A 288,358-nucleotide genomic window follows, 5' to 3' on the forward strand; every position below is an offset into this window, starting at 1 on the left:
ATGCAGCTATATGACTCAGCTGTGAAGAGAGAGGGCTCAGCGTTCAGTCCCTCCCGGCCACCCTGGCCCCTTCCTGCATACCCTGCAGTCTCTGCGTTTACACACCAGCGCAGAGGACGTTCTCTTCCCCCTTTCTAAGCATAAATGGCAGCATTTGATACCCACACTTCCGTCCTGTCCCCTTTGTCACGTGACCTAAAGCCTGGGCTGTAGTTCCACGTTGGTACCCGCCCAGCGCCACCCTGAAATATGGGAGAGGACAATGTCTGTCACAGCCCCCCGCGGATGGGTATGCAGCTTGTCACACTGGCAGGACAGACAGACCTGCGCTCCAGTGCGAGTCATGAGCTGTGTGAGGGGTTCCGGGGACGCATGCGGATGCAGGCCAAGTGGCTGCACGGGAGGGCCAATGAGGGGCCAGATTAGAGGGCAAGGACTTGGACGATCCAGACAGGGCTGCGAGGCCCCCTTCCTCTGACTTCAGTCTGGGTCGAGCGTTTTCAGAGGCCCGATGTCTCTGAATCTAGGAATGAGGAAAAGAGGGAGGGCACCAGGGCGCCTGCCGTGGTCCTTGCTCCTTCCTCTTAGCGACAGCCAGGCCGGAGGATCTAGCGGTGACCTTGAATACAATCAGGCGCTCGCGCCACCTGGTGGCCGCTCTGCGGAACTGTAGCTCCAGAGACGGAGCTAGACCAGGAGAAGGTGGGCTAAAGTCGTTCGTTCATTCAGGGGACTGACTCGGTAGCAGTCTGTGAGCCAAGCACTGAACAAAACAGGTGCGGCCTCCGCCCTCACCCATCAGACACTCTCACTGGGAAGCCGCCAGATGTGCATATAATGTCATCTAGGTGGGACAGCCGTGTTGAAGGTAACTAAGCAGGGTAAGCAGGGAGGTAGATGGCGTGATTACCGAGGACCCATTCGAGAAGCTGCGCTGCGAGCAAAAACCTGAAGAGAGCCGGGACACAGTGGTGATGTTCCGGGCAGTGGTTCTAAACTCCGGGGGTACATTAGAAACCCCTGGAGAGATAGGAAACAAACCCATAATGCCCAGGTGCCACCCCAGCCCTGAAGAATGGCATTGGTTTCTCTGGGGCTTGGGCATCTGTCCTTTAGAGAAGCTCCTCATGGGCAGCTAGAACTGAGAGCTACTGACCTGGTTGGAAGAACATCCCAGGTTGAAGGAAGAGCAAGTGTAAAAGGCCCGAGGCGGGGACCTGGCATCTTTCCAGAAGAGACAGCAGGTCAGTGAGGCCAGAATGGAGGGCTGGGCGGAGGGCGGGGGGGCCGGTGCTGAGAGCTCGGAGGGAGAGAGGCTTGGGTTGAGGTGGGAGGTGAGATGGGTATATCTGGATTGGCTAAGCCTAGGCTCCACGTGGTGTATCTGACTGAGTCTTAAGTACCCAGATGTATTTGGTTGGCTGATTGACTAAATCTAAGTACCTGGGTATATTTGATTGGCTGAACCTGGGTACCATCTGGGTCTGATTGGTTGAGCGTAGGTCACTCGCTTACATTCTCACTGCAAGGAAGGCTAGAAATGTGAGATTCTGCCTGTTTCTCGTGCAGACTCCCAAGGTGGGAAATTGCCCAAACCAAAGGCCTTGGGTTGACAAAGACCTTGACAGCACCCACTGCAGAACTGTCCAAAGTTTCTGTCAGTCAGGTCAGGTGTAGAGAGCAGTGTTCACCCAGCCAGGTAGAGTGGAAGGGTTTGGTAAGCCCACTGGTGTGTAATCTGTACTGGGTCAATTTGGCGAGGCTGGAACTACATTTCCCAGAATCCCTTTCCTTGAGTGGTTCTGAGTTAAAATTGACCAAAAGAGCAACCTGTGTGAGATTTTTGAAGGTGGGAAGGAAACAGCAGCCTCTTCTCTAGCAAGGTCACTGTGGCTAGATGTGACAGCAGGCTCCACCAGGTCCTCGCTGTCCTTTGTGCTGCATCCAGTTTGCCTTGACCCCTGGACATCAGCACCTGGCTCACTCCTGGGCACCTCGCTGCAGAGGCAATGGTTCCGCATTGATTTCTCACCGGTGCCCCTGTTTAGACTCACCCGGGTGGCTGGACGTGCCTCACCACTTCTCAGGTTGCCTGGTTGTTGACTCCCGATGCCCAATTTCTGACCTTGACCTCCCCAGCTCCTTCCACCACTGTATAAGGTCCAGGTCCCATCATAAATTACTTATCCCAAACTCCTGGGCCAGATCTGGCCACTTCCCTGATTGGATCTGATTGACATGTTATGAGTATTTACAGAATCACAAGGAAGACCAAGGAAGCCACACTGCAGGACTGAGTCAGCAGTGCGGGGTGGGGCTGGAGGTGGGGGAGGTGCTGCTCCCACAGGAGTCCCAGCTGCATCAGCTTCTGGGGCTGCCGCGCACCAGCTCAGCTCTGGTCACACCTGCAGGCTGGATGCCTCGTGCGCAGCCAGCCACCTTTCTCCCCACTTAGCTCAGTACCTAATACAGCCTCTGGGCACGCAGCTGATGGGCGGGCCCTTAATTGCTCCCGACCCTGGCCGTAAGGGAGTCTGGGGAAGAGTGTGTCTCCCTGCACAGGCACTGCTCATTACTGGGATTTCTGAGTGGCCTCAGCAAACCAATTTACCACTGAGACCTGGGCAGGGCCTGAAAGAGGTGCTGTGGGAATCCTCTCGGGGTGGCTGGGGCAACTGCGGGGGTCGCACTGCCCTCTGGTGGTCAATGGAGAGCACAGCCCCGGCCTGCGCTGAGCTAGCTTCTCAGCTGATTCTCCTTTACCCGGAATGAATGGCAGCGGATCCAGGCAACCACCTGGAGGTGTCTCAAAAGCATCGCGAGAGAACGGATCCAGGGACAGCGGGGAGCATTCTGTCTGGACCCGCTTATGTGAACTAGATCATGCCAGACTGGTGACAGAAATCAGGACTGGGGTAGACTGTGGGCAGAGGCTGGGAAGGGTCAAGGGGGAGCTTTTGGGGGGCCTGGAAATGTCTTCTGTCCTCCTGGGTGGAATCACAGGTGCAAGTACATCAAGATGCATACTGGCGCTTTGTGCAGTAACTGTGTAGATTACAAAATAAAGCTAGCAAATCTCAAGTTCACGGGGAATCTTTTGATGGGACATCCTGCCCCCACCCCTCCCACTCCAAGCCATTCTCCCCACAGTGGCCAGGCAGATTTTTTAAATGTCAGTCACGTCAGGCCACTCTTCTGCTTAAAACTCTCTGGTGTCTCTTTGTTGGATTTAGAATAAAATCCCTACTCCAATAAAATCCAAAATCCATGACCAGAAGGGTCCAACCAGACCTGGCCCGGCCCCCTTTCTTTTCCTCTTGCTCACCTGGAAACTCTGTACCTCCCGCGCCTCTCCCTGGAGTGCTTTCTCTGGCTTTTCTCATCATCCGGGTCTGAACTCGGCTGTCACCTCCTCAGAGGCCCTGCCATGTCCCAGCCACCCTACAGCACACCCTCCCCCGACTTCCGAGCCTCCTTCCAGTGTCTGGGGAGGAAGGCAGCTTCCATCGCTGACAGAACAGCAGCTGTGTGTTCTGAAAGTCACAGTGTCAGCCAACAGGACCCCTGGGACACGCACGGGACCACCTGATGGGCCTGAGTGTCTCCCTGGGTAGATAACTGTGGTCTCTTCCAAAGGGACGCGCTCAGGACCCCTTTCAACTGGTTTTTTTTATGTTGGCTGACCTCAGCCTCCACGATCCACCTTTGCCTCCCCGCTGAGGGTCACACAGCTATCTCTCCTCCTGACCTCAGGGCAGTTGCCAGAAGGGGACCTGGGGGGACTCGGGCTGGAGAGCAAGCCTGTGTTGGGCATGTAGGGGGATGGGCTGCACATGCTGGTTTCCCGCTCAGGCCAGCCACCCTCTCCACCTTTCTTCTCCCGGGAGGAGGCTGGTGGGTGAGAGAGTCTGGTTCTTACAGCCAATCTGCCTCTTTCCGGCAGGTTCCCTGCACAGGACTGTCTGCTCCAGGAGGCAGGTGGGACTCTGTCCGTCTGCATTCGGAGGTTGAGAAGAGTGCCGTGACCCTGGCTGACCCGTGGGGTGGATGAGTGGCTGCAGCACAACCACTGTGAACCTGTGAGGACTTTCCCCACTGTCCCCTGCCCACCACTGCTGTCACCACTGGGCTCTGCTTGGGCAACGGTGGCTGGGCAGGGGCGAGGCTTCCTGGAGGGGGCAAGAAGGAGGTCGCCTGCTTTGCAGGACTGGTTTCCTCAGCACCAGCACTGCGAGGCCGCTGAGTAAAGGGCTAGTGTTGTCATTGGGGGAAACTGGCGAGAAACAAGCTCCGTCTACCATCCAAACATCTGTCCACTCGATCATCCGCTCACTGGGCCGTCTCTCCAAAACCACGCAATCAGCCAGTCACCCACCCATCTCACTGCACGAGCACTGGGTCATCCGTCCACCCACAATCCCTCTTTATAAAACCATGTACTTAGCCATGCCGACATAGTTATCCACCATGTATCCATCCACCCTCCCACCACCGAGCTAGCCATTCCCCTTCCGGTGCTCCACCATCCAGTCACCTAACCACCTACCCAGCCATGTAACCACACATTCATCCATCTGTCCCAGTGTCCATCTGACTATGATTCCAATGATACTTCCACCCTTCCTCCCGTCTCGTCTGTAGCGGGATTTCACCTTGTGTTGGCGTCTACTCTGCGGACTGATTCCCACCATGTCACTCTGTGCTTGATTCCAGGGGTACAGAGATGAAACCAAGAGAACCCGCCCCCACGGAGCTCAGAGTCCAGCGTCTCTCTTGCCCTTGGTGGTGGTTCTGTAGCCATCAGAGATTCCAGCTCTGAGACTCCAGATACAGACTCATTTCCCATCTCCACCGACGTGGCTACTCCAGCCAACTGGGAACCCTGGATTTCACCAACGCGGAGAGAGGGAGGAGCCTATATTTGTATTTAGCATCTAATCAGATGGATCCCGGCTCTGCTTGGAACTCTATGAGCAGCAGAAGTACTCGAGATGTCCTCAGAAGTCCTCCCCATGTCCCTCCCTGCCCCATTGTTTGGGCCCTTGGCTCACCCACTGGAAAATAAAAAGTCTTGTCATTGGGATGGAAGTTGTTTGTATTTTTCAGCCCAACCCTCATTTTCCCCAATTCTTTTTGTAACAGTCCACTGATTATTCCTTTGGGGACTGGATCTCCCCAGCTTTATGTTCCAGAGGGATCGAACCCCAAATCCGGCTCCATGGAGCCCGTGACTCAGGTGTGGCTAGGGAGACACAATCCTGGTGGTTTTGTCAGATGCCCTGGGCAGGAAGTGCTCTCTTTCCGCCAGTGTGGTTTTGCTAAAAGGTTCTCACAGCAGCCTTTGCCACACAGGGAAGAACCTGCGGGGGAAGTAAGACCACACAGGAGAAAATCATTTGATCACCTGGATCCAGCCATGCCTGAAGATAGATATCATCTCTCAAGTTTCTGAAGATTCTTTTCTTTTCTTTTTTGTTTTTAGCTTAAGCAAGTTTGAGTTGGATTTTATTCCTTTGCAACTGAAAAGGTTCTGGGAAGACCAACAGATTCAGAAGCTGCAAGTGCGGCAATGAAGTAGCGACACCCAACCCACTTCCAAATGTAAACGTGGTTTTATTTAATGCCTTTTCTCCGTCACAAAGTACCACCTCCTCCCCAGGATCCCCTCGTCCTACAGAACAAGATGGCAGCATAAGGCACGTGCACTTGTCCACATGATGGTCGGGTCGGGTCCTTAAACACAAAAATAAGCAACAGTCTTCCCACCGCCCCCAGTCGCCTCCTTTGCCAATTGCTCAGAGATGATCGTCCCCCCAAAGCACAGCCTGGAGCGGAGAGCTGCAGCCAGAACTGCGCACTGCCCCGCATGCCATTTAGAAACAAAACCAGACCAACGACCGAGAACACCAGCAACACAGGTGTGAGAGTGTAATACCGGAGTAATGGGATTAGTCCATAAATTAAGGAGAAGAGAAAAAACCCGAGCCTGTCCCCTCCTCACCACCAGCCCTCCCGCAGATCAGCACTTCTTGCTTTTGTTCCAAGAGACTCGTAGAAAAGTCTGGACTCCGTGTCAGCCCTTGTCCCCAAAGTTAAATATTCCGCAGCCATGGCTGGGCACTCTGCTCCCCGGGACCCGCGTCTGGACTGAAAGAACATCTATTGAGATGGTCACCGCACTCGTCCTCCTGGCTGTAGGGACCCCGCCCAGTGTCCAGCATCTGGTGGGAGGCGAGGGGCCTGGGTGGGGGACGCACCTTGGAGGGCAGGCGGTGACTCCATGGGCTCTGCTATAAATACTCCAGCTCCAGGGCGTGCCTCAGCGCCTCCAGGTCTGCGTGGCAGGATACCCGCCAGAAGGGCATGTTGTGCTGCAACACAGAACGCCAGGCACACAGTCACCCCCGCTCCGCACCCCCGGTGCCGCCCCCACAGTTAGAGCCGCACAGGACGCCCGCTCGCGTCGCAGGGCAGGGTGAGCGGGCCTTTCCCAAACCGGGAGGCACATCGCGTCGTGCGCTGTCACTGGATCTGCAGATAATCAATCTGTAGACGAGATGCAAACGTGGTAATTTCACCCATGGTAAGTGCTATGGAGGAAATAGTAGGGCGTAGAAAGGCGCTGGCCCGAGGGTGTCTGCTTTTTGCTAGCTGGGTCAGGGAAGGCCTCTCTGGGGAGTTGGGGGGACATTTAAGCAGGCCCCAGAGGATGAGGAGGAACCGTGCCAACAGGTACGGGGTGGTTGAGGCAGAAGATTGCGAGTGCAAAGCCCTGGGGAGGGTTTGAGCTCGGACTGTCGTGGTCGCTGCTGCATCACATCACTCCTGGCACATAGTAGGTGCTCAAGAAATACTCATGGAAGGAGAGGAAAGAGGGCGGAGGGAGGAAGGGAGGGAAGGTGAGTTTGTCAAGCGAAGTCCTCAACAAACACATCTTTCTCTCTCTCTCTTTATTTTTATTTTTTACAGCGTGGGCCTGCTAGGTTCCGTCAGAACCAGGCGTTGACATTTAGAATGTTCTCTTTTGCTCAAGGAGAGCAGACGACTGTCCATCATGGGCAACACGGGCCATCTCTTTAATGGCTTCCAGGGGTCCCAGCTGCCTCCGCCCTCTCCTCACCCCAGCCAAGCCTTCCTTTCTCCACAAGGGTGTTCTGGTTGCCCCCCAGCCAATCCCGTGCCCCTTCAAAGAGTGTGACTCATTTTCCCGGGAGGAAATGAGCGAAGGAGGGAGGGAAGGCCTTGGCTGCCCTGGCCTGGGCCTGAGGGCTATGGGCCGCAGGTGGCTTTATCACGTGTGGGACGTGGAGACAACGACATGTTAAAACGGAGATATTAACACCACCATCAGCCAAAGCAGTCACAGCCCCTTGTCTTCTCGCCATATTTCACGCTGCGCAGGTGCCTGGGGCCTGGGCTAATGACTCCCATCCATCAGGCCAGGAGGGCTGCCGGTGCTCGGCTGGGCCACTGCTTCGGACAGTGGAGAGGACTCGAGGGGAGTCGGTGTATGGGGGTGTGTGCCCTAGTCTCCTGTGGTGGACTCCGTTGTCACCTGACAAGCTCAGGGGTGCAGACTGATAGCGTGACCCTAAGTCTGTCTCCTTCCTTCCAGGTGTTTGGAGCAAAACAGTCAGTTTGCATGTACCAGCTGTGTGACCTTAAGTAAATTAATTAACCTCTCTGAGCCTCCAATCCGTCTTCTATAAAATGACGTGGAATGATACCCACTTTGCAGGGCGTTTTGGAGGACTGACTAAAACGACGATGGCAGGCAGAGTAGTGGTTCAGGGCACGAGTGGAAGTGGTTTTCCCTCGATTTCTCTAATGCCATTAATACTGACCTTCTGGACAGTTATTTGTTGCACTATCCCTTAGTGTTTCATTCCAGGATAACAAAGGGGTCATTTTAGAACATTTGCTCCCTCTCCAATGGGGGAGAAGGCAGGCACGTGGCAGTGACGGCTCCATGGGTGTCCCTGCCCTTCTTCCAGGGACAACCTGAGGCAGGTGCCAGCTGCTCGGGGCCACAGGTCTGAGCTTTGTCTAATCCAACTTCAGTGGAAGCAAAGCTCAGTTTAATGGCTTTCACCTGCTGAAGGCAGAGCTCTCTTCTGTGTCTGAACTTGGAAGAGGGGGGAGGGGCTGTAGACGTGCCCTTGATCCTGGAAGTGGGCTTCAGGCAGGCTCACCATACAGAACTGTGCTCTCAACCTGCCGTGGTGTCTCTGCAGCTCCAGCAATTCGTGGGATCATTCACGTGGTTCATGCTACTATTTCGGCCACGTCTTGTGTATTTATTTAAAACGTTTCCCTCTAAACCAATTCGTTTTTAAAAGTGAAAGCAGTCTGCTTTAAGAGGAGGTGCTTAGAGTAAAAGCTGAGGTCCTCTCCAAGGGCCCTGGGTGCCTCCCTGACCTCACCTCTTGTTGCTGCCCACTGGCCTGGCCCATGTCTGTGGCCGCGCTGGCTCCCTGCAGGAAGCTCCAGCCTTCAGACCTTTGAACTTCTCGGTTCCTCTGTTTTAATGCCCTCGCTCTGATATCCACTTGGCTCACTTCCCTTCCCCCTCCCGTCTTCACTCAGATGCCACCTGGCAGGGAGGCCTACCTTGACCATCACCTGTACTTGCAACTTATCTCCCCCCACCCCAGAGTTCCCTCTGTTCCCATTCTCTGCTTTACTTTCTCCCAAAGCTCGGCTCACCACCTGACAGGCATGTTACACTTAGGTGTTTACTGCCTGTCCCAGCCTGTGAGATGAGTGAGGGTTGAGAGCCCTGTTGGCTAGCACTCAGTAGGTGCTCAGCTACTGGAGCCTACACCCTAGCTGGAGGATTTGTGATTAAGCCACCAATTATTCAGGTACTCCTTTCATGACAAGAGGGGACAATGTCCTGAAGAAAGCATGAAGACAGCTGGGGGAAGGAGTCACAGGCAGGCCAGATCCAGCTGGAAGGGTGGAGTGGGAGCCAGAAGCCAGTCTGGGAACTGTGGGAGGGAAGTGCTGCTGAAGCTGATCCCGGAGGGATGGGCCCAGTGGGTGGGGCATGGGTGGAGGGGAGGAGCCTTCCAGGTGGATGGAACAGGATATGCAAAGCCTTCTAAACTCCCCTCTCCCCTCGCCCCAGGGGCTTTCCCTCTTTCTGTGGGCTTCATCCACTTCACCCTAAACATCTCTGCATTTCCTTGGAATGTGCTGCTGGGGAGGGAAGGAGGAAATCAGGTACCCAAATTAAGCTCTGTGACATTAACAATCCACTTCCCAGGCCTCTGGGTGGGGGGTGGCAGGCTCCCTGGGATGCTGCTGACAGGCCCAGACCTGGGGTTTTGGCAGCTGTTCCTTCTCCAAGAACAGAGTTGCGGCTACCAGAACCCCTGCCCTTCTCCTCCTGGGCCTGAGATCACAAATGCAGGACTTTCTTTCTCATTAGCTTAATGCCGTCTTTATTAACCGGGACGGGTTCCTGGAACATATGATCAGTAGGTATTAAGTAAGACACACACACGTGCACCTATCCCCCCGACCGGCCTGCCCCTCTGGGGTCTCTGGGCTCCCGGGCAGTTTTCCCAGAAACAATCCAGGGCTCCCAGGGGCTGCAGCCAAAGGCACAGAGCGGGATTTGCAGGAGGAAATTACTCCGGGTGCTTCTGCAATGTGCAAAGGGGCCTGGGCCGGCCAGCAAAGAGCCTGGGGGGCGGGGGCGGGGGAGTCTGTGCACAGAGCCCTGGAAACCACAACACAGCTCAGGGGAGGAGGAAGAGCAGCTGAGAGATGGGAGAGGTACCTTTTTCGCCCCCTGCTCCTCTTCGACCCCGTCGCCAATCACGATGTAGACGGCCTTCCTGCCGAACCTCTGCATTATCCTCTCGAAGCAGCTCTCCTTCCCTGCACGCCCGGAAGAAGGAGAGGAAGGAGAGAGGCTCGGTGAGGACCAGTGTGGTGAACAAGGACCGCTAGCTGAGTGTTTGCTGTGGGCGTCCGTCCTCCTAAAGGCTGGGCGTTAATCATTTCAGCCTCCAGCAAACTCTCGAGGTGTGAACCGCTGTCATCCCCACGTGCCGGGCGCCGATGCAGAGGCGCAGAGCTGGGAAGTGGCCTGCCTAGGGGGTCACAGCAGAGGAGGCAGGCTCCCGAGTCTGCGCTGCCGTCTGGGTCAGAGTGATGGGCCCGTTTTCCAGAGGGGGTCACAGGGCTCTGAGTGGGGACACGAATTGCCCAGGATCCCAGAGTGAGGAAGCAGAGGCGCAGGCACTCTCTCGTCCACCCATTTGAGACCGCCTTTCCTTGTCACCTTCTCGCCAGTGTCTGGGCAGCAGCACAAGTCCAGACACATGGGATTCAGACCTCAGTTCATCCTGATCGGGTCAGCAAGTTTGGTAACCATAACAACAGCGCTAATAATAGCATCAATCACCGCCACTGACTTCACTACATTCTAGGCTCTCTGCTAAGTGCCTCCCCTCCAGCAGGGTTTCCCAGCCTCAGCGTTTCGGCCTGTTGGGCTGGACCCTTCTTTGCTGTGGGCTGGCCTTTGTGTTGGCAGGGTAGCGGCATCCCTGGTCTTTCCCCACTGGATGCCAGCAGCAGCTCTTCCACTTGTGAAGGTGAAAAATGTTCCCAGGTGTTCCCAGGTGTCCTCTAGGAGGCAAACCACCCCTGCCCTGCCACCTGCTGGGAGCCACTGACTCACATTAATCCACTGACCTGCCACAGCAATCCTTAGGAAATCGGAACCAACAGAATCCCATTTCAGAGATAAACAGACTGAGGCTCAGGGTGGGTGAAGTGACTTGAAGATGAGGAGAGCAGGAGGAGGAATGATAACGATCACAAAATAGCTCCCACGGGGGCGCTTGCGCTGTGCTGTGAACTGCTCGGTGTTTTATACGCACTACTGAATGTAAGTGCTTTGAGGTGTGTGAGCATCCATTTTACAGACTGGGAAGCTGAGGCAGAGAGGGGTGAAGTCAGTTGCCTTAGGCCAAGTGCAGGGCTAGGATTCGAACCCAGGCTGCCTGCCTCAAATGCTGGAGCTCTGAACTCCTCTGTTACACTGCTCTCGTGGGAATCAGCGCCGTGGCCGGCCACTCCTCCCTCTGGGCCTCTTTCCTCCTCTGCGGGAGCAGAGGCTGGGTCAAAGCAGCGGATTGCAACTGTGTTCTGAGTTAACAGAATCACATGCCCTTGTCCTTTGCCACACCACTCTGCAGTGCAGCCCACTGGTGTTGGGTTGGTCATGTGACTTGCTTTGACCAATGGCATGGTAAGGACCCGCCAGGAGAAATGGGCGTAGGTGAGTTTGGCTTGGCCTCCTTCACGTCTGTCATCTGGCACGAGAAAAATGTGGCCCTGGAAGGCCGTCGGTCCCACAGCGAGGAGGCAAGTGGAGCAGACAGGAACCTGGGGTCAAGCCCAGCAGAGCCACAGTTGACTCACTGACCCCAGAGTGAGACGTAAAACCGTCAGGAAGCTTGTTACGCAGCACTATCATAGCAGAACCTGACTTGAAAAAATTATGGTTTTTCAGTTAAAACAGGGAGCAGGTGACCAAATTCCGTCCTGTCTCTACCTTGAGTGCTTCTAGTTTTCTGATCTTCAGGCTCCCCACGTGGGAAAGAAGGGCCATACCACCACTTCCCCGGGGGCACTTGGTTCCTGTGATGGAGGGGTCCCGTTGCAGGATCTCTGATGGCATCTGGGGCCTGACTTTCCAGGGTTTTAACATCTACGTAATGCTCAGACCTGGAATTTTATTAAAGGCAAAAACTGCTCTAAGAAGATGCTTCTACGGTACCATAAGTTGGTTTTTGCTCCAGAAAAAACAAGGGTAAAAAAATTCTAATTACAAACATCTTAGCCAGATTTTTGTGTTATTTGTATTGTATTTATTTTTTTGTGATATAAGAGTTAAAAAGCCCAGTTCCCTCACACATTAAAAAAACCCAAACCAACCAGTATTACTCGCCCTGATGTTACTAGTTCCCAGTCACTAAACTCTCCTATCTCATCAAAGCTCTGAGCCTGAGGCTCGTCCTCTTTGTTAACAAGGGAGGTGACAAGTGTTAGGCAGGCGTTAAAGCAGGCTAGCACTAAATGGAGACTCTCTCCTGGAAAGAGAACTAAAAAACAATACTTTTCTCTCTTTGTGGTTCAGGATTAAAGTCAAGGTTATTTGATGACTGTACCACCTACATTAAAACCCCTTTATGTACCAACCTGCGGTGGAAACTGTTTTCCTTTTCTTCCTTAGTAATTGAATTCCAAGAGTTTTACCTGTGCTCACAGTCGCTTAGCTATGAACTACATTTCCCAGCATCCCTTGCAACTAGCTGTAGCCACAGGACCTAGGTGAGCAGAAGTAACTTGCACCCCTTCTGAGTCTTGGCTTTAAAATATTGGATGGGCTTTACACCTTCCTCTTTTCCACCTTTCCGTAAGCTGACGTGGCAGCACCCCGATTTGACCACACACGAGGATAAGCTGGTAGGAGACGGTGGAAAATAAAATGGGAGGAACCTGGATTCCTGGGTGAGCCCAAGGAGGGGTCCCTCCAGCAGCCCGGATCGCTCCCCTCTGGTCTGTTGACACGGGAGAGAGAAATATATAAGCTTCAACTCTGACGTAAGCCCTTGCATTTGGGCTGTTTGTTAGAGCAGCTTTGCAGTTATGGTGACTACTGGAAAACTGCTCCTAACCAGTTTCCCTAGAAGCAGAGCCTGAAGGAAGTGGGTTGTCGGGGATACTCTGGGGATGGCCGGAGTCATGCCCATGGGCGTGAACATCCCTAGTGCTGTCATCCTCCGACTTGCCTGCCATGCCCCGGATGGAGCGCTCCCTCCATGCCCCTCCCAGCATCACCTGAGCTCTGGGCCCCCCTTACCCGTCTTGGTTGCGCTGTAGATGTTCTCGATGGGAAACACAGAGCCCAGTCCGTACAGCAGGACTTTGGCCAGCGCAGGAATCAGTTGAGTCGTGGTGACCAGCACGTTGACACAGTTGGGCCTGAGGACAAAGGAGGCTGTAGAGCAGGGCTCCACGGGCCCCAAGGCGAGGCCTCCTCACCCTGTGGCATGTGCCTGGGTCTGGTGAGCATTCTGGTGGGGTTGGGGGGCTCTGGCTAAGGCGTCCTCAGGGAAGGGCGGGGCCCGAGGGCTCTCAGCTATCCTTTTAAGCCTGAAAGCTGCCTGACACGTTGAAATGCAAGATGGGTGTAATTCTTTCTTATTTAAAAAGCAAACGTTTATTGCAAGGGCCACACACTGAAATGGCTGCTGGGGCCTCTCAGTAACACAGCTGAGTGATAGGGACCAAGCAGGACAACCGGGAGGGAGGGGACTGGGGTGCACTGGAGGCACAAGCCGGCTCTGACATTTTGAGAGGACCCAGAAAGCTGGAGCGATGGATTAACGTTCCTAGTCTTTGGGACAAAGCCCGTATCCAACAAAACATGCCAGGATCAGACAGCAGCTCATGGGCCGTCATTCTGTAACTACTCATGGGCTGGGTCACCGGATTCCCGATGCTAGTGCAGGGGGGTAATTTGTTGTCCGGCCCAGATAATCTTACTTAAGAGCAAGAGGCAACTTACTGGGAGGCCTGGAATGAAGCTGGACCCTCCTCACCTCACCTCACTAGGGACACCTAGGGCAGGGGTGTCAAACTCATCTTCACCGGGGGCCACATCAGCCTCGCAGTCGCCTTCAAAGGGCCGAAATAATTTTAGGGCTGTATAATTGTAACTATTCCTTAACTGTTAAGGAGTTGAAATTACATTCGGCCCTTAGAAGGCAACCTTGAGGCTGATGTGACCCCAGGTGAAGATGAGTTTGACACGCCTGCACTAGAGGGGGTCTTCGGACAGCAACGCTGTGACTGCTGGGTAGACGGGATAAGACGGACTGATGTATGAAGGTCTTTAGCTCTGTGGGGCCCTGATAAGTCACGGCAGCTATTTGCTCAGCTGTGGCCCAAGGTGTCCGGGTGCCTCGCACACCTCAGCCTGGTCCAGTGTCTGGAAAGTGTGCCGAGTGAGAATCTGGAGAGTCCCACTCCCCCGAGTATGGAAATGGAGGAGCCAGCACCCTCAAGTGGGAGAAAGTTCGGTGGCGCAAAGGCAACGAGGGCTCCCACTTACCGGGAATTGATGAGGTTTAGTGCCTTCAGGGAGTGGGTCAGCCAGAGGTCGGTCAGGGCTTCCAGCTCAGCTCTGAGCTGCAGCCAGGTCTCTCTTTTGGGAGCTCCTATCAAGTCTACGGACAAGGGAAATCAAGATGTGGCAGCTCTCATTTTAGAAAGGTCTGGGAGCGGGTAGGGCCAGGGAAGGGGAGCCTAGTTATCTTGAGGTTTCAAAGCAGATGACATTCAAGGTCAACTTCGATCCAATAATCTTACTCTTATTTTGGGATGGATTGATTGATCAATGAATCAAGCCATCTATTGATTGGTGCATCCATCCACCCATCATCCATCCATCCTCCCTCCCTCCATCCTCCATCCTCCATCCAACAGAACATTCAGAAGTGCCTTCTGCGTGGTCAGAGTTGTGACGGGCACTGAACGTACAGACATAAACAAACCGTCCCGATTACAAAGCTTACTCTGTTACCATGGAGACAAAAATTAATAAAGTAAAAAATAACAATGACTAACATTTATTGAGTGCTTACTGTGTGCAGGACCCTGTGCTTTTAACATGACATTTCTCTGTATTCTCACAGGCACCCTGGAGTGGACACTCTTTTTATTTCTTTTTTAACAGTGAGATATAAACAACATGTCACATCAGGTTGGTCAGGTGAGGAAACGGGCTCTGTGACTTGCTCACAGCAGACAGGAAATGATGGCGACAGAGCCAGCACCCAGGCCACTGACCTCCAGAACCCACCTCAGGTGTCTCTCAACCTGACTGTCCCCTCTCAGCCATCAGTGCCCTTACGGTAAAGTTCAGACTCGAGGGCCCATGCTCCTGCCCCTGCTGACTGCCAGTCTCATCTCCTGGCACTACCCTGGTGTCCATTCCAGCCCCAGTGGCCTCCTCTTTGTCCCTCGAAACACCAGATATGTTCCTGCCTCAGGACCTTTGCACCTCTCCTTCCCTAACCTGAAGCACTCCCTGCCTTACCTCCCCCTTCTGGCCTTGCTAAACCCTTCGAGCTCATCATAAATGCCGTTTATTCCGGAAGGCCTGTCCTGGCCAGTGCCTTCTGTTTTACAGTGTCCTGACATACTGCACCCCTTCTTCCTAGCGTGTCTCACCACTGTCCTTCAAAGTGTACCTGTGTGACTGCGTGTCTGGTGTCTGCCTCGGCCATTAGACTGCTGGCTCTGTGCGGGCGGGAGCCAGGCCGGCCTTGCTCACCACCATGGTAGCAGCCCCTGGAGCAGGGGCTGCACAGGGCTGCTGACGAGCCAGTGTTTGTGGGAGAAAGAATGAATGCGCTGGGGCCGGGTGCTGCCTTGTGCCTGTGCTACTCCCACACCGTGGTGTCCGCACAGAAGACCCCCGCTGTCCAAACGCCTCCCCGCGGCCCGCAGGCCCTGTGCCGCCTGACGGTGCCGCCTCTCTTGTCCCGTCCCGTCCAACAGGCCCCTCGCTCCAGCCACACTGGCCTTCTTTATCTTCCTGAAAAGCCTCGAGCTCCTCTGTTCTCAGGGTTTTTCATGTGCCATTGGTGGTGGACACTGCTAGTTGCCTTCCACTGCCCATGTTTCTCTTTAATAATTAATACAATAGAACTAGAAGAAAATCTCGTCAGTAATAAGAACTGTGATGTTTAGCTAAGTACGTGGCTCCCAGGCTAAAAGGCTACGTTCCTCAGTCTCCATCTCGGCCCTCACCAGGCTAGTTCTGGGAGCCAGACAGCTGAGGCGGGGGGTGCGGAGGGGAGGGTGGGGCGGGGGGGGGCAGCAGAGACTGCAAGGAGGGCGGGGGGGACTGCCTGCTGGCATCCCTCCAGCTCTGAGCTCCCTGCCTGTTGACACATCGGGTAATTTCCCCTCGGTTTATGGGAAAGCAAAGCAGCCTGACTGAAGCCCTGGGTATTTCCTGGGGCTTAACCTGGATGGGGAGCAGATGGCCTCGGCTGGCTGACTCCAGCCGCGTCTCCTCCGCCCCCCGCACACCTGTTCCCCCGCCCTTTCTCTGTGCAGGGTGGGTGAGCAAGCAGGCTGACCCTGAAACTCTCTGCTTCACTCTTGTAGTCAACAGACTTGGGTGCACGAGGCCACGGAGTGTGACTGAGACATGGCGAGGAGTGTCGTCCTGGGCAAGACGCTTCCTTATTCCTCAGCCTCCTGCCCCTCAAAGTGACAGCGCTGAAACACTCATGCCCTCTTCCCGGGGACACCGTGAGGGTCCCTCCGAGTGAGCAGATGTCTGCAACCCTGTCAGAACAGTGCCCGGCACAGAGCCGGCGCGACCTGAGTGACAGTGGCCCTCCTAGATGGATTTCCCGCGGCCCGGGGTGCGGCCCGAGCAGCGGCAGACCCGGGACCAGGGCGGCCAGCCTCTCCCCGGCCCACTCACCGCCAACGTTGTTCTTGTAGGTGTTGTACATCTCCTTGACACGCCGGTAGCGGAAGGCCAGCTTCCTCATCCAGTCCACGCCGCCGTGGACGCCGGGGCCCAGGCACAGGTTGGCTCCCGGGGCCGAACTGTGGAAGCCATCAGTGGAGAAGTTGTAGGTGCTGGGGAGGGGAGAGGGCAGAAGAGGGAGAAGAGACAGTGTTAATGTTGAGGGGTGGGGGGCTCTTCACCAGGAGACCACAGGCCCCATGGAACCATGGGTAGGGCTCAGGGTGTCCACCAACCCCTGGAATGTGCGAGATAGCCGTGTGCATGTGCGTTCCCGGAGGGGCAGGACACAGCTTCTGTCAGCTTCCCAAAGCACGGCGGCATCTTTGGCTCTTGCCTAGTCAGCGCCCGCTCTCCTTTCTCTTGGTGTGAAATAGCGTGTCTGTTTTCTTTCCTGGTGGGGAGGGGCTATCCCTATCCGCTGTGTGCAGTGGCCACACACGGGAAAGCCTTTCTTTCTTCCCTCAGAATTTGTGGATGGACTAGAATTCCAACAATAAAGGTTGGATTTGGTTCATCTTCACAGCAGAGTCCAGAAGGAAACCTCGGTCGCTGCTACTTTGATCCCCCAACCTGCCCCGCTTCACCGCCCTCCTCAGGCCCGCCTGCTGACCCTTGCTTCCCATTCTGTGAGCACCTCCGTGTCTCGCTATAGAAATTCCCTGTTTTAATTTTTTTATTTGTTACGTTAGGCAGAGTTGATTGCTGGTGCTTTGCAGCTACAGCCCTTGGCCGCAGTGCGGCGCGCTGGGCTGAGAAGTCCCACGCGTGCGTGCAGAGACTGGGGGTGCACCGAGCGAGGCAGGGCATCACACTGGGGGGACAAGCAGAGTGGCAGCGGGGAACCAGAGGGGAAGTGGGGGCGAGTCCCCACCTACAGCGGGCCGAGTGTGCGCACGGAAGCCCCAGCTCTGCGGAGAACACCACTTTTCCCCGCCCACCAGAAGCCTCGGTAGGTCTGCCAAATCACACGCGTATCGCTTATGCTTTAACGTCACGAGAAGCACCAGAGCGTAACAAGGGCTGTCTGTGCAGTACGAGCAGACGCTTCTGAGAAAAAGGGGGAAGTCTCTCCAGAGAGGAGAAGCCCGGAAGGAAACACGTCCATACGGTACCCTGGGCATCTCTGGGAGTGGGTTTGGCTGCCTTTTTTCTCTTTGCACTATTTTGCTCTTTCTGGATCTTCTGAGTTTAAGAGTGAAAAAAGAAAGGCATTTACTTTTTTTTTTTTTTAAAGAAGATGCAACGCAATCTAAATGAAACCACACTTGGAAATGGTATCTTGAGTACCTGCCGGTTAACTGCAATGGCAGAGACAAAAAGGAATTTGAGAAGTGTGAAGCGAGCACGGAGCACAGCGCTTTGTGACATGCTGCCGCCCCCACGGAGCCTGGGCTCCCCGCAGAGGCCAGGCCTCCAGGCCCGGATGTCAGACTCTTCCCAGGGGGAGGACGCGGTGGGGGCAACAGAAACCCTGGTGGGCGAGGTCTCAAACTTAACAGCAAATTTCACCTTGGGGGCTCCCTGGGACAGCCAGGCCGGGAGGACACTGGCCCTGGCGACTTAACCCCGAAGGCCTCAAATGTAGACTCTGGCTTTCCCTCCAGAGCAGAGAGACACCAACGGGCTGATGGAAGAGATTCTTTCATTGTCTTTAAATTCTCGCCCAAGAACGGACCAGGACACTCATATGTATGTCCACATAAACATATATACGCCCGTTCCCTCACACACACCCACCGCCTGGGTTGTTCTGCACAGACATCCGCGTGAGTGTGCGTGAAATCGGAAGCAGGGAGTCATAGTGTCAGAACGTGGTGAGTCTGAGACGGCAGGGAGACGGGCGATTTTAGTTTTTCTCTGCTCTGCACTGAATGACTCAGATTCGAAAGCCCGGTGGAGAACACGACATGACTGTTCTAGCTGCCTGTCTGCAGAGAAACTTCCTCTTTCCCATGAAACATGCTACGCAGACATGTTGCTTCTCCGTCCTTCTCAGCTCCCATCTTGGGCACTGGTGGCCGGGGGCTAACAGTAAATGAAACACTCAACTAGGAACAGGGAGCAGGCAGCATCAAATCACGAAGGCAGAAAGCCCTTTTTCAAGGACTCTCTGTCCTTAATGCGACGAGGAAGGGGCTACATGACTTTGTCCCCTCACAGCCCCTTGGTTCTGGAGCCCACACTTTTAATCACCATGTGGTCCCTTCTCCTCTGGTCTAGGGGTTCCCATTTTTCTAGATAATTTCTTTTTTATTTTCTGTCAACCTTATTTCCATTTTCTGTTTAAGAATTTGGGGAAGAACAGCTTAAGACCACTCAGTAATAGCCCTGGCCAGTTAGAGCATCATCTCGATTCACCAGGGTTGTAGGTTTGATTCCCAGTCAGGGCACAAGCAAGAAGCAATCAATGAATGCATGAATGAGTGGAGCAACAAATCGATGTCTCTCTCTCTCTCTTTAAAATCAATAAAGTGAAAATATAAAAGACCACTGGTTGTTCCTGTCCATCCGGTGGCCTGAGCAGTGGGGGCGGCAGGCCAGTCAGTGGGAAGCTGCTGGGTAGGCCCAGTGGGAACCTGCGCCTGCAGACCAGACTGCCACCTTGAGCAGCAGTGACCTTGGGGGCCGGAGCAGCCCGTACACCCTGAGATTCCTCCTCGGTCACAGCGTTTGGAGCAGCAGCCTGCTCCTCCTTTTCCGTCTCTTCAGCATCTCTGCAGAGTAGAGATCCTGTAGGGCCTCCCACGGGTGCTTACAGAGATGGTGCTGCGCGTGCGCAGAACCTCCCGGGCCAGCATCCAGCACATCGGTCCCACCGTGCGAGCTCCCTCGGTGCTGCGCAGGGGCGGCGATGTCCACACAACACTGAGGAGAGACGGTATTGGAGCAACGGCAGGCAGGGCGTGGGATCAGTGCCCACGGGACGTCTTGGTTCCTGGAAGGCCATCTGGGGCTGGTTAGCGAAGGTCCAGGAGTGAAGCTGCCAGCAGCTGCCAGCAATGGGCGTGGCCCTGGTGGCAGCAGGAAACTTCAGCACAGTCCACCCGCCAGTATCCCTGGAGGCTGTGACCCTCATCCAGGTTTTCTGGGGCAGCCGGGGCCGAGCTGCCCATGGAAGCTTCTCCCAGTTCCCTTCAGATTTGTAACATGGGCGTCGTCCTTCTTCCTTTGGTAGATGAACTGTTCCGTTTGGAAGTCAAGGTTGGTGCCACCACACTGGGTTCCTGCTGCCGGGAATTTGAGGACCTCCTCTTTCATCTGCAGCACATCCAAGGCTCCGGACACTGCGGAAGGTTCCGGCGGGAACCTGGAACGCCGCCTATGGTCCTCTGCAGTGGTGCAAAAGGGCTGGATGATCTCCCCGTGGAGAAGAACACCGTGAACTCTGAGGATACCCGGGGGAGCTGCCTGGATGTTTTGCCAAGAGGCGGAGGGCAGAGAAGGGTGTCCACGGATGCTGCTGCCCCTATTTACCCGCGGTGTGAGGTTGGGCAGGCTACCTAATCTCTCTGTGCCGCCCACTCCCCAGCTGAAAAATGGGGCGGATGATGAACATCCGCCTGTCGGATGCATCTTACTGCAAAGATGCAATCGGTTAATCCCTGTAAAGCATGTGGAATAGGGCGTGGCGCAAAGTAAGGGCGTTACCAAGGTTGGTTTTTATTGTGAATTGAAGGAAAAAAACAAAGGGCATCGGATGCTTGGTGCCTAGTGCGTGGTAGGTACTTGAGAAACACTTCTTGAAGGAACAGGTGGGGAATTTGGTTTCCAGGGAGAAAACACCCTTGCATTGTGAATTCCTGAAGGGAGGAGCCAAACAGCTCAGCACGAGACAGGGTTTGGAGGGGCAATGCCCTATATTCCAAGCCAGCCAGCTACAGGGGAAACTAAAAAATGGACCTCCCTAACCACCAAGATCGCTGATGCACGCATGGGAAAAAGAGAAAAAAATAAATGCCAAAACCAGAACCGAGGCTGCTCATTGCCTTGAAAGGGAGAGGGGTTCCCAATGATCACTTCATTGGAAAGGACAGTTAACCTTGACCTCGGGGTTTATTTGCTCCATAAATTGAGATGTGCCCACTGGCACTGCAGCCTTGCTCCTTGCCAGTCTTGGTGGCAGAGGGATTTTCTGAAGGGCTAATTGAAACGAAGCAGCCGTCTTCCCACCTATGACTTCTAATCACAGAAGTGCTGGGCTTTCAAAAGGCGGGCCGGGCTCAGGAACAGAGAGTTTGGTGTCTTTTCCCGGAGGGGCTGGAAGACACACACCTAGGAAGCAAACGCTGAGCAAAGTTACGACTGGCCCAGAGGCAAAACGTTATTTGGTCTAATAATATTATCAATGGGCCTAGAGGCATTGAATTGTGATAATTTTGGATCAGCACAAATTAACTATGGTTCTGTTTTTATAAAGTTTCCAAGAGGTAGAAAGGGGCAGGTTTGGAACATTCGAGCTACATTCTTCTGAAAGCTGTCTCATTTTGAGTGCTTGGTGCCTGATTTCTAGAATTCATGTTCTAGGAGTGTTTTTCCCCAGAAACCAGGCAGACATACCACTTAATCATTCAAGAAATACTTTCTGAATATCAACCATATTAACTTTTATATTACATAATATATGTATGTGAATGAACGCAATCGAATCTTTGAAGAACGTACACCAAACTCTTATTGGTGGTATTCCGAGAGGCAAGGTCAGGCGTGGCTGAAGTTTTATATCCTGCATGTATTACTTTAGTAAGGAGGGGAAAAAGTACCTAGAGAGATAAATATAAGTAGGGTCACAGAGAATTTGCAGAGATCTCAGCCGCAATAACTCGAGGGGCTGAGGACAGGGGCCCCGCTCTGGCTGCAGGCAGAAGAGCTGACTCTCTGCGGCAGGCGGGTCTCGTCCTGAGATAACCGACCCAAAGGGGCGTACTTGACCCCACCCCCCACCCTATCCTACCTTAGATCTTGGCCATTGTCATCGGATGAGACATCGTCGACGTGGATCTGGTCACAATCCTATGGAGATTTTGGCAAGAAGAGAAAAAGAGGGAGAAGAGTGGCCAGTTAGTCTGATGCTGCCTTTAAGAGGTGGTTTCACGAGTGAGGGGTAGAACGAGCACTGGACTGCGAGTCGGAGCCTTGAATTCTGGTCTGAGACCTTGGGTGACCTTGGGTGAAGCACTATCCCCTTTTAGGTGCACCATGGGGCCATCCCCTCCGCCCCCAGTCATACCAGGATATACGGCGGAAACCTTTTTGTCATCCTGGGTGCTCCCTCTGCCAGGAATGCTCTTCCACCTTCACCTGCTTAGTGACCCTCGCAGTCTTTGGGCACTGGCTCTGGACATACCCCCTTCCTAAGACCCTCTGTGTCCCACGGTGTGTGACCACCACTTATGGAGCACTTGCTCTGCGCCAGGTTCTCCCCCAAGGGTGTGCCCTTTGGCGGGCTCTGATGACATGCTGCTTACCACCACCGGTGAGTCTCTCAGTTCCCTTTGGGGAAACACCTTATCAAATGGGAGTTAGGACCACAGGAAGGTGGACGACAAAGGTGGGCACATGATCCAGACTCAACCAATCAGAGGGACTCAGCATCCCTCTGGTCAAGGCGATTGCTTCAGGGAGAGCATGTGGTCTAAGCTGGACCCAGTGGGAAGCGGGTCTGGGACTCTGCCTGGGACTTCTGGGAAAGGGGCGCTCTCTGGGAGCTGGGGAGAGGGGTCGCATTGTTTAGTCCCCTGGTTTGGCTGTAACTGAAACCAGGGCACCCTGACCCTGGTCGGCTGAATAAAGACGTCCACGTCCTAATCCCTGGAAACTCATATGGAAAAAGGGACTTGGCAGGTGTGCTTCAGTTAAGGATCCTGAGATGGGGAGATTTTCCTGGATTCTCCAGGTGGCCCCCAATGTAATGACAAGGGTCCTGGAAATAACAGGCAGAGGGCTATTTGACGACAGAGAGGATAAGGACACCGGAGTGATGCGTGTTGAAGGCGGAGGAAGAGGCCACAAGCCAGGAAATACAAGAAGCCGAACAGGCAAAGGACAGACCAGAGCCCCTGAGAGCCTCCAGAAGGAACACGTCCGCCGACACCTGAAGGCAGGGAAACTGATTCGGCTTCCAGACAGTAAGAGAATACACTTGTGTTGGTTTAAGCTGCTAAGTGTGCGGTGATCTGCTGGAGCGGCCGCAGGAAGCTGACACCTGGACTGTTCGGCTTCAGCTGGAGGGGTTGGATTTCTGTCACTTTGCAGCCGGGAGCTAAGGGTGATGCTACACACCCCACAGAAGCTGCACGCAGCACACACCAATCGTGTCGCCTCCGCTCCATCAGGCAGGACGTTTGGATGTGCGGGTACGGCAAACACTGTGAGCGTGCCGTGCCGGCCCCAGTGGGAGCTCGGGCCGGGGGTCTGACGGCCTGGGTTTGGATCCAGCTGTGTGACGCGGGGCAAACAGCATCATCACTCAGAGGTCGGGCTGGTACATGCAGATAATGAGGGAACCTTTTTCATAGAGCGGAGGTGAGGAAAGGGAGATGCTGCATTGCAAGCGTCTAGTACAGTGCTGGCACACAGTAGGTGCTACATAAATGTGAGTTTTTATTATTGCAAGGAACACAGGGGACACTAAATGGCGGCCCCGGTTGAGAAACTCTTTGGAGAATGCTGGAAAAAATGGGGGGAGGGCACTGAGTGACCACCCTTGATCCCCCAGGTAACTGCCTCATGCCTAAACCTCTTCTGCTCATTGTTTCGTACTGTCTTTCTTTCCATATTTCCAGCCATTCTAACTGATGCGTGGTGGTCTCAGGTATAATTTGTCGCCCCCTCCCCAAAGCAGCTGAGCTCTATTATAAGCCCAGACTTAAAAAAATCTTACAGTCACGTTAATATCGTAGCAATTAGCCACATGTGGTTATCTACAGTTAGAGTTTAATCAATTAAAATGAATACACTTCAAAATTCAGTTCCTTAATCTGATTTTAAGTGCTCACTAGCCACCTGTAGCCAGCGGTTCCCGTCCTGGACAGTGTATTTCCACCATCACAGAATCTTCTCTGGGGATATCAAGCGACAGAGGTATAGGCTGACAGCTTCTCTTCTGTGCTAAGTAAGGTCAGTCACGCAGGAGCTTGCAAGCTGGCCTGGAGATGCGGCTTATTAGCCCAACGTTTTTTTGTGAAACAATACCCAGTGTGTAAACCCAGGAGTCTCTCCCTCTCCCCAGATTCTCAGCTACTTCGAGAATTTACACGCCCTGGCAATGCAGGGCTTGCATTCCTGGATCCCGACCGTCGATGGCCGGGACTGCCGTTTCCAGTTCGCCCCAGTGTCTACTGGGCTGTTGTCATCTTACGTCGCCTGGTCACCTGGCCGCTGTGGCCACCCGAGTTTGAGACCTGTGCTCCACAGCCACCTTAGAGAGATGGGGGGTCTTAGGGACAGCGCTGCCGGCGTGTTAATGAGAAGTGTATTTAAAAGCCCACGTGGACCTCACAGACCCAGCATGGAGAAAACAACAGGGACTGCAGAACCCCTCAGCCCCCTGCTTTGCCTGAAATCAGAAAAACAGCCCCCTCTGCCCTCCAGCCCTTCGCTTGAGCTCCGAAGCTGCTCTGGGGGTCACGCAGGCTCAGGACCCCCCGGCAGGGTTCCTTGTCCTTTCCCTGATGTCACGGGAACGGTATGTGGGAGGCTCTGGTTTTCTCATTTGCAAGGGGATCGTTGGGGGCGCTAAAGTGTGAGAACAGTAGCGATCACATTTCGGACTCAGTAAAACACCGTGGCGTGCAGCGAGACACTACCTCATACCCCACCAGCTGACCTGGATTGAGTTACCTGCTGGGCCGGCCCTGAGGGGAGGGGGACGATACCGGGGACACGAGGACAGTACTGAGCTCTTGGGGAGGCGGATCCCATGCCTCTCAACTCTGCGGCATGGGGGGCAGGCCTCTAAGGCACAGGACACCGGCTTTTCACAGCCCAGGGTGCTGAGGGCCTCCCTGGGTCAAAGTGTGATTATCCAGGGTGGGGAGTCTGAGCGGGACCAGCTGGAAAAGACAGAGGAAGGGCCCCCACAGGCTCAACCTGGGGTCATGGGTGGGGTGTGGTGTAATCCTGGTCTCCAGAAATTGATGCTTTCCGAGTCAGAGACGCCCACCAAGAACTGGGAAAGCCCGGAAGGTCCCTCGAGTAGATCATAGCTAAGTGAAGTAACGGGATAACCACTCGGTGCAACCCTACCCAGCAGCTCAGAAGAATAAGGTGGATTTTCATGTTAGCACATGGAATTAGTTCCAAGACACCCTACAGTGTGGAAAAAGCAGGCTGGGGAATGTGACTGAGCTCTGGAGCGGGACCTACCGCAGAGGGTGTTGGAAGGATTCAAGAACCACACAGGGAAAGCCCTTTGCAAAGGGCCTCTCCCACAGAAAATGTCACATACACGTTTGGGAAAATCAAGGCCCTTACTACTGTTTTGCATTCTATAGGCCCAACCTCTGCGCCTGGTACAGTCATGGTCAAATTAACTCGAGGTCACCGCTGAGAGGGGCTCACGGGTGGCCAACGTGCCGCTGAGGCCATTTGGGAGCCAAGCAGGCAACTCCATGCCCGCATCTGGACGCTCTGCACCCACACGTCTCAGGGAGCCAGGCCCACGCAGACTGGGCTAGACACATGCAGGGTAGACACACGACCTAGACCGTGCACTTGGCAATCAAATGCCCCACCCTGGGCTCCAGGCCCTGCCTTGCCGATTTCTAGGTGTGTGATCTTGGGCAACTTGTCTAATACCTTTGAATCTTTGATTGTATTTTTGTTTTTTAAAAATAAACTCAATTTTAGACTAGTTTTAGACGGACAGAAAGGTTGCAAAGGATAGAGAGTTCCCATATATCCGAGTCCAGTTGTCCTCACTGCTACCATCTTACATACGTATGGTCAATTTGTCACAGCTAATACGTAAGTATCACTGCGTTACTGTTAACCAATGTCAGTTCTTCATTCAGATTTCCTTGGTTTTCCATGAAGGTCCTGTTCTTCTCCTCTAGCATCCCACTCAGGGCACCCATTCCACCGTGTCATCTTGTCCCTTTAGGTTCCTCTGAGCCGTGATAGTTTCTTGACTTCCCTTGGTTCTGATGCCAGTTTCAAGGAGGATTGGTGAGGCATCTCTCAGTTGGGATTTGTCTGACGTTTTCTCACTGCTGGACTGGGGTTACAGGCTTTGCGGGGAAGGTCACAGCCATTCTCATCACAGCATATCCAGGGTATGTGTTATCAACCCGACTTATCGCTGCTGATGGTGACCTTGATCCCCTGACTCAGGCAGTGTTCGTCAGGTGTCTCCACTGTCCAGTTCCGCTCCCCCCCCTTTCCATATTATACTCTTTGGAAGGAAGTCTCTATGCAAAGTTCACAATTAAGGGTGGAGCATCTAAATAAATTATTTGGAATTTTTCTCTTTTTAAACATTATTTTATTTTTTGAGAGAAAGGAGGGGAAGGAGAAAGAGAGAGAAACATCTGTGTGGTTGTCTCTCGCATGCCCCCTACTGGTAACCTGGCCCACAACCCAGGCATGTGCCCTGACTGGGAATCGAACCGGTGACCCTTGGGTTCGCAGGCTGGTGCTCAGTCCACTGAGCCACGCCAGCCAGGGCTGGAATTTTTCTATATGGAAGGTATGTCTATTTTTCCACACCATGTTTATTGTGTGTCTTCCCTGCCCCAGCCCTAGAACCAGCCATTTCTTTAAGGAGCCCTGGTTCCTTTTACTGGAAAATGGTATTAGAAACTGCGACCTGGGGGCTGGGTGTGCTTGGTACTACAAGAATGTTCATTGCTTCTGAGTCCTCTCTGGCCTCAGAGCAAGGTCTCCAATCTTACTTTTTAAAAAGAAGTTATGAGCCCTAGCCGGTGTGTCTCGGTTGGAGCATCATCCCATGCACTGAAAGGCTGTGGGTTCGACTCCCTCCTGGTCAGGCACATACCTAGGTTGTGGCTTCAGTCCCTGGTCCGGGAGTGTACAAGAGGCAACCAAGTGATGTCTCCCTCTCTCTCTCTCTAAAAACCAGTGAATGTATCCTCGGGTGAGGACTGAAAGAGAAGTTATGAGGCAGGGTGAATGCATCCGCTTGCAGGTGTGCTACGATGCACGCCGCAGGTGTGCCAAATGGTGCCACTGATGGTCCCCACCTGTCTGTTACCAGGGGTCTGCGTCTGAGGCTCAGACAGCGTCCACGCGGAACTGAGGGAAAGAGTCACAGCGCCCCAGGAACACTAACTCAGGGACTGCAGGGACGCCCCACCTTTTACCAGTGATGACAGCGATTTATCCACTTGTCACGTGCTCAGAGTCCAGATTTAGTTTTGGGTGACACTGGTCTCATAGAATACACGGGAGAGCATCCCCTTCACTCTGTAATTTGTGCAGCGTGGGGCTTGGCCTTTCCTTCCATACTTGGTGTGGCTCATGTTTGGAACTGGCTGGACCTGGTGCCTCTTGGGGGGATCGCATCCTTGATGACCGTTTCCATTTCTCGTGGTCACTGGTTCATTTTATTTTTAAATTCCCCCTTGGGATAATTTTGGTAATTTCAATCTTCCTGAAAACTGTCCACTTCATCTAGGTTTTCAAATCCATTGGTGTAACATTATACATGGTATTCTCATAACTGAAAAATAGAAAGGACCTCCCCTGAATCTATAGTGATGCCCACCCTTTCATTCTGGACGTTGTTTATCGATCTCCTCTTTTTCTTCTCTTTCTTTCCTTGTTCATGCTTGCCAAAGGCTTAACGACCTTCACAGTCCTTTCAACGACCAGTTCTTATTAGTTTTCCTGTGTTTCTAATACATGTAATTGAAGGCTGGACATTCTGTCTGGATCACCCCTTACCTGCATCCCACAGGGTCGGATACTCGCTGTGCTCAATGCTGCTCATTTCTGAACAGTAAGTTCAGTGACCAACATCTCTGAGAACCCATTCTAATTAAGCTGGTGACAGCTGGGGTTTCCCCAACCTGCCCTCCAGTGGTCTGATCCCATTACTTTTTTGTCCTTGGCTGCTTGGAGACGCGATTGCAGAAAGGAAATTGTTGACAAATTTGCTTTAGAAAAATGACTCTTGTCAGAGCCCAGATGGACTCCCTGGCCACTCCTTCTCCTTGGAGGCAAGTATATTTTTAAGTGAGATTGCTTAATGCTGCTTCTAGACTAGCCAGAGAGGGGCCTGCTCCCTGGAGGGAAGGAAACCTGGGCTATCTTTCTTGTGTTGTCTAAATGTTTAACTTATCTAAAGAGCATTAAAGAGGCCGTGGGCCGCACTGCATTAATGGCCAGTTGGGCAGGGCGCCTTGGAGAGCAGCTCAGCGCTGACACGGTGAAATATTACTCTCCCTCATAGCTCCTGCGAACCGTAAATCAGGCCCGCCCGGATTCCAGCCACTTTTGAGTCCCTCCAGAAAGATCCTTCCCGAAGCTCTGGTAGCAAGCTAAAGCGCTCCCCCTCCAGACTACTCTCCTGCCTGGCCGCTCCTGAATCGGACCAGAGGTACCTTCATTGTTTCCCATGAAAGACTCTTCTTCCACACACTCTGCCGACCCGTGTTCCTTCTCGGCCCCACAGGGCATCTGAAGACGTGAAGAATAAATGTCTCGGCCTGGAAGTCAGTGTGGCCTGGGCTCAAATCTCCACACTAGCTTAGTGACCCTGGGCAAGGGACCTCTGTGGGCCTCGGTTTCCTTATCTGTAAAACGGAGATTTAAACAATCCCCCTTGCCAGGTTGTTGGGAGGTCTCTGAGAAAATTCACGTGTGGTACCTGGCACGGGGCCAGAGCTCCATGTATGCCAGTGCCGGGCAGGCTAGCCTCTCGGTGCCTCTGCTCCCCAGCTCTAGAATGGGGGCACAAACTGTCTTCACGTTCCGTGGCTGCTGTAAGGGCTAAATGACCGCGTGCAGGCAAGCCCGTGTGTAAGCACTCAGCACGCAGCACCTGTCAGCTGCGGCCGGGGCTGCGTTTGTTACGCACTCCTCTCTGGGCCCTCCCCTCATCTCCAACCTCAATGCAGCCTTCCGAGCCTTTGTATATGACTTTGTCTGCCTTGAGGGTGGGGAGTGAGGGTGCTGTCCTGGTTCCCTGTGGTTTCCGTTGTTCTTTGTGCGACTTTTGTGTTGCATATACAATGCAAGATGACAGCTAACTCATGGAGTTTTCCACCTTTCATCTACCTTCCAGTTTCACCTGGGAATTGCCACGCCCCTCGCTGCCAGAACTTGCTCGGCCTCCTCCAGGCTTCCCGGCTACTCCAGCCCCCCTCCTGCTCTCTCTCCTCCTTTGCGCCCGAGGTCTGCGGTTCTGTATGGGTCTACCTTTCCTGTTGGGAGTCTTCTTTCTCGGGCCGGATGGCAATTGTTTTCCCTGGGAGAGGCAGCATGGTAAGTGGACAAGCACGAGGGCTGTGGAGCCAGGCCCTGCCGCCAGGGTCTGCATGTTGCCACTGCAGACTGTGTGACTTCGGGCTGCTCACTTAGCCCATCTGTGCCTCAGTTTCCTCGCTTGTAGCATAAATGTTATGGACTGAATGTGTTCCCCCCCAATTCATATGTTGAAGCTCTAACCCCCAGGGTGGCTGTATTTGGAGATGGGGCCTCTAAGGAAGTCATTATGGGTAAATCAGGCAATAGGACACCAATCCTATTAGGGCCTTGACCTAATAGGATTGGTGTCCCTGTAAGAAGAGACTAGAGCTCTCCCTCTTCCTCCCTCCCTCTCTCTGCAGGGTACTGAGGAAGGTCCAGGCGGAGACACGGCGAGAAGGTGGCCTTCTATAAGCCAGGGAGAGGGTCCTCACCAGGAACCAAGTTTGTAGGCACCTCAATCCGGGCCTTTCTGCTTCCAGAACTGTAATAAAATGAACTCCTGTCGTTTACACCAGCCAGTCAATGGTAGTTTTGTTCTGACAGCCCCAGCAGATTTGTACAATGGGGATAATCATAGCCGTGAGGAGCAGGGACGTGAATAGGTGTAAGCTGCTCAGAAGAGTGCCTGGCACCTAGTAAGTGCTCCGTAAACGTCAGCCATGATCGCTGGTGTTACCACCCGCGGAGCTGAAAATACAGTTCTTCCCTTACAAACTCCAGGCCTGCACTGTGTGACGGAACTTCCTCAATGACGTCAATGTTCTCTTCTGCCCAGGGTGGTAGCCACCAGCCAGACGTGGCTATCGACATTAAACTTCGTTATAATTAAACCCAGTTCGACACTCAGCACCCCAGCTGCACTAGCCGTATATCAAGTGCTCAGTAAGCACGTGTGCCCGGCGGCTCCTGCAGTGGGCAGTGCAGACTAGAACATTTACGTTGTCGTAGGAAAGTCTGGGACAGCATGCTCTACAGCATGGCTGCCAAATGGTTTTGACCGTGACCTTCAGGAAGAAACACATCTTCGGTCGCACAGAGATCTGCATTACTGGAACATAATTTATACTGCAGAAGTAGTTTATAAAATAACATTCACTGCTGCTATTTGTGGTATACCCTATTCTATTCTATTTCATTCCTTACTCTTTAATTATTTAAGATATCATGCTGGTCTTGACCCTTTAAGTGGGTCACGGTTTGCTGTAGTGCCGGGTTAATATTGAATTATGGTAAATCAGGAGTTGGGCAAGCTAGTTATACGTGTTTAACTTGTAGTAAAATAAATATCTAACAACTTAAACAATTTGCCCCTCTACCAGGTAATCCCCCTCCCCCACCCCTGCCTCCACCTAGTTCCATGGCACCCGTCGCCCCCTGCTGGAGAGTGTAAGGTGCGCCAGGCTCTGGGCTGCCTGCTTTCCTCCATCTACCGTCATCGTCTCAGCCCTGGAGGGTGGGGGCTTTTCCTCTAACCATTTAACAGAGGAGAAAATGAAGGCTCAGAGAGAGGGAGCGACTTGCCCAGGTCACACAGCCTGGAGACGGTGGAGCCAGGACTCAAAGGCAGATTGATTAGAAGGGACTTGCCTTAAACTCAGAACACACATCCTGAATGGCCTGAGATGCAGCTGAACATGGCCCCGACCTTGCCTCTGACCTGTCCTTACGCCTCACAGACTCTTCTGGGAGTCTGGGAACCACCACTCTAACCTTGAAACCTGCTTCCCTCCATAGCCCCTCCGGTCTATTCTCCACCCGGCGGCCAGAGGGAGCCTCTAAACCGTAAATCAGATCACATTACCTCCCTGCTCAAAACCCTCCAATGGCTTCCCGTCACCCTTAGAATATTATCCAAGGCCTGGTGATGGCACAAAGGCCCCACGGGATCTGCCCTCTAACCCCCATTGTCCACTACAATCCTTTCTGCTCCTTCTCCAGCTGCCATGTTCACGAAACCTACCCCAGGGCCTTTGCAACGCTGCTCTCTCTGCCTGACCCGCTCTTCACCCAGGTTCTCGCCGCCTTCACATCTCTGCTCAAGCGTCAAAGAAGTCTTAAATGATTCAGCCAGATCAAGCATCAGCCCCTGTAACGCTCTCCTCCCTGACTCTGCCTGACTCTGCCGGTCCCCCTCCGGAGCACTTCATCTGACATTGTACATTCTGCTGTTTACGGTCTGCTCTCCCAGCTGGAAGGTCAATGCCTTGAGGGCGGGGACTTGCTGTGTTTTGTTTGCCACTGAATCCACAGCACTGAGAGTAGGGCCTGGCAGGGGGTGAGTTCTCCGCAAATGGCTGCTGCTGACCTCGGATTTACAGAGAAAGGGTCTGACTTTGTTCCCGAACTCGACCATCCTACAGGAGCCGGGCCTCCACTGGACTCCCAAAGGCTTTGAGCCTCTCCCCCATCCCAACGGGCCCCCTGTCTGGGAGCCACAGGAGGTGGCCTTAGATTTCAACAGGCTTTTTAAAGATTTTACTTATTTATTTTTAGAGAGAAGGAAAGGGAGGAAGAGAGGGAGAGAAACATCGATGTGTGGTTGCCTCTAGCATGCCCCCTACTGGGGACCCGGCCCACAACCAGGCATGTGCCCTGACTGGGAATGGAACCAAGGACCCTTTAGTTCACAGGCTGGCACTCAATCCACTGAGCCACACCAGCCAGGGTGCAAACAGTATGTTTTCACATGTGTGAGTCTTAATTTCCTCACAGGGTAACATGGCTACAATCCTACTGAGGTGCCCTGGGGGCTTTTTGCACTGGGTGGGGGAAAATTTTGAAAAAATTTAGAGAATAAAAAACTGCCTGCCTGAGTAGCTCCAGCTGGTAATTAAGATCCCTCTGAGAGAGGTGCAGCCTTTGGCTTCCGGGCCAGCGAGGAAGAGCAGAGCGGGCAAGGAGCTGGAAACATTGCTTGAAACACACCCATCCCGCAAAATACCTGGCTCTGAGCCTCAGGTTCAGCCAAGACTCGCCAAGCGCCTACTGGCATTTGCACTGCAAACGAGCCTCAGACTCACGTATCTGCCTGTGATCTGGCATCTTCACCGGGGCATCCCAGACATCTCACACCCACGTGCCCTGGACAGAGGGGTGGGTCTCCCCCACTGCACTCCCACCCTTCCCTGTTTTGTCCACATCAGAGAACGGCACTGTCGCCCTGGCTGGCCAAAGCCCAGGAAGCCCTCCTGACTCCGCTCTCTCCTCCTCCCCACACCCAGCCCATCAGCAAGTCCTCGGAGCTTTACCACCCCAGCGCCCACATCTCCTTCCCACCTCCATTCAACCCACTTTTCTTCTTTTGAGCGGACGACTGCAATAACTGTCCTGCTGGTCTCCCTGCCTCTGCCTTTCCCCTCGGATTGCTCAGGCTCCATGTAGCACCCAGAGTGGTCTTTTTAAAACCTCGACCAGGCCATGGGTGCTCCCCGGCCCCATGGGTGTCCCTGGTACCTGTAAATGAACTCTGATGTCCGTGACCGTGTCAAGCCCAGGCCTCCCTCTCCAGGCTTACCTGGCCCAGCTGACCCAGGCTGCCCTCATTCATTACTGCCGTGGGGCCTTCTCCCTGCTCCTAGATCACGTCACACTGGTTCTCACCTCGGGCCTTTGCACTTGCTGATCCCGCCTCCCTCGATCTCCACCCTGCTGGCTCCTGTGATCATTCAGGCTCAAGTGTCACCTCCTTAGGAGCCATTCCCTGACCTCCAGAATGCTGGCCCCCATCCTACCCCTCTCACCCATCCCTCATGGTCACATCTCATTGTTCTGTTTGTTCACACCCTCTTCACTGTTCACAAACTTCCTTGTTTGTGGATTGGTTTGGCTGGTCATTGCCCGGCCCTGGGGAATTCAGGGTGACTCAGATGGACGTGGCTCCTGTGCTCCTGAAACTGACATTTGAAGGAAGAGACTGGAAAAAGCTGGATCTACCCCGAACTTTTCCACTGCAGGGGCCAGTAACTTCCTTTTTTTTTTTTTTTTTTTCATAAAGCGAGTTGGGCTTTGCTCTTTGCAATCAGCTGAGTCTTTACCATGTTAGGCCCCATAAATACTTGCTGAATCCAACTGCCATGTTTATTTTGTTTTGCTCTGTTTTACTCTTAATTTCTCTCTTTCTCTCTCCCTCTCCTTATCGCCCCCGCCCCCTCTTTCCTCCAAGACATGCTAGGTCCTCCTAAAAGGAGGCGGCTGTTGGCTAGAGAGATGGTCTCAGGCCCCCTGCTACTGGGGTTCCCCATCCCTCCAAAGCTCTCTTTCTTTATCAACAAGTCTCTACCTGGATCCTCTTTTTGACACAGATGGTGGGCAGAGAACAATCCTTTTCGTAGACAGGACTGAGGCCCACATGGCTTCCCAGACTGAACAGAATGCAAGGCCGATGCTTGCAACAGGGCTGTGCCCCGCACACGTGGGCTGCAGGCTGGAAAGGGACACCTGTCTCTTTTCCTGATGAGCAACGTCAGTAAGGTACTGGGCTGGCTGGGACAGATTTGGAATTCATGGCCTTCATGTTTCTACTTCACAGTGTGGTCTCCAGGGATTTCATAGGTGCTGGGAGAAAAATTCCTACTAGGATAAGTAGAATTGTTCTTTCATAAAACAGTTTTATTTTAGGTTGCCTTTATTTTTTAATCTGGTAAACCAATAATGAGAACATGATTTACAAAGCTACAAGACCCTCACATTATTCCTCTCATCGGCCAGAACACCCCTCTTCACCTTGGAGAAAGCTGCTTGCGCTTTCATTAGAGGTAAGCAATGCATGACATTTCCCTCTTTGCTTTGGCTACCAGGAAGCTCAGGGATTAACTCTGAATTTAATTCCAGTAGTTAGCTTAAACCAAACTTTTTGGTATAATGCCTTACTCTAGCTTTCTATTCCTCTGCTTTAGTAGTTTCATTTAAAATAAATCTTCCATTTGAAATGATTTCCAAATCTTTTTGACACAGGCTGGGCATACACAAATGAATTAAATTTATTTCTGAAGCTCCTCTCCCCATTTCCTATCTCCCTTGGTGTTTGCTTAGAGGCACAGGAGCAGATACTTTATTTATTTATTTTTGAAAAAGATTTTATTTATTTATTTTTAGAGAGAGGGGAAGACAGGCAGAGAAATATTGATGTGGTTGTGTCCCCAACCAGGGACCTGCCCCGCAACCCAGGCATGTGCCCTGATCAGGGATCGAACTGGCGACCTTTCTGCTCGCAGGCTGGTGCTCAACCCACTGAGCCACACAAGTCAGGGCGGGAGCAGATACTTTAAATAAGCACAGTCCCTCTGCTTGCTCTCTTTGTAAAACACGTTTTTAGGGCTTCCATCCTGGCCCACTGCTAATTACTACTGACCCAGGGGGATCTATACTAATTTGCCTTAATCAACTTATTAAATAGCAAATTTCAGGAGGAAGAAATGACGCAGCCTTTATTGGATTAGTAAAACTGCCAGTGGACATCACCACTGGAGTGGAGAGAAAGGCCCATTAACTGCCCAGGGAAGCCGGGGAGATAATCCAGTCTAGTGTGTTTTTAATCAACTGTCACTGGTCCTAGTTTTATGCCTTCTTAGGGGTTGCTTGCACAAGTTTCTGGCCTCCAAAGGAAAAAGAGGGGGAAAAGAAAGGCAGCGACTCTTCCCCAAACCAGATGCAGGTGGTTAAACACGGCAAATATGAAATGAAAGAAGCCGTTCCAAACCTCCAGGTCATTGAAGAACAGATGTGTGTCTGCCAGGTTGAAGATCATTTCTTCCATCATCAGGCCGATACGCACAGACGTCGTGGTGTCCTGTGCCAAGGAAGAGGGGAGGGTCACGTGTGAGCGAGCCTTGTCACCTCAGTCTCCCTCTCCCTCCCGTCCCACCTCTGAAAGGCCTTTCTTCATCTGCACGGCTCACGCACGGCTTGCTCACGGCCTAAAACGTGTTTCTGTGTGGGGTCAGGGTGCTAATGTGCAGCTTCTGAGATTTCCCTTCTAGTGTTTCATCACTTATTTTACCCTCTTTAGTATTTCCGTCTCCTCCTAAAAGCCCCTGGAATTGCAACTGTGTTCAGTGTTGCAAGGAGCAGAATGGCTTCTTGGAAGTGGGTGTCTTCAGGGAGGCCTGAGAGATTTCAGGGGAAGCGGTATAAACTATGTATAAACTACCGGGGAGCTGGGATGCGGGCTGTCTCTTTACAGCAATCTCTCTGTGTGCTGCCATGCTCCTCCTGGTGTTTTAAATGCCTCCAACAACAGAGATTAATTATAAAAACAAACACACAAACAAAACCCACTAAGGTGCATCCTAAACCAGGGAAAATGAGGCAGCCATTAAAAAAATGAAGTGATGCTAGTGCTACTGACATGAAACTGTCATGAAGAAATACAATATAAGTAACAAAAGCAAGCTGTATCACAGTATCACGTGGGGCACACATCTGGCAATAAAACGGTCCACTCTTGCTCTCTCTTTCTTTTCTATACACGTGGTGTGGTGGATTGCATTACTCTTCACCCGTATTTGGGGTCCCTTCCTGAAGAGCTTCTTCCTGTAGGAGGGTGATGTCTACCAGGGGCTGTCCGAGTAAATCCCACCTGTTGTCTGTTTTTCTATAGCTCATGAGCTAAGAATAATTTTTTTACATCTTTTTTGGGACAGTGTATCATCTATGACTGCTTTCGTTCGTTGAAGGCAGAGGAGAATGATTGCAACAGAGACCCTATGTCCTGCAGAGCCTAAGATGTCTACTATCTGGCCATTGCCAGTCTGCTGGCCCCTGATACAGACCCTCCTTGTTAAACTCAGGTGTGACCATGTGACTTGCTCTGGCCAATGATCTGTGAACAGAAGTAATGCTTCATTTCTGGTGGGAAGCTTTAAGAGTCAGTCATGGTTTGCCATGCTCTCTCTCTTCCTACGCCCCAAGACTAAGTGCTCCAGATAAAAGCTACCCTGACAGCCTGGACTCCAGAGTAAAGATGATGAGGGTTGGGACTGCAACAGGCCATAATGAACACGGACCATCAATGAGAGGCCGATTAGGGGGAATGTTTGTTATTGTAGCATAACCTTGCCGATCCCAACCGACACACATGGAAAAAACGTAGCATAAGGGTTCTCAACCCTGGCTGTACGTGAAACGATGTGAGCATCATTTTAAAATCCCGAGGCTCAGCCCTGGCCGGGTAGGTCAGTGGGTTAGCGTGTTTTCCCGATATACTAAGATTGCAGGTTCGATCTTCAATTAGGGAATATACAAGAAGCAACCGATGCATAAAGAAGTGGAACAACAAATTGATGTTTCTTTTCTCTCTCAAATCAATAAATGAAAAAAATTAAAAGAAAAAAGTCCTGAGGCTCAGGTTGCACCCCACACCTGTAAAATCAGAATTGCTAAGGATGGGGTTGGGGAATCAGGAATGTTTAAAGCTCTGCCACGTGGTTTTGATGCACAGCCAAGGTTAAGAACCACTGGTCTAAAAGGATATACAACACTTAGTAATATTCCTGGTTAATATCTACTGCATGTTTTCTCTGTGCCACTTTATAAGTATTAACATTTAATTCAGGCAAAGCTGTTGGAAGTGAGTACTATGATTTTCTCATGTTATAGATGAGAAAACGGAGGCTCACAAAGGTTAGGTACCCTGCTCAAGGTCACCTGGCTAGGAAGTGCTGGGATTTGAACCCAGAAGATCTGATTCTAGGGTGGCACTGCTTTCCAGGAGGTCTAGAAGGGGTGGGGGGCGGGGGAGAGGCAGTGAGACCCCTGTACTGGCACTCTGTATACCTCGCTTCCTGATTTTTACCGGAAGGCTGTATTCCTTCTATTATAAAAATAAATAATCAACGACATCAACCCTTCTTGACCCCTACAAAAAAAAATGTAGCCGGCGATCTCAGCCACACACCCACACCCACACCCCCCCCCCCACACACACACACACACGCACGCAGAGTAGAGAATGAAGCCCAGAAACGCAGCCAGTAGGCGAAACACCTCATCAGGCCCCGCAGCCAATGCTCCGCCCTCGGAGCCCTGGCCGGATGTTGCAGGGTAGCGCACTCAGTGAAAAGTGAAGACAAAATGAGGAAAACAAACTTTTCAGGGCCAAGGAGGGAATCGTTGTGTGACCTGGGAAAAGGTTTTGGGGGTGTTTTCACGCATTTCTCACACCCCAACCATTTCACCTCCGCATAATGGCACATTCCTTTTAGGCCAGGTGGTCTGCGCACCAACCACTGGTGACCGAAATGCTGGACAAGAAGCAAGAAAAAGCTGCTATTCAGACTCATCTGAGGAAAGGATTTGCTTAGAAAAATGTCAACTCCCAGGCCAGCGCACAAACAGGGAAAGTAATTATTGTACCCAAAATGGCTTATCCTGAAAACATATCTTACAGGGTGTTAAGAAGGCAAATACCCGATGCTGATAGGGCAGAAACGATCATTTATTGATATGGGGAGGGCGTGACGAGAAAGCTTGCAAGCGTGTGATGGGGCAAGGATTGAAAAAAGAGCTGAATTCTTGGCTTCTGGTCTGGGAAGCCAGAGAACACACCTAAATAGGGAAAAAAAAAAAAAAGATCAAGAAGTGGTAACATAGGTAGGTTACTTAGAAATTTGGAGGTAAATGCCAAAAGAATCAGCAAGACTTCAAAGTTGTCACCTCTGGGCAGAAAGACTGCTGTTTTTCATTATACTTCCTTTTGGAGGACTAGCTGAGTTTTAACTATAAGCATAATTGTCTTGCATTAAAAACTAAATTAAAAATAAAACATTCTCAGTAATTCCACTTCTCATTACCTATCCTAGGAAAAAACCACCCATGTGAGCAAGGGACAAGTAAAAAGATGTTCATCTCAGAACTGTTTGTAAATAGGAAAAGACTGGCAAACGATTTAGCTATCTAGCCAGAGGTGATTAGAGAAATAAAATAGAGTAGTCTATTCAACAATGGAAAACCAAATTCCGTTGAAAGAAATGAAGCCGGCTTTCATGTATTATTAACATGGACACACCAGAAAACGTAGAGTGAAAGCAGCAATCTTCTGAAAGTTATAGACTGCGTGTCATTACCATACACTAGACCTCGAGAGCTCGTGCCACATATTAGAGACACATAAAATGTTCCTGCCGATTTTCCATGGACGCTTATGTATTTCTAAGTATCTGAAAGGATATACCTGGAGTCAGAACGATAATTACGTCCAGCCGGCAGGGAGGGGGTGGGGACAGGAATTAGCAGTTAGGATGATCAAGTAAATCAGCATGATCTAGAACACACTAAAATTTTATAAAAGGAAGGGATCAACTATTTATTGTATGTTGAAGAATTAAAACAAAAATTCAAAGGCACCCAAATGTTTCTGAGGAGAACCCTTAGAATACCTATGTATTCCTCGAGCATTCTTGTTATTTCTGGTTTTCCTAAAATCTGCTTGCATGTTACTCAGCAGACTGTTTTGACCCGTGGAGGTGGGACTCCATCGAAGGCACTCGATAAAAGCTAACTGTCCAGAGGCAGAAAAGTCTGGAAGAGCCCAAGAAAAGCACAAGTGTCCCGGGAGTTAAGTAACGCAGAGTGTTATGCTGGGACAGGTCACATTATCCAAGTAGAAAATACTTTTCCAGGCTTGCAAAGACTGAGAAACTAAGAAAAAAAAAATTGGTGGAGACTCAGCATTAATTAATATGAAATACAGCTGGAGTAAGGGCAAGACAAAAGCCATCGGTTTCATTGTGAGCTGCCTGCTGACTACATCCCTAATATACCCCCACCAACATACCACCCTGGTCAGCGGGCTTCAGACACCCTGTGCAGCTTTGAGGGCAAAGACCCTCTTCCTGACCCAGCATGCCACCCAGTGAAATAAAGCCTAAAATACGGGAACCTTCACACCATGTTCCTTAGCTAATAAAAGGTCACCGACCCACTCAAGCCCACTCTGATCCCTCTACCACGTTACAATGCCGTGAGGATGACGTGAGAGAGTGTGCGTGTACACCGGCCTGTCTTGCAGCCAGCGCCGCCAGCGCTGGTCATTGGCAAAATCCCCCCAATCCACTCTCTCACACCCTTAAGCGGAGAACCTGTTTCTGTAAACCCAGCCGGAACACCCACACGAGGAGGGTTCCATCTCACATGAAAACCATTTTCTTCATCATTACATGCTCTTTGGAGCAAAGAACAAAAAAAATCAGTGGTTAATTTCCTAAACAAGCAACAGCAGAAACAGATTTGCTTTTAAGAAATGATCAATTTAAACCAGAATGGAGAACCGAGAAAAGGGAGTTTTTCCAAAACAGGCTTCAATTTGTAATTTGTCCGCCGAAGGGCTGTGCTGGGGGCTGGTGGGGTTGGGGTGGATGGAATGTCATCTTGGAGAGTTCGTGGGTGGTTCTCTCCCAGGGAAGGGGCCAATCAGACTAGGGCACTGCAGGGTTTTTTCAGCGTGCCCTAATGTTCTACAGATTTCTCAGGGTTCATTTGGTTTTGAGGACAGGGAGGTGGGCTAAGCACACATTCACTTATGAGGCTCGAAGCATTGGACACCCCCTCCCCTGATCCCAGGCAGATGCTGGGGACCTGACTGCAGCTTGGTAACCTAATTATTATGCATTCTTGGTGAAGTTCTCCTAATTAGAGGAGATGGCAGGGACTTTCACCATATGGACCATTCTCACGTCTGCCTTGTGGATTAGTAAGTTATCTTGTGATGTGTGGTTGTATTTTCTGGATGGAGGGGAGAGGGTAGGAGCGAAAACAAGAAAATCTTTCTAAAAACAAAATTAACCTGATGTCACAAATGAAGGAAGAAAATGGCACGTGGGTTCTTGGAGGTTTGAAACCCTGGATGCAAAAGTCGGTCAGGTTAATTAAGATGAGAGCAGTCGTTTTCTCTCAAGGGTCTCTACCACCCCCAGCTTTACAAGCTCCCCAGCAGAAGCTGTATCCCTAGAGGTCTACTCCCCAATCCCGACAGGTTAAGGGGCAACTGTTTTCATTACAAAAATGTCCAAGTTGTTTTTTATTTTTAACCAAAAGTTGTTTTAATGACCCACAACTCTATTTGTCCATTAAAGAATTCCCTTTTCTGAGTTTTCCAAGTTTTTGATAATAGATGGCTCTGAAGGGTGTTTAATTCCAAGAAGTGAGATCCAAATACTATTCAGCATCACAACCCTTTGAACAAAGACAGGCATACCCCAAATTCATCCTGAAATTGGCTTCTATGACGGTGGTCTTTTGGGTTCTTCTGCAGCTGAATGAGTAACAATAACAATAATAATATAACAATAGCCAACCTTTACTGAGTGCTTTGGCGTATAGGTTGAAAAGGTGGGCTCTGAGCCAGACTGATTATATGGCAGCTTCCACCTCTTACCGGCTAGATGACCCTGTCCAAGTTAGTTAGCCTCTGTGTAATGAGGTTACTTACCTCACAGGGCTATTATAAAGATTAAATGAGTTTTTCAAAGTGCGGGTAATAATCCCTTTAGTGAAAGTTTATGTTAATAACCAGCATTAAAAAGAAAAAACGAATGGAGGAAATACAAGAGAATCCAGGGGTCAGTAAACTATGGTCCACAGCCTGTATTTTCAAATAAAGTTTTATTGAAACACAGCCATACCCATTTATTCACATATGTTTATAACTGCTTCTGAGTCACAATGGCAGAGTTAAGGGTCACTACAGAGCCTAGCCTAAAATATTTATCATCCCTTTATAAAAAAGTTTTCTGATTCCTAGAATAGATGACAAAATGTCAGAATACAACATACGTGGTAATGATGAACTTCTATTTCAGTTGGAGTGTGTGTGTGTGTTTTATATTGCTATTTACATTGCTATGACTGTTACTGTTACTACTATGTGACTTGCACTCGGTCACTTGTAAGAGGTGGTACTGGGACTAGAACTCAGGTCTGGTCTGACTCCAGAATCCATAATCCTCTGGTTAAGCCATGATGCCTATTCTGGCTTCTCCACTTGGAGGGTGTGTCTGCCTTCCATGGCTCAGCCGCATGACTACAGGGCAAGGGTCCCCTATGGAACACCCAAATGCACCAGACCTCTATGGCACCTGGTGGTCCCCACTTGAGCTGAGCCATTTAGTTGATGTCACTGGGGGTCCCTGTCTGTGCAGGAAAGGGTTAACTCAGCAGGCCTGGGTTGCTCAAACCCTGCTCATTCCTAAGAAAGGTCTGTCTTCAAGACTGTCCCTTGGCTGGCTCCTGGTGGATGAGCTCTGAGCCCCGAGGCCACGCAATCCCACCAGTTGCTCAGACAGTTCATGTCAACCATGTGATTTATGGGGAGCGCCTGTTTTGTCCTGGGGGGCTGGCACCTGAATAGCTCCGGTCAGTCCCAAAGGCACACACGCCTGTACCACCGACCCCAGTAAGACCCTGGGCATCAAAGCTCGGGCGAACGCCCCTGGGTGGCAACACTTCCCAGGGACTGTCACACCCCCAGTGCAGGACGAATCACCTGGAGTGTGGGAGCCCCACTGGGAGAGGACGCCTGGAAGGTTGGAGAAACACCTGGTTTCTCCAGGACTTCGTCCCATGCGCCTTTTCCCTTTGCTGGCCCTAATCTGTGTGCTTTCCTTGTGATCAACTGTGACTGTGAGTATAGCAGGTTTTCCGAGTCTTGCAGGTCCCATGGGTGTCCAACCCATGGCCCAGATGGCTGTGAATGCAGCCCAACACAGTCAATTTATGACTTTTAAAGTCGTAAATTTACTTAAAACCTTTTTTTCCTCATCCGTTTTCGTTCGTGTTTGGGTAGTTAACATGTGGCCCAAGACAACTCTTCTTCTTCCAGTGTGGCCCCGAGATGCCAAAAGGTTGGACCCCTGATGGTGGCCTTGGGACAGGGTCAGCACCTTAGCAAAAATCAGAGCTGTCCCTCCTCCTTTAAATCCCATTCGCTTGCCATGGCCTCTGGGCAGAGCCAGCATGCTTGCACTATTTACTTCTCTGCTCCTGCCCACCTCTCTGCTCCTTGAACATGCCCAACTCGCTCCTGCCTCAGGGCCTTGGCCCTCGCTGGTTCCTCTGCCCAGAATTCCCTGTCCCCAGGCACATTCGAGCTGGCTCCTTTGTGACATGCAGTCCCCACTTTCAGTGCCAGAAAGGGCTTCTCTGACCATCCATTCTAGAGCAGCCCCGATGTCAACCCTCTACTCACTCCACATCCTGTTGTCCTGTTGAAGTTTTTAACAGCATTCATCATGATCTGAAGTAACCTTGTCTGCTTAGGACTTCTGTGCCTCTACCGCAACCGGAAGGCAAGCTCCACGGGAGCTACCGCCGTGCCCCTAGCACCTGGGGCACAGCCTAGTACTCAGTTAAATATTCTTTAAACATGGATATATAAATGTGTGAGCCTTACGTACGTTACTACAAGTCCTCTTCAAAATATATTTTCCCTATTTCACAGATCAATCAAGACTCAAAGCAATGAGGGGACTTGTCCAAGGTCACACTGCTAATAAGTGGCAGAGCTGGGGTTCAAACCCAGGATTATCTGCCAAAGGACCCCCCAAATCTTCACCATTGTTCTTGCTGAATGTGTTTATAGGAACGAATAACATCAAATCAAGTACTTTATTAGGGAAAAGACGCTTAAGACAGATTATTGTCAGGTTTAAAAAAAAATACACGCCCGATCTAGAACTGTCCATGTCTACTGTTAATGAAATAAACGGGCCTGTTAATGGAGTTACACTTCCAGCGTGGGAAGAAATGACAAGCAGCTGCCATGTGACAATCAGCCCCCGTTCTCTCCCAGGGTCTCAGCCTGGCTTTCCTTTCTAATCACTGCAGGGCTTCCGGGAGGATAAAAGGAGGCCCCTATTGCCTCTGAGCTTTTGTGCCTTTCATTTCCTGGACTTGAGATGGAAAAGCCAAGTTCCCTTGTTAAATCCCCACTTCTCGCTGTTCCCCTCCCCTCCCCCAACACCAGAAATGGCTCCACGGGAACCAGACACCTTGGCTGAGACTGGAAACCGGATCCCTGTAGCTGGCCCTGGAGGGCTCCAAATCCCTTCTTTGCTCCCCGGCCTCTCCCCCCACTTATGGGACCCTGAGACTTTTTAGGGTGCTGTCACATGGGAGTCAAAAAGAGGTAGGATGTGGGGAGACCCATTTTAGTAACCAACTTCAGGGCCTCTCTAGGTCCATTAATGGTATTAAATGCAATGTTTCCAAAGCAAACGTTCAGACAAAATCTAACCAACCAACCAACCAATCAACCAAGAAACCAACCAAAAAGCAAGAAACACTCAGTAAATGCTGTTGCGTTCTCACAGTGGCCTAATGTGAGCCACCTCCAGGTCTGCTTCACCCCTATCAGGGCTGTTTCCGGTGCAATGCCACAGTCAGGGCTCCGAGGTGAGGACAGGAAAGCCCAGTCTTTACCCTGAGATGTTTCGATTCTGACATCCTGTGAGTTAGGCTCACTTCCGGTCCCAGGCCTCTGAGGAGACCCTGTCCCGGGCGTGAGCCCTCCCGGACCAGACTGTTTGCTCATCTTTCCTGCTCCGACACGTCTCGGCATGCTCCCAGGCCTGGTGGCTCCAAAGAGACATCTGGAGATTCCTGAACAGTTCCCTCAGACAGAGCTTCTTGGAGGATGAACTCAGTTAACCCTGCTTTGTGCGTCTCACGGGGCTTTTCTGAAGGAGGCTTATGTAACCAGCAGAGGTGGCTGTTTGGGAACGGGAAGTGGTTGTTAGGCAGTCACGTGCCGGCAGGTTCACCCAGAGCCGATGTCTGGGTGAGGATGGTCAGCTCCTTGGATGTGTTCCTGCAACACGTCCAGGGCCTGGTGAACAGTGAAATCACTAAGATAATTAGTGATGTTGAAAGAAGTGGTTCAGCCCAGTTCTTTACTGGGTCTGATTGGTGGGTTCATTAGCATTGCTTCCGTGTGTTTGCAAAATGTCTCTAGAGTGAAAAATGTGAACATTCCACGAATCAGGGCTTTTCAGCCTCAGCACAGATGACGTTCAGAGACAGGTCTGTCCTTGGCGTGGGGCTGTCCTGTGCACGGTGGGATGTTTAGCTGCAGCCCTGGCCTCCGCCCACTAGATGCCAGCAGCACCCGTCACCCAGCTGTGACAACTGAGAAAGTCCCTGGACATTGCCACGTGTGTCTGGGAGGTGAAATTACCTCCCCCCCCCACCCCCCCGGGAAAACCTCTGCTCTGAATGACTTTAAAATCATGAAGTGGCTTGGTCCTTAGTGTCAATCAACTTGGTACTTGTGGAGTGGGCAACCTTGTTAATGAAATTGGCTTTGTAAGTGATGAGCTAAATTAAAAAAAAAATTAACCTTATAACCAGCTTGTGGAAGATGCTGTTCTCTTGTCTCATGTCTTGTCTCAAAGGGCAGTGAGTGAGACTCAGTAAGTAGTCCAGCACCACTGCGGCAGCCGGACGCCCGTCTGCAAACTGGGCTCTGCCCTTCCTGTTAGGAGCTATGCGACTCGGGGCCAGTCGCGGTGCCCGGTTCCTCGTCCGTGCAGTGTGGGTAACTGTAGCATTCGCCCCCTGATGTGATGGGGAGAAGACAGGAGCTGGTATGTCATGGAAAGCTCCTGAGATGAGTGGTGGGTTCAGAGCACGCAGTCCTGCAGGGTGAGTCCTTATCCGCAGAATGACCCTGGGGGCTCACTGGCCACACACAGCACTTGCACTTGGCTGTCTTCCTCAGGTACCCCCGGAAGGCGAGGTAGGGGATTACTGCCGGGTCGGAGCTCGGCCTGGCATTTTCCTATCTAGCCCTTCCGTATCAGCTCAGCACCCAGACTGCCGTGAGCCAGGCTTGTGTCCCGGAGGGGACCCTGTCTGGGCTTGTAGGCGTTTGCTGCCAAGGGCAGGCTTGCCCACGCTGGAGACAGCTCACAAACGCAGGCAGCCTGCCACCTGCCTTTGCCTGGCTTGTCTTCTGTGATCACGCTGACATCCCAAACTTCAGGACAATGGGCTTCTGCGCCTAGTCTGGAACCTCTCCCTGTCCCCTCTCTTTTAAAGAACAAACACAAACACACAAAACCAACCAAAGCCATCACACCCTGCGAGCCAACTGGGTCTTTAAAAAAAAAATCACTGCCAAGTAGCTGTTTACAAGCTGAACAAATAATTACTCTGCCACAAGGAAGAAAAGTATTAATTAAAGCTATTCATTAAACCAGCCCCACTATTCTGCCGGGTTTATCTCTTGGAAGTGTCAGCCAGAGGTTAGGGGTGGATTAACATACAATGCAGGGCTTTGCCAGTGAAATCTCCTCCTTGTGGTTAGCTTTTAATAATAAAGTTGTCATTAAAAGAGAGAATTTAATGGTTTTAATTGGGTTTAATTACTTGGAAACTCCTGGAAAACAGGTCAGCTTGTTTAAAAGAGGAAGACAAGAAAATGATGGTTGTAAGGAAAAAATAGGCTGTTTCGCATGTTTGAACAGTAAAGTTAAAAAAAAAAAGCGACCTGGTTTCTTTGGCGGTTTCACAGGAGAACACAGGAATCAGAAAAGACCTTCTTAGCTCAGCAAATGGGCCTATTGGTACTAATAAGAATTTTCTCGAAAGAGCTGTAAGACAAACCTGTCGTACGGAATCACAAAAGAGTCGAGAGGACCACAAATGATCAAATCACGCTCAGACTGAAGAGGACAAAGGAAGACGTCTACACCGGTTCCTCTTCGGGCACTTTACCCAACAACGCAATCTCTTAGATTTTTTTATCCTTTGAAAATGTTCTTTCAGCCGGAGGTATCTAGCAGCTTTTAAAGCATTTTCCTAGGATATAGGTTTAAAGACAAAAAGCCCCCCCAAAATAAATAGCTAAGTGGAGCTGTGAACGTGGAGTAGGGGCCCACTGTCCTGGTGAGCCCCACCTGAGGGGGCCCTTGAGACTCTGAGCGCTTAAAAAATGAAAGTTCCAGACAGACCCTGATGAGCTGAGCACCCCACACCATGTCCAGGACCGACGGGCATCTCAGCGTGGGGAGTTCACAGAAGTTCATACCAAGTGCCTAGAACAGAGCCTGCCTCTCAGCAAGTGCCCGCTGCGGCTGGGCAGCACCAACACCCCTCGTCAACGCCGTGAGTCTTCCACTTGCTGTTATTATTATTATTATTAGCAGTGGTGACGCTTCAGCGTACCTTCCATAGAGGGGACATTCTTCACAATGAGCAACATGCTTGTAAAGATGCAGTTCTTTAAAAGACAACTGTCTGTTTATTAATTCATTATTATTTGGTATTACATTTTATTAGTTTCGTCTGCAGAAGCTGTGTACCGCGCATCACACGCAGTTCTAGCACTTCCCACATACTAGCTGAGTTAGCCCTCCCCCGCCCACCCTGCGAGGTGAGTAACTGCCGTTACTCGCATGCTACGGAGGTAGGAGGTAGACACCGAGGCACAGGGAGGCGAAATGACTTGCCCGAGGTCACATGGGTAGGGAGTGGAGCTGGCTTTGAACCTGAGCAGTCTGGCTCCAGAGCCCCTACTCTAGACCAGAGGGGGTGAACTTCTCCATAAGGGGTCAGGTAGCAAATATCCCAGGCTCTGTGGCCCATACGATCTCTGTCACAACTACCCAATTCTGCTGTCGTCGTGTAAAAGTAGCCAGAGACAATGTGTAAATGAATGGGCATGGCCGTGTGCCAATAAAACTATTTAAAAAAAACAGCTGGTGGGCCAGATCTGGCCGACTCCTGGTGTAGATCATTATGCCCACTGGCTCCTTGCTCTCGGACACCGCAAGTCCCTTCCCGTGTGGAGCTCACAGTCTGCTGGAGGGGGCGGGCCACAAAGCACTAGGACGCAGTTCATTTCAGACGGTGACAAGTGTTCTGAAGAAAGTGAAACGTGAGGATGTGCTGGAGCGGCGAGAGCGAGCGAGGCAGATGGAGTGTGTCTGTGTCTATGTGTTTTGTAGAGGGCTCTTGGAGAGGGTGGTTGGGGACGTCCTCTCTGCGGAGGTGACATTAAAGACCCAAATGGAACAAAGGAGCCAGCCACGGGACCACAAGACAGAGAGGACAGCCAGTGCAAAGGCCCCGAGGCAGGAAAATACTTGGTGTGTTTGAGAAGAATGCTGAAGTGTGATGTCTGGCACGGGGAGAGACTGGGGTCGGACCGAAAGTTGGAGGTTGGCCGGGAAACCTGGGGGCCTGGTGATTGGCTGTGGTCAGCCCGGGGGGCCGAGGGACTTAGAATCGCCTCAGCAGTGCTGGGTCTGTTCCCCTCTCTGCCACTCACTAGCTGGGTCATCTTGGGCAGGGCCTCAATGTCCTTGTGGGTTGAGTGATGGTCACCGCGTGTGCCTCGTAGTTTTGTCTTGAGGACCAAGGAGATGACTCACGACCCAGTGCCATACATGTGGGGAGAGATGTACAGTTTTTATCCGTATAATCAAAGGTTTCTGGGTGTGGGTTACCGTATATTGTCATGTACAATGAGCACTTTTTGCTCAAATTTTTGAGGGAAAAATAAGGATGCACATTATACATGGGTAGTACTAATTCTGTATCTATATAAATGTTTTTCATTCTTTTATTTATGCTTATATGTTAAAAGTGTAACTGTAGACAAGCAGTGATGATATCTGTATGCAAAATAATACCCTGGAATATGATAATCAGTTTTGTTTCTAAATATAATGAAATAAAAACTGAATTAAAAAATTAAAATAAAAGATTTTTTTCCTGAAAGTTTGGGCCAGAAACGTGGGTACACGGGAGTGCATTTTACATAGCAAAATACAGTATAAGCTACTAACTGAAAGTCACTGTAAAAGTAAATACCTTTTTTTTTAAGATCTAGACACACAAATATGGCAATGGATGAAATGGACCTATTCCTCAAAAAACCACAAACTACTAAAAACTCACCCAGGATGAAATAGCTGCAAGTATTAAAGAAATGGAACTCATAGTTAAAAACCTCCCAAAACCTGATCTCCAGGCTCAGATGGTTTCACTGGAGAATTCTACCAAACGTTTCAAGGCGAATTAGCACCAATTCTCCACCATCTCTGCCAGAAAATAAAAGAGGAGGCAACACTTCACAACTCATTTTATAAGGCCAGTATTTTCCTGCCACCAAAACCAGGTGAAGAGAGTATTAAAAAAAAAAAAAAACCCAAAAATTTTTCAAGTAAAAAATGTTCACCTTTTACCAGCTCCAGGAAGTCTGTGTTCCTTCTGCAGCGCCCACAAGGCCCTTTGGGAAACCAGGCTGGTCTTTTGAGGTCAGTGGGGCAGAAGCGGTTCTTCCAATTTTACAGATGAGCAAACCTCTATCTAGTTCCAAAATACTGTCACCAGCTCACAAAGAAACTCCACACCCACGAGGCAGTTGGTCCCCAATCTATCTCTACGGATTGACCTATTCTGGACGGTACGTATAAATAGAATCGCACTATGTATGGCCTTTCCTGTCTGTTTTTTTTCTCTTGGCATAATGTTTTTAGGGTCTGTCCATGTTGTAGCATGGACTAGAACTTCATGCCTTTTTGTGGCTGAAAAAATTCCATTGTATGAATATCCTATGATGTATTTATCCATTCATCCATGGACGGACTTTCCCCAAAAGACTCTTCTACTGAATATTTCTACTTTGAGTTCAGTCCCATCAGAGGAGCTTGCATGGGAGCTTATCCCCCTCTGCCATAAGAAAGGTCCACAAGTTCACTAATTCACAGAAGAAGTGTGGGAAGCAGGCATGGTGGGGGGAGACCTCCTATTTCCCTGTCAAAGGCAACCTCCAATACAACTGCCTTGACACCTTGCTGCCATTCATGGAGCGACACCCTCATCACCGATGGGATTTCCAGTGATCTCGGAGCCCCATTGTTGGGGAATAGGCACGGTAAAAAAGTACAGGTTCTCAACCTGCTAGTTAAGCGTAAAGTAAAACGGTCCCTATTATTTCGGTCTGCAGGGTGTCTGGGATTTTTTTTCACCACTTATCATTGTGAGCAGCAACCCCTATATTTACAGAAGACAAAAGAGCTCACTCTACCCCAAAGACAATTTGTTGTAGGGTTTTGCATTGGAGATTTAAATCCCTCGTATTATTATTATTTTTTCAGACGCCCTTCGGCATTCATTGAAAGGTGGGGCTAGCAAAGGGGGACAAAAAAGTTGGCAAAAGGAGTCCGGGGAAGCAGCTGGCATCTGTTAGATTTGTGGGTGGAAAACGAGGAGTCTGAACTAGCCCCAAACTCTCGGCCGAAGTTGAGTGATCCTGCGAGGTCTCCCCAAGCAGCGGAGAGCACGGGGCTTCAAAGGAATACTCTGCTAATGAGCACTTTTCTGACAACCCCATGCCATCTCTAAAATATATTTTATGTTGGAAATAATCCTTTAATGCTCTAAAATGTGTAAGCAGAGGCTCTTGGCAAGGAGGCCCCCTGGCTCAGGGAAGGGCTATTACAGGGGATTAAACCTACAAAGGGTCCCACTCCCCACAGCCAGCGGCCCTGGGAACTGTCATTCACTGCTAGGACATTTCTCCAAGCTTCCAGCCTCCTGCTCAGCCATCCCCACAAGAATGACAACTGCAGATGTCTGCCTCTCGCCCTCGCTGGGTGGATGGAGGGACGAGTGAAGTCACCGGCCCTAGTCCGACAAAGCAAATAATCAGTGCTGGAGAAGGCGGATCGAAGCCATCATTTCTTTATTAGCCACAAAGACTAAATACCTTTTGCTTAACTGAAAAGAGAGCTGGGGGTGGTGGGGGCAGCGAGGATTTAAATACAAGGTTTAACCCCCAGTGGGGGAAAGAAATCTCCGACTTCCTCAGAAAATCCTTTCCAAATTGTATTCATCTTGACTTAATCCACATCTACTGAGTGAATTAGGCAGTATTTATTTTGAAAATCTATTTTATAGAGTTCCAAGGACTCTGTTTTCCTTGGGCAGAGCCGACTCCGTTTCAGATCTGGAGGCCGCTGCGAGGGAGGGCCCGGGCGGGCCTCCGACTTCCACGGGGCCAGCCTCACACGGCTAACACAATGTAAATAAACACAGCTGAGCCCGGAGGAACGGAGGAATGGGGAGGTTTTCTCATTAAAGAAATAAAATAAACAGATGTCCTTAAGCACTTTGGCTTGTGTTTTGTCAAAGGATGGAAAGCTCTAGATGTCTGAACGGCAGAGAGCTGCATCTCAAGGTGGACAGCCCGGGGGGGCGGGGGGCAGGGGGCGGGGTAGGGGTGGAAAAGAAAGAAAAGGAAAGAATCAGTGGTTCTCTAAATTAACTAATAGTCCTCCAGAGAGGGCACTTTTGATTTGAACCTTAGCAACTTCTACAAATAGTTTTTAACTGTGGGGTCATAAAACTGGGGTTTTTTATTTCTTCTCAGTTTGTAGAGCAGTAACGGACTGGCCATGCCGTGTGTCGCCGACGGGATCTGATTGAATCCTGATGGCACCGCGCTGGGGACTGGATTCCGGAATCCGAGCCGGAATCAATCCGAGCCGGAATCGAGTAATAACGCCGCCGAGGAGCGGTTTCCACGGGGGCACGGGAGCCGAGATCTGGCCGGGCTCTCCCTACCCAACCCCTTCTAGGTTCACAGAGAGGCTTGGTGGATCCACGAGAAAAGCTGTCACTAGGTGAATTCGTGGCTTACATCTTGCTTCACAGATTAGTGTGTGAAGGAGTCATCTGGAGGTCAAGTTTAAGTGTCCATTCCAGTTCAGTACCTGTGTGATGGGACCTGAGACGAGGACCATACGGCAGGTAGCCAGGAGGGCTTGTGTTACAACGGGGGTCTGGCAGTGAGGAGTTTCTGTTCTGATAAGAACTGACCATGAACTCTGAGCATTCAGACCCCTTTGATGCCTTAGTCTGGGTCTCCCCGAAGCAGACCCCCAGCCTAGGATTCAGGGATAAGCAGTTTACCTGCGAGGTGACTCTGGGAAGCATTAGCGGCAGAGCATGGAAGTAAGGGCAGAGAGTCAACAAGGATGGGCCCATGAGTAGGTCACTGCTGTGGGCAACTGGGGCTCTGTCCTCCTGGGTGGCACGTGGGAGACTGTGAAAACATCCCAGGGTGTCACAGGTTCCCAGCCATCACGCCTATGGAAACAGGGAGGCTTCAGGGATAAAGGTGCGGCCTGAATGACGCTAAGTGAAAATTCAACCCCAGCCTTTTAATCACGAGGAGGACGCTGCTAGTCTACAGTCAAATAATCACACCGGGAAGTGAACACTTGCAGCTGTGCGAGCTGAGCCCCTGGAGCTGCGAGCCTCCATCGGGCGTGCGGACCTGGTCGGGAAGGTTGGAGGGGCTTCTCTGAGCAGGTGACACGGGATGAGTGTTGCTGCCTCCCCTCTATTTGTCGGAAGCGGCGGCGGTGGCAGCAGGGATTGAGACCACACTGAGTGAGCAGGACCCTCAGCTGTGAATACAGATTCCCAAGACAGACGGTCTTTGGGAAGTAACGAGCCCGCCTCTGGGGAGGACCCCAAGGGCACGGTTTGGAAACATCTGGCGGAGCCTGGAGTCTGGTTGGAGGGGGCCAGGAGCCCTCATGTCCCAGAGCCCACACAGAGGGCCCGGGGCGCGGGGACCAGTAATCTCCGCTTCGCGTCCCCCCGCTCTGGGCACAAGCCGGCCTCCGCAGGGGGTGGGTCGCAGACGTAAATGTCTCCGGGGGCGAGGGCTGCACCACACGCGAGCGAAATGGCGCCGCGATCCCCCTGCCTGGGTGGTATGTGGAAAACTCCACCCAGGAAGGGAGGGGGTTAAGGTGACCCGGAGGGACACGTCCTATCGAAGGGTCCTCACTCTTTGAAAATTCAGGCCTGGTGTTGCTAGACCTCCTCATTTCCCAAGAGAAGTTGAGATATCTAGATTCTGATGTAAAATATTCAGATTTAAAAATATTAGCCATCAATGTAGAACTTAAGGAAGTGCCAGGGGAACCAGCTACACCTGCCTTCCAGCCAAACCTGGCCCCGGACTGCCGGTTTGAGACCGCTCATCTTTCAGACCGCACAGAGCACCACCCTTTAAAAGTGTGGCTGATGTGGAAGGGGGCCCTGGAGAGGGTTCTGCTCAGGCAGGTGATGAGGGCCACCTGGCTCCATCCCAGGTCCCCACCTGCTAAAGTGTCCCTGGCCCCAAGCCTCAAGGAGCCACTTGCCCAACACTCCATAGCCTCTGCTGAGGCCCCGAGGTGGGCCCAGCTCCGTGTGAGGCTGGGTCAGGCTGCCTCCCAGCATCCCAGCTCTGGAGAGATGCGGGCAGGCCCCTGTCTTGTCATAAATGTGGATATTTGTTCCCTCAAATCTCATTTCTGCAGTGCTTGCAACCACACGTGCTGACAAGTCCCTACCCACAAGCTATTTATTTACTTGTTTGTTCAACAAATATTTGTCAAGTGGATGTGCCAGGTACTGCCAGCTGCCAGGGCACGAAGCTAGGAACACATCAGACTCAGTCCCTGTGCTCTTGGGGACCACAGCCAAGCAGGGGAGCCATTCCAGTGGCGCTTAATTTCTACCCTGAGGACATTCATGTGAATCCTGGGGGCGCCGCTTAGGGACAGAGTTAAGGGCAGTGGGCCACATCCCAGCTTTCATTCCCTGTGAGCTGGGTGGCCCTGGCTCAATCGCTCCACCTCTCTGAGCCTCAGTTTCTCCAGAAATGGGTAGGATAGGAGCAGCCATGCCTTACAGGTTTGTAGCGGGAATTCAATGAGAGAGAAGGAGCAGTCCATTAAGGATGCTCGTCACACAGCTGTTTGTGCTGGGGGGCAGTTGGAGGAGGCTGATGTCCTCCCCGTGGGGGCCGGGGATAAGGAAGACATGGACCTCTGGGATCCGGGCAGTGGTTAGATGCAGGGTTTCTCAACAGCAGCACTGTGGACACGCGGGGCCGGGCCACTCTCTGTGGGGCCCACCTCTGTGCTGCAGGACATTTAGCAGCACACCCAGCCTCCACCCACTAGGTGCTCCTGGCATTCCCTCAGAGGGGACAGCCAAAAATGTTTAGGACACTGCCAAATGTCCCTGTGGGGCAAAGTCGCCTCCCACTGACAGCCACTGGGCTAGGGCCGTGGAGTTGGACATGCGCAGTGTGGAAGGATCTACCTAGAACCACAGTGCAGACGGAGAAAAGCAAGCAGCATGGGGTGTTTCAACAACGCCATCGGCACACGTAAGACATGAAGGCCCACCAAAGCAACACATGTTTTATAGGAAAACGAACAAAAAGCTACACATTAAACCACGGGAAGGGGGAAGTGGGTTCACAAGGAGACACACATCTGTACCTACGTGAAACGAGAAAGGGGCCTTGTGTGGACGAAGAGTAAGAATAACTCGGCGTCTGCATTTGAGGTCCACCTTATAAGAACGTTCATAGCAGAGTACTTGGCATGCAGTGAACATGCAAAAAGTGGGAGTATTTGTCCAACAACAGGAATTTGCTAGTTGGCAATAGAGGGAGGAGAGATAGGCCCATTCAGAGGCAGACCTCGGACAGAAGACAGGACATCTCTGTAGCCCCGGGGTGAGGACAAGGACTCACGTTACATCTGTGGCTGGTTCTGCCTTCAGAATGTATGCACACTGCTACACTTCTCTACCACTCGTTCCGAATGTCCATCATCCACCAGCTGGACTGGTGCAGCAGTCTCCTCGCTGGCCTCTCTGCTTCCAGCCTTGCCCTTCTCTAGTCTGCTCTTCCCAGGGGGACAGCCAGAAGGATTCTTTAAAAATATAACTCAGACCCTGTTCTTCCTCTGCTCCAAACCTCCAAGGCTCCCACTTGAGAGCAAAGGCCAGTTGAAATACTACTCTCCCTTTTGCTTGCTCTGTTCCAGCCGCACTAGCTTCCTTTTGTCCTTCAAATCCACCTGGCAAACTTCTGCCTCAGGGCCTTTGCACTTGCTGTTCCTTTGCTCCTCCACCACATATCTGTTCCTCCACTTCCTTCAAGTCTTTACTAAAAATTCACCATCTCTGTGAGGCCTCCTTTCCTGGTCACCTTCCCTTAAATTTAATTTCAACCCCTTCCCCCTGCAATACTTCATATATTTCAAAGGACACTGTAAATAGAGTGAAAAGACATGCTTTAGAATGAGAGAAAATATTTGCAAATCACTTATTTGATCATAAACTCGTATCCAGAATATACAAAGAACTCTTATGACTCAACAATAAAAAGACAAATAAAATTAAAAAATGGGCAAAGGATTGTATATTGTAGCTATTTCTCTAAAGAAGATACTATGAATGGCCAATAAGCACACGGAAACCTCATTAGTCAGTCAGCAGAATCAGTCATTAATGAGGGAAATACACATCAGAATCACAATGAGATCCCACTTTCCATCCGTTAAGAGGCCCGCGACCACAGAGACAGACAGTAACAAGCGATGGCGAGGACGTGGAGAAACCGGAGCCCTCACACACCGGGAATGTAAAACGGCGTGACTACTCTGGAAGGTCCTCAAACCGCTAAACGGCGGGCTGCCACGTAACCGAGCCGTGCCGCTCCTAGGTTCGAGTGTATACCCCAGAGCGCTGAAAACGTGTGTCCACGCGAACACCCGACCACAGGCGTTCGCAGCGGCACTATCCCCACGAGCCAACGGTGGTGGCAGCCCAACTGTCCAACAACGGGTGAACGGCGAGACAACACGCAGTGCGACGGAAAAGCAGCTGGCCCTCAATGGAAAAAAGTACTGGGACACGGATGACCACTGAAAACATCATGCTAAGTAAAAGAAGCCGGACACAAAGACCGTGTATTGTGTGACTCAATGATAAGAAACGTTCAGAAGAGGTAAATGTACAGAGAGCGAAAGTGGATTAGTGGTTGTCAGGGGCTGTAGGGGGGGAAGTGGGAGTGTTTGTGCATTGGTCTGGGGTTTCTTTCTGAGTGATGAAAACGTTCTAAAATTAGTGGTGACGGTTGCACAACTCTGAGTATCCTACAAACCACCGAATTACATACATTAACACGGTAAATTTATAGTGTGCGATTATATCTCACTAAAGCTGTTATTAAATACACACACACACACACACAACTGGACCTAGAGTTGAGCTTCCAATGGGTCCTGAGCTGCCTGGGAGGCGAATTACAAAGAAGGAGCCTGGGCTGACCCACTGTGAACCCCCGGAAGACCGCAGATTAATCCCTTTTAGAACCCCTTCCTGGCCACAGGCAGAGACTCCTGACCACTTCGCATTTGCCTGACCTCAGCTGGAAAACAGAGTTCAAGGACAGGGCGGCAGGAGGAGAGGTTGGGAAGGAGGTGGCAATTGCTGGCTGCTCCAGCTCTCCAAGGAGTTTCTAATGGACCCACAGCCCTCGGGAAGGTACCTACACCAAAGGGAAGCCCTGGCTCTGAGGGAGGGTGGGGGGAGCAGGGAGAAATGGAAAGGAAGTGGAGAGGTGACAGCCTGGAGTGGCACATGCTCTGACTGGGAACAGGAAGGGAGCCCAGTTTCTGTTTTAAAACTCAAACACTCTGTTTTAAATCATCCCTTAATTGTTTTAGGTCTGTTGGTCTTATTTCCCTAAACAGTGAGTTGCCCCTTTGGCTGGGACCACCGTTGGGATGATTTCTGCTTCTGGTACAGTGCTCAGCGCAACGGCCACAAGCAAGCGGCTGCTGTTCCCTGGCGTGGAGGTGCGGGGGGGTGGGGTGGGTCTTGGCCTTTGGAGCCAATTCTGGGCCTCCACAGTCCTCCCCTCTTCTGGAAAGTGCACTTCAGCTTCCTGTGGGGACCATTCCCTCCCTACCCCGTCTACTTGGTTGGGATTGAGCTGGCCTGATTTTCTACTCCATGCACACCTGGCGTGGGCCCTGATCTCGGCTGGCCAACCAGAGCCACAGAGGTTGGTGTACGGAGGGTATCTGACTCAGTTTGGGCCAGTGAGATTCAGACCTGGGGTTGTGCTGGAATTTTGGGAAGTGGAAGGTCTCCTTTTCTTAGTTGGGATTGCCGAGAGGGAGTCACTATAGGAAGAAAGTTGGCTGAGGGGTGCAGAGACACCAAGCTCTGAGAATACTGCTTGAGCTCTGGGGTCCAGCCCAACCTGCATTCCACATACCCCTGGGGCTTTAATTTCTTGGGAGCCAGTAAGTTTCCATTGTAGCTTAAAGACTCCATGCTTCAAACTGAGAGTCCTGCCTGATATTAGGCATTAATTATAAGCTCCACATGGCTGCAGCTACTGGAAAAGCAGGAGGAGAAAGAGCTATGGGCCAAAAGTCAAGGCCATATATTTTAGCTCTGTTATGAATAATCTGACTACACAACCTCCTTGTGACTCAGCTATTCCGTCAGCAAAATGGGTTCTCGTTACTCTACTGCAAAACTACCCGCACTCTCCTGCTCCGTTACATCTTCTACATTTCTCTGACTGTCAAGTTCAGAGCTGTAACCCAGACTTGTCTTTGGAGCTTCAGACCCACAAATCCAATTGAACAGAACTTCTACACAGAACTAGTTTTATTTTTCCACAGTATTTTTCTTTCAATGTTCTCCCTCTTATTACATGGTAGTTTGTGCTAGAAACTGCTAGCTGTCCTCCAATATCCATTCTTCCTTTCTCTCTCCGAGAATAATAGTCTCTGAATTTTATTAGGGCATGTGACTAGACCACATTTCCCAGACTCCTTTGCAGCTAGATGTGGCCATATGATCCAGTTCCAGCTAATGGGATGTGAGTGGAAATGATATGTGCAATGTCTGGGTCTGGCACTTAGAGAAAGGGACAGAAAATAAGAATAGAATGAAGGGAGAGGTGTGAACTCCCCTTTTCCCGCTCCCTCTTCTAACTGGCTGGAAAGCAGACATAGGAGTGAGCCATGGTTTATCGTGGCGATGAGGGCAATGCTCCAGGGATGGCAGAGAGTAAGGCAGAGGTTCTCTGGGGCCGAGTAGCACCCTTACCAGCGTGACTGCTACACCTGGACTGCTAGGCGAGGGAAATACAGGGGTACCTGTACCTTGGTACTTGTCATTAATTCGTTCTGGAACTCGTGACGAGTGCTGAAATCGACCATGCCAGACAATGAAGCATTTTCTCTTGCGGGGCAGGACCGTGACTCACACAAGTCCTAGCAAGTGTGACGAGTCCCGAGCAAGTGCCATGTGCTGAAACATATTTTTCTCATCAAAATGTGGCGAGTACAGGGTTTGATGAGATGTGAAGCTGACAAGTACCGAGGTACGACTGTATTCCATCTTGTTGAAGCTGCAGTTATTCTGAATCTCTCCAAGGGTTGTTGGATTTAGTAAATTAAAAATACTCATTCCTCACCTAAGAGAGAGATGGAGGAAGGAGTGGAAAATTCTAGAAGAGTAATGATGTTGGCCTAGGACACCTGGGGGCTCCAAGAGCTTCTCACCTCTGCTTTCCTTGTCCATCCTGGGAGAACACAGAAAGCAAGTGAGCCTGAGGTCTGACTCTCCTTCTGTCCTGGGTGGTCTTACTCTCTCTGATCCTCAGTTTCCCCTTATGTACTATGGAGCCTCATTGGGCAGAATGGTCTCCTAGGGCCTTCTAGCTCTGACACTCTGTGGTTCTGTAATCCTAGGAAGAATGTTGAAATTCGGATCCCAATGGGGCCAGCAGGGCCCCATAAACAAGTTAAATGGGCCAGGCGGGGGCTGCGGATGGGATGAAGAGTGGACGGCCTGCTAACAGGGCAGCTGCTACTCAGTCCTGCTGACTGCTGCCTCTTGGGAACGCGGTCTTGTCGGACTTCCTAATTTCTCAAGAAGAGCTAGAGATCTAGATTGTTTTTGTCTGTGCGACCTCCTGATTTTTAAATGCTGGCGACAAATGCACATTTTTTTTGAAGCACTCTAGAGGCAAACAAAAAATGCCTGCCGGCTGAATTTGGCCAGTGGCCATTAGTTAGAAATTTTTTGTTTTGACACTATTTTCCTTCCTTCCTTCCTTCATTTAACAAATATTTATTTGATGGCTGCTATGTGGGGGGCACTGTTCTGTGCACTGGGGATAGAGCAATAAACAAACAGGAAAAAGAGCGCCTGTCGTGATGCAGCCTTCATTCTGGAGAACCGTCCCGCATCATTCATACAACAGTATTTATTGAGCAATTCTGGCCCATGCACTGTACTTGGAGGGTTGAGAAAAATGTTCGTGGTCCCTGCCCTCATAGTACCTACGTCCTAGGAGGGAGAAAGACAATAATTACAAATGCAAAATACAGGTACGGGGAGAGATGCAATTTAGATGGAGGGGAGTGGTTAGGAAAGTCCTCTTGGAGGAACTGAAAAGATACATAAGATTTGACCTTGTGAAAGAACTTTCTAGAACATTCTAGATATGCAGAGGCTTCCAATGTGCGTCTCCCCCATGTCCCCTCAACTGCCAACAATTCCTATACGTACAGAGGCTTTCTACTGTTGGCACCTGTGATTCCCTTTGCTAGAGCTTTCCTGGGAAAGGCCAGAAGCGCAGGGAGGTGAAACCCTGGGAGAAGCCCTCAACCCACGACGGAAGGGAATCTGAAAATAAATATCCCAGCACCTTCACTCCGTGGGTGGGTCAATTCTGAGGTGTTTACGGTCTCTGGGGGTCCCCGGTGGGACTGAGCCCCAGTTACCCACAGCAGTACCTGCACTGGCTGCCTCCCCTTTCCTGTCTCATTTTCCCACTCCGCATCAGGGGCTTCTTGGAATCTCCACCCAAGTGAACTAGCTGCACTCACTCATGTGAGGCTCTGCTTCTGGAAGAAGCCCAGCAGACATGGGAGAGAACATGGCAGGTTCAAGGACGGAAAGCAACTCAGAACGAGTAGGAGAAAACAGGGCTGGAGAGTGGGGCAAGAGCCAGTTCACCATGGGCACTGGAGGCTGGGGTCAGGGTTTGTCACTGGGGGGGGACCACAGATGGTTTCAGGAGGGGAGTGACAGGACCAGGCTTGTGTTTCAGGATGAGCTCTCTGAAGGGGGCCGTAAAGGGCAAGAGTAGAAGCTGGGAGACGAGACCAAGTGGAGGGGGTGGGCTAAGGTATTAGGGTTGGAGAGAGGTGGCTGGCAATGAGGAATCGTGTGGACCAGGTGGCAAGGGGTTCAGAAAGCAGCTCTGGGCTTTTTCGCTGTCTTGAGAGAGCCCACAATTTGGGTTAAGGGCTGGCAGTGAGACCTACACAAGAATCACCAGTATCCTGAAGGTGGCAAAGCCCTACACAGTCACGAGAACTGACTGCAGAGAACTTCAGAGTGGGCCATCTCTAAGGGCAAGAAGAGTGAGGGAATGTTTTTCAGGGAAGGGGACTGATCAGAGTAGCCAGGAACACCGGAGAACACCCAGACCTAGAGAGCAATTCAATGCAGTAGCCCCTTTGTCACGGCCCAACTTCTCCCGATGGTGGCCAACTTCACTCTTGGGTGTTTTCTGCAGCTCTTGACTCTGCCATCCCTGACCTCACCTGTGCATAGTCCAAAAACACTGGGTTTCCCGCAGGCACTGCTAGACATATTAACAGCATTCCTACACCGTAAGAGATTTCTGCACCACAAACACCATTTTTATATTCTTTACAACATAATGGCAGACGATAAATCTATCTTGCTAATTGCACATCCAGCTTGTTATAACTCCCATAAAAAAACACAAGCAGCTGGAAAAGCCATGAGGTGATGTCAAATCATATTCCTGGTCTCTAAACAGAAACAGAAATATTTTCCAGGCGCTGGTGAGTCTCAAGGTTCCTACCCAGGCGTGGAAGCAGCTGCCAACAGGTCACTCACCTCACATGAGATGGTAAACTCACCAGTCCTCTGAAGCACCCTCCACCCCCACCTGTCTCCCCGAAGAGATGGCAGACATCTGGAGCATCCACATGTGGTTTGTTGGGAAGCCCGCAGGATGAATGCAAAGAATGGGCAAGATTCAAGTTTTAGCAGTTGGGTCCATTTTTGCATTATTCAGGTGGTTTCAATGTTTCTTCCATTCACCACCAATCAGCCAATGACATTTGCCCAGAATGCTAACTGGATGGTTCCCCAACATAATTTGTTGATGACACATTTGCAAAGCTGTTGCTAAGTTCCACGCTGGAGCTGACAAAATGCCTCCCCCTCGTCTCGGAAAACGGAAGGAAAATTAAATTCATCTGCTAGAGACACTAAGATAAACAACAGGGAAGAAGAAAAAGACTTCACCTCCTCTTTTTTTTTTTTTTTTAAAGCTAGGATTAGTGGTTTGGGTTGCAGTGTACCCTGGTCCTCTTCGAAGGGAGACAGCCAACGACTATGAGCTTATATCCTATTGAGTGGTCATTGAGGGCTTCACGTGTTGGAAGAAAAGGCATGGCAGACAACAGAAAAGGAAGCTAATGAAATTTTCACATGTCAAGGGAAAATTCCATAGGCTTTCTCCAACCACCCCAGAGGGGCAGCTTTTGTTAGAGAGGCTGCCTCATAAACTGCCCCCACAATTCCCAGGACAAATCAGCTGGACAGACAATCTTGCTGGGGGAAAAAAAAGAGAGACAAATGGACTCTTACCTTCCCGTATCTGGATGCAAAAGTCCCCGTGAGTAAGGAGTGAAAAATAATTATCGTCTCATCCAAGTCCCACACGAACACACGCTGTGAGGAAAAGAGGGGAAGAGAAGGGAGACAAATGGACTCGCTTGCATCTGACTTAATGTCTGCAGAAATTAATCCCCTGGAGGGAAAGGAAGTCTCGAAAAACATTATCTTTGAGTTATAAAACATGCGACTCACTGATGAGCCCTTGCGTCCCCATCCAGCCTCAGCTGTGCAAAGAACATGCTGATGGCCAATTTGGGGCTCTTCTCAACCCAACTGATGCCAGAACCAAGAAGCTTGTTCTTGCCTTCCACATAAAAGCTCAAAAAGGAGGAGTTCAGTCCAAAAACAGCAATAAAAATCATATAACTCATTTGACAAAATGAAATATTGCCATTTTACATTCACAGCTCACCATTAAGTCCAACTCCTTCTACCGTGTCTGTTTTTAGTGACTCTGGTGGTTGACTCTCAATAACATACTTACACGTTTGTTTATGGATGGGCCAGGTCTGGACAGTACATTTTGACTTGGCAGTCTGAAAGAGCTGGGTTTAGCTCATAGTAATCTCCACCATTTCTCCAGACCATTGTATTTTTCGCATATATGAATCCCTCTCTTCCTAATTCCATCAGCTTTGGACAGTCTTCCCTGGCTAGAACAGTAAACCCAACGTGGAATATATGGATACTGGAGCCCTTACGCTTTCCCCTACCTCCTCCCCTCTCTAATCTTCATCAGCTTTAGCCTTACCTTTGCACTGTCAATAAGGATAAAATGGTTTGTGCTTTTGACTTTATAACTATTCTTAAGGCTTCTGTGCTCTGTCTTTATGTTGCTTTTAAAAGCCGGTAACTGGTAAAGATGACTGTTCACTGCAGAGCCAGGTAATGTGCTAGAATTTCACCTTCTTCTCTGTGTGTCCAATGTGCTAACCCCAGAGCCACTTTAAGGAGACTGTTTCCACCACCGACGTCAAATGCATTCCCCTTTCTTGTACTCCAGCCGATTAAAATCATGCCATACTTCAGCTTGTTCACAGAGGAACCATGCCTGTTAAGTATCACTTTTTGTTTTTGCTGGAGTTTACAACTTGCTTTAATTCTTTTCTTGTTTTAGTCACATGCCTTCATTAGAATCTCAAATTCAGCCACACCCTCTGTACCAAAGACGTCCATCCTCCGGGACAGACGGCCCAACATGGTCTGGATCGCGTTCAGCCCTGCTGCATAGCTAGCCTTCTGAGACGTCTCTTCACTGTTACTTCTGAGTCAGACCTGCTGTTTCCTGGATCCTGAATCTCTCTCTTTCTTGGTTTTCTTCCTTGTTTTGCTTGAGTACATCCTTAAGTTTCTTCTTCTGAAAGGGTGCGTAGAAAATAATCTTCCAGAATTCTTGTGCATCTGCTGATACTTTTATTTTTCTCTACAGTTCCTGTGGGCATAGGATTCCAATAGGAAAAATGTCCTCTAGTTCTTTGAAAGAATTCCTCCCCTATCTGGTAGTGCGGTTCCTGAGTAGTCTGATGTTTCACAGGTCTTCAGTCCTTTATAGGTTTTACTTACTTTTTCTAGAGTTTTTTAAGGATCTTTTCTTTATATTTGGTATCTACAGGATTCCATGAGGATATATCTAGGTGTAATCTTTTTTTTAATTCACACTGTTCACATTTTCAATCTTATTTCCTTAAATAATTTCCTCCCATCGTTTCCACTGTTCTCTCTGGAATTTCCAATATTCAAATCAGACATCCTGAATTGATATTGCTTATCTTTAAAAAAACATATTTTCTACAATTTTATCTTTTTTCTGATAAATTTCTTAAACTTTCTCTTCCAAACCTTCTATTAAACTTTCGATTCTTGCTGTCATTGAAAATTTTCCACTTACTTGTTCTTAGTCTACAGGCTCCACTTCTTCGTTTAAGAATGCAGGATCTTGAATCTTTATAGGAAAACTAGTCAGAATTTTAAAAAGTTCTTTAATGTTTCTTAAATTACCTTTCTTGACATTTATCTTATTTATTTATCTTGGACTTTATTTTTCATACTGTTAGTTTTCCCTATTTTTCTGGTGATCATTATTTTTAAGAACAAAAGGCCTTATACAGCTGGTCTTGGGTGGATGGAGTGGCACTTGGGGACAAATGCGTCCACTCAGTGTGCCATGGTCAACCAAGCCACCTTTAAAACCTCTCTGGAGCTCAGTGGCTGTACTCACCCATTAGCACTGGCCACGCCTTTAAAGCTAAAGAGAAGGGTGTCATCTAGCAGGAAAAGGGTCAGTCAGTGCAGGGGGTTTCAAACAAGTAGCAGACCCGAGTGTTATTTTGTGAATACTTTGGTCTAGTTATATATTTATGTGCATGTACATGCTGGGCCATGATGCTAAGTATAGTTCTTACTTTGGATCACAGTAAAAAAATGCTTAGAAACCACCATTTTTGAAGAGAGCTTCTGGGATTTAAAGATGCTAAGTCCTAATTTATCTGAACTAACTAGTTTCACTTAGAGAATTTGGTTACAGAATTTTTCAAAATCAGCAAATATTTTGAAATGTAATGCAGGCTCCATGGATCCACCTCCTACAGCCCCTCTGAGGAAGAGCTGTCCGTCTCCTCACCGCTCTATCCCCTGCCCTGGGCCCTCAGGGGTAAGTTCCTGGTGGCCACTCTGCAGGTGACCCTCTTCCCTAGCCCACTGGGGTTTGGGCTAGGGTGGGTCCCTAAGCCCAGTTGGGTCGGAGGCCTTTCCTTGGGAATGTGGGGCCTAGAAAGAAATTAATCGTCTTTGGGTGGTTTTTAGTGGCTCCACGTGAAGGGCAGGGAAGGCCAGTCTGCAGAGCGGCAGGAAGGAAGGGGTGAACGATGGAAAGACACCACTTTTGGGGGACCCGGCTTCAGTCAGAAGCAGAATGAGCTGTGCCCAGCAACCTGTGCATGGGGGGCACTGAAAAGACACAACTGCTCAGCGATTCGAGCACCTTCACTGTGGCCTGTGGGGAGACAGGCATGAATGCACTTCCTTGCTCTGTCTACCTGTGGTTCCAGTATCTTGCTGATACTCCACTGTACCCTGCCCCTGGGTTCCCCGAGAATCCCTGTATCCTTCAAATAAATTCTGCTTTTTCATTTAAGCTAGCTCAGGTTGGTTTCTGGCACCTGCAGCCGAGGGATTTAAACTAATACACACTCAGAATTTTCCTCCTTTCCACTTCTGTACATAATTTCTCCCTCATGGGCTTCCGTCATTAGCAAGACTGCTGAAGACTTAAGAGGTGCGACCCATGCAAACCCCGCCTGCTGACATTAAGCACAGAAGTGAAACACGGCTCACACCTTTTCAACTGTTCTTGCGCAGTGGTTCTGACTCTCGAATCAAGAAGCAGATGTTTCCAGAATAACATCACCCCATAGTCCCCAGCTTCCATGCCACCTCCACCTCCTTCTCAGCCTAATGGAAAAAAATGTTTCCCTACCCCCACTGCTCCTGACCAAGGGCAGAAAGCACATTAGGTAATCAAATAATTTTTTAAAATATTAAAGTATGTGTTGCTCTCTGTGGTTTCTATAGCTGTGCGACTTCAAGTTGGCAGAAAATCCTCAGGAATATGGGAGGCAGGAAGGACAATCTGAAGTCAATACATTTTTACATTTTCCTCTTGCCTTTCGCTAAAGGGATTGTGTGAAGTCTCCTCAATTTTGGAAGGTGGGGGCCTTTAAGAATGAGAGGAAAAGCAAGAACAAAGTTCCCTGGATTGAGAATAGTCCCGTGAACAGTGGGAACACTTGCTCTGTGGCAGGTCCCTAGGGTGGTCAACTCTCAGAGGGGATGGCTGCTGGAAGGTGACCAGAATGTAGGGGATAAGCGTGATGCTCGCACTATTCTACACCTAGGGTGACTGGAACAGATGCCAGTTGTAAACAAACAGCACAGCCCTACTAGTGAACACTGGCTAACTAGTGAATACCAGCTAACCAGCAGAGCCCTACTAGTGAATACTGGCTAACTAGTACAGCTCTACCAGTGAACACTGGCTAAATACCCAATACCCCAGCAATGAGCACTTGTTATTTGGGCCCCCAGAAAACGCCCCCTCCTGATCAGAGCCCCTGGTTTTCTTTTCCTGTGTGTGCGTCTTGGTGGGAATGCCAGTTGGGAGCAAGCACAGGAGCCGAGCCAAGCCAGTAGGCAGCTGTCTCCCTGGAAGCGATCACTGAGTGAGGTGGCCCTAGAATCAAATGGTTCGCTCTGCTGCCGGCACCCTGGAGGTTCCCTGGATTCCTCAGCACAGCCTTTGGGACTGTTCTTCCTTACCCTGGTTTCATGACTTCCTCCCAGTAAATTCCTTTCGGTTTAAGTAACCGGAACTGGTTTTCTGATACTGACAACCAAAGACTGTAGCGAACACTCCACGGTTCCTGCCCTCAACAAGGGTTTCTGTGCCCGGTGCACGGCGTGGAAACCCCAGTGGATGCTGGACTCTCCCTGACCACTGCAGGCACCGACCACGGGGAGGGTGGCAGCGACCCAGCCACACTAGACATTAGAGACTCTTACTCTGTTTTCTGAGGCCACTTGAATGCCGGGATTCTCATACGATTCTGGGAGGAGAGAGGCCCCAATAATAAGACACTGTTTTCTACCACCCAGAGGGGATGGGGCCTCAGAGTCAAAGTTACCTTGATTTTAAGGAAACGATGAAAACGGTATTTCTTAGCATATCTGAATTTGTGGGCTGAGCTTTGCCTCACTTGGACAGGATTATGAATCGGGATGTGATGATGATGCATTTGGATTTGCTGGCGCTGGCGCTGGCTTTGAAATACCGTACACATGCCCACGGCACACTCAGGGCAACGAATGCCTTTCGCGAAGAAGTACAAAGTTGGGTGCATGGCCGTTTTTCTCGATAGCTAACAGTTGCCTCTGTCTGTTGTTTGGGGCATCCATCTGGCCTCTGTACTCTATCCCCCACCCCTTTTACTTTTTTTAAATGCTAGCGCCTGATGGATAATCCTACACTTGCTTTACGGCAGTAAAGACTGGCGCGTCCCTTAGACCAGCGCTCTCAGCCTGGCACGCACACCGGAACCCCCTGGAGGGCTGAAAAATACCGATGGTCGGGCCCCATCCTCAGGGCATCTGATCTAATGGATCTGGGGTACAGCTTGAGAACAAAGCTCCCCTGGAGCTTCTAAGGTGCAGCCCGGGTTGAGAACTACTGTCTGAGAAACTCAGAGTCTCATGCACACTCATTCGAGCCAGCCTCCTGTGTCCAGGTAGACAAACATCTAAGCCATATTGGAATCACTAGGGGAGCTTTAAGAACTCCCTGCAACGTCTGTCTAATTACGCCAGGGTCAGGCCTGGGCATCTGTATTTTAAAAAGCATCCCAGCTGATTGTAATGCGTAGCGAAGGGTAAGAACCACTGTAACCCAGCCGGGAGGGTCCACTGCCCATTGTCATTGCCGTCAGGGGCTCTCAGAGTGTGGTCCGCAACTCAGCAGCACCAGCAGCAAATTCTCAGGCTCCGCCCCAGATCTGCTGAATTGGAAACTCTGGGGTGGGGCCCAGCACACTGGGTTTTCATAAGCCTCCAGATGATTCTGCTGCTGCTTAGGCTTCAGAACCATAGTGTTCTTTGCTACCCCCAGGGTCACCTTTCCTAGCCCATCAATCAATGGTGTTTCCGTCTGGACAACCTCCTCTTCCCTACTTTTCCTCCCAGTGCTCTTTCTCTGTACCTGTGCTTTGTGAACACAAAGGGCCCTGGGCCCCCAGGTACTTGGACATAACTCAGTCCCCTGCCCTCCTGTTTTCTGGCCACAGGTGGAGATGACATTCGCCACATCAGAGGCAGCTGGAGTTACCTCGATCTCATTGTCCCCTGCCGGGGAGGGGTCACTGCTCCGCTTAGACCGGCCTCGGAGCTTCCCGTCGGAGGCCCGGTGCGGCCTGTCTGTCTCTCCCTCTTTGGCTGGCGTGGTAGGTCCGTTGTGTGTGTTATATTCACCTGGTGAAGAAAAGGGAAGCTTCGCTGAGTGTCTCCTCCTTAGAAATTTCCTATCCAAACCACCTACCGCCAAAGTGGTAGGTCCCAAAGGCAGCACCCAAGGCAAAAATCACATAGAATCAAAATCACTCTTGACCATCCCTTAAATTGCCCATTCACACTAATTCATTCATCCAACAAAAATTTACTGAGTAGGCATAGTTCCAGGCCCCTAAATTCTCATAGCACCTAAATGCTAGAGAAAGGAGAGACATTAGACAAGCAAGTAAATATATAATGTGCCAGGTGGGGATATGGAGACTTGATAAATTGAATGGGGGAACAAAGAGTGCAGGGAGGTGACTAATTTTTGTGGGGCCAGCAGGGAAGGCCTCATGGCTAAGGGGACATCTGAGCAGGGATCTCAGTAAAGAGCAAGCAGGGCCGCTGGGACAGCTAACAGACTAATAGAGGAAGAAAATAAATATTTATATGTAGCTGGGCCTCAAATTCTTCTACCACTAAGAGACCCTCTCCCTTGGGGTTTAGGGGGTGTTGGAGAATTCTCTATGTTCCCTTCCCTACGCCGCTTGTTCCGTTCTCTATTAAAAAGTAGTCCTTTAATCTTTTCTTGTGAGGTTTGTCCTTTGGAGGATTAAATGAGATTATATACTCGAAAGCGTCCAGCACTGGACTGGCAGTTAGGAGGAGATGCCGATAAATGGTCTCAGCTGAGTCTGGCTCCACGACCCACACACCCTCAAGGGTCAGTGAGCAGGTGCAGGGCAGAGGGCGCCACTGGCTGCTTCCCATCGGGATGGTGTTTCTGGACACGGGGCGTAGACAGGCTGCTGAGCCCGTGCCCTCAGGCAGTTGTCTAAGGACCCCGAGCAGCTGAGCTGTACCTTCCTGGGACTCAGGTCCCAAAGCCAGCACCCACGTTGTACTGTTTTTTTTTAAAGCATATACGTTTTCAACACATGGTTTTAAAAGTGAGACTTTATTATATTTATTTAAGTAATGAGGGAGCTGAGGGAAGTCTGGGGTTACCCTGCAAATGAGTGCTAGACCCAGAACTACAGCGTGGGCCTGCCCTGGTCACTGGGGGGCAGAACTGCAGAGCAGCGTGGAGCCTCTGAGGACATCCCATCCCACTTTCTCATTGTACAGCTGCCTGTTCGGCTCCCAAATGCACCCTGTGGGCTCCACCTCTCCTTCCCTAACTGCCAGTGCTTGGCTCATCGTGGGGAAATGCTTTTGTCTAAAAATACTTGGCAATGGACTGAATATTTTCCCTACCCTGGAAGGACTATTCCATCCCAAACCCAAAGGACTGAACTTCTTTTATTTAATATTATTTATAAAGCTTCTTAGCAGACTAAGGACATAGTATTAAGGAAAGACGTGATTTTGAGTTGTCAGGACTGCTGGGCCCTTTCCAACTCACCATCATTTTTAGGACACGGCATTCGAGATTCAAGGACTTTCTTTTGGAGGATGAGGAACAGGCAGTGAATATATTCAGAGATGCTTAAGAGTCACGTAAATGAGGTTTATTCTCATTTACTTGGTAGTTCTGAGGATGGGAGCTTAGAAAAAGCATTTGTGGAGACATGTCTAAATAAGGTGTATGTAAAGCCAATTTATTAGAGATGCCAAAAAAAAAAAAAAGCCAGCCCTTTCCCCCACATTATCATTCTGAAGAATGAAGGGTCAAAGTTAGAGGTCACAGTCAGGTACAAAGGCTAGAGTAATGTATGCAAACCTTTCTTGGAGTCATTTTACTCTTATTATTTCTCCCTTTTTTATGTGTCTACTGATCCAACAGCTTTACTGAGGTATAAATGACACACAACCAACCTTGTACGTTAGGATCACACAATCTGGTAACTTTTGACACATGTGTAAACCTAGGCCACCGTCGTCGGAGTCAAGATAATGAACAGACCCAGCGCCTCCGAGAGTTTCCTCACAATCCCTTTGTAATCTCTTTTTCCCCCGCCTCCCGGGCAACCGTGGGTCTGTTTTCTTTCAGTATAAATTAGCTTTGCATCTTCTAGAGTTTTAAACAAATGGAATCATATGGCACATATACTTGTCTGGCTTCTTTCAGCCAGCATAATTGTTTTGAGATTCAGTCCATGTTATGTGTATCGATAGTTCATTCCTTTGTGTTGCTGAGTACTATTCTATTCTATGGATGTACCACAAATTCACAAATACTTTCTCCTGTTTTCTCATAGAAGTTTTATATTTGTGTCTATGATCTATTTTGTGTTATTGTTTTCTATGCCATATGAGGTACGGATGGAAGTATAGTTTTTCTGACTCTAGATATCCAGAACCTTTTGTTGAGAAGATTATACTTTCTTCATTGAATTGCCTTTAAACTTTTGTCAAAAAACAGTTGTCCATATACATGTGGATTTATTTCGGAACTCTCTGTCTTGGTCTATACTGTCCTGATTATTGTGGCTTTGTAATAAGTCTTAAAGTCAGAGAGTGCATGCCTTCCAACTTTGTTTTTCTGTACCAGAGTTGTTGAGGCTGTTCTAGGTCCTTTGTATTTCCATGTGAAGTTCAGAATCAGCATGTCAATTTCTACAAATAGCCTGGAATGTTGACAGAGATTGTGTTAAATCTACAGATCAATTTGTGGAGAACTGGCATCTTAACAATATTAAGTCTTTTCACCTATGAACAGGGTATATTTCTTCATTTAGTAAAGTCTTCATTAACTTCCCTTAGTAGTATTTTGTAAATTTAACTGTACAAGTTTTGCATCTTTTGTCATATTATCCCCAAGTATTTCATATCCTTGATGCAACTGTAAATGACATTTAAAAATATTCTATTTTATAGTGTTTGTTAGTATATGGAAACACAACTGATTTTTATATACTCACCTGGTACTCTATAACGTTGCTAAACTCACATTTTAGTTCTAGTGGCTTTTTTGTAGATTATATTTGATTTTCTATATAGGTAATCATGTCATTTTACTTAATGAAGTTTTACTGCTTCTTTTCCAATGTGGATGCTTTTAATTTATTTTTCTTACCTTATTGCACTGGCTATAACCTCTAGCATAATGTTGAGTAGAATTGGTAAGAGTGGATACCCTTGTCTTGTTTCTAATCTTTAAGGGGAGGCTTATTGTATCTGTCATGTTCTAATCAGTTTGGGCTGCTGTAACAAAAATGCCATAGACTGAGTGAGTTAAACAAGAGATTTATTTCTCACAGTTCTGGAGGCTGAGAAGTTCAAGATCAAGGTACTGGCCAATTTTGTTCTTGGTGTGAGTTCTGTTCCTGGTTTGCACATGGACGCCTTCTTGCTGTATGGTGGGGAGAGAGATACCGTCTCTCTCATGCTTCTTCTTGTAAAGGCACCAATACCATTCATGAGGGCTCTACCCAAATACCATCACATTGGGGACTAGGGTGTCAACATATGAATTTGGGGCGGAGATACAAACATTCACTCTATAACATGTCTTTTTCTGATAAAGTTCCCTTCCACTTCTACTTTGGAATTTTTGTCAGGACTAAATGATAGATTTTGTCAGATGCTTTTCCTGCATATATATTGTGAGGCTCTCTTTGTTCTTCTTTCTAGTTCATTAACATGGCAAATTATATTGATTTGCAAATTCTAAACCAGCTTTGCATCATTGGGATAAATCCCACTTGGTCATGGTGAATTACCCTTCTTCAATATATTGTTGAACTTGATTCACTAACATTTTGTTTAGAATTTTTTTATCTATATGTGTGAGGGATATTGGTCTTTTGTATTCTTTTCTTATAATGACAGTGTCTGGTTATGCTGGCCTCACAGAATGAATTGGGAAGTATCTTTCATCTTCAGTTTTCTTGAAGAATTCATGTAGAACTGGTAATTCGTACTTAAATCTTTGGTAGAATTAATCAGTGAAGCTATCAGGGCCTGGTAATTTCTCTGTGGGATGATTTTTAACAAAAAATTCAATTTATTTCACAAGCGTAGGCCTATTTTGGCTATTTCTTCTTGAGTGAGCTCTGGAAGTTTTTGTTCTATAAGAAATTTGTCCATTTTATCTTAGTTGTTGAATTTATTGGCATGGTATTGTTAAAAATGCATTATTTTCCTTTTAATATTTTTAAGATCTGTAGTGATGTCAACTTTCTCTTCTTATTGGTAATTTATGTCTCCTCTTTTTTTTTTTTCCTGTATCAGCCTGTCTAGAGTTTTATCATTTTTATTGATCTTCCCAAAGAACCAGCTTTTGGTTTCACTGACCTTTTTAAAAATTGTTTTTCTGGATTTCACTGCTTTCCACTCTGATCTTTATTATTTCCCTTATTCTACTTACTTGGGGTTTAATTTGCTTTTCTTTTTCTACTTTCTTAAGATGGAAGATGAAGTTTTTGGTTTAAAACCTTTCTTTTCTAATATATTCATTTAGCGCCAAAAATTTCCCTTTAATACTGCTTTAGCAACATCCCATAAATCTTGATAAGTTGTGCTTTTATTTTCATTGAGTTCAAAATACTTTTTCATTTCCCTTTGAGGTCTTCTTTTGACACATGGTGTATTATTCAGGGTTCTCCAAAGACACAGAGCCAATGTAATACGTATTATATCGGAGAGAAAGAGAGATTATACAAATGTGCTCACTCGGTCGTAGAGGCTGAGAAGTCTCACCACCTGCCATCTGCGAGCTGGGGAACGAGGAAAGGTGGTAGTATGATTCAGGCTGAGTTCAAAGGCCCAAGAACCGGTGGAGCTGACGGTGGAACTCCCAGTGAGGGGCTGAAGACCTGAGACTTAGGTGGTCACTGATGTCAGTTCTGGAGCCCTAATGTCTGAGGTCAGGAAAAGATGGACTTCCTACCTTAAGAAGCAAGCGAGACCGCCCTTCCTCCGCTTTTCTGTTCTCTGTGGGCCCTTGCTGGATTAGGTGTTGCCCACCCAGAGCGGCGACAGTGACCTTTTCCACTCAGTCAACTGATTCAAACGCTAACCTCTTCTGGAGACTCCCTCACAGGCACACGCAGAACCAAGGTTTCACCAGCCGTCTGGGCCTCCCTGAGCCCAGTAGAGTGGACTCACAAAATTACCCGTCAGGCATGGGTTATTAAAAGGGTGTTATTGAGCTCCCAAAGATTTGGGAATATTCCAAGAACGTTTCTGTTCTTTATTTCTAATTTCATTCTACTGTCTTTCAGAGGACATTATTTTTAGGAGTTGAATCCTTTTAAATGTAATGAAACTTGATTTGAGGCCCAGAATATGTCTATGTTGGTAAATGTCTCCTGCATACTTGAAAAAAATATGTCTTTTGTTGTTGTTGAGTGAAGTGGACTACGGACCGTCTATTACAGCTAATCTTTTCTTTCCACTCTAGTTCCCTCCCCAGAGAAAATGTGAACCATCGCTTTTAATCCTTTCAGAAATTTCCTGTGCAAACATGGGTTTTCAACTACACTTACGCTTAAAAAACCCCCCAAGATTACATTATACCCACAGCTCTACACTTTGTTTTTCTCCACCTCTCATATCACTCAGCGAGAGAGATAAACGGTTCACTCTTTTTAACAGATGTATAGTATGTCACTGGTGGATACGCCACGACTTATTTAACCCGACTCCTGTTAATGGATCTTCAGGTTTCCGGTCTTTTGCTACGATGCTGCTGCAATATATATGCTTTTTACTGAAGTCATTGGACCTATGGGGGGATTTATTTTTAGAATAAATTCCTACAAGTAGAAAAATTGGGGTAAAGAGCACAAGCATTTTAAATTTTGTTAGAGGTTGCCAAACTGCGCAGAGAGCCTTCCAAGTTTCTTCTTCAGAAATTTAAAGAGTTTCTCCTTCTATTGCCTAAAGGAAATGATCTAAGAAGTTAAAAAAACCTCCTCCAACTTCTTTTTAGATAATTTGTATCATACTTAAACATTTAAGAAGAAAAAAGTTCTTAAGCCCCCACTCCTGATTTGTCTTTTCTCCTGAGTAACGTCAGATGTTCAGGTTTTGCCCTCTACATCAGCAAATTGCCCGGCAATCTTCTGCAAATTGTCGGGCCTTCGCAGAACTGTGAACGCACGTCCCTGTGTGCTGCCCTGCGGCGGGGCTGGGGGCTGGGGGCTGGGGGCTGGGGGCTGGGGCTGGGGCTGGGGCCAGGGAGGCGCATCAGGCAACACTGAGTGAATATGATCTATCTGTAAGATAGAAACCTCTTGAGCCGCTGGGGTTTTGAACCAACCACTCAAGAAGATCCTGGATAATGTCAAAAGTGGAGTTTTTATGGGAAAGTTTAAGAGCATGTGTGAGTGTGGGCGCCTGTGTGCATGCGCTCTTCCTTTACAACAAACACCGGGGAGGAGAGACGAGGTCTCGGTCACAGCTGACGATTATTTATGTCATTAGATTTTATATGAGCTTGTTAGACACACAGTAAAAACCATCTCAACCACTTATCATGGAACCTCAGACCAAGGAAGGAATGAAGAACAGGGGGAAACAATAAAGGAAAAATTCGAAGAGACACAAGGAGCCTTTCTGTTTGCTCCTGATAGAGAACAAAATTGACCTTCCCACATGACCCAAATTCCTAAGAAGTCGGTCTTTGGGATCCAGCGCATCATCAGGTCACAGAGGGATGGGGGCCTTTGTGCGATTTCCTGATTGTATGTCCTTTCTGAACCCAGTGTGGGGAGGCCACTTTTTGAAAAGCAGGATGGTCCAAGATACTTCAGGATTATGCCGAAAACAAAGTTTGTGAAATTTCATACCCTTCAAAGAAAGCAATCTGGGAATGGTTAAATAGATATGACACCTTCATTAAATACTCTGTAATGAGATCACAATGACCAAAATCCATGCTCAAGCCTTAAATCCTCAAGAGTCGACTTAAACGTGCTTGACTGCGTTGTCTCCATATATCATCAACCCAAGGACAGCGAACTCACCCCCAGGGAGGAGAAACACGAGGCCAGAAAGCAACAACGGCACCAAAGCCCCCAGGAACCAAAGAGGTGGGTCTTCTCCACTGTTCCTTCTCTAACCACCGAGCCACTGACATGCACTGAATGCATGTCCGCACCCATCGTGCTCGCCGAGCTTCTGCAGAGCTCCACGACATCAGTAGGTTTCAGACAAGACAAAAACGTCAATGACGTTTCTTCCCATTTGGACGTCCTAATGTATTGCTGCTGTGTCATTCAGTGTTGACCAGCCCAGACCATCTCACAGAGGAGAAGACATGGGCACGGGACACTTGTGGAGCGAACGGGTGAGTCCGCAGGCTGATGAGTTAGCTGCACAGGGATCTACGTCACCAAGGGCCAAGACGTGGACTCTCCCGAGTGATGCTCAGAATCTAGGTGGGGTCCATAGGCTGAAATTAGACTTTTTAGGTAAAAATTTCTGACTTTTATATATGGTGCAATTAAAAACACACACAGACAAAGAAAAGCCAACAAAATACACCTGAAGGCTGGATTTAGCCTTTGGGTGACCAGTTCATTACAACTGGGACTGACGTCCAGTCCCTCCTTCCTGTAAGAGCAAAGGCCACAGCCATGAATGACCTTGTGACAGTGACTGTACATACCCGCAAGCGACTCAGAACTCTGGTTGGGGACATTGTGCGACGTGTCCTGGAGGACGTAGGTGGACGTGGAGATGGGGGACGGGCAGATGCTGCTGGCCGGGACGTACGGAGGACTGTAGGAGGAGCTGTAGTACTGGGAGTACTGGCTCTGGGGGAAGCCAGGGTAGGAAGGGTAGTCCTGCAAAGGGAGACACAGAGGCAGTGACTAAGGATGGTGGTCTGGTCTTGGGTCTTCGGCTGGCAGGTCACAGGCTGACGAAGGCAAGGAGCCTCATGGGATGGGTCTACTCTCTCTGTCACCCATAGAGCAAATGCTCTCTGAGGGCAGGGACTTGCCCCAGAAGCAGACCCTAAGAGAAGGATGGGGGATGGAGGAGATACCACTTGAAGAGTGGAGAAGCGAAGTAGGGAAAGAAGAGGGGAAAGCAGGTAATCCAGGGGCTCTGAGGTGGGGACTGGAGGGAATTCTCCCCCAGAAACGCTGGGATGGTATACCATTATCTCAAAAGGATCTCCGCAAGGAGCAAGGGAGCTGGGTTGTTGGTGCGCCAACTCCAGCCAGTCTTTGAGAGCAGCTTCCGGGGGTTTCAATTCTCCGGCTCTTCCTGCCTGCCCTCGCCATTGGTTCTAGAAAACACCAGTGGGCCCAGGGATGCAGAGATTGGCAGCCGGAGGTCAGCAGGTGCACCCTGAGGGACACGGGTGTGGCCCTGACAGCATCCCTCTTGCTCATTGCTGCATCCCCTGGCCTGGGACAGCGGAGGGCACATACAGGCACTCAATTAATACTTGGATACTAATTAACAAATGAATGGCTAATAAAGATTCCATGCCAAGGAGACTAGGTGACATTTTAGGTTCATAAGCGGTGCAAATACAGCAGTACCTACATGGCATTAGGGATCTAGAATCTTCCATGAGGGAGTTTTGGAGATCAAAGAATGCCAATCCTCTTTCATCAAGCTTTGCCTAAACCAACGAGACATTCCGACTCTCCCACAGTAGTCATGGTTTTAAATATTCTGCTTCATCATCACCATAAACCACAGCTTCTCAGCTCTGTGAGGGACGCGTGGGAAGTTCAGCTTCTTGGGCCCACCACCGAGCTGCTGCCTCAGAGTTTCTGGGGCGGCACTTGGGCAGTCTGCGTTTCGGGCAAGCTCCACGGTGGAACTGACCGACACCCAGAGCACAGAACCGTGCCTTAAAAAGCACTCTCGTGTTCACAAGTATCGTATCTGTATAGTATACCGAAAATAACACGAACACGAACGAAACAACTTTCACATGTTGCAGGGTTAAGGTTATTTAGGTTCTTCAGCTCACTGAAGAAATAGCGTGTTCCGTGTATTTCAATCTGTTTAGTATTCCTAAAGCCCATCTACCCTGGGTGGTTTCTTGTTTTTATTTTTTAAGCCTCATTGAGGTTATGTTTATTGATTTTAGAGAGAGAGAAAGGGCGGGGGGTGGTGGGGGGAAGAGAAAGAAACATTGATTGGCTGCCTCCTGTATGCATTTCGACCAGGGATTGAACTCACAACCTAGGTATGTGCCTTGTCTACAAACTGAACCCGCAACCTTTTGGCACATGGGGTGATGCTCCAGCCAGCCAAACCGCCTAGCCAGGGCTGCCTCGGGTAGTTTTAACACTAGCTCGAAGGCATGTTGATCTTTTGTTTTGAATTAATTTTAGACTGAGAGCAAAGGTGCCCGGATAGCGGAGTTCCTAGATGTCTTCTGCAGGTTAATGCTGAGTTCACTAAGCGAAACCAAGAGAACCAAACTATGAGCCAGCACTCATCTTTACAGCGTTGATGCAGTTCGATTCAACCAGCATTAATAAAGCCCCCGCTGTGTGCTGGGCACTCCACACTGGGATACAGAGGCCAAGAAGATAAGACTTGTACCCTTGAGAAGCTCCCAGGCTGCGAAAGGGCACACACACTTGCACTCATATATTCTACACTCAACAGTCAATGCGGGTCTTGGTCGCAGGTCAACATCGCCTCTGGCATCTTGGAAACCTTCTAGGAATTCCACTTTCTCTGCCTCTGCACTGTATCTTTCCAAGGGCCACTTACACAATCTCCCCTGTGGTAGCCAAACGCAGGGGATAACGGACCAGATTTCTGGTGGGGGCTGTGGGCAGGAGGAGGCATGGCGGGTGCCCTGGTTGAAGAGGACTCTGCAAGGAAAGAAACGACTCGGCAACTGGTGGGTGTACCTGGTGCACACTTCCGAATCCGGCCGCGCCGGTCAGCCCGTTTGCTCCTTGATAGATCCCCGCCGTGCCTGCGGGAGAAAGGGACAGGGGGACAGGTGAGGTTCCTCACAGTCAGAGGGGGTGGGGGGGAGCGGGATGCCGCAGAAAGGTGGGGTCTTTGAGGTCCCACAGGTTGGGATGGAACCTGTGATCTTGGCAAGTTGCCAGACCTGTCTGCACCTCCGTTCTCTCAATTCATGAATACAAGTAATAATACTTCCTCAAAGAATTGTGGTGAGAAGCAAATGAGATCATGCCTGCAACACAGTTTGTGGTCATAGACAATTGTGCTTTTAAAAAACTGTGGAAACTGCACCTAGAATTTACTGTTCTAACTATCTGATTCAAGTGTGCTGTTCAGTGGCACTCGGTACCTTCACGTCACCGTGCAGCCATCGCCACTGCCCACCTCCAGAACACTTTCCATCCTGCAAAACCAGAACCTTTACCCGTAAGACAAAACCCCCACGTCTCCCACCCTCGGCCCCTGGCACCCACACGTCCGCTCCGTCTCTGTGAATGTGACCACTTTAGGTACCTCACAAAAGCGGGCTCATACAGTATTTGTCCTTCTGTGATGCTTATTTCGTTTAGCACAATGCCTTCCAGCTTCATCCCTGCTGTGGCACTTGTCTGAATTTCCTTCTTCTTCTGGCTAAATAATATTCCTTACGTATACACCATATTTTGTTTATCCCTTCAACCATTGGGGGGCCCTTGGGTCGATTCCACCCTTTGGCCATTGCAAAGAATGCCGCTTTTGGGGGGTATATTCTATAGGCTGTAAAACGTCCCCTTCTAAGTGTCAGTTGAATAACTTTTAAAGTAAAAAACCTCTGTCACTATGAGGCAGTTTTAAGACATTCCCCCCCACCCCGCAGTACCCTGGTGCCCCTTTCACCAACCCCTGCTCCTGTCTCCAGCCTCAGGCAGCCAGTCATCTGTTGCTGATTCTAGAGTTTGCCTTTTCTAGAAATTTCACAGAAATCGGGCCATACATGTGCACTTCTATCTGGCCTCTTTCTCTTAGCAGAGCGCTTTAGAAGCTCATCCATCTCTTAATGTGCATCGGTAGTTCACTCCTGAATAGTGTTCCACGGTGTGCACGCACCACGTCTCACTTTCGGTTGTCAGGGATGCTGCTGCTGTGAGTATTTGCAGGCTCGCCCTTGTGTGGACACAGGTTTGCATTTCTCCCGGGCAGATGCCCAGGAGTAGCCCTGTGGAGTCGTGTGATGAGAGGATGTTTCTCTTTAGGAATGGGGCACACTGTCTTCCAACGTGGCGGTGCCAGTTCCCCACGTGACCGTCCCACCAGCAACGGAGGAGGGTTCCAGTTTCCCAGCACTCCTTTGCTCAGCCTCATGTCAGTCGGTCCGTAGCGGCACCTCGCTGCGGTCTTCAACAGCGTTTCTCTGAAGACTAAGTACGCTGGGCACCTTCTTGTGTTTATGGGCCATTCAAATGTCTTCTTGGATAAAGATCTATTCAAATCTTTTGCCCATTAAAAAAATAGTTAGGTTTATCCTCATTACTGAGCTGTAAGAGTTCCTTACGTATTTGGATAAAGGTTCTTTGTCACATATATAATTCGAAAATATTATCTCCCAGTCTGTAGCTTGTCTTTTCATTTTCTTAATGGTGTCCTTTGGAGAACAAACATTTTTAAGTTACAATTTTTTCTTTTATAGATCTTGTTTTTGCCACCTAATACAAGGTCATTAAAATTCTTTCCTATGTTTCCTTCTAAAACTTTTATAGTTTCAGCTCCTACATTTAGGCATGATTTAATGTAAATTAATTTCTGTGTACGGTATGAGGCGAGGGTCTAAATTAACCTTTTCGCACGTGGACAGGCAGGAGTTCCAGCACCACTATAAAAGTTTATTCTTCTTCCCACTGAATCACGTGGCACCTCTGCCAAAAATTAATTGCCAGGAAGTGTGAGAGTTTAGTTTTGGACTCTCTTCTGTCCCACGATGTCTCTGTCTTCCACCAATGCCACCCAGCCTGGTGGCCCAGCCGCACAGCAAGTTTTGCGATCAAGTTGTGTCCACATTTTTATCTTTCAAGGTTGTTTTGGCTGCTATGTATACATTTAGTGCTTACATGTCAAGTTTAGAATAAGCTCATCAATTTCTATGGCCCGGAAGGAAGTGGTGCAACATTTTTCAGCCGTGTCAACCCAGAATTTTATACCCAGAGAAAGCAGCCTTCGGGAGTGAATGGGAAGTCCAGACATTCTCAGATGAAGGGAAACCGGAAACCTGGCACAGCAAGTCTACCCTGAAGGAGTGGGCACAGAACGTTCTCGAAGCAGGAGATCTGTAAACAGAAGGAATATTGCAACATCCAGAAGAAAGAAAAAGAAAAGGGAAAGCACGGGGGTGGGGTAAACGAAGCCTCCTCTCTGCGTGGTTACGTCACCGACTCAGTACACAGTCAGGTATACAACACTCTGCCGTCCAACCTTTGGAATGACTTTTTCCAAAGTGTTTTGTAAGTACATTAAATATTGAAATGGTTCCAAAGGCTGATCTACAAAATAAATGATACCCACGTGTGGGGGTAAGGGGGTACGCGCTGGGCACTGGGACGGCTGGGGAGATGTAAGCTGCCAGTAAGTGCTCTCACAGGGAGCTTGGGGGGCCCAGGGAAGGGGTCTGCAATGCCAGCTGGGGAGGGGGTGGGAAGGGGCAGGGCTGGGGCCAGGGAAGGCTTCCTGGAGGAAATGACAACTCAGCTATTTCTGAAGGATGAGGAGGAGTTAGCTGGATACAGAGAGTGAGAACCAGGAACATGGCCCCACCTGTGCATTCCCTCCTGAGCCCCGCGACGTGGGGGCCTGTCGAGGGCCCAGAAACCACAGAATCTGTCCGCAGCCGTGTGGCCTTCTGGGGTCCCACTCTGTCCTCAGAGGCCTGCCCGGACACATCTGGCAGGTTTAGGCCAGCCTATTTCATTCAGGGTTATTTTTGGGGTCCTGGTTGCCATGGCAATCCTACTTGCCAAAACCTAGGAACACACCTGTCTTAGGAAGTCTCCTGGAAGCAGTGTTTTTTCACCTGATTTCTCTTTTCTTTTGTGTCAACCTTCTACCTGATGCCTCAGGGCAGGTTTGCAAACAAAGTCCCTTGGGACTCTTTGTCCCAAACACCTCTTGTTTGTTTTCATCTTGGGACCCGGGAGAATCTGAAGAATGGACAGCTGAACAAGCTGCAGTTTGCTGAGGGCCGTCACAGAGCCCCCATGGTGAGAGAGCCATCCCCTGCTGGGGGGGCGGCCAGGAGGAAGAGGCCGTGTGGCTCCAGAAAGGTGGTGCCAGTAGGTGGTCCCTGGAGGGCTTTGTAAAAGCACGGCCCCAAGCTGAGATGGGGAACACCGACTTCTGGCCTCCGTCTGGCTGGGGGAATGCCCATTGAGGGCTGGGGAAGGCAAGGACAGGAGGAGGGAAAGATCCTTTTTTAAGGTGATGAGGGCCAGGGGCCCCCCAGTATTCACTCACCCCTTTTCTCTCATATTAACAGAATCTCTGCTTTTAAGCTGGATACACGGATGATTAGAATAAATGTTACATCTCCCAGCTTCCCTTTTGGCTGGTGCGGCCATGTAATGAGTTCTAAAAGAGGACAGGGGAATTTCCCTGACTGGTGTGGCTCAGTGGGTTGCGCGCTGTCTTGCAAGCCAAAAGGTCGCTGGTTCGATTCCTGGTCAGGGCACATGCCTGGGTTTCAGGCCAGGTCTCAGGTTGGGGGTGTGCAACAGGCAGCTGACGGATGTTTCTTTCACACACTAATGTTTCTTTTCCTCTCTTTTTTCCTCTCCTCCCCTCTCTCTAAAAATAAATAAATAAAATCTTAAAGAAAAAGGAGTGAGGGATTAATGTGTGGGACTTCCTGGTTGTGCCCTTAACAGGCAGGGATGGGTCCTCCCTCTCCCCCGGAATGGGGCCAGTCCTCTCCCTCTGTCGTTTTTGACGTTTTTCTCCTCATCTCCCCTCCCCCTGTGGAATTTTACTAGTACAGATATACTGTGTATGTGTTCAGTTATTTGCATACATTTGTGCTTAACACAGACGAAGAGTAAGATATTGTTGCCCCCCTCCCTGAGTCATTTTTTCCTCTCTGGGTGACATGTCTCCTGCTGAATGCACGTCCCAGGGATTCATGTGCACTCTGTTTCACACTAGTTAAGGAAACCCCACTCTTCCGCCACAGTAAGCATGGGAGTACTGGATCACACGGCGCCTGGAGGGGCCGCTGGTGTCAGGAAAGGCCTCCTCGTCACCGGGGGCTGTGATGTGCGTGACTTGTTCCACGTTGCTGTCCACCCTCCAAGGCAGATATTGTCACTCAGTTTGCAGGAACTCGGTGTCGGAAAAGTTCCACAGCCTGCCCAACAGCATCGGCGACTTTAAGCGAAACAACGCACAATGAAACCAGTTTTCCCATGGCTGATTGGTAGAAACAAGAGTTAGGTTCCCACGGCACACTGCTGGTCCCAAACACAACACCAAATTTCTAAATAAAAGACCCCAAACACTTCTAATATTAAACATTACAGTAAATATGAGCAATAAAGACCCTAAATACTCCTCATATTAAACACTGAAATAAATGTGAACTACATACACACATTTAAGAAAGATGAACAGAAACAAGTAAGAGAATTCTTTTCCAACCCACTTATTCCAGTTCAGGGTTGAGGACGGCTGGAGGCGGTCCTGGCAGCTCAGGGTGCAAGGCAGGGCCCACCCTGGACAGGACGCCCTTCCATCACAGGGCGCACTCACACACTCACGCAGACTGGGACAATGTAGACACATCAGTTCACCTCACGTGCACGTCTGTGGGGTGTGGGAGGGAACTGGAGTCCCTGGAGAAAACCTGCACAGACCTGGGGAGACCGTGCAGACCCCACAGACAGCGGCCCCGGCTGGGATCCGATTTATTTTCTCATCAATGTTGTAATAACGTTATTCGAGGACCGGCTATAAGTGCATAAGAGTGGCCGCCCACCCGTGGGTGAGCTCCTGTGAACCTGGCACCAGGTGCGAAATCAGGAGGGCACTTGGGCGCCTGCTAATTCCAGGTAGACTTTACGGGGCGGGTCAGACAACGGGAAGCCATATGCACACGGGTATGATTAGCGGGGAGATACTACAGGAAATGCTGAGGAGGTGAGCGCTTTCTGGATGTTTCTCCTCCCTTCCCTGCTGAGACAGCACTCCCGTAGTGGCCGGCCGCAGGTGGGCGATTTGATTTCACTCTTCCTTCCTCCACCAGTGACTCCTGACCACGTAATCACAGGCAGGAGGTGGCAAGCGGGTGCGGGACTAGGGGAGGAAGGCGAGCAAGTCAGGACAACGTTCTGGCAGACTCTGGGACTGCTCCTCACACAGTCACATCAGGGTCACGAGCCCCGAGCCGGGGTGCCCAGGTGGGCAGAAGAAACAGCAGAAATGAGTCACCCAGAGGTTAGGCTCAAAGTTCAGGCCCCAGAGTCTGGGAGGCCTTAAGGAACAGGCTGGCATTTCTGAAACTCTCCGTGAAAGACTAGTTTTTAAGTGCTTGCCTCTTTGGGCATGAAGATGCGGGTCCACAGCACCTGCCACAGGCAGTTCGCCGTGTGATCAGACTGCTCCCGGACCGGTGGACACCCTGTGCTGAGCCGAGTCCTTGATCACGTGCTTGGACGTTGGGGCAATGGCTAACTGCCATGCAAGTTTCTCACTCTAACTCTTCGTTCTGTGTTTACGTATCGCAGGCCAGTCACAGTTTGTGGACGGACCCCTGTTGTTGGGTCAACTAAGAATCGGACTGATGTAGGCAACTGGCCTAATGAGACATGTAAGGGGGAGCAATTCTCCTGGCTACAGAAAAGGGATAGGGCAGGAGGGAAGGGAAAGGAGTAGGCAGAGAATGGGGGTGGGCATGGTGTCCTGGGCAGAGGGATTCTATTCTCTGTGCCCATACACAGCTGCTGAGAAAGCAGCAAGATCCCCAAATTGGAGTGGCTGTGTGTGCTGAGTCTGAGATAGGCAGAGCCCAAAACCTGGTAGGCCCAGCAGGTGAGGGACACAGCACAGTCACAATGATCAATGGTGACTGACACAGGGCTTCAGTGTTGGGGCACAATAGGAGATGGTGGAGACTGTGGCAAACTGGAATACACAGTTTCTATCTAACAGGGTGGCAGTCTGTAGCAGATGTTATTTGGCATTCCCAACTCTTTTCTGTCTTGCTAGCTCCTTTTGTTGCTTTCCCAGTTTCTCTTGAAGCTCCAGGATGCCCATGAATTCTAGTTCTGGCTAAGGAGGCTTCTGGGAAAGACTTCTCTTTTATTTCTCTGTTGGCTCCTCCCCTAGGTTATGTGAGGTTGTAATGCCTGGAATTACAGCAGCTGTTTAGGGACATGAGGTCACAAGTATAAAACAAAAAGGCCTATATACTGAGGCTGAAGGAGTGAAAGGATGAAAAGAACCTGGTCCTTGAAGATATCACTGAGCTGCCAAACCAACCTTGGGATCCAGATTTCTTGCTAAATACACAATAAATGTCATTATAGTTGAGCCAATGTTAGTTGGGCTTTTTGTTACTTGCAGCCAACAGCATTCCTAACTGATACAATGCTCCTCAGCTCCAGCCAACCTCTGTCACCTAGAAATGTGAGTCAGATGTAGCCAGGGCTTCTGATTTTTCAAGAGAAATAAAAAATTGGGGTTTGTACATAAAATTACCCAATTTTTAATCTGGGCAACAAATGCAAAATAGTTGGACAAATCAAAACCAAAAATATGTTAACAAGTAGATGTGGCCTGTGGATTTCTAGTCTGTGACCTCTGGTCTAGCAGGCAGAACAACTAAAGATTCTTGTGCCCACCATGGGGCAGACACAGCAGTGAAGAGCCCAGACTGGAAGGGGCCTTCTGGATGAAAAGAGCGGAGGATTCAGCAGTGACCTGGGTCCCACTGACAGACAGAGGCCTGGAGGAGCCCCCGGCACTGCCACACACTGGCACAGAGTAAGATCCCAGATCCACGGCCAAAACTCTGAAGAGTTTGGGGAAAGCCCCCAAAGACTAAGATGGAACTTTCCCACCAGCCCAGGGACACGGTGGCTCAACATAGAAATTATGTTGAAATGCTGAAAACAAAGTCAGTTCTATTTTTTACGGCCTTGAGCTTGCAGATTGAGATTTACAAATTTTACACAAGACACAGAAGAATTCTTTATGTCCCTGGAACTGTGCCTCCGGCAATGTCCGTCACCTGCCACGGCAGCCCGCCACCCCCTTTTGTTATTCTGCAAGACGTTAGGTGCTCACGGGGAGTTAATCCAAGTTCATGGGCACATCTCCTCTTTAGTTCACCCAACACCCATCTTTTTCCATTTCTGTCCTCTCACTCTCCACAGGTGAGAATTCCAATGTCTACGCATATCCTTTTGTTTTGTATGTGTTCTTGGCAAAGAGGGCGCTAGTGTTCTGTGGGCAGACGCAGCATTTCGGACGCTAGTGTTCTGTGGGCAGACGCAGCATTTCTGTAAATTCTGTGTGTTACATTCCACGTGGCTTCTTAGTTCTTTTCACCCACCACGAAGTTCTCAGGCTCCATGCGCGCTGCCACGAGAACGCGCCGCCTGCTGCCCCCGCCGCCCAGGCCCCCCTCGCTGGCGTTCTGCATCTCACTCCTTCTCTCTGTTCCGAGAGATCACGTGGGACCCCTCCTACTCCTCCCACCACCACAAGGCTGCCCTGTGGGCCTCTAAGTTTCTTCAGGATGTGTTCCCAGTGGGGCTGCTGGCCCCGAGGTTGTACAGACCCAGTGTCCCTAAGGCCTGGGAGAGCTCTCTGGTCGGCTGCCAGGTGCCCCCGCTGCCCCCAGTAGTGCTCATAATCGCTCTCGCTGATTTCTGCTACCCTAACAGGACTTCCACGATAGCTCACCTGTTGTCTATAATTTACATTTCTCTGTTTCCTTGGGACTCTGCACGTCCGTCCTCCCAGACTTCTCTTCCTTGCGAGGAGGCGGTGACAGCCACCATGCACGCCTCTCTTTCTTTTCCCAGGCCACGCTCAGCCTTCACTTCATCCAAGCCCCTGGAAGCCTCTGTTACTGGCGTTAGCAGTGGGACAAATAACAGCAGCCCCCATTTACTGAGCACTTATTACCTTCCCCAGGGCCAGTCATTTTGCATGCTTTATCTCATTTAATTTCCACTGCAGCCCTAGGAAGTGGGTCCCATTAGGAAGTAGCAGAGCCAGAGTTCAGGCCCAGGTCACCCTGACTCCGAAGCCCAGGCTCCGGGCCAGCGAGCGGCCCTGCCCTCTGAGCAGCTGTGGGAAGTGGCACAGGTCCCTGCCTGCCTCCGTGTTTTCAGGTCAACTTGATTTCACTGTCCCCCAGAGGTTTGACATGCCACCCCAGGCAGTACAAAGAGAGCCTCACAGATACTCTCGATGAGCAAGCATGCCCTCCTCCATGTGACCTGCTTGGAATCCATCTTACGATTTCTTTCCCCACAGCAAAGGGACGTACTGTACCGGGTCCGCAGTGACACTCAAACACGGGTATTCATTCATCTTAATTAAGTCTTACTGGTGCCAGTATTAGAATACAATAGTTTGAAACACGCCGGAACTGCAAGTGAAAATGGTCTGGGTGTGTACCTGGGGGGTGACATAAAAAGAGCTGATATGAAAAGAAGTCAGCAGTTAATGCATGAAATGAAAAAGCCACAGCAGGCAGAGAGGTGCGCCTGTTAAGACACCACCCACCCACAGGCCCCAGCCATGGCCCAGGTTCCAGGACGGGACAAGTCACAGATCTTCATGGGTCACTTTTTCTGTTTCTCTTTATCCAGTATACAAAGTGGGGAAGGCCAAGCCCTGGCCCCGCCCTTTACCTACTATTCATCCATTCAGACATTCACTCATTTATTCACTAAATCTCTGCTGAGCCCCTGGCATGTGCCAAGACCTCTATCTTGAGAAAGAGGCCGTCTTCTTGGATTTTCCAGCCTGGAAGCGGGTGGGAGACAATGGAGAATCCATACATGGCTAACTATTTGCCCTGGCGACTTGAGACAAGAGGCTGAAAGTTCTAGGCCTCAGCGATCCCGCCTGTGAAACGGACCCGAGCAGTTTCTTTATTTGGTTCACCGTGAGGCTTCCGTGAGATAAACACAGAAGGGGCGGTCCCTGCACAGAGCAAGGACTCGATGAATGGTGGCCGGGATTCTCATTCTCCATGTTAGTAATCGCCGCTGGCGATGTCAACAATGGTAGTATCTCATTGATTCATTTTTTTTTTCTTTTTTATAGTCATGGGAATAAAAACATCCAGGGAAGGTTAAAAACCAAACCAAAACAAAACAACCTGGATAGGGCCGAACAGCTGATCCTGAATGAAAACAGAGGGTTTTGGGGATCCAGGTTGTTTCAGGGATCCAGGTGGATCTCTCGGCTTTGAGACCAGCGGTGCCAAATGGCCCGTATGCCAGGAAGAGAGGCATCCACATCCGTCTGCCTGACACTGGGCCGTCCAGTCCATTTGCCATCTTAACAGTCCACACACGCACCCAGGGCCCGTCCTGCATCTTTGCTCCACGTGGAGTCCAGCCCACATCTGTGTTCAATCAAATCAGTTGCTAAATGTCACAATGGCCTCATTCACAGGTAGCATAAAGCATATTTAACTGGTAATAAAACAATCCGCAGTCCTGAGAATGCCCTTTCAGAGAGGCGGCCCTGTCACTGGGCCTCTGCCACACGAGTCAGAATGTTGCCGAGGCAGCGATGGGGGGGTGGGGAGGGGGCCGAAGGGGGCAAGGATGCTGCAGAGGAGACAGCTATCGCATGCGGGCCCATGTGTGAGGGTGCAGAAGGACGTCCAACATGCAGAGCTAGGTGGAAAAAGGCCCGTGCAGAACTGTGAGGCTGCTGAGCACGCGAGACTAAACCTTGCTATGTGCTCATTTCAGTTGTGTGGAGGACTGATGCAGTTGGAGGGCCTCTCGGAGGAGGGGGCAGTTGGGCAGAAGTTAAATGGGTGGGAAGGAGCCGGCCACATGAAGGTCTGGGGAAAGAGCACTCCAGGCCGGGGGAAAGAGCGAAAGGCAAAGGGCCTGAGGTGGGAAGAAGAGCCAGAAAGCGAGTGTGAGTGAAAGGGAGAGAAGGTGAGCAAGGGCAGCGCCCACGGTGAGGTCAGAGGAGTCTTCAGGGGCTGAATTACGCAGGGCGTGGCAGTGGGGAGTCACGGCAGGGCCCTGGCACTTGTTTCTGATTGCAGTGGGAAGCCCCAGCTAGAGACTCTTAAGCAGGGGAGTGACAAGACCTGAAACAACAAGGGAAGGACTGACTGTGTGACTTCCTGACTCGGGGCCGTGGAAACAGATCAGGGGGTCACAGTGGGTCCCAAGAACAAATATTCTTACTGCCAAGGGTCTCCTCTGGAGGGTTCTTGGGAATGGTCACCCATAAAGGTCAGAGTTTCTGAGACAAATTGTAGATATTGGCAAAAGAGTTCACTGATAGAGTGCCCAGGGAAAGCAGAGAGGTTACACATGCCCTACACTGTCCTGGTGGAAATCTGGCAGGGACAGAGTATGTGACCTGGACCCATCACTGCATCACACTCCCGTGCCCACCATGGGCTTTAGGGGTGTGCATCTGCACTAAGCAGATGCAGATAAAAGAGAATCTGCAGATGTTGCTTGGTAAAGAGGCTGGAGCTGCTGCAGCCACTTGGCCACCATGAGGGCCCTTGGGTATTTACATAACTGCCCACCTCAGAAAAGTGCTAACAAACCAATTTTTCACTGATCGGATATGCTAAAAATGTCTGTTGAAAGAACAGGTGGATGATGGAATCGTTCTCCTTGAAGCTCCTCCCCCTCTCATAGGTCTAAATATCATCACCAGTTTTTGTGAGTAGGGCTTCTTCAATGCCCTGCAAGTCTATCCACTTTTCTCCGTCTCCTCCTCCACCAGCTCCACCTCCTTGCCCCCATCATCTCTTTGGTTGGGGACTGCGTGGTCTCCTCATTGATTTTCCTGCCTCTGTCCTGACCTTGGTTCAATTCATTATCCTCTTAGCCACCCCCAGCCCTTTCTCAGACCAGTAAGAGCCGCCCTGGCTTCCTGTTGCATTTCGAACTCCTGCCCGTGTCCACGGGACTGGGGTGTCCCGCCTCTCTTCTAACCTCACTGAACCCTACCTTTCCACCCTGCTGTGGGTTAAACTGCATCCCCTTACAAAGATATATTCAAGTCCTAGCCCTCGATGAACGTGACTTTATTTGGAAAAAGGGTCTTTGCAGATATAATCAGGTTAAAATGAAGTCACAGTGGATTACGGTGGGCCCTAATCCAAAGATCTGTGTTCTCATAAGATGAGAGAAATTTGAACCCAGACGCTCGGAGGGAAGAATGCCAGGTGAAGGTGGAGGCAGAGACTGGAGAGATGAATCTACAAGCAAAGAGACAACAAGGATTGCTGACGACCACCAAAGGCCAGGAGAGAGACAAGGAAGGACTCTCCCCCAGAGCCTCCAGGAAGAACCGACCCTAGAAACACGTGACTTTGGACTTCTGGCCTCCGGAACTGCAAGTGAATACATTTTGTTGTGTGAAACCACCCAGTTTGTGGTTCTCCGTTACAGCAGCCATAGGAAACCCACCCCCACCCCCACCCCCACCCCCACCGCCGCCCTCATTCAGGATGTCTGCGTTTGCTCCTCTCTCCGCCCAGACGGCCTTCCTGTAGCCTAGCGCCCCTCAAATGTCAGTGTGCACAGCAATCACTAGAGAGCTTCTTAAAGGCCAGAGTCTGCAGGTTCGGGCTGCGACCTGAGATTTCTAACATTCTCCCAGGTGATACCGATGTTGCCAGACTGGGGACCACAGGTGGAGGCCCCGGCCCCTCCCACACTGGCTCCCCCTGCCCACCACCACCAGCCAGGTCTCCGCTCAGATGGGACAGGGCCTGGCCACCCCTCCCCCAACTCCAGCCACACCTTACACGCTACCCCAGTTTTGTTTTCTCATTTGGTGGCACTTACCGCCCTCTGAAATCATTGTCCGTATTTAGGGGCCCATTTATTGTTTATCTCACTCCCTCTAGAACATCGACACGAGAGTCTGGCTCAGTGCTTTATGTCCAGTTTCTAGAAGAGCAGGCAGCTCTCTGGAAATCATTTCTGAAAAAAGAAACGTCTGTCTTGTTCTTGGCTCTCTTTTCCGCTTCTAGCACGGACCTGGCACATAACAAACATTCAATAGCTATTTACTGAGTGAATGAGTTTAAAAAGTGAATGAACCGACCATGGTAGTTTCTGATTACGGAGCATGTACCATGTGCCAGGAACTATGCTAGTTCTCGATGTTGGTGCTCCTAGTTCATCCGCCGCCCGACAAGAACTGAAGAAGGCAGGCTCTCCTGTGACCCCTTTTCGACCATGTCACCACTATTTACTGAGCACCTACTATGTGCCAGTCTGTCCTCAGCCCTAAGGACAACACAGCAATGGGCCAGTAGACAGAAATCAGTGGAGCGAGTGTGCTAGTGGGAAGTGGGTGGAAAGGAACAGTACGTAAAATAATGTGTTGTGGATGGCGACAGGAGCTGGAGACCACCTAGGATGGGGGCTAGGTGCGCAGAGTACAGGTGGAGGGGCCGGGGAAGGCCCGACATTTCAGTAAAGGTTGAAGCCCCGAGAGGTGAAGCCGCTTGTAACGTGTAACTCGGAGATTATAAGTGGCAGAGCTGGAATTCGAACCCGGGACTGCCGGACTCTGGGGCCTGTGGTTTTTCATCTCCGTGTTCTCCTACTTCCAACCTGCTGGAATTTCCACCCCACTGGAAGGTTCGTTAACAGTTTCCGCAGGGGTTTGATTTCATCTAGCTAAAAATTCCTTTCTCCCTCTTCCTCCCAGCGTACCCCTAGCGGCTGTACCGGCTGCCAGGGTTCTGGTTCCTTTGCAACCGATGGCCGCCTGCCGGGCTGTTTCAATCACGTTTTTGCGGTGCCAGCCGCGTGCACGGTGGCTATGCTGCGTCGGCAAAGCCCTGCGGAGAGCACGTTTATAACTCCCTGGCAGCCAGGCCTCAGCAGTGAGGGGGAAGTCTGCTGGAGGCCAGGGGCTCGCCAGGGGGCAAAGAGGCCAACATCTGGCTTGTGACAGAGTGGCCATCCAAAAAGCCACAGTCCAGCCTCCGGTCTAAAGTTTCCTGGCAGTAAAGACAACCTCCTCCAAATTGATACTTTTTCAAATAGGGAGGTCAAGTGCTCACCAGAATGACCTCCCATGGCAATCCTCGAACGCCTCGTAAGATCGCAAATCCTACATCTGTCCGACTTCATGGGCAAAAAGCCTCGTAAAACGGTGCATAGTTCTCAGGTGCCCCCGCAGGAACACTGGGCGCGCTCCCTCCCGATGTCGACTCCGCCTGCCTGCTTACAAAGCTGCCCGTTTCCAGTGTTTACCATTAGGAGTGAGGTTCCTTCCGCAGACCCGTAAATTCCAGGTGGGTCCATCTAATGCACCCCAGGAGGATGTCGGAATAACTTACGCAAAGACCACAGCTTCCCTTAAGATGTCTCCCACTTTTAGATCAAAGCCGTCTTGTCCTTGGTCCTAACAGTCATAATTCACTCCTTGCCCTAAAGCCTCATGTTGCTCTTAAAGATCTGATGGTTCAAGCAGCTGCGGACCTGGGCTTTCATCTCGGCTGGATGTATTTCCCCTTCTCTGGTCAGCTCTTCCAATCTTTGTAGCGTAACTTATTTCCAGAGTTCCAGAATTTGGGCGTCACTCTTCCCTACTCCCACCATCACTAGTGGGTGATTTTAAGGCTGTCTTAGAACTCGGCGGGGTGTTCACATTTACAAAGCACATTCTATACATGAGGTCAGCCCAAGGGGTAGACGTGGCCTGGCCATGAGTCCTGCTGAATAGCCTGTGTTTATATTTCCCCCCTCTCTTTGCACAAGGAAAGCATTTACAGCAAGGGGTCATAGGGCATGGGCTCTGTGGGTCAAGGTTAACAGCACCGGTAATAAGAAAGACTGATATCGTGTAGCCCCTGATAAGATGCACTGAGGATATGACATCACTTGTGTGGTCTCTTGGCCCCAAAAGCACAAGCTCAGCCTAATCGCAAGAAAAGACATCAGACAAACCCAAACTGAGGGCCATTCGACAAAATGCCTGACCAGTATCTGTCAAAGTGTCAAGGTCACCGAAGACTGAGGGTGTGTCGCAGATTGAAGACCAGAGCGTCGCCACAACTACATGCCACGTGGGATCCTGGATTGGATCCTGGAACGGAACGTGGACATCTGTGGAAAAACCGTGCATTCCAAACACGGCCTGTGGTTCATGTGAAAGCACCGCAGCGCCGCTGACTCCTGTTTCGGAGGAACGCGTTCCGGTTCTGCAAGATGTTCACGCGGGGAGGGGGAGGGCTGCATGGGAGCCTTCTATATGTCCTTGCAACTTTTCTGTAAATCTAAACTTCTTTTACCGTGAAAAGTAGAAAGAAAGAAAGAGAGAGAGAAAGAAAGAGAGAAAGAAAAGCGAATACAGATTCTGACTGACAGTTTGAATCTGCTACTTACTGGCTACGTGACCCTGTGCAAGTTACTTAACCCCGGTGTGCCTTGATCTTTGCATCTGTAAAATGGGTATGAAAACAGCACCCCCCTGATAGGGTGACTGTGGGAATCAAGTGAATTAATACATGTAATGAGGGGAGAGCTGCACCGATACTCAGAAATGTCGGCGCAAATGTCATCCGCTCTTGGCATCATTTTGCTTGTTGCTCCCGCGCCGCTACTTCCCTTTTGCTGGGAGAGAATGAGGTGAACTAGGGACAGTGATTCCGTATCCTCTGTCAGCATATCAACCCGGTCTGTTTCGTGATATCTGCCAGGGAATTGCTGCCCAATATTTTAAAAACACAATAATTTTATATAAAAGTCCAGATTTTACACTATATTTGAACAACAAAGTGGGGGAAGCTCTGGAAAATTGGGCCTATTTTCTCACAAGCAATCATACACTGCAGTGAGTAGTGTATACTCATTTAGATGGAGCATGTGCTCTCCATGTGACCACACTCCCCTCCCCTCCCTATTGCCCCCCCAGCACTAAGGAAAAATTCTACCTTACAGTTAAAAAAATGTTTCTGTGCATCTGCAGTTGGCTGAATAATGCTCCTCAAAGATGCCTATGTCCTACATGACAAAAAGGACTTTTCAGATGAGATTAAATTAAGAATCTCAAGAAGGCGAGGTTACCCTGGATTATCCAGGTGAGCCCAATGCAGTCACAATGGTTTCCGTAAGAGGGAGGTAGGAGGGCCTGCATGAGAGAGGGGATGTGACGTGGAAGCAGAGGTTGCAGCGATGTGCTTTGAACACGGAGGATGGGTCCAGCAGCCGAGCACTAAGGGCAGCGACCAGATGAAGTGGAGTCTCCACTGGACCCCCCCCACCAAAGGAGCCCGGCCCTGCTGAAACTTCGATGTCAGATTCTGACCTCTAGAACTGGAAGATAATGAATTTGTGTTGTTTTAAGCCACTAAGCCTGTGGCTTTGTTACAGCAACAGGACGTGAACACAGTGCTCACATCGCTAGCGAAGACAAGGAGAGAAAAATACAGCAGGGGCCGTCCAATTTTCCTAGGCTGCTCAGCCCTCTCTGCTCACCGGTGTGACCGGTCCTGTTCCCGTGGGCATTTGTGTTTGCTGCCCCCAGGCCAGGAGCCTCTGGTCGTTCACTCACTCGCTCGCTCGCTCGTCCATCAGGCGTGCAGGCTTCGTAACTACTGACTGAGGATACAATTCAGAACCACACAGTCCCTGCCCTGGAGGGTCTCACTGTCTAAGTGGGTGTTCGAGGGGATTAAACACAACATGTAAGCTTCTAACAGAGAAAAACCATGGTCTTTGAAAATACACAAAATACATTTTAGAAAACGGGCAAGGCGCCCCCATGTTATTTAAGTTCTGTCTTCACGGCAACCTGGAGGAAATAGATTTCATACCCCAACACGACTATCTTGAAAGTGAAGCTCGGAAAAGTAACGTATTTAAGGTCGCGCCGCTGGTCAGTGGCAGGCCAGCTCCAGCGGGAGCCCAGGCTCGCTCCCTTTCCCCATCAGCAGCACACCAGGCTGCTGAACTCTTCAACCCACCTAAACAGGCTGCACTTAAGCAGTGGCACATGTTATAGTGACCGACCTGGCCCGGAGCTGGCCCTGGGCTGGGCTGTTTGTGGTCGCAGCCACTCTGTGACACGTTATGAGCAGATGGAAGGACTCGTCCAGAAAAACCAGACCAGCAGTGACTCCACACTTGGCTGGGAGGACTTGGACCCAATCCACACCCAACAGGAGCCTCCTATCAAAGCTCACACACTGGACACTGATACCAAGAGGGCTGGGAATTCCAGGGGACAGCTGTAGCCGATGCTCTGTGCAGAGATGACAACAGACGTGGCGGCTGTCATCCTTGGGCACTTCCACATCAGCCATGGGTGGCGGGGCCTGGTCACTGCCCCCACTGTTCGTTCCTTCCTTCTCCTGCCTGGTACCAAAGCGTGTTTGAGCTGGCCCATGGCTATCTTGAATAAATACTACATCTCCCAACTTCCCTTGCAGCCAGCACGGCCAAGAGTCTGAGACTCAGCCAATGTCATGTGACTAGAAGTGCGGTTTGCACACCTTAAAAGGCAGGGATGGCTCTTTCCTTCCCCCTCTTCCCCTTCCCTCGGGATGGTCCAGGCCTGGTGTGAGCCACCCTGGGTCGCGTGGGTGAGGGCAGCAACTAGGGATTGTGGAACAACAAGATGCCAGGGGTTTTGGTCCCTAACTCTTGCAGCTGCTCACAACAGTCTGTTACAGAAGAGAAAAATAAACTGCTACCCTGTTGCACCCCTGTTAATTCTGGTCTTTGTTACAGCAGCTGAGCATGCCCCCCACGCTATTCCCAAACCCTCACACGCCGCGGAACCCCAACAAGACTCTCAAAGACGAGGTTCTGCCAATTTTCTGAAAAAAGTCTCTTTCTTTGACGGCAATTCCATTACTTATGTAGGAAAAGTCGGTGGGGAAGAAGGCAGGGGCAGCCCCAGACAGAAGTCTGTTCCCGTGACAAGTCCACGCGAACACGGCATTCCAGCCACTCTGAAAACTTATGAGAAGTTTTTGAGATAGAATGTGGTAGGTTACCTTTCAATAGGGCAGGGAAGAAAGTAATTTACAGTTGTTCGTATGGAAAACAATACACTAGTTAATACATAACAACACAAGCATAAACGCTGTTTCGTGTACTCACACCCGTAAACCTGCCGTTGCCCCGCCCTGTACGGCTGCCGGCAGCCCCTCTGAAGCCTGTCTTCAAAGCCAGCCCTCCCATCTGGGACTGGGGCCCCTTTCCCCCTCCCTTCTTGAGCCTGGGCTGGCCTTAGGACTTGCTTTGACCGACAACATGTGGCAGAAGTCCTCTTCTGGAACTTCCAAGCTCAGGCCGTCAGAGAGCTGCTAGTTCCCACCTTCTTGGTCCTGGCACCCAGCTGCCATGCTGTAGGGAAACTGACTAGACACGTGGAGGAAGAGAGGCCACGTGGAGGAGAATCAAGGTGCCCTGCCTACGGCAGGATCAAAGAGGTTAAGAAACTGGTCAAAGACCACCCACCTGGAAATCGATGGGGAAAGTGCTAGGTCAGGCCGAGTCCCAGATGGAGGAGGAACACTGCTTTCCGGGAGCGGTGTGGTGTCGTAGGAAGGGTGCTGGCGGGACGTGTGAATGGTGGGGTCCACACCCGTGGCCACGGGCAGCTGGAAAGAAGTGAGACCGGCTCCGAGGCCACCTCCTGTTCTCGGCTCTCGCTGCAAGGCACCTGACACATTCTTCCTGAGACTTCATGCGACCTTCCCAGGTGGAACGTTTGCTTCCCCTTTTCAAACATTCCCTTTCCATGGCTTCCCTGCCTGTGCCTCCCGTCGGGCTTAAACAGACATCTGCACCAGGGTGAACTTTCATTCCCCTGGAATAGGTTTGCCAGTAAAAACAAAAGCGGCCTCAACATGCAGAAGTTCAGAGAAAAGCCCTTTTATGGGAAAATATAACATTCATGCTCTTGAGCACTGAGCTCTGTAAGAGAGGACGGACGTTCTTTTATCACAGCTCCATCGAGCTGGAGGAGGTCTGAGGGATTAACCCTCTCTTCCTTCCCTCCCTCCTTTCCTCCTTGAAGCATTTATAGTCGTCTAATGGTTGCCTACCCAATATCCCTTTCCTCGACCAAGGGATTATGTGACCAAGGGCAACCATACGACACAAATCCAGCCACTCCAGCAAAACCTGAAAACTTCTGCTTTCCTGATCATGGCTTTGCTCCTCTGGATTCACCCTTCTTCAGCCCGCCTGGAATATGGAGGTGAGGGCTGGAGGTGAAGCAGCCCTCGTATGGCTATAAGGTGGCATGAATTACGATGAAAGCTAGAGGCTGAGGACAGTGGGGAAGACAGGGGGAAGCTGGGAGACTGGGTTTTCTGTTGCTTGTGGCTGAATAAACCCTAACTAATACCGTGTGCCAGATGCTATGGGTCCTGTGGCGTAAGGGATAGTTTCTGCCATCTGAAGCTCAAATATAGCCCAATTCCTGTACTTTATAGATGGGCAAGCTGAGGATCAGGGACAGAGACAGGATTAGAACGCAGATTTATACCTCATCGTCTCTCTGCTGGTCCAGGGGTCCCACTGTGTGACAGCGATGCACAGTGGTGCTGTAAGAGGTAATTTTGGATGACTCCCCTTTCAATTCTCTTTAAATGTCTCTCAGAGGCAGCCTGGCTCAGAGGTTAAGTAAGAGCTTGGACTCGGGAGCTGGGCTGCTCGGGTCCAAATCCTGGCTTCACCGCTCATGAGCTGAGTGGCCGAGACGTGTTACTGGCCCTCTCAGCGGCTCAGTCTCCTCCTCTGTAAAATGGACACAACAATAATTTCTATGTTATACAGTAGTTGCAATCCTTTAATGCCGTAGCATCTGGAACATAGTAAGCATTAAATAAACAGTAATTATTCCTACGTCAAAAACCAAGATCTCTGATACTTGCTAATCTCCCTTTGTAGCTCGGAGAGAACAGCCTTCAGGTTCAGAGCCTCAGTTAGAATGTAATCACACCGTTTCATTTTCAGTGAATTTAGTTTTACTGGTTCCTTCCATTTATGGCAAACAATGTTGCCTTTCCACTGAAGGCAGGACTATAAATTTGCCTTTTCAAATGAATTTATTTTAAGCCAAAGAAGTCTTTAAATTAAAAAAAAAAGTACAGCTGGTATGTAAATGTGACAAAATTGTGAATGTGATATTTGAGTGCCTGAGGTCTGGGACACACTTTCTGGACCAAAGGAGAAAAGCCCGCAGCACCCACCCTGCAACTCCCCTCCCTCGGCCGCAGCAGACATCACTCATCGATCCCCGCACGCCTTCCCCGGAGGCCAGCAAGGTCACAGGTGTTTATGGAGCAAAATTCAGCAATGGCTCCCTCCATGGGCCCAGTTTCCCCTGACAGCATCTAGAAGCTGATGCTGTGACTTGGTGATGATAAGACCGGAGTGGGCTGAGAGGCTCTGAGGCCTGGAAGACGTAGGACCGGGTTTTTACCAACTATTTAAAAAGCGTTAAGTGTGATTTGCACAGACCACCCCCGGAAGGGCACCCAAGAACCCAGTGACAGACGCTGTTCCCGGGGAAGAGTCGTGAGTGGCTATGGGGCAGGGGCATGTGTTAAATATTCAAAAGCCTTAATATACCATGAAAGGAGGGGCATGGGGGAGGGGGGTTCTGGGAAGCTAGGGTTGCCAAAGTTTCTGAATTTCCTGGGGACCAGAGGGTCCTGTAAACGCCGGAGAACAGAAAGCAGGTTTGGCTGCAGAAGTGCTACTGCCATGGGTGGGCATGGCGGCCAAGCTCCTGGTCCGGTTCCAGCAGGTCAGCGGGTGTAGTGCCCATTGCTGGTCACCTAACGTCCCTGCAGGGGTGGTTAATGCCTCCAACCAGGCCTGAGATGCTTACCCGCAGGAGCCCCTGGGGGAGCTTCTGGTCCCCCTGCAGCTCTGAGCACACAACTGGGGCACAAGCCCCTGGACTTCCCTCCTCTCCCCTCCCCCGCCACACACTCATTTTCCAGAGACGGTCCAGCACCGTGCTAACAGCACTGAATGCTGACCAGCAAGCCTGAACTCAGACCCAAGCTGTGTTACCTCAAGCAAGTGGCTTAACGTCTCTGTGTCTTAGTCTCCTCCTCCTCTGTCACATGAGGCCAATTCCAGCCCCTCCCTGCCAGCATCGTGCTGTCAACCACGTGGTGCACAGAGGGCAGCCACTGCTGTACCGCTGTGGTTCTCACTGGGGGCGAAGAGAAAGGGGACGGACGAAGTGGTGGGGGCTGCACGTGCCGAGTGTCTCAGAGGCCAGGCCCGGTGCTGCCCCCTGACTCTGTGCTTTCCCACTGGTCTTCACCTCAGCCCTACACAGTGGGTGCTGCTCTCTCCATTCCACAGAGCAGAAAACCAAGGCTCAGACTGCGGAAGGAACTTACCCGAAGCCCCTATTCAGGAAGACAGAAGGTGGATTCCAACCGGATCATACCATTCTTGGAAGACCCCACCGTTTCTGCTGCCCTGCGGGACAGTGTTTACAAACTGCACGGAGCCACGAGTGGGCCACGAACTGTGTCTTGCAGACGAAACCCCCACGTAGGAAAGGTAAGCGTCAGTGCTTAACGTGGCTGACATCCGTCTGGCGCACAGTCGGCAAGCAAGGAGAAACGCTGCGCACTACTAAGTAATTTAGTGAAGGAGCCGAAGCCCAGAGAAGCTCAACAATTTCCCACGGTCACCCAGCAAGAAGCAAAACAAACTGTGAACCCAGGCAGGCTGGCATCCTTTCCACTGCAAGACACCCTGCCTCAGTGGAAGAGAAGACGAAATACTGGGTCTAGCTCAGATGGGGGGTGGAGGAGGGACTGTTACTCTGATACTTTATTTCGATTGTGGTATATCTGCGTCCGTCCACGCGTGAGTGCGGCACTGTGTTAAACTGTGAACTGTAGCTCTTCTGTGCGACTAGATTAGGCCACTTGCGAACCTTTTCTGTGAAGGGCCAGACGGTTAGTGTTCTCTGCCTTGCCCACACGGTCTCTGCTGTAACTGCTCGACTCTGCCCGTGGTGTGTGGGCGGCCACAGCAGAACGTCCATGAATGGACGTGGCTGTGTGCTGATAAAACTTTATTTGTGGACACCGAAATTTGAATTTCGTATCGTTTTTATGTGTCATGAAATATTCTTCTTCTTTTGAGCACCCCCCTCCCCCCAACGATCTGAATGTGTAATAACCGTTCTCAGCTCCGGGGCTGCGCACAAACGGGCGGAGGGCAGGTGGGGCGCGTGGGCCCGCACCTGGTGTAGGTCAAAAGCGTCGGAAACTCACTGTTACCGGGCTTTCGTCCACACCTGCCCTGCTGTTCTAGAAGTCTCTATTCTCTTCTTAAAAAACCCCTTGGAGACAAGTAATGCATGATTCTACTGCTATGAGAAATGTAAAGCTGTCAAACACTTAGGAACAGGAAGCAGAATGGTGATTGCCAGGGGCTGGGAGGAGGGGACAAGGGGGAGCTGTTATTCAATGGACACGGTTTCTGTGGAAAAGCTTTGGAGCTCTGTTGCACAAAAATGTGCACAGAGGTGGCGGTGCTGTACTATACACTTAAAGTGGTTAAGAGGGTAAATTTTATGCTGTGTGTGTTTTTTTTACAACAATAAACACCCCCCCACCCATGGTTCCTTCTGGCCTCTGTGGGTTTGTCCCAGGAGCATTCGTGTGGGCAGAAGCAACAGTTGATCTGTCCCACTCTAAGTGTGAGACCCCTGCTGCATGGCAGGGGACAGAGGGGCCCTTCCCTGACTTTTCATGCTCTTGCCTAGGGCCACAGGAAGCCGGAAGTCTCCTGGCCTGGGTCAGGACAGGGCCACTAATGGGCTGCTCACCCCCTCCTGCCCTCAGTCCATGCCCCTTCTGTCTCCTGGACAACTGAGTCGCCACCTCGCTGGTCACCCTGTGCCCAGCCCTCTTTGGCTGACAGTACTCTCCCCATTCTGGAGCCTGCTAGAACCTAGAGTGTGTTGAGTTGTTTCCCCCACCTCGCTGCCACAAATTTATGTCTGCCCGGCACCGCAGGACATGACTTATTTGGAAATAGGTCTTTAACCATGGTAAGGATGGAGATGAGCTTCCTCCTGGGTTGGGGTGGGCCCTGAGTCCAGTAAGAGACAGAAAAGGACAGAGACACAGAGACGAGACGATGATATGGGGATGGAGGCAGAGGCTGGAGGGACGGAATTACAAGCCAAGGACGCCCTGGAGCCCTAGATGCTAGAAGACGCAGGAAGAATCCTTCCCTTCAGCTTTCAGAAGGGGCGTGGCCCTGCTCACCGTGATTTCAGACATCTGGCGTTCAGAACTGAGAGTACCTTTTGGTTGTTTTAGGCCACCCAGTTCGTGGTAATTTGTGGCAGCAGCCCAAGGAAAGTGAGACACAACCTCGGTCCAATCCTGTCCCTCTGAAGCCACAGCCCTCACAGTGGCCCGCCTGACCTGGCCCATTGCCAGCTCTTAGCATCATCTCTTCCCTCCCCGACCCTCCTTACCTCCGCTCCAACCACGCTGGTCCCCTTTGCACTGCCCCCTTTGCAGGTGTTACTGCTGCTTGGCATGCCCTTTCCAGACTGCTCTGTCGGGTTCCCGTCCTCTCCTTTGGGTTTTACTCAAATTCCCCTGGTCAGCGAGGCTTTCCCTGACCCCCACTCCCACCTAAAATAGCATGTGCCCTGCACTGGCTTCCTCATCTCCTCCCCTGCTCCATGTGTCTGAACGAATCCATCACTGTCCAAGACACTATGAAAAAAGAATCTTATTTATTGTCTCTCTGTCCCCGTTAGAATGTAGGCTCTGCACCGGCGGAGTTGTTATCTGTTTTGTCACTGCTGTGACCCCAAACCTGGTGCCAGGTGATTACTATGTATAAATATTTGTTGACTGGAGAGTGAGTGAGTGCGGTGAACAGAACCCTGGAAGCTGTGAATATGGTAGTTTACACGGCAAAAGGGAACTAAGGGTGCAGATGGAATTGAGGTTGCTGACCTGCTGGCCTCCAAATAGGAAGAGCATCTTGGATTACCCAGGTGGACAAGAGAGTCAGGAGAGAGAGAGTCAGAGACAGGTGTGACCACAGAAGATCAGGATGATGAGATATGCACAGGACGTGACCCACGGTCTCCGACTCTGAAGACAGAGGAAGGAGCCACAGGCCAAGGAATGTGGGCACCTCCAGAAGCTGGAAAAGGAAAGGAAGCAGGCTCTCCCCTCGAGCCTCCAGAAGGAGCACAGCCCCGTCGACACCTAGGTTTTAGCTCAGTGAGACCATGTGTGATTTCTGAGGTTTGATAAACCCGTGCCGTTGTGAGCCGTTGATTTGGTGGTAATTTGGTACAGCAGCCATGGGAAACTACCACAGTAATACTCAGCAGTGACAGCACTACTCGTGAAACGTCTCCTGTGTCACGCTCTGTTCTCAGAGTCTCTCAGTCCTCACGAGGAGTCACGTAGTCATCGTGACAGTCTCACGGCAACACGAAGGACCAGGTGGGGACTCCTGTGACCCGACTCTTACAAAAGAGGAGAAAGAGGCCCAGAGAAGTCACGCTGCTTGCCTGCCGCATGGCTGTTAAATGGTAGACTGGGGTTTGAACTCGTTCTGAACCCTCTCACTTGGTTATCGGGATGACCTGAGGTTGTGTGCGCCACGGGGTAGAACCTACTGGAGGGGAACGATTAAAGACAAGGACTTCTGACTCCGTTCTGGAGGAGAATCAGAGTCAGTGCCGAGCCTGAGGCAGAAGGACAAATGCTCGTTCCCATCTCCGTTTACCAAAATATCGTCCCGCATTTTAAACCAGGTGGAAGAAGTTATTAAACACGCTACCACCAAAAAGTATGACCATGCATAGAGCCCCGTGTTGCCAGATTTGTTTGCACAGCCTCACCTCCCACCTGGCAGGACGCCGGTGACCGTGCCCCAGCCCTAATACCATGTCCCTTCCCAGCTTTGTGGTCTTCCTTCCTCGGACCCTCAGCTTTCTCACCTGTCAAATGGCAATGAACTTGCTACAAGTGAGGACTGAGGGGTGAATGCAGGCACAGTGCTCAGCCTGCTGCCTGGCCCTGGAAGCCCTCATCCTGTTAGTTATTTTCACCATTATTCAGCACCTGCCACGAAACTGGTCATTGATTCGTGGTGGCCACGAGGAGGTTGGTAGTCACTCAATACTTGTCAAACAAAAGCTGGATATTAGGACGCGCTATTAGAGTCACCGCCTCAGGGTGCTGAGCTGCCAGTAGGAGAGAACAAGGCACATGCTGGAGAGGCAGCTATTATGAAATTTTTCCCCTCTTGGGGAGGAGGTGGTGGGTGGTGGCAGACAGAAGGGGCCGGTTTTAAAACAATAAAGTTGATTTGGTACGGTCTGCTTCGGTGTTTTGAGATCTTTGAAAGAGATACTGTGTGGCTATGGGAGGGGGGTGGCCGGGAACGGGGTTATATTTATACTGTAAAGAGTGAGCCCTGACCTTTGCTGGCAGCGGCCTCTCCTTGGTGAACTTGCCGGGGTCTGGACCGCCTTTGCCGCCACAGTCTTAGACTGAGACTAATGCAAGCCAGCTGAATGGCAGGGGCCTTGACCGACCTGTTTTGCTTGGGTGGTTTCAATTTTTGCAAAGCCCAGCTATCTCAGGGACAGAACACAGCTCTCAGTTCCAAGCCTCTGGCTGCTCATGTAGGGACCCTGGGTGGGTGATACTGTGGGTTGAATTATGTCCCCCGAAAATGTATGTTCAACTCTTAACCCCTGGTACCTGTGAATGTGCCCTTATGTAGGGACAGGGTCTTCGCAGATGTAATCAAGTTAAGACAAGGTCATACAGGATTAGGTGGGATCCGACCCAATGTCTGGTTTCCTTATAACAAGAGGTACATGGGGGGCAGAGACACAGAGGGAGGACATCATGTCAAGACTAAGGCGGGGATGGGGATGCCAAGGGTTGCCAGCAGCTGCCAGGAGCTGGGAGACAGGGGTGAAGCAGGTCCTCCCTCAGAGCGTCCAGAAGGAACCAAGCTCACCAACAACTCGACTTCAGACTTCCAGCCCCCAGAACTGTGGGACAGTGAGTTGCTGCTCTGTGAAGTCACCCAGTTTGTGGTGCCTGGTTATGGCAGCCCCAGGAAGCGGATTCAGGGGAGCTTGTCAGCCTGCTGGTATTCACCAGTTTTCTTTCCGACTTCGGTGGGCACAGGGCCATGGGCCCAAGGACAGCCTGGCCTCTGAACTGCTGAATTCAGGAGTGTCTCCTGGCCCTGCCACTGGGAAGCTGGGTCGCCTGGGCAGAGCGTGTCCCCTCTAGGAGCCTCCATGCCCACATCTGTGCAAGGATGATAATGAACTAAATTTGTGCATCCTTATGCTTCTGCCATCCCTTCGAGCAACCTGTGTGTTGTTTTACTTAGTATTTCCCTTAGATCTACTTTCGAGTGACTTGCCGTTCTGTAAAATTAAGCTTCTTCCTAAACTATAATATCCATAAAATCACACCTTGTTTTTACTTAAGTAAATTTGTCTGAGAATTACCTCACGAATGTAAAATCAGTACCACGTGCCATCGATAATAAAAACATAAAAATAAAAAATACACGGAAGACAAATATTCATAGTTCTAGCTAAAAACCGCTGCCTGGCCCTGGCTAGTGTGGCTCAACGGACTGAGTGCTGGCCTGTGAACTGAAAGGTCGCTGGTTCGACTCCTAGTCAGGGCACATGCCTGGGTTGCAGGCCAGGTCCCCGGTTGGGAGCGTGCAAGAGGCAACCAATGGATGTTTATCTAACACATTGATGTGTCTCTCCCTCCCTTTCTTCCTCCCCCCCCCAAAAATAAATAAATAAAACCTAAAAAAAAAAGCTATTAAACAAAAAAAACCCTGCTGCCTGCCAAAGGCTCTAAACCTGGGTTTTTCCTTTGACTTTATTAAAAATAAATATTTGCAGGGACTAGAGGTGTTAAAGACATACTAACACTAAATAGAGACTTCCCTATTTGCTTTATTATTGAGCCAGAAAACCTGAAAGAAAATAGAAGGAGATGTGGCTTCTTTACTACGTGAACCGATGACTCTTAATTCCACTTTCATGGACCACGTAAAATAATCTCTGTGCCAATAAATCGGTCAGGAGTGGCTATAATATGCTGGGGTAACAGACATCCCCAATAAACACAATCAGAGCAGATTGCTCCTTCATGCTGTACGTCCTCTGAGGGTCAGCCAGGGCTCTGTTCATTGGAGTCCCCCAGGGGCCCCCGGAGTACCCCCCAATCTGAACACGGTCAGAGATCTTGGAGGGTGTCATACGGGCTGCTGAGTGCCCCGGCCTGGAAGTGATATGGTCATTTCTATTCTCAACTCAGTGGCCAGATTTAATCAGTTGCTCCCCCTGCCACCCCTGCCCAGACACAAGAAGGGGCAGACATGCTGTCCCGCCTCTCCAGGCCATTTTGGGACAAAGTAGGGAATAGCACTAAGGGCAGCCATAGTGACTTACCCAGACCTAGAGGTGAGCTGACCTCAATCAACTCCCATCAGGAGTAGGCAAACTATGGCCTGTACACTGCCCACGTGTTTGTGAAAGTGACGTTTTCCTGGGACACGGCCACCACCTGTGTGGGAACCGCCTGTGGCAGTGTTCACGGTACAGTGGCAAAGCCAAGCAGTGTGACAAGGACTGTATGGCCTGCAAATCTGCAAAATATCTCCTGTTTGGCTCTTTTCAGAAAGCTGACCCGTGACCGAGATGATCCCTCCCATCCCTTCTAGAAGCACAATTCTGGAATCTTGAGTTCTATCTAGTAGATTTTGATATTTGATTTTTCTTGGCCTCTATTCTTTTGCTCTAGAGTGATCAAAAATACTCCATGGACTTGAGTCTCCACTAATATCATGGACAACTTCTCAAAAAAAAGTATCGTGGAATTCCTTAAACTCAACAGCTCGTGTTTATCAAGCATATACTATAGGCCAGGGACTATTCTATGTAGTTCATGGACACTTCCTGCCTTCATCTTTTCAACAGTCCTGTGAGTAGGGACAACTGCTGTTCTCCTAGCTGAAGAAGCTGAGGCACAGAAAGGCTAAGTCACTTGACCAAGGTCACACAGCTTCTAAGGGGCAAAGCTGCAATCTAGACCTTGGCTTCTTGAGACTGAAACCATCAGACTCCCAGTTAATGCTATTAGTAGTGATGAAAACACCTCCCATGTCTATGAAACTCTCAGAACCCATATAAGGTGAGAAAATTTCCCCAATGGAAGTTCATGTGTGAATTCCCCATCTTTGTCCAATTTCTCAACAGCACTCTATATACTGAGAATGTTTTATAGAGATTCAATGAACAAGACTTGAAAAATGGCTCTTCTGTGGAAAAGCCATCTCCATTCATTAGCTCACTGGTAGACAGAAGGGACTATAAATATCGGTCATCTACTGGTTTAGTCTATCCACTGTGTATCCCCATTTCGTTTTGCCCCAGGCATGGGCATGTGACTCAGGAGGAACCAATCACAGTCTCTGACCACATGGTTGGTTTAAGAACCACTCAGAGATCTTTTATGGGATTTTTGAAACTGGATCTGGGAGAGAGAACCCTCTTTTCCTCTGGGTTTTGATAATTTGCAGAAAAAAGCCGGGTGGGGGTGGGGGCAGCTGACATGACTGTGGAGAATAGGAAAAACCAGAGAGGCACACTGATCTGTCCAAAGTCACACAGCAGTTAGTGGTAGAGCAGGCCCCAAACCCTCTCCAGAATCATTCGAGCATGAGTTCTACAAGATTCCATGCATTCTCCACGGCCATAATCCACGGCCACCCCGGATCACGCTGTTGTCCTGGCATAAGTACTTGTGGTGTTCCCTTTCACACCAAAAATATGTCCAGGTTTGGGCAATAAGTCATATGTTCACTCCCATCATTGCACTACTCAATAAAAAGTCCTTTTCCCCCTTCATTTCAATCTAGTCATTTACATTTCATTCAAAGAAAGCCAGAAGCTTAAGGGGTTTACCAAATTACCTTTTAATACATTTAGTATATGTTCTTAAGGAGGAGGAACTAGCCAAACATATCAAAATAATGTGAATGCAAATACACTGTGACCTCATCTACTAGAGCAGGGTCAGCAAACCTTCTCTGAAGGGCCAGACAGTAAACATTTTAGGTTTTTCAGGGCAAGAGCTCTCTGTTGCAGCTACTCGGCTCTGCCGTCGTAGTGAGGAAGCAGCTCTAGACAAAACGAACAGGAATGGGCACGGTGGTTCCGACAAAACTTTATTTATAAACACAGGCTGCCGATTGGTCAGCCGTAGTTCGCCAACCCCCGTAGGAGATGGGAAATGCTGAATGAAAGTGCCCATCATTCTGTAATTCGTTAAATAAATCGTGGCACACCGATTCAATGGAGCGCTATGAAGTCGTTCCAAAGCAGGTTCGCAAAGAAAGTTCAATGAGATGAGGAAATGCACACAATCTTTAAAACCCCCAAAATCTAAATCTATGGGTTCAACAGAATGTAAATTTGTTCAAGACTCTACCATATGCTAAGTTAAAAACGCAAAGGGAACTGGTAGAACAGAAGAGAAAGCAAAGTAGCTTCCCAGGACGGTGAGAATACAGATTACTAATGAAAATTCCTTGACCGTGCTTTTATGGTGCGTTCCAATCATTCCACAATAAACGTGTCCTTTTAAAGTCGAGCAGAAAGAAATTATTATAAAAAACAATTCAGCCTTCTCGTCACCAAGCCATCATCAGAAAGGACCTGATACTTGTCCAGAGTCCTGAACTGTAGGTTGTGACCCATTAGTGGGCCACATGATCAATGTATGTGTCCTAACCAGCACTGTTTTCAATGAAACAGAAGAGGACTGTGTTTTGTCTCTGTTTGCTTTTTCCTTCAGTGAGACAGAAGGGAAAGCACCAGCATGCAGCACACTCAGAGCGCAGTTTCTGTGGGACCTTGGCGACGGGCCTCCGCACGTGAAGTGTGCACGGGGCCGCGATGCAGAGAGTCTTCCTTTGTGTGCATGGAGATCAAATGAGGCTGGAAGCTACTGATTTCTAGTCCAACTCTCTCATCCTACAGATGCGGAAGCTCAGTCCTGAGAGAGAGTGTGATATCCCCCATGTTGCCCCATGCTGAGCAAACACCCGCAGTTGAGCCTGCCTGCCCCTTTTAAGAACCTGCCCCACCTTCCAAGCCAGGGCAACGGGCCAGCCCTTCCAATGTGCACTATCCAACGTCCACATGATTAACGACCCCATGGCAGGTCACAGGCATGAGAGAAATTAAAGCCTCTGAACAGCAAATTCCGCAATTCTGGGCCTTTGAGGGCACAAATCCCACCCCTGTCCCAAGGTGGAGTCCTCCCGTGCATCTTTTTAGCCACATCCCTATTTTATTCCCAGGGGTCTGGAGGGAGACCAGTCAGAGAAGCCTGAGGATCTGAAGGTCAGGCAGTTGGCTGGGGCCCACACACAGCACCTGCTGGGATGACCCTGGCCCACGTTTCTGGGGGTTGCACAGTCCTTTCTGGCACCCAGTGCTTGGAGACTGCAATTTAGGGCTGGAGTGGTGGAGAAGGAAGGTCTGGGGAGACCTGGCAGGCTTGCCACGGAAGCTGGAGAGGGACCCTGGTTGAGACAAACACACACAGAGATGGGGACCCCAGTACAAAGTAGTGGGGACAGCAAATGGCCCAACACCGAAGCTCCAGTGCAGCACCCAACACTCCCGGGGTAGAAAAGGTACAGACAGAGCTTGCAAGCTTCAGAGGAGGTGGAAGCAGTGAGATGTTGGAAACAACGTAATTGCCCGTCCAAAGGGTAATGGCCAAATACCATGGCTTATCCATAACAATAGTAACAGCCAGCCCTCACGAAGAGCCCTGATTATTCTACGTGCTGTCGTGAAAACCCTCACGCTCATATTACCTGGCATCCAGCCCTCCAAGAGCCTGTGGGGTCAGCTACTCCTACAGACCCCATTTCACAGGTGAGAAAACCAAGTCTTAGAGATGCTATTTGCCCAAGCCACACAGCCAGTAAGCGCTGGTGCTGGGATTCAAACCCAGGGCTGGGCTTTCTCCATGGAGTACTAGGAACCAGAAAATAGAATAAGGAGAGTTTATTTGAACTGACTTTGAAAAATCTCCAAAGTATGTTATTTAGTGATATACACAAAAGGCAATTTTTAAAACAAGATACACAGCAGGATAGTGTTTGTTTAAAAAAAGAACAATCTTCCAGCTGTGGGAGGAAAAAAACACATACAGAGAAGTTACAGAAAAGTACACATTAGTATTACTAATGTAATTCAAAAGAAATACATGAAAAATGTAAAAGCAGTACAAAAGGCAGGGGGATTAGGGTCGGAAGGATTAAGCCTGAGGCAAGCGGAACCATCGAATATGAAATAATGCCGGCGGAGAGCACCCTATACGAGGGAGGCAGAGACACTCCCAGCAAGTCCCCTCGGTCCCCAGAAGACTTCAGCTCAAGCAGGAGGCAGCAAGCCTGCCAAGACACGTGAAGGTGACAAGAAGGTGACCACCGGGGTGGAGGTGCTGCCCGGTGCAAGGGTGCTGACAGGTGTCAGAAAACCTCGCCCACGCCATCGTGTGCAGGGGAGGTGCTGACTCACACCCGGAAACCTGACTGCAGTCCTGGAGCCCGCAGGATGCCAAGCCTGGCTCCTGTCTTGACCGACACAGTGAGACCAGACAGACGCAACCTGCTCAAAACTGGCTGGGCCGGGACGGCCTGAAATGTACGGCTGCCAAAAAGAAATAGGGAAATAACACCACTTCCTCAGGAGGCCACTGGGTTCCAAGTCAACCCTAACCACGCCCCACCACTCAAGTCCTCTGAGACATGCCTCTGCTGGAGGTGAGGACCCAAAGGGGTGATCTTCCTGGTTTCCCGAATCACCACGTGGGAAGTAATTTTCTCCTTCCATTCCTGGTCTTGTGACCTGTGGTTCAGTTAAGAAAATATGGAACCGCTTTGCAAGATAGAGGCGTAGAGAGCAGCCTTGCACATGCTCATCTGCTTGGCAAGGTATTTTAAAGAGAGTGTTTAAATAAGTTGCCAATATTGGAGGAAAACAGATTTCACATTAAAATAAAAGATTTCACAGGTTTGAGGATTACCTTGAAAAAGAAAAGAATTGGCCTCTCTGGGGTCCAGTTTGGTGTAACACCTGCCGCCCACCTCTGACGGGCCTCTGTTCTCTGGTTTGCCACAGCCCACCTCTCTTCCCAGAACATCACGCCTCCTCTCTTCTCTCTTTTATTTAGAAGAATAACATCCCAGAGCAGGTTCAATTCATAGATTTGAGATGTAAACATTTCTTCGCAGTCTGCCGTTTGTTGTTTGTTTTTGTTGTTCTGACTTTACTTCTGGTGTCCTTTGTCGTGCCAGAAAGAAAAAAAAATCCACAAACTTGTCAATCTTTTCATGGGTGGCTTCTGGATTTCTGAGTCACGGTTGGAAAAGCCTTTTCTACTCCAAGGTTATAAAAATTTTGCTCATTCTCTTTCTAGTACTTTGATGGCTTTACTTTTGATATTTCAACTGTTGATCCATTTGGAATTTTTCCTGGTATATGGTAATAGAAGATATTTTTTCCCCAGATGGCTAACCAGTTATGCCAACTTCATTCACTGAATATTTCATCTTTTCCCACTGACGTAAGATGCCATGTGCCTGATGTTCTAAATCCCCTGATATGTTAATCTCTTTCAGGATCATATTCTCACCTATTAGTCAGTCAATCTGTTTGTATATTAGAACCACACTGTTTTGACTACTGAAGTTTTATAATGTGTTTAGATATTGGGATGCCTACCACCTCACTGCTCGTCTTTGGCACTGTTTTCCAAGTCTACTCTCCTAGTTCACAGAAAAGGAAACACAAATTGGTCAAAGATCTGAAAAGATGATGAACTTTTGTAACACACTCACAAATGAGTATTGCACTGAGGTACCGTTGTGCATGCATCGGATCAGCAGAACCTCTGATACTTAGATGACACTGGCTGATGAAGCTGGTGCACGCAGACACGGCTGGTGGGTGTTTAAATCTGGAGACTCCATATGGACTTGCTACCAAATTTAAACACTGACTTTCCCCTGGACCCTGAATCCCACTTCTGGAAACTTACCCTTCAGATACACTTGCAGGAAAACAAAATGATACACAGATAGAGTTATTCACAGACATACTGGTGGTAACTGCAAAAGACTGGAAACACCCAACAAGGAGCTGGTGAAATAATTTACAGTGCATCATTCAACAGAACAATAGGCAGCCGTGAAAAGTTCTCCAAGGTAAGTACTGAGTGAAGAAAGCCGAGTGCAGAAGAGTGTGGGTGGTCTGTTACCTCCAAAAATAAGAATACAGACAAGTGTTTCTGCCATAAAGTTTGGGCAGACTGCTCAAAAGCAATGCGACTTTGTAATCAGGGCGTTAACAGAAGCAACACAATCCAATAACAATAATAGCACGGTGAAAAAAATAAGTAAATAAAAATATACAGTGAAGTGTTACTTTAAACAGAGGACTTTGCTTCAAAAAGGAGGTGAAGGTCTCTTGATGGAAGGGTGTACAAGGGGCTGAATGACGGAAACAGGGCACAAGATTGGGGGAAACTGCAAACACGTTCTTCAAACACAGAGCATGTAGCCACTGAGGTCAGAGGAAGAATGCGGGGCGCCAGGAACAGAACTGAGGTCCCGCAAGGCTGCTTCCCTCTCCTGGGTTAGGTACCTTGCTGTTAGCGAATGGACTGAAAGCATGCAAGTGAACCAGTACAGCCTTCCTTCCGCTTCTGGTTGAGACTCAGTCACAGGAACCAGACTTCACCTCTCAGGTGAAATAGTTTAAAAACTAGATTTCCAAGACTTTGGGCATTGGACAAGGAGAGACAGTGATGCCTGAGAGAAGGGGATGCGTGGTGAGCTGCAGACTGCCCTGGTGTGGGGCGTTGCTAGGGAGGGGTCCCAGGTGGTGCCCAGTGACCTCTGACTTGAGGAGATGGAACTGCCAGGCCAAGGAGGCCAACGTGGAGAGAATCAGCTGAGCTGAGGGCAGAAAAAGGGAGCCGCACCGAGAGGGCACAATGCCAAGGACTGTTGACATTTCCCTTGAGTGTCCACCTGAGTTCCGATCAGCACACACCTGTAAGGAGATTACTCAAGGCTGGGAGAGAACCACCTCAAAGGAGTGGAAGGACCAATCCTCAGTGCTCATAATAGAATCTCAAGCTCGTATTCCTCTTTTCTCTGACCACAGCTACTTAAAACTGAGAGTCAGTTTCTATTCTTCCCAGCCAGTGTGAAAGACCTCATCATTCACGGAGCACTGGGCAGACGATTACTCAGACAGGCTTGCCTCAGTAGTGGGAAAACTGGTTAGGCTGACAGAGCCCTGGACAAAATGCTGCTCTGCCCTCCCTAACGAAGCTTAAGGCAAGACCTGCACAACTCACACTGTTTCCATGCAACTTAGCTGCCTCCCAGAACAAGGCTCAAGAATATTCATAGGAAAGTGCCCAGCAACCCAACAAGGTAAAACTTGCAATGTCCAATCAAAGCTTATCAAGCATGCAAAGAAACAAGCAAATATGACCTGTAACAAGGAGAAAAATCAATGAAAACTAAGCCAGAAATGACTCAGATGACAGAATTAGTAGCTAAGCAAATTAAAAGTTACTGTAACTATATTCTGTCTGTTCAAGGAGCCAGAAGAATGACTGGACATGTTAAGTACAGACATGGGAAATATTTTTAAAACGACCCAAATCAACCTCCGGGAGATGAAAACTAGGTATGAGATGAAAATGGCCCAGGGTGTAATTAACCACAGAGCAGATGCTGTAGAAGAAAACTTATTGAACTTGAAGACACGGGGGGCAGAGGGGGGGGGAATATTTGAAGAAATCATGGTTGAAAAACTTCTGAATTCGATGAAAATGATAAACTCGCAGATTAAGAAGCTCCACGAACCCGAAGCTCTAGAGTCGTGAAGAAGACTACGCCAAGGCACATCAAAGTTAAATTGCTTAAAACCAGTGGTAAGGAGAAAACCTTAAAAGCAAATGAACCGATCCACCTTCAGAATTCCACTGGTATCATTTCCTTATTTATGACTCACACCTGAGTTACTTCTTGTCAGAGAAACATGCAGTGTAATAGACAACGTGTTCCTATTCGCTTCTGTTTGCAAAAGGAAATTCTGGATGAGTCCCTAGAACCTAGTCGAAGCAGTTAACTCGGGGGGGGGGGGGGTTGGAAACTGGGTGGGGGTGGGAGGAGGGTGGGAGAGAGGTTTCTGCAGGTGTTTAAACCAACTAAATGTACAACCCTGCTCAAAACACTTATATAGAGGAAGAGGAACTTCAAACGTATCTTTTTTCCTTATTACAAAAGGAAATACATCAGCAAGAAGGGAAGTAGGGAGTGACAGCTACTGGGGATCCCTTTTGGGGTAACGAAAGCCTCACAGAATTAAATCGTGGTGGTGGGCGCACAACTTTGTAAGTACAGGACGACCCTGGCCGTGTACACTTTCAAAGGATGAATTTTCTGGTATGTGAATTCTATCTCGTCAAAAAATAAATGAACACAAATACAAAAGAAAAGGAACACATGCATGTTCATCATGAAAGAAATATTAGAGAATCAAAGAATTGTAACGCAGGAAGGAGCCTGAAGAGCCTCGCAGCCGGGCCTTCGGGGTAAGCACAGAAGGTAGGTTTGGCGAGAGCGTGCCGGTTCAGATCTGCCGGAGAAGACCAACTATGAAAGTCCATTCTCGGGGAGTCCCAGGGCACGCCAGTCTGCACAGGCTCTGAAAGGTCCCCGAGCAAAGATTCTAGTTAAGTTTGTGCCACACGCCGTTTGATGTATCTGACCATGACCTTCTCTGACCTCATTGCCAGACCTAGGAAACACAGATCACGGTAGTTCAGTAACGTGTCCACAGTCACAGATTGTTGCTGTGAGAGATGGTGCCAGATTTCATGAATCTGCCACAAACTGGCTTTGGAAGTCTAGGGCCGAGATCCCTGGCTTGTAAACCCTTTCGCTGGATTCTTAAATTCCCTCACATCCTCGAATGACATATTTCTATGTTGCTCCTGAGTAGCCCACTTTGGGTTCTGAGCTTCAGCATCAATGTTCCCCCACCTTCCTTCAGTAAATACAAAAAGAATTTCCATCAAAGAGGGTTCCCGCTCTCTAAATCCCCCTAAACTAAGGAGTTTATGCGGCCATGATGGCTCAACAGTCTCCAGTTCCGATTCCTCTTCCCTCTGACCACAGCTACTTAAACCTGAGAGTTCAGGAGAGAGTGAATTTGGGAAGAACAAAGACCATCAAACCGGAAATGAGGACGACAATAATAAAACAGTGATGAAACAGCTCAGAGCACTTACATTGTGCCAGGCGCTGTTCTTAACACTTCACACCATTAACTCACTGAGTTCCACAGCAGCCCGTACGTAGGTACTACGAGCACCCCCACCTTCCAGGGGAAAACTGAGGTACTAAGAAGTAACTTGGCTCAGTGCCACGTGCTGCTACCTTGCAGAACTGGGAAGTTAACTCAGCCTGCCTTCAGAGTTACCGCTTTTAACTACCGTGTTACGAAAAGAATAATAAAAAGAACATCCAGGTTTTATGGCCTCATCTGAGGGGCTCAAGAATCACTCCATTTGGTGACCCCGACAGGCCCTTTCGGCCACCTCTCTCACTACGATGCCAATTCCACAGTTGAGGGAACCGAGGCACAAAGAAGTTGAGAGCCCCACCCAAGTCGCGCCGCAGGGTGTGGGACACAGCGGGACTGACCGCAGCTGAGGACGGAGCTCCTAACCTCCAGCGAGTTCTTACAGCACACGCTCAGGCTGTTTTCCCTTCTCCTTTGTATCTCTGTGGTCGCTTCTGTGACTAGCAGTGTTTTAAGGAGAAGCCAGAAAGAAACAACAGCAACAAAAAAATCAAACCCATGAGAAACACATTTCAGATCTAAAAACCCCTGGGTGAACCCCCAAAAAGAAAATAAACAATCACGCAAAGGCCGAGCGAGTGCTGTGAGCTCTTCTCTTCTGCGTTTATTGTACGTTTGGTGGAGAGGCAGCGTTATCCAAACAGATACAGATCTCAAACCAGGGCCTTGAGGGGTGGTGGCTCTGCAGAAGTTTCTGGAAGTTTCTGAGACTTTGGTATAAGACCTAGGGGGAGGCCTTGGGCTTATCTGTGCTTGCTCTGTGACTGTGCACAACCCCCTCTGCTGTAGGGCCTCCTCAGTTCAGTCATCTGTAAAATGATGGTGTGGTCCCCGCTTAGGTCTTTCGCTGCTACAAAATTGTACTTTCAATTCTTAGAAAGGAAAAAATCCATGTCCGCTTCTAAACATGGGCCGACTTCATTCCAAGTCACCGCTTTCGGGCCCCTAACTCAGTCGGTCTGGGGCTCCCTGTACTCTCCCTGCTCCGTCTGAGACACGAAGCTCGACCACTGTCTTGCATTCTGAAGTGCGCGCAGAGGGCTCTGACAGTGAGGTATTTCTCCTCTGGAGCGACTGGGAAAAAAGTTAATAAGAAGCACATGGGCATGGTGTGCGAGCGTTCTGTGTGTTTGTGTTTGAAAAAAAATACTTAAGGAGGAATATGTCAGGCTTGCAAAATGCCTGGGCTGTCTCAAGAGCAGTTTATGGCCATTAGCATCAGACGGAAGGCACTTAATTGGGACAAAGTCCAGCTGCTGCCGTAGCCTTTCTGGCATCTTGGCCATAAGGAAGATTAAGAAAATAACCTGGATTATTCTCATGGTGGGGCAGGTGAGACAGAGCAAGAGAGACTTTTCCATTTGGGAGGGGCTGGTGGGGGTTGGGGTGGGGGTGGGGTGGGGCCTAGGCCTGCGCTGACCCATGGAGAAGCATCTTCTAGAAGGACCCGCAGGGGTTGGGAGGGCAGGATGGCGTGGCGGTTATGTTCCTGGGCTCCGGAGTGCAAGTGCCTGGTTTTGACTCCCACTGCCACGGCCGCGTGACCTTGGCCAAGTTACTTTACCACTTTGTGCCTCAGTGTCTCCACCTGTAAGATGGGGACCATGACAGAACCTATGTCATCGGGCTCCTGGGAAGATTAAGGGGAATGGCATGTATGCAGAGCTTAGGGGTCCCGAAGGGGTCCAGGAAGTAGCACCGGGATGACTGGCACAAGCTCTGGAATTCTAGAAACCGAAGTCTGAATTCCAGCTCAGAACGCTTATTAGCTCTGGGTGATCTTGGGCAAGTAGCTTCTCTCTGAGCATCATTTTTGTCACCCCTAAGGCAGAGCTGATGGTACCCACCTCCTGGGGGTGCTGTAAGGACCAGAGAAGAAAGGGCCTTATTCTACACACCCTGGTCCAGGGAGGGCTCCTGCTTCGCCCTCTAATCTCCTCTCCACTACTCACCACAGCCAGATTCATGAGTCTCCCTGGGAGTCCTTCGACACGAAGAGCCTTTTCCTGCCTCAGGGCCTTTGCTCTTGCTGTCCCCTCTGCCTGGGCTGTCCTGCCTCCAGCTGCTCACATGGCTGGATCCTTTTCATCACTCAGGTCTCCCCAGTCACCTGCGTGATGTCCATCACTACGCCCCAACTCATTGCCCATCACACTGCCGTTTTTTGTCTTTCACAGGCTTTCCCAATATCTGTATCCATCTGTTTATTTGTTAAGTGATTACAGCCTGTCTCTCTCCCATGACAGAGTTGTCTTTGTTGACTGCTGTACCCCCGGGGCCTAAAAGGGTGCCAGGTGTACAGCTGGTGCTCAATAATCCAGAATAAATGAATGAATGAGTGGCTGAGGAGTCACTCCTACATAATTTAACTCACTTATCATACAGCAGGGTGGAGAGAGGCTGTCAGGCTGGGGGAGGGTGGACTGTGTTCGCTCTTTAACCTCTGCAGCCTTAAAGGCCCTGAGGCAGTGAGTTGCACTGCTATTGGCAGAGCTGGAAAAATCTGGCTCGAGACTGGCCCAAATCCAAGTTCAAGTTCAGTGTCTTCACAAGTCTTTATTATTGGGATTGGCACTGCAATTCACTCTCCACTTAGGGAAGGGTCCCAGGAGCTCATACCCTTCAGTGGAACTCAGAAAGGCCACTATGGAATGACAGAGGTGACAGCAGAGGAAAAGGAGGTAAGACAGTACTGTAGTAAAAAGTGTGGGCTTTGGGTGAGGCTGGGGGTTGGGATTCTACCAGACCCCCGAGAGGCCCAGCTCAGTCTGTTTCCCATGGCACTTGTAGATCAGTCAGTGCCTCTATGCTCAGTTTCCTCCCCTGTGAAATGGGAATAAGACCAGCAAAAATGCGTTGGAGTGCCACAAAGGCTGTATAAGACGACCCAGCACTATCAGGTGGCGCGTGGTGCGTGTCTGGTCCAGGTTACCGACGGTGTCGCCAGCAGCGCGAGGCAGACTTTTATGTGGAAGCTATTGCAAGTGCTGGGCATTAATGCTTATCACCGCGCTTCTCCTACATGCCCCTCAGGTCCTTTGTCGTCCTTTCAGTGTGTGTTCCTGAACGGCTGCCCCTGACACCCATTTTTATAAAGGTAAGTGACAATATGTGCCAATAGTTTTTTTAAAGAAAAAAGGACAATTGCTCATTAGCCCACCACCTTGTCATTACCCCTTCAGGTCTGCACGTGACTTTTCACACCAGTGACAACAGGTGGTCACTGTTACCAGCTTTCATGAAGGAAAAAAATACCAGGATGAAGATCTCCAAAATTTTTGCCATCAGCCCTCTGTTCCATGCATCAGCCCTGACATGCTCCCAGTGGGAGTAAAGAGTGGAGGTGGGCACAGGAGAAGCTAGCGAGTCAGTTTCTTGGCATATCTGAGGAGGGAATTATACGCTGCGGTTCCTTCTTTCCCTTCCAAGGCCACCCAGAGGGGATGCAAAGCCTTGAACCTCCTGCTGAAATAGCTCCTTTACCTGTCTGGCCAATATTTGCGCCACCCAGCGTTTCTGAGTTTACAGTGGACTTCCTGTTTCATCACATGTAAAATCAAAGCCCGCCAGGCCCCATGTGATTCAGCTCTGCTTTCTCTCCAAGACTCTCTCGTCTACGAACCCGACTCGGCTCCAGCCTCGCTGGCCTTAGTTCTGTGCCTCAAATGCGTGAGGACATTTCCCTCCATACGGCTTTTGCACTGACTGTTCTCTTCCTGGAAGGCTCTTTCCCCAGGTCTGCACAGAGCTGGCTCCCCGCTTTGGGTCTCTGTCCACCAGCAGCTCTTCAAAGAACCTTTCCTGAAGACTCTACCTAAATCCCCATAAACCCTCCTGACCCCCACCTGCTCATCACTCCCTATCCAGACACCACATTTCTTTGGCTTTATTGCACTCAACTCCTCCCGAATGAGCTGATTTATTCGTTGCCTTGCGTAGCCTCGGTCTCCGTGAGGGCAGATGTATCTATTCTGCCCACCACTGTAACTCCACTACTTGAGATAGAGGCCGGCACATAGTAGGTATTCAATAAATCTGCTGACCAAATGAATGAACGACACCCTACTCAGGCAACGCTTTACAGAGGACAGGGAGGGGCCGCAGCGCCACACTGACTGACCGTGCATCTGGTAGGTGTATGGGCTCTGTCCAGTGGGTGGGGTGCTGAAGCTGGAGCCGTAGCCGAGGAATCCACTCTGGCCGGGGGAATGGTTCAAGCTGTCTTCTGTCTTGATGCCTTGGAAGGAGGAAGAAGAAGCACCAGGGACATGCGATTAGGATGCTCCCTTGCTACCCGCAGAAGAGCTACTGAGTCCAAACCGGGAGTTGCAAACGGGTGGCTCGTGAGCCAACGCTTGTCTACACACATATTGTGCTAGACCTGCCTATTTTTAAGGGAAATATGAAATTAACTGTTTTTGTTTAAAAATCAGGAGGTTTCACAAAAAAATCTGAACTTATGGTTTTGCTTGAGCAACGGGATGGTGTCACGCCCGTGTTCCCAAGTGACAAGCTGCCCCCGTAGGCTTCCCTCTTTGCGCTTCCTGGTCATCGCAGATGCAGCACCGTCTCTGAAACACTGAGGCTGGTTTTAAAGTGCTACTTTTTTCACTGAGGTTGTCCATTTTTATTTAACGTCCCAGGACACTATGGAAAGTGAGGGAGAGAAAGGCAGGGTAAGAGGCCCTCATTATGTCGCACATGTGGTCGGCTTCACGCTTCCTGCCTGGCTCGGATGGTACTGAGTTTTCAACCCCCCACTCCACAGAGCAGCACCTCGCATGGCTTAAAGTTCACCAAGAGTTTGGGTGAAGCTGTTACATGAACCAGCCTTCCCCCGGTAAGGATGATACCACTTAACCTTGAGACATATTCTGGTTTTTGTTGTTGCTGTTGTCGAGGGGCCACCTGCTTATCCAGAGGCCACAGTTAAAAATCTTCCCTCTGTTTTAGCCAAACTCTGACACCTTCTCCCAAACACAGGCACCAATTGCATGAGCAACTGGCTGGGGAAGGGACTGTATCGAGGGAGGGAGGCTGATCCATTATCAAAAGCCCATGCATTGTATTTTTACTGAAAATACAATAAATTTTGCTTATCTCTATCTTATAGGTGTAAAGTAGTATCCTGATACTATTTAAATTTTCATTTTTTAAAAGAACATTTCGAGTTCTGGGGATGGTTTTGTAACTATGTTTTCCCTCCTTGTCACCCATTCACTTCTGTAAATGAGGAGAATGCTTAGTAGGGTGAAAAGGGTGGATTTTGAGTCGCGGGGTCTGCGCTGGAGTCCTGGAAGGTCTGTGGCATTCCTGGGTGACTTGGAGGGTTTCTCCTTATGAAATAAGACACTAACACCCGCCAGCAGGGTTGTCGGGGGAGTAATGGGAGGGGAAAGAATAGACATGTCAGGCTCTGAACGAGGTACCTAGCAACACACATCTCTTTCATCCTCACAGCAATACCGCAGCACAGGCAAGATTGCTCTCCCCACTTTAAAGATGTGGAAATTGAGGTTCAGAAAGCCAGGCTATGCCCTGGCTGGTGTGGCTGAGTGGAATGAGTGCCAGCCTGCAAACTGAAAGTTTGCTGGTTTGATTTCTGGTCGGGGCACATGCCTGGGTTGCAGGCCCGGTCCCTTCTCTTTCCTCTATTTCTCCCTCCCTTCCCTTCTCTCTAAAAAGTAAATAAAATCTTTTTTTTTTTTTTTTAAAGCCAGGCTACTCAATCAGGGTCTCACAACTGGCCAATAATTCTGAAGTCAAGGTTATCCTTTCCATCTCTGGACGCCTCTCAATAGTGGGTGTGAAAGGATCTCGTACGGTAGCTGGAGGAAGACTTCAGGAACAATAATGGTGACGGCAACTAGCGGTACTTACAGGCATTTTCTTGGCTCAGTCCACTAGGAGATTTAATGGTGTATCAGTGCACCTGGAGTCAAATCTAAACTCCTTGTGGCCCCAAGGTCCTGCCTGGGCTCTGTTCACCCTCTGACCTTGGCTCTCTCCAGGTTCCCTCACTCACTCTTCTCAAGCTGTCTGCTCACTCATTGTGGTGGCCAAGTGGAAAGCCGAAGTATGGACTATCTCTGCTCATTCAGCCTGTCCCCTGATGACGGACCCTAGGCTCATTCTCATTTTCTGACCTTCACTGCCCGGGATAGAATGGACATGCCGCCTCACGCAATGTTAGTGTTTGTCCAGGCTGGGTATGAGAAGTGGAAGTGCTGAGTCAAAGAACATGTACGTTTTTCACTGTAAACAGATACAGACAAGCTGCAAGAATGTGTTCATTCATCCATTCCACAAACATGCAGAACAATACTCTACACCAGGCGTTGCAAGCTACGGCCCATGGGCCAAATGCGGCCTTCTGCCTGTTTTCTTGCATCAAGTTCTATTGAAACCCAGACATATCCATTCATTTGTGTATTATCTGTGGGGCTTTCAAGTTACTATGGTAGAGTTCGGTAGTTATGACACTGTGTGGTCTGCAAAGCCAAAAATGTTCACTAACGGGTTGTTTTTCGTGGAGAAAGCTTGCTGACCCCTATTCTACACAAAGAAATGATAAACAGAGGGAACAATAAACATCAAATCCAGTGCTGTGGGTACCTCTGAGAAGAGAGGAGGGGAGAACCTCCCTTTATGTTTTATTTTTTAAGTTGGATGGTCGGTTCATGGGTGTTTGTAGTGCTGTTCTTTGTGCTTTTACATAGGTCCTTAAATGTTGCATAATAAATTGAGAAAAAAAATACCCAATAGTCCTAACTTCCGTGCCTCCAGTTTGCTCAGTTGTGTTATTTCCCTGCGACTGTTTAAACAAAGGCAGTAACACTATTTGCCAAGGAGCAATACAAGTTTCCTAACAAGATTCAACAAGGTTTCTGCAGTCAGTGAGTAAACACCGCTTGCTCAGGCCCAGGCATATGAGAAGGGAAACAGCCTTTCATCCCACCTGCCACTATTCCGTGACGAGACCATTCCAGGTGTGAGCAGCATAGCAGTCTGGCTTCTACTGTACCGACTGAGCATTTCCCTTCAGCCAGGTCCTGGGAGCTAAGTCTTTCCTATAAGTCAGGGTTTTGCAAATTATGGTCCATGGGCCAAATCTGGCCCATTGCCTGCTTGTGTAAATAAAGTTTTATTGGAACACAAACACACTCATCACATATTATCCGGCTGCTTTCATGCTTTGATGGAAGCGTTGAGTAGTTGTTATCAAGACTGTGTACTCCGCAAAGCCGAAAATATTTGCTATCCGGCCCTGTACAAGAAAAGGCAGCTGGGCCCCTGGGTAGAAGATCTCGCTGAATCCGCACAGTAACCGCAAGGAGGCCAGACTTAGCCTGGCTGCACCGTACAAACGACGAAGCTCACCAGGGTCTCTGACCCGGCGAGGGGCAGCGGCTGGGTGGGAGCCCAGGACATGCGTGCTCTGACCAGCGAAGCTGCATGGCCAGAGAACAGACTCTCTGAAAGTGACTGAGACCATAAAATGACTTTGAACCAAATTAATTTCCACCCGATGCCATGTTTTGTCTGGGAACAGGATGAGGTTTCTCTTCCATGATGAAAAATAACATGGCTTCGTTTTTCTTGGCTGTCGGCCAGGTGGGGTAACTTACGTGTGCTGTTATCACAAGTATTTCAGCAGAGGAGGGACAGAAAGTTAAAAATGATGCCCACCCCCGTTGGCCAAGGCCTGTCACAGGTAGTTCCCCCAGGGTTTATGAAATGCACACGCCAGAACGGAGCTTGGTCTTGGGATTGGACTGCCGTCCGAGCCAGGCTGCTGGGTTGAATTCTACCTCTTCCACTGACCAGCTGGGTGACTGTGGGACAGTTACGTGCCCTTTCTGAGGCCTTACTTGTTTGTCCCTCAAAAGAGGATAATGATGGGACCTTCCACTGAGAACCAGAGGGGGCAGCAGCTCCATGATGCTGACTGTGACCAGTGTCTGTCCTGAGGCCCCTCAGGACTTGTCACTGCTACCTCCCCAACTGCTCTTGCATCTGTCTCCTCTGCCTGTCACTGCGCTGTCCCAGGCCTCCCCCATCACCTGCTTGGGCTTTATCAGTCTCCCCACTGGCCTTCCTGTCTTTCCTCCACTTCCCTGCCATCCGACCTCTCACGGCAGTGGGAGCAATCTGTAAAGCATCCAGATTGTGCCCTACAGCCCTGTGCGTACACGCCTGCCACTGAGAGCTCCTGTTTCACTTGTAATCAAGCTCCAACCCCCTCCCAGGGCCCTCAGGCTCTGCCCACCTTGTCCCCCACGCTGTTCCAGTCACTGGGCTTCTTGGACTTGCCAAATTCCTTCCCATCCCTGTTCTTCTGACTGTGGTCCCCTTCTGCCTGGACGCTCTGCCTCCTGACCTTGTGCACGCTCATTTCTCAGTGGAATCAGCCCCTCATCTAAAAGGCCTGCATGGCGCTGGGACCTAACCTGTTCTTCCTTGTTCTGTCAGCTCTCACGACCTTCTTCTCTTCCTTGACACTGTGCATGCACACCACGACACCACTGGCTCTCCTGGGTTCCCAGCTTGCCAACTGCAGATCTTGGAAATTCTCTGCCTCCACATCAGGAGAGCCAATGCCTGTTATGTCTCCATCTCTCTATCTCTCTGTCTATCTCAACTATCTATTTCCGTCCCACTGGTTCTGCTTCTCTGGAGAACCCTGACTAATGCAGACGGGGACAGGTGCACTGTGGATGGTGGCCTTGGTTCTTAGCAATAAGGTCTCACAGGGTCTAGAGGTCTGTTGTTTTTGCCTTCCCAGCATCCATTTCTCTTTCTGATACCATCACTGTGTTTTCCTTTTAGAGAACCATCCCTCCCTCATATACAATCATATGCTTCACTCTCCTTATCTTTCTCTCCTTCTTGCCTTGCTCTAAGTATTGTCACATGACCCAATTGGGCCAGTGAGGGTCAATGTGGGATTCTCGTGGACCACGTGGGAAAGATGAGCTCTCCTGCTGGGAATGTGAGCAGAAAGGATGAAAACCCAGAGATGACTGGCACCATCTCTGCTGCCATATGGGAAGAATCTGTGTGGGAGTAAAACCAACTCGGAGGAAAACATCTGAACATGGAGTGGGATGTATTCTTCCTGGTATCATTTGAGCACCTGGATCCAGCCATTCCTGAGGCCAGTAAGTTCCCACTGTGTGAATCATTAAATTTACATTTCCCCTAAGCCAACTTGGGTTAAGTTTCTAATTCTTGCGATCAAAAGAGGTCTTGATATAGTCTGTAGAACTTGAACAATATTTGAAGTGTCTATTCTTCTCTATCTCCAATACAAAATGAACCGGGAATCATTTATCATTCTGTATTTAATTGAGGCAACAGGACAGAAGAAAGACCATGATGTTGGGGCCCCAGGGGAAAAGCAAGGCCTTTGCTTGGTACTCACTGTAAGAAGGTATCCCATAGGCTTGTGCTGGAGGTGGGTAAGCTGCGTAGGGGGTGGCCTGCTGGATCCCCGAACTGTACTGTGTCTGGCCGTAGGCTGCCATGGCCGTGGGAGGCTGGCTGGGCAGGAAACGTGGGCAAGGTCTGCATGGAAGGAGAGAAGATTAAGTCTCCAAGCCCCGGCCGGCATCCCTTCCCCCTTATTTTGGTATCAACACCACCATTTTCCTTTGGGTATTTACTCTTTCCAGGGCAGACGCAACCTACGTGTTCATGAAACTCCATTTTATTTTCTCTCTTCCTGGGCCCTACAATGATCACATTTTCTGTGTCCCTTACAGGCAGGTTTGACCATGTGACTGGGTTCTGTCCAGTAGAGCGTATAAGTCACTCCCAGGTCTGCTAATAAAACCACTTCCTATGACCCTCCTGCCCTCTCTCTTCTTTCAGCAGCAACTGTGGAGGGTGCAGATTAAGACTGCAGAGCTATGATACGGACACATCCTGAGTCCTTGGGTCAGTGTGTGGAGAAGAGCCTCCCCGGAGAGTTTCATCCGATCCACACTGCATTTTGTGTGAACAAGAAACAAACCTTGTTACGTTAAACCACTGAGACCAGGGTTTGATTACTGCAGCACACCCTGTCCCACCCTGACTGTCTATCCTAATTTAGACACCTTTCCAGTTGACTGCAGCTTTGGCAGGGCTGCCAATCAAGATGCCCTGCTCTTAGCCCAGGGATGGGTGGCTGATGGAAGACCATCCAATCAGACTCAGTCCTGGAAATTTAAATCTTAGGCCGAATAATTCACTCCAACAGTCACACTCTGAAGAGCACCCCTGTTGCTCGGATCCCGGGAGCTGTCCTATCTGTGGTTTTTCTCGAGGCCTGATTACTCTGCTTTCACTCACGGCGAGCAAGTCCAAGTCTTGCAAAAAAAAAGTCCTTTTGGTTGTATGAACATTTATGAACAACCATATGCCCCAAAATTGGATAATCTGGAAGAAATGGATAAATTCCTAGTAATATACAGTCTTCCAAAAGTCAATCAGGAAGAATCAGAAAATCTGAATTGACAGATTACAACTAATGAAATTGAAGCAGTAATCAAAAAACTCCCAACAAATGAAAGTCCTGGACTGGATGGCTTCACAGGTGAATTTCATCAAACATTCAAAGAAGAACTAACGCCTCTCCACAAACTATTCCAAAATATTCGAGAGGAGGGAAGACCCCCAAGCTCATTTTACAAGGCCATCATTATCCTAATTCCAAAACACAATAAAGACACTACAAAGAAAGAAGGTTATAGACCAATGTCCCCGATGAACATAGATATTGAAATCCTCAACAGAATATTAGAAAACTGTATCTGCAATACATTAAAAAGATCAAACACCATGATCAACTGGGATTTACCCCAGGGATGCAATGTTGGTACAGTACCTACAAGTCAATAAATGTGATACACCACATAAACAAAATGAAGGATAAAAGTCACATGTTCATATCAATAGGTGCAGAAAAAGTATTTGATAAAATCCGGCACCCATTTATGATAAAAACTCTCAGCAAGGTGGGAATAGAGGGAAAATACCTCAACATAATAAAGGCCATATATGACAGACACACAGCCAACATCATACTCAATAGGAAAAAACTGAAAGTGTTTCCCTGAAGACTGGGAAAAAGACAGGGATGTCCACTTCCACCTCTCTTATTCAACATAGCACTGGAGTCCTTAACCACAGCAGTCAGAGAAGAAGAAGAAATAAAAGCCATCCAGGTTGGGAAGAAAGAAGTAAAACTGTCATTTGCAGATGGCACGATACTGTATGTAGAGAACCCTAAAGACTCCACTAAAAAACTACTAGAACTGATGAATAAATTCAGTAAAATAGCAGGATACAAATTAAATTCCAGAAATCAGTTGCATTTCTGTGCACCAATAATGAACTATGAGAAAAAAAAACTAAAAAAAAATCCCCTTTATGATTGCATCAAAAAAATAATACCTAGGAATAAATTTAACCAAGGAGATCAAAGACCTCTACTGGGAAAATCATAAGACACTGAAGAGAGAAAGTAAAGAAGATAGAAATAAGTGGAAGCTTATAGTTAATAGTTAGGAAGAATTCTGTGTTCATAGTTAGGAAGAATTAACATCATTAAAACTTCCATACTATTCAAAGCAATCTATGGATTCAATGCAATTCCTATCAAGATACCCATGGTATATTTCATAGAACTAGAACAAATATTCCAAAAATTTATGTGGAACCACAAAAGACTCTGAATAGCCATAGCATCATGAAAAAGAAGAATAAAATTGGAGGAATCATGCTACCTGATATCAAACTGTACTACAAGGCCACATAGTACTGGCATAAAAACAGACATATAGATCAATGGAACAGAACAGAGAGCCCAGAAATAAACCCATGTCTTTATGATCAATTAATATTTGACAAAGGAGGCAAGAACATACAATGGGGTAAAGGTAGTTTATTCAATAAATGGTGTTGGGAAAATTGGACAGATACATGCAAAAAAAAAAGAAAAAAAAAAAACTAGACCACCTTCTTACACCACACACAAGAATAAATTCAAAAGGGATCAAAGACTTAACTGTTAGACTCGAAACCATAAAAATCCTAGGAGAAAACACAGGCAGTAAAATCTCAAACATTTCTCCTAGCAATATATTTTTCTGACATATCTCCTTGGGCAAGGGAAACAAAAGAAAAAAAATAAACAAATGAAACTATATCAAACAAAAAAGTTTTTTTGCATAGCAAAGGAAACCATCAACAAAGTGAAAAGACAACCCACTGAAAGGGAGAACATATTTGCCAATGATACCTCTGATAGGGGATTAATATCCAAAATTTATAAAAAAAAGCCTTATAAAACCCAACACCAAGAAAACAAACAATCCAACTAAAAAGAGGGAAAGGATCTGCATAGAGATGTCTCCAAAGAAGACTTAGAGATGGCCAATAGACATTTGAAAAGATGCTCAATGACACTAATTATCAGAGAGATGCAAATCGAAACCACAATGAGACATCACCTCACACCAGTCAGAATGGCTGTCATCATCAGTAAATCAGCAAACAGCAAGAGCTGGTGAGGATGTGCAGAAAAGGGAACCTTGCGCTCTATTGGTGGGAATGTACAACAGCCTGGTGCAGCCACTGTGGACAGCAGTATGGAACCTCCAAAAATTTAAAATGGAACTGCCTTATGACCTAGAGATCCCAGAGAAACCCAAAACACTAATTTGAAAGAACATATGCACCCCTATGTTCACTGCAGCATTATTTACAATAGCCAAGCTTTGCAAGCAGCCCAAGTGCCCAACAATAGATGAATGGATAAAAAAGCTGTGGTACATTTACACAATGGAATACTACTTGGCTATAAAAAAAAAAAAGGAAATCTTAACTTGTACAACAGCGCAGATGAACCACGAGGATACTATGCTAAGCGAAAAATGACAGCCAGAGAAAGACAAGGACTGTATGATTTTACTCATGTGTGGAATCTAATGAATAACATAAACTAACAAACACAGTAGAAACAGACTCAGATGCAGGGAACAGACTGACAGCTGGCACAGGGAACGGGGCTGGGAGGCTGGGTGAAACCAGTGAAGGGATTAAGGAAAAAAAACTCTCATAGACACAGACAACAGTATGGTGATGAGCAGAGGGAAAGGGGCTGAGGGAATAAATGGTGATGGAAGGAGACTTGACTTGGGGTGGCAGACACGATACAATATACAGATGATGTATTAGAGAATTATACACCTGAAATCTACATAATTTTTATTAACCAGTGTCACCCCAATAGATTCAATTAAAAAAGAACACAGAAACCTCAAAGAAAAAAAACCCCAAAAATCATTTTGGGCTTATGTCAGCTGGAGTCAATTTCTGCTACTTGTAACCACAGAATAAATGGATTCTGTACTCCACAGTGAGTAACCGGTTCCACGAAGGGCTAGGATCTCAAGGGTCCTTCCCTAAGACATCTGTGATACAATGGCGCTAGAAAATGTGTCCCACAGGCCCCCTGTGCGCACGGAGTCTCATCACATGAGCACATCAACTCTCTGGGGCGGGAGTGGAGGGTCTCACACCTCTCATTTTAGAGAAGAGGAAACCGAAGCTCAGACACCTGAAGTCACAGCTGGCAAGTGGGAAATCTAGAACTTAGACTCGGGAATCCGACTCCAGGGCCCACGGTTACATGTGTAACCAGGAAACTTTGCTGCCTCTCACCTACCGGCAGTAAAACATAAAGTCAAGGTGGGTTGATCCAGCAGGAAGGGGGGCAAGATGGTGGCCCAGGGGTCACATAAACTCCATGGATATCATTCATTTGGCCAGTACAGTTATTTATTTGAATTCATGGCCAATATTTTTAAACCAGGTGGCTTTATTCTCTCCCCTCGCTCCTTATTTCCCCCTTCTCTCGCAAAGCAGAAGCCCGTGCCTGCACTCCTGTGCAGTGCTGTCAGCGAGATTTGAGTAGCGACCATCACTTTAGATTCCCACGCTCTGTCTGCAACAGTCTCTGCTGGGCCTCGACCACCATGGGGCTAGGCTGGTTGCACGTCATCCCGCAAATTGAAGGGCCGCTGGTTCGATTCCCAGTCAGGGCACATGCCTGGGTTGCGGCCCAGTTCCCCTGGTTGGGGTGCTTGCGAGAGGCAACCAGTCGATGTTTCTCTTTCTCTTTCTCCCTCCCTCCCCCTCTCTAAAAATAAATAATAAAATATTTTTTACAAACAGTCTCTGCTGGGCCCACTTCCTGTTAAAAACAGCCAACCATTCTGTGTCTTTCATGTGCCAGGTAGTGTCCTAATTTCTAGGTGGATTGGCTCATTTAAACCTCATAACAACTGTGATAACCCTTAGAGGTAGTTGTAGTTTGTATCCCCATTTTACAGATAAGAAATCAGCCAAAGAAAGATTAAGGAATGTACCAAAAGAACACAGAGCCGATACAGAGTTTGAACCCTGGGGTGGAGCCATGCCCTTAACCACTGTGCCTGTGCCATGCCCGTGCCCCCTCCCTCCCCTCGTCAGACTGGAAACTAGAGCCGCGGCCCCTGACATCCTGTATCCACCTACTCTGACCGGCGGGTGCGCCAGTCAAGGTTAATGGTATTCCCCAGGCGTGTATCTGATTCCATTCTGGTTTCTTCATTTCAGTGCTAACCTGCCCGGGTCCAGAGCTCCTTCCACTTGTGAAGCCTCACGGCAGGTGTGAGGTGGGTGCAGCACTTTATGGGATGGTAAAAAGGTGGTCTCATGTCTTTCTCCCTTTCTTTTTGGCTCCTCCTGTGATGCAGGGTTGGGGAACTGGTTCTAAAATGCCTAAGAAACTCATTTGAGCTGGAGACACCAGAACCAATACCAAAAGGCGTCTGATTAGCCCACACATACCTCCTCTCTGTGAGGTGCTTGGAACTGCTTCCCGTGGGTTGGGACTTAGCAGTGAACCTTATCTGAAATGTTCCCAGTTCACACCTGTCGTTAGAGGTAGAAGGTGGAAATCTGAGATGATCAACTTCTGCTTCCCATCAAGACCAATTTACCCGGCTTGGATTAAACTGGGGTTGAAATGAAATCCTGGAGAAAAGATGGGGGAGCTCTCTAATCCTGAGGCCATAAAACAAGTTAGGAAGATTTAGCAGACCTCCGTTGCTACTAACAACCCCCAAAACGTCTGGAGGGGAAGGAAGGCTGAGAGAGTGTGCTCCTTAGAAACAGCTTCTCCAGGGTTGTCAAGGAGGGAGCGTGTCCAGATAAGGAGTTGCTGGCCATCCCACCAGGCCAAACCCAGGGGGCCTCCCCCAGGCAGGTCCCTGAGGGCCCTGGGTTAGTTATGTCTGTCCCTGAGCTCTCACTGCCCTGCCCACACCTCGGGTGGACCAGCTATGCCGCCTGCCTGTACTGGTGAGACTTCTGATTTACCGGCCTATCTCCCCTACTGATTGGAAGATCTCCAAGGGCTGGGACTCCCAAGGTTCCAGGGCTGTGTATAGGATTTGCTACCGAGGAGCATCGGGTGAGCATTGCAGCAGGAAAAAAAAAAAAGGGGATGAAAGGAGGGAGGGACAGGGATGGAGAAGAAGAAAGGAAAGAGAAAAGGATGGGAAGCAGGGAGGAAAGGGGTGGGAGAGAGGAACAGAAAGAAGGACAAAGAGAGAAAGGGGGAGAGAGAGAAAAAGGGGAGAGAGAAAAGGAGGAAGAGGAAAGGAACCAGGAAAAGAAGAGGGAGAGACAGGGAAGAAGGGCGGGAGAGAGGGACTGAGAGAGTGTGTACGTAGGGAAGGAGAGAGGAAAGAAAAGGCCGGAAAAAGAACAGAGAAAGATGAACACAACAGCCAACACTCCCAAAACACTGCTCCAGGCCCCCTTCTAAGTGCATTTCCCATGTGCTAGCTCATCCCACAGGGCAGGCGCAGGACTGCCTCCTTCTCCAGGTGGTGAGACTGAGGTCCGGGAGGTGGCGTGCTTTGCTCAAGGCCGCTCAGCTCGTCAGTGCTGGCCTTGTGATTCCTCTCCGGGAGTCTGCCTCCAGGTGTGTGCCCTCTGAGAAAGAAGAGAGCACAGGGTGCGGAGACAAGGCAAAGGGAAAAGGCAGGGGTACTCACCTCGCCAAGAGCTGGGACACACGTGGAAGGGCCGCTGTGGTGACACCTGGAGGGGAGAAGACGAGGTTGAAGGGCTTCAGCTGTCATAGTGATGCCCACACAAGCTGTGGCTTCAGATGCCAGCTTACATGGCGAGAAACTTAGAGGGTTGCTGCCAGGGACTTCCTCAACCATAAAAGCTTATCGGAGGCCCGTCTTAGAGCTCTCCTGCTCGAAAACCCTTTCTGGGTGAGCTCTGTTGCCAGGTACAACTTGAAGGACTACAGGGAAAGGAAATATAGCATCTCAAAACGTCAGAGTGGAATCCCTCCCCCCACTCACTATGCAGATGGAGAAACTGAGGCCAAAGGGTCAGAAAGAGGGTGCTTGGTCCAGGTCACATGACCAGATAGCTCCCAACTTGGACCAGAACTCGGTTTCCTGACTCTCGACATCCACTTCCTTTTCTCCAATGACATCAGTTTGATATTCCTCCCCTTCCCCAACCCCAGTTTCAGTCCATGGGGTTCAGGTGGGGCTGGGAGGGGAAGGCACATCTTGGATCATCTCCTAGGCTCCAGCCAGAGTGTGGAGCAGGAGATGCAAGAGGTCTGAGCTCCTGACTCAACTGGATCCCCAGGCACACAGCACCCAACCACTGGTGGGAGACAATAAAGCAGGCGATGAAAAGGTGATAGAACTGAGCTGGAGGGACTTCTGCAAGAGCATAATTTCACCAATGGACAGTTTACTTCTACGTCGTCTCTTACAGCACAGCTCAGTCCTCGCTGCGGAGCCCTGGGAAATTCTAGACAACCCGTCTGTTGATTGCACCGACCTGCCAATTCATACTCCTTGGCATGCTGGGCAGTGGCTGGGGTGTCCTTGTGCCTCCTGAGAAAGGTTCCAAGGTCCCCAGAGCTCTGAGTCTCTCTCAGGCCCTGAGCTGGGGGCTCAGACCGACTTGTAATTCCAACTCTACCAGCCAGTAGCAACCAGACGCTGGGCAAGCCGCCTAGTCTCTGGGCCTCACGTCCCTCCTGTGAAATTGGGAGGAAAGTCTTTATCTCCCAAGGATGTGTGAGGATTAAATGCGAAGATGATAATGATATCCATCACTGACCCAGTGTGTGTGAAGAGCGAGGCTCTCTTCTAAGTCCGTTATCTGATTCATTACTTTAATCCTTGTAACCGCCCCGGGGAATGGGGTTCTACTCACAGCCTCCTGTCACAGATGAAGACCTGGAGGCACAGAGTCCAAGTCGCTCACCCGGGACCACACAGGACGTAAGGGGTGGGACTATGACCTGAACCTAGGCGGCTCGGCTCTGGAGTTTGTCTTTGCAACCAGGACCCTGCAGCCCCCAGTGACGACCACCACACCGAGGGCAGCTCACGGCCCCTTGGGAGTGCGCTGCGCACCAGGCCCCGCGCTCACGGCTGGTGGGCACGGCCTCATTTAGTGCTCACAACGGGGCCAGGCAGCCAGTGGCGTCCTCCCCCACGGACAGATGAGAAACTGGGGAAGCCTCAGTGTCTTGTTCAAGCCACACAACCTGCGGGCGTGGGAACTGGGACTTGAACCATGTGACTGCCGGTCCCTTCACCGGATGAGTCCCAAACCCCTGGGATGAGCGTGGGAGTTCTGGAGTCCACTTGGAGAGCTACAGTTGGGAGTAGAGAAATGGAACAGACAGCATCAGCTTGGACCGCTCAGAGTAAGAACGAATTGTGCAAAGCTTTTGTTCCAGCCGTAGCCGTGAAAACATGTGGTGTGTTATGTGTGTATGCGTGGGTACTGAACGGCTGTGTAAAAACGGACTTTTTACTGTGTGTCATATTCAAAGAGAAGCTGGAACAGTCCAATCCCAAGGGAAGCCCCCAGGACTGGAGAATGAGCTGTCTCGTTCTGAAGCAGCTGCAGTCTCATTGGTAAAAGACCACGATCTGAGTGTGTTTGTTACTGAATTAAATTAAAAAACTTGGAATATGTTTTCATTAATAAATATGTAAATAGTCCCACATATCTGAATCTATGGCAACATTCCTATGGGCTGGGATTAACTTGGCATCCTGTAAATTTGAAGCGAGAGTCTTTGCCCCACAACTGCTCCGCCACGCTCCGCGTGCTCCCCTCACCCCAGCATCCTCTGCTCTCTGAACTGTAGAGATCTGCCTGCCTTCCCCACGCGCAGGCAGGGCTCCCTCTCCTGCTGTGCCAACCAGAAATCCTCCCCCACTCCCACCACAGCAACCCCAGGAAGACTCAGCGTGCCAGAAATAGGCATTCCAGAAGTGCGGAGAGATTTTCCTTCTGCACATGTGTGATTCTGGGAAAGTGCGGACTTTTATCTGTTTCCTTTTTGGGGGGTGTTATTTTGAAAACTGGTACTGCATTTAACTCTTTCATCCTGAGGCACCCGGGGGAATTGAGAATCTAGCAAATGAGTGGATTATATACGGGATGATCTCCTTCTTCCCTCCTTTCTTCCCAGCTAACGATGGCATCAACCTCGTTGAGAATCCCAGTGGCATGTGATGGCATAAGCCTCGCAAATCCCTTCCCTTCTTCAGGTGCCTGTGCTGGGGCTGAGTCAAGGATGAAGATGGTGCAGAGGTGGTGGGGCGGGGGCTCCCAGGAGCGGACAGCCCCTCTCTTCCTCTGGTGCTCTTGCTGTGGTCCAGGATGGTCAGTCCTTGGAGGTCATGAGCACCGGTAGGTCTACCTGCAGTTGTAGCCACACCCTACCTGCATACCAGGAAGTGGGCATGTGGACAACGCCAGCTTTGTTGTGCAAGGTGGAGGAGTTGGCATCACTGTTCAAGTGTCAGGTGACAACCTGGAGCTCAGTGTGGCCTGGGGTGTCTTCCAGTGATGCCCCAGACACCTGCTTCACCACTCTGGATGCCACTGTATCTGATGGCTTTCTCTAGATGGCAGTCAGAGCCAGATGGACCCATGGAAGGAGCCAGGCCAGCACGCTTCCCATGTAGCCCGGGGATTATCCTGCCCGTAGCTATGGCAGCGTCGCTGGATGCAGGCGTGATGCTGTGGATGGCAGCGTGGCCACGGAGCCACAGCGTGCCAGTGGGGGTTAAGAAGGTGTGGACTGTGGTCACGAGTCTCCCCATGATGCCAAAGTGTTAAAGAGCCTGGCAGCCGGTGTGAGAGGAGGCAAGCATGCTGGCAATCTTGGGGGACTGGTCCTACTGCTCATGGTCGCCCCATCACAAACATGGGGCTGCGAACACAAGAGGCAGGTAAACTGCTGACTCCACTCTTCCAGTGAGCCCCAGGCCTCCAGCAGCCGCAGCCCCTCTGACAGTCGAGAGATCTGGTGCCCGGGCAGATGGAGATGGATTTCCCACTGATCACAGCTTCCCGTTCTTAACCTTATCAGTGTCCTTGAACTTGTACAGGACTGGCCTGGGGGTCTTGTTAAAATGCAGACTCTGGGTCAGCAGGTCAAGGAAGCTCCCGGGCGATGCTGACGCAGCAGGCCGAGAGGCCACACTCTGAGCAGCGAACGTTCAGACCGTGAGCTAATAGAGTAGTGCAGTTACTACGAGCTATCACAGTTCTGGACTCATAAAAATAAACCTCCATTCCTGAAGTTACAAACTCAAACGCATATTGGGGCCAAGAAGGTAACATAAATGAGCAAAGATCCCATTTTAATACGAGGAAACTAAAGCTGGGGTCTGTGTGTGTACATGCACACTGTGTGTGGTTGTGTGAGTGCGATTGTGTGAAGTAACTTGTCCAAGGGCACACCCACTTCATTCATTCATTCACGCATGCACGCAACTAACGTTTATTATGCACCACGTGGGCTAGACCTGTAACCCAAGTCTCAGAATTTGTTAATGTTCCTTCCGAAGAAAGCACGTGGGCAGAAGGGGTCAGACCCAAATCCAGATCCCGACTGCTGCAGTGGAACTACGCGACCTTGTGCCCACCACCTTCTCTCTCTAAGCCTCGGTTTCCACATCTGCAAAATGGGGCGTCATCTCATTCCTGCGGGGCTGCTGCAAGGATTAGCGGGTGGGCACCTGCCGAATGGTAACCACTCAAAGTGCGGCAGCTGTCATCAGCTTTCCCTTCTCCAGGGGCCCTTGCTTAAGCCACTTAAATCCGGGAGCCCAGTTTGAATGTTCACACTTTTTTTTTTAACCTCTCACTGGGAGGATTAAGAAGCTAATGATTGTGAAAGCAGCAACCAGTATTATGATGTCTCAATTGGACCCCTGGGCCCGCTTTCTAACGGATCCGTGAGAGGAGACAGTATTGAGTGAGATGCTTTGAGGCAGATCTTTGCTGTAAAAGGTGTGTGTCTATAAACTGTGTCAGCTCAACTCCCTGGCGTGGGTAGTGCAAATTGCTCCCGGACCAGGGACAGGACAGCAGGAGAGAGCTCAGTATTAGCGGTCCAGAAGCGCGCACCCAATTCCGACTTGCCTTGAGTGGCCATGTGACAGTGAGCAGGTCGTTTGTCCACTGTGGGGGGTTTCTGAGGAGTGAGAGGAATGAGGCCAGCAGATCCCAGAGTGTGGGGACTTGAGGGGGTACGTACATTCACGCTCTTGTATTCAAGTCATCGTAAATTTATTTTAATGCACATCTGAATCATAACAAGACTATTGGAGTCATAACTTTCATTTCTGGAGCTGGCCTGAAGTCATCCTTTTAAAATGAATTCACTGAAAGGGAGTTAGTTGTTCTAAAGGAAAATGAGTAGCAAGTGACAGTATGACGCTATGGCAGAGAAAGTGGCTCGGGAATGTGTGGAGGCCACCGTAAGTGGAAGTCCTGTCCCCATGGAGGGCACTAGGTAATTCATAACCCTCAGTGCCCTTTCTCATGAAGAGGGGATCGGCAATTTCCCTAACACGAAACCATTTCTGTTCTGTGCGTGTAGAGGTCCTTCTGGGTGCCAACTCCCCCAGGAAGCCATCTCAGAAAGGCTTAGAGGTAGGAAAGGTGGGAGTCACCTGAGGCTCCCCAGGTAGGGAAAAGCTCCGGCAGCTCAACCGGGCTTGGGCAGAAGGAGTCAAGATCTGCCAGCCCCAGGCTGGAAGCGGTGGGAGGGAGGCCCAGGGCCTGGAGCTGCAGGGAGTCCGAGTGGAGGTGACAGCCCAGCCTGTCCCGCAGGGTGGGGGTTTCGCCTCTCTCTCCGAGGGAACACTTAACGAGGTTATAGCCTGGGCTCTTGAACAATGTATCTGCGTTTTAATAGAAAAAAAAATCTCTCTGTTCAGCTTTACTTTCTTAGTTCCTAACTTTTTCTCACTCCTTCTGTAAGATGGGGTACAATTCAAACCCAATTTTCGCTTAGAGGGTAATGAAGGAGAGCTAGTATTTCTCAAACAGTTCCTACAGGTCAGGCACTGCGCTGAAGGACCGCGTGGGTCTTCTCGCTTTTATTCCCCATAACAACCCGGTGAGGAAGTTATTGTCTGTACCTTACAGATCTGGAAAAGGAGGTGGGGGGGAAGTAAAGGAAACTTTACTACAGATTCAAAGCCATTATCAACTTGAAATTGTCTGTGATTCCTCAAGACTGCTCAGTTTTCACCCACCGATCCATCCATCCATTCATCCTTCCATCCATCCACACACCCACTCACCCATGAATAATTTTGGGGGATCTGCCACGAGCCAGGCACTGCGGTGTGCACTCATTTGGGACACACGTTTAAATACATATACAGGAATAAAGAATTGTCCTTGGCTTGGAGGAATTCAGCGTCTAGAACAATAAACTCATCTGGAGAGCTTTAAAAAATCCTGTTACCTGGGTCCCACTTCTCACCAATCAGACTCTCTGAGGGTGGGATCTGAACATTATATGATTTTTTTTTTAACTTCCCAGGAGATTCCAGTGTGCAGACGGGTTTAAAACCAGCACTGGAACCCGGTTCTTACAGTGTGGCCGCTGGACCAGCAGCATCAGCATACCTGGGACTGGTCAGCAATGCAGATTCTCAGGGCCCCTGCCCAGACCTTTAGAGAACCAGAAATCCTGGGGGTGGGGCTGCGCAGTCTCTGTGCTAACAAAACTTCCAGGGGGATTTTGATGCACAGGAGGATTTGAGAGAACAACTGAGCTAGCACCTCGCTACTCAGAGTGGCCGGTGGACCTGAAGCGCCATCAGCATCACCTGGGAGCTCATTAGAAATGCAGACTCTTAGGCTGGGCCCCAACCTGCAATTTAACAAGGTCCCAGGTGATTCGAAGCACATTCAAGAGGGAGCGACACACGGCTCACTTCTGCTGAGTGTTTTCTAAGCGGCGAGCGTTCTGCAAAGCCTTGAACACCACGCTCGAGCCTTTCTAACCGCTGGCCCACAGGCAGGTCTCCCTCTCTGTCACATTCCCGCTTCATTTCTCATAGAAATTACCACCATCCCTTATTTGTTTAGCAATTCGGTACCTGCCCCTTCCATGAGAACATGAGCTCTGGAAGTGAGGACTTGTCTGTCTTGCTCACCGCTATATTCCCTACACTGGTTCCAGGGCCTGACCCGTGCCAGCATTTGGGGACAATTTAGTGAACAAACCTTCATTACCTAGGCAGGAGACTGAGGCTCTGAGAGGGGCAGAAATGTGCCCAGCGTCACACAGTGAGCTGAGGATGGGGGGGGGGGAACGCACGTGGGGCCTGGCTGAGCCCCCACCCCGTAGGATGTGACGTGTAGTGACCCTGGGAGTGGCGGGCTGCTCACCCAGCAAAGTCCCTGAAGGCCGGCAGTGGGCAGGCTTGGACCCCCGCCGGGTCCCCGGTGCCTGGTACACAGGTGGTGCCTCAGACAGTGCGCTGACTGCCTGATCAGACAAATGAAGGAGCAACCGAGAAACTACCAACCCTCTCTGTGGAGGGGCTCGGGAGGCAGAAGCAATGCTCCGAGACGGGGAGCTTGTTGAGGCAGAGACGAAGGGGCAGGGAAGCCTGAGAGGCTGCAGATCCACTCCCAGCGTCTTCCTAGAGAAACGGCGCACCTGTTCAAACAGCAGCCTGTAGGACCATCCTCCCTGCAGCGACAAATTTAAAAAATAACCTCAGTGTTCATCCTCAGGGGTGTGGCTAAATGAACTGGGGTGTGGTCATTCTTTGGTGTACTAGGAGGTGTAAAAAAAAGAGGTAGATCATTCCTTATTGGGTCTTGAGTGAACAAAAGAAATTGTAGAAAATATGTGTGATACGAGAGCTTTGTGTTTCCAAGTTTTTCTTCCGGCAACACTATATTTCTATAGCAAATATACATGTATAACTGCATATACACAAATCACAAAACATGATGACTATTACCTCCAGAGAAGAGAGGAAAAGGAAGGGGAGCTTGGCCGGACGTTTCAAGCTGCCCCAAGGACTGTGTACATTATTCGTGTACCTGGCGACCAGAAATGGATGTTTTCTAAAGAAGAGGAGAGGATGGGCACTCCAGGTGGGGGCACAGCACGGGCCATGGCTGCGAAGTGTGAAACCACCTGGCACTCACAGAGGGTAGCGCTCATTCAGTCACTCGGGGTTCATGTCTTGCAGAGTGTCCTGGCTTCTGTCTTCATTCATTTGACAAATGCTTCCTAAGCCCCCTACTGTGTGTCATACCCTGTTCTCAGCCGTGGGGATCCATAGGCACCTAAAGTGGGCAAGTCCGTCCTCCGGGAACTTACACTCTGGGGGAGACAGACTAACAAGTGGACAGGTAACTTCTGATAGGGCTTAGGGATAGGGTGAGACGAAACAGGACACGGAACAGGTGGCTGGGTGTTCTGTTGGCTGTACCCTCAACACTGACCCAGAATCCGACTGTTCTCACCATTCCATCCAAGTCACCATCACTCCTCACTGGGTTGTTGTAACGCCGTCCTCTCTAGTCTCTGGGGGGTCAGGGTAGAAGCCAAAGTCCTTCCAACAGCTCACAAAGCCCGATGTCGTCAGACCCTGGTTATCTCTCTGATCTCACTTCCCCCACTGCTTCCTTCTCACTGGGCTGCAGCCACACCAGCCTCCTCATTGCTCCTCACGAGCTCTGGGAACATGCTGCCTCAGGGCCTTTGCACTTGCTGTTTCCTCTGTGCATAAGGCTCTTCTGTCCTGTCACCGTGAGGTGCCCTCCCTCATCTCCTTCAGGTCTTCATGCAAGTGTTACCTCCCCAGTGACGTCTTTCCTAGCCACCTTAACAAAAACTGTAACCCCACACCTCTGCACTTCCTGTCCTTCCTGCTCCGCCCCCTACAGTACATCAACACTCACCCTGAGATGCATTTTTTTATTTTTATTTTCAGCCTCTTGCCCTGACAGCACCCAAGGGCAGGCTCTGAGAGAACAGGGGTTTCATGCTCTTTTCAGTATTAAAAAAAATGCTGGGCACGTGGCTGAGTCAGCATGTGCTGAAGGAACGAATGAATGGATGAAGAGTAACTTTTGATGGAAAAGACCTCTCTGATGAGGACTGAAGGATGAGAGGATGGCCCTGAAGTCGGGGGAAGACTGGTCCAGGCAGGGGCACAGCAAGTACAGAGGCTCTGAAGGTAGAATCGTGCTTGTGAGTCACAGCAAAGGGGACCGGGCCCAGTGAGCAAGGGGCCGGGGAACAAGATGAGTCAGAAAGGCCGGCAAAGACAGACAAGTAGACCCCGACCAGGGTCAGGGATTTAGATTGTACTCTATAATTAAAAAAAAATTCTTTTATTGATTCTAGAGAGAGGGGAAGGTGAGGAGAAAGAGGGAAAGAAACATCGATGTGAGAGAGAAACATCGGTCAGTTGCCTCTTGCCCATGACCTGACTGGCGACTGAAGCCACAGCCCAGGCATGTGCCCTGGCCAGGAATCGAACCCGTGACCTTTTGGTTTGTGGGATAATGCTCCAACCAACTGAGCCACAGTTGTCAGGACTTCTATAATTTTTTAAACACTACGTCTTCTCTATGTTTTATTCATTTCATCTTCACATCAACTCTGGGAGGTCGGTGAAATAATGATTCCTATTTAAAAGGTAAGGCAAGTAAACCTCAAAGAGGTTAGGCCACTAGCCCAGGGACCCACGATGGGTAGGAGGTGAAGCTGGAGGCACTGGGAACTGATGCGGGGCTTCTCAGCTCCCTGTTCCCTGCAGAGTCCCCCTGAGTGTAGGCCATGTGGCTCATGCCTCCCTGGGGTCCTCCGTGGCGCTGGGCCCTTGGAGCTGAGTCACTCAATAACGCCTCTGTGACAGGCGGAAGGGCCCAGGAGGAGGGAGGCAAGGAGGTCAGGCAGGAAGAGCAGCCAGTCTGGCTGCACCTGGGGCCACAGCTAGGGTGGAATGTCCCCTACAGATCCCCAGAGTTCACGCCCATGTCAAGAGAAAGAAGTGAGTGTGTGTGTGTATGTGTGTAACCTGACCCCTGGGCCCTGCCCTGCTTAAAATTTGGGAGTCACTTCTTTCTGCCCCACTGCTTCCACTCCCACAGCCTCAGCCTTGGCAGACAGCTTGCTCCAGGGCGGTGGAAAGGACACGGGCAGCTCAAGTCACGATAAGGAGAGAGACGGCGTTTGTGGGGCCACTATTGTAGGGGAAGGACATCAGGGTCTGGGGACTCTCTGGAGCTTGATGGAAATCGATGATTGAGTTTGGAAGGAGAGGCTCTGGAACCAGTGTGCCTGGGTTTGACACCTGGCCCTGCCACAAGGTTGTGCGGCTTTAAACTGGCCACTTAACTCCCCCATGGCTCAACTTCCACACCTGTAACATGGGCTCATAGCCTAATAGGAGTGTAGTAATCATACCAGAAACAGCACCATGTACCGACAGCACAGACTTTGGAGTCAGACAACCTACGTTCAACTTTGGCTGTCACTTAGCCAAAACAAGCCACCTCGATTTGGCTTGATCGAGCTGCGTGACTCTCTAGGCCGCAGCTGCCTCGTAAGGAAAAGGAGGTCAGTAACTAACGCCTCCCCCCCCCCCTCCCCCCCCCTCCCCCCGCCGTAGAGCTCTGGGGGCTGAATGAGTTCACAGACGCCAAAGTCTGCACACAGCCGAGCGCGTGCTCTCGTGGTGATGGAGGGGGAGCAGAATTAGCGAGATTGCATTGCTTTGAACAGTGCCTGGCACAGGGTACGTGCTCACAAAACTTAAAGACCCAAGGCAGGGACTCTCCGAAGGGACAGCTGCCCCCAGGCTCCCACTAGTGGCAGCCAGGCGGGAATGTGGGCCCACTGTTTCTAAAGCAGTGGGCATTTCGAAAGAAACTTGAAATCCAGATTTTTCTCTGAATTGTCCCAATTTTTACAACTGTTGTTTAAAACATGGTGTAATCCAGCCCTGGCTGGGTAGCTCAGTTGGTTAGAGCATCGCCCTAAATCGCCAAGGTTGCGGGTTTGATCCCTGGTCAGGGCATTTACAAGAATCAGCCAATGAGTGCATAAATACATGGAACAACAGGTTGATGCCTCTCTCTGTCTCTCTCAAATCAATTAAAAAACAGTGCAATCCAAACAAAGGCAGGAGGCCAGTTTGCAGCCATGGCTTTGAACTCACTCTGGTTATTTGATTCAGAGGACAATGACACGGAGTTACAAGTTTGACACTGGCACCACTCCCCTGAGGTGTGCCAGGCACTTTGCAGAACATTACCTCGTTTAATCCTTGTGATAAGCACCCTGTGAAGTGGGCCGTGACCATGCCTCCATTTGACAGGTGACAAAATTGAGGCCCAGAAAGGTTCAACAACGCGCCCAAGATCACTGGGTTGGCTGGCGGTGGAGCTGGGACTCGGCATTGGATCCGCCTTACTCAGCCGTCTATGCCTTGTCCCAGCTCTGCCGACTCTGAAATGAAGATGGTCTTAAGCTGACCTGCGCCCTCTAGAAAGAAAAGGATGACGGCCTTTGAACAGGGCTCACTACACCTTCGCAGATTCTCAAAAAGCCCAGGGTGGTTTTACTCGCACGCTCTGCAGTGCCAGGAAGAAGGAGGGTGTGTTCTCCGCCACTCGGTTTGGGCGTGGGAGCCCGGCCCCTCCGGGCAGCAGGGCTGTTCCAGCTATATTACCAGCACGTAAAGGAAATGTCACTGTCTTGGGGACATCAATAATTACTTCCAGAAGCCTGGAGTTGTTTAACAGCAAATTCCTGGTGATGTTATATTCGACTAGACACACGTCTCTTTCGTTTTCCATGACAGTTACACAGCACTTGTGCCCCATGAGCTGGCATCAAACACAGATCGGGAAGGAGAGACAGCCGGGGGTCCCAGGATACCAGCCACGAATCCCAGAGCAGGCCTCGTAAAGGGTTAAGCCCAGTGGTTAAACAGAATAGCTTAATGCCTTTTGTTAACTCCAGCTCTGCCAGGAAGGCTGACAGATCCCAAACAAGCAAACAATAGCTGGAATTGTTCCGGTGAAAACTAGTCCAGCTGCATCGTTTGCCAATCATTTTAAAAACCAGCTTAACTCTCCTCTGCTTCCTTGACTTCAACCCAACCTGAAAGCAAAAGGCAGACGAGTTCTTGTCCCAACATCAACCCCCTTCAAAAGAGACGCCTGCTTGGATGCCGACATGGCGGGAGCGCGCTGAGGGACGGAGCAGAGACCCAGGGCACACCCGAAACTGCTATCATCTGTGGAGCTGCCAGCATTTCCTGGAACTGGAGACCGAGACAGGAAGTTCAGAACGCGAATGAGCACACTTTCACCTGGGGCTGACTAGACAAAATTGTCGGCAACGTCGGCTGAAGTTCTGGTCCAGAGGCAACCCTCTGAACAGCCGGGGGAGAAATCATTGGAACAACAAGTGGCACTATGGAAAGGATGGGTGTCTGAGGATGCTGGCCCCTTACTGGGTTCCGTGGGGTAAGCGGGGACCACCTCCGGCCCACCACAACTCACGCCAGGCCTACCTTCTACGTCACTCAGGGTCCGGACATCGGCCTCGGCAGTAGGCTTCAGTTTACCCAGAGAGGTGCTGTTTACAGTAAGGCTGGGTGAGATCACTAGTTCTAGCATTTCCTTGTACCTGCGAGAAAACAAAGGAGAACATAATTTATTCATTAATTATGCATGCTTCCTAATGATTCCTACTTCTTTCCCAAAGAGTATAAATATGAAAGCTGATTACCTAAAAACCCAGCCGTCTTATAAATTCTACATAATCAAAATTCACTAAACTTTTCATGAATTGAAATGAAGAACTCGCTCCCCCCCGGAGACTAGGCCCGCTTGATTGAAACTTTCCCCTCCTTCCTACTGAATTTTGCCATTAGAAAAATTACATATTTTGTTCTCTTTTGAACGTATTCTGGATGAGCTGGAGTGGGTCGGGGAGACTTCCCAGGAGAGGAAGGGAGAAACAGGTAGGGAGTGTTTGAATTTAGGTTCCCACAGGCCAGAGGCCAGGGGAGAAGTCGGAGTTGGCTGCAGTTAAGAGGGAAACGGGACACGGTGTGACATGGTGTGACTTGTTCAGACGGAGAAAGGCTCAACAGGCATCACTGATATCAAGTCCCTCGAGGCAGCAAAACTCGCAGCCCACCACTGTGGTTCCTCCCAAGAAAGAACACACGAGCTCCTGAGTTACTCACGATTTCGATACAACGGTATGGGGGCAGGGGAGGATAGGGACAGTTCTCCTGGGTCGCTTTCCTTTTTTTATTGAAAACTTTTCCCACTCTTGCCCTAAGGTCAATACTTTTTCCTCCCCCATCCCTCCCCACCGTGGTTAGGAAATGAGGTTTCTGGCTAACACACAGAACATCGTGCACGGCAGTTTGCAAGGGACTAAACTACAACCAGCCACGCGTGACCCTGGCTCAAGCTGTCCTCGGAGAAAGGCTAAGTTCATTGACGGCACGTCAGTCTCCAAGGTCAGGATCCTCTGTCATTGCGTTAATAAACACAATGCACTGACTGAGGGCAAGGTGGTAATGAACTCAGATTTCATTGTGAGAAGGCCATGGATTCAAGTTCTAGGGTCACTACTTGGTACCTTGAGCAAGTTACCAAACTGCCCCCAGTCAAAAGTGTTCTCCTCCGGGCAGTGGGGATTATCGAAGCACCTCTCTGACAAGGTCATGGCAAGGTGGGAAGAGATGATGCATGCAAACAAAGGACTTAGTAGGTAGCAACCTACATGCCCATTCACTACCGCAGGAATGAGTAACTAGGCAGTATGCTCACAGAATGGAATACAATACAGCCCCGAAAAAGACTGAATGAGGCCTCATACAAGCACAGCAGACTGCCAAGCAAAGTACTGAGCAAAGAGGCAGAAGGGCGCCTAAGGTGTGATACCACTTCTGTGAAGTGCAAAACTATACAAACCAGTATTATCTACTGTTTGGGGACACAGACACGTGCAATAAAAGTGTAACAGTATGTGTAGGAATGATAAACACCAATTTCAGGATAGTGGTTCACTCTGGGAATAGAAGGAGGAAGTGGTACCCTGGGGATTTCAACGGTGCATGTACCATTCTAGTTCAGGGTTGACACTGACCGTGGCCCACCCACAGCCAGCCCGCCATCTGCTTTTGTGTGGCCCGTGAGTCAAGAATGGCTTTTACATTTTTCAATGGTTGGGAAAAAATGAAATGAATAACATTTCATGACATGTGAAAAATTTTAAAATTCCAATTTCAGCGTCCATTAGTAATGTCTTTTGGGGATGCAGCTCTGCGACTTCTGAGTGATTGTGAGAGAGACCCACGAAGCTGGAAATATTTAATATCTGGCAGAAAATACTCGACAGCCCCGGCTTTAGTTTGCCAACGCGGTGATGGGCATACTGCTGTTATGCGGTTACCACACATCTTTGTGCGTCCGAAACAATTAATTTTTAAAAAAGAAAGAAACCACTCATTCCAGGACTTACACACAGGAAGTACTTTATATATACTCTTTAATCTGATAAGAGAATTCCACACAAATCAGCTTCTATAGCTGATATGCCTCAGCTGACACACATTCAGTTCCTCAATCTCCCAGGTACACGTGCATGCCATGTGCCTGTTTTCTTTTTAATTTTTTTTAATCCTAACCTGTGGATATGTCTATTGATTTCAGACAGGAAGGGGGAGAGAGACAGACAGACAAACAGACATGGATGTGAGAGAGAAACATTGATTGGCTGCTTCCTGTATGCACCCCAACCAGGGATGGAACCCTCAACCTAGGTCTGCACCCTGACCAGGGACCAAAACCGCAACCTTTAGGGATGACACTCCGACCAACTAGCCACCCGGTCCAGGCTGACTGTTTTCTTGTCCCTCCAAAGTCACAGAGACTCCAGGGGAGAGGCCTAGGAGTCTCGCTCTTTTAAAACATCAAGCATGTCGTATGGAGCTCAGCAAACGGCAGACATTGACCTTCCTGGCTGTAGGTGCCGGAAAGTTGCACGTCACCCACACTCATTCCCTTCACCCTTTTGGGTATATGCAAATAATTCAAGGTTAAAAAATAAACAGTGATGTTGAAAATAGCACTGGTCTCTAAGTGTCCAGGTGCTATGAGCATGGGTGTCAGAGGCAGCAAAATGAACTACCTTTCTGCATCCTCAGGGTTGAAAAATATTTAAAGCCATTGCCAATGTTTTATAAAATAAAGCGATTTCACAGAAAAACCTAGAATTTCAGCTTCTCTGGATAATGAAAGGATAATGCAGAAAGGTTTCTGCACGGCAATGCTTACCTGGAGCTAAGCAGTGGCAGACCAACTTAGTCAAGGCATACAGGCTCCAGTCTGCCACAGTCCCCACCCCTCCCTAGTGTCTTACATTTGACCCTCCTTTTCCCTTGACATTTCCTCCTGGTCTCTATAGGCCTTTGCATTTGAGATCCATTCTGTTGTATCATTTTGGAAAAGCCTGACAAGGAAAGAAATAGCAATGTGACTTCTGGCCTCAGTCACATGGCTTATTTATTTTACGGAGTGTCGCTGTCATCCTCAAGAGCTCTTACCACATCCAAACAGTATTTGTTGACATTACAGCAGGGCAGGAATGTGTTTGTGAGTCTTAGCTCTGGGACAGAGCATTACTCCTAGGGCTTTTGGTGCGCTCAGCCCTTGCCTACTACTCTCGCCGACCAAGCAATGTGGAAATAGTCTGTATCTCCCCCACGGCGCCTGCCAGGGCACCTTGTTCACTCTGTCACCTGACTGGCATCTGTTGGGGGGTGGGAGGGAGGAAGGCCTGGAGGAGGAGAGGGATTGGCAAGGAGGGAGGGAGGAAATCTATAACGGAGTGATTAGCTTCTTTCCACAAGATTTTTAAAACATTCCTGTTTATCCTCATTTTTCCATCCTGCCCTAGACAACGATGCTAATGTATTAAATATGTCTCCATCAACGATGTCACAGTTTTGTGTGTGATGCATTTTAATTTACATGAATCATGTTGTACATGAGATCTCATTGTTTATTAGACTTTTTTCCCCCAGTCTGCACTATGATTTTAAAATGTATGCATACGGCTGGGTGACTATCTAGCTTGTGGCTAGAATTCCATACTGTGCTCCGCTCTGTTGTACTTGTACGTCACCCTAGGGATGAACATCCAGGAAGCCTCCCCCTCTCAGCCACCATAAACAATGCTGCAAGGGACATCTTCACTGAAACAGAATGAATACTTAAAAATATAGAGAACATAAAATAAGAAAACGTATTTACGAGCGTGTTAGCAGACTGTCCCTGGTAACCCCTGTGCCATTCTAGGCCCCCAGCAGAAGTACGTAAGCATTCTAGTTTCATAAACTCTTGCCAACACTTGGCGTTGTCCACTTTTCTAATTTTTGCCAAGCTGATGGGTAGAAAATGATATCTCGTAGTTGTTTTAATTTGCATTTCTATGATTACTAGTGAGTTTAATCATATAGTCACATAATTATGGGGCATATGAGTTTCTGAGAACTGTCTATTTATATCTCTTATCCTTGCCCATTTTTCTACTGGATTTTCTTCCCTTTTTCTTTTTTTTTCTTGTTGGTTTGTTGGAGTGCCTTATATAATCTAAGTATTGGCTCATTGTTGGTTTTAGATGCTGTAAGTTTTTCCTAATCTTTCATTTTCTGTTTTCTTTATTTACAGTGTTTTATAGAATAAAATATTTTTTAATATATTTACCCAATAATTTACTTTTTTCTGAAATGTAAAATTCTTTCCCTAACCCTGGGATATTAAAGTTTGTCTACATTTTAAGCTATTGACTTGGAATTTTACCTTTCCTATTTAAGTCTTTCATTCATCTGAAGTCTTCCACTTAGTATGATTTCAAGTTGCATTTCCCTCCAATACTGGAGAAAATGAAAATAAGTCAATTTTCCTAAAATGTATTAAGCTGTCTAACTGAGTCTACCCCCCCCAGATATGCTGGCATAGTTTGCATTTTTGGTTCCATCTCGTTACACAATCAAAAATAAAAGCTAGAAAACATTGTTTTAAGGCACTGGAGGGCGACCAAGGCAGAGTTTGAGAGCCCAAGGGCCCACAGAGATGAGAAACGGACCGAGTGAAGCCTGACCTCCACCACTTTTCCTTGCAAGACATTTGCCAATTTATAAACACAGAGGAAAAAATTAAGGGCTTAGAGTTCTCTAGTCTCATTGGGCTGGTGGGGGGGTGGGGGCGCAGCACAAAAATTGGAGTTCAGGGCTGCTCAGCGAAGGCAGCTGGCAAAGATCGCAGAGATAGGAGAACAATAGGGAAGTGAGCTTAGTATTGTTGACAGTTACTACCTTGGAGGCATTTGCTGATACCTAAGCTGGGTGCGGTGGGAAGCAGAGAGGCCAAGCAGAAAGGGGGAGCTAAGAAGGCAAGAAACGAGGCAGCGCTTTTGGCAATCTCCCAGGACCGTGGAGGCAAATTTTAGAGTTCATGGCTCATCAAGGATGAGAGGCCTTGGTAAACACACCCGGCTTTCATTTTTAAATTTTTTAAAATGTTGTTTTTCAATGATAGTTGAACACACACCAGGCTTTTAACCGGCACCCCGGCAGGGTCACTCCCTTGGAGTCAGGGCAAAGCAAATAGCTCCTGCCTCGAGTCATCTTAATCCTGGGCTGGATCAAAGGAATTTGCCACCTGCCGGAAGAAAAGTCATCTTTCTCTTAGGGAAGACGTCATCCTCCAGAGTCTCTGTAATTTTTTATACACAGTGCTTAGCATTTAATAAAAAATTACCAGACATGCAAGGAGACAAGACCAAATGGTCAAAAACCCAGACAAAAATCCAAACCCGTATAAGATACGGATACCGGGATGATCGAACACGGATTCCCCACCCACTGTGATGATATGATCGTGAACCTAGATTTAAGGTGTAGAATGCTCCTAGAGAACTAAAATCTCCTCAAAAAATCTAATGGAAATTGTAAAACTGAAAATACAATCATTGAAATTCAGAACTCCAAAGAGCAGATTGGACATAGAAGAAGAAAAACTTAATGAACTGGAGGATAAGTCAGTAGACAAATCTCAGGAAGAAGGCTGGAAAATAGGTCTTTAAAAAGGCATAAAAGCAACATGGGACATGGAGAAAAGGTCTAACATACATGTACTAGAGGTCACAGGAGGGGAGGAGAGACAGAACAAGTCAGAAACAGTATTTAACGAGAAACTAACAGAAGCATTTCCAAGACTGATCAAAGATACCAAGCTAAGGGAATAAAAAAGTTCTGTGAATCCAAAGCAGGATAAACACAGAGAAAAACACCCCTGAGCATGCATATCATAGTCAACAGCACATGTGTGAGAATATATTAACCTTAAAAGCAGTCAGAAGGGAAATAAGAGACAAGTTAACTTTAAAGGAGTAATAAGGCTTCTCAGCAGAAATGATGGATATAAAAAAAAAGGACTCATCTGCCAACATAGAATTTTATGCCAGCAAGAAAGTCCTTCGACATGAAACAAACCAATATTAAGATTATTTGCCACCAGCAGACCTACCCTACAAAAGAATGCTCTGGAAGCATGAAAATTCAGGAAGGCATGGAGAACAACATGAAAGGCGAACGTGTGAGTAGGAAGGAGAGACACAAAGTTAACTTGGTCTAAGGACCTTGCATTTCCCTGGGCTGCGGTAAAAGTACTAACTATAGTGAACTTTCAGATTTACCAAGGATGCATGCTATAATGTTAAGGGTACCTACTTAGAAGATAGCAATTAAAAAATGGCTACTAACAAACTAATAGAGAAGAAAATGAAGTAATAAAAATAATTAATGCAAAAGAAGGTAGAGGGAAAAACAACATAGAAGAGATGAAACAAATTGCAAAAATAAAATAAAATAAAATGATAAATTTAAACTCATCAATAACTGTATTAAATACAAGCATTTAATACATATTTATATTACATTACAATAATTACATAAAATGTAATCGATTATAAGACAAAGTTTACAAGACTAGGTTTTAAAAAACTATGTGATTATTATGAGGTTCTTTTAAATATAAAGATACACAAAGATTCAAAGCAAAATATTGCAAAAATCTACATGATGCAAATACTAATTAAAAGAAAGCAGAAATCATTTCAAATTGACTTGCAAATAAAAACCACTATAGAGTTTGAGAAGAATATATGGTAATCATAAAAGAATCAATCCACCAAGATGTAACAACTGAAAAGTTTGTCCTTAAAAAAAAAAAAAGGGTTTGTCCTTCCCCAAATTAATTTGCATGGTAATTGACTCCAAAGGAAATAAAGCCAGTTGCCTGAGTCTAGATCTTTGGCAGGCAATGCAAGATCTAAAATTCAAACATACCTATCACAACATCATCCTTCAGAGGCAAATAAATAACTACCACTAACAAAGTTGAAGCAATAGAAATATTCTGCTCACAGCCCTGGCTGGTGTGGCTCACTGAGTGCCGACCTGTGAACCAAAGGATCACCAGTTCGATTCCTAGTCAGTGCACCCTGGCCTGGGTTGCAGGCCAGGTCCCCAGTGGGGGGCTGCAAGAAAGACAACCACACATTGATGTTTCCCTCTCTTTTTCCTTACTTTCACCCTCTCTAAAGATAAATAAATAAAATATTTTTTAAAAATGAAATGTTCTGCTCACAAAATAAGCAGGATCTTAATTTAAGAGCCTGAAAATTGTTCTTTCCTGCTATAGCTTAGGAGGCACTGCTATCTTGCAGAAGCAAACCTTTCACTCAAAGTGTAGCAATGTGAACAGTGAGAAAAGCCCTTCCAGAAAGTCTAATCACAGCTCTCACTTCCCAGGCACCTATTAAACACGCCAGGCAATTTTCTTGATTACTTTTACATTACCTCCTTTAATTCCCTCAGCCACCCTGGGAGATACAATTATCCACCCTCTGTTTCCCAACAGGCTGACTGAGACACAGGTTTAAGTCTGGGCAAAGCATCGGCACCAAGGAAATGCGAATCGTTCTTGTCTTGTGAGCCGATCCTGTCCTGCCATGAAGATCTAAAAGATGCTTTTTAAATTTCAGCACAGGGTGAGTTTTACGTTTGCGTTCTATGGGTCATATTATTTTATTATTGAATTACATGGGGCAGTGGAGGAGGGAGGCTGATCTCTTTGGTGTTCTGAGGCCTCTTGAGGTCTTAACCTGGCCCTGATTGTACTGCTCAGTTTACAGATAATATAAATAAAAATAACTAACACTTTAAGACCACTTACCCTGGAGCCAAGAGCTCTTTGCATATACATATTGGCTCATTTATCCTATAACACCGACGAGGACATCGAGGTTCAGAGAGCGACCGGTGGTTAGGGCCGGAACCAGGATTCACAACCAGGCCCTCTGGCTCCAGGGTCTGTGATCCTAACCACGGCTTGTCGGTAAAACTGCTTAGTATTTGAACCCAGGGCCCATCTCCAGTGTGTCCACTAAGCCACCCGGTCAGGGCAGCCCCGGCTCTGTCATCTGCTACAGGGGCTCACATCCTAGCTATGTCTTACCAGCTGTATGACCTTGGGCAAGTTATTTCGCTTCTCTGAGCCTCAGCGACGAGGATGGAGAAGACACCTGTGCCCTTCCTGGCAGGCAAGTCAGAGAAGGCGTGAGCGAGTGGGTACTCCACAAAGGGTAGCCGCCGCTAACATTAGCTGTGTTTGCACAGAAGAAGGCCTGACACGTACACTCCAGGCAGACACTGGGAACTGCCATGAAGATGGACCGACCGACAACCACTGGTTCCTACTGGGGTCTGATGGGCAGAGTTGAGTTCTCATGCAATTTAGGGGGAGGCTTCCTGCCCCTCTCCCCCTTCTCCCCTCCACACAATTACCTGAAATAGGAGACCGGCTTATGCTCTTTGCAGGAGAGGGAGGAGAGGAATCAGACAGTCTAACAGAATCTGGGGGGAAGACAAAGACTTAGCTTCTCTTTCATGAAGGCAGAGAAGGGGAGCAAAGGCATGGGATTCATTTACAAAAAAAAGTTTCTTCCCCTGAGCTGCATGGTTGCAAAACCCCATACCCCTGCTGCTTCAGAACCCAGCCTAGAGGAGCAGGAAGCAAGAGGCATTCGCAAGCCCCGCCTTCTGGCCTTTTCCTTGGCCGGCTGCTGCCAGCGGCTTGCACCATTTGTTACCCTTGTCACCACCCCTGTCCCCAGGGACTGAGAAGCACTGGGGGAGTGTGAGGCTGCTGGAGGAGCCTGAGAGATGACAGCTGGAAGGTGGGGGGTGGGGACGACTTCAAAGGCTGGGAGGGATCAAAAGCAGATGGAGGCTCCCAGGCGGTGGGCGGCTCACCTTTCCGCACCCCCCTGAGCGCTCTGGCTACCTTGGCTGAGAACAGTGGCCCTGCCTGCTGGATAGAGAGGACAGATGGCCAGTCGGCCAAGGGGACTAGAGAGAGGACCAACTTCTAACATCTTTCAAGGGCTTAGAAATCCAAACCTGCCGACAGCAATCACAGGGTTCTGGATAGACAGCAGCTGTGGCCCAAACCTGGACATTTCTGGCCGCCTCTACCCCCCACCCCCCCCATTTGATTTTAATTCTAAATACATCTGCTGAGTGCAAACTGGCTTCCCCCCATCTCAGGGGGAGAGGTGCTCACACCAAAAGCCCAGGAGCATCCCTCTCCTCCCTCCCCTTCAACCTTCAGACCCAATCCATCACCAGTGTCATCAAGCTTGCCTCCTAAACATCCATGGACCCCACCAGCTGCTCTCCCCCTCCACGGCCACCGCTCAGGGCCATGCCACTGCCCTCTGTGCCTTGGACGGCCACTGTGACCTCTGCACCCATCTCCCTGGGGCCACGGTGGCCTTCCTCTGGTTTTTTCTCCCTGATGTGGCCTAAGGGACTTCTGACAACATAAATGAACCTGCCCCCTCTCCTCATCCTTGCTTATAACCTCCAACTGCTTTCTGTTGTTCTTAGAATGAAGCCAAGACTTGTAACACTGCCCTGATCTGGCTTTCCTGCCCTCAGTGTCTCAGTCCAGCACACTGGGCTTTGCACACACTGTTCCCTCTGCCTGGAACACCATTCCCTCCTGCTCGCCCTTCGGGGGCCTCAGCTCTAGCATGATTTCCCCAGGCCCTCCCTGAGTAGGGCCCACTCCCCTATAGCAGCTTCCATGGGTCCACCTACCACCCTTTCACAAGGCAGTCGCTATAACCATTTTTACAGGTGTCTGTAAGTTATTTAATTTCCATCTGTCTTCCCAACCAGACTGTAAGCCACCTGATGAAAGGAATTGTGTCTGTTTTCTCCGCCATTACATTCCCCAAATCTTCTGCAGGGCCCGGCCCTTGAGGGCTGTTTAATAAATATGTCTGGTATAATGGATGAATGTGGTGTATGAATAAATGTACTCATTCAACCAGCATTTACCAAGTGCCTGCTATATATGTGCTAGTCACTGCCATCGTCACCACCCCAGATGGGACACTCATTGACATTTCTGCCTGGCCCCTCGAGGCATGAGCTTGAGACCCCCTGGTTTACGGTTCCCAGCATTAGCAGTGTATGAGGGCGTGGTCGGAAGTACCTGGATGTTGGACGCTACTGTCCCCGGGCCATCCCAGAAGGGAGAAGTTGTCCAAACACTCCTGTCCAGAGGACACACGGTGCTTGTTAACTGTGTTTATTATGCCATTGAGCTCTGCCTGGTTGCCATGTCCTGGGCAGTGCTGCTTACCCCCGCCCCCACAGGTTTACTTTTCCCAGCTTTACCCAAGTATAATTGACATACTGTGTGAGTTTAAGGTGCACAATAAGATGATTTGATACATATACATATTGCGGAATGATCTCAGAGGTCAAGCTAAGAAAGCAGGAGGGGAAGTGAAAGCGTCCAGGGCCACAGCACAGAGAAGAAAGCCATCGTGTATGAAGGAGCATGGCAGGAGTGGCGGTTCCTGGGATTCGGCCTGGTGAGTCTTGTGGCAACAGCATCCTTTCTTTCTTTGGAGGAACGGCCTCTCCTCCACTCTTAGTCCATGTGGCTTTGGTGGGACTGACCCTGAGCCTAGCAATTAGCATCTCCCATCCCTTGGTCTACAGTGATTGGCTCAGGGGTGATGGTCACGAGCCAATGGGGGCCAATGAGAGGCCCAGGATAAACTGGAGAAGAGATGTTCTCTCCCACTGGACGTGATCTTGGAAGGTGTCTATCGGAAGCTGCTGGCAGAGTAGTCTTAGAAGACTGTGACCCCCATTCTGATAACATGTGCATTACATCTTTGGAGAGCATTGTGAATGAAAATTAGGAGTAGGCAATTCAGGGGCTGCTGTTACTATGGCTGACCCGAACATCCACAGAGAGGACCCCAAATGCTACAATGGTGCGGTCAGAAGCCTTCCCTCCTGTCCACATCTCCATCCCCCCCACCCCGTCTCCCTTATAATGGGAAGTTGTCACCTAATAGGAGCCGTGAGGGCAGAGCTGGGATACATAGGGAACCGTCTCCCCAGATGAACAAGGTATTTTCAGTCTCTTCTCCGAAGGCTATGTCTATGAAGAAGGCAGGTGAAGTAGGGTCACAGCTGATGCTAAATTCACTCACTGACTCATTCACTGAGCCAGGCTGCCAATCATTTAGGATCACTGATTCTATTCATATTGCATACCAGAAAGTCTGCTTTTTTGACAAATTTATTTCACTTGTTTTTTGAAGGGCGGGGACTGTTCCAGGCACTAGGGATACGGCGTCAAATCACCAGACAAGTTCTCTGGTCTGTGGAAGCCGACATTCTAGAGTGGGACTTGCTCTCCAGTCTTAGGTGGCACTCATCAGTGGGTGACCCCAGGGAGCCGGGTTATAGGCAGCTGAGTCACAAAGACATGTCTCCTCCAGCTGAGAAAATAACTGTCACCTTCCCTTTCTTAAGATAAATATTGAACCACCCAGGTCATATCTCAAAACATTTGTAAATAAATAGAAACTTTCCAGATAAAATTAAAGTTGTTTCTGGCTGCAATGCCCCATCAGCTGTCTCCACAATCACTAATAGGACAAATAGCTCTGAAGTCCTTCCTCTGGTCACCGTCACACTCAAACACCCACTCACACCCTTCTGTACAGTATCTCATCAATGTGTTTTAATCAAGGTCATTGATCTGCACATCCTAAGACTTTTTTCACCCTATTAATAAAACATCTCGATGTTCTTTTCATGTCATGCCGCAGACATGTAGCTTATGCTTTTTCACTGCTGTATAGCATTCCCAGGTATGTCTACACCACTGGCCCTTTTGGCCAGTCCTCAGGTCTCTCAAGTTTTATTCTTATTATAACGAATGCCACACTGCCTGGGACAGGCCCACTGGGGTGCACATGTGCGCAGCACTCTAGGATTGATGCCCCAAAGTAAAACTGCTGGGTCCACCATGTGAAATTGTAAAGGGCACTGTCAGCGTGGCTGGTCCCGTTTCTATTCCCAGCGGCCATGTCCCGCCCTCCCCCTTGCACTTTCTCGTCCTGATAGGAAAGCTTTTATCCAAAACTTTCTTAGGAAGACATAGCCATGATTTTAATATGCCTCCACAGCAGGCTACTCCTCAGCACCACCGCTTAGCCTGGTGTTCTGGGGAGCGCTGCCAGAACGGAGAACCAGCCCGGGCCTGGAATCTTAGCCCCAGACCAAGCTCTCCCACTCGGGCTTGACAAAGTCTCATCATGTGACCTTGGTGTAGAACAAAACCGGTGCAGGGGAGAGTTTCACTATGCGTCCCTCATCCCCAATGGCGTATAAAACAAGGGCCCTTTGTTTTGGCCAATCCAGTTCTGCCGTCTGTGGGATTTAAAAAAAAACCTTTTATTTTCATCTCATTAAAGATTCACAGGAAGTTGTAAAAAATAGTACAGAGAGGTCCTGGGTACCCTTCCCTCAACTCCCCCCCCACCTCAGCGATTACACCTTATGTGACTATAGCACAGTATCGGAGCCAGGACAGTGACATCGGTGCAAAGTGTGTCTGTGTGTAGCTCGGTGTCATTGGTACCACAGGTGCAGGTTCGTGTACCCATCACTGCAATCAAGACAGAGAACGATTCCATCGCCACAGAGGTCTCCCTTGTGCTGTCCCGTCACAGACACACCCAGCCTCGCCTTGTCCCCCCCTACCCAGTACCCCTAACCCCTGGCAATCACTACTCTGTTCTCCAGCTCTGAGATGGCATTTTGAGAACGTCACAAAAATGGAATCATACAGTATGAGACCTCTTGAGATCGGCTTTTTAAAAAAACATGACTAGGTTCATATGCCTGCATTTTACAATGCGTTTTTCTAATACACACTAGGCCCACAAGAGGCAACCTTCAAAAAAGTACCCGATGTGTGGTGACCAAGCAGGCGGGACCACACACACTCTGCTGATTTCAGATTGGGTTCAACAGGGCCCCAGAGCGGAATGCAGAACTTCACAGAGCACTTCTCATGCAGAGCCATAAAAAAAAGAAAAAGAAAAAAGCCCACAACTATGACTCTTGCTCTAAGGGAAGGCATGTCCCTGACAGCCATGGCTGGAGAATGAAAAGTGTCGGTGGCCAAGGGGAGCCCCAGGACCATGCCCCCCCAAAAGAGAGGCAGGTAAGCAGCAGGCCGGAGGTCGCATTCCCTCCCTTTCTAAGGTACTTTGCTTTGACTTTACGTACAGTCCCTGCCTTCGGTAGGTCCCACACAGGCATCGCTGCCCATTGCTGTTCCTCTCCTTCTTGCTCACCTAACCACATCCGACCGCAGTGACCTGGCCACATTTTAAACCATCTTAAACCGGAGAGAGACTCATTCTGACATTACAGAGCAGGGCATTTTGAGTGAAGGGGAAGGGATGGGAGACAAATACAGGTGACACGGTAAGAGAAACTGAATACTAAAAACTGATTATTAGAGTGTCTTCCCTCTACTCCAATCCTTGTGTGTGTCCCCAGGAAGCAACGACCACTACAAAACCCAAAATAACAATAGTCCGCATGCAGTAGACGCTGTCTAGGGGCCGGGCACTGTTTTAAATGCTATTCACGTTTGAGCTCCCTTAACCTTCCCAACAGCCCCTGTGAGAGCGGCAGAACTCAGGCCCCATTTTACAGATGAGGAAAGCCAGGGTCGGAAGGCTGGCACGTGCCTGTGGTCAACTCTAAGTAGCGGAGATGGACTTCATAAAGCCGGGACACTTGGCTCTGAATGTTCTCCTCTCCTGCCATCTGCCACCCACAGCAGCAGATGTCTTCAAATTAGTCTTCCCTGATGACTGATCTCCTCTGATTACATCATTACCCTGAAATTGAAAGGCCCAGGCAGTGATTCATGAGTTTTTAAATGTTTTTCTTCTTGTTTTGAGGCTGCCTCAATTTTATGCAATTTCATATAGTGAAGTTTCTCTCTCTCTCTCTCTCTCTCTCTCTCTCTCTCTCTCTCTCTTTTTCTCTTTCTGGTAAGATACTTCATGGAGGGCTGCAAGTTTTTTGGTTTTTTTTTTTTAATGAAAGACCTCAGAAAAAGCAGACAGAAAAGTATAATGAATCACCAAACACCTATCACTCAGATTTAACCATTTTCAAGATTTTACCATATGAGTCTCTTCTAAGCTGTTTGGTTTGTTTATTTTTCTCCTTGGTAAAGTTTTAAAAACAATTTCAGACTTGAAGTCTCTTCCTTCTGCCACACTGCATTAAAAATATAGACACCTTCTATCATCACACCTAACAAAATTCACATTAATTCCTGTGCCGTCGGAAACACAGCTCCTAATCAATCCCCACCCCCCACCCCCAACTGTCTGCACAGGGCCTTGTAGGGGTGGTTTGTAGGATTCGGGATCTAAACAGAGTCCACATGTTACACTTGCTTATTTACACTTACTTAATCCAGAATAGCCTCCTCCTCTTTTTATACAGACTGTTGACATGTTGAAGAAACAAGGTGAGTCGTCTTGAAGAATATCTCATGTACTGGATTTTTCTGTTTGCATCCTCACGGTGCTGTTAACTTATTTCCCATTTATTTACTTGAACATTGAATTAGGTTCAGGTTCATTGAAGGGTGGGGGGCAGTAATGCTTCAAAGTCCTTCCCATTGCATCGGGGCGCGGCACAGTGTCCGAGTGACCCCCCTTCTACTGACTACGTTCTCCCTGCCCCATTCTGAAATTCCCGTAAACCTCTGATCTAGTGGTTTCATCACTCCTGGGATGAATCAATTATTTCATTAGGGGTTTATAAATTTTAAAAACATTTAAAGGAGAGAGAGAAGAATATTACATGAACATTAATGCACACGCTTGCAGATTGCTGCTGCCAATCTTTCTTCACTGCACTCCCCCAAGCAGCCTGTGAGGCAGGCGGAGCCAGCAGGGACCTGGAAGAGTGGGGTGACACGCAGGCTCCCTCAGGTGTCTGGGTGCCTGGGTCAAGTCCCAGCTCTGCCCTTCGCTGGTGGGATAGGATCTTGCGTGACTTCCCAGCCTCAATTTTCTCATGTTTCCAGTGGGGATAAAAATGGTACCCGCCTTGCAGGGCTCTTGTGAGGCTGAAATGACTCACCACTTGTACAGTCCTTAGAACAGAACAGCAGCCGAGTAAACTCTCTTCTGCACCCCCACGCCGGAGAGGCCGGCCTGTTAAATAAACGTCCTCGGGTCCCACCGCTAATGACAGGCAGGGCTGAAAGGAAACCTCGTTCCGCTGCGTTGCGTACTGCCAACGGAATGTTTTCCCACAGTTTGAAAATAATCGCAAACAATTAGGAGAAACACCTTTTGGCCATAACGACTTCTAAATGGCTTAATCTAGCACCTAACCCAAGGCCCCACACTCCGCGGCCCTGAGCTCCCCCCACACCCACCTCCTCAGGGGCCCTGCCCTTCGGGCTATCACTCAGGCCGCCTCGCCTCACGGTTTCGCCCGTGCAGTTCCTTCTGCCACAATTCCTCTTCCCCAGACCTTCCCCGACTTGCTCTCTCACTCCATTTAGGTGTTTTCTCAAACGTCACCTCCTCAGGAATGCCTTCCCTGATCACACTATCAAACCCATTCTCCCCTCTCTCCAACCTCCCCAAACTCCGCCCCCAGCCTTCCATCCCTGGTCCTGCTGTATTTGTCTTTACAAGGCTGATCGCTGTCTGGAAATATGCTGCCTATTCGCCGTCTGGGGTGGGGGTGGGGCTCTGCGTTCTTGGCATCTAGCGTGGTAACTGAAATCCACACTCCACAGTCAGCCCGTAGGCAGCGGTTAACCGAACGCTGAGGGAAAAGCCTATAGCCTCACAGCCTACACACAGAATCACGCGTGCACCATTTATCAATAGCACTTCCAATATTTAATTCTTACTTACCTATCTATTTATTTATTTAATCCTCACTCAAGGACATGTTTATTGATTTTTAGAGAGAGAGGAAGGGAAAGAGGGTGAAACATCGATTGATTGCCTCCCATATGCGCCCCGGCGCATACAACTCAGGCATGTGCCCTGATCGGGGACCCAACCTGCAACCTTTTGGTGTACGGGATGATGCTGCAACTAACTGAGCCACCTGGCCAGGGCAATATTTAATTCTTTTTTTACAAAAGAAGCATAAATGTGTGCCCATGGTAAAGGAGATGAACAGAGGAACACAGAGCCCCCTACTACCGCTGGCTGGCACAAGCTGAGGTGCACCACGGCGGAGTTCCTTAGGTAGGCTCCAGCATGCCTCCTCGTCTCCCCTTCTTCTACAGTAAAGAAATTCCTGATTCTTAGCAGGGCATGCGGCCGCTCAGAATGAATCTCCCAGCTTCCCTTGCAGTTAGGTTGTGGCCATGAGACTAAATTACAGGCAGGATGGAAGACAAAGTGATGCATCCCGCGTGCAGCCTGTGTCCTCAGGGAGCGGGCAAACCCCCCCCTCTCCCCCATTCCTACTTGCTAGAATGAGGGGAGAGCCATCTTGGACCACGGAGGAAAAAGCACTATTTTAAGGGTGCTGTGACCGGATGGAAGCAGTCTGGGGCACGGGTGACCTCGGGGAGCAGAGCTGCTGCGGCAGCTCGGATTTCTGCATCAGAGAGAAACGCTCTTCTATGCCATTCACGGCGCCGAGCTCAGCTCTCTGTCACACAGTCAGACTTATGCCTGTCTGTCTGTATGTACTTATCCGTCATCGGACAGGTTTTCTTCAACGCACTACCTGTGTGTTTGTGTTCGTCTGTGTAGCAGCTGAATGTCACAGGGAGTTCTGAACATACCCCAAAATACCCAGACTCATCCACGTACCTCCCTATGCCTGTCACTCAGCCCAAGGACCATTGTGAACTCACGGCCAGTCCTAGCCCGTTCCACACCATCAACTTCTCCCCTTAACGTGGGGAGAAGCAAGTCCCAGCCAGTATATGCTTTCATCTCTGAATATTTCAGTACCAGTCTCTAAAAATAAATTTAAAAAAACCTAAAGATTTGTTTAGAAAACATAGCCATAATGCCCTTATCATGCCTACAAAAATTCCTTAATAATACTCCAAAAGATGTTAATCTATTTAAGTAAAGACTATGTTGTGTATTTTTTTTATTCTCATTTAAAAATACACTGTGGGCAATTTTCAACATCAGCACACCTAGGGCCACCTAATTCATTTTTATAGCTGAAGAGTATTGCATTGAAATGATGCACCGAGGTTTATTTAGCCCTCGTCCAACTGTGGACATCCGGGTTTTTACAGGTTTTCTTTTGTTTTGGTTTTGCTGTTTTAATCAAGGATGCAATGAATCTCTATCTCACGTCTCAGCCTTGGCACTCTGGACGTTTTGGGCCAGACGATTCTGTGCTGTGAAGGGCTGGCCCATGGATTGCAGGCTGCTTGGCAACATCGCTGGCCGCCTTCTCACTAAGTAATATAGTAGCACCATTCTCCCCCACTTGTAACAACCAAAAATGTCTCCAGACATTGCCAGATGTCCCGTGGGGTTAGAATCACCCCAATTCAGCAGCTCTCCTCTAAAGACACCCACTTAGGCACGTAGTTTCTGCATCAGAGGCCGGCAGAGAAATGGAAACAGGAGTTTTCAAAAAGGCAGCCAGTTCACACCCACTCTGGGTTTTAGTGGATTCTTTAGCTGTGCTTCAATCATGCTTACCACGAAAACCTGAGAACTGATTCTTCACAAAGAACTGCAGTTAAGTGTCTGCAAATTTATCATGTCAACTAAAGACCCCCGTCCAGTTGATCTTTTCCTTTTTTTTTATTAGCACCGTGCCTCAGACAGGTATCTCTCTGACGGAAGAACACAAGATGTGTTTGATAAAACTGGCTTGGAGGTGGTAACAACATCCTAACCTTGACGGTCTGGCATACTTCCTATTGTAGGGTTATGTTTCACGGAACATGTAGACCCTCAGCATTCCCCTCTCCCCTACATTCAACGATACATTGTATTATTATAATGGTGTTTGTATGCAAAAGGGGGAGGGGCTTCCAATTCTAAGTGAAACCTAAACTCAACAGCCTTAAGCAACCCCTCTGCTAAGATCTGCCCTTGGCCAGGTTTAAAATCCAGCCAGAACCTGCTGGGGAAAATTAAACAAACCCCAAAAGGGTATATCATGGGGCTGAAACAGGCCAAGGGGATTTCTAAGCAGGTGTGAGGCTCCAGTTGGGTTGGCTCATCTGGTGATGCTTCAACTGACTGAAGGACCCTGGGATCTGTCATTTTGGGTCGTAAAAGCACAGTTACAGTAAAAACAAGGAAAAAACAAAAAAAAATGGTGAAGACAAATATAAAGGAAGGTGAAAAAAATGAGAGAACCCTGAAGGGAGATCTAAAAGTATAGTTTTATAGATAGTCACAAGGATTAAGGTCACGTATTCATCCTGCAAACACTACAGAGCCCCCGCTATGTGCCAGGCACTGATCTCGTTCCTGGGGATGCAGGCGGGGGTGGGCAAGACAGAGGGCACGGCTGGCTCCCAGCACCAGCGCCCTGGCAGATTTCACGGCGGGTCATGGGACTCACGCCGGCTGGGGAAGTCCAGCTACCAGGGCCTGTCGGCGGAGGACAGACAAGACAGGCGGACGTCGGAGCCAAAGCTTCACTCGAAGAAAGGCCTCCTGTGCGCCAGCCATCACATCAGGTGCTTTACATATATTGGCTCACTGACCCTCAAGATAACCCAGAGGTAAATAACACTGTCTCCCCCTTTTACAGAAGAGGAAGCTGAGGACCATAAGGATGAAACAACGTCCACAAAGACACAGAGCCAGGCAGGTGGCCGGCACCGAGACACCTCTCAGAGCAGAGGGTCTCAGTGGGCGTGACTTCATCCTCCTGGGCTCACGTGGCAACAATATCTGGGGACACTTTTGGTTGTCACGATGGGGGGAGGGTGCAACAGTGCGGATGGACCTGGACAGTACTATGCTGAGTGAAATAAGCCAGTCACGGAAAGACGAGTGCCATGTGATTTCACTTATATGTGGAATCTAATGAACAAGATAAACTAACAAACAGAATAGAAACAGGCTCCTAGATGCAGAGAACAGACTGAAAGCTGTCAGAGGGAACGGGGGGTTTGCGGCGCTGGGTGAAAAAAGTGAAGGGATTAAGAAAAAAAAAAACACGTAGACACAGACAATGGTGTGGTGACTACCAGAGGCAAAGGAGGGTGTGGGGGAGGTGGGAGAGGGTGAAGGTGGGTAAGTGGTGAAGGAAGAAGACTTGACTTTGGGTGGTGAACACACAGGACAACATATAGACAATGTATAATAGAATCGTACACTTGAAACCTATGTAATTTCATTAACCAATGTCACCCGAATAAATTCAATAAAAATCTAAAAATAAATGAATGAATGAGTGAATAAATAAATAAATGGAATGGCTGAATAATAAAAAAATAAGACTGTTCCCGCTCCATCCCTACAGCTTAGGACAGTGCCTGGCAGACACAGCGTGTCTGCTAAATAAGTATTTGTTGAATACATGCCTGCATGAATGAATGAATGAATGAATGAAGTGTAAGAGTCTGTACGAGCTTACTCGGCTGTATCCTGGCTGTCAAGAACAGTTTGCTTGCACATCGCATTTTAAAGTTCTGCAAACATTCAGCAGGTGCTATCGTCCTTTCACTTGCCTAGTCCTGGCCAATAGAGACAGCAGCTTTCTCTTCAGACACAATCCCGTGACCACAGCTGGTCCCCTTGCTTCCTTAGCTGACTCCACACCCCAAGAGAGAAGATGAGGCATGAGAGAAAGGTCCAAGAGAGGCAGCCAGAGAGTGCTGCAAAAGTCAACAGACAGGGGCTTGGGAAGTCTGTCAACCTTGACTGGACAAACACGTTCTAGAAAGTGCCACTCGTTCTTGCAGGGAACGGCAGGGCGGACGGGAGCCAGGAGGGCCGGGCTGTGCCAACCTGGGAAGTCAAGAGGCCAAGAACAAGTGTCTGGGAGGCCGAGCAAGCCTGGGCCTGAACCAGCCAGGTGGGGTCACCTGTCTCCATCCTGGGCCAAGGGAAACAGTTCCCCGGGACAAGACGAGGAGCAGGCACACTAGGTCAGGCTCAGGGGCTATGCAGCAGGGCGTCCAGGCCCAGGCCCTGGAGTGGCCCCGTGGGGCGGTTGGGAGGCTGTCCCCTCCCAAGGCCGAGGGTGGACCTGGGCTCTGAAAGATTTTTAGGGCCGAAAGAGAAACCAAACGTGGTGTCTTGGCCCCTTTTAAATGGGGCTTTAGCTGCTTAGGGGTGAGTTGGCTGCAAGCCCGAACCCCAGTCCTGGCGGTTATATTATTGTTTGACCTTGAACAAGACTAACCGCTCACACTTAGAAAGGGTTCACAACTGAGGCCAGGCTCAGTGCCAAGTACTTGATGTACAGTGCCTAATAACGAGAGTCAATACTTGTAACGCAGGTCAGCAACCCGGAGGGCAAGTGGCAGAGGCGGGATTCGAACCCAGGCAGCTCCAGTTCTGTTCACCAGTTACCCCTGTGGGCGAACTGTAGTAGCACCAACAACCATCACTTATCCAACATTTACTAAGCTCCAGTCACTCACTGCCCTGAGTGTATTATTACTCACCGAGTGTACTGCTCACTGAATCCTCACGACAGACAGCCCTTGGCTATTACCCCATAAATTCAGACTCGGGCAAAACAGCTCCCGCGCAACCAAACAGATGCTGCAGAACCCAGACTCTGGAGCCGCACGGCCTGGCTGGAGTCCCAGCTATGCAACTTGATGGTGGCTGTGACCTTAGCGTCTCTGGGCCGCAGTTTCCTCATCTGTACAGAGGGAATAATAACGGCATGTACCAATGGGGCTGCTGCGAGAGTATTAAATGAGTTAATACTTGAAAGCATTTAGCAGAGTGTCTGGCAAAGAGGAAGTGCTCAAAAACAGAGCCCAATACCTGTCATGCCTGCAATGCCTGGGCCACAGGAGAGGGGACAAGTTGGGCTTTACAGGGAGGGGTGGGAGGCAGAACCCGACACTCAGCCTTCAGCCCTCCAGCCCCCGCACCCCACACGCACTCCTTGGGGCTACATTCGTCCCTTCCATGCTGCCTGCAGGCCCTCTTCGTGCTGGCTGCCACGTGGGCCCCTCCTCACCCCCCCCCCCCCCCACGACCAACTCCAGCAGCCCCTGGGGCGCTTCCCAGCCTCCACACGCCTGGAGTGAGATTTGAAAACATCAATCTGACCTTGTCATGCCCCCACGAAAACCTCTTTAATGACTCCCCATCGCTCTTGGGCTCAGTTCCAGACTTTCACAGGGGTTAAAAACGGTGGCTTTCAAAGACCTTTGAGACTCACAGTGAGAAACGCGTTTTACGATGCAGTGCAGTGCGCACCTTTATAACCCTTGAAATGAAAGTTTCAGGAAAGCACATTGAACTCACGTGCGACGCACATGAGCACTTTCTACTCTGTTCTCTCCGGACTGTCCCGCAGTGCTGGCTATGGCCCGCCCAGTTCATTTCGGGACCCACGGACAAGGTGCAGCAGGTGCTCCGAATGGCACTGGGTTAAGGACTCTCAGACCCAGGCCCCGGCAGCTCTTGGGCCTTGCCTGTCCTCACTGCCTCCTCGGAGTCCAAGTTCTGGCCATTCTGAAGCCCCAGCATCGGATTCCCACTCGCCACTGGGCCTTTGCACATGCTGTTCCCCCCTGAAGCACTCTCCCTTCTCGTCCACACGGCCCAGCCACAGGCTGCCTGTTGTCTCACCATCATCACCTGCGACCCACCTTCAGGGCCTCGCTACACCTCGCGTCATCCTGGGACGCTTTTTCACGTTCGTTTTTGTTTTTAACTTGTTGTTTTTTAAACCAGTGCCCAGTCCCCACTTTGGATCAATTGATTCAGACACTTCTGGGGGTGAGGTGTGAACATCGGCACTTAAAAAGTGCCCAGTGAATATACAGAGACCCCACCCCCTGCCCCCCATCCAGGAAGTCACCCTGCTTCTTTTCCTCCACAGTGCTTTCGACAATCTAAAGTAGCTTATGACTTTGCTGATGTGTTTGCTTGTCTGGGATTGCAAAAACCGAGAGGAAGGAGTCTTCCATTTCCTCACGCCCCTCCCCCTTCCCCCAGGGCTGAGGAAGGTGCCTGCACACGTGATGCTGGATCAGTCTTAAGCCAAACCTCTGAGAAACAAGGTGGACCCGAGAGGTCAGCTTTCTGAGGCCCCCTCCTACGAGGCCGGCTTTCTTCCAGTAGCTGCACAAACACTCACTTGTTTAAACCTACCAAACACACCCCTAACGCACGCAGCTGGCTGTGGGGGCCCATGGTGACTAGGGACGGCCCTACAGCAGGGCCGGCGAACGTTTCCTGTAAAGGGCCCACAGTATTTCTGTAAACACCTCAGGCTTTGTGGGTGACGCTGCCTCTGCTGCGACGGCTCAACTCTGCCTCTGGAGTTCTAAAGCAGCTCCATTTAAATGAATGGGCATCGCCGTGTCTCAATAAAACTTTATTTACAGAATAAATATTTGGTCCTTGAGACACAGTTTGCCCATCCCTGCACCAGAGTGTAGGGCTGAAGAGCTGGACTCATGGAGCCCAACCATGTGACCTTGGGCAAGTCATTTCACCTCTCTGTGCCTCAGTTCTCACTGGGAAGCATAAAGATACCGACTTCATAGGGCGGTTGGGGGAGGATTAAATAAATTAACGTACAGAAAGCACCCCAGACAGCATCTAACATTCAGTGACCACATCAGTAAATATTTGCTGCCTTTACTATTACTCTCTGGAGCAGAGCATCCTGCGATCAACCCCCAAAGTGGCTCCTCTAACCAGGTGTGTCTCTTGGACAGAGTGTCTCAGCCTCCATCTCTGCAGCTGCAAAACGAGACAATAATCGTATCCACCCTCCAGGTTGCTATGGGATGAAACAAGCGATTATAGGCCAAGTGCACAGTAAGTGCTCAACAGCCAAAGTCAACAGCACTGTTTATTCCCCAGAACAATACCAACAGAAAAACAAAGCAAATCAAAACAAAACTTGGGTGTGTTGCAGCCCCTGCCCTGGGTTCAGGCCCCTGACCTGGCCTGATTCTGGGAGGTGCGGCTACGGGGTGGGGCCCTTTTTAAAGCTGCTTTCTGGCAGCTCTTTCCACACAACCCCTTCTTGAGATTTCGGAAGGCAAACAAAGACAAAGGACGGGCAGTTTCCAACCCGCCCCTGCACGGCCCCTCTGCGTCGGGGTCCCCGCTGACCCCAATGGGACGGGACACTCAGAGGCTTTCGGAGACAGAGGAGGTGCCCTGGATGGTGGCTGCGTTCAGGTTCTGTAAATGGGCGGTGGGGGAGGGAGAGGGTAAGAGAGAACCATCATTCTCTGACACTTTTCTATGCCACAGTGGGAGCCGTGGAAGGGAGGGCTGTGTATGCGTGTGTGTGTGTGTTAGTGGGTACAAGCACAGAGATGCAGGAGAAAGGAGAGGGTGCTGAGGGGTAAGGGGGTGCCATGAAGTCCCACAGAGGGGCAGTGCCTCACTCTGATCAGCTGAAACAGTGATGGGGGCGATTTTGACCCCAGGGGACACTGGGCAATGTCTGGACATTTCTGGTTGTCACAACTGGGGGCAATTACCTGGTGACTGGACTTGCCCCTGAAGCACTAGGGGCAGAGCTACACAATAGAAGGACCCTGGGTCCCTGATGGACCACGCATAGGACACCAGTCTACCAGGAACACCGTTACTGGTCTTTACGTGGTAAGAAATCAGCTGTGCCTGTGTTAAGCTCTGAGACTATAGGTTTTATTTGTTACAGCAACTAGCATTCCCATCAATATACAGCCCTGGAAAAGAGTAAGTAGGAGCTACACCCATGGTCTTGGAGGCAATTGCATAGATACCACTGAGGGGAAAAAAGAAGATGCTAAGCATGTGTGATATTTTATTTTAAAAAAAACAATCAATGATTCCTTCTTCTCCCCCTCCCCCCCAAAAAACCAAACCCCAAACCAATTAAAACCAAACCTAAATTGATCTGTTTAGGAACAAATTAGGATGGGAAAAAATGTGGAAGACTAATAAGGTCAGAAGGTGGTAAACTATGGCCCGAAAATTACATCCGGTCCACCTACCTGGGGTGTAAATGAAGTTTTATTGAAACACAGCCATGCTCTTTGGTTTCTGTATTCCTATAGCTGCTTTCTTGCACTGATGATGGAGGTGAGCAGTTGCCAGGGAGACGGCACAGCCTGCGAAGCCATAAACATTTACTATCTGGTCCTTCACAGAAAAAGTTTGCTGATCTCGGTACTGGGTGGCCAGCACAGGAAAAAAATAAGGATTATGCTGTATCTACAAAGTAATGAAGCAAAATCAATCTAGATGTACTGACGGGAGATGCCCACAATGCAGAAGTGGAAACTAGTAAGTTATGGGGTCCACAGTCTGATCCTACTTTTGTAAAAAGAAAATGGTATGAATTGTAGGATGGCTTGTCCACCTGCTCCGGAAGAGTCCACCTCCAACAATTAAGTGAGTCCTGACGAAGAGGAAACTTGAGGACCGCCCACTTTTACTCTATACACTTCGGTGTCACCCCAACATCATGGTGAGCACGCTCATTAAAAAAGAAAAGCAATAAAGGAACAAGTAGTCACAAGAAACTTGAACTCAAAGGAACGTAAATGTTGCTGGTGACGTCGTTTGTTGAGTGTGGTTCTCAAACCTCTTTTAGATTCTCCAACTGCCAGGCTGGGGCCTGGCTGGCACATAGTAGGTGCTCATTAAGTGTACGAGGACCGCGTGAACAAGCGTTGAAGAGAATAATACAGCAAAATCATCAGAAAAAAAAAAAGAGAAAAGAAAAGGAAAACCCCCCTCCCTCTGCTCACTCAGCAAGCACCTGGACATCAACCCAGGCTGAGAAAATGCCCCAGCGAGTGCTGACCTTCCAGTCTGACCTTTAGAATAACCCAAGTCACTGTTGTTGCTCCTTCCTCGCCCCCAAATCAAAGCAAACAAACAAAACACCGAGAACGAGTCCTCTGCCAAAGCTGTTTGGCTCATAGTCAGGCCTCCCCTTCGCCCCACGCACGCCTCGTAGTAAAACTGAGCATCATGAGAGCCCACTGCCCTCGGGGTGCAGTTCAGGGTTGATGGGAACAGTTCCAGGCTGAGAACGAGAGCATGAGGACAAGGCGGCTCCAGCAGTTTCCTGGTGTTTGGGGACCGACACCGGGACACACACGAGCTTCTTCAGTCGCTCACCAGCTCAGAGGAAGGAGCATTTGTTTATGTTGTTGCTCGTTTAACACAGCTCACTCATCGGCATGGTACTTCTGGAGCGAGGCAGCACAAAAATCGTATGGAGGAGCTCACTCCCAGGGAGCTCGCTGCCCAGGGCCTGTTTGCTACACAAACCCTCCGGTGCGTAAACCGCAAGTCAAAAGGAGGCGAAATTTAGAGAGAAACACAGCTGTGTGGGTGTGAGCATTGCTCCTTCCTGGTGAGCTCCTGAACTTACTGATTTTATTTTTCGTAATTGTTCTCCTTCCTCCCTCCCTCCCCCTCTCTCCTTTCCTCCCTCCACAAATATTTACTAACGTTTTACCATGTGCCAAGCATTGTTTTGGGTTTGGGGGATGGAACAATAACAAAACAAACTCCCAGCCCTCCTGGAGTTGGCATTCTAGTGAGGGAGACAGACAGTAAACTGGGAGATGCGTAAGTATTCTAGGCAGGGTGACCAGGGAAGGCCTGTTGGAGGAGGTGACATTTGAGCAATTGAGGAGACAGGGAAGACCAACCAGGTAGAGCAGCATGCGCAAAGGCCCTGGGGCGGAAATGAGCCAGGCCCGTCTAAAGAACTGAAAGAATAATAGAGTGACTGGAATGTGATGACGAGGGCAAAAGGGGCAGAAGAACACGTCCAAGAAGCAGCCAGGGGCCAGACTGCACAGGGCCCTGCTGGCCCTCGCAAGGCTCAGTCAGAGTGCTGGGAATTCACTGGGAGGTTCTGAACCAGAGCGGAATGAGGTTCCCAACAAGAGGCTCTGAGTTTATTTACAACATCCGTGCCTATCACAGGAATGAAAAAGGAAGAAAAAAATGCCACCCCATGATCTTAGCAGCTACACCAGTAGTTCTCATCTGGGATGATTTTGCCCCTTACGGGAGACTCGGCAATGTCTGGAGACGTTTTGGGTTGTTACACCGGCGGAGGGGAGGGGTGAGCTCGATGCTACTAGCATCTAGTGGACAGACGCCAGGGATGCCGCCAAAGATCCCGCGATGAACAGGCCAGCCCCCGCAACAAAGTATCGACGTCAGCGCTGCCGAGGTTGAGAAGCCCCGCTCCTGGCCAATGTTCTGAAACTTCCCCCTGACTCCTAACCTCGCTAGTTCCTTTGTACATTTATTTTTAATGTAGATTAGCTCCTGCTGAGCTTTCTATGTGGATGCTGCCCTGTCCACGGAACATGAAAACCACCGTCCCCCCAGGTTCTGGCTAACACTACCTTGGATGGTATCGTATTCCTCTGGGTTAGGTGTCACAACTGGGGTGACATATTGTGGTAGTTACGGACACAGCTGCTGGGCCCTTCCTACCAGCTGGGTTAACCTGGCGAGTGACTGAGCCCCGTGACCTCTGTTTCCCCATGTGTAGCCTGGGATGAACAGTGAACCTGCCCTGGAGGTCAGCATGAAGGTTAAATGAATTACTCCATGGAAAGCCTCAAACAGTGGCCCACTAAGTACTGGGACAGCACTAGCTCTTACGATACGCAACTATCTCTCTTTTACTTTTTTCTAAGTTTTAATATTAGAGATAATGCTGTTACAATATTTTTTAAAAGTAGAATTCCAGGACTTCAAACAGTGGGTCTCTTCGAGCAGAATGCTATTTGAAAACTGAATTACATGAGCTGTGCAAAATGGAAAGAAATGGAAATTTTGATGAAGTCCCATTTTCCATGCATTTAGACACAGAACGACTGACTTTCATTCCCCTGGGGGAGCCTCTTGAGTCTTGCATCTTAAAATAACTGGGACTGCAACCTCTTCCATTCAAGTCTCAGGATGCCCTGCTTCCCTGGCGGCAGGGCTGACCTGGGGCGAGGCTCTTTCAGAGCAAGTGACCTAACAGGGGTCCGGGGGCCTAGACTGGACTCAGCCCCACTCTGTGGGCTCCTTCGGAAGAAGAGCTCCAGGTGGTGGCTCAGGGTGAGGGCAGCCGCGGGGGGCCCTGGCCTTCACGTTTCCTCGGGCACAGCCTCCCCACGCCCCACCATTCCCTTTCAACAAGGAGGCAGCGATAGCTACTTCAGCGACTGAGCGCTTACTCCGTGCCGGGCACTGCATTAAGCACGCTGTGTGCAGAGTGGGCAAAACCACGGGCTGTGGGACCAGCACTCACCTTGCACAAGCCACTTGGCTTCTCTATGTCACGCTTTCCTCACGTGTCATATACTGTTGTCACATGACAACAGTAGGTCGGTTGTGAGGATTTGATAAATTAACGCATGCAAACCCCTTAGGACCGTGCCTGACTCTCGCCAAGCCATCAGGAAATGGTTAGATATTACTAGGACCTCATCTGAACTTCTGGCAGCTCTATGAGGTGGGCGCTATTCTTAGCTCCCATGACGCAGATGCAGAACTGAAGCAAACGGAGGTGGAGACTCTTGCCCAAGCCCCACGGGGAGCATGTGGCACAGCCAGGGGTTGCGACCAACGCAGTTTTCTTCCACTCTTAACCTCTGGGCTCTACACAGACAAATGCACAAAAGTCTTAAAATGGGTATCAACGTAACACCTAAACAAAAGTATTGAGCGTTTAAGCCAGTCTCAAGCAGTCCCTTCATTTAGTAAATATTTACTGAGCACCTACTGTGTACCTGAGAGAATGTAGGGTTGGAGCTGCAATCTGACAAAGAAGCTAAAAGAGTGGAGGAGAACAAAATCAACTCAAGGCTCAGAAAGCAACTGAAATCTCAAGTGCATTGTCTGAGCCCTGATCCAGCTGTACCTGAATGCAGGCCCAACCCCGGACTTCCAGTTCCTTGAGCCCATACATTCCTTTCCTTGCTAAACCAGTTTGAACTGGTTTTTCTGTCACTTGTTACTGAAAGTCTTGACTGTGAGGGTAGGTTTGGCCTGACTTACTCTCATACTTAGCAGGATAGCTTCTAAAGTATTACACCCTCCCTAACTCCCAATTTCACCATTAATTTCATATGTTTTCCACAAAAGAAGCTGGGCCATCTGTGTTTTGGGTATCATCTTATGAAGCAGATTTATCACATTTCCAAGTAGACTCCTTAGCTCCTTAAAAATAGGGTCTCAAGTGCCAACCGAAATGTAACCTTGTGTTTGGAGCACGGGAGACCCTGCTCCATGTTGGTGGCATGTCTCAGGAGGCAGCACAGACGGCGGCTTAGCGGTTAACACACTCTGGAGTCAGAGAGACCTGTTCAAATCCCGTCTGTATCCATCATGACCTACGACCTCGGGCACATTACTGGGAGTTACAGTTACCTCACTGGCACAGTGGGAATAAAATAAGAACCTACCTGTTGTACTTTCTGAGAAAATGAAATGAGATAATGTATACAAATCACCTGACATAATAAATACCAAACATATATAATAAAGCAGATACGCAATGAACTGGGCTTCCAGAAGTATGGACTTCAACGCCACGTTCATGGAGCAACCATCTCACACCTGGATGAGACACATCAGCGCTCTTAGAGAAGTGAGGCTGTGCTTGCGTCTGTAAGTTCAGAATTGACCATTGCCTTGAAAGCGGGGTGAAAGTTTTAAGAATGATGCGATAATGTGTGCATGCGTGCGTATCTCGGGCAGGCTAACCATTAGCAGAATTAAAAATGCAGAGGATTTTCAACTGCCTCTTGCAACAATGTTATCCGGCACCACACCTGTGTTGGAAACTGAGGACAAAGACCTAACAAGAAATATGCGGTGTCTTTCCAACCGTGGCGCCACACCCATGCGTGGGTTAAGGAAGTCAGTTCAGGGAGCTGTGACCAGGGTTTTCATAAAATGAAATCGAGTAGACCACGGTCAGTAATTCCCAGGCTGTGGACTAAACCCAGCCTACTGCCTGTTTTTCTGAATAAAGTTTTATTGGAACACGGACACTCCCATTTGTTTATGCGCCATCCCATCTGTAACGGTGGCGTTGAGTAGCTGCGGCAGAGACTGCATGGCCCGTGAAGCCAAAAATACTTAGCAGTTGGCCCGTGACACAGAAAGTCTGCCAACCCTCGGGACAACTAACTAGCACGGTACAGCTATGAATGCTGTTCAGCGTGCATCTCAGGTCCACCTCTGGGTGCAAAGTGGGACTGCCCTCCTTCACCCTGTTCAAAGTTATGGTCATGTGAGTTGCTTTGGCCAAAGAGGTGTTAAAGGAGATGACAGGTCGCCCCTCCGGACCGATGCCTGGAGAGCCAGTGTGATGTTCTGTGGCTTCAGAGTTCCCAGACAACTCTGGAGAGACAGGAGCAACAAATACATGCCTGTTAATTGAAGTCCCTCAGCTTTGGGGGTATCCGTCACCACGGCAGAGTCAAGCCTGTCCTGACTGATGTTAATAGAAAACACGAGAGTGTATCACAGGTAGTAAGAGTAAGCATTGCGTCTTCAAACTCTTACTCACACACGAGTTTCGTGTGGCACGTGTGTAGAGGGGACACATCCGTGTCTGCATTTTTTTGGTGTGTCATTGTAAGGTTGTGATAGGTAAGTTCCTTCCTAATGGTCGTGGTCAAAGCATGTTTAAAAGCAGTGGTCTAGAGCTTTGGGAAAAAAAGCTAGGGTCCAGGAAAAACCATCTAAAATATTTGAGGACTAGGGAAGAAAGAGAACTGGGAGAAAAGTTCTAAGGAGGTGGGTTTGGAGGAGCTAGCTTGAAGGCTCCTCGTGCGCACACACACAAAAGTGTTTTCCAGCCACTCTTCAGTTCTTTAGGGCAGGGGTTGGCTAACGTTTTCCGTGGAGGGTGGGAGAGTAAATATTTGGAGGCCAAGGAGCCTCTGTTGAAACTCTTCAATTCCATCAATGCAGGTGGGAAACAGTCTCAGGCGATACACAAGTGAATGGGTATGGCTGTGTTCCAATAAAACTTTATTGACAAAATCGACAGCTGGCCAGACATGACCCACAGGCCGAAGTCTGCTGACTCCTGCTCGAGGGGATCAGATACAGAAGGAGAGACAGGCTGAAACTGCAGGAAGGACTTACGTTGTAGGTCCACGCAAGAACTAAAGATGAGGGCCTATCAGAACAAAGTCCCCATCTTCCACATTAGGGTTCAGCAAACCATGGGCCGTGGGCCAAATTCCGGCGGCCGTCTGCTTTCATAAAGTGCTGTCTAGGGCTGCTTTCATGCAACGACAGTGCAGTCGAGTGGTTGCGATACAGACCATCGGAGCCTAAGGCCTGAAATATTTACTGTCTGGCTCTTTACAGAAAGTGCTTGCTGATTCCTGGCCTACATGGCCGCACGCAGGCCCAGGCTCATGTTCAAACAATGGTGTTAGCGGCTTTGGGTGGACGCAGGGCCATATCCAGAAAAGTCTTTAGAAGAGAGCAGAATGGTATTTTTAATAAAGTAGGGCGGAAGCCAAAAATGAATCAAAGTAACCCCCGGCCCTGCACCCTGGAGAGATTCTGACCGCAGTGACGCTCCGGAACTGAGTTCACAGCTAAGACGTGCGCCATAAATGTTAAAATAATAAGAACAATAAATAGTAATAAAACACAAAGCCACGCACCCTGTCTCCATGCGCAGGACCTCCCAGGGTTTTGAGCTTAGAAGTAAGAAGGGGGCAGCCCTGGCCACTGATGGCCCGTCTTGGCAGAGCATTTGATGGTCCTCCAGGGACCCAACGGGCGAGGTCCAGAGGAGGAAGAAGTTCAAATACAAGCAGGCACTGGAGAAAGACGAGCTTGGTCGTGAAGCCTTGAACTCCTTCTGGAAAATGGGACCCAGATTCTGAGGTCAATACTTATTCTTGAGATCCTTAGTGCTCAGAGTCTGGCCTGAGATTCAGATCAGGTCTCAGAACTGGCTTGTCCCAATGCAGGCTGGAGTGGGAAGCTCAGACCTTCTGTACTACAAGACCTCGCCAGGCCACTGTCACCAGATGATGGCTTCATGGGATTGCCCCAGCCCTTCCATCCTCTGCAGTGAAAAGCTAAAGGTCTGAAAAGCTAAATCCAAACACACCATCCTCGTATCAAGAGCTCGCTATAAAAGCTGACCAGGCAGATAGCAGCAACGATGCACTCCCTTCCTGCAACACGCCCAGAAGGGCCCAGCAGGCTGCCGAGGTGAAAGATAGAAGCCGTCCAAAATCATCAAAGCCCTAACGATGACCAGAGTGGAGTCATGCAAAGTCTACAGTGTAGACTCTACGCAAACCCGAGCTTCCAGAGTCCCCACTGAGCACTGCAGAACGGGTGGTGGAAACAGTACTCGCGGTGGCCGGGCTCCCGCAGGCTCCCAGGGCTCAGTACACGCCCCCCGAGGTGCACCTACGGGAACTCAGTAGGAGGCAGGCAGAACAATCCCCCTTTTACAGAACTGAAACATTGAGGTGTGGGAGAGGTTGCTCAACACTCTGAGATGTCTTGGAGTTGGTTAAAAACAGGAAGCTTGAGTTTTCTAAAAATCCATCAGACAATCATGGAGAGTCCAGCTCAGCCACCCTGGCCCCCTGTGGCCAACTCTTACACAGCCCTTAGGGCGTGGCAGGCACTGTTCTAGATGCTTCACATAGAAGACTCATTTAATCCACAACAGCCCTGCGATGCAGACTCCGTACTTATCCCCATTTTACAGACGAGGAAACTAAGCCCAGAGCAAGCAGCTAAGGCCACCCAGATGAGGGGGACCTTCCTAACGCTACCTGCAGGGGTAGGCTCTTTTTAAAGAACCAAATGAACGGCCAGGAGACGGTAAATGTACTCAGTGTCTTTACCTTTTATGCTCCTCTCCTTTTTCACCTTGTGCCTCTTTCTCGGTACACACTAGGCACGGAGTAGGGAAGGTGTGAAACGCCATAGTGCGCAGGTTTGCGTCTCCCCCAGGTTCCTGTGCTGGAGTCTAATCCGCAGTGCGGTGGTGTTGGGAGGTGGGGCCCCAGGAGGTGCTCAGGGCGTGAGGGTGGGATGGGACACCAGTGGGATTGGTGTCTTTATGAAAGAGGCTCGGAGAGCTCCCCTGCCCCTTCCTTGTGAGGATACAGCGAGAAGACAGCCGTCCATGAACCAGGAATGGGCTCTCGACAGACACTGAGTCTGCTGGCACCTTGACCGTGGACTTTCCGCCTTCAGAACTGTGAGAAAGGGATGTGTAATGAATAAATGAGAAATAAAAGCCAGCCAACCCGTGGTAATTTGTTACAGCAGCCCGAATGGACTGAGACAGACATCAGCACCACAACCCTTTTTCTGAGCACTAACCGTGTGTCTGGTTGTGCCTGGTCCTACTGAGAGCTTTACAGCAAAGAGCCTGTGGAATCTCCCCAACAAAGCTACAGAGTGCACGCTCTCCCTGCCCATCTCAGAGGTGAAGATGCTGAGGTTCAGCAAGTGCCCTGAAGATGCAGTGACGTCAGCAGCTGGCAGATGCTTAGCCCTCTCCGTGCAGCACCAGGCGCCCCACCTCATGGGCCCCTCACCCCACACTTGGAACAGCCCCCTCACTCTCCCACTGCCCAGATGAGGAGACCAGGCTACCACTGGCCGGAAACTAATGCAGCCCTCACAGATCCTCCACAGCATCAGAGACGTCCACCCCCCGGAGGGACCTCTGGACATCCTGTCTGTTCCCAGCCCTGGCCCCTGTCCTCAGGGCTGGAGTGAGCATTGCCCCACACACACTTGCTTCCCTGTCTCGGCTGTTCCTGAGGTTCCCTGAGAGGGGGCAGCCAGAGAAGAGGGGACGGGGAGGAGGCTTCCCTGCAGAGAAACCTGCTCAAGGCCCAGCGTTAACCCCCGAGCTTTCAGCCTCCTCCCTATTTGTTTTCAGCACAAGCCAACTTCCTGGACTTGAGAGAAAGGCATCTTTTTAATGAGAAAGAAAGGGGTGGGGGGGCGGGGGCATAGAGAGCGACAGGTAAGAAAAGATAAAACGTGTGCAAAGAGCTTCAAACCACGAAGCAGCTCTATTTACTGAAAGGTATTTTGATGAATTACACAAAAATGAGGCAATAACATGTTGATTAAGTTTCCCTTAAACTTTTTACAGCTCCAGAAATTATCTAGGAGGGGATTTGCAGGGGCCAAAGTGATTCTAGCTTCCTTCTGCTCACTTTGCTGCCATCTTTTTTTGGTTCTCTCTGGGTGAGCCTTCCTGCCCAAATACCCGATCTGGGAGTCTCTGTGGCCCCTGGTTGCAGCATTCATTCAACAGCTGACAAATGTTTTGGGGGCCAGGGAGGGCCATGCTGAGGGCTGGGCACTTCAGTGGATTTTCCTCCTTGCCTCTCATGACAGGTCTGTGAGGCATCTGTGTTGTCTCCAGGAGAGGCTGAGACTTGGAGAGTCCAAGCTCATTTAGTCATTCAGCAAACGCGGGCACTTCCTGCTTACCTGCGCTGTGTGAAGGTCTGTACAGCACGTCACTACCGGCCCATGGGGCCAGACTGTTCTTTGTCAGGGGCAGTCCTGGGCACCGCAGGTGCTGAGCAGCACCCCTGGCCTCCACCCACCAGATGCCTGTAGCTTCCTTGCCCCCGTGTGACAACAGAAGTGTCTGCAGGCACTGTTAAATGTCCCCTGGTTGGTTGGGGACTGCTGCCCCACCTGGGTTGACTCACAGGACCCTCCCTGTGAGGTGTCTCTGCTGGTGTCCCCTTTTTTAGATTGGGGAACCTGGCCTGGGGCGGGCAAGTGGCCCGCCCTTGCCTGAAGTCACGCAGCTTGTGTCAGAGAAGCGACCACAGTCCAGCAAGCCTCACTCCACAGCCCAGTTACGCCATTCCTCTCACGCCTGGCCACAGGGCCTCCGAGATGTTCCATTTTGGAGGTGGGTTAACCCAACTCCGGGTCTCTCAACCACACGGGAAATACCCCCAGGGGTCAGTGGGCCTGTGCCCCATTTCCCATCTTTTCTCTCACCGGGCACCTGTGTTATAAAAGGGGGCCTTTCCTCAGACTGCCCGCTGCATCCTCCCTGGTGAGGAACACTCTAGAATGAATGTGAATAGTAAGAATGCTAGTTACAGTCACTCCACGATCGACGAGCACTTTCTTAACAGTAAGGGCCAATACCCACAGTGTACTCTCCACTAAGCTTCGGGAATTTTATAACGTTTCGTCTAATCCTTATGACAAGCCTTTGAGGTTGGGGCCATGAGTATCTCCATGTTACAGATGGGGAAACTGAGGCACGGGGAGGGAAAATCACTTGTTCCAGGTCACACAGCTGGTTAGGTGGCAGTCTGCACTCTTAACCACCAGGCTACACCACCTCACTAATGCCTACTAGAGTTGCCAACACTGTGCATCGCAATGCATTTATTTTCTTACCATAGCCCAGGTGTATAGGCATTATCACCCTATTCAAGGAATTTAGAAACTGGGCCTGAAAAAGATTAAAGAGATTGCCCAGGCCACACAGCTAAGAAGGGGCAGAGCCAGAACTGGAACCCAGGAATTGGGTTCTAGATGTTGTGTCTGACTTACACCATGCCAAATCCTTCTGGAACCTCTCCGGGGTCTCTGTGCCAGTTTACTGAAGACATATGTGATAGGTGGGGTGACTTGCTCGAGGTCAGGCAGCTTTTAGTGGCAGAGCCAGGATTTGAACCCAGGTCTGGAGGATGCCAAGGCAGAGCCTCCCAACTGCACCATCCAGCATGCTGGCCTCCGTGCCGGTGCCCCTGAGCAGCCTGCTCTGCCAAATACACCTTGGTTGCCCACAGGCTCAGGGCTTCGAAGGGACGGGTGTCTTCCACATCTCCCCCCCATTTCCTAGCTGTCTCCCCAGTGACAGCGAGGGGAGCGAGCAGAAAGGAGACTTCCAGGTGGTGAGACAGATGGCACGTCAGGAGGCCGGGGAGCCGGCAGGGACATCGTTCACCTCGGGGTCACCGGCTCGCTCTGTAGGTCACATGTTCCCCTCCCGCAGCTGCTGGGGCTTCACCCAGGAGAGGCCTGGGGGTGTTTAGGCCTGGTCAGTGGGAGACAGCTGGCCACAGCCCCCAGTGCCACCAGCTGCCTGGAGCTGTCCACTCCGCCCTCAGCCCCCTGTCACTTTCCCCTCCCGCAGTGCTTTGCGTGGGCCTGGCCCCCCCACAGAACAAAGCGCCGAAGGCAGCAGCGCCGGCCTGAGCCCCAGCCAGATGGGCCATCTCTGGGCCTGCCCTGTTGTGTCCTCCTCTCATCGTATTCCTGCCTCCCTCCGTGTGACCTCAATAATTGCTGTTGTTTTCATTTACTTTTTATTTGCAAAAGTAGTATTTGCAGAGTGGCTAAGATGCCCAGACACCGCAGGGGGGACCTGATTCTGGGTCCCCACTTAGGACCAAAGTGATCTTGGGCAAAGGGCTGAACCTCTCTGTGCTTCCGTGCCCTTGTCTGTAAAACAGTTACCACGATACCCACCTCAAGGGCCGCTAGGAATACCGTGAGAGGCGACAGGTGGCTAGCACTCACAAGCACTCCTGGTCCATAGTGAGTGTTCAATAATTGTGAGCTGTTCCTAGTATTGATTTGTGTGTCTGCCCATTCTGTCTGGGACGCCCTCTATCTATTAAGTTTTTAAATTGGGGTGAACCTGTGAAAGGCCAGACAGAGCCTTTTCCCCTCCATGAAGACTGCTGAGATATCGGGGTGGGCACATCACACTTCTCGTGTATCTTTGCACAGAGCCTTGCACAACAGCGGCACGCAGACCGTTCATCTAATAGTAATTATAAATGGCTATGTTTTACTGAGTAGTTCTGCTATACCCGGTACTGTCCCTATGCTTAACATATACTATCCTACTGTACTCTCCCCTCAAACTTTGTGTCTTAAAAATACATCCATTGCACAGGTGAGGAAACAGAGACAACGTGATTTGCCCGAGATAATAAGTAAACAATAATAGTACGTGAACAACTTATTATTCCCAGCAATAGTAAATGAATAACTGGGACTTGATGAACTGTGTGGGGATGGGCAAACCCATTCTGGGAAGTAGGAAGGCTAGAGTTTTCACGGCACCATCTCTTACACGTAGCAGACAGGAAGCGAAGAACTCTGATTTCTAAGAATATCAGCCCTGCTTTCTCATAGCAAACTTCAAACAAATTAGTTTTTGTGGTAAGGATTTACGGTAAGTCCTTCTCCTTCCCTGGAAGATGCATGTATTACTCACCAGGACCCTTTCCATTGCAGCTGGCAGGAAATTCAGCTCAAACTGGCTTAAGTAAAAAGGGGAACTTGTTGACTCCCATAACTGGAAAGCTCGGGAGTAGCGAGCCTCAGACGAGACGTCCCAGTGACCTCTGCTTCCTGGTCCACGTCACTCCCCTGTGAAGTCCCGGCCCGTGGGGTGCCAGGGCTGGGCTGTGTGACCAACAGAACACGGCAGAAGTGAAGATACGTCACTTCTGAGATTAGGTTATAAAAACTGGGACTTCCATCTTGGCACCTTATCCCCGCTTTTTCTCTTCCTCTTTCATCATCCACGCAGGCGGAAGCCAGTGGACATGTCACGGGCAGCCGTCTGAAGGGGTCCACGTGGAGAGCTGCTGAGGCCTCCTGCCAACTGCCACGAGTGAGCTGTGTGATGCCTAATCAGAAAGCAGCCCCAGCTGACCCCCGGATGGCAGCCTAGGGACAGACCCAGCAGCAGAGGATCCAGCTGAGCAGCACCCAGATTCCTGACCCACGGCAATGTGATATAATAACTATTTGCTTTTCCATTTTGTTTCATAATTTGGGGGCCACTGATAATCATCAATAAGGAATTACTACATACACGGAACTACCTGGGGGGAGGGCGGCGAAGAATGTCTGTAAGTAAAAGTTCAGCAGAAAGGTATCGAGACAGAGAGTGTGGTTAAGCACACGTAGCAAACTTTTATCGATTGGTGAATCCGTGTGACGGGTATGTGATGTTCATGCTACCATGCGGGCGACTTTTCTGTAGGTTTGATACTTCCCAAATTAAAAAGCTGGGGAGAAAAACCGGGGAGCACAGACACCAGAGCCAGGCCACCTGGACCCTCCTCCACCAGCTGTGTGCCCACGGGGTTATTGAACATCTCTGTGCCTCAATTTCCTCGGACGTGGGGATGAAATCAGCGCCTCTCTCACAGACTGTGGTGATGGGTGAATGAATTGATACATGCACAGCTCTTAAATCAGGGCCCGGTTCCACAAAGAGTCAGATTTACTACATCATTCTCACTTTGTGCCGTGAACCTGGCAGAGAGACCTGGCCAATGGTAAGCCCACAAGAAATACTTGTAGGATGAATGAATGAAAGAGTCAATTTTCTAACCGGTGGTTTGCAGGCTTCTCTCAGTTTTGAAGCGTTCCTCTGTGAGTTGATGTGGCTAGAAAAATCTCTCTGGAATTCAAGAATTCCAAAAGGCCTTACTGGAAGCATGTCCTGAACGACTGGATTAAAAAAGGAAAAAAAAAATCAGGGCATGATGAAATGCGTGCTTTGGACTCCCAGCGAGAAAACCAAGGAGGAACAGACAATTATAGGTTTCTATTGCAAACAACAAGGCCATTCTCTAGACTGGCTTTCCTGTGTGCCAAGCAGAAAATCACCAAAATCCCCCAAACAGAAGTCTGTATAAGGCAACAGTCACTAACCCTTACCAAGTGCGTCCACTGTCCCAGGCCCTGTCCTAACCACCTTACATCTAATACTTCATTTAATCCTACAGCAACCCTAGAAACTAGTATTATGATGCTTTCCATTGTACAGATGAGGCACAGAGAGGTAAAGTAACTTGCTCAAGGTCACACAGCTTTGGAAGTTGTGATCTTGGGCAGTCTTGGATCAAGTCCTTGTCAATCAAAAATGTGTAACAATGGTAAAATCCAGTTCTCCCTGAAGTTCCTCCTAGAGGTTCAGGCAGACGCCTCCAGCCTTACTGCCCGGACCAGGAGAGCCATTTTCCTTTGGAAACGTGAGCCATTTAGGGCTGTACTTTTTATACAAAGGGGTTCATTACTCTGCAATCAAACTGCTCCAAAGCAGTGTTGTCTTTTTCTTCAGAGGGCAAGACTGTCATAAATTAAAAGGGTTCTCCATTCGGCCTGGCACTTAGCCGGGCCACTTAAAATCACTTTGGACTCTGCCCTCAGCTGACCTTTCAAACTGCTTTTCAGGCATCGCTGCTGCTTCTAGGACCCAAAGCGGGGTGTGGATCACGAGAGCTTTACTCCTGGAAGTGGAGCCACAAATTAGTCCAGGTACAGGAAAGACAGGACGTCCCCAGGTCACGAAACAGAAATGCCAGCTACAGCTGTATTCTGGGAGCAACAGAACTGTTGGGGAGTGCAGGGCACCTCCCCGGTTATCCTGGAGAAATGGGACCGGGCGGGGAACAAGCCTCACTCTGCTGCGCTGCTTGAGGAGAGCTGGGGAGATGTTCCTCAGATAATGTCTTTTCCTCCCAAGGAGCAATATTGAATACCCACGTGCCTTTGTGGGAGGAAACGCTGTCCCTTTTGTCCCCACACCAAATGCTGTCACTTCTCCTCAAAGGATCTGATGGGAAAATAATAATACTGACAACAGCCACCATTTAATAAGCCCTTATTATGTCATAACTTCACTTAGTTATCACTATCATTCCTACTCATTAAAAATATACTGCTATTCCTCACAATAATATGTACTAACTTGACATACAGTGCGACCGTATTATGTGCCACAAACTCTCCTAAGCACTGCATCTGATTTAATTTGTAGCAGCCCTGTAGGCAGGTACTAATTTTAGCCCTATTTTTTCAAATGAGAAATCTGAGGCACAAAGAGGTGACGTCATTTGCCCAAGGTCACTCAGTCCCTAAGTGGTTTACCTCTCCACTCAAGTATTGCGTTGGCCAAAAAGTCTGTTTAGGGTTTGTTTTTTTCTGTAAAATAAGACACTTTTTCATTTTCACCAATGACTTTATTGATTTGGATATTTTGAGTACGTCGGCTATCTCCCTCCCGGTAGAACGGTAGAACGTTGGTTGTTTTCAATTAACGTCTCGATTTGGTCGCTATCAACTTCAACTGGTCTACTGGTCTACCCGACCGTGGTGCATCGCCCCGTGAGAGATCTCCAGCACGGAACTTCGCAAACCACGTTTGATACGTTCTATCAGTCACAGCACCTTCTCCATACTCTGTACACATTTTTTGCTTTTCAGTTGCATTTTTACCTTTCTTGAGATAATAAGGTATTATATGTCAAAAACGTATATTTTCTTCCATTTTCAATATTAAAATGGCTACACAAATATTCACCAATTTTGATGTTTTTTTTATAAATGCATGCTGATACGACAGCTGTCACAATACAATCTTTTTAACGAAACTTTCGAATGAAGTTAAAAACAGCTACGCACTACTAGAGCCATCTTACGGAAAAAAACAAGTGAACTTTTTGACTAACCCAATACAAACCATCATGGTCGCCACAATAACAGCAGTTAGTAACATCACCATTTATCGAGCATTTCTTATGGGACAAACACTGCGCGACACACTTTGCTACCATGGCCCCACCAGGTAGGAAACTATCATCAAGCCATTCATTTAATGGAGGAGACTGAGGCCCAGAGAGGTAAGCCAGGTCACACAGCCAGTAGTGCACGGAAAAGCAAGGGTTCAAATCCAGGCTGAGCAATTCTGTTGGTGGCAGCCTATGCAAACAGATGCTAGAAAACTTTTCCCAGCAGGATGCCTTGAAGGGACACCAAGTGAGACTGAAAACCTGCCCCAAGCACTCGCTCTGTGGAGTACAGTTTTGGCTTTGGGCAGAGCTGTGATGCGGGGCGCCTGTGCTCCACACCCCAGCCAAGTCTTTCCTTTCCTGCCTGGACCGGTGCGCCAGCCTCCGCCTGGCCTCCTGCCTCCAAACTCTTTACAACATAACCAGGGACTTCTGTTTTTTCACACGCTAGGTGCCCGACAAGTGTGTGCTGGATGAACGAGTAAGTTCTAAAACACAAATTGGACCACAGTCCTTTCCTCTTCGAACCATTTGACTTTAAAGGACTCTGGTCACTTGGCCCCTGCTCAGTTCTCCAGCCTCACCCACCCAGTCCAGCTTCCTGTGCTCCATTTACTTGAGCTCCTTTATGCTTCCTGAACATGCCAGTGTACACCTCTGGGCCTTTTCTAACGCTGTTCCCTCTGATTCCCTTCCCCTGCTTCGGTTCCTCCATCCCACCTACAAACGCTATTCAGTCCATGCAGACTCAAATAAACTGTGTGTTTTCAGGGTCTACTGGATACCCGCTGTCTGTACCTGCCGTGCTTCGGTCTTCTCTTAGGGTCCCGACTTCCCTTCGGAGAACTGCCCTGTCTTCACGCTCTATCCACTTCGTCTGGGAGGTTTATGAAGGGATGGGGAGGTGGGTCACGTCTCAAGCCTGGCCAGTCAGATCCTTGCTCCATCCCTGGCCACTTCTATTCGTTCAGGGACAGGCACGTATTCCAAGCCTGACCAATCAGAGCCTTTGCCTGTGCCTGGCCATTGTGATTGGTTCACAGATGGACACATGACCCAATTTGGACGAGTGAAAGTTGAACCTGTGACCTTGGAGGAACTTTGGGTAGAGAGACGCCGGCCAGAGGGAGTAGGGATGGGGGTGCTGGCAACGAGCTGATCCTGCGGCTATTGCTATCTAAAGTAACGTGGGTGCGTTGTCTCCTTACCCGCCAAATTCATGGAGGTGTGGCCAGCCAACTGGCAGTGGCCCCTGAGTGGCTGTTCATGGACTGTGTGACCATTTGGCATTTCCTCAAGTCTCTTCCCATGTTCTTCCACCCCCAGCTCTAAGGGGTCCCTTTCTGCCTCACCCCCCTACAGCTAACATTTATTGAGTCCTGACCACATGCTTAGCACAGTGCCAAACACTTGGCAGGCCTTCTCTCCTTTACATCTAAAATGATCCCAGGAGGAAGATACTGATCAGTCTTCCCATTCTACAGGGGCAGAAACTGAGGTTCTTAGCAAGTAATCCCTTTGCTTATACTTAGCAGAGCTGGGGCTCAAACTCCATTCCAGATTCACCCCCTCTAAAACCACTTATGGATCTGATAGGGGGAGGCAGAGATGGTGGCACTAGGTTTGAAGGATGGAGGCATTTGGCCCCGTGGAGAGGAGGAAGTGGTCATGGGGATGAAGAGAGGGTATTACCAGGTGGGAAAACTAGCAAAGGCCTGGAGGTGGGGACCCATGGGGCCAGGGGCATCAAACAATTCCATCTGGCGGATGTGTGGTGGGGCAGAAGTAGGCTGTGGTTCAGGGAGGGCCAGTGTGAAGTTAAAAACAATCAAACTACTTAATTTCATTCCACCACCCTCCATTCCTGAGAGGTCTCCTAGCTAGGCACGCTGAGTCGTTAAGGCAGCCCTGTGGCTTTTCTGGCTGCCGAGCTGGCACCCTGAGTAAATTTCAGGGGATAGGAGCTCAGCGTGCTGAGGACACAGTGTTCGAGCTATTTGTGGCCACATGAATTAATAATCTCTTCCATGTGCAAAGATATTTCCATGATTCTCTGGAGACTCCTATTGGTGGTGGGGAAGGCGAATGCTTGGATGGCTTCTCCTCGGGACACGCAAGCCAAATGTGGCTACTCCTGCAGGCCGGAGATGATTGCTCAGTGGTCAGCGAAAAATCGACCCAAATTGCAACCCCAGGGCTCCACTGCAAAGCAGCAGAGTCAGCCACTTCAGAGATGGTGCCCTGAAGTACGTCACTGGGGTCCACGTTCCAGGTCTGAGTATGTGGAATGGATTTAAAAGCTTGCAAGGAAGAATAACAGCTCTTATTTTTCGATGCTGAGTATCTACCTGCCAGGCACTGTTTTGCTCACAGTATTTTGTTTAACCCTCACAAAAGCCCTATGAGGAGGTATTGCCCTTAGCCCCATTTTCCAGAGAAGAACACTAAGTCCCAGAGAGATGTTAAGTAACATGCCAGGGTTTCCAAGCTGGTTTAAATAAAGGCATTTGGCTCCAGAGCCTGTGCTCTCAGCAACCATGCTACCAGCTGACATTCTCCCCTCTAAAGACAATTTTTAAAGAGGAGTCTTAGGTTCACAGCAAAATTAACAGGAAGGTACAGAGATTTCCCATATACCCCCTGCTTGCAGGTGCTTAGCCTTAGCCATAGCTGAGTCCACCATCAACATTCCTCACTGAATGGTACATTTATTACAACCTACAGGGGTACACTGTTTTCGCCCAAAGTCCACAGTTGACATTTGGGGCTCACTCCTGGTGGTGTGCGTTCTGTGGGTTTGGACAAATGTAAAAGAACATGGAGCCATCATTACAGTATCACAGAGAGCAGGTTCACTGCCCTAAAGGTTCTCTTTGCTCCAGCTATTCATCCCTCCTTCCCCCCAACCCCTGGAAACTGCAGATCTTTCTGCCGCCTCCATAGTTTTGCCTTTTACAGGATGCCACGCAGCTGGAATCGCACAGTATGTTACTGGCTTTTTTCGCTTAGTAATATGCATCTGAGGTTCCTCCATGTCCCGTCAGGGCTTGCTAGCTCATTTCTTTTTTAGTACTAAGTAATATTCCCCAGTTTATTTATCCATTCACCTACCCAAGGACATCTCGATTGCTTCCAAGCTTTGGCAATTATGAATAAACCCGTTACAAACCCCCGTGTGCAGGTTTTTGTGGATATAAGCTTTCAACTCTGGGGAAATACCAAGGAGTGCAATTGCTGGGTTATATGGTAAGAGTATGTGTAGTTTTGTGAGAAACCGTAAGACTGTCTTCCAAGTGGCTGCACCACTGTGCACTCTCACCAGCAGTGAATGGGAGTTCCTGTTGCTCCACATCCTCACCAGCATCTGGGGCTGTCCAGCCTACTTTAAAAAACTTCATGAAACACCAGCACCTCCTCTAGGATGTCCACGGCCATCAAAAAAGAAGAGGTTCAATCTGTGTCTTACTGCCAGCCTGGGGTAAACCTGGAGTCAAGTCCGGGCACAGGTCTTCATTGGCTGGTTTTCTAAGTTCAGTGTGGAAAGGGCTTGTTTCACTGTCAGCTCAGCTACCCTGGGTGAATCCCCCCTCGCCCTCTCTCAGCCTCAGATTCCTCACCTGTAAAGTGAACGTCACGATCTCTAGTTAGCAAGGTGATCAAAGACAATATATATGACTTGTCCAATCCCATGAGGCCAGTGGTTCTCAACTGGGGGTGCTCCTGCTCCCCTGGAGACATCTGGCAACCTCTGGAAACATTTTTTGTTGTTGTTGTCATGACTTGAGAGGAGAGGGTGGGAGATGCCACTGGCCTCCACTGGCCTTTAGTGCTGTTCAGCCCCCCACGCCAGAAATGTCTGGCCCCAAACATCAGTCCTGCAAGGCTGAGAAACCCTGCGGTGGCCATTCCAAAGTGTCCTCTACAGTTCAGGTTTCTCAGGGTCATGGTGAGGACAAGGGGTCAATATTGGCACACGGCTCCTAGCACAGTGCCTGGCACAGAGCAGACTCTTCAAAAACAGCCTGCTTTCTCCCAATCTGCTTCCCACCCCTCAAGGCCAAAGTGGGAGGAGAAAAGAACCGAAGTGTCCTGTGTAATTGTTTATTAGTTTCTCTTTCAACAGGCCCCTGTGCCTTCTCTGCAGAACTTCTCCATATGTACAGTCTAGAAACCAAACCACAAACTCATTTTTTTGCCATCCTCTCTGTCCCAGTTACCTTCTGGTCCTTTCTGCAGCATTGCCCACCGCCCCATCCTCTCCCTCCCCTCAAACCACACAGAAGTCTCGCCCTGGGTGGGGGACCACAGAGCATTGTGCAGATGAGTCTGACTTGTGTTCTCAAATTTAAAAAAACAACAACTGATAATCACCCTGTCTGTAGAACAAAGCAAGTTACTTCAACTCTCTGAGCCTGTTTCGCCATCTCTAAAATGGGATTAATTAAATACAATGATGTTAAAAAAAAAAAGCTCTTAGCTCAGAATTCAATAAGTGGCAGCTGTTATCATCTGCCTTTTATTTTTTAAGATTTTTTAAATTTTTATCAAAGTCCAAGTAAGCCATACATGTAGTTTTAAAATTCATGCAATACAGAATCGATACATAAGAGGAAGCTCACCTCCAGCCCGGTTCCCCGGGGGTATCCACTGTCAACTTTTTTTAGCTGTTCCCTCTGGTAACGAACTCCACATCTCCAAATAATACGCTGACGCAGTCATTCCCTGGTGTGTCAGTTGTAGGTTTGATTTTACACACGTTCCCTTTATCCCATTTCATCCAAATCAGAAGCACATTTTCATAGAATCCCAGAATCTTAGCAATGGAAAAGACTTGGACATTAGCGAATCCTGATACTTCCAGCCTTTTACATTCCACAAACTGGTAATTTTATAAAGGACACTGGAACATGCAAATATAGAAAGGGCATAGTCTCAAAGAACAATCCTTTAAATAAACATCAATTTCATTTCTCAGATTAAAAACTTCACTACTCAGTCCCCTTGGCCCTGGCACGTAGAGAAGTGTTTGCAAAGCTCTGCTCCAGTCCTGCTTCCTAGCTCCAAGCTAGAATTGCTGTATCATCATCACCCAGGCTCTGCTTGAAAGCTTCTGGGGACGATCCTCTCACTACCGCACAAAGCAGCCTCCCTGCAGCATCAGAAGCTCTAACTAGTGTGAAGTTGGAACTATCCTTGCAGCCTTTTATCATATGATACTAGTTCATCCCCGAGACCTCTGATTTCCTCAAAAAAGGGCCTTTTCTCCCCATTATACCCTCAAGCCATAAGCTTTTTTTCTCCTGCCTCACACCCCTCACTAAAGATCACTCCAATCTCACAGTGCCCTTGCAGCCTCCAAACTGGACTTTCCTTCCCCAAACATCCCCCATCTCCTTCAGATGAGATTCCACAGGACTATGGGATCCCGACCCTTCAACAGTTAGTTTTGCAGGCCCTCCCTTCCGTTCAGCTTTGAAGACAAACTTTAGGCGACTATCACCACCATCATCATCATCATCACCATCATCATCATCAGCAGCAGCACAACATATTTAAGGTGTGGGACAGCACATCCCCAGGCCTGTCCCACCCCACAGTTCGCTGAGCCTGCTCCAAGCCCTCAGAAACAATGCTTCCCTTTTGCTGTTTTCTCACGTTCCTCTCCCTAGGATGGCCTGCCCTTGCTAGAAGTAGCTGTTGGCAGCGGGACCCGCATTTAAAGTAGCCTGGGTGGGAGAGCGGGGCCAGAACACAATGTGCTCTTGTTGCAGGGAAGAATTTGCTTGTAGTTCAGAGGCAGAGGCCCCCGACAGCCGTGCAGTGCCACTTCCGGGCCACACGACCTCTAGATCCCTTCCACACGGCAGACCCTGAACGCTGTCCCTTCCACTCCATCCGCATCCTGACCCAGCAGAGGAGGCAAGGGAGACCCCAACAGCTGAGGTCAATTTTGCACGAGCACACGTAACATCACCATGCCAAGCCCTGGTGATTTCACATGCCCGCTTATCATATAAAGGAATATGACGGAAAAGTCATATTCCTTTCCATCCCACTTTCCCATCATAGCCAGTGTCATCGGTTTCCCGTGTGTCCTTTCAAAATGTCTTCATGTAAGCAGAAGCAAATATGAAGGTATACTGCTATTCACTCCACTCCTATTTTTTAAAAAACCAAATAGTAGCATGCTATACTACTTCCTTTCTGGAACACCCACCTAGAGGGGTTTTTTTTGTTTTTTTTTTTTTACCAACTTTGAGCCTAGAGCGTATGGTCATTCTGTGTCACAGCTGCATAGTACTCCACTGCGTGGGCAAACCACTACCTACCCAGCCAGTTTTCTCTCTGTTAGCACCCGGGTCGTTTCTAAATGTCTGTGGACACAAATAGGCTACAATACTCACATATGCTACTTTGCACATGAACAACTGCAAAAAATTCCTAGCGGTGGGATTACTAGATTAAAGGGTGGTGGCATTGGCAATGTGGAGGGAAGTTTGGGAGGATGTATCCTAAAGGCCCATATACAATAGATACGCACGCCCACCCGCAACAAACGAGCGTCTGCTTCTCCACTGCCTCGCCAGCAGAGTATGCCGGCAAGCTTGGGATCTTCTGCCAGTGTCCTGAGTGGTGCTTTAATTGTGTATCTTTTATTTTAAGTGAGACTGAACACCTTTTCCCATATTGAAGGGTCGTTTGTGTTTCTTTTTCTGTGAATCTCCTGATCATATCTTTCATCCATTTTTTCTAACAGATTATTGTTATTGTTTCCTTATCGATTTCTCCCCGGAGCCTCTGCCTGCCTGGTGATTCCTTTTTTATTCGTTGAGAATCAGCAAGTGTTTGGTGTTAACCACCACCCAGCACCGACTTCAGACTTTCTTCTGGACATAAATGAATTGAAGTGAATGGAAATGATGTTTAAAAAAATCACTAAGTGATTTAATGTTATCCAGAGCTCTCTCTTGGCACATCACCTAAAAACCATCAGATGGAAGGTCTCCCATGCTTTGGGACATTCTTGTTTAGTAGATGAGAGTGGGGGTTCTGGAGAGGTTGACTTACGTGCGGACACTGCTTTCTACTGATTTGCCGTGGGTCTTACATGCCTTCCCCTCCCTGCAATGAGCACGTTAACCATGCCCGATGTCAGGGGTCTCTGAGGAGTAAGTCACATACTGTGCCTGTGTCTTGCTATTCAATAAAAGCCACATATATTGCTGGTAGTAATGTTTTATACCTTTCATTTGGAATTAATTTCAAATTTACTGGTACAAAGAACACTTGTGTATCTTTCACCCAGACGCCCCTGCTGTGAGCGTCTCATCCCCTTTGATTTGTTAATTGCATTCTCTATGTGCGCGCACGCATACACACACACACCCCTAGTTTTTCTGAACCACGTAATAGTAAGTTACATACACCATGGATCTTTAACCCTAAACACTTCAGTGTGTATTCCTAAGAACAAGGACCTTCTCCTACATAATCACAGGACCTTATCAACAGCACCGAATGAACGTAACACCCACACAGTATCTCAGTATCTCACCTAATCCACTCTCCGCATTACAATTTATCAACTGACCAATCTATCCCTTTATGGCATTTCCCCTCCTAGGCAGGATCTAATCTAGAATTAACTGCAGTTAGTTGCCATATCTCTTGAATGTCCTTTAACATTTCCCCTGCCTTCCTCTCCTACAACAGGGGCATTATTGAAGAACAAGGTACCCTTGGGGGAACAGCACGTTCCACCCCTGGGTTCGTCTGCTGGTTTCCGCAAGAGTAGATGCAGGTTATGCATCCTTGGCCAGAACCCAACCCTGCGTGACCGACAGTGAGCCCTTCTCAGGGGGTCGCACAGTCGTGCTCCCTCAAGATGACGACCACACCCAGTCACTGTATCATCTGGCCTTGCCACCTCACCATGGCCATTTCCCCCCTTGAAATCAATAAGCCATCTGGGAGGGGGGGAGATCCTAAAAGCAGGCAAATATCCTAGTCCTCCTCAACACCCCCACCCCAGATGTCGTATCTGCGATGACTCTCGGCTGAACCAATCTTCACCGTAATGGTGGCAACGTGAGGTGAGGTGTTTCTAACCCAGCCTTCCTTCCACGTTTCTAGCTGGTCCTTGTCTTCTGCTGCGAACAATTAACCTCCCTCTTTCCTATTTATTTACTTGTCTAATATTGGTACAGACTCACGGGTTCACATTTTCTCAATGCTTTAGAAGTCACCATTTGAGGCTCTCGTTGTCCCAGATGAAAGCCAGCTACTGTTACATTTCAAAATTCACTTATTTGAGTATAAAACCATCCACGTCCCTATAAAAGTTCTCCCAATGTACAGCAGAGTATATAAAGTGGAAAATAAAAGTCTCCTCCCCCCATCCCACGTCCCATAGGTAATTGTACTTAACTATTTCCCTCCCACCTTCCAGAACTTTTCTATGCATCTAAAATTACTAGCAGTTGTACCCTTACTATGACTTTGTTTAAAGGGTAACACAGCTAGGGTCTTCCCTGACCTCGCTTGGGCTGTTTGCCAAATCCCTTTGCACTCCCCTCTCCCGGGGTAGAGGAACCCTGGGTGTTAAAAACTGTTCATCTTCCCCAAATGAAAGTCGGTGAGGATGCTCCAAGGAGGAGAAAAGCTAACGTGCTTTCCTTCCCTTCTGTGCCTCAGATTCTGCATTGACAAAATTAGGCCAATGTTGTCTTATAGAAATATGAATCCAATCACTGTAAAAAGGCTTTAAGAGTGCTTTATAAATGACAGAGTTTTATTATGATTCAAGGAAGCAGGGCAGCTCAGTAAATGGGACCAACTGTATTAGTAGCAAGTAGGAGAAGAATCCATTCAAACTGTTTCGAAATAAATGAAGAAGAACTGAATAACCCATGGTTCTCGCGTTAGGAATAGCCGGATGCAGGCGCTCAAGTGACATCATGAAGAGTCTTTGCCTCCATATCTTTCCTCCAGGTTGCCTGCATCCTTGGGCCGGCCTCCTCTAAGCCAAATGGCCACGTTCTACTGGGTTAGCCAGCCAGAAGGTGCCTTTCCCCAAGAATTCCAGCAAAGTTCCCAGGACTGGCTCCCACTCAGCTTGAACCACATACTTGTGCCCGAACCAATCCCTGAGGGCCGGGGTGTGGGATGTTGTGACTGGCTGGGTCTCACTTGGAACTGGGGAGTAAGGTCTATACCCGGTCACAGGTCTACACCTGGAACTGGGGAGTAAGAAAATGTCCTGTAAGTGGGAACCAGAAAGGAAAGGAAAGGAAGGAAAACCAGAAAATAAAATGGAGGCTAGGCTTCATCCACTACAGAGGACTGAAAGCGGGAACAAGAGAAAATAAGTTATCGACGTCCTTTGTAAAGTGCTGTGCAGGCAATAAGGGGTGCACTCCAGTCCTCAGCACAGCACCTGGAACCCAGAGCCCAGTAAACATCTGGGCTTGTCCTGTCTCATGCACCAGTCTACGTTTCTTGAGGGGAGGACTGGGGTACTTCCAGCCCCAAATTTCCATGGCTGCTGTCAAAGCCTCCCCACCCTGCAGGCTCCCCAATTAAAAGCCAGGCAAGGTTCGGTCACAGCTAGATGTCTTGGCAGGGTGTGGAGAGGTGGCACCTGGCCAGCTTCCGAGCCAGGAAGACGTGATAGGGACGACCAGTGGTCAAACTTTCAGAGGTGAGGCCTCGCTCAGCCGGTAATTGTGATTACCTGTCAGGTGAGAAGGTTCTGGATTGATCTGGAAAAGGAGATGATGATCTGCATTGTGCTAAAATTGAAACAGGTGAGTAGAGCTCGAGGCGAGGTGTCACTGTCAACCATAGTGTCCCTACAGCTCCTGGGCCTCCCAGAGGAACGGCGGGCCCTGCCTCTCCAGACAAGCTGCAAAGGGCAGGCTCTGGCCGTTTAAAAACTACAAACGAGAAATTTTATATATAGCCATGAAAAGACAACATGATACCTTTAAAATGGAAAGGAAATAAAAATAAGAGACCATTCTTTCCACTGAAGCAGCCTAATTGTATGAAATGCTCTTTGTCCACCTCCTCTTCCTCAGTTTGTTGTGGGCCAGAGGTTGCAGCCCAAAGCAAAATGACCTGAGTCCCACGTACAGGTGTTTGGCACAAAGTTCACAGCCAGCCTGAGAGTCATGAGTTTGAATCCTGCCTTTGCCATATCCCGAGTCACGTGGCCCCCCTGAACCTCATCCTCATCTCTAAAACGGGACGGCGATTCCTGCCAGGCAGGGCATCCCCACATTCATTCGCTGCTATTTCTTGCGCACGCCCTGCAGGATGCTGGGAATGCCATGAAATGATAGGCAGAGCTTAAAAAAGTAAGAAAGAATTATGCAAAAGATCACACAGTTACGTATTTAATGATAAGTTTCAGTGCTCCAAGGAAGTAGGAGGGGGGACGAACTCAGGGGCGAGCTGACCCACTGCCCGCTTCCGAGTATTGTGAGGACGTGTTGAGTCAACCGTTCACGGCTCTGTCACACCCACAAAGAGTCTGTACTGTTTACACATGTCTCTTTAAATGGGCTCTTTCTTCCTCCAGTGATCGAGCCTCGTTGTAAGAAATACTGCTTGTTCACATGCTTGATAGGTTATCTTTATTTTTTCCTGACACACACCGAAAGCAGCATGTCAGCATTAAAAGAAAGTTCCAAAGCTCACTTTGGAAAGCAGAAAGAGAATCTTCACAGAAAGTTCTGGCACGCAGAAGGTATTCTGAAAATGTTATGCTCTTTTCTCTTGGTCAACTCCCCTGGAAAAAGAGTGATGGTCATTTTTAAAATTTGGTGTCCCCAACTCTTCTCTCCATGAGCCCCCCAATATGCCCCAGAAAGAAAGTCAATCTTAACTCAACCTTAATCCAGCTCACTGGTACCCCATGAAAGGGGAGTTAAACCCACCTGGGCTTTGCACCCGGGCTTAAATTTACAGCCAGGCCCAGAAGTGCCCATCCCAGAGCCAAGGAAAAAACACTTTCATCCAATTCTATTCATGGGAAATCCCATAAATCAAGAACACATCACACATACTCACACGCATGCCACACACACACACATGCATACTCATACTCATACTCACTCTTTCTTGAGTAATTAAAGATTATTTAAACTTTTAAAAACTTTTAAATTTGGTTTAATAGCATTTCATGTTTCAGAGAAGTGGGGCAGATTAAGGTCAAAGAAGTTTAATTCTGCCTTAAAAAAATAAGTGGGAACGACGGCCCTGGCCTGCAGGGGGCACGGCGTCATGCCGGCAGGGAAGGGGCAGGGAGCCTCCGCGAGCGAAGGGGGCTGGCTCCTTTAACACTGATGTATTCTGTTTGCATATTAAATCCATAGGAATTTTTGTACCATCAGTTTTTAAACAAATAGCCATTTCAATGTGTGTTTTGTTTCTTTATTTTTGATAAAGACACAATTTCAAGGAATATTTTACTTTCCTCTTCATTCCACCATAAGAGGACCAGGAAGGCAAGCTCTCTGATGGCAAGCGACATTCAGCCCCAGTGTCCGGAGATACTAGAGGGAGGGGTGGGGACTGTGGCAAACTGAAGACATGCTCTGCTCAAAGGGAGTGATCGTTACTGGGGTCCTCAATTGTCACCACGCAGGAATGCAGACCTCATTTGGCTGATCTCCCAATGGTCCACGAGAAGCCAGAAATCTGGGTTTTTATATGGAATCTCCTGATTTTTAAACGCTGGCAACTCATTCAAATTAAAACACTCTCGGGCCAAGAAAAACACATCTGTGGGGTAGAGGTGGCCACAGGCTGCTTGTTGGTGACCTTGGATGAAGGAGGAAGAAAACGCATCTGGAATCCAGAGATCTGGGTCTGGCTGAGGCTCGGATACCAACCAAGCAAGTGGCGCTCCTCCCTGGCCTCTCTGAGCCTCAGTTTTCCCATCTGTATAATGCCAGGGCAGGCCAGACAATAGATGCACCCTGCCATCTAGGTCCGTCGGGAAAAGCAGGAGATGGAAAGACTGGCCCATCGAGACCACTAAGGTGGGGCATAATTTGACACCATTTCAAACCCTGGTAATTCGATGAGAAATATTTCTCTTCCCAGGCTGAGGTTTTTGGAGGCAGTGGGCGTGTTTTTAAGAAAACACAACACACCAAGTCAGGAATTTCATCAGGAAAATCGTGGCAGCCCCAAATGGGCTCACATCTGTGGATCTGCTTGTTGAGAGAACATGCTGTTCTGTCTCCGACAAATGACAACTCAAGGCAGGAGGCTCTGCGTGGCCGAGGTCGGCTCCTCTGGGAGCCCAGGGAACAGAAAATGGCCCAGGACTGGCTGCCTGGTGCACACAGCAAAAACACAGATAGAGGCCTCCAATCTCCAGGACGCCCTCCACTCCTCCACCCCACTCCCCACCCCCCGGCCCCACAAGAGAAGGGAGAAGGCCAAACCACAAAGCTCTCAGTTACCATAGGCTTCAAACCCCTTATCCCACCCCAGCTTCTAAGATAACTCAGTTTTGTTTTTGTCTAAAATTAGACCTAACTTTCTAATTCCGTCTCTCAAACAATTATAGTCCTGAGACACGCCCCTCCCCAGCCCATTTGCTAATGTGGGCTCCGGGCCAGGCACAGTGCTGAGTGCCATTCGTGTGGTATCTTGTGTGATCAGAGAGGAGCCCTTTAACATGCCCATTCCACAGACAAAACCCCTGAGGCTCAGGCAGGTAAAGCTCTTCAGTGGGGGGCTTAAACCTATGTGCACACCAATCCAAAGCCTTCTAAGCTACTGGCTACTCCTTTTCTCAATTAGCAATAATCGCGCCTCTGATAAGCCCCATTGGCTACCATGCTGCCAATGCGCAAAGCTGACTATTCATTTTTTAAGTGTAAATTTTACATGAATGTCAGTCTTCATGGGGTTAATCCAATGAAAGAGGCTGACGATGGAGTCACTGGGCAGAACCAATGTGCCTGACTGACCACTGAGGAGCTCTTTTGGAGCAAGGGACAGGGTCTCTGTTCCTCCTTTAGTTCCTTTTCGGGGTTGTACTGCCCCCCTGTCCTCAAAACAAAGGGGAGGAAGGGGACTGGAGAGCCGGGCACACGAGGCAGCACCGCACAGCTCAGGCACAGAGGGTGTTTGACCTCCTCGGGTTGCGCTCACAGTCTCCCTAAAATGGGATAATGAGAGAGCCCACTGGTGGGACGGAAGGAGACTGAGGTGCATGTAAGCATTCACTCAAGGCCAGGTTCACAGGAGGGGCTCCAGTCTGCTCCTCCCCCTGCCATCCCCCTCCTCCCAAGTGCTGGGCCCAAAACCTTGCAGTTACCTTGGACTCTATATCACTTCCCAGACCATTCCCTCAGCAAGTGCCATCGGCTCCACCTTCGAAATGCATCCAGAATCCAACTACTTCTGCTGCCATCCCCAGGTCCAAGTGGCCATCACCTCTGCCCTAAACAGTCCCTGCTCCTTTTTGCAGTCTGTTGTCACAGCAGCCAGAGGGATCCTGCTCAAGGTTAAGTCGGATCCCGTCCCTCCGGTGGCTCCCACCTCATTCAGACTAGAAGCCAAAAACCTAACTATGGCATAAAATGCTTTCTATCATCTGCTTCCAGCTACGTCCCTGACCACATCTCCTGCCCTGCTCCCCCCTCCCTCTGCTCCAGCTACAGTGGGCTCCTGGCCGTTCCAAAGACACCGGGCTCTCTCCCACTTGGAGCTTTGCACATGCTCCTCTGCCGGAGTGTTTGGAGAGGCCTTCCCTGCCAGTGATGTGCTGGAGCCGGCCTGGACCAGCCGGCTGTGAAACCATTGCTGGCCTGAAATCAGCCCTGGTGAGAGTATTTACACAACAGGAAGTGGCAAACACTGCAAACCAGTGCCTCTTCTTTCAAGAGATTACCAGCACGCGGCTGCAGTGACCGCTCTATTTTAAACTAAAATTAAACCCAAAACACCACTCTTCCCTATTCCACCCAACACTCCTTAATCACCCTTCCCTGCTTAACTCCCTTCATAGCCCCCAACACACACTGTCACACCGCATATGCTTTGCTTATGCTCTTGTTGATCGTTCGTCTCCCTTCCACCAAAACACAAGCGCCAAGAGGGCAAGGACGTGGTCAGTTTTGCTCTCAGCTTCCTGTTAAGTGCCTGGAACAGCAGTTGCTTCATCGTAGGTGTTCTATAAATATTCGCGTCGAATGGGCCAATGGCACCTATTATCGTTATTAGAGGAAAGCTAAGCACGGATGGCATTCCGGACAACCGACAGGATTGGGGGCACTACTGTGAAGTCAAAAAGGAAACATCGCTCGGTCCCCAGCACCAGCCCACGGGCCTGCTTTCCCTCCCTGGACATTCGTGTCTCCTTGGGTTTCCATGGCAAAGATGCAGTAGGCAACATACAGAACCAGTGCCGGGGAAATTCCCACTTGGTGCTGTAGCTTCACGGCACCGGCGCTGGAGTTGGCATCCAGAGCCGGCCACAGCGAAACCCACCGTTTGCAAAACTTTTCAAAGTAGCACCCACCGCGGCCTCTCTGAGGGAGAAGCTGAGAAACGCTCCAAAGATTCTTTAAGGTTGTTCAATCTCTCATCCAACACCGAATTCCTTCTTCACCATCTCAGACAGGCCGTCACATGCGGCCTCAATGGTTGGCAAGTCCACCTGCGATTAAGCCAAAATCAGCGGACTCAGAACCTCCCTGCCAATGCTGGGCCCATGGGGACACAATGCAGATTGGTTTCTCTCACTTACGGTGAGAAAACGCCTTTTACCAAACTGGTCGCAGGCGACTGGAGCCCAGGAAACGATTTACTTCTGAAAGGGGTAGGGTCCCTATGTGGGCATGTTGCACGCCATCCCATAATGCACAGGACAGACCTCCACAATGGAAAATCGCCCAGTGCCTGATGTTCACAGTGAAAGCTGAGACACCTTGCCTTACCCAAAGACAGGCTTTTTTCTCATTTTCTTAATACTAATGATCACCCTGGTTTAGACTTCATTGTCCCACTTTTGATGGAGGCCTGGATATAGGAAAGATGTCCTTTTTCTCTTAAATCTACTCTTGGACAGCCATCCCAACTGTAAATGGCAACTGAACCTGAGCCCCAAGGTCAAGGAGTAATAGGGAGAGGTGAGGACTGAGGCAAACTGAGAACTCATCCATCTAAAAGAGACGGTTGTTTCCCAGCCCCAGTCAATGGAAATCATGTGGAAACGTGGGCACGGTGTTGGCACATCCTCTGATGTTTAAATGGAAGCCAGAAATGTGCATTTTTGTGTGAAATGTCCGGATTGTCCAATGTTGGCTCTATTTTCTGTTTTAAATGTTCTGCAGACCAAACCAAATGCATCTTGGCTGCTGGTGTGCAACCTCTGTGTTGCACCAGACGTTACTGCGGTGTCACTAGATGGGACCCGGAGAAGCCCGGTGGAAGCGAGAATGGAGGGCAAAGCTCAGTGGAGGAAAGGAAGCGTGGGCTGACGACTGGAGGCCCAGGGACGAAAGGCCAGCCCAGCCGGGCTCACGTCTTCCGCTGCAAGCGATACTGGAGCGTTTCTAACTGTTCCTCCGACGGCCAGGGCATCTCCCAGGCTTGGCTGGCGCATCCCCGAGATCAAGTGTGGATTTTGTATAAGATGTCCCCGTGAAAGAGATGACCCTCCCCGAGTCCCCTTACTTGAAATAAAAGATAATCCTTTAGGCCCCTGGGAAAGAGCACGTGGGAGGCAGAGCAGCAGCCAGTCTTACAAGAGGAGGTCTATCCGGAGTAGAGCACAGCACTTGGGAAAACGACAGACGTCACAAATGGCACTGCAGCCCAGGAGAGGGTGGAGAGGGCCTGTCTAGAGGTGCCTTGGAATGCAGTTTAGGGGGCCAAAAGGAACCAGTGTATCCCCTGCTCACAGTGACTGTTGCTGACTGTAGTTTGGAAATCTACCTCTTTCCTACCCCTAGTTCCTGGAGGATGGCACCTAGAGGTGGCACACGACCAAGTACAGAATCCTATGAATAAGGATTAATTAAGAGATGGGCCTATCACCTGCATTTGAGCTCTTGAACCAGCTGTACCTGAAACGAGATTCTCCAGAACTTTGCATTTCCCTGTGTCAATAAATTTCTTTTCATGTAAACCACCTCGGAAGTAAGCTTTCTGTTACTCACACGCAGAACAATCTCGACGGCTATGTGGGCCCTTGGCTCAGTTTTTGCTGACATCCAGGGGTGGGGAAGGCAGACTATGAATTCAGTGTCGTCGGCCTGGGTGTCTCGGTTCTTTAAAGCTCGAGAGCTGAGCTCACTTCCACCCCCCAACCCCTGCCTAATTACTCAACTTTCCAATCCCCTGTGTGGAATCCTTCAAGGCCCCCCTTTTTTCCAATTCCATGTCTGTAGCCGTTGGAAATGATCACCCCAGTCCTCGCGATGTGAACAACACAAGAAGTTCTTTGCCATTCTAAACAGTGGCCGACAACCATTTATGAAACCTGCAAACATTTCACCAGTCCTAAATCAAGCCCAGATGACAAAATAATAATCATCATGAAGCTAATGAAAACCCGAAGGAGGATGGATTTGGACCACATTGCCATTACCCATGATGAGGGATGATTGGGAAAAAAATCTTGAGAAAGACAGAAAAATGAAGCAAACTGATTGCTCCTTGGAAGAAGTCTCAGCCCCTATCCCCATGAGACTCAAGTCCTACTTTTTCCTGGAAACAAGTTTTTAGCATCTCTTGGCATCCTTCTGGTCAGGAACTGATGAAAAGAAAAAGAAAGAGAGAACTTGAGAAGCCTCAGTGCCTTTTCACTGAAATTAGATTCCAGGGTCTGAGGCCACGTTTGGGAGACTGGTCATAAACTATGAGCCCATACATGCCTCGTGGTGGCCCCTCACAGTGATCTGAAAATGAGGACAATTCTCATAAAAACCCAGATTTCAGTGTCTTTTGAGAAATCAGAATACATGGCAACACAGAGCCTACATTCTGCCCCCGCCATCCCCTGCCACCCCTTCAATAACCTGTTACCCGTCTGGTCACTTTGGGTAGCGGAGTTTGCAATTACGGATTTCAGATTTAGGTTCTACATGTCTTTTTTTTTTTTTTTTTTTTACACAAAAGTGTGACAATTTTGACTTCAGACATCTCTGTTTGACACAGAATGGCTGCTGGATTCAAGCAAGGCCCTACCCAATCAGGCCCCTCCACCATGCCCTCACCTCCCCCTGGCCCCTCAGTCACGATCACATGATCTCTCCCAGCCCCGCCAGCCTCCTGCTGCTTCCTTCGAAGGGCTTTTGAACTTGTCCTTTCTTTTCTCTAGAAGGTTCTTCCCCGATATCGGCACCTTTGCTCTTCCAGAGCTGTGCTCAGTGAGAAAGTCTGGTACTTTCTATCTACCTTCTCTTGAGTTTGCCATACAAGTTTATCACCATCGGACATTTGTGCCCTTCACGTATTTATATGTCGATATTTGGTCTTTCCCCACCTAGCTGCAGTTCCGCAACGGAGTGAATTTAGCTTGTGTCTGGTCACTACTGTATTCTTCATATCCAGAGCAGCACACCTGGTGCACATTTCTGAATGAATGAATGAATGAAGTTCACTCTTCCATATTCAGGGGGATGTGGGGGTCGGGGGTGAGGTGGAGGAGGAAGGTGAAAGGAGGCAAACCCAGGAAGTCTGCTCACCTAGTCACTGAAAACCAGGCAGACCCTTCTAGAGAAAGACATTTTCCACAGTAGAGAAAAGGGAACGAGAAGAAAAATGAGAATCCTGAAATCGGAGCCCGGGTCAGCATTGCAGTGTAAGATAAATGTTCTTCTCCACCTCTGACCCATGCGACCCAAAGACCCAACTCTTCTTGGGTCAGGGTGGCGGTCTCTTTGTCATGGGCTGGCCACGTGACTGTGTACAGATTCTACTCCCCGACAGCTGGGACTTCCAGGCTGTGTCCTGAGGACTTGTCTTGGCAATGTCTCACACGGGGATGCAAAAAGTCAGTGCCTCTGGCTGGGTCTTGAGGATTCATCCTGGCAACCTCACACATGGAGACACAAAAGCCAGTGTCTCTGGCTGGTTCTGAAGTCATCTGGAAAAATCTGAGCTGTTTTCCAGCCTGAGCCTCACGTCCCAGGCGCGTTGCCCTTCCCTTCCACACCAGACTGTACCAGAGTGCACTTGTGCCCTGCAGGAAGATAGGATTTCTACAGTGACTTTTCCCTCAACGGGGAAGCAACAGCATTTAACAAGCATTGCTGTGGGTCAGGTGCTCACTGCTAACTCTCGTGATGTGGATTCACTTCATAAATGAGGAAACTGAGGCTGGAAGAAGTTATGTAAACCCAAGGTCATGTGGCTAGTAAGTAGCAGACTCAGGATTTGAACCTGGACAGATGAGCTCTTAACCCCTGCATTATGCTGCACCTGAAGCTAACAGGAAACATCTTTGTAAAACACCGAAAATTCACCGCTAAGACCAATGCCCCCCTCGCTTCCCTCTCCTGCCTATCACTAATTAATTGTCCAGTTAAATGAAGGTGAAACAGAAGGTAATTTAATTCTTTCTGCAGTGGTTAAAGAGGCAGGGAGTGCAGGAGTTACGAAGACAACCTCTGGAACCATACGCACTCCTGCACACAAAGCCTGGCTCTGCTGCCTACTCGCTGTGTGGCCTTGAGTAAATCACTTAACCTCTCTGTGCCTTCCTTTCCTCATCTAAAATGGAAATACTGATAGCACACCCTTCGTAGAATTGCTGTGGGGAGTCAATGAGTTGGTGCCTATACTCATTCAGTACAGATTCTAGCCTTGAGTAAGCACTCAGGTTATTTTTAGCCACATTGTAATCATCCGAAGGCCAGTCATTCTTCTTTGAAAGATATGAGACACCGGCTAAATGTGTTAGACACCAGCATGCCCTGACGCAACTTGACCGACATCCTTGAGAAAAGTCCTTTATTTCATTTCATTCCCCTGAGAACAGAGTACAGCAATGCATTTCTGGCTAGTGGAAGGATGGTTATTTGGGGCATTCATTCACTGTGGCCAATTGCAGGGTTAGAAGTAAAAGATTTCGTTGCCATGCACAGGTCTTGGGGAAAAGTTCACGTTTCAGATTTGCGTTTCTCAGCCTTCGCTCAGGGATTCTGCCATACCTGGGTGCCACTTTGGCTGGTCATTACCTGATGGGCTTGATTTTAAACCATTTTTGTCTTAAGCAGTAAAAACGTGTGAAACCATTAGTTTGCCATGCTTGTTCTACCTTTTCCAAATGCACGATAAAATAAAGACAAACCTCTAGAGAAAAGAAAAGTCGATGTGGAAAGGGTACACACCCCACTGAAAGGAAGACTGCCCTTCAGAGACTGACAGGGCCTTCCAGCATGTGCAAAACCCCGAGACTGCAGCTGCCTGAAGAACAGTCAGGACTACAGCCCAGCGGCAAGCGTTGAGTCCTCCTGGGGGCGCGGGTGCAACCCCACAATAGCCTAAGGACGCGGCTCCCAGGACCGCAGACTGCGTTCCCACCCAGCTGTGTCACAAATCCCACAACACAGCAAGTGCCCCGTGAACTGGTGATGAGTTTGGAGCTCACCAAACTGAGAGGACTGACGTGACCTGCCCATCGTCACACAGCAGGTGGGAGATGGAGTGTGGAGTCCACCCTACGCCTTCCCCCAGCAGCTTCCCAACCTCTAACAACCCCACTTCATGGCCCCCCCATGATAGCCAAGGGCCTGGCCTGCTCTGAGGAGGAGGGGACACCCCCTTGGTTGGTAAGAAGCCACAGAGGTTCTTTAAGAGACAGCCCCTAGAGAAGGATGTCACCAGCCCCTGCCATTACTTTTTCCGCTTATTGTTCCAGAAAGAATCCATTCATTCTCAACGTGAAGGCAGGTGCAACTCCACAAAGACTCATCCCCACTGAGGGTGAGGGATGCCCCAGCAACGTCAGCATCAACCACGAAGAGCCTCATCCACAGATAACGTGGGTTGGGCAGAGGTCTCTGCGACTGTCGGGGTGCTCGTTCTCGAAGGGCTGCAGGTCGTGTGGTGGGGGGACGGTCCTGTGTCTCAGGTCAGACAGACCTAGGATGGAATATCCCTGGGCAGCAGCTACTTGACCCATCCCAGCCCCAGTTTCCCCATTTGTTAAAGGGACACACAAATGTCGTAGGATCTTTGTCCTTGCTGTTGCCGAAAGGATTCAATGAGCTTTGTGTCTGACACTTAATAACACCCGTGAAAGACTTTCAAATCCACTTCTTCCCTCCCCAATTCTCCTCCCTGAGTATTAAGGTTACTTTTATTCAAACCTCTCAGATAAGAGCCATGCCGTATTCCTTAATTCTTCAAAGTCCCAGAAGTTTGGGGAAGTTTCATTCATTGGATGATAGCACAAAGCGAAAACACCCACAGGGATAGCTAACTCTTCACACTCTCATCATAGCCCTTTGCAACATTTCCTCTCTGTTCTGTGAAGAGGGAAACCGAGGCACGGCGAGGCCTGTCGGTGCTGGGATGTGGACCCCGGCAGTTGGGCTCCCAAGTGCCAGTGCTCCCCGACGCTCCGCCATCTGTTAGTCCTAGGTTAGCCTGTGGAGCATATCAGATCTGGAGCATCCTGAGTGTGTACCATTTAAAGCTGGGGTTAGGTGGGGGCCACGCGTCCTTGGCAGGATAAGGTAGCAGGAGAAAAATGAGAAAACTTTTGTTTTTCTTTTTCAATTCATTAAAGTTCGTTGGGGTGAGCAAGAACCTCATTTTTTTTCTTCCCATGACTTCCCTTTTATTTTAACGGGGAAACGTGCATTTCAAAGGCCGCTCAATAGCAGTGTTGAAGTCTTAAGTTCAATCACAATGTCCCCATTGTGGCTGGGGGACTCCTTGGCCTTTAAGCTTGGGTTATAAAAATTTGGTCTGAGCCCAAAGTCTGGCTTTAATAGAATATTTTAATTTTGCTTAATGAATATTATTTTTAAATCTGTTTGGCAGTTTTAAAATGTGTTCTTTTATTTTCAAATTAAAACTTACTAATGTTCAGTACTTTCTTGGGGCTGGGGGTGCAGCAAGGAGTGGGGGTGATAATAATATAAGCTACCATTTATTGAGTGCTTACTATGTGCCAAACACCCTGCTACGTACTTTACGTGTGCACCCTGTTTTAACCCTCACACCATCCAGCCAACTGAGGCCCTGCTGCCTCCGGTGTCTGCGAAGGGGAGAGAGCTGGCCCCTAGCCCACGGAGGTGGCGTAGCTAGTGAGCGGTGAGGCCTGGGTTCAGAGTCTGAACTATGAACCACAGCCCTGTACGCTCTTGATACTGAAACAGGACTTGAGTGGCCAATAACTTAAAGGCACATCACTGGCCCAGGATGCAGTTCCCGGTAACCTCGAGCGCGGTCACAGCTGACGGAGCACAGTGGTTGGTTAGCTTACTGAGTGCAGGCAGGCCCTGGAGCAAGGCGAGGGGTTCATATGTATCGCCTCGTTTAAATTCTCACAGAGGCCCTTGGAAGCCGTTATTATTGTTATTATCATACTGTCCCAATTTTATAAAGCAGAAACTGAGATCCAAAGAACCTGAGCTATTTGCCTAGGGTCACACAGCTTGTAAATAATAATAATAATAATAATAAAAACTAGTAACTGACAGTGACATAATTCGTACTATTTGCCACTATTCCAAACACTTCATTAACTCGCTCTCCATAATAAGTCTTTGAGGAAGGCATATTATTATCCACCCTGTTTTACAGATGAGGAAAGTGAGGCACAGAAAAGTTTGGTAACTTGCCCAATGTTTAGTAGTTGGTTAATGCTGAGCAGGGAAGTGAGCCCAAGCAGCCCAGCTCCCGGCTTCACACTAGTAACCTCCAGCCGCTAAGCCAGAGTCAAGGCTTCGGCTTGGGAAGTCTGACCCCTCCATGCCTACCTGTTCCCCACCACCTCTTTTAAAAAATAAAAAAGAGATTTTATTTGTTCATTTTTAGAGAGAGGGGAAGGGAGGAAGAAAGAGAGGGAGAGAAACATCAATGTGTGAGAAGAACACCGTGCCTCTCACACGCACCGCAGTAGGGGACTGGGCCCACACCCCAGCCCTGTACCCTGACCAGGAATCGAACCAGTGACCTCTCCCTTTGCTAGACGACCTTCAACCAAGTGAGCCACGCCGCTCAGGGCTCCCCACCACCTGGGAAGGAAAGCAGCAGGTTGTCAGCTGCCTGAGGCGGGGAGGGGGCTGTGGCATTGCCGGACACAGTTCGAGGCACAGAAGCTGGTGTTCTGCTCTCACTGACCCAGGCCTGGCTTCCCCAGGTGAGGGTCGGCAGGGCTGGGTCTTTTCCTGCATCCTGCTGCTTGAACGTTGGGAAGCTCAAGAAGTCATCACTGCCCTCTGAATTCTCAAAGGGGGAGAAGAGGCACTGGGATCCTGCTATCAGAGGTGCCAGATTGGCTCCTTCTTGCCTCTGGATGCCCAGTAATTAGCCCAGCACTTAGAACACAGCTCAATAAATACTGCTGAAAAAAAGGAGTGAAAGAATGAATGCATTTGTAATTCTCTCCTATCACATGCAATGTATCAGGCTGGTAGGAGACATCCAGTTAATAATAAATCAGTGAAATAGTATACAAAATGCCCCAAGATCGTGTTCTTCCTTGTCAACAAAATTTGTCTTGTCATATTGCAACAGCTCAGGAGTCAGCAAACGTATTCTGCAAAGGACCAGATAGAAAATATTTTAGGTGTTGCAGGCCAGGGATCTCTGTTACTGCCTTAACTACTCAACTCTGCTATTTTAGCACCAAAGCAGCCAGAGGCAACCGCGTCAATCGGCTAACGGCAGTGATGCAGCTGGCACTTCCATAGATTCCAATGCTAAACTTTCCTTAATTCCTACAAGGCCAGGCTGGAGAGTCTCCGATAATCAGCGCATGTCTCGTTTCTGAGCTCTGCTTTTGCACCTGACCATCGGTTAATATCCCCATGGCGAAACCAGCTCTCCAAGGCAGGCATGCAGAAGAAAGTTAGCTCTTGCAACACCAGAGGGGCACGCTGGATTTTCTAGTGCTTAGGAATCCAAACTACACTCAATCCTGGCTGTGACGCAAGCCATGCAACTTCGGACAAATTACTTCACCTCCCTGACATTCAACTTTTACATCTGTAAAGTAAGAGTAAGAATAATGGCATGTTCCATCTAAGGCTATTTGGAGACAAAAATGTAAGTGTTTGCTTAGCTCAATGCTTGGCACATAATAAGTGTTCAATAAATGTGGACTACTTGTCATTTCCCAGCAAGTCTTGTGTTCTCTTAAAAGCAAACAAAAAACCCCGAATTCACTGAAAATACGTGTGTGCTTGTCCGTGGTCACACACACAACAGTAAAGCTGAAGGAAAAGACACTTCCAAAATCGGCCTCCCAAAGACACTCCAGCAAGGCATTCTGGGGGTCCCAAGGTGTCAGAAAAGTTTCCACTTTAGTTCAAGCCCTTCAATCTCCCTGCTCCTCACCCCCCCACCCCGACCAAAAAGCCTGCTTTTATGTCCTTTTATCACTTTGCCTTTCTTGTCGGTGCCAGCGCAACTCCGAAGACATTCAGAGCGTTTCAGACATTTGCTGAGTTGAAGACATTCTTTCTCCTCCCCCGCCCCCCTCCCTTCCACACCCAACGTTAGTGTCTCCAGTGAGTATGGTATCTTTAGCCAGAGGACAGCTCAGGGCCCAGGGCAGACTGGAGGTCTGAATAATCTTCTCGGCCCCATTCTTGTTCACGGCTCAATAGGACTAAAACTCTGTTTACAACACAAGGGGCAAGTCACAACTTGTAATGCTGCATGACACCATCCCAGAAGCGAGTCACCGCTTCCTGCTACTGTACCAGTCACACAAAAGGCCAGAGGTGCAGGAATCTGGCCTCTGTGCTCCTCCCCACCACCCCGTTCGCAGTCAAGGACATTCAGACCTTTGCTAGAGAAACAAATGTTTCTAGAACACCCTGAAACCAAAGTCCCTATATGTGCAAATAACACACACCCACAAAAGAAAACAAGCCTCTCTGCATGGGCACCCTTTCTGTCTCTCCTGAAAAAAAAATGTTTCCTCCCTACGTGGAATTTCCATCAGCACCTGCATTGGTCCCAAACTCGGGGACACAGAAGACACTTTCTCCACCTCTCTGGTTTTTTGGGAGCTGCCAATCTATGAAGACCTAAAGGTTTGTACTTATACGGTGTCCCCCAAATGCTAAAAACACATACATGTTTTCAGGAATAAAAAAAATTGTTTTGGAAACATACCTTCGCCACAGAGTTACTACAGGAAGGGGATGGGAGGTGAGGAAACTGACCAGAGGAACAGAAGACATTTCCGACCTTTGGTTTCTGTGTATCCAAACACCAGGGATGGAAACGTCCACTTTAGAGTAAGAGGCGGCCCCTGAACCTGCTTTTTCTCCTGAACAGTGAGAGCGGTGCTGGGAAGAGATGGAAATTCCAGCCCTCCCGTCTCACTTTAACCCACGGATGTCTTGAGTTGTCCTCAGAATACAAATCAAACGGAGCCTGTGCAACCATGGGCTCGGAACCCCCTTTCCGCGTCCCCTTCAACTTGAACACATCTATCAGGCAGGAATTTAGACTTGGCCGAGGTACGGAGAACTGGTGATTTTCCCCCTGTTTTGGTGACCTTCAGAGGGCTTATTTATGCACTTCAAGCTCATGACCTAATACATGTTGGTTTGGCTTCTCTCCTCATAATAGCAGCCTGTAAAAAGCTTTTGAGAATTCCCCGTGTTTTCTTATTTTGGGTCAAGAAAATAAAATCGATATCTAAGTACCCTTCAAAAATGATCTGCACAATCTACAAATTTGGAATGTTCCCCCCCTGGGGGCTCAGGATATCTCTTAAAGCCTCAAAGATCATCAAAGGAAGACCCACACTTGCCTAAATCATTAAGGTGAGATATCTGGTAACAGCCTATGTGAGAATTAGCTAAGAGGGACTTTTTGACATAAGTCAAACAATGCCATTTTAAACTCACGCTAAAGTAATTACCGTGCGGAATTTTCCGTGTTTTTCCCATTTCTTAAACAGAAGTGTATATGTTTTCAGCATAGTTTCTTGCTGTAATTTTCTTTCTTGGCAAACCCACATCTCACCATGAAACCCAAAGTATGCATGCTTCAGAAACAATAATGGTTGAAACAGACTCGGCTGTCTCAGGCATGATTTTTCTTTACGAAATTAAAATGTCTTTTGGCTAACACACTGTATATTTCAGTTAGGAAAGCCGATTCTCGGGAGATGACTAGAAAAGAAAGGGGAACTGACAGATTCAGCTGATGCGAGACAAAAGTAAGTCGCTCTATTCGCACAGTAGTCGGGCCCTCCAGTGCCTCATTCTTTGGGGGAAACGATGTCGATTGCATCATTTTTCTTTCGTTAAATTCACAGGGAATTGACAGCTCTCCTTGGCATGTATGTCTGTGAGTGGATATGTATGGATGTGTCCCATCTGGGATGCACAGATTTTTTAAATCTAACTTTACTACACGCTCCTAAAGAAAATGGGGGGGACCTCCGTTGTCATTGAAATCTCACGCGTATGGCTAGTAGATGGCAACATAATTTCTAACCTCTTTTAAATACTTTGTTCGTTTAAAAATATGCCTAAATTAGTGTGATCAGGCCCAGGCAGTGCAGCCACCAGCACATCCTGAAACTTGGTAAGAAGAAACCCGTCTCCCTGGCTGGCTGTTCGTCTAAGTTCCTGCTGTAGGTTTCTGCGTATATCTGAAACAGAAGCAGGCTTTTCAAAGATGCTTGAGCAGACACATCTGCGCCCTAACCAGTAGCATCAGAAGGGCGATGACAGCGATGACAAAGCCCCTGCTGCAGACCCGGGACTGTGTGCAGAGACCCCCTCATCCATCCTGCCAGGCTGCGTCCCACAGTGGGGGCCCTCGCAGCGCCCCCTGACCCTCAGCCCGCCTGTCCCAGATTCAGGCACCCGATGGCCTCCCCGAACCTTCCAAGTGGCAAAGAGAAATTATTCCAGTTACCTGACTCTTGGGACCACCTGTTCCAAATTATTCTTCGCTCTCCAAATGTTTATAATCTAACTCTCAAACAACGACCCACCCATGGCGACCCAGCACCTTCCAGTAAACTTAACTTGGACTGCCGCCCGTAACATTTTAGGGCCTCCCCACCGCCGATAAATTTATCGACTCTCTTTAGGAACTGAAATGCGTGGTGCTATGGTATCTATCGAAGGAACAAATCAAATTAGCCCTTGTCCATAAACAGTCACTTTCCTTTACAGAACCATACACAACCTGCTAAGTATCACAGCTCGCAAAGGCGTGTAGCTGTATTTCCTAAATACTTAAAATGTTTTGTTTTGTTTTTTTCCTGTTTAAAATAGCAAGAAGGAACTTCAGGGCCAAGTCAGAAGATAATTGTGTTCCACGCACTTAACAGCACCCAAAGCCACCATCTCTCGCAAGGGGAAGGAGGGCAGAAATGTTCTCTGGGCCAAGTGTCCACAGCGCATAGGCCAGGCAGACGTCAGAGGGCTGACATTCTGGTTTCACTTAGTCGGTTGCCTCTCACGAGGCATTTGACTTAAGACTCAGTTTTCTCGTTAACAGAGTTGGAATAATAATAATAATAATAATAATAATAATAATAATAATAAATACCTAACGCAAAGGGATCCATCCTAAAAACACATGTCTGGGAGTTGACTTCAGGCCTGGCATACAAATGCTCGGCAACCGGCAGCTACTTCTGTCACTGTCATTAACGCAAGCATGTCATTCGCAAAAGGAGAGGAAAGGCAAAGGGGAAAGCAAAGCAGCAAAAATAAATGTGAAAGCCTGTGGCTTTTTCCATCCTCTTTCCCCTAAAAGACAGGTACTTTCTTACGTTGAAACTGATTTTCAGTCACACGTAATAAAGACCAGGTCCCTGCCCTTCCGATTCATTTACAAGAAGAGAAGTGGGCCCGGGCCAGTCACGCCAAGTATTTGCCGGATTGAGGGGAGTCATCCTCAGATTGGAGGAGGTGTTAGCCAAACACCATTAGGCCAGGTTAAGCTCTTCAAACAGCGAAATGAAGCATTGTCTGGAATTCTCCTCTAATTGTTTCCCCGCCAGAATCTTCTTTCTGTTTTGTGTGTTTGGGACTGTTTGAACTGCCACAGATGATGGGTGAGGGGTGGGGGGGGGGCGGGGAGGGAGGTGGGCTATTCAGGAAGCTGTTATGATTTGGGGGGATGGGGACCAGGGAGGAAGGTGGGGAGCGGGGGAGTGTGTGTGAGTGTGTGCGTGTTTTCTGTCAACAGCCTGTGTTTTCTCAGCTCTGGGGTTAATTCTCTGTAAAGAGATTCCTTTTGAGTCCAGTCCACCGACGCCTTTTACGGAGCAGCTAGCTAGGAGAAAAGTTTCCTTCCACTAACAAAACCAGACTTGGCAGAGTCCGAAGGTTCAGCCTTTGGAGGTAACTGAATAACCAGCCACTTCACGTCCACAGACGCCACAGATAAGAGCTACACAATTAGGCGAATTCCACCTTTATATAAAATCTGCCAAGGAATTCATGTCTTCCCACCCAGCCTATACACAAAACACAACACTCACACATACACCACAAGTGCCTCTGACTGGGGCCACTGACTAACACTCGCCCTTTTACATGTCCCCCAAGCGTTTTCACGTTAACGAGGCCTACCCAGCCAAGACAAAACCTTACCCCAGTTGTAGCTTCCACCCACCCCCTTCTAGAAGATAATGCCGTGTGCAGGGTGTGCGTGGATACTTAGGGACAAGCAGATATCGAAACAAGATATCTCCGCTCCCTTCATTTGCTCCTGACAGCCCCGGGGCTCTCTCTCTTCTGCTGAGAGAGGCATCTGTCAGGAGTGACAGGGAACCCCACTTATGCACCATAACAGTCTGCGATTTTATTATACAAGGAGTTTATTGCTGGCCTAATTAGTTTCAAACTGGGCATTCCAGCTGAGGACACCTAAAAAACATCTGGTGGAAGGAGCAAGGAGGAGCCCTCGTTCTGAGCTGGTTATGGTTGGATTTCTGCATAGCTCGGCTCTCCTGCCCAGGACACAAGTTATCTTTGGAAAAGTAACTGAAAAAATAAGGAAACGGTTTCTCCTTTGTGGGAAAGGAGTCATCTTGTCACGGGGGAACCAGAAGCGGCTTAAAGTGGACGTGCCTGGACTGGGTGCACTTTCTCACAAGCTGCAGGGCTCTCAATAGCTTGCTCCAACCTAAATCAAGTGCCCTTAGCTGCACCACAGGGCGTTTTTGCTGAGGACTTTTTTCACTCTCCCCACAGCAGCTAGCATTGTTATCAATTTATCCGTCTGGAACAAGGCTTGCTTGCTGATCTCTTACATGCAATTTAAAGCAGAAGCAATACCCCAGATTTGGAGCCGTGTGTCTTGGGTGTTTTTGCCAAATGGTAATCCTGTAACAAGTCAACAAGTCGTATCTCTTTATGACGTGTTTAATACACAGCAAAAGGCATGAAAAGAGGATTCGAAAACCTAAGTGATTAAAACAATCTGTTTTCTAAAAACCCCCAAGTACTAGGATAACGTCTTCACTTTATTTATTTTACTTCACTCCCTTTAGTTATTTAATATTTAGGAAAGAGATTTATGTGCTTATAGAGTATGCTCATACACACAGCCCCTACACTAGGTGAGCTATTTCAAGATGGAGGAAAAATTGCTCATTCCTTTAAGATAAAATAATCATACTGTAAAGCTTAAGTGGCAAGAGAAGAATAGCATAGCTTATTAACTATGTATGGGACAAATGAACTCATTAAAAGGTCCAGGCCCTTTCAAATGTAGCTGGCATTGGTCAAAATTGCAAAATTTGGAGTTTCTCCCAAAAGCCAAGGAGATTTCAAACATAAACGTGATATTACACGTAGTCAAAAGCAAGATTCAAGCCATCCTCACTTGTTATGTAAATTTTTTATCAACTTTCCTTAATCGGAGGATGTCTAAATGCAAGGAAGTATACAGTTTAAGGGGTTTAAAGTGATGGAGAGAGAAAAGTGGGGGAGAAAAATGGGTAAAGTTGCCTGAAAGATTTTTTTCACCAAGATTATTTTAAAAAGGAGGTGCCTCTCTCTCTTCCTCCAAATGGGCCATGATGGGTAACAGGGCTGCTAGCTCCGAACTCACGCTGGTAGCAGCAATTTCACTCAAGCCAGAAAGGGCTCATGCAATTAATACATTCGGTTTGGAACACAACTGTCCGCTGGTCATAATTTCCTCTGGAAGGGAGCTCCCTAACTCAAACATAAGTCAGCGCTCAAACTCTTCCTTGATGTTTGTAAATCGTCCTACCTCCTCTCTGCTCGGAGATCGGCTCCTCACTCTGATGTGCGCTGTTTCACTGCCCCTCGTAATTAAACGGTACCTCCAGCAGGAGTGATTTATACTTCGACGTTATAAAAAAAAAAAAACTAATTAAAGATTACGTAGCATTTCGGGGAAAGGGGGAAAAAAAAGAAAATACAAAAATGCCGCATCAGTTTTGCTTTTGAAAAAGAATCATTTCGAACGCAGAAGAGCGCACGCTTGTCCCTCCTAACCGAGGCTTCGCTGGGGGGTGACAGGGACCTCACACCGCCAAGGCGCCTCACTTTCAGCAGCTGAGAAATGCGCATGGAGGATTTTGTGATGCGAGGGGTTTTTTGTTTGTTTGGTTTTGGTTTTGTTTTTTACCAGTCAAGCTTTCCTAGCATTCCCTGAGCTTAAAAAACTATTTATTTGGGGGCAGGAAATACACTTAGGAGGTAGGGCCAGCACGGCTCTTCAACCTCCAGATCTCAGGACCAAAAACAATTCCGTTCTCTACTCTCTCCACTACGACAAAATTCTCTCCTCCTTCTAAGCATCCTTTGGATGTAAAGTTTTTTAAGTTTCAGCTCCAACTTCAGCAAGCGCCAGGAAGCCTGCTCCGGTACGAAGCCCGGAGAGCTGGACCAGCGCAGGCCGAGCGCAGACGGGCTTTAAAAAAGAAATGTAGCCTCAAGGACAAGGCTCAGCGAGCCATTCCAGCCCCATTCCTGGGATCCTAGCGATTGCTCCTCGGTTACCCGATAAACAGCGCCCAAGGGCGTGAGTTGGTTTCCGGCTCCCGGTGCCTCTTCGGTCCGATCGCGGGAGCGCCCCTTAACGCGAACCACCCGAGCCATAAAACTAACCAAACGCACAGTCCAGAAGCATCCCTACCGCTTGCGCGCCATGCACTTGTCCCGCGCGCGGGAGTGCAAACTTCAGGGTCGTTGCCCCACGAGCGTACGGGGAAACTGAGGCCCCGGGAAATCCACCCCGGAGCCTGGGACGGATTTTCTCGAGAGAGGATCTGCCTGTTGTCCCCGCTGCCCTTGTGCCGGAGGAGTCCTGAGAGCCCGGGGCGCCCGGATCCGGCCCGTGCGTCCCCAAGCGCCCCGCCAGCTGCGGAGGCCCGGGCCTGGCAAGTGCCGCAGAGTGGCGCCAGGCTAGGGGGTCCACGTCCACCCCGGCCCGGCAAATCCCGGCGGGCGGCCTGGGGGTGGGCGCCGCGCCTCGTACTCACCGCGCGCAGTGGAGAGGGCGCCCCGGCGCGGTGCCGGCTGGTCGACCTGCGGACGCGGGTCCGAAGCGGTGGGGCGACTGCGGCGGGCAAGTTGCCGCCTCTGCTGCCGCCGCTGCCTCCGCCTCCGCCTCCTGGGCTGCAGCGGCCGCTGCTTGCGCGGGGAGGACCGGCCCCTTCCCCTCCTCGGGCCGGGCCCTCCCTCTGCCCCCGCCCGGGTCCCCGCGCCGATGCGTGGGCGCGTGGGGGCGCCGAGGCGCGGCACGGGGCTTGGCGGGCGAACACCTCCGGCGCCTGGACGCGGGGCTCGGGGCTCCGGCCCTGCAGCTGCCTCCGCGCTGCTCTCAACGCCTGCAGCCCAGCGGAGCACGCTCGCTCCTGCTGGTCCTGGAGGAGGCGAGGGCCCAGCCTCCTCCCCACCCACCGACACCCCACACCTCCTCCCTCTGAACCCAGGCACGGCCTCTGAGAAAGGAAAGACTGCTTGGAAGGAACAACAATTACCCTGAATTCATTCATTCATCCCTCCCTCCATTCAACCTACATCGTCTACTGTGCCAGGAACAGCACCTGGGAGATTTAGCTAGACCCAGACAGACGAGTTTTCTGCGCTTCGGGAACGTACATTCACATGGGAACACAGACCATAAACAATCAACTAAAGAATCAAGACAATTTCAGAAAGTTATAATTACTATGGGGAGGGCAGATTATGCGCTGTGGCAAGGGGACAATGATCTTGGAAGACCTCTCTGAGGATGTGACTGACACCTGCTTTAGAAGAAAGTGCCATTGCTGGTGGCATCTGTGGGAGGAGGGTTCAGGGGTCCCCATTCAGCCATTCTACACATAGGGACACTGAGGTCCCCAAAACTTAATTGGTTTACCCAAAGTCAGTGGCGTAACCCCCTCCACACACACCCCGAAACTAAGGCACCCCACTTACCCATCCTCTCACGGCCACCTCTCTCAGCCTTCCCCACAATAAACTGGCTTCGACAGAGTCTGGGTAGCGTTTTTCTCCCTCTCGCCTGCTTTCTAAGGTCTATGAACCCTGCTGTGGGACTCCTAGGGCGCTTCAGTCCCCAAACAATACCAACCACTGCCTTTGTTAAGCTCAGTAACGTGCAGGGGGTCCGGATAAATCTGGATTTCACAGAAACGGGGAATGAATTTCAGTATCCGTATGTCCGATGCAATAGGGGGTACAATCTTACACTTCAAAAGTGGTCACTGGTTCTCTGAAGTTAAATTGAACTGGGTGCCTTATTTTTATTTTTCTTTGCTAAATCTGGCAACTCTAAGCCCCACCCTTCCTTATTTCCTTTAATCTCTCAAAGAGACTGAAATGGAGACGCTGCGAGCATGCCCCTTTTACAAATGATCAAGTCTAAGTTCAAAGAAGGCAGAAAGTGGCTGGGCCAGGGCTGAAATTCAGGTCCGGCTGACTCCAAGGCCCTTGATTTTGAGATAATGATACAGAGCCCTCAAGTCCAGTTGTAGGGTCACCGGGAAGCTGAGGAAACTTAAGCTTCTGGGCCCCTCACTTGCTGGGCCCCTCGCTTGCTGGGCCCCTTTCTAGGGCCTGGATAGGGGCCTAGGAATGTGTCCGCACGGTCCCTGGTTCCTGTAAAATGAACAAAAATCATTTGCTTTTGACAGTTAACAGCAATCAGCAGAAGCCACTGTCTCCTTCCACTTAGATTCCCCACTGCCGCACTTGACCTTGAGTAGGTGGGTGTGGAGCGGCCAGTGGTGTTTTGGGGATTCAGCCAAAAGAAAGTTCATTCGGGACTTTGTGATGTTTCAGCTTCTTAAAAATCTGAATTTGTTGTGATTTCTTTTCTTAATTCAAAGAAAAATTTACCCGTGTGCTTTCATTTTGGACTCATAATTTTGTATTATTTTTCTTAAATAAGACCCCCCAAATAGCATATGCAGCAGGCCCCACTCTAACCAGGTCCACCTCTGGTCATAGCTTATTCCAAGCCCTCCCTACTCCCAGAACTTCAGACACGCACACGTATTCATTCGGTAAGCACAGATGTCCTCCCACGAGCCAGGTAAGGGTGAGGCCTGCTGCTTCTGGGTGGAGACGCCTCTTCTGCTTTCTCGGTGTAGAACGGGCATAGGTACTTGGCCTTGGTTTTCTCATCTCTAAAAATGAAGACAAAAGGACCCATCTCATATTATTATTGTGACCAGTCCCTGAGATGCTGTTCGTAAAACACCTTGTCCTGTTACTATTGCTGGCCTAGTAATTGCTCCAGTATGACGACTGTACCTACAACTTCATTGCCCGTCACACCTTTGCAAGAAGCTTCCAGTCATTATCAGAACAGCAGCTGACGGCTGTCCACGGGGGTTGAACGTATCTTGGCCCACGAGCCTTGACATACCGTCGTTTAAACAGCGTCCGTAGGCAGAATTTGTTTTCCTTGAAGGAATAGCATGAAAGAGACTGGAATGGGAAGAAACCAAATGGATGACATGCAATGAATATAAGTGTGTATGTGTATGGATACACTGGATCAAGATGTGAAATGCCTTTCTTCTTGCAGACCATGGGAGAACACTTACTAACTAGGGATAACCTGTGGGAGACAAAGGGTTCATCGATTTCCTTCCAACCGTTTTACTCTTTCACCAGAATCTGCCCCATTATCTCATACATCGCAGCCACGCCCCCGAGAGAGCACCAGGAGGCAGGTGCTTATTAATTTTATTTTTCCTTCTCTTAGGGCAGTGGTTCCCAACCTTGACTGCACATTAGCGTCTCTAGGGGACCTTTAAAAAATCCCCGTGCTGGGGCCCTACCCCAGACCAATTAAACCAGACTCTGGGGGGGGGGGGACGGAGGCATCAGTATTTTTTTAAAGCTCTCCTGGTGATTCCAGTGTGTGGCAGAGAGACGGCTAGAAGCCCGGTCTTTGGGAGAATGAGGACGTGACCCCAGATTCACAGCAGAGGAGGCAGCAGCAGAGACAGGACTGAAGGCTCCCAATTCTTAGTGAAGATCCTGAACTGCAACCACCCTCCTATGTAAGATTGCCCCCTTTTTGTTCCTTTCTTTCCCTTGATTTTTTATTTCTGAAGTGTTTGGGCTCCTTTTAGAATGATTCCAGACAAAATTTGAAAATGTTAAACTGTGAAACAGATTCTTTGGAGTGTAGACCACAGGCATGCCTACCCTGAAAGAAAACACTTTTCCCCCCCAGAGTCTTCCATGTAAATATCCTCTGAAGCCAGAAGACCAGCCTAACCTTGAAAACTACAAACTTCACAACATATCCAACATACATATACATATCCTACAAACACACGTGTATTCTCCATGCCAAAATCATGCCTTATTTCTCTGCACATTTCTTTCCCACATGCAGAGACCTCCTCTACGGAAAAAGTACTCCATTTAAAAAGTGTGTTTATTTAAACCTTGGCTCTTTCCAAAAAGGATTTGAGGTGGCATGCAAAAACATATATATGGCAGCAGAAAAAAGAACACAAGGAAAAACAGTGGAGGGAAAACATGGGGAGGGAAAAATGAAAGTCAAGGGTGAGGTTTGTGCATAGAATATGGGCTAGGGGGACTGAGACTTAGGTGCTGAGCTTCCTGGCAGCCAATGCAAAGAAGAAAATGTGATCAATTACATTAGTGCCTTTCCAACTTTCTGTTATTCAAATGTAAGCATGTTGTGCCCGTTTCAGTGGCACATATGAGGGGACACACACACACAAAACGGAATCATCTGGAGGGTGGGCCCCTTGTACTACAGGCTTCCTCTGCTAGGTGAGTGTTCTAGGAACCCATCTGTATCAGTGTGCCAGCTGGTGCTGTTGTGAGAGGCTGCATTCAGCTTTAGTGGATTTCTTTTGAAGACTCTTCCAGTGGGTTTCCCCCCTTCATGACGGGTGATTTATGAGCATACCTGCCCACACCACGCGCTGACTGTTTAGCAGTTTTTGACCAAAACCAGCATGACCCCTGTGCCCCACCCTCCCTATTCACCAGACCTTGCCCAAAGCAACTTTTTGTTTGTTTGTTTCCCTGGATTAAAAAAAAAAAAAGTCCTTAAAAAGAAATGTTTTGCCAATGGGGAAGGGGTGAAACAAGCAAACAAAAACGGCAGAAGCACTAAAAGGCATCAAAATCCACGAGTTCAAAAACTGTTTTGAGCTGTGTAATAAATGTCTCAATAGGTGTATCGCACCAAATGGAGCGTACTTGGGAGGCGAGTGAGCTTTAAACGTGTAAGAATAAATACACAATTTTTATAAATAAAGTCCATTTTGGGGGTCCCCCATCGTATACTAAAACTGAAACTAAACAAGGAAGATCGGTATGGCCACCGCGCAAGGATGACACGCAAATTAGGGACACATTCCATACTTTTATAGAGGAGTTAAAGAGAAAAAAGGTCAAGTAGGCTAAGAAACTCAGTGTGAAAGAAGGTGAAGGATCCCAGCCCTACCTTCACGCCTCACACCTTTCTCCGGAGGGTACTGTAGAGGGTCTTGAAGGAAACCCAAAAGCTCTGCAGAGACAAGATTGAAAGGCATGGATTTCAAAGTGCTTCACTCTGTCCGTGATTCTCGATGTCCATAAGACAGAAACAAACAGAACGACTTGAACAAATCAGAACTTTTTCTGATATTGGTCAGGAGAGAAGTTTTCCTAGGGGTCCTTATAAAAGGGGCACACACTGTGTGTGGGCGGGTGGGGCAGGGGGCTTTCGCAAACACGTGAGATATAAAATATTCCATTACCCTGCGCTGGCTGCTGTACCTCAGTGGATTGAGCACAGGCCTGGGAACCAAAGGGTTGCCGGTTCCATTCCCAGGCAGGACACATGCCTGGGCTGCAAGCCAGGTTCCCAGTAGGGGGAGTGCGAGAGGCAACCACATACTGATGTTTCTCTCCCTCTCTTTCTCCCTCCCTTCCCCTCTCTCTAAAAATAAATAAATAAAATCTTTTAAAAAACCCCTCCATTACCCACCCCGAATTTTCATTATATTATATATTTGTATGTAGATAAGAAATATATCTCTCTCACATACGCCCTGTCCCTAAAACACAAATGCAGGCATACTTGAACAAACCCCCAGTAAACGGGTTCCCAGTAAACAGCCTCTTTGTTTTTAATACCCAAGCTTCACGGAAGGCGCGTTTCTCATAACCTACAGACCAGTATTTATAAAGAAAAACATATACTTGTATCCCCAAAACTCAATGTAACATTTCTATCAGAATGGCACCCAGGGAAAGTAACTTTTCAGCTATTGTTGAGAGAACGTTTGAACCACATTTGGAAAAGTCCAGCACGGAACAAAGAAGGAGACAAGCCATGGGGTGCGGCCGTGTCGTCAGGCGCACACCGACTACTCATCTGGCGGTTGGGAAGCCAGGCCTTAAGCATTTCAGGCCCTAACAAGCTGCTTTGACATGTGGTAAGCATTTTAAGTGCCTCGTTCCATTATAGAAGACTACTTGGTGGCTTGGGTTGCCGTGTCTTACAGGATGATTTTTTTCCATTTAACGCCACAAGAAACCAACTCTTGGGTATCTTTTTAGGCAGAGCAACAGAATTTCAGGATCACCAATGTTCAGTGGGAGACGCTTATTTCCGTATGGGGAGGGACCTTTGAGACACCCATACATGCTGCCCTCAGACCCGTGGTTCTCAGCTTCACTCCATTCAGTCTCTGCTCAAACGCCCCCACCCCAGCCAGGCCCTCCCCGACCACTCTGATGAAACCAGCACCCTCAGCCAGCACGTGCCTTCACGGCTCCACAACACTACATTGCATACGTACCTGTTTAACTGTTCACGGTTCGTCTCCCCTCCAGAATATCAGCTCCGTGTGGGCAGGGACTTGGCTGTTTTTGCTCATGGCTGCATCCTCAGTGCCTGGAACAGTGCCTGGTGCACAGGGAGGAACTCAATGAGTGGTGACTGAATGAAGACGAAGTGCAAATGAAATGGGATGGCTTTTGACGCTGCCCAGAATGACCACAGTTGTGCTGCCCTTTCTCATTCCCTTTACCGCCCCCCTGAAATAAATACACAGGAATAAAAGGGATTGAGAAGCCCGTTCTTCTGAGGGACCACACAGAGCTCAAGATAAGGTCAAGGTTGTCTTCTCTTTTTCCCTTATGCTCTCTCTTTCTCTTTGTTCTTCAGTGAAAACCTCGAGGATTCAAAGATGGGGAATGGAGGTTAACCCAGGTGGCTAAAGGCCGTTCTTTCCTTCATGGACTTGTTAGGAGGCAACAGAAGGCACCAAATGAGAGGAGGATGAGATGGAGCTTTGGCTGGAGGATGGTAAAACCCAACAAAGGAACAGCTTCTGTGCAAGATCCTTAGTTATGAGCAGCTTTCCAATCGCTGTGTGTGTGAAGAGTGCGCATACGGCTCCAAGCAGGTTCTCACAGCCACGCTGGGCTCAGGCTGGCTTTCCAATAAGAGCCCCAAGCATTTCCACCCCTCACTTCTTTGGCATTTCCTTCAAAGACCTGCCACTTTTTGTTTTTTTTTTCATCCTATGGAAAGCAGATAGGATGGCTTTTAAATACATTTGGCTTCTCTCTCCTCCTTGATTTTAGTTAAACATACTATCTTTGATGGTGAACAAAACCAACCGGTCTTCAGTATGTATGGGAGGGATGACCTTGGAAATGTTGACTGAGAGACATCAGAGATCTCCAGAATCCAACCAGATATTGTTGTAAATTCTAAAAGAATCTGTGGTCCTGGAGACATAAGGAGTACCCAAACAGACTATAGGAGTCCCTCAAGTTCAAAGGTCTAGAGACTTCCTGTCAAGATGGCAGAGTGGTAAACACTGCGTTAGCCTCCTTCCACGACCACGTCAAAATTACAACTAAATTATAGAACACCTGCCTTGAGAACCACCTGAAGTCTAGCTGAACAGAATTTCTGTAGGTAAGTAAATAAAGAAGCCACATGGAGACTGGTTGGAAAGGCAGAGATGAGAAATGGGCTGGCCTTCCACCCATGTGTGGTGGTTAAGAAATGCAGGGGTTATCTTGGCTTTGGAAGCCCCCTGAGGAGCAAAGGATCCCAGCCCCACCCTGAGCTCCCCAGCCCAGGGCACCAGGGCCAAGAAGAGGAGTCCCCATAACACCTGGCTGTGAAAACCAGCCAGGACTGCACCCCAGTGAGGCAGGAAGCTGCTGTCGTCCCAGGCATCCCTCCCGAGGAGCCTGCCAATGGGCTGATTTGCTTACACCCTCGCTTGCTTCAAGCTCCAGTGCTGGGGCAGCAGCTTGAAAAGCACCAGGGACTTCGGGCCAGGAACTAAATTGACTAGCTGCAGGGCGAGGCCTGGAGGGGCAGGGGGCAGGGCAGCCTTCTCTGGGGACAGAATTGTAGGCAGGTGCCACTGTTCCCTTGTTCGGCCCTGTCCCCATCCAGTTGCAGTGGCAGGTGGGCCCCAACTCTGAGCTCTCTGTTAACCAAAGGTCCAGAGAGCTTTTGAGCATGGAACACTTTGAGAGTGAAAGGGACACTATTAATAAAGCAAAAACCAGGACTGTCCCAGACAAACAGGGACAGATAGCCATGCCACCTAAGCAGGGTGACTTAGACATGTCCAGAGAACCAAGGATGTATCAAATGTAATCAGGTAATCACATGGGAGGTAGCTGCAAACTTCCATGAGTAGACCAGGGGCCGCGAGCTGCCCTTCCTGCAGTGATAAATTGACATAACAGTTCTCATTATGGTTCAGGGTATCCCATCCACAGCTCTGACACTCCTCCACTGCCCGGGACCAAATCACTGGTTGTTACACAACCTCATCACACTGAGAAATGTTCTCTCCAAACCCATGAGATGATATGATGAATTCCTACGTGGATATTGAGAGCACTTTCCCTGGATTCTGCAGTTGCGAATCTTGACTCTGCGGGAATCTCTAGAACATGTGCCAGGGATCCCTTGGGCGGTCGGGTGAGGTCTAAGGACATCATCTCAAAACAATGCTTCGACACACACAAGGATGCATACGATGCGCCCGTGGTGCTGGGAACACCGCCCGTCGACAAGAAAAGAATGAACGGGTTCTTACCTCTTGTCGTCATACACAAAAATCGACCCAGAGTGGATCACAGACCTGACCGCAGGTCCTAGAACCATGAACTTTCTAGAAAACAACATGGGAGACAATGATTGCAGGTCCAGGGTTGGTTAAGTTTTGTTATGGGAGAAAACGTTCATAAACTGGACCTCATCAGAGTTTAAAACTTTTGTTCTTTAGAAGACAAAAGTGAGAAAACAAAAAGGCAAGCTACAGACCAGGAGAAATGCCATACGTCTATCAGACAGATATTTAAAGGAAACATGAAAGGAATACATAACAAATATATGAAGAACTTTCACAACTCAATAGATGACAAATAACTTAATTTTTTAAAAGGGCAGAAATTTTGAACAGACACTCTAAAAAGGAAGATATGCACGTAAAAGATGTTCGCCATTTTCAGTCACCAGGGGAATGCAAATTAAACTATAATGAAATGCCATTACACATCCATTAGATCGGCTAAAATTGAAAGACTGACTATAGCTAGAGTTGTCAAGGATGTGGAGCAATTAGACTCTCTTACGTGGCTGGTGGGAATGTGAAAAGGCGTAACCACTTTGGAAAATAGTTTGGCAGTTTCTTAAAAAGTTAAAAATTCCCCTACCATCTGACACCCAAGTGAAAAGAAAACAGAAGTCCACAGAAAGATTTGTATGTGAATGTTAATAGCAAGTTTGTTTGTAACAGCTAAAAACTGGAGACAGTGTAATTGTCCATCAGCAGGTAAATGAATAAACACCTTGTGGTATATCCATACCACGAGTTAACTACTTAGCAATAAAAAGAATAAAAGCCATGTATGATAAACACACAGCGTGGATAAATGTCAAAATCATTATGTTGAGTGAAAAGGCCAGATTCCCATCCCTGCCCACAAAATAGACTCATAATGCATGATTTCATTTAGGTAGAATTTTCAAAAATGCAAACTAATTTATAGAGACAGAAAGCAAAGCAATGGTCGGCCGTGGATGAGTGTGGTAGAGAGATGGATTATACACGGGCAGAAAGAAACTGTTGTGGGGTGGGGGGTGAAAAAGTCCATTGTCTTGATTGTGGTGATAGTTTCATGATATCTATATATCTATACATATGATATAATTTAACACTTTATTTTCACTTTATGTTTCAATTAAACCTCAATAAAAATATTAAAACATTGGGATATAGTCATGAGTTTCTTTATTAACGCATTAAATAAGTGAGATCTAGCACCAGCCTTCATAGCTTCCACAATTTGGAAACAATGCTGAGTATAAAAGATATTTGAGGATATTTGTAACAACCAAATATAATAAATATGAAAGCACCTGCGATTTGTGTCGGTGACAGAGTCACAGGTCCTGCTAATGCTACTGTGGTTTGTTGTCACATTCATATTTGAAAGGAATGCTCAATTTCACTTAGAGGTTGGTGAAAATAAATACACTTTTTTCCGTCCACATTTACAGATTTCCCCCTGCCGCCAAATTCTAGCCATGGACCCCAGGTTAAGAGTCTAGCTGGAAGCAGCCTCAGCTAAGTGACTGAAGATAATAATCTCCCGAGAAGGTAAGCATATTTAACCCCCAGGAATATTTAGAGTTTATTATAGAAATATCAAGAATGGGAAAGAAATTTTAACAGTAAGCATATTTTAACTGAGATAAAATTCAGAAATAAATGTGGAAATACTTGACAGGGTCCAAAATCCTGATATTAATGTTTTTGTTAAGACAGAATCTGTTTATATTTAGTTAATGTACATATTTGAAGAGACTTATGTTTAAGAAGTATGGGACTATTAAGATAACATGTTGGTCAGACCTACTGAGGATAGTTGAAAATGTAATTGAATCATTGCTTAAACATGCAATTTTAAAAGTAAAGTCTTACTAAGTTTCTATGCAATCATTGGCAAGCTGAAGAGAAAAGATTTACCGTATAAGTGAGATTTATTAGATTCATAAGAATGGATCGAGCAAGTAGAAACATTGGACGTTTGAAGTGTTTGCAGAGAAATCCAGAATATTAAATTTAGAAATGCCTTTTAAAATATTTATAGGCATTTAATTAGTTAAGCTTATAAGTGGGACCAAATACTAATCAATCGCTTCTTTAAAAACAATGGCCGATTTTTGTTTTTCTAGCCTTAGAAATAGAACAACAGATTTGAAAAGGAAATGTAAAAACACAAGCAGGAAAACCAGGTTTGGGAAATTGTCATTTTCGTTGTTCCAAATTATTTCCTAGACTTTGCGTACAGCCTATTCTGATACAAATCCCACCCCAAATCACATCACACAGTGTGGAGGACGGAAAATGGAACGAGCCACAGAAATCCAGGGTCCTTCTCTCATCTCCTGCTTATTTTTCACCTAAGCATCTGTCCTGTCCCCTTGTTGGGGCCTCTGCCATTGGAGGAATTAGCCACAAACACAAGAAAATTCTTTTCAGTGACCTAAGGAGAAGGAAGGTCACTCATTACACTGGGCTTAGGAACAAATTTAAATGACCAAACCACTTAATTTTTCAAAATAGTGGAATATAAACAAAATGCTAAACTGGTGAACAAATGTGCATTCATTGCCAAAACCCAGTTGGTTTGGACAGCATTTCCCCCCAGTCCCTTCGGCAGAGCTGAATCCCTCGGCCTGCCCTGTCCAACAGTGTAGGGAATTCTCAAGGGAAATAAAATAGCCTTACAATAAGCATTTTTAACAATTTACAACACTAATGGCCACTAAAGACCAATATATTAACTTCTCTTCTCGCAGAGTTACTGGGAAGACATAAAATAAAATAATCTTTTTATGATCTCCTCAATTTGAGGTCATTTCTTCCTTTATCAGATAATTCTCTTTCAGAATTCAGACTGTATTAGTTAGGATATCAGTTTGACTGCTGTGACAGACAGACATTTCTCAAAAGTAGCTTTTGTTTGATATTCTTTTTTCTCACTTAGATGTCTGGGTAAGTAATTGATGGCTGCTTTGGTGGCTCCACAATGATGTGGGATCTAAGGCCCCTCTGCTTTATTGCTATGCCATCATCAAAAAGTGGCTTCAGTTTTATAGCCCAAAATGGCTGCCCTGACTCCAGTCATTACATCTGCATTCCAACCAGCAGGAAGGGGGAGAAGAGCTGTAGGGCTCACTCCTTTCTCCTAAAGGAACTTCCCAGAAGTTAAACGTATCATCTCCGTTCACAGCCTATTGACCACACCATAATAATGACATCACCACACTTAGCTGCATAGGAGATTGGGAAATAATAGACTTTAGAAGAAGCATTTGCTAGATGTAAAACACATAAGCTATGAATAGTTCAAAATGCATTTATCAGGAGTTCCTACAAATCGGTAAGACCAAGCCAAACGATCCAGTATGGTAGTGAATACAGAGCATGAATGTGCAACCAAACCATGAAGTAGAAGAGGCCAATAAACATTTAAAAAGACACTCAACGTTATTAAAAATCGGGAGTACCCAAAGTAAAATACTCAGAAATATTATTTTGTACCTTCATATTAGTCAACACAAAAAAGATGAGTAACAACCAGTTTGGATAAAGTTGTGAGGAAGCGGATACGCTCCTAAAGTATTGGGAGATAAAGAAGTGATTCGGCCTCTGTAGAGGAAAGTTCAACAATCAAATATATGCATATATTTATAAATTATATTTTAAATTTATACATTCATATTATTTTATGTTTTAAATTGTGTATATTCATATACATCTAAAGTATGCATACCTTTCATGGCAGAAATTCAACTTCTATTAATCTCTCTTGGAAAAAGAATCCCGTAGGAAGGGCCCCAGGAAACATATATAAACATCCTCATCGAGGTATTATAACAGCAAAAAGTTGGAAACCGGTTAGGCCAATAGGGAATTGGTCAGATAAATTAGGGTTTAAACATTGCAGCATTTAAAAAGAGAAAGTAGAGGTGTATGTTCACGAAATCTCTCCAGGATATCATTAAACGAAAAGGAACTACAAAACAAATATGCAAAATATGATCTCATTTATGTTGAAAAAATTGCACAAAACACAACTCCGTCTCTCTCCATCTCTCCGCCCCCTCCAGGTAGTCGGGGGACGTGCACCTAAGGCTGATACCACTGGTTATTTAAAGGGAAGGCAGTTCGTTTTAGAGGGAGGGTAGAGGAGGAATCAAAGGCAACTTCAATTTATATGTATTCTTTGACTTTTAAAATGACAATAATGTATTAATGTATTAGTTGAGTGATTAAAAATAAATTGTAAGACCAATCATTTTAAAAAGACAAATGATTTCAGGCTAAAAGAAATAATATATATAAATCACACAGCACAGACCTGGCACATGATGAAACGCTGTCATTATTCTGTATTTTGGGAAGTGATTTTTGACAAAAATCTATTTCCCCAGAGGCAGGGTTCCAGGCTCTATCACTAATTTGCTTTGTGACTGTTCCCATGTCTGCTTCCCAACTGCTGCTCTGTGAAAAATGAAGGGGTCGGACTAAAGTCTCCCTCAGCATCAAATTCTGTGATTGGACACGTGTTGCAAAAGTCCACACAAATGGCTTGTGTATTCGTTTTCCCTTGCTGTGGAACACACGGTCACAAACTGAGTGGCTCAAAGCAGCGCACGCCAGCTCCCAGCTTCTGTGCGTCCGGAGTCCAGGCTCGGCCTCACTGGGGCCTCTGCACAGTCTCCCCCGGCTGCCTCAAGACCCGGGCAGGCTGCGCTTTCGCCTGGAGGCTGAAGCACGAGGGGAGGACCCCCTCCCAACCTCCTGTGCGTTGTTGGCACCATTTGTTTCCTGTGGCCGTATGACTGAGAGCCCCGCACCTGAGGGCGGTGGGCTGGAGGCCGCCCTCGGATCCCAGAGGCTGCCTGCAGTTTCCTGCCACATGGCCCTCACCCCGGGCAGTTCCAGTCACCAAACAGGGGCTCATACTCTTCAGAGGGAGCTCACGCTCACCTTAATCGGATCATGCCCACTATGGGGAGCTCACACTTACCTTAGTTCATACTCACCACAAAGAGTTCACACTCACCACAGGCAGTTCAACTCACCATGGTGAATTCACACTTATTATAGACAATTACACTCACCCTAATGAGTTTACACTCACCATAGGGGAGTTCACACTCACCCTAGGCAGTTCACACATAGCTCTTTGAGTCTTACGGGCCAGACTCTCTCTTACCTTAGTGCACGCTAGCAAGACAGGGTCCCCCACCCACACTCATACACACACACAACATATTTCTATACACTTTTATATATAAAATTCCTGTGATTTGTATGTATATAAATTAAATATACAAATATACAGATATATAAAAATTATATAGACATACATAGAATTACATATGTGTAAAGTATATACACATGTATACGAATTACATATATTGTGTATATATATAAAATCACACTCATGACTTCCTTCATCCTCACCATATAATGTAACCTAACTAAGGGGGTGGCATGCCATCACCTCTGCCATATTCTACTGGCTGGAAACAAGTGTCAGAGCACCCCCCGCCCCCGGCCCCCGCCGCCACCTACAGGGAATAACACCGCAGAGTGGAGATCACGGCGACCACCTTAGAATTCTGCCCGTCTCAACATCTCTAAGTTGCAATTATTTTTTTAAAAAACAGTCTTCTATCTTTTCATTGATAAGACATTGTATTTAGACAGTGGAGTAGGGAGGAGGAAAAGGGCTTTATCAGGACGGTAAAATTTCATGTCCAAAATGGAGTTTTGCAGCAAAGACGGCAAAGCTCGACTGCTGGAAATGTTATTTACGATTCAGAGCCTACTATATACACTAATTTTAAGTCGTCCCTTCAAGCCATCGAGCACTGAAAAATACATATTTAAAGAGCAGGTGAAATTGAATCACCTCTAGACAATTATTTTGAAAAATTAATTCCTGCCTGATATGAAAAAAAAATCAAGTCCATCATTTAGATTCCATTTTTCCCTGTAATTTTTTTGTATAGTCATATTAAATGCTGAGCACTGGGTGATTGGCATGCTTGGAGGGCAAAGTTAAGATTAAAGAATCAAATAAAATGAGTCCCTTTGAAAGGTGTATTTAGGCTGAGATCATTTGCATGGAATTGTGTGAAGCAAGGAGGAGAAGAACGAATCTGATATCCTTTCGAAAACATGGTGGCGTCAACCTAGGAGCAGACAGGCCCAGAAAATACAGGTGGACGGGAGGAAGAGGAAGGGAGAACGGATCCTCACGTTGACAGTGGCGTGTTAGGATCCAGTGGGTTCTGCTGGGATGATCAAGGCCTGCCCTTGATGTCAGGTGTTGAATCTGCAGTTCTGAGATGTAAACTTGCACTCCATCTGTACAGGGGGGCCTCTTCCATCCCAAGACCACATTGGCCTCTTGTACGGAGAGAAACAAACAAATCTGCAAACGCTTTTCTAAACTGGCCTAACGAAAAGTGTGTGGGGGGCAAGGTTTGGCTGGTCTTCTTGGCCTCCCAGCAAATGGATGATTTGCCACAACAGCTAAAACAAATGTTTCTGTTAGGGAGCCACTTCCCAGGCGAATAAACATCTTCAGCAGAAGTAAACATCGAGGGTATGAGGACAGAACAAAATAAAGTCCTTTCCAGCTGATGTTGTCAGTGGAGTAGAAATGTAGTTATGTGTGAAAGTGTCCTAAAGCAGCTGGCTTCGGGGTGGATTTTGTTTGTCCAACACAGTGTTTCAAAAAAGAGGTGTTTTTTTTTTTTTAAATAGATGCCCTCATTAATAACAAGAAAATTTCCTGTATCTGGATTCCTAATTTTCCCTGAACACTGGAGCATCTGTCAACACTAGGCTTATATTCCTGCCTAACTGGCATCAACTGATACTGAGTGGTGGTTATTCTCGCCAGTTCACCGCAGTCTCCACCACTTCTTCTTGTCTCATACCTGGCTTCCTTCATTCATCTCTACTCCCTGGCTCCTGTAGGAATTTGAATTTGCAGTCCTTAATTAGATGCATAGCTAAGCTTTTCAACTTGGAGGACATCAAGTCTAACCCTCTGATGTGACAAGTGGTGAAACCGAGGCAATCACAGAGTTAGGTAGAGACTGAACTGAACTAGATCCCGGTCTCCTGTCTTTTCCTGCCCGGATTTATTGAGATACTCTTGTCATATAACACTGTGTAAGTTCAAGTGTACAAGATGTTGATTTGATACACTTACATACTACAACATGATTATCACCACAGCATTAGCTAACGCCTCCATCACGTATAATTTCCATTTCTTTTTGCAGAGAGAGAACCTTGAATATGCACACCCTTAACAACTTTCAAGTACATAATGCAGTATTGTTCCCTGCGAGCACAGTGGGGAGTTAGATCACCGGGCGTTAGATCCCTACAAGCCCTTCATTTTCGAACTGGAAGTTTGTGCTCTTTGACTCCTAAGTGATTTCACTTCCTGCTGTGGCCCTGCTTCTGTTGCCCCACATCCGTCACCAGGAGGTGAAGTTCTCTAACTTTCTTGCCAATTACGTGACTAAAATGTACTATTGAAGTTTTTTTTGACAAACTTTAACTGCTTGGCGTCTGTTCAAGCAAAGGGTCTGCTCTGAGGCTCGTCGGGGACCTCTGACTGGAATTCGTCACCAAGGTGGAGTAGACCAGGTCATCCACTGGGACCGAGAAGACGATATACGAACTTTTACTTCTAATATGTCATTTTAATCTAAAATAATGACATTCGGCTTGACTCATACTTAATGTGCCCGTTGGCGTGGTGCCCCAAGCCCGACAGCATTCACAGTCTCGGGCCCCTGAGCGTGTCTGAGACTTCCAGAGAGAGGAGCTGGGCTTTTCTGGTACCTAGGGCTGGGGGGCAGCATGCTTCTTGGTAAGTCAATTAATTCATGCTGTGGAGAGATTAACAAATGCTACTTAAAATTATGTGTGTGCCCTCTCTTTTTCTCAGACAACTTTTCGTCTCTCCCGCCACCCCTATTTTTTGGAAAGTCCTTCACCTTGGCAGGTCATTAGAGAGGCCCTTGAAGTGGATTTTTAGATTTTAGGGGAAGCTGAGAACTTTTCTTTCTCAGCCCTTCCAAACAGAATCACCTCCTTTTGGTCGGGCTAGACGTTCCAGTCCGCGCCGGTCCACCACTCACTGAGGAGGCTGGCGCCCGGTCACTAACCGGGAGCCCACGTCCCGGTGCCCCGTCTGGCTGCATGCCAGCAGCTGCCGACAGACCTGTGGAAATGAGAGCTTGAGTTAGACTTTGCCCAACACTTTGACCATGAGAAGAGGAACCCTGTCAAATGGCCAATTGCAACGGCTGCCCATGCAGAGGAGGTGGCAGAGTGACACCAATTTGCCCCTATCACCTCTAGCCTCCTACCTTTACACATGCACCTTCGCGGTGACCTGGGGTGCCAAGCTCAGGTTTGGAATTCTCGGGCTTCTCCATGCTGATTGGAATGGCGCCCAGCCCACAGCCCATTTCCCTTTTCTTTCTATCTCCAGCTCCGTCTTACTACGAAGGCCTCTGTGCATGTGCCAGTCTGAAGGTCCACGCTCTGTCCCACCCCCTTGGCTTTCCCTGGGGCTGCAGGGCGAGTATCTTCTGAGGCACCCAGCCCTTGGGAGGCCAGCCCTGGGGAAGAAGCTCACACAGCCCTGGAAGGAAATTCCAGGCTCTCGGGGTGCACGGTGTGGGAGGCCGAGCGTGTGCTGTGTGTGTACATCCCCTTGGCCTCGCTGACTCCGCCCCCTGAAGAGGGCACAGCACAGAAGGACCAGATGGGGGCTTTGCGGCTGCTCCACTTTTAATTGAGCTAACCCTTCCCAAATGGCAATGGACAAGTGGCCAAAGCGATTCCTTGGGGAGAAGATGATGGGAATAATGCAAGCATGGGAAGAGGGCAGAGTTCACATTCCTCCCACTCCAGGCTCTTGGTTAGCCACACACTTATTCTGGGCCTTCAGGGTAAAGGTGGCACTTGAAAAAAGAGAGAGAAAAGGAGAGCTTTTAAAGAGAAAACTGGACTGCGGAGAGAGCAGTCTGAAAGCAGATGTTTGGGGTATTCCTATTAAGGGATTACTGTTCATATATTTACATGACAGAAAAGTCATGTAAAGTATGAAAGTAACCTACAGAAATGCTCAAAACTGTGCATAATTTGAAGACCTGGAAATAGAATTTTCTGATAGAATTGAAATCACCTCAACCTAGTATTTCTATGGATTTGCAACTATTGTGTTAAAAGTGTAAGGATTCAACACTTTTCAATTCGTTTTCGAGAATAAGAGCTTAACCTCAGGGAAGATAGAAATGACCAAACAAATTTCAACAAACACCTTTGAAAGATTGGTGTATGGAATTGGAAGGTGGAAAGCATTTAAAAAAAAAAAACGTCAGCAAGTGATCCGCTTCTTTCAATTGGAAGACAGATGTTTACTTATCGTCATGAGGTGACTTTTTCGTCTACGGCAGCCTTTAGAATCAAATGTTGATGTAAACTGTACTATATAATTTTACACCAAGAATTTAAAAATAATGAAGGAGATTGAGTCACACTGTTCCAGCATTCCAATAGTAATAATTATTTAGTCAGAGTGAAAAGATTTTTGTTAATGTGTTCGAATAATTTTTCAAAATATCATTTATTTCTTCATCACCTCCTCTTTACAGTTTTACTTGCATATGCTTTACCCTTCACAGAACATGTTACTATAGTAGTATATGTATATATACATTTAATAAACAAATCAATAAATATGGAGGGAGTTTTTGCAAAAATTATACCTTATTAAAAGTTTGGAGACCACTGATTTGGGGGTAGAACGTGATCCAGGATAAAACCAAATAGGGACCCTCTTTTTTGTCATCGACACTTCGGCAGGTCAGTCTGAGAGTGGAGGCTTTCTTTCTTCTTTTCCCTTTTAGACCTTTTCAAATAAATTATGCCATCTGCTTCCGGGCGGGGAGAGAGGGGCGAGGTTGTTAGTCGCATGCCTTCAGCACTAGGAAGCCTCTGGTTTCTATTTCATAATCCCAGCGATGCGGGCAGCCAGAAGGCACAGTTTGCTTTTGGTTAAACTCTTGGTTTTTCGGACTGATCTGAGGAATCCTGTTTACTCAGTCCCAGGCAGAGAAGTCGCTGCTGAGGGCCAGAGACGGTGGGAGCCGGGCAGCGGGGGCGTGCCTGCTGGCGTGGTGCGTTTGACGGCAGACGGGGTCGTTTATGGAACCCTTACCCTTCTCTGGGCTTTATGTTGTTGACTTTGCACTCCACCCCTGTACGGTAGGAACTATTATTCACCCGAATTTTAAATTTTGCATTTTGAAATAATTTCAGACAAATTGTAGAACTAGTATAGAGAGTTCCCATTGACCCTTCACCCAGCTTCCCCTGATGTTAATAATTTGTATGACCGTAGTACAAGTATCAGTTCCAATCCCCGAAAGTAACACTGGGGCAATACTATCACTAAATTACAGACCTTATTAAAGTTGTCCAGTTTTCCCATTCGTGGCCTTTTTCTGTCCCCAAATCCAATCCGGAAACAGTGCATTTAGATGTTTTGTCTCTCAGCCTCCTCCAATCTGTGACAATTTCTTTATCGTCCTCATTTTATCACGGCTTTGACTCTTGTGATAAGGAGCGGTCAGTTGTTTTGAAGAATGTCTTTCCATTCGGGTTAGTCTGATGTTTCCTCCTGTTTAGAATGAGGTTGGGCATTTTGGCAAGAACACCCCACAAGTGTAGTGTATCCTCGGGGCACCTTATAGGGGCTAATGGTGTGAATGTGTCTTATTACTGGTGACGTTCAACTTTGATCCCTTGGTCAAGGTGGTGTCTTGCCGGGTAGCTCCACCGTGAACTTACCAGGTTCCCCTTTGTAATCAACACATATCTTGGGGGGGGGGATGTGATGCTGTGAGGCTGTGTGAGTATCCTGTTTGCAAGCTTTTGCCCCCTGATTTTAGCATTCGTGGGTGGACCTTCTCTACACCAATTCTTACTGTGGCGTTTGCCTAATGAAATTCGCCCTCAGTTTGTATATGAGGCAGGGTGGAGCTCACAGAGCTGAAGTGACTTGTCCAAGGCCACAAAAACTGTGACCCTCTTCTGCTCACCACCCTGCCATGACCTCCATCTAAGGGGGAAAAGCCAAAGTCTTCACAATCAGGGCCCCCTGACACCCCTAACTTTATTTATGCCCCGCTATTCCCCTCACCCTCGTTCCCTTGGGTGACTAGAGTAGCTTCCTTGCTCTTCCTAGGAAATGCTTCCACGTCTGGACCTTTGCCCCGGCTGTTCCACAGCCTGGAACACCTCCCTTTTGCCAACATCTGCTTTGCTCATTTCTTCATTTCCTTGAGTCTCTGTTCAAATGTCACCCTGGCGGTGTGGCCTTCCCTGACAACCCTACTTCTCCCTCCCACAGCTCTGGCACCCTTTTACCCTCTTCTCCCGTTTTCACTCTCTCCACCAGACATGCTATTTTTTACTGATATTTTAAACATGTACGTGTGCAAATCAGTGATATCACTTGCCTATCAAGCCTCCTCGCTGTAAGCTCCACGAGGGCATGGAGTCTGTGTGTTTTAATTACTGCTGTGTCCCCAGTGTCCAGGATAGTGCTGAGCATGTGGTAGACACTCAGTGACAGTTGTTGAATGAATGAATACGCTTTGGAACATGAATGAAGGACTTACCTCTGTTTATAGGTAATAGAAAAACACAACTCAGAGTGATTTCTCTCAAAAGAGAGGTTAGAGACGCTCCTCACGGCAGGTCTGGAGGTGAGCAGGCTACACGTGGGTATTTCCGGACTCTGGCTCACTGTCTGGGATAGTCTCAGTTCTCTGGGTCTTCTGCTTGTTGGCTCATTCCTGGGCTCCTCGCCCAGGAATCTGTAGAATTGTCTCCCCCTCTTCAGTTCAGTTTTGCATGCAGAAGGTCTCATTCCCAGGTAAGTCCCCACCAGGTGGGGGCCCCTGCCTGCTACAGGCTTACATCGCCTTCATAGCTAGTGTTTCCAATGAAAAGAGAGGACTTCTCTTTGCCAAGATTTCCAATACCATTCTGGGACATTGAAATTTTTTTTATTTTTTATTTTTTGACAAACCTTAACTGCTGCCCATCCAGCACTGGCTGCCCAATCACGGTGGACATACGGAGCAGATTCTCTGATTGGCCAAGCTTAGGTCGTGTGCTCACTTACTGGGTGGGGGGTGATCAGCATCTCCCTCCCCAACTGTGTGGACTGAAACTTGGTGAAGGGGGTTTCAGAAGGAAACCCGGGGTTTCTAGAAGAAAGGGGAATGTATGCTGGCTGGGAAAAATTATTACCATTCTGCATGTCAAATTTTATGTACCCTCCCTGGTCATACCCACTGGGATTCTGCTTCTTTAGGTCTAGGGAGGGGTCCAGGAATTTGTATTTTTAGGAAGCATGCCAAGGGGATTTTGATTTACAGCCAGGATTGGGAATGACTAGTTTATGGAATTTGCTTTAACCTCCCTGGGGTAAGAAGGGGGCCCATTTTCACAAATGTGATTCTAACGTTTCTCAGCTGAAATACATTGACAAGAGTTCCCGTCCATTGTGTTGAGACTGTGGGAGGAGACAGCTGCTAGTTTGTGCACTCAGCATCCTTCGGTCCTCCGACACAGGGGCTATCGATTTCATGGCCTGGTCTCTCCTGCCTCAGAGCTGACCATGTGACTCAGGAAGGCCAATCAGACTACTCCATCTCCCTGACTATAGAGCTTGGTTTACAAATAGGCACAGGAATCAAGCCAGGTCAACGGGAGTCCTTTCTGGGGCTTCGTTTGGAGCTTTGGGGAAGTGTTGCTCCATTTACTTTGGGAACACAAGTATGAGGACCACGTGAACCCAGAACTGTGGACAGCAGTGCTTATCAAAGTGGGAAGAGGCGTGCCTGTAAATAACACCAACCTAAAAGAAAGAAGAGGTGATGGCTGGAGAGAAAGGATGCTATGATGTATTTTTAGTGCCCTGGATTCAGCCATGACTGAAGCTGACTCAGCCACTGGGCTTTTCAGTTGCATGGGCTAACAAATTTCCTTTGCTTCATTTAAGCCATTAGGGTTGTGTTTCTGTGGCTAGAAACCAGATGAGTCCTAATTAACTCAGTACGAACTACAACCACCTCAGTTTGAGACCTATGGATGAGGTCAAGACTAGCACGAGAAAGGCCTTTTAAATTATGAAGAACAAACCATCCCATATAGTCATATAAATATTACACGCAAGTCCATGTGTACATTAAGTACCTTCTATGTACAAGGCATGGTGCGAGGCACTGTAGAACCAGAAAGGACCATCCTAAAAGTGAGTAAGGTACGGTCTTGCCCTCGAAGCCTGTGAAATTCCGTGCAGTCATTCTCAAACTTTTTTTGTACATAAAGTTACACGGGGAACTTATTGAAGCACAGAGGACTCACTCCTGGAGATTGATTCAATAGGTCTGCAGTAGGGCCCAAGAATCTGTGTGTTTGACAAGTCTTCCCCATCTTACCCCCTGCTGGTGGCTCAAAAAATATTTGAAGACATAACGGCTGGAAATGTCTCAAATGTGATGAGAGACACGACTTCACAGATTCAGGATACTCAATGAACCGCAAGAAGAATAAAGATGATAAAGGCCATGCTGAAGTCAACTTCCAAAAAGCTTCCTGAAAAGGAAACTCATGAAAGCAGCAGGAGAAAAACAACATGTTACACACGGGGGACAATTTGATTAAGGTCTGACACCTCAGGAGAAACTACAGAGCACAGAAAAAGTGGACCCCCATCTTTGAAGTGATGAGATAAAGGAAAATAAACCCTGTTAACCTAGAATTCCCTGGAAAAGATCTTTTAAGAATGAAGGATATTATCAGATAAAAGAAAACTATGAGAATTTGTTCTGCCAGCAGACCTGCACTATAAGAAATGCTGATGGAAGTTCTTCAGGTCAAACAAAAATAATGAAAACTCGGTATCTCTGAAAAAAAAAGAAGACTACTGCAAACGTTAAGTAGCTGATGAACGCAAAAGGCAATGTTTTTGCCTTTTTCATTATAATCTGTTTATAAGACATATGACTGTTTTAAAAAAAATTATAACACTGTCTTGTTGGGTTTACAATGTATGTTGACTTGATGCATATAACAATTGTAGCATAAAAGCTGGGAGAAGGTGGACCTACATGGTTACAATACTTTTACATTTTACAGGAAGTAGGATAAGACTAAGTATAAGTACAAGACGATGAAAATTTAAGCATATACTTTTTAATTCTTGGAGCAACCACTAAAAAATTAAACAAAAAAGTATAGCTAAAAGTTAATACAAAAATATAGTTACATAACCAAAAGGCTTAACCTCCAATACCTTATAATGTGCCTGTATTTGGAAATAAGGTCTTTAAAGAGGTAATGAAGCTAAAATGAGGTCATTAGCATGGGCCTCAATCCAATACGACTAGCGTCCTTATAAAAAGAGGATCCCTGGCTGGGTAGCTCAGCTGGTTGGAGTGTTGTCCTGTACACTAACATGTTGCTGGTTCGATTCCCGGTCAGGGCACATACCTGGTTGAGTTTGTCTGGCAAGTGCTGCCTGGTGGGGACCTGATGGGTGAGTTTGTCCACACCTCGAGGCACGTGGTACAGTGCAGCGGATGCTAGATGGACAGACTTGAGTTGGCATCTTGGCTCTGCTCCTCTCTAGCCGTGTGGCCTTAGGAAGGTCACCTCAGCTCCGTGAGCCTGTTTTGTCACCTGGGAAATGGGGGGTAGGAATCTCTACCTCCGGCTGAAGATCCAGTTTTGTGGATTCTGAAGCTTATGTAACTTTGGAGGTCCTTTTGAGAGTAAGGATAGGAACGGTCTTACTCTTGCCAATATTGCAACACACGCCACCAGGAGCTTATTTCTGGGGCCTTCCCGGGGCTTTGGAAGAGGCCGTGCGAGGGACGCTAAAATTTCAATCTCCTCTCGCTAAGTCCACCTTTGCTAACCCGCAGCATTTTAGTCTTCATTTTTTTAATGATGAAATGAAGTAAGGCATGTATAGAACTAAGTGTCGAGCCATGGCACAAAACCGCTAACAATAAAACAGCAGTTTCCATGAGCCAGCAATGTGCTAAGCACTTCACATGTATTATTTAGTCCTCACAGTGAATTTCTGAGGTAGGTGCAATTGAAGACTCCATTTTACAGATTAGAAAATTGAGGCCCGACAGTGCAAAGATTCAGGTCATGTCTCCCAACCTGTGAATGACCTGGCAGCCAGGCTCCAGGGACCCTGCTCTTAAGCACTGGACTTTTAGGCTCTTGTTGAAAGGCAGGGATCTTTATGACCTTGACTATCGTGAGCATGCTCTATCACAGGAAGGTCCCTATAAGCAAAACGAGATGTTTGTCCTGCAGTGTAGGTAAAAGCCCCACTGGGGCCCCAGAAGCCTGTTTTCTGAGGATTTCGCTAATGGTGCCAGAAGACATTCCTCCCCTGGGGGGTTGTGCGAAAACACCCCCCCCCCCAGAACATGATACACACCAACTGCCTGCCAGAGTCCCAGTTCCCCAACATGACACAGTGAAATCTGAACTCGATTAACTTCCGCTTCTCCTTTACACTATCCCTAACGGGAAGAATGGGGGGCAAATCCAGTCCCACTTCCTGGGTAGTTTACATGCAGAGAGAGACTTGCAGAAACTGACTTACTGAGGCTGCTGCAGGGCTCCCTCTGCCCATTTCCCAGAAGTGCTTGGACACTCGGTTGTATGTGCTACAAGAAACACATTTTTAAAAAATTGCAGGGCAGATGGCGTGCCATGGCCCTCAGTACCAGCAGCCTCTTCTTTTCACTGAGAAAAGAAATCCCTTCAATGAGTCACAGAAAGGGACATGGTGGCCAGGGCGCCATCTTTTCCTGGAAGAGCATCTCTGGGCTGTTATACCAGCTGGAGGAGCGCGGGTCATGGAAAGGGGTTTCCCTGGAAAGCACAATTTCCAGATTGCATGGTTTGCTTTAACAGGGTTGTTTGCAAGATCCGATTTTGAAAAGCAACATTTCTCCCCTCTCCCCTCACTTACCATGAAGCTCTTAGCTCATCAAATGTGAAAGCAATCCAGAATCTTTTGTCTGTTTCTTTGAACCCTGCAGTGACTTTTCACTGCCCTTGGGATCAAGGTTAAACCCTAGCATGGTTAAGATGCCCTTTGGGACCTAGTTCCTGCCAGCTTCCCAGAGTCGTCCCTCACACACCAAGTTCAGATGCGGCACCTCACTTCCTGAGCGTTCCCCATTCCCTCCAAAGCATCGCGGGTTTTCTTTGGTCTTCAGGGCTTCTGCTGGAACACTCCGTTTCATCCTCCTTCCTGCAGAGCAGAGATCAGCTCTATTTTTGCTGGCCCAGCATAATCCCCCTTCCGGTAGTAGCATCTCAGCCCTGCTGGGAACCCACCTTACCCCAGACTCTGTTCACGTAATTTGGGTAGGTGTAAGAAAACTATGGGGGTAGAACTGGACCCATGTCTGGCCAAACTAGAGTCGACCTCAGGACTTCTGCTGGTTCTAAGATAACTTTCTTCTCGGGTTTTCAATAGACAGGAGGTTAGCCTGGAGCTGCTCTCAGGGACGTCTTTGCCACCATGAGAGGGAAGCCTGCTTCCATATGAAGCCACACAGAGAAATTCAGATCCAAGAGATAGAGACATTTCCTGATGATATCACTTGAGCACCTGGATCTAGCCATACCTGAAGCTAACTATTTTTGGACTTTCCACTTACATGAACCAAATGTATTTGTCATATGAGCCAATGTATTTTCATGTTGGCTTAAGGCAACTTGAGCTGAGTTTCTGTCAATTACAACTAAAAAGTTCCTCAAGAATGCACTTTACCCTTTATTTGACTAACTCATGTCCATCCTTCATATACTAGCTTAGAAGCCTTCCATATTCTCAAGTCTGGGTTGGGACTCTCCTCAGTACATCCCCAGAACCCTCTATTTCCCACATATTAACACTATAACACTGCACTGTAGTTTCTATTGGCTTCTTTCATTCTCTCCCTAGACTCTCACCCGAAGTACGAGTCTTCCCGTGCTCCACTCTGTGCCTGGTGGATAGTAGGCTGTTAGTGATTTTTCTTGATCAAATGATTTATTCAATTAAAATCACTGAGCCTGTTTCCAGGAGGCTACAGCTATCAATTTTGAGAGATTCAGAGTCAATGTATGAATTACTTTGGTGAGAATTCTGAGACTGAATAGAGATTCATCAGGAAAAAAATGCTGTGGTTGATTGGTGATGTCTCTCACGAGTCTGGAAAGGAAGAGCTCCAATATGGGTGCCACAGGCCACCATCTTCGCGCTTGATTATCACAGAATTATTGTTCTTTGCTCTTTATTTGTTTCGTAGGTGAATATTTTGTCTTTTTAATTAGATTATAACCTCCATGAAGGCATGAATCAGGTTTTTGGCCTCCTAAGCATTACAATTCCTCTGGATCAGACAAACAATTGCTCAATAAACATTTGTTGGCAGACAGACTAACATTCTTTCTAAGTGACCAAGTGGAGACTTCACATTGTAACTGTCCAATCAGCCTCAGCACTTGTCCAGGGCCGAGTGAGGGAAAGGCCAGGAATTGCCTCCCCCATTTTGTAAGGTAGGAAAGAGAGAAAACGAGGCACGAGGCAACCTGTTCCTCCTCTTTCTACTTGACGCTTGTGATCGTTAATTGTATGTGCCAACTTGACGGGCCAGGGTGCCCAGATTACATATTACTTCTGAGTCTGTCTGTAAGGGGGTTTGTGGATGAGATTAGCATCTGACCAGGTGAGCTCAGTAAAGAAGATTGCCCTCCCCAGGGTCACTGGGCCTCATCCAATCCACTGAGGGCCCCAAGAGAACGAAAGGTAGAGAAAGGAGGAATATGCTCCTTTTTTGCTTCCTGCCTGCCTGCTCGAGTCGGAACATCTCATCACATCTTCTCTGGCCCTTGGGTGGATTTAAACCATAAGCTCCCTTGTTCACAGGCCTTCAAACGCAGGTTCAGAATTACATCACCAGCTTTCCTGGGTCACCAACTTGCAGACGGCAGATGGGGGGACTTCTCAGCCTCCATGGTTGTGTAAGTGAATTGGTCAGAATAAATCTCTCTCTGTATCTAATCTATGGCTCTCTCTCTCTGTCCACTTCCATCTCTGTCTCCATCTCCATCTCCATCTCTATCCCTACTGGTTCTGTTTCTCTGGAGAGCTCTGACATACAACGCAGGTGCTATTTGACGGCATTTAGGAGCATAAGCTACTGAACTAATCAAAGGGTTGCAGTAACTCCTAAGAATGAAATGAACAGGCTTCAGGGATTCCCAGGAATGCAATCAGTGAGTGAGTAGGATGATGCAGGTGATCTCAGCTCCATTGCTATACCTACGCTCTTCTCTCCTACAGTGGCTAGAAAGCTGCCAGCCACACCCCCAGACTCCCTGCTAGCTGGCTTCCTGCAGGTTCCACCAGTGAGGGCCGTTGGTGGGTTAATGGGAGGTGGGAGAGGGGAGAGGTCCCTTTCGCAGCTCCTGGTTATACTTCCGACAGGCGTCAGTGGCAGCACCAACAGCTGCAGTGGTGGCAGGGGTGACGTGAGGCTGCTGGCCCTGCTCAGGCAGCTCGTTCTGATCAGCAGTGGGCTCAGAGGCACCACACCTGTGGACTCTGGTGACCTCACATCCCCCTCTTGCTCTTCCAGTCCTTCCAACACCTTAATGGTTCCCTGCTTTAAATTCCCTCTGTGAAATACGACATTGGACACTTACTGATAAAATCAACTGGTGTAATAGGCACTTTTTCGGTTATCTGCCTAGCCCAAGATCCCATTTGCTGAGAATGGCCTACCATGACCTACAGGTATGGAGCCCGGAGGCCAAGTGTTGGCCCTATGAACCCCTCCCTCCTTGGCCACTGTTGACTCACCTGATTCAAACTGGGCCAATCAGATCTGCTCTCCAGGGAATTAGAACATGTGACATACGGTCACTGAGTGGTCTCTGCTATTGCTCAAATGTAAAACAAGTCAATCCGTGCAGAGCAGCAGGTCTTACCTGGCATGACACTGTCCCCCAGAGCAATGTCTGGAAACATTTTTGGTCATCACAACTGGGGCGGTGCTACTGCCACCTAGTGGGTGGAGGCCAGGGATGCTGGTAAATGGCCAGCATTGCACAGGACGGTCCCCACAACAGAGTGATCCTGTCTGTCCGAGACGCCAGTGGTGAGGATGTAGAGGCTGGAGGTTTGGGTGTGGCCATGCTTGTCCCCATGCCTGCTGGGGAAGGAAGACATAGCTGCCAATTGAAAGAGGAAACAATGCTGAGTGTGGATGTACAGAGAAATATTATTTATTTTCCAATGAACTGGTTCCTTGTGAATCCCCTCCCGTGGGGAAAAAATTTAGTTATCTCTATTGTGTTCAAACTCTGTCTAGTGAGAATGAATGAGCCACAGATGCATTAAACATGGATAAATCTTAGCAATAAAATGTGTTTGAAAAACAATTCCCTTTAACTTATAGACAATATGGTATCATTTTTTATAAAGCTTCTGCACAGGCAAAATATTTTACAAATGTTGCTTAGGGAAACATACACATTTGATAAAACTCTGAGAGAAAGGCTGAAAGACACAAATTTGATAATGGGTTCCCCTTGGGGTAGGGTCATGGGGGAAGGGGTACAGGGTCAATGTTATTAGGAATATTTGGGGGGTTAAGTTGGGTGCTGGGCTTACAAGTTTTTTTATTTATTATTGTGCTTTGTAACATTTATTTTACATGTAATTTTTTGTAGGAATCAAGCATTAGAGGGGTCGGTGCACCATGGCCCATTGGCCAAATCTGCCTGTGGTCTGGTTTTGTCTGACCTGCAAGCTAAGAATGGTTTTTACATTTTGAAATAGTTGAAGAAAATCAAAAGAAGATTTTATGACACATGGAAATCATATGAAATTGGAATTTCAGTGTCCATAAGTTTTACTGGAACGTGGCCACATTCAACTCATTTGTAAATGTCTATGGCTGTTTTTGCTCGACAACAGCAGAACTGAATATTCTCAACAGAGAGCACGTAGCTTGGAAAAAACTGAAAATATTTACTATCTGGCCCTTTATAGAAAAAGTTTTGCTGACCCCTTAAATATCACGTTAAAGAAGAAAAAACATTTAAACTATCTTACAGAAAGAGCCCAGTCCAGTAATTCCACCAGTTCTCCTACTTCATGCTCAGCCTTCAGGTTAGTTGGGGCCCACATTTCTGTGAACGCTCTGCGGAGGTGACCGCCAGGTGTTTGGGGGCAGGGCGAGCACAGGTGGCCTAAGAGGTCTGGAGGGAAGGTACCTTGGCACCTACAGCTCGTCCAGCTGTTTTGACTCCTGGTGTTGCTGGGGGCCCAGGGGCCTCTGCCGTGTCAGCTGATGGCTGACGCAGCTGGACATTTGTTCTTCCTCAGCGCAGCCAGAACCCGACTAGTGACTTGCTCTCCCCAGCTTCGCGACTCCCTGAGCCACCCCCCTCCCCATCCCACCCCAGAGGCTGCTACACCCTGCAGTCCACCTTCCACTCCAGGCTCTGCAGCGGGTCACGCTGCCCTTACCACCCAGGGCCCATGATGGATGAGCTCGATTTCCACACAGCTGCCTTCTGAGTCCCACCCTGTGAAACCGCAGGGACTGCCAGGCCTCGTCCTCATGACATAGGAACCAGGAAGAGCAGGGAAACCAAAAACACCAAGGCTGCCCTCAGCCTCACCAGCTTGTGGCTCACATTTCACCTCCATGTGACCATCTCTGGGTAGGCAAGTCAGCCAGAGAAAGCCAGAGAGAGTATCCACAGCCTTACACGTGCATTGAGGCAGGAGGTCCTCTTTCCTCAGGTTCCCCACATCTGTCTGATACAAGGTCCCATCTCCTGGCCCAAAACCCAAGGCGGGAAATGAAGATACAGTTGTTTGCTTTTCTCTCCTTGCCCCCACCCTGTGCTAATTCACAAGGCTTGGATGCAAGGAAGCGGGCAGACTGCACACAGAACGAGCTTTAAAGAGCGACATTGACCTGTGCTCGTGTCTGCAGGGAGTTGCAGAGAGGAGAGACTTGTGTTACCCGAAATGAGAGGCATCATCACCCGGGCCCCAGTAGATTTTCATTCTTGTCTTGAACCTGCTGAGACCGGCCTGTCTGTTTGGACTTTGGAATCCACAGGACACCCCAATTCCCTGTAGCAAACTCCTTTGTTTGGTTTAGAAGAACCCCATTGCAATTTTGTTTAAGTTTCTCTTACTTCCAATGAAGAACCTGCTTAACCCAACCCACCTCTCAAAGAATTCTGTAACACATTCACATCTTCTTGTAGACGTGTCCTTGATTGGGGAAGGAGGCAAGTTCTTCCTAGGCACAAGTATTTCACCGCTGATGATGCCTTTAAACACCACCCCCACAACACACACATTTACTCAGATATTTAGTCCAAAAATGAAAATCAGCTTCTCCCCACCATCCTCAGCTCTTCAAGGTGTTGACTGATTTTTAAAGTAGACAGTCTGGGGGAAACAATGAAGGAGATTAAAGTGTATTTACTCAATGGACTGACATGCAGACAGACGATGGAAGACAAGAAGCCTGGCTCAGGGTCACAAGTCACTGCAGCAGCCACCGTTGCTGCAGATTCTGCCGGGCCCTGGGCTCTGGGGCTGGGCTCCGGGCTCACTTTAGCTCCTTCGATCCCATCAACACCGTGATCGAGCTGTTACGATTCGTATTATGCAGATGAGGAAACCAGGGCAGAAAGCTGTTATGTGGTTTGCACAACTATGTCTTATAACTCATACAGCCCCAAATGGAAGGCAGGCTCCCTTGGTACCAAATCCTCAGCTCCTAAGCACGTGGCTCTATTGTGTACTCAGAAGTTATATACCAGGGGTTGGCACACTGGCCTCCTGGCCACGTGTTTTCGTTAAAAAGTTTTCATTGGAACTTGGCCACATCCATGCACACAGTGTTTGTTGCCTGTGGTGGCTTTGACCTTGCAGAGATGGCCTTGAGTTGCTGCAGTAGAGACGGTATGGCCTTTGAAGCCTAAAATATTTACTCTTAGGCCCTTTACAGGGAAAGTTTGCTGACCCCTGGTATAGAAAATATTTTACCAAGTGTAAAAAAGCAAACCACAGAACTGCAACGATACCGCTCCCCCCAACAAATGACGTCCATGGATGGTGGTTAAACAAGGCCAGAAAGAAATGTGGATATATGTTTAAGCAAATAGGTAAAAGATCTGGATTGGTTTTTCTCCCCCTGTGGGAGGGGAGGCTTAAAGTTATCCTAATAAATAATATTCCAAATTAAGAAGGTGATTGAATTTTTTGTGTGTGTGTGCTGAAACCCAGGAGTGAATTGACTGGATTTTTTAGAGACCAGGGCAGAAACTGGAACATCTCTGTTTGAATTGGACAGAGTTTGCAAAACACACCAGTGTTTTCTCCTCGGGTGAAAACTCTGCACTCCTGAGAGATGGTCTGGCTCTGCTAACTTGTCAGGAGCGAGAAGAATTCTGGGTGTCTCAAAAGGCAAATCACTGCAAATTGTGGGAAACACTGAGATCAAAATCTTTTTGTCTTCTGGGGAAATCTGGAAACTTTTACTGCCTTGGAATAGGACATTTTGAGTTTTCCGAGTAAAACCTGGGAGCAGGGCTGGGGGGTGGAGGGTAAGGAGGAGAAATGGGGAAAATAGCCCCCAAAGGCTTGTTCAGACACCGCTTAGCCTGTATCGCTGTAACCTCAGAAGGGTGGGTATAGGCAGAGAGAGGCCACGGAAGCCAAGCCGTTGAGATCACAATCTGCTGCTGCCTAGGTGATTCTGCAAAGTGACGTCTCTATCGTTGCGTTAGAGAATCGGGGGAAGTGGTGGGCTTTTCCTGTTGGGTTGGTCAGGAGGAGAAAGTGGCGTCATGCGTGTGAAATGCCCGGAACAGGGTCTGGTGCAGATAATGCTGCTTTATTATTTTTGAACTTGGTCAATCATAGGATGCCAATCTCAGACAACGGACTGAGGTGAGCAACAAATGCCACGTTCCTTTATGGTCTATACATCAGTATTTCCTGGAGCACATGCAGCTACAATGATTTTAGGTGAGAGCAGGTTTGGGTACGTGGACCTGGCTTTATATAACAGGACTCAGATGAGAGAAATTTTTTCCTCTTCGTTTCTCCTTGAAGCCTTCAAGGACAAAGCTTCCCTGGGGGGCTTGCCTGTTTTAAACTGGGTCCTAATTCTGACCCATTTCTTTTTGTAACAGAGAGAAAAGGCCTCGGGGAAAGGGTGGAGGGGGGTGGGGAGGGAATACTTAGCTAGAGTTTATTATGTGACATTGCTTGGCTGTCATTGGATATCACTTTTTCCGTTCTCTCTTTATATCTCATTTGTATTAGTAATATGAAGTTCCTCTGAAGAATAACTTTATCTAAGTGGGAAAGTAATATGCTTTTAAAGAAAATATTAACTAAATGTTAGGACTGTTCTCATGAAATATATGAGGTGGTGTGTGGTTAGGGTAGCAATCTTGGAGGTAGGGTTGCTAGATTTAACAAGTAAAAATATAAGATGACTAGTTCAATGAAAATTTTAGATAAACAACTAACTGTTCAGTATAAGCATGTCTGAAATATTGGGGGAAGGTGGTCAGAAGAGAAACACTAACCAGCCCCCAAAAGCTTGCTCAGCTAATTTCTTCTTAGCAGTGTTTGGGGCATACTTTTACTAAGAAGTTAGTTGCTATTTATTTGCTAGCACTTTTACATCCAGTAAATTTGGTTACTGTGTAAAATAACTATTATATGGGACCTGCTAACCACCCCCCTCCGTTCACAGGTAAGGAAAATGAGGCCAAGAGAGGTGTATCAGTGATCTGTTGCTGTGTAACAAATCACCCCCAAACTTACTGGCATACAACAACAGTGATTTCTTCTTTCTTATGGTTCTGCAAGCTTGGCAGTTTCTCTGCTGATTTGCTGGGCTCACAAATGTGACTACATAAATCTGGGAGACTGGCTGGGTGTAAAGGGCTCAAATCCTCCCTCCAAGGTCTGGCCAGCTGCCCGCTGGGGCACCTTGGTCTCCCTCCACAGAGCGTCTCATCCCCCAGGAGGCCAGACTGACTGCCTTGCAGTCAGAGGTGAAAGCAGAAGCTTCAAGATTTCTTAAGCTCCAAGCTCTGGGACTCATACTGTGGCATTTCTGCCACATTATGTTGGTTAAGTCAAAGCACAGGATCAAGCCCAGATTCAAAGGGGTGGAGAAATAGATGGTACGTCTGGATGGGAGACAAAGTAACCTCATTGCAAAGGGGAGTACCTGCTGGATGGGAGGAATTTGTGGACATGAAATAATCAACCACGAGAGGCGAGCTCTTTTGACCCAGGTCCATGCCAAGAAAGGGATAGAAGTAGAAAGGGATAGCAAAGCCAGAAGCAGGCAGACTCTTGTGAAAATATTTTAAAGAAGAGGCAGAGGCCTATGATTCAGTGACGATTCCAGGAGACACGTCTGGTGTAACGTGTAGCCAGGGCTCGTGGTTAGCTCTGGCGTGGACGCCTGTCTCAGCCTGTTCGGGCTGCTATAACAAAATACCAGGGACTGGGTGTCTGATAAACAACTGAAGTTTATTTCGCACAGTTCTGGAGGCTGGGAAGTCCAAAATCACGGCACCAGCTGATGTGGCGTCTGGTGACAACCTGCTTCCTGATTCATAGCTGGTGCTTTTCACTGTGACTTCATGGCAGAAGGCGTGGGGATGCTCTGCGGGGCCTCTTTTATAAAGGCACTAATCCCAAAACACTTCCCAAAGGCCCGCCCTCTAACACCATCACTTTGGGGACTAGGGTTTCAACATATGAATTTGGGGGCATGCATTCAGTCGACAGCAGGACATTTTAGCGTTCAAATTTCCTTTTTTTTTAAAGATTTTATTTTATTTTTAGAGACAGAGGAAAGGAGGGACAAAGAGAGGAAGAGAAACAGCGTTGCCTCTCTCACACCCCCAACTGGAGACCTGGCTCGAAACCCAGGCATGTGCCCTGACTAGGAATCAAACCAGTAACGTTTTGGTCAGCAGGCCAGCACTTAATCCACTGAGCCACACCAGCCGGGGCCGGATTTCCTTTGCAATGGAAGTTTTTCTTCCCTCGGCAACCTTTAGTCCTTCAGTGAACACTTTCTGGGCCTTCTATTCAATCTTTGCAGGGCTGGCTCCCAGTGTTTGTTTGTCTCCATCCCAGACTCGGTCCCTTCCTGTCCTCTCAGCATCGGCTGTTGTGTGTCTAACGGGGCATTTCACACTCCGCATGACCCGGCCTACCTCCTGGTCCGGCCCAGGTGTACCGTCTCCCACGGCTCCCTGTTCAGAGCCCACACTAGTTCCCCTTCCATGACCTTCTACAGCAGAACAGCCTGTTTCTCCACACAGCACCCTCCATCTGCCTCCCATCTCACTCAGGGTCAAAGCCAAAGTCCTGATTGTGGAGAGCAAACCCTGAACCACCTTTCCTTCCCAACTCCTATCACCTCTCTGTCCCCACGTTATCCCTCCCCCTTGGCTCCAGCCGCCCTGGTCTCCTGACCGCTCCTCTGATACCGCAGGGGCACTCTCAGCTCAAGATCTTGGTCCTAGCTTGTCCTTCTGCCTGAATGCTCCTCCCCTATAACATGACCTGAGGTACAAGCCATGCCCGGGGGTGATCGTCTTGGGGGCGGGGGTGGGGGGAGTGGAGGGAATTAAAATTTGAAACTAAGATCATTGTTTGGTTAGGAGCAATTAAAAGGATGATTCCAAAATTCTTTTATTTAGTCTTGATTAAAGTTACATTTATAATCAGAAGCCACACATTTTCAATAGCACTTTGGTAGGAAGAGGAATTTTAAACCGCTGATGCAAATGTTTCAAATTACAAAGCATTGAGCCAGTCATTACATTTGGTTATCTAGGGGTGGCAACTGTTAGGTGTTCGAAAGTCAGACCTCGAAGACTTCCTACATGTAAACATAAGCCGGTGGATGGGGAGCTTCTTTCCTACCAGATTTATGCATATTCTACAACTTGTCCTCATAAAATTCAATTCAACTAAATGTTTTTTAATATGACTTTGAGTTTGAATTTATAAACCAGCCTATTAATATTTAACTCAATGACAAAGACTTCACTGTTCTTCCTAGTCCCTTGGACTTAGGGGGAAAATGTTTTTTTCCGTGTGTAAATTAAGTTATGATTAGTAAATTGAAGCAAATAACTATAAGTTGTGGTTAGAGCAGAAGTAATGAAAATGATCTCCACTCTTCCCCCCACTGCTTTCAGTGGCATCGGCAAAGGAAGAGGCAGAAAGAGGTGGGTGATAGAGGAAGTCCTGGACACTCCTGCCTGTGTGACTGTCCCCATGAAGGTGGGTAAGTGTAGTGGGGACAAAGTAAATTTCGCATCTAAAAGGACTTTGGTGCAAGTCCCTGTTTCTGCACTTTCCAGCTGTGTGACCTTGGGCAGGTCACTGCACTTCCTCACAGGTATTCTCTTCTCAGCGGCAGAAATAATGCCCTCTTTCGGGGCTGTCGTGGGCCCCAAACGAGAGAGTGGCTGTAAAGTGTTTATTTAGCACTGAATGTGGGACATAGTTCTTGGGCTCTTTCTCTCACCTGAGGTCATCTGATGATACCTCAGGATGTCTTTGATCCTTGAAAACCTTCAGAGCCCAAAGAAACAATGAGTCCCAGACTGGTGAAATCACTTGGCCAAGGTCACAAAGCCCATGAATGGCAGAGCTGTGATTGAACTCACATGTCTGACTCTGTCTAGCGCTCTTTCCAGTATATCGGTATCTCTGGGATCTCCACCACCTTCATCTCACACCTTTTGACAGATACGTACACCACCTGCAATATCATTTTCTTAAAGTACTTCGCTAAATCAACTGATTTTTATTACGGCAATAAATTTACGTAAACAAGACACGTTAAATTTCCACTCAAAATGGAGAACCAGCATCACTGTAACATAAAGACAGCAGCTGTAATATTTTATATATAAGCACACACACATATACACACACACATGTTTTTAGAAGGAAACCCAAACCATGTTGTTCAATCCCATCTGGATTCTGTGGCTTGCTGAGAGCGCTGAGCCTGGAGCTACTCTGTCCTGGTCACAAAGCGAAATTAGCAAATGTCAGGGGGTATTCGAGACATCCTTGTCCCCAGCTGAGACTTTCCCCTGGATGTCATCAGAGCGATTGAAAGACAATTGAACGGGGAGTATTAATGCTATGACTGTGTGACAAAGTGGTATTTAATATCATATCCGTGTACAGTATACAACCAAACATCATTTCCCAAGCACTAGGGGAAAACACCCCACTGTTGGCTAAATACTATCTTACACTGAGGAACCTCCATAAAAGGTCTGGAAAAACACTATTTTTCAAAATTTACGATCACCACCTATGGGAACAAACACATATCCACATTATGTCCTTATCTGTATCTGCATCCTCGTCTGTGGCTGCAGCCACGCATAACAGAAGTGTTTATGCTAATAGGCACATTACTTACTAAGAACTTGTGTTTTGTACATAGATAGTGTTTCCTTCCATTCTCTTCCCTTTCTTTTCTTTTCCTATCCTTGCCAATCCAATGTTGAAAAATAAATACTGAAGTTACACCAAAACCCAATGACAGATAAAAGCTAAGAAGATTTGGGAGCGAGGGCGTGGGGGAGAGAGAGGGAGGGAGGGAGAGATCTTAGTGTGTCTAAATAACCTAAGAGAGTGGTGCTCACAGTGTGACCCTGGGCTCCCCCAGGACCCCCAGACCCGTCTTTGTTTTGATGTAACAATGCTAAGATGCTCTCTGCCTTTCCCATTCTCATTCTCTCACGTGTGCGGTGGCGTTTTCCAGACGTTACAGGACATGTGGTGGTACCGTCCCCCTCTTACTAACATGTAATCTAACATGGGATGGGTGTGTCATTGTTTTTTTCACATAAATTAGTAAGTATTTCAAAAACGTCTCAGCTTTGATTTCTCCTCTGGCAAAAAGTCAATAGCTATAACCCGTGTAGACAAAAATTCTTCGGGGTCCTCTGTACTTGTTAAGAGTGTGCAGGGAAGCATGAGGCCAAAAGCCTTGAGAGCAGCTTCTTTAAAAAAAAAAAAGTGTTGGATTAATGAATGAAGCATTAAGTTGTGTAGCAAGTTGAGGGAGAGAAAGAAAGCTTTTGTTGCACTGTGGTACTCAGGGAAGGTTTCACATGATGGATGGAGAGCTCGCCCTGGGTCCTGGAGGTTCAGATGGGTTTATTTCGTCAGGGGAGAGAAGGCATTCCAAGAGGGTGGCTCAGCCTGTACAAAGGCCAGGTGGTGGGAAGGCGAATGGGCGGAGTCGGGGGGTGAGGCCAACCTCACTCAGTTGGAAGGTGCAGTTTGGAGTAGGCATTCTGGGATCAGTGTTGAAGATCCTTCCACCCCTCGGTGGTCTCTGAGGCTGACTCAGAGTCCCCTTAGCCAGAGAAAACCAAACAGCCTGGTCTGCACTCCCTGAACGTCCCCTCCCGCTGCTCCTGGGAGCCCAGACCTCACCCACAGGTCCCCCATGTCGCATGGGGTGGGAGCCTACAGTCCACCACAGAGCTGAGCAAAACCTAAACTGTTTCTTTTCTTTGGAAGGCCTCTAGAAACAGGAAGAGAGGCTGTTTTCTAGGATTTGCCAAGAGTTAAGTCATTCCTCGCTGATACAAACAATTTCTCAGGTTACTCTTTGGGGCCCAGGAACATTCACGAACTGCCTGCGCAGGGTTTGAACTCTTCAACTCTGAACTTCAATTCCCTGGGTCATCTGCCTGGGGCCAGGGCACTGCTCTCTGGCCCCGCCTGGGCTTTCAGAGAGGTGGCCCAGCCACCTCTGGGATGAGACCTCAAAGAAATTCCCATCCAGGGCTGCTGGGAGGCGTAGGCGGGCTTCAGCCTCTCTCCGGAGTTAGGCCAGCGGATGCCAGCTTTCCCGAAGTGCGAAGCCAGGTATGTCAGGGGAAGCAATGCACAGATGTCGAGGCGGTCACCGAGAGTGCACGGACTCAGGAAAGCTTGTCGTCTGCTGTGCCATGCCCCGTCCTGAGCGCCTGGAATATTTCCTCTCACTTCATTCTCATAGCCACTTAGTAAGGCGCTGGGCAGTGGCTCTTGGGGGGTAAGAAAAATCTTACTCGTCTATGCACGAAACACAGATACACAGTACATGGGTGGTGCGAAAATTCCATGGAGGGGAGGTGAAATTAGGGGGAGGATGTCTAAAACAGGCTCCTTAGGGGGGCGACCATGAAAAATGGCGAGGTGCTGGTCTGGACGTAACTGCTATGCCAAGACCTCCTCTCAGCGCCCCCAGCCTGGGGAGAAGGTGTGCTCCCTCACCTCCTGTCTCCGGCGCCGCGGCGCTCCTCCAAATGTGGGTGGCCGGTGGCTTTACGGGAGGCCATTCCCAGTGCGGGGTAAGTGCTGGGGCGAGACTTGGCTTCATAAGCCGGACCTGCGCAGTCCCCCGGGGCCCAGGCTGGGAATGGCTCCGCACTGGGTTAATGCTCTGCTGTCACGGTCTTGAAATTCTTAATGATTTTTAAATGAGAACGCCCCACATTTTCTTTCTGCACGGGGCCCTGCAATCATGTTGCCAGGCCAGCCTGGGGGCTTTACTAAGTACCTGGGTTTGAAGCCAACTTATTGGCTACCTATCAGCTATTTGAATCAGGCAAATGAACTAACCTCTCTGAGCCTCAGTTTCTTCGCCCTGAAAGAGGCGTAACGTGGCCCTTACTTCAGAAAGTGGCTGGAAGTGAGGACGGTTTGGGTTAATGTCTGTGAAGGGCACAGCCCTCTCTGGCATAGAGGAAGTGCTCACTCGGAGTAGTGAGGAGGATTTTCAGTCTTCCAGGGAGCAGACCTAGAGCCGCAAGATTCTACCTGCAGCTCTTCTTAGCCAAGTCAGTTGGTTTTGCCTGGTGATGGCTCTGATTGGTTTGTGTGTGGTCCGCATTTGTTCTGATTGGTTTGTGTGTGGTCCACATTTGTTCTGATTGGTCAGTTCCTGAACTTTACTTGTTTTTAAGAATAGTAAGACCATGTCCCCTGCTTACAACTGTTCTTTTCTCCAGGTGACCCTCTCTTCTCCCTGACATTCTGGACCTTGTGGGGTCCTGCTCCACCAGCAAACCATCCCCCCTCCTGGGACCCATGTCCTGCCAGTTTAGGAGACATCCAGGCCTGTGGTGCAGTGGTTTAATACAGTTTTGTGATGGTCGAAGTGCGATTTTGCACCCGGATCCAAGCTTGAGACCTCACGTCCATGCTGAGAGTGAACTGGGTAGGTTTTGAGGATATTATCTCCATGTCGTCCCCCAGAACGTGGAGATTTGGGGTGCCTTATAAAACTTTTTCTGTTTTATGTTGAGGGGCTTACTTCCTCCCCTTACCCATGGAAAGGAGATCTGGTCCAAGGTAAGGGAAGGAAGGACCAGATTCTAGGATTATGTGTTTGCACAGGGAAAGGCCATTTGCGGTCTGGAGGTAAAAGCCGCGGAAGAGAATTAGGAGCGAACTCTGTCCCAGCTGTGCCACCAACTCCCTGGGGAACTTGGACAAGTCATGCCCCTTCTCTGGGTCTCTATTTCCCCATTTGCAAAATAAGGAGTATATCAGTGGCTTTTTGGTTGTAAGTGACCAAAACCAACCAACCAAACAAAAACAACTCAAACTCACATAAGCTGCAAAAGGAATTTTATCAGCCTTCGGAACTATATTAGCTTCAAGCACAAGTGAACCCAGGTGCCCTGTCCTGTGACAGAAGTCTCTTTTCTTCTTTGGGCTCTGATTTCACTTGCTGATAGGCTTTCCCTCAAGCTGGTGGCAAAGATGGACTCAGCATCTCCAGGTTTACCTCTCACTAGTTCAGCATCCTCCTTTGCTGACAGTTAAAGCAAAACTCCTGAGTTTGACTCCAATGTTTTCTTCTTAGAGACTCTTTCTTCTTGGATCACATGCTGGCCCCTCAACCATTCACTGTGCACAGGGAGAGGCAATATTTTCATTGGCTAGGCTTAGGTCATGCGTCTACTCTTAAACCAATCGCTGTGGCTGGGTGAAGAATAATACTCTGATCAGCTGAGCCTGGGTCACATGCCCACCCTGAACAGAGTCTGGGTGGGAAAACTTTCCCCCAAGGAAAGTTCAGACTGAATTAGCTGGAGGAAAAGAGATTCACACTGAGATGGCAAAATTATTTTATTGGGAAGAGGTTGGAGTGGATCAACGGTTTATAGACTGGGCTCAGAAGAGACGGAAGGGAATCTGAAAACATTCCAAAAGTTCTATCCATGCTCAAATAACACATTCACATGGTTCAAAACTCTACTGTTTTCACTCTGTACCTTCCCACTCCTGTTCCTCAACTATTTCCCCGTCCCAGAGGCAGCAAACGTTGGGAGTTTCTCGGGTACCTGTATGAGCATCCTGCTGCTGCTGTGATAAATGGTCACAGATGTAGTGACTTAAAATCATGGAAAGTTATTATCTTCTCCTTCTCAGGATAGAAATCTGACACAGGTCTTATCGGCTAAAGTCAAGAACTCATAAAAGCTAATAAAAGCAGCTTCGCACATGCAAATGTGTCATATATCTACTGAAAGTGTCGCAGGTCGGGGCCATCATTTATTTTTAAGTAAATAGAATGCATAGCACATAATCAAAGTCGGTTTTGCTTTACGGAACTCTTGGTTCAGTCTTTTGTGGGTGAGTGCCTGTGTGTGAGCTGGGTCATGATATCAAAGGTATTTTTTTTTACCATGAATCATAGTCAAAAATGTTGGGAATTTATGGATATATAGTTCAGTGGTTATGTGAGGTTTTTCTGGGGTCAGACTGTCTGGTTCTTTCACTTACCAGCTGTGTGACCTCAAGTAACTGAATGTTTCTGGGGCTCAGTTTTCTCATCTGTGAAATGGAGATAATAATGGTACCTTGCCTTCTAGGGTTTGGGGGAAGATTAAATGAGCTGAAAAATGTACCAAGTGCTTAACACAGTACTTGGTACTTGTTAGCCACTGTTGTTATCCTTGTTTGTATTGTCTTTCTTACTCCTTTAAGGGTGGAGAGGAGTGAGATTTTCAGGGGAGAGAGAGCAGAGGTGAGACAGGGATTTCTGTACAGACAGGAAGAGCGGCCTCAGCTCAGAGAAGGGGAAGGAGCCAGGAGAGGGCCGGGTGTGGGAGGTGTGCTTACGCTAACCCAGGCCAGGTGACAAGTCATGCTATGGTAGAGTGGTGCTCACTCTTCCAGCTCTGTGGGAGATGCAGATGTGTTTGTAATGTGAGGCAGCGCCAACCACGAACCCACCAAAATTCTCCAAATCTGAGCACAGACTAGTTGATTTAACTCATTCATCCAGTCAGTAAGCATTTATGAAGTTCTTAATGTGTCAAGCCTTGTCCTCGGGGTGGGGACTCCTGGAGAACCAGAGGAACAGTGTCCTTGTCCCCCTCGTGGGCACAGCCTACAGCTGTGTGGGCATTAGACAGGTGGGTAATTACAGGTGTGTTGGAAGGTATTCAGGAGAAATACAGAACACTAAGGACAGGTAAAATGGGGACTCGGATGTACCTGGATAAGGGGCACAGGGGGAGGTCCCTGTGCAGGTGTATTTGGCCAGCTATCTGTACAGTGAATAGAAGCAAACAAGGACAAAGAGAACTTCAGGTGGGAGTTGACATGGCCTTGTGGGGGGACCATGCAGATTCAGTGTGGACCCCCAAGGAGAGAAGCATCAAGCAGGAGCCAGGGAACATGGGACTTCGGACAGCAGTGTCGAAAAGAGGTCACAGAGAAGAGAGGCTGAGGTCTCCTGGAGTCCTAGGTGGGGAGGAAGCAGCCTTAAGGTCTTGTGGGTTTGGAAAGGAACAAAACGAAACAAAACTTGAGTGCTATCGTAGAAGGCAGGCATGCCGATGTTTAGGGAAAAGAGGGACAGGAGGCAGCTGTTCAGGGGGGTGCACGTTGGGGGCCAAGAAGGAGTGATGAGAAGGAGGCCCCAAGTCAGCTGTGGGCCAGCTGTCCAAGGAACTCCAGACCCCACGGCACTTTCTGGCAAAATTCCAAAGGTTCTACAATATCAGGATCTGTGGGTGAGAACTAACAAGCTAAAATTTCATTCAGGTCTGTGTCAAGGTCAGCTTGTGGAGTCATTCATTATTTCAGCAAGCATTCATCAAACAATGCTTTGAAATCAGAAAGGCCTGGGTTGAATCTGGAGTCTGTCATTTATTAAATTTTTAAGAATATGCTCACTCTCTGCCTCAGTTTCCCTCTCTGTTACTTGGGAATGGCATTATCTCCTTTCTCAGGGGGTGGGAAGCATTAATGTTGGGAATGGGCTGACCACATTGTAGTCTCCTAGGAACTGTTGGTTCTGGACACATGAATGAAAAGGGGAGGTACCTGTAGCCTTTTGGGGGAGACAGACAAGAGGAGGTCGTTACTATACCCTGTGATTAAGACACAATGATGGAAGCATTGAAGGCTATAGATGCAGGGAGTGGGGATGGACCCCTTGGGTCAAAAGCTCAACAACTAATGAATTCATGGGGAATTCCTCAGAGTTACTCAGGTCTCTTAGTTGCAAGTGACAGAAACTCAACTAAAACGGACTTTTATTGGCTCACACAATGGGGTAAAGGCTTCAGGCCTGGCTGGATCCAGGTGCTCATTGGAGGTCCTAAGTACTTGTTCTCACTCTGTGTTTCTAATCTGTTTCCCTTTGTATTGGTGTCATTCTCAAGCAGGCTTGTGGTCAAATGGCCTCCGGTACCTCCAGACATATTTCCTGTCAGTTTAACTACTCCAGTACAAAGAGAGCTTTTTTCCTCAATAATTCCAAACAAATGCCAAGCATTGAGTCTCATCCCATTGGCTTGGGTCATGTAGCCATCTCTGAACCAATCACAGGGCCAAGAGAATAAACTACGCTGATTGGCCCAGCCGGAGTCATGTGCTCAGCCTTAGTGCCCAGGTGGGAGCAAGACTGAGCAAATTCAAGCCCACAAGGCCCCATGATTCTGCTCTCCTCCGTCAGTTCTATTCTCAAGTATGCTGCAACCATGACGCGGCAAAATACACCCTACTCTTTGTCCTTTTGTTGTCTGAAGAGGAGAAAAGATAATGCCATTTGAGTGATTTCTCAAGGCAGAGGAGGGGGGGGCGGGCTCCAACAGCAGATATAACACAAAGTAACTGACAGGTTGAGTCTTAGGCTGGCAGTGAATAGAACACAGAGACTGAAATAAGAGCTATTATTGGCTAAATACTCCCCCGCCCCGCCCACCAAATGTGTAAGAGTCACGAGGGAAGATTGATAGTTCTGGCTTCATGATGTTCTACTAAATGGGACATTGGTTCTTAACTATAGGTATTCATGTATGTATATGTGTTACCTGTAGATTTAAAATGCTCCTCTTGGTTTCTTATCCTGGGTCCTGTGCTATGGCCAGTAAAATGCACACCCCACATTGGCACACTCGGCCAGGTTCAAGGAAGGATGACCTGGCACCTAGCTTCCAGGAATGGGAGCATGACTCGGGCCTGGTCCATCAGAACACTCCGCCTTCTTAGCCGAAGGTGCAGGGATGAGCCAATCCGAGGCATCCCCAGGATGACTCTCGAGCAAACGGCATCATTTCGATGGCGTGTGCGGAGTCTGCACACTGCAAGCCTAGAGCTGCTGGTGCTAAACCATGGGACCTGCGACAAGCTAGAGAGAGAGTTCTCAGGGTGTCACTGGAATTCCAATTCTACTTTGCCTAAACTCCATGTCTAGGTATGTCTTTTAGTGACTTCACTCAGTAAAATCCCCCCTTTTTTATTTTTAAATTAAATCTTTTGGGGATGAATTTCTGTCCCTTGCAACTGAAAACATCCTGCTTAATACAGAGATCGTCATCATTCTCGTCCCCACCACACCCCTGCTCAGAGCATGACTCTCGGACCAGCTCGGTGCTTGACTTTAGACGAATTCACTTTGCTCAACAAGCATCTCATCAGCCCCTACTATGTGCCAGTCCCAGAGCCGGTCTTATTGATACAGATGCAGATAACACACAGCCCCCTGCCCTCATGGAGACACATCCGCAGCTCATTATGGCAAACATCAGGTTGTGATAAGGGTAGAAAATCAATTTGTTCAAAGCCATTTGTTCATCTGTGATAGGAACAAGAGCTGAACTGGTAAGGCCATCATTGCAAGTAAGGCTTATTTCCTGCCAGTTTAAACTGTCCAAGGAATATGCATCACAGAGGGGAGAGGACTAATAGCAAAGTAGCAAATAAATAGCAACATAAAATAAAATGAAACAGAAGTGAAGTGTGATTGGTGCTCAGGTAGGGGCACAGTGCGCTATGGAGGTGTGTAGTCCCAACTAGGTGAGGTACGTGACGGTTAACGTGATGGTTAAATTTATACGTCAATTTGACTGGACCACAAGGTGCCCAGCTATTTGGTCAAACATTATTCTGAATGTTTCCATAATGGTGTGTTTGGATACGATTAACATTTAAATGGATAGATTGAGTAAAGCAGATTGCTGTCCCTGGTATAGGTGGGCCTTATCCAATCTGTTGAAGGCCTGAATTAGAACAAAAAGGCTGACCCTCCTCCAAGTAAGAGAGAATTCTTCCTGTGTGATGGCTTTGAAAAGGGACATCGGCTTGTTCCTGCCTTTGGACTCAAGCTAAAACATCAGCTCTTCCTGGGGCTTGAGCCCGCTGACCTCCAGACTGGAAATACACCGTGGGCTGCCCTGGTTCTAAGGCCTTCAGACTTAGAGTTGGACCTACCTACACCATCACTGTTCCTGGGTCTCCAGCTTGTCGACTTACCCTGAGATTGTGGAACTTGTCAGTCTCTGAAATCACACAAACCCATTCCTGTCCTGGCATCAATTTCTTTATGTCTACTATTTACCAAAGCAAAGAACAAACTTAATGCCAAGGGTCGTCATTCCTGGTACAATTAGGGAAGCTCTAGGTCGTATTTGCTTATGGACGGAGATGCTAAAACTCTGAATAAATGTCAGCAAGTGTAATTCAGAGGCATATTAAAAGTATCGTATATCATGAGCAAATAGCATCCATTCAGGAGGCAAGAATGGTTCCTCATGAGAACATCTGATGATATAACTCATGACATTATTACATCAGCAAGTTCATGGAGGAAGACCAGAGGTTACGTAAAAATATGCTGGAACAGCATCTGATAAAGTTCGACAGCTGTTCCTAGGAAAAACTCTATGTAAAACCAAGGTTAGAAAGAAACTATGTGAATAGAAGAAAAGTAACCACTACAAACTAACAGGAGACATGCTATGATACGTGAAACGTGAAATCAGGGCCCGGTCACGGAAGACACGACGCAGGATGGCTAGGTCTACGCCCTTATTTCGGTTTCTAGCTAATGCAATCAATCATACAAGGAAATGGAATACAAAGCGTAAATATTCAAAATGAGGGGCAAAATCAATCTCTTTCTTGGCAGATGATGTAATTATACCATTGTACTTCCCACCAGCAATATTTAAAAACCCCCGTATTGCCATATTTTTGCCAGCACTGTGTATGGCTCTTGTCAACCTTTCCCAGTCTGGTTGCTTATTTTTTTTAAAAAAGGGAAATCAATCTCATGATTATTTTCATTCTTTCTGTGTGATCATTAAGAGAAATCAACAAGCTTTTTGTTTTTCTTTAAAAAAAGAAGTTGACAAATTTAGGAATTCATGTATTTCTTCAGGCCACAAATATTCAGAGTGTCCTTTGTGCCAGGGGCTGTGCTCCTGCCGATGAGGTCATGCTGCTGCAGAGTGGGGACAGAACCTAGACGTCGGGCCCACGCCCTTGGTTTCGGGGACCAAGAGACTGAAAGCACAGAGGTCGTGATTTGCCGGAATCGAAGGCTGCATTAGTTCGAAGATCTGGAACCACAACTCGGATCTCCGTGCTCTTTTCACGACAAAAAACTGCCTCAAAAAATAAAACAGACTCCTGCAGACCATTTACCTGGCAAGTATGATTTGGGGCGAGGGGGTTGGAAGTGAGGCTGGAATGAAGGAAAGTGGTTTAGTCCAATCTCAGTAGCTGTGGGGACTTGGCTTTGGGCTGCCACCGCAGCAGCAGCGTTGCAAATGTGACATTCTGCAGTCGGTCCCCAGAGTTCAAAGAGAGAAGTAAACGTCAGGAAATTAGCTCTGCTGGCTGTCTTTGTCGTTCTGAACCCGTCACCCCCACTCCTCCCCCCTCCCCAAACCCATTGCAGAAATCCGGTCCCATTTTTCTTGCCTCTGACCCTGGTGGCTGAAATTTCTCTCTGTATCATAAAAGCTGGGGGTTGTAAAATTCATATTGTAACTTTAAGGAGCCACATCTGTTTTAATCATTTTTTTTGTTTGTTTTAAGAACACAACGGGATTTTAATGGCAGCAATAAAATGGAAAAGTTGAAGGAAATTATCACAGATTTGTAAAGCTATAAGGCGGGTTCCTGGGCTCATGTGAGCCGTCAAATTACAAAGAAAGAACTCAATTGCTTTTATTGCAGGCAGCTCTCTGGTTTAAGCATTTCTCAGTTTAATCTATTGATGAGGATTAGCATTTTATTCACTTCGGCACTTGTAACAGCTTTGGTACATGTTACCCTGATAGGCCAGACTAGTGAGACTCAACCATCTCAGAGATGCAGAGAAATCCAGCGCAAGAGCCTGAGGGGGAAGTGTTGGGTCTGGCCAATCAGACAGGCACGGTTTGTTTGAATCCTGACTCCGCCATGTTTAACGGGGTATGTGGCTGCAGGCAAAGCCCTAACTGCTCTGAGCTGCTCTTTCTTCATCTGTATATGGGACTACATGAGCAAGTTTGCAGTGAAACTATGCAAGGAAACCACTGAGCGTGTTGCCAGGCAAACAGGAGCTGCTTCGAGACTGGTGGCCGTCATCTGGTTCTCCTCTGATGAGTCAGCTATTTGCAGCAGCCGCTGTGTGCATCCTCGTGCACTGACCCCAGACCCCAGCTCACTGAACAGTGCTCACTGCCCTGCCAACACCTGTGACTCTTCACCTGAGGTTCCTTTTCTGAAAAGCAGCTGCTCGGCCCATGCGCAGGGCGAGCCAGAGCGCTGATGTGTTATTGGCCCCAGAGGCAGCCCTCACGCAAGGAGAGATGGGCGTTGGAGGAGAAAGGACTCTGCTCCCTCACCCTGCAGGAGGCATGCGCTCAGTGCTGCCTCCCAGAGCACCCCAGGGGTATAGCGCTCTGTCTGCCTGGTGGTAGTAACTCTCTTGGTAACACAGTCTTTCAAAAAGTTAAAATTTTTTTTTCTCAATTACAGTTGACATTCAGTATTATATGAGTTTCAGGCATACAGTATGGTGGTTAGATAATTACATAATTACAAAGGGATCCCCCCGATAATCTAGTACCACCTGACACCGTACATAACACAGTCTTGATTGGCTTCTTTCTCCTCTCTGTCTTATGTCTCAGTCCAGCCGGGCTGCTGCAACAAAGTACCACAGTCTGGGTGGCTTATACAGCAATTTATTTGTCGCAGGAAGCTGGAACCCTGAGGTCAGGGAGTCAGCGTGGCAGTGCTCTGGTGAGAGTCTGCTTCTGGGCTGCAGACTTGGTGGAGAGTGGGGGGGCTCTCTGGGTCCCCCGTCATCAGGGCACTAATCCCATTCCTGAGGGCTCCACCTTTATCCCCTAATTACCTCCCAAAGGCCCCACCTCCAAATACTACCACACTGGGGAGTAGATTTTGACATGTGAACTTTGTGGGGTGACACAAACATTCAGACCTAACACCCAATGTACCAGGGGAGAAGGGATGAGGAGTGCAGGCGGGACACGGAGATGGTCCCTGGATGCTCTAGTAACTTCTGACTGCCAGCACTGCCATCTTTGCCCGGGGGCTCCTTGCCCTGACACTGTGGAAAGCTTGCTGCTGGTGGAAAGAAGTGCCCGCTCGTTAACAGTGCACCCCCTGTGGCTCCGAAACAGTGACTCTTGGGAATTAGTGTATAATCACCGAGCTCCCTCGCCCCTCCAGCAGAATAATTCCAAGGCGTGTACCCTGCACCATGTCCAGGGTCTGTCCCAGGGAGGAAGCTGTGATTGCCCACGTGGCCGCTGGCTTGATAAGGCACGCTCTACCGGATACTTCTCCCTCCTGTCTCCTTCCCTGCTTCCCTTTGGATTGTCACCTCTCACCTCTCAAATAAACAACATACCCCTGAATCCTTGTCCTGGTGACTGCTTCTGGGGAAACCCAAATGCCAGGTGTCTCTGCTACTTGAGTGATGAGAAGAAGTCATTTAGGAAAAGAATTGAGTAAGAGTGAAATAAAAGTGGTGCCTGGATTTTCTTTTTTTTTTTGGTGGTACCATTTTCTGAGACATGGAAGACTGCGTGAGAGTAAGGAGGAATCGAAGATCACCGTGTAGCAGTTAAGAGCAGAGTCTGGAGCCAGGCCTCTGGGTTCATATCCCAGCTTTGCTGCGTATCACCTGCAGGAACGTAGGCAAGTGGTGAAACCCCTCGATGCTTTGATTTCTGTACCATGGAACTGACAAGTGCCAGTGAGGACTGTATGCGGTAATGGAGGTGCAGCACCTAGAACAGTCTTGGTGCCGTAAACACGGCATCATCATCATCATCAGTCCTGGTTGATGATTATTATTTTTACTACTGCTACTACTGCTGCTTTGGACATAAGATTGAGATGTCTGTTCACATCCAACTGTATCTGGCCCCGGTGTTTCCAACTCTCCAGGGACCACGTGGTGAGATAATACAGACATGAAAGGGTCTTGAAACCCCTTTGTTTACCCGACTGTCTGCCCCTCTGAGCTCCAGAGACCGTGACTAACTCGCCTTGGTCCCAGGGCTGGGCTGGGGGTGCAGAGAGCAGCGACTCAGGGTGTCTGTGCAGGGATAAGTCCACCAACAGAGTAGCTCTCACTGGCCACAGGTAAGGGACGGTGCGACGGTGTCCGTAGGGGTCCCAGATCTAAACTGTTCAGGCACTGCTTTCATTGCCCCCAAGGCAGCTCCAGGGTTTTCGGAGTTTCTCTACGCCGGCGTTGCAAGGTTTTCCTGAGAAGTAAGTGTGCAGGGCAGGGGCTTTGCAGACCTGAGACCAGGCAGCGTCAGGGCCTGTGGTAACCTGAGCTGCCCAGGCTTTGGCAGCAGGGCCTGCTGGGTATTTCTCACAAGTGAGTGAGGACAGAAGGCCGGCCCAGGTAGGCACGCCAGCTCCTGGCTCCTCTTAGACAAGGGCTGAACACAGAGCTAATGACTCTGCTGCAAACAGCTAACTCCCAAAAGACGCTTGAAAAAACGGGTCCACCAGCAGGGGAAGTGTCGGTTGTTACACCCTTTGGAAGGCAACTGACAATATCCAGCGTCTGGCTGAGCTGTATGAGAGTCTGAGACCAAAGGGAAAATATGCATCCCTAATATATATGCTTTTATGTGAATTTTTTCATGGTTTACTTCTGTCCAGAAGGATGTTTTGAAGATATTAGTAATGGGTTTGCTTCTATGGAAGCCAGGAAAGTACAAATTCTGTTTGGGGCATACATAAACTATTCAAATATAAAATAATGCTGTGATTTTAATATGCCTAGCTTTCAACTCTTCAATATATACTTTTTAACTACTTTAATGTTCTGGAAAAAGTTATCCTTAAAGAACAAATAAAAATATCAATATAAAGGGAGAAGCATACACTTCCTTTGGCCACAGGCTCCGATGTAGCTTAGTATGGCGCTGCTGGATTCTGTCAGTAAAATTTCAATATTTTATTCATTAAGGATTGTTTTTAGCATGAATTTTGATTTTTAAAACTATTACATTTGATATGATTTATCTTGATTACTAGGTTTGTGTGTGTCTCTTCAATTTTGTGCCTGGCTGAGTAACCTGATCATCTCACCCTAATCTCAGTCCCAACCACACTGAGCCTGGCCCCGAGACACCTCCCCCAGGACCTGAGGCCACAGAAAAAGCTCACAGCACAGGACACGGAGATGTGCATCCCGTGCTGTGCACGGTAGCGTTGGGGAGCCAACCACAGACCCCACCCCCGCTCCAAAAGGACTGCTTCGTTATGTGACGGCCCGTCATTCCATGGCCCATGCTATCGCAGCAAAAGATATATATGATTGCTTTGATTCTGCCAGCTCAGAAAAACGTCTAAGAAACATTAAGAAAAAAGTTACAAAATCATCTCTACAATAAAGCTACTATTTCTATTTGCACTGTTTGAAATGGTTTGTGTGCATTAGCTCGGGGACTCTCACATCCTTTCTCAATGGTTACAGATGAGGAAACCCAGGCTCAGAGAAGTGAAGTCATTTTCCTAGGGACACACAGCAGGCAAACAGCTGAATCAGGTTTTTGGAATGCAGGCGGTGTAGCCCCGGGGTCCAAGATTTTAACCATCAAGTTAAAGTGCTTCTCATTTGATTTCGGAGTCTATATTTACGTATGTACGTATAATGTAGAAAAAATCAGGGCGCAAAACACGAAACTATTACTAATGGTTATCTCAGGTGGAGGTGAAAGTATAGGACACTTTAGCTTTGAATCTTACATAATTTAATAATGTGTAAAATCCTAAAGACGAGTATGTGTATCTTAATAACAAGAAACAAGAAAAATACATTATTGACTACTTACTGTGGACCAGGGCCTATGCTAGGGACTTTCAAAACACTCAACTCTCCAACAGCCCCATTATTACACGGATGGGAAAACCGATGTTGCAAAGGTGAAGGGAGCTGACCGAGCTTGCTGGGCTCCAAAGCGCTGGGGTCAGAATTCAAACCTGGGTCCCCAGAGCAGGATTACACCAAACACTGTGTACTGCTTTGTGCCTTGCTTGCCTTCGCTGGTGCGCTGTCGACCTGCACGGCACATTTTCTAGTCAATCCGCTATTGCTGGGCGTTTAGGTGACCGAAAGGGAGGGGCAGCGAGGGGCACGGGGGATGTCACTTGGCCAGAGGCGCATGGCAAGGGGCAGGGCCGAGGGCGTGGCTTGGTCCCAGCGCTCGTACCGCTTTCTCCGTGGCCCCTTCCCCAGATTCCAAGCCAGAAAGGAACCTCCTTGCGGTGAGGGGGACCGGCTCTCGTCCCGCCTCCTGGTCCCTGGAGGATCTTCGGTGCCTGCTGCCGCAGGCGGCACCATCTGTGCCGCGCAGGTGTGCCCGTCCCCCGTCCCCCTTCCCCCACCCCCCCTGTCCAACCTGAGGGCTGCGAACACTGGGCCGATTGTGGCCCCCGAGAGCCCGGCTGGCAGCTGCGCCCGGACTGCCATCTGCGTGCGCCGGGCCGCCGGGGAAGGCCGGTGAGGGGGGCGGGGGACGGGTGTCGTGGGGAGGGGCCGCCGGCACTCACCCTTGACGGGCCCCATTCAAGCGCTGCCAAGGCCTAATTGATGAGAAATGGCCCCGAGCAGGTGCGAACCTGTCTCCGGAGGCGGCGGGGGCCGGGAAGGGGTGGCTGCTTAGTGGGAGCGCAGCTGTCGAGGGGTCATTACCGCCGCGGCCTCCCTGGGGCATTCCAGCCTGGAGGTGGGGTGAGGGTGGAGCCAGAGAGCAAGCGATAGGGGGCAAGGTGGTGGGCGAGGGGATGGGGAGGGGATCCCGACCTCCTTTGTCACATCAGGAGTCTCCTCTGCCAGGACCTTAGATCTCCAAGGAGCGTGTTAGCTCCTGTGACCTTTCTCATTGGAGGAGACTGAAGCCAAGTGGGACTAGCCTCACACCCAAGGACACCCGGCAAGTGGCAGTGCCACCAGGGACTCCTGTTCCAGGGTTGTCCCCAAGAGATTCTCAGTGGTGTTGGGGGACCCCTCCACTTACATTGTATTTACTTTGCTACTTCGGTTTTTGTGTGAAATGCTGTAGGAGGGTTTTGAAATTACGTCCTATTTTCAACCCTCATGAGCACCCCTCTCCCCCCCAAACACCAATCAAATGGTGCTTTTCCCTAAAAAGCACGTTTACAGGGCTGATTTGTACAATCAGAGTGTCCTAGGCCTCGAGAACAGGTGGGCCAGTGATGTGGCAGAGGGTCCCGTTGGGCGGCAAGCCACTCCTCTGCAGGGCAAGAGCCTGAGCTGCTGCTCCTCGGTCCTTGGCGCTGAGAGGAGAGCTCACTGAGATGTAATTTCCAAAGACTCAAGATAAGGCCCTTCTCAGCTGAGCAACTCGGGGACAAGGGGTCTCACCTCCTTGTTCGCTCGGCTGCCCCAAGACCAGCTGAATGAACCCCAGGCTCTCAGCGTCAGACTCGGTGCCAGGTTTTCACCTGCAGCGGCATCTCCCAGCAGGGGTCAGAGCGACCTTCTCAAAATGAAAATCAAAGCGCGTCCCTCACTGCTGAAAATCCCCTAAAAATTCCCCAGTCACCAGAAGAAAATGTTGGTGCTTCCAGTGGCCCAGGGCCCAGAGAGTGGTCTTGCTTGAGGACACCCCTTTTTCCTTGGTACGTATTAATCCTGCTGCATTCAGGCAGTTTTCCACAATAAAGTGCCTACTTGGTGCCAGGTACTGCTCTAAGCTTTTAGGAGACAGCTGTGAACAAAACAGACACAAACCCTGTCTTACCAGACTGGCACGTGAGTGGAGGAGGCAGACGAGAAACAAATAATTAAATTATAACAGTGTGGCTGACTCTCAGTCCTTGAAAATCATCACAGTTGCCCTTTCCTCCGCACCTCGGCACGTGCTATTCCCATTGCCCACCACACTGTTCCTTACACATTCACAGGCCTGGGATTTCCAGAGCTTTGTGTCACTGTTGCCTTCTCAGCGGGGAGGACCATGCTGTTTCCTGACCACATTATAGAGTATCGTTCTCTTTGCTAGTGTTACCTGTTCCTTTTTATTTGGCTTTGTCCCCATAGTCCTCACCACCCTCTGACATACCATATATTTATCTGTTTATTGCTCGTTATCTCCGATATCTGTGTTAAGCAAGCCCCTCACCTGCATTTCCCAGCATCCCTTGCAGCTGGGCATGGCCAACAGAATGTGGTGGAGGCAGTGAACACCACCTTCAGGCCTGGGCCAGGAAACCTCCAGCAGGATCTTCCACACGTGCTCCCCTCCCTCGGGGGCTGTAGTGCAGAAGATGGAAATCATCACTGAAGGCTGGGCGACTCTGTTGCGTTGGAGAAACACCTGTCCCCTGAGTATCGGCTTTCAGAGCTTCACCTACGGGCGGTGGGTGGAAGGGCTGAGGTCAACAGAGCCGCAGTACTGGTGGGATTTCAGTCACGAGTAGGTGGTTGTTCCTTTTTAATGAAACCACTGACCACTAGGCCTGTGCTCCTGAGGCCATGACTGCTGAGGACACTGTTGACGCCCCTGCAGCGGTTTGAATAGTGTCCCCCCAAAAGAGTAGTCCAAGTCCTAACCCGGGTAGCTGTGAAGGTGACTGTATTTGGGACGAAGGTCTTTGCAAATGTAATTCGGGTGAGGATCTCAGTATGAGCTCATCCTGGATTAGGGTGGGCCTGAAATCCAATGATCCAATGAGAGGTGTCCTTTCAAGAGACAGAAAAGGAGACACACAGAGAGACAGGGAAGAAGGACAGGTGGAGAGGGAGGCGAAGACTGGACCGATGCTGTCTGGAGCCAGTGTCTGCCAGGGGCCGAGGGAGACAAGAAATGATTCTCTCCTGCCAGCACCTTGACTTTGGACTTCTGGCCTCCGGAACTGTAAGAAAACAAATTTCTCCTGGTTAAAGCCACGGAGTTTGTGGTAATTTGTGGCAGCGACTCTAGGAAACTAATACCGCCCCCCCCCCAAAAAAAATGCCCCATTTGCTTTCTCTCTCTATGGAACTCTGGCCTGGCCAGGACAGCAGGGGTGGGGGTGGGGTTACCTACCTGGAGGCAGATGTCCTGCGAAGTTGCTGAAGCTTAAACTTCGGGGCCTGTCATTTGCCCGGGTGCCTTTCAAAACCCTGGGCAGGGTTTTGGGCGCTTGTTTGTGAAACGTGCCCAAGTTCACCATTTTCCAGACTCCTCCTCAGACCGCTGTGCTGGGGAGACAGCTCAGGAGTCCGGCCAGAGGCAAGCTAGGCTGGGATTGTATTCAGCTGGCCACACAAGGTGTTGCGTGTGGCTCACAGTCACCTCTGTGCTTGATGAAGTCATTGCTTGTCCTCCGGGTGTGAGGATCGCGCCCCAGAAAACGCCTCCTGCCCAGTGTGGCTGCAGAGGTGCCCGCCCCCCGCCTGAGGATGGGTGTCGCTGACTGAGTGGTTGAGGGTGTGTATTTGAGATGAGTCACTGGGCTTAGAAAGCTTGATGTGTTTTAGCTCATGTAGGAAACAAACTTGCGAGTGGTTTCCCCGAAGGTGACGGCCGTCCTATCAACATACGCTTCGTGCGCTACATCGTGTCCCGAGCTACATCGCGTCCCGCGCTACATTGCGTCCCTCCCAAACTCCCAGGTTGAAGCCCTGGCCCACAGCACCGAATTTGGAGAGAGGGTCTTTAGGGAGGCAATGAAGTTAAATTGAGATAGTTAGGGTGGGCCCTCATCCAGGAGGACTAGTGTCTTACAAAAAGAAAAGATTAAGAAAGACACACACCGAAGGAAAACCATGTGGAGAGGCGGGGAGTGGACAGCCACCTACAAGCCAAGGAGAGAGGCCTCCGAAGAACCCAACCCTGCTGACGCCTTGACCTCTGACTGCCAGCCTGCAGAGCTGTGGGAAAGTAAGTTTCTGCTGTTCAAAGTACCCCCTAGTCTGTGGTGCTTTGTAGTGGCAGCCCTAAGAACTAATGCAGTGTGTGATGTTACCAATAACAGGTTACCAGCCAGAAGAAGCTTTTCCGAACTGTTCATTTTTTTCCTGACCAAATTTTTTAGAGGTAAAAATGAGTTACCATTTTTTGTTCTCTGTCGAAAAATTACATTTATAAGAAGGCAATCAAGAAATCTGTGGTCGAAAAGGGGAAATGGTGATTGTTTCTTTCCTCTGTGAGAGAAAATATTCTAGGGTATTCCAAGTTTTCCTGTGAAGTGACTACTCTTAAATCCTGGTGAAGCTGATAGCTCTCAAAATGTGCCAGGCAGTTTATTAACAAAAAAATATTGCAATTTTTTTTTGCTGGATTTTGTGGTTTGTGTCTGCTTTTAAAAAGTAATTGGTTGTCTTTTCTTTTTTTCTTTAAGAATGTATTTATTTATTTTTTAGAGAGAGGGGAAGGAAGGGAGAAAGAGAGAGAGAAACAGCGTTGCCTCTCTCATGCCCCCACTGGGGACCTGGCCTGCAACCCAGGCATGTGCCCTGACTGGGAATCAAACTGGCGACCCTTTTGTTCGCAGGCCAGCACTCAAGCCACTGAGCCACGCCAGCCAGGGCTCTTTTTTTCCTAAGTATTTATTTTATGCCTGGTTTGGTATTTATAATTTTGTCTTCTCTTAAAGAGGGCCCCAGAGATAGCAAAAGCTTCAGGCCCAAGACTGGATGCGCCCCTTCCCCTGCCCCCCGTCCCATCCATCCCCAGCAGGTTGACACTTTTGGAGACCCTCACCCCCCAGAGGGGCCCTCTTGGCTTCTAAATACTCTGAGCTGCTCCCATTCTGGCCCTATTTTCCTAAGAGGCGAGTGTTGAGTGCAGAAGGGAGAGATGTATAATTGATGAGACTCCAAGCCTGGCCAGCTGAAGAGGTCAATTAATTATTAAATATAAACTCAATGGGGAGAAATTTCATTATGGGGTCATTTAATTAAGTGGCAGGCCAGAGGGACATTCCAAGATGGGATTTCAAAGGCTCTTGTTTCTGAATTTGGTTCTGGACCAAGAGTATGGAAGAGCTCTTAAACTTGGAGTCTTGATATGAATCCACCCTCCCCCACCCCTTCTTCCTCTTTTTCTCCTCCCCTCCTTCTATTCCTCTCTCTTTCCTCCCTTCCCTATCTCCTCCCTCTCTGCCAACCTTCCTTCCTTCATTATTTCAGATATATTTATTGAGCATCTTCTATGATCCAGGCATGGTTTCAAACATCAGGGCTTCAATGGTAAAAAAACAAAACAAAACAGGTTAATTCTGCTAGGGAGACAAGTAGTAACCAAGTAAAGGAATAAGCAAACAGAAGGCATCTCAGCGTGGCTGCCCTGCCAAGCTGAAAACGGGCTGATGGGGGACCATCTAGGTCAGCTCGTTGAAATGGTCCCTCTGAGGAGTCAGTATTTGGGCTGAGTCCTGCAGCACGAGAAGGAAACTGCTGTATGACAATCAGGCAGAAGAGTACTTCAGGCAGAAGGCACAGCAAGTGCAAAGGCCCTGAGGTAGGACAAGCTGGTGAGCTCCCGCGGCTGGATCAGAGTGGGTGAGGGGATGCAAAGTAGTCTATGGGGTTCAAAGGGTGGACAGGCCTAATGATGATTGATGGACAGGGATTTCTTTTTCCATTGGCACAGGGGTAAGCTGCCTGCCACTCACTGTATTAGTCAGGCCCTTTGCAGCTGTTTGTGATGGATATCCAACTCAAGCTCTCTTATTTGAAATAGCAGAATGTATTGAATCATGTTTCTAAAACAAAAACAAAATCAGAGGTGGCAGGCTTCAGGCATGGCTAAATCCAGCAGCTCAAAAAATGTTGATATAATAATGAATCTGTGATTCTCTGCTCCCTCTCCTCCTCCTTATCCTTCTCCTTTTCCTCTCACCTCTGTTTCCTTTTTCAAGTGGGCTTTCCTCACCTTGCAGCCAAGGTGGCCTCCAGATGTTCCACGCTGTATTTTCCAAGCTCAGAAACCTCAGAAGAAAGAGAACGCCTCTTCCCCAAAAGTTCCAGCTAATATCTCAGCTTTGAATTTTATTAGATAACCCGGATCAGTTGCCTACTGCTGAGCCAATCACTGGCTGGAGTGTGGGTTACTCTGATGGATCAGGACTTGGATTGGAGGACAGATGGATCCCCACAGACTAGGGAGGGACAGATCCTCAGGTGAAAACTGGGGTCCTACGGCCAGAAGAAGAAAAATGGATTGTGAGCAGACATAAACAACAGATGTTCGTTCCTCCTCTTGGACAGACAGTCTCTTCTTTGCCCACAAAGGGCTGTTGTTTTGGAGAATCCATCGGGAGGAGTTAGCCTATATTGACAATGGGCGTGCAGGAGCCACGGCCCTTGACATAAACCCTGATCACACGGGATTAGCAGGCACAAGTTTCTGAGTCAGAAAGACAGCATGAAATTGGGAAGCACTCAGACTGGCGTCCAACAAACTAGAAGTCAAGGTGAAGAGCTTAGGGAAGGACAAAGGGGGAAACTGCCCGTGAGCAAGAGGGAAAGCCCAGCAAAAAGAGTTGAACGAGGGAGATTTTTGTGCACTTTACAGCGGAAGCTCAAAATGTTAAAAATCATAAAAAATGGGTAAAGCAATATTTTCTGGTGGGAGGGTATCCTGATGTGGCCACTCTGAAGAGTAAACAGGTACAGCTGGGTCCAGTGAAGTACATGGAAAAGTGTAGGACCCAAACCTCTCCTGTGAGGTTTCAATCCCAGACAAATTCCTGTGGGTGCATACGAGCGCCCATCTAAGGAAGCCATTCTAGCATCAGTGGGGGGAGGGAAAGCTACTGAGTGTCCATTATGGATACAATGTGGGTGCACGCTCCCAGCTCTGAGCAGCCGTCAGGGCGATGAATGAGGCGCACACATACACCGCACCGTGGCTGGATGCTAAGAACCTAGTCCTGTGTAGAGAGGAAGATGTAAGAGCCACGCAGCACAACACCGTTTATAGAAGATACAAATATATGTCTCTGCAAACTAGTACAAATAGTGTAGCAAGACGCACAAGCCAAAGAGACATCTTGAACACACCAGAGTGGTTGCCTACATGTCATCGTAGAAGGGTGAACTTTAATCAGAAGTGGACATTCAGAATTTTAGAATAGGAATGACAAATAGATGCATTTTTGACAATGCTGGTTTTCTTGCATAATGATTATCGGAAAATTTGAGGGACAGTTCTGACGCTTCCAGTGTGTGGCTGGTCTCTTTCCTCTTGTGTCCTTCCAATGGGGCATCAGGTATAGAGGGAGGACAGGCAACCTGGACTGGGGATGCTTCTCTTGTGCTGCTTTCCAAGTCACTTCTAGAAGCTGGTGTTTTGATGCACCCTGGCACTGTCCTGGATCAGACCATCCCTGTACTCCACCTAAGTTCCCTGAGAAGGACATTTGTCAACTCTGTTAGGCTGGAGAGTGCGGGCTCTGTCCAGGCTATGGTGGAGCTGGTGGAGCTTTGTTCCCAGTCAAGTACTTTCTAAATTACAAAAACAATACATATTCATTACGCATAACAAGCAAACACCCTTATCTTACCTCCTGCAGGCAATGACTACTGGCAGTTTGGTGTTTGCTTCCAAACAGTTCTCAGAGCCTACACACACACACACACACACACACACGGCTAATTTTACTTTCTACAATGAATGAGAAGATACCCCGTGCGTCCGTCAGGATCCAGCAGGAAACAGATGGCACGTTCAGCCTGGGTAATAGAGGGGGGTTTAATGAATGAAATATTTACAAGGTGTGGAGGGCCCGGAAAACAGTAAGGAATGGTGTGGTTCACTGGGGGCAACAACACCGTGGTTGGCGGGTGGGGGGGTGTCGCGTGGTGGAGTGGCTACCTGTCCAGGCCGGAGGGGTGCAGGGAGGGGGGGGCATCACCAGACCACACAGGGAGACTGTGGTCCTCAGTAGAAGGACCTGGGAGTCCTTGGTGCCTGGCAGGGGGCAAAGGGGGACAAAGACCCTGCCCTCGCTCTCGCCCCCAGGGGTCACCCTCTAGGGTGGGTATTGGGGGTGGGGCAGCCAAGGAGGCCCACACTGCCTGCCTCCCTAGACCACTTCCTTCCATCCGTGGCACAGGAGGGGGTTGGGGCTTTGGGAGGCGTTCTATGGAGAGCCAACAGGACTGCCTGGTGGAGAGGCCGTGCAGTGTGAGAGACAAGGGTAACCTTGAGATTGTGGGACTGGACACGGGCTGGGCATTGGGGCCATCAACAGGTCTGGGGGCTGAGGCAGAGGGGGATGAAATCAAGTAATGGTTTGCTCGGGCTCTGTCCAGATACGAGAAGCGGTACCTACAGCTCCCTACGCCTTCTCTTCCGTGAGCATCTTCACCCAGGCTTGTCCCCGACGGGGGTCAGGAGGGCTGAGGCTGGGCCCCAGCGCCTCCGGGTCGGACTCTGAGGGTGGTTCACCAAGCCGCTTCTCCGGGCGAATTGACAAGGTCAGCTGCACGAGTGCTGTAAATAATAGAAGAGACACACTAGACACGACAGGCGTAACCAAACCAGAAAATCCTCATTTCTAACCAGATACATTAAGTATCTGTTTTTCATCTCTGCCCCAAAGATGTGTACAGCTGTCTGGCATTTGTGGGCTGGCTCGGGCTGCTTAACTCCCACCTGCCTTCCTGGGGTCAGGCCTCTTTGGTGAACTTGGATGTTTATGCCACTGTTACCAGCAGCCAAGATCTGCTGAGCCAGCAAGAGATTTCTGGCAGGCAGATGAGGGGGCCCGGCTTCCCTCATCTGAAGGGACGCTGGAAGGGGCGTCCAATTGAACTGGGTTCAAAAGCCAACCTAGGACCCGAGACAATCTGATGGGACAGTGGAAAGGGTCCCTGTCCTCTCTCCAGCAAGCAGAGGAAATGGGGCTAGGTCAGCAGGAATGGGGTTCTGAGTGGGAAGTAGTGGGAAGAAAGAGCAAGGCATTTTTACCTGTTTGGTTGAATGGGGTTTGGGTGGTAGAAGCCATAAGTAGTGAAAAATGAAATAAATAATTGTCAATGGCAGACACCGTTGGTTGAGTTGACTACCCAACAGCCATTCCCTTTCTTTCTCACTCATGTAGTGCTGATTTTGTTCTGGGCGCTGGGTCCAGTTCTGTAGTAGGAGTCAGTGGATTCCAGCCAGTCACGGCAGTTCAGTCTTCCTTGGACAGTGATTGGACTGCGGGTGGACATGTGACCCTGTGTGAGTCACTGGCCATATAATAAAAGATTTTCCTTAGACAGATGGATAGACAGAGATTGATTTGTTTCTCCTTGGAATGGTGAGTGTGATGCTTGGAGCCATGGCAACCATATTATAACCAGGGTTGGGGAACCCAAGAGCATCACAGAGGCACAGACTGAGCCCTGACCTTGCAGAGTGGTTGAACCCTGGAGCCACTCTCACTTGGGCCAGGGTTCCTCCACCTCAGCACTCTTGACACTTTGGAGCCGATAGCTCCTTGTCGTGGGAGCTGTTCTGTGCACTGTAGGATGTTCGCAGCATCCCTGGTCTCCACTCACTAGGTGCCAGTAGCACCCACATCCCAGTCATGATAATAAAAGAAAATGTCTCCACGGACATTGTCAAATGTCTCCTGGTGGGCAAGATAATGCTTGGTTGAGAAGGACGGCCCTAGAAATCTTGTAAAATGATATAATTGCATGGAGGGCTGAAGTCACCGCTGGTTGGGAATTCTGGTTCTTGCAGCCTCAGCAGCTAGTCAGGCCTAGTCCTGGACCTCATGCAACTCATGGTCTGGTAGTAGAGACAGAATCGTTCATTCACTCACTCATTCACTCATTCATTCATTCATGTTTTTGTTCATGTATTTAGTTATTCAAACAGATATTTACTGAGCCCTAACTATGGCTTGCACCCTGATCTAGGGGCTGAGAATATCACAGGGAATGTAGCAATGGCCGTAAGAATCTAACGGTGCCGGGAGGCGCTGATGACAAAGTGTGTACTGTCGGTCAGGTGGCGGTACCAGTGGTGGAGAAGCAGGCGGTGCCAGGAGGGGATCTCATTTCACGTTCACGTTGACCGTCAGAGGGGTCTTCTCGGACAAGGTGACCCTTGAGGACAAGTGCCGCTGACCAGAGTGGGAAAACCTTTTGTGGGAGAAGCAAGTTTGGGGGCAGAAAACCAAGCCTTTTTTTTTCAGATGTGCTCATCTGAGATGTTTATAAGATACCAGTGGAGATGGGGAGCAGGCCGTTGGAGACAGGACTCTGCAGAAACATGTGCCATAGCTCCCCTTATCCACAGGGGATGCGTCCCAAGAATCCCCCCCACAGTGGATTCCTGAAACCTCGAACGGTAATGAACCCGATATACACTGTGATTTTTCCTGTGTGTGCACGCCTGGGGTGAAGTGTAATTTATGAATTAGGCACAGTGTGAGATATATAATAGCTAATAATAAGATAGGATGATTATCAAAGTTATATGAATCTGGTCTCTCTCCCTCCCTCTCTCTCTCTCTGGTAACAAATCTGATAACCAAGACAGCTACTAAGTAACTAACTCTAAGGTGTGTGTTCTACAACGTCACCCTGAGTGCCCCAATGCAGTTAAGCTCCAATTGCCCTCTGTGGACACCTGCTGGCTGCCACACCCTGGGGGGGGCACGTTCCTTCCCCTGTCACTTCTCAACTCCCCTACTGGTGTTTCCAAACAATCCAAATACACTTCTTGCACTAGAATCCCTTTCTCAGGCTCTGCTTCTGGGGAGACACAATCGAAGACACCCAAAGTTTCCTAGCACCAACCAGAGGTGGCTCTGGTCTCTGGAAACAAAGTACCCAGATCCCCTCTGACCCTGTGGTCAGAGCAGACAGATCCTAAACAAGCACGGCAATAAATCAACAAGAAAATCATCAGATAATGAGATGCCTCAGAAAGACCAGCAGAGTGATGCTTTAGAAACTGCCCGAGGGTGGAGGCCAGGTAGTCAGGGTGGTCAGGCAAGGCTTCTCTGAGCTGGTATCAGCCCTGAGGAGCTCTGGGGAAGGGTGCTCTGGCCCCTGATCACAACCAGGGCAAAGGCTGGGGGTCAGCGTGGGGAAAGCGGGGTATGTTGGGAAAGCAGAGAGGTGTGAGTGTGACAGAGGTCAGAGGGGTTACAGTGGCCAGAATGAGGAGTGGATGGATGAATGAGTGCATGAATGAATGAGTGAATGAGCAGATGACCTAGAGCTATAGAAAGTCAAGAGGAGGCCGTCTGGGCCAGATCTGTCCCAGCCCCTGGTGGGAGAGGGGACTCCACCATCTAGCAGGGCGGCAGGAACCCTTCAGAAATGTTGTAGCTGGCCCAGACACGCTGCTTGGTTCTTTTCATAACCATTTGGAGGTCGGAGGCAGAGGAAGGCTGCCAGACAAGGTGGGGAGGGGGGAGACCCCCACTGCCTGTGCCACCAGGGCCTGGGAACCTGACAGCATCTGTCACCAGGAAATCACATGTAATCGCCTTAGGGGATAAAAATCGACTTGGGGAAGCTCTTAAAGCAAGCAGACTGGGTAAGCGGGACAGCCTGATCCACTCCTGTAGGGAGAGGGTGGGCGGCTCCTGGGGGATGGGGAGTCTCTGGAGGCTCCTGCAGCCCAGATGCCAGAGGTCAAGGGAGTGGCAATATCCCAGGAAGCACTGTTTGTGGATCTGTTGTGGGTTTGGGGGAAGCCTCCTCACTCCCCGTCGTGGCTGTACCTGAACACCCACCACTGGAGTCAAACCTTTGGACTTGAGCTCTCCTACTAGAGACCCCGTGCATACACACCCGCAACACCCAGAGGAGAGAAGCACGGTGGCACCTGCCAGAACCTTTGTCCAGATACGTCATTGGTTGCCAGTGGGACCCATGAGGGGATGGGACACAGGACAGATGTTTTTCAATATGCCGAAGGCATGTGACTAGTGTTACCGTGAACTTAGGATTGTATGAGGTAAGAACACAATTCAAACAGAATCTATTGGTATTTTTGGTATATTTTTATTGTTGTAAAAGATACATGAGCCCTGGCTGGTGTGGTTCAGGGCACCGGGCACTGAAAGGTTGCTGGTTCGATTCCCAGTCAGGGCACATGCCTGGGTTGCAGGCCAGGCCCCCAGTTGGGGGTGTGCAAGAGGCAACCAGTCGATATTTCTCTCAAACACTGATGTTTCTCTCCCTCTTTTTCAAAAATAAATTTAAAAAATTCTAAAATGTACATATACACACGTTATATAGAAATTACCATTTTAATTATTTTTAAGCGTGCGATTCAGTGGCAGCAACTAGATTCACGATGTTGTGCAACATCCCCACCGTCCCTCCCCAGAGCTCTCTCATCACCCAGACAGAGACTCTGCACACACTCACCGCCAGCTCCCCCGAGGACTCCTCCAGGACCTGCTCAAGTACTGAAGAAGCCACAGGAAAACGGTGTGTTGCCCGCGCTCAGCCGATTTCACCTCTCACCACTGCCTCCTCGGGGCTGGATCCCAGACGGGCTTTGCCTTTGGGATGTCAGGATGGCTGACCGAGCTCCAGCCGATACATCCTCAGGCCACCAAGTCCAGAGGGAGAGAGAAATGAACTCCCTTGGCTGCCGCTCAAGCCGTGGAATTTGCTTGGATCACCCCGCCTGGCTCACCTGAAGTCACGCTGCTGCAGACTAAATGTTGCGCCCACCCAGATTCCTGCGTTGAAGACTGATCCCAATGTGATGGTGTGAGGAGGGGGGGCCTGTGGGACGTGACTGGGTCGCAGATGTGCCTTGGAAGAAGAGTGCTCGCTTCCCTTTTCACTGCCCTCCGCCAGGTGAGGGAGAAGACAGCTAGCTGTCTGCAAACCAGGAGGGAGCTCTCGTCAGATGCTGGATTCGTTGGCATCTCCATCTTGGACTTCTCACCTTTCAGAATGGTGAAGAATAAATGTTTGTTGTTTAAAGAACGCTGTTATAATAGCCCAAGCTGAGACACGTGTGATCCCCAAACCAGTCACGGTGGTCAGGGGCCCTGCTTGCCCGGTCGCCTTGTGGACCAAGAGCAGGAGGAGGCGGTTTCCCGGATGAAGAGCAGAGCTTGTGCTATCTGCTGAAAGCCTGCTGTTTGGCTTTCACAGTGACCACAGATCGTCACTGTGCCCTCCACCTCAAGACGCCTTTTCAGGTGAGCAGATGCTCCATCCGGGCCCGCAAGCGTCACCCCAAAATTCTTGCTGCCTGAAATGAACTCGGGTTGCTAAGCTGATTGAAGGAAAGCCCAGAGCCACTCGAGGCCACCGTGCCAAGAGGGCCTCCTGGATCTGAAGCCAACGCAAAGGAGGCAGAGCTGAAACCGGGAGAGGGACCGGCCCTGGTGACACGGGCAAGGCCCCGGGGCCGGCCCAGCTCGAAGCCAGTCCTGCCTGTGGATGCTACAGTTACGTGAGCCGACAAATGTGCCCGCTGGCTGAAGCCAGTGTGAGGTGTTATATTTTGTCACTTGTGACCCAAAGAGGGTTAATGCTCGCTTGTGACCACAAGTCATTTAAGAAGCCTGAAGCTAGGTAATTTCTAAACTCGCCTCCAGCCCAACATTCTAAAAACAAAATTCCTTCCCAAATTTAACACCAAAGAATTTTATGTTATCTGGGATATCTTGTCGAGCCAGTGAAACTTTTTCTGTAGTCACGAACTCACTGCCCAGCTTTAGCTACCACTCCAGCCCCCGTTCCTAGCCTGTCCCTCTGTCCCACCGCAGGGACAGAGGATTGGGAGCACTGCCAAATGGCTGGTGATTGCAGTGGGAAGCTCTGATGAGCTGACTTTCGAGCAGAGTCAGGAAAAGGTGCGGAAGGGAGCCATGTAGGTTTCTGGAGGAAGTGCACTCCAGGCAGAGAAACGGCATGCGCAACGGTCCTGGGGCAGGTGTGAGCCTGCTGTGTTAGAGAAGCCCAGGGAGCCTGGGGGAAAGAGCATGAGGGTAGAGTGGAAGGAGTCAAGGTCAGAGAAGAAATGAGGGACGGGCAAAGTGTGGAGGGAGTTGGGTGTTCATATTAACGGGATGTTCAGAGTTACATATTTCTTTTGGTCCTGTGATTCCCCCCCCAACTTTATTGAGATATAATTGACATATAGAATTGTGTAAGTTTAAGGTATACAATGTGATCATTTCATGATGTATAGCCTGTGAAATGCTTACCACAGTAAGGTTGGTGAACACATCTTCCACCGCACATAACTACCATTTTGTCGTTGTTACAGGGAGAACATTGAGGCGCTGCTCTGTTAGCAAAAGTGTACAACACTATCGACCATTATCGTCAGGCTGTGAGAGGTACACATGTGCACAACCGCACACGTACACCCAAACTCCCACAGGCCGCACACACACATTCAGACCTTCACACGCACTGGCCCATGGACACGTGAACGCCCACACTCACACATGGGCGCACGTCCACATTTTTTCCCGCACGACCACACTTACATCCTTTGCCTGGGCACACATACATACACGTACCAGCTCGCTCGCCCATGTTCACAATGACATGCACGCAAGCACACACAGTCACAAGCACACGTGCACGCTCGTTTCCATTCCCTCCCATATGCACGCTTCCCCCTATCAGCCTGCCGGCACACTGGCTCGCACGTGGCCCCAGACCCCTGGCCTGGCACGCCTGTGGGTGTTGCTGCTCCCACATTCACTTCAGGCACAGGGTCAAACTCACAGGCAGCCACCTTCTCACCCACTCACCACCACCGCCCCCCCCCATTTTTCTCACTGGGGTTCATTAATCATGGGGTCAAGACAGACATTTGAAAATCATCCCGCTGTTACACGATTTCAGGGAAAGCTGGGGGAGGGGTCAGTTTATTAAATTTGGAAGTGTGCTTCTCTGGGGAAACTCTAAAGAAGAAAGAACGAACCCTCAACTGCGGATGGAAAGCCGAGCTCGGAGCAGGGATTACGGGGATCAGCCGAGATCATCTCGCTGCTTTCATTAACCCCAGAGTTTATTTTTCCGTCTCCTTCTTGACAAGTTCATGGGAGACTGACAGCCACAGCCGCAGGCTGCCAACTTCACCTCCCAAAGCAGAGTTCTCGGGGAACCCCTGGGGGCTGGGGCTGGGGGGAGGCCTGAGCCTCTTTAGTTCTGCCAGCATAGTGGTCGAATAGTGCCCCTCCACCCCACTCATGTCCACCTCGAGCCTCCGAATGTGGATTTGGAAACAGGGTCTTTGCAGATGTAATTAGCGAAGGATCTCATGATAGGTCCTAAATCCAGCAAGAAGGAAAGAGACGCAGAGATGCAGGGGTCTTGCGAAGACGAAGGCAGAGATTGGAGCGATGTACCCACAAGACAAGGAACCCCAAGTTTGCTGGGGCCTCCGGAAGCTGGAGAAGGCAAGAAGGACCCTCCCCTATAGCCTTTGGAGGGAGAGCAGCCCCGCTGACCCCCGATGTTGTATTTCTGGCCTCCAGCACTGTGAGAGAATAAATTCCTGGTGTTTCATGCCATCAAGTTCACGGTACATTGTTACGGCAGCTGGAGGATGCGAGCCCTGATTTTAGTTGACCATGTGGACTCGGGCAAGCCCCTCACTCTGCTGGTCCTCCGTGTGCTCACCTGTGAAATGTGATGCCCTTGGACATCGACTCAGTCAGCAGAGGTATATTGGGCATCTCCCAGGTGCCTGGCATCTTCACTACAGAAAGTCAAACAGACGGAAGCCCCTACCCCATGAAGCTGACATGTCAGAGGGTAGAGAAAGGTCATAAAGTGAAAATAAGTAAAATACCTGGTACGGCAGGACATGATAAGGACCCCAGCTTGGCCTAGCCTGCAGGAAGTCACGCTCAGCTCCGATGCCACTTAGAACCCTAACCATCCGGGCTGGGCCTTTCGATTCAATAAATAAACTCAAGGGGAGGGGGCTGGAGAGACCACAGGGGGCTGAGGCGGATGGGGTCTGGCGAAGCTGAGCAGGGTGGCATGAGGGGGGTCCCCAAACTTTCCTGTGCAGAGTGAAATGGGGATGGCAAAGATGCCTCTTCGGGTTCCTAACCCGCCACGTGTCCCCCCCAGGTCTGCCTGCCTCCTTCAGGTCACGGGGACACCGAGACCAGGGGACATCTGGAGCCCATTAGTATGGCATCAGTTCCACACGGGGATGTTTTGACTGGACCCTTGGATGGGATTTCTTGAACATTAACAGTGTTTATTTTCCAGTAAAGATTCTGGAGTCAAGATTACTTCCCTGGCCCCTTCCAAGGAGAGAGACCCACCTGACTCGGGGTCCTGGGGTCTTTCAAAGAGGACTGTGGAAGCGTCAAGACATGGCGCAGCTCCTTGTAGTGGTCAGAACCCAAGGTCGAGCCCAACCCTGTCGTGACACATAGTCTTTGTTGCAGTTATAACACAAAAGCCACCACAGACAGGGCCGTGTTTCAATAAAACTTTATTCGCAAGCGGCGGGCCACAGTGTGCCGACCCCTGCCCTGCGGCAGCCCAGAGCTCACTGTGAGACGTGGGACCTGGCGTGTGGTCAACACGTATTTGCTGATTTGCTGGATGGCTCTCCCTACACACTAGCTATAAGACCTTGAGTTGGTGACTCTGTCTCTCTCTGACCCTCTGCTTCCTCGTTGGTAAAATAAGGAGGTTGGGCCAGCTCAGCTGTGATACTCGGTAGCTGAGAATTTCAGGGTGCCCACAGAATTTCTGTATTATTTTTCCTGAACAGGGTGTGCAGTGTGGAGGCATGCCATGCATAGAGCTGTAAGTTTTCTCGGTCCCCCTCTTTGATTCAGCTTTATATGGCTACTCCCTTACCTGAGCGTGCTGGCTGTAGTTACTGAGAGTCTGACTTTCCCAGTTCCCAAGGGGACTGCTGGTCGCCCTTCCTGTCCCCCGGTCTGGCTTCCGCAGCCATGTGTCATCAGGACTTTCAGTCACAAGAGACAGAAACCTAAGTGGGCTTACACACAAAGAAATTTCATTGGCTCGTGAAACTAAAAAATCCATGCATGCTATGGCTTCTAGCACATTCCCGGGCAAAACTCTGAGGAGCGTGAGATCTCCAAATGCAGACCTTCCAGATATATTTGTCAAGTTAGGAAGAGAAAAAAAAAACATGTTTAGCTTCGTTTGTCACGGTTACATGTTAGACATTTGGTACATGGGCCTCCACTTCCATTCTTGTCGTCGGGCCCACCGGTGGGCTGGACCTCAGGGGGCAGCAGGAGGGAGCCTGCTGATGGCTCCACCCCACCCTGGCTGTAAGGCCCGGAGCAGGTGGCCTAGCCGCGCTCTCTGAAACGGGACTCAAAGTAAAGTCTAAGTCATGGGGATATTGTGGAAAGCGAGCGAGATAACGTGTGCAAACGAGCTCGGAGAAATCCTATACAACGTTAGGAACTGTTGTTATTGCTGGAAGTGATTAGAGGTGGACATGGCTTCATCACCCTCCTGAGAGCCGGAGCCCGAGACCGAGAGGATTCTGGGAAGTGTCTGCCCGGAGGGGAACAGAGGAGGGCTGTGTGCAGACAAGAGATAAAGCAGCGAGCTTAAGGTGGCGGGAAATCTTAGGAGCTCCATAAATATTTAACTTGTTGACCAGACGTCACCTGAGATCTACCTGTGCTAGAAGGTTCTGGATGAGGCAAGCCAAGTGCCCTGATATCCAGCCTGAAGCCCCCAGAAAAGGAGGGGTCTTCTCTGTCCTGTCCGGCTCCCCCACCCCTCTGGGGGAAATGATCTAGACAGAGGTTTGGAGCTGTGTGCACAGGCGTGCAGAGATGAGCATGCTTGTAGGCAGAAGGAAAGGGAACAGGTAGAGGTGAGGGAGCGGAGAGCAGGGGGGTTGCAAGAGGGAGCAGAGTGGAGACTAGCCATTTTGGAGCTGGGAGTCCACAGATCCTGCCCAACCCCCTCGAAAGTGGAGGCTTAGAGAGGTCAAGCAACCTGCTGAAGGTCACCCAGCTAAGCTGGCCTCAGAAAAGAAAGGTGAGCCCAGAGAGAGTGCTCCGAGACAAGTGATGGGAGGGAGCTGTTGGAAGATGGAAAAAGCTGCTCCAAACAGACCACAGCCAGCAGGGTCGGAGCTGTGCTGGGTGGCATGAAGCGAAGGCAGGAACTTACTAAGCTCCTACAGTGTGCCAGCCTGCATGCCAGGCGCTTTTCTCATCAACTGACTGTTGTTCCTGGATTATTCTTGGTCCATTTGTAACAGGGTGCAGCCAAGAGGGTGACCCCAAATAGAGATCTGTAATGGGGTCCAGAACTCGGTGTCCAGGAAATATTAGAAATTTATATATACATATATATAGGATGTCCTCACCCCACACACGTCTGAGCTGGGGGATGGGACACAAGGAGCAGGGCCATTGAGAGCTGTTTTGCATAGCAACAGTTTTGCAGATAATCTCTGGAAAGGTCATTTAACATATCTATAACCTTTAACTGGTTTCATAGATATGTTAAACAGCTGTGGCCTTGCTTTGAGCCAGGGGGATGGGAGTGACTTCCATCCAGGATGTAACTGGGAGGCAACTCCCCCTGGTTACAGCACCTGTGTAAGAGCTTGGAGATGATTGGCTCCACACCACAGGGTCACACCTGTCCTGACTTACTATGGCAGCTGAGTAAAGCTGGAAGAATAGGGAATGCTGGCAGCTATGGCCAGTTGTGGGAGGAGTCAGAAATGGTATGGCGGAGGAAGATTGGCACTGGGATTTAAACCCAGGCACGGCAGCCATGCAGTGTCTTTCTGGGACCACATGACTTGGGCAGAGAAGAACCATGGACTTCTGTTTCTTTTTCTGAGATAAGGTACCCTGGACTGGGCAGAGGGGGAAGGGAGGACTGCACGTTTGTGGGTATTCTAAAGGACTTTGGGATCTCAAAGAAGACATTAAGTCTTTACTCTTAAGTTTGTATATCTCTTTAAGTAAATAATCCCTTTCCTTTTCACCAATCTCTGGCATTGAGAGACGTCTTTCCCGGGTAGCGGGCAAGCTGAACCTAGTATGGTTTGGGGGACCCCTGGAACACAAGGGTGGGTCCATTCGGTAATAGTATATCGTCCCCCCACCCCCCGGGTCTGTTCTGTAACACATACATGCAGGTATATTTTGGTTTTGTCTTGCTTTATTTATTGCTTTCCTTTGGTCTTCAAACCACATGCCATGCCCATGAACTGCTGGGAAAGCCAAACTCTGTCCTTCTGGCTGTTCCCATCCAAGTCCTATGCAAATGTCCTGTGGTCTGGGGTAGTCTGAGTCATGGGCTGCTAAGCAGTACACAGTCCCCTCTTAATGAGATGTCCAGTTCCCTGTGGTCCTTCAGGACAGGAAGCCCCAAGCAGTCATGCCACAGTTAGGGTACGAAACCTTTGGTGAGATTAGGGGTCCCTGTAGCCAGGGCCTAAATCCCCCAGGTGCACGGAGCAGCCACCAGCTCTGAGGGGCAGAGGTCATGGGCACAGACTCTGGAGCCAGCCCACCAAAATTAGAATCATAGCTGTGCAGACTTGGCAACTGGCTTAGCATCCCTATGAAATGGAGACAGAAAGGTATGATGTAAGACGCTGCGTGCCCGGCACGGAGTAGATGGAGGAGGGAGAGAGAACCGTGTAGAAAGAAGAGAAAAGAGAGAAGGAGGGAGGTCCAACTCTCCTGGCCTCCCAGAGTCTGGCTCTGCCTTTTTCCCAGCCCCCCTCAACCTCAGCTGGCCTTCTTCTTGCTCTCCGGACCCCATGGCTGTCCAGCCCGGCTCATGGTGACTCTCTGACCTCCCCCTGGATGTTGTTTCTCACTTGACCTTCCATGACCTTGGCCAGCTTCTTCAAACAAGCCAGACTCCAGGTCCCAGTGTTATTACACCCATCTGACAGGTCAGGAAACCAGGCCCAGCCACAGGCTGTGATTTGTCCTGGTCCCACAATGAAGCAAAGGCGGGACAAAGACCCTGGTGTCCTGATCCCCAGCCCCATGCTGCCTGCTCTTCCCAGCCAGAGAGGCTGCCTGGGTGGTGGCTGAGTACCAGGGGGTCTCAGTGGGGAGGGGAAATTGCCCTGCATCCTCCCAGAGAACATTTGGCAATGTCAGGAGACATTTTGGTTGTCCTGACTGGAGGGGGCAGGGACACGAACGGGCATCGAGTGAGTGGAGTCCAGAAATGCTACCAAACGGTCCTGTGGCACATGGGGCAGCCCCACACTGTAAAGAGTTACCCAGCCCCAAACCATAGTAGTGCTGAAGCTGAGCATCCCTGGTCAAGGTTCACATGCAGATTGAAACCCATGACCCACTCTTTACCCCCAGGCTCCTTTCCTGTAAAATGGTGATAAGAACAGGAGCAAGTCCATAGAATCTGGGGAGGAATACATGACCCAATGCATGGAGGGAGATGAAGCTGGTGGCTGGTGGAAAGTGGGTTTACTCAATCAATTGGGTGGAGCTGGGGAGGGGGTGCACCAGCAGGGCTGGCTCCTACAGTGTCCCATAACTCAACTCCAGGAAGTGGAATGGAGGACAGCAAGCGTTCAAACCAAGCCCAAGCGGCACCCTTGTGTCTAACAGAATTTTGAGTTCCTCCCCGCCTCCCTGCCATCAGCATTTGAGACTCCGAGTGTTAATTTAAAAGGAGAAACTGCATTATCTGTTCTCCGTTCAGATCTGAACTTCTATTTTAATTTGCCTTCATTATCTCTTTCTCTTATTAAGAACAGCAAATCTGTTTTGTGTTTTCATTATTCCATTAGCTCAAGGAGGCTCATCAGTAATGTGGGGAGCCGCCAACATAAATAGCATTATTTTCATACAGGCGATGCAATAATTGACTTAAATCGCTATCCTGCAGAGGCTGCAGCTCACAATTAGAGAAAGCGTGTGATTCAAAAACGAGTTACAATTGATTGGATTTCTGGGGAAACCAGGTTTGGAATGTGTTAATTGCATTCTGCCTAAACACCAGGTCCAAATGAAGCAGCCAGAGATTTAGGGAAATATCAAAATCTTCTCCAGAAACAGCCCAAATTGCTTAATTGGATAGGAGAGATCTGATTAAGACTGGGAGCTAATGGCCTCACTGTATTTTGGAGTGACAGGCTGAAATTCTCATCTTGGAAACTCCTCGAGATAAGAGAGTACCAAACCTTGAGCTGTTTCATAGCCCAGCTGAGTTTGGGGAGCAGGTATCAATGGTACCTGCCCCCTGTTAGAACCTAAGTCAGCCTCTGTCTCACCTCTACTCAAAGCCCGCCAGTGGCTTCCATCTTCTTCTAGGGAAAAGCCACGTCCACACAGATCACATGGTGTGCAAGACCCTATGTGATCGGGCCCATAAACTCACCAACCCCCTCACTCTCCAGAGGCAACCAGAGTGCCTCATGGTCTGGCCCTTACGTCTCTCGTTGTTTTCCCCTCCTGCCACCAGGAATTAATAAAAGATCCCTGATGGGTCCATGTTCTGCCTTGCCAGAACCTTTGCATATCTTTTTCCCTGCCTCATTAAACAGCTTAATTCCTAAGCTGCTGCCAGATCTTACTTGGTTCATGCCCCTCCCCCATCCCATCCTTCCTCTTAAAGTGCCTAGGAATTCATAGAAAAAACTTTTAGCAGAAAACTTGTTTTATGTGATTAGCTACTCCAGCCCCCAGGTTTTTGGACCTTTCCTCTCATCCCCTCAGCTACATGGATAAAGTGGGAACAGGCTTATTTATACCCAATGACTGTACTTCCTGGTCACAGTTGATTGGCACAAAGGTGGGCCCTAATCCAAACTGGACCAATCAGAGTCCTGCCCTGGGAATTTAGAATGTGACCTAAGGATTTGAATCTCGGTCTGGCTGCACTTTTATATCTTTCTCCTTTGCTCTCACTGTTTCTTTCTTAATTCTTCTGCTTAATTTCCTTTTTATACACAATTTTACATAAATGCATATATGTAATGGTATGCATTTCTAAGTGTAGTATTTAATTCCTTTGTTCCTATCTCCTCTCACTTTCACCAACATCATCCCTGTAACCCAGCACTCAGCGACCCACATAACAACTCAGAAAGTACCCTTTCAAAATATTTTCATTTCTGCCTATGTTTATATCTATGTTTATACCTATGTGATACATACAAATACATGTAAATGGTTGGTATTTTTTCAATTATTCATTTTATAAAAATGGGATTCTATTTACACTCTTCTGCATGTTGTTTTTTCTCTTATTCGAAAACGTCTCCTATAAATCTCTCCAGGCCAACTGATCAAGCTCTAAGTCAGTCTTGCACAGGTGATGTGTTGGTCTGGGTCGAGTCAATGCCTGAAAGAATGGCTGTCATTCCCAGAGCAGAAGCAGAGAATGTGGGCCTGAAGGTGGAGAAGAAGGAAGAAGGACCTCAGAGAAAAACTGAGAGAAGCCACAGAGACTGGTGGCCTCTGAGTCGGGAATGGCATAGGGCCCCTGCCTCTCAGCCTTGGGAGGCCCCACTGCTTCTGTATAAGAAAGCGGCCCCGCAAGGCCTTAAGCCAATTCAGTGGGGATTGGTTGAAACTAACAGTCTTAACTAATACGTGATGCTTTATGCCTGTTTGGGGCTTCATTTGGACCTGGAGTGGGGAGAGTGGGGCTAGCCAAACGCTTCAGGTAATGACATTTTATTCTGATTGGTCCAGACAGGCCCCAACCCTTGGCTGATTTGTTCATTTGTGTATCAATTCCCTTTATTTGATCTTCTGTCTCCACATCCCACCACGGTCAGCTGCTCAGATGCATGTCTAAAGTAGGCAAGCTTTGTGTGTATGAACTCTGAAGTTATGTACATGGCATTCTGTGATGGATGACTTTCCCTCTTTTCTTTATTTTTTGTTTGTTGTTTGGTTTTTCACCCCAGGTGCAGAGGGCTGAGTCAGCCATCCTCGTTGTCACATGGTCATCCTTGGCTAGGCAAGGTCAAGTTCTTGTTGTACAAACCTATTTAGTTCCTCTAATCTCCGTTCTCCGTTCCCATTGGCATGTTTGAGTGCATCCTTCTGGGGGGGGGAGGTGTTTTGCAAAACACGTATAATTGCTTTGCGTGCATCTGTGCTTAACTTCTGTGTGGCGCGTTGCGTGGCATGTTTAGACGTCTCCATGTTGCCGTGCGCACATCTGGGGCAGAGCTTGTGACAATCTCATAACCTTCCTCAGCGTGCACCTAGCGTGTTTTACTCGCTGCCAAAGGATAGTTCAGAGACATCGGATTATCCCTGGTTATTTGCATGCTGTTTCATTCTCACACCAGAATGACTCATCTTCCTAGTCTGTTGCAAGGAACAAAGGCAACACCAGGGCTTACAAGGGAGAGGAAAGAAGCAAAGTGCAGGCTAGAAAGAGTGAATCTTGTTTTTGAGAAAGAATCTTGCAAAAAAAAAAAAACAACCAACCAAACAGTGCATCTTGTTTTGGGGAGGGGCGTGGGATAAACGAATTACCTGGCATCTAGTAAAGAGGTCAGTTTGAAATTGTTGTCAAGTAGAGGAAGTCATGAATCATTCTGGCTCTTTATGGACTTTCTGAAAACCTGGAGAGTATGATTGTGGAGCACCTGTGAGGGGCTGTCTCTGAGCGATGCCCAAAGGTCCTTCCATCAGCACCTCCACCCTCAGCCTGCAGGGCTGGGCGGGGCAGGGCCCCCCCACCCCACCATCCTCCCAAGAGCTCCACCCGCTGTCACAGGGGAGGAGCACCCAGGTCGCCCCCCCTCCCATCTCCTCCAGCGGTGCGGCTATGACCATCCAAACACGTGTGTCCTGTGCAAGGACTCCTCTCAACCGTGCATGCTGCACAGGTGTGATAGATATGCCCCTGAGGGGCAAGAACTGATTCTTGGAGGGCTGGGAAAATATGACTTTAAAAAGATTGGTAAAATACACAGAGCGTAAAATTCGCCATCTTAACCATTTTTAAACATACACTTCAGTGGCGTTAAGGTCATTCACATTGTCGTGCCACCAGCCGTCTCCAGAGCTCTTTCCAGCTTGCAAAACTGAAACTGTACCCACTAAACACTAACTCCCCAGCCCCCAGCCCCTGGCAGCCACCCTTCTACTCTCTGTCCCCACGAACTTGACTACTCTAGGCACTTCACGTATGGAATCATACGGTATGTGTCTTTCTGTGACTGGCTTATTCATCGGCACGACACCCTCCAGGTTCATCCGTGGCGTAGTGTGTGTCAGAACTCCCTTCCATCATCTGTCTGCACCACATTTTGTTTACCTGCTTTAAAACCACACTCTTTTTACGTATAAAGTGCAGCTATACCCACAGCACGTAAACAGACGTACAGTATATACAGTGTCGCTGGGGCATTAAAATTTCATCATTGGTGGGGGGCAATCAGGAAAAGTGCCCAGAAAGGCTCCCCTGGGGACCGTGATTGTTGCCATGTGGACCCGATAGTTCTGTGTTGCGGGCACCTTATGCCCTGCAGGATGTTCAGCCTCCACCTGCTAGGTGCCTGTCGCATGCCCTGGGCTGTGACAGCCGAGCCTGTCTGCAGACACTGTCGAGTGTCCCCTGGAGGGCGGGGCTGTCCGGGTTGAGAACGCCTGCTCTGGGCTCTGGTCCCCGGCTGGGTGGCCAGGTCGGCGTGCGCGCGCACACACACACACACACACACACACACGACTCTGAGTGCTGCTAGGTCACTCTTTGAGTGGTATCTGCCAGTCAGCGTGCCTGAGCATCGTCGTTGGGGACAAGGCTTTGTGGAGGAGCCTAGGCTGAAGTGCGCGGTGGCCCTGAGATTGGAGGAAAGGAGCTTTGCCAAGTTGGGCACCACAAACAGGATCTCCTGGCACAGAGTCCGTGTGGCCTCTGGGTCACCTCTCCCAGCTGTGTGACCAGGCACAGGACTCACATCCTGTTCCTGGGCGTCAGGCTCCAGACGGTGCTTTGAATGGACAAAGCGTAGGCGTTTGCTTCCAACAATGCCCTGCTGATCCATGCCGGCCACGGGCTCAGCCTTCCTGAGCACACCCGCCCTCTCCCATCCCAGGTCTTTGTGTATACTCATTCCTTTACCTGACAAGTATTGATGGAGCGTCTATTACCTGCCAAGGAAGGAGCTAGGCTCTGAGGTATGACTATGAATAAGACGGGCCTGCTCCCCACACCAGCCCCATCCAAAAGCTTTCAGAAGACTGGAGGCCCGAACGGCTGCGCCCCCCTCCAGCCTGGGCAGTCAGGGAAGGAATTCTGGAGAAGAAACATCGAAGCTGAAGCCTCCAGGGTGAGACCGCCTGTTTCCACCACCTCCGAATAAGGGCAACTGCAGTGGTGGCCCTGCTACAGTTACCAACAGCCGGCTGCCTCTCTCCCTGCCTCTCCAGGGGTCCCTGTTCCCAGGAGGAGAAGCCAGGGTTCTCATGACTTCATCACTGCCGCCGGTCCTCACTGCTCTCCCAACTCACCTCCTAGCACTTTCCCTCCACTCACCTCTCACTCCTTTTCGGCCACACCGGTCTCCTGGAGGATCTTCTGTTACATATAGGAGACATTTTTTTAAGTGTGTGGAGTCAATGAGTTGCACATACGCCTCACAAAAGCCCTGCGAGTTCGATTAACGCCTCTCACAACTGAACGTGCTTGCAAACCCACGGGCGGTCTCGTCAACGCCCACTCCAGGGCAGTGGGTCTGGGGGGCCTGAGACGCTGCGTGTCCAGCAGCTCCCAGGCGGTCCGAGGCCCTGGTCCTCAGCCCCTCGGAGCTGCCTGGACTCCGCTACGATGACCCGTGTGCCTTTCACAGGTGAGTGAAACCAGGCCAGAAAGGCTGGTTCCGTTGCAAAAAGTCCACGGCTTTGAGAGATGGGCCGGGTTTTCAAGTCTGTCAGACACCCAGAGCCGAGGTTGATGTTAATGTCCATCCTAAAAAACTGCAGACCCCAAGGCTGAAAACTGTCCCCCTGTGAGGATGTCATGGGGGCCACCTCAGAGCTGGCACCTTCCGTCCCCAGCCTGAACTGAGATAGTGGGCTGGCGCTCTGTGTGTTTGCTCTGAGTGCTCTCGTGCTGGGCTTTCATCTCTGGTTCGTTCTCTCTCCCCCGACCCTCCCTGAGTGTGTGTGTGTGTGTGTGTGTGTGTTGGGAACCTTCCAGAAGGGTTTCTTGGCTTATGGACAATGAAGGGAACTCTCTCCAGGCCTAACCTTGCACTTGGGGAGTGTGAGCTGGTAAACTTGGTAAGAAAATCAGAGGGAATTTGCAGCAGCCTCTCATTAGAAGGTCAAGGGCCTTGATCTCCCTCTTACCTGTTCCCTGAGCCCCGTAGGAAACCCGGGAGGAGGGCCAAGGTGGCCGTTTTCTCCAGAGCCTTGTATTTCCTTGGTTCCATCTGAACTCGGTATCAGAGAGACAATTCAACGAGAGGCTCTCGAGCCCCCTCCCAGCTCTCATCGCTGGCTAATTTCCGAGGCTGCTATTCCCAAACCCAACTAGCTTCACCCGCGATCAAAGCACAGCCGCTCCCACTCAGACGGATCCACCCACAGCCACCTTGCTGCCCCCTGCACCCACCCCAGCCGCCAAGGTCGAGGGCAATCACGGCTTCTCCATGACCTGTATCGACTGGCCCCTGGGAGCCTCGAGAGGCCCTAAACACGATTCCTGAAGGAGCCAGGCAGGTGGTGTGAATCAGAAAGGTGGGCGAGGTGGCATTATGTGCCTGGAGAGCTCAGGCCACCTTCTAAAAAGGCAAAGGAACAATCAGCTCCTCTGTGCCGGCTGAGAAATGCCAGGGAAAAGGCCCCATGTGGCCAGATTGGAACTGCTACGTGAACATCTATTTACATGAGCTTTCCCTGTGGTTAAAGGTTGCAAACTCATTTGCACGGATCAATGAAGCAGGTGTGACAGCCAGATTCGACCCACGAGGGCCACCCGTTTGCAGTCGCGGCCGAGAAGCTGGGGAATGAGCGAAGGGGAACTCGAGGAGCTCAGGATCCGCGGAAGAAGTGGGAACGCAATTAAACGGGGTCACTGTGAAGGGTATCGCGCCAAGGCCTGGAGGCGTGAGGGGGAAGGCAGTAACTGCAGCCTGGGTAGAGAGCCATGTGGAGGGACCACTCCACAGAGCCATGACCTTGGGTAGAGGGAGGCGGAGGATCGTTTACATCTTCCCCATCGGCCGCACTGAACCGGAACCCACCGGCCCTAACACCCTGGAGACACAGTGCACACAGGTGAGACGCCTGGGCAGAGAGCGACGGAAAAAGGTGAGGAGGTAAGCGGAAGACATCAGCAGGAGACCCCATGCCATGGTGGCGGATGTGGGCCTTGCTGCTCCGTAGCTGTGTGAGGCTAGGTGAGCCGGCCAGCCTCTCTGAGGCAGTTTCCACTTGTGTGACAATAATGGGGGAGGATAGTGCCCCTCCCTCACGGGGCTGTCAACGGCTTAGACAGGACGGTCATACGGAACTAGCATGGTGCCCGGGACTTCACAGGTACTCAGTAAATTTGAACACCATTATTTTTAATACTATTATGGCCTATCTCCACCTTATCCGCTCCAAGTTATGCTTTCGTTAATACTGTCTCTCTGTAACCCATACTCCCAACTGGCCCCCCTAGTGGTCTGGGTGCTTCTCTTCGGAAGGCCCAGTTCCCAGCTGCGGCGACGCCCAACCCCACTTCCAGCACAAACTGGTCTTCGGTGGTGATTATGCACTTTGCTGACCTGACACTGATTCTCTGAGCTCCCACTTGCAGAAACCTCCTGATTTCGACCTGGACTCTGGTCGACTCTGGAAGGAAGGACTCTGACATCGAGCAAAGGACACTGCACGCAAAGGT

The 288,358-nt window shown here is 49.0% G+C and overlaps 1 protein-coding gene and 1 non-coding gene across 7 annotated transcripts; one reads left to right on the top strand and one right to left on the bottom strand.

Moving 5' to 3' along the window:
* Positions 1-5,080: 5,080 nt before the first annotated feature.
* EYA2 (EYA transcriptional coactivator and phosphatase 2) lies at positions 5,081-210,849 on the bottom strand. 6 transcript variants are annotated; one of them, XM_053927001.2, is made up of 17 exons: positions 210,459-210,849; positions 140,122-140,237; positions 128,254-128,299; positions 121,584-121,726; positions 116,280-116,396; positions 76,381-76,448; positions 74,157-74,334; positions 66,435-66,577; positions 60,533-60,616; positions 34,707-34,796; positions 21,531-21,589; positions 16,529-16,689; positions 14,138-14,252; positions 12,884-13,005; positions 9,788-9,888; positions 6,258-6,371; positions 5,081-5,360 (listed from the first exon to the last, which is right to left on the bottom strand). In XM_053927001.2, exons 2-16 carry the CDS (start codon positions 140,225-140,227, stop codon positions 6,291-6,293), a joined length of 1,614 nt encoding a protein of 537 aa, XP_053782976.1. In that variant the 5' UTR covers positions 140,228-140,237; positions 210,459-210,849; the 3' UTR covers positions 5,081-5,360; positions 6,258-6,290. The 6 variants fall into 6 exon arrangements, with proteins under 6 accessions (XP_053782976.1, XP_053782977.1, XP_053782974.1 ...); XM_053927002.2 differs by lacking the exon at positions 5,081-5,360 and adding an exon at positions 5,594-6,147; XM_053926999.2 differs by lacking the exon at positions 5,081-5,360 and having other exon boundaries at positions 5,594-6,371; positions 210,459-210,848.
* A 3,898-nt stretch (positions 210,850-214,747) lies between these two features.
* Positions 214,748-214,849, top strand: LOC112304293 (U6 spliceosomal RNA). The gene has a single exon (XR_002974736.2). It is a non-coding gene; the product is annotated as a U6 spliceosomal RNA (small nuclear RNA).
* The last annotated feature ends 73,509 nt before the right edge of the window (positions 214,850-288,358 follow it).

This window comes from Desmodus rotundus, chromosome 6, assembly GCF_022682495.2.
Source record: "Desmodus rotundus isolate HL8 chromosome 6, HLdesRot8A.1, whole genome shotgun sequence".
Lineage (NCBI taxonomy): Eukaryota > Metazoa > Chordata > Mammalia > Chiroptera > Phyllostomidae > Desmodus > Desmodus rotundus.

Coding starts and splice junctions, on each gene's coding strand:
- EYA2 (XM_053927001.2), bottom strand. CDS start 140,227: ATGCTAGAACTAGTGATCTCACCCAGCCTTACTGTAAACAGCACCTCT. Junction 74,335..76,380: donor GATTCGGAAGTGTGCACCAG/GTACACCCACCA, acceptor CTCCCTTTGCAG/GACTACCCTTCCTACCCTGG. Junction 60,617..66,434: donor CAGGGGACAATGAGATCGAG/GTAACTCCAGCT, acceptor TTTTCCTCACAG/CGTGTGTTCGTGTGGGACTT.